This window comes from Microtus oregoni, unplaced genomic scaffold (assembly GCF_018167655.1).
Source record: "Microtus oregoni isolate MIOR12 unplaced genomic scaffold, Mior012 000002F_ref0000024, whole genome shotgun sequence".
NCBI classification, from domain to species: domain Eukaryota; kingdom Metazoa; phylum Chordata; class Mammalia; order Rodentia; family Cricetidae; genus Microtus; species Microtus oregoni.
In genome coordinates, this window is record NW_024543061.1 from 81975308 (window position 1) to 82263665 (window position 288358).

The 288358-nt window shown below is 42.2% G+C and overlaps 3 protein-coding genes and 1 long non-coding RNA gene across 7 annotated transcripts in view; all 4 read right to left on the reverse strand.

Moving 5' to 3' along the window:
- The window catches only part of Ldhb (lactate dehydrogenase B), a 22056-nt gene extending 20448 nt beyond the window's left edge, over positions 1–1608 (reverse strand). Inside the window, exon 1 of the mRNA XM_041641397.1 lies at positions 1455–1608. The gene's annotated coding sequence lies outside the window, so the exon portion shown is untranslated. The remainder of the gene's footprint in view (positions 1–1454) is intronic.
- A 9649-nt stretch (positions 1609–11257) lies between these two features.
- On the reverse strand, positions 11258–18192 carry LOC121432352. Its single transcript, XR_005972193.1, has 3 exons — positions 18116–18192; positions 15362–15488; positions 11258–11317 (listed from the first exon to the last, which is right to left on the reverse strand). It is a non-coding gene; the product is annotated as an uncharacterized LOC121432352 (long non-coding RNA).
- Positions 18193–73791: 55599 nt separating this feature from the next.
- Positions 73792–80920, reverse strand: Kcnj8 (potassium inwardly rectifying channel subfamily J member 8). Its single transcript, XM_041644408.1, has 3 exons — positions 80632–80920; positions 79367–79809; positions 73792–75864 (listed from the first exon to the last, which is right to left on the reverse strand). Exons 2-3 carry the CDS (start codon positions 79738–79740, stop codon positions 74964–74966), a joined length of 1275 nt encoding a protein of 424 aa, XP_041500342.1. The 5' UTR covers positions 79741–79809; positions 80632–80920; the 3' UTR covers positions 73792–74963.
- Positions 80921–101055: 20135 nt separating this feature from the next.
- On the reverse strand, positions 101056–239168 carry Abcc9 (ATP binding cassette subfamily C member 9). 4 transcript variants are annotated; one of them, XM_041633936.1, is made up of 41 exons: positions 239081–239168; positions 238724–238819; positions 234201–234361; positions 230834–230975; positions 227015–227136; positions 217289–217455; positions 215722–215964; positions 211998–212192; positions 202166–202318; positions 201290–201445; positions 199144–199278; positions 195082–195244; positions 192957–192997; positions 191942–192084; positions 184152–184260; positions 169509–169613; positions 167697–167769; positions 162847–162952; positions 157073–157111; positions 155351–155452; positions 153221–153305; positions 151697–151777; positions 147800–147937; positions 147548–147673; positions 144023–144119; positions 141696–141925; positions 140463–140611; positions 140213–140282; positions 138642–138799; positions 134141–134233; positions 125366–125468; positions 118556–118660; positions 117299–117419; positions 115804–115934; positions 115048–115126; positions 112531–112639; positions 110923–111026; positions 109968–110101; positions 106730–106792; positions 106194–106369; positions 103780–103891 (listed from the first exon to the last, which is right to left on the reverse strand). In XM_041633936.1, exons 3-40 carry the CDS (start codon positions 234340–234342, stop codon positions 106232–106234), a joined length of 4650 nt encoding a protein of 1549 aa, XP_041489870.1. In that variant the 5' UTR covers positions 234343–234361; positions 238724–238819; positions 239081–239168; the 3' UTR covers positions 103780–103891; positions 106194–106231. The 4 variants fall into 4 exon arrangements, with proteins under 4 accessions (XP_041489878.1, XP_041489888.1, XP_041489870.1 ...); XM_041633944.1 differs by lacking the exon at positions 106194–106369 and having other exon boundaries at positions 101056–103891; XM_041633961.1 differs by lacking the exon at positions 157073–157111.
- Between the last annotated feature and the right edge of the window lie 49190 nt (positions 239169–288358).

Sequence of the window (288358 nt, forward strand, 5' to 3'; positions counted from 1 at the left end):
TAAAGCGAATTCAAACAGACCCAGTATTTTAAGCGGCTTCAACAGAGCGGCTGACTTTCTCCAGTAAGAAAAGCACAGCCTCCCCAACCCCTGCCCACACCAAGTTTATTTTTGTTAGTTGGCTTAAAATCTGTTAGGTAGGTTCCAGAAAGCATTAGGAAGGTCTGGAATCCCAGCATTTAGGAGATGGAGGCAGGAGGATCAGGGGAGGTCAAGGTCAGACTCCATCACACAGTTACACAGTGAAATCTTGAGATTCCTGAGAGCCTGTCGTGTGTGTGTGTGTGTGTGTGTGTGTGTGTGTGTGTGTGTGTGAATTCAGAAAGGGAAAGCAGAAGCTTTCTCCAGCTGGGCTGTCCTGAAAACATCTTAAATTGGTTTGGGTAATTTCAAAAGCGACACTGTTGAAGATCCAGCAAGCACAGGCAAACTCAGCTGTGTAGAGAAAAGTACACATTCTCCTCCCAGCGCCCAACAGTGATAGAAAATGAGAAGGAAATGGTAAGCATTGTAGCAGGTCTGGCGTCAAATCAGAGAAGTGACTGTAGGGAGAGATAAATTGGAACAAACAAACAAAACACGCCAGTCTCAGGGTCCCTCACATCCCCTCCTCTGCGGACTTGAACAAGCAAGCGTCAGGGACTAAGATCCCCTCCGTAGAGGATCTTTCTGTTAAAGCCCAGGTTTTTCCTCTAATTCCCCCAGGTTGGGGCTCACTCGGTTTGCGGCCCACAAGCCACCTTTCCTGTGCAAAGCAGGTCGCGAGGGAGGCAGCAGCGCGCACATCTCGGATAAAGTCTCCGGAGGCAAGTCTAGGCCTAGCACACTGAACGCAAGAAGTAAACAAAACCTTCGTGCATCTAAGAGGCACAGCAAGTGCAGATACCCGGCTGCGGGGGGCGGGGGAGGGGCGAGTGGGGGCAGCGTGAGCCGGGGATGAAGCCGGACGTTTACGACTGAACTTTGCTTTATCCCCATTCCTACAATCGCAAGGAACTTAATCCATCACTAGGTGCAAGGCCTTCTAACCTTCACAGGACCCACTTGTCCCGCCGGATTCCCTGGCACTTAGGCGCGTGCCCCCAGCCTGCACCCCAGCAGGTGAGTGCTGTGTCCGCCACCTGCCGACCAAGGACTTGGTGGGACTAGGCTCACTTACGCGTGTGCAAGTCTCTCTCCCGATAGCACACAGGCCTGGGACCAGCCTGCAGGATGCAGATCGAGCCCGGAGTTCAGCCCCAGCCTCCTGCCCACCTCTGCTCCCTGGGCTGGACGCCAAAAACCGCCAGGCAGAAAGAGGCTGGAGCTGAGATGCTCAGAGGCAAAGGCCCCAGAAGATGGATGTGTCCTAGCTCCTTCCTCCTGTTCCGCCAAACAATTACGCCTCTTCGCTACCCCCAACATACACCCTGCTGTTCTGTGAGTCAGGCTTTAGGGTCCTGGGTCAAACCTACCGGACAAGAAGAGACTCTGCCTCGCGCTGAGGAAGGAAAACCACCGCAAAGTCAGCAGACTGCACCGCCGAGCCTAGATCTGCAAGGAGGAGGAGATGGAGGAGGCGGGGCCGCTGCCCTCCAGCCTCCTAGCTTTCTCTATTGTGATTGGAAACCCGAGCTGGGTCTACCACTCCCCTCGGCTCGCTCAATCCCCTTCAAGGACAAGGCTGCTGTAAGCACACGCTCACCCCCGCTCCCTCTCTAAAAGTTGGAGGTCACCTTCTGGCAGCCGCGGCATTCTCCCAGCTTGAGGTCTGGCTCTCCCTGTGGCAGTCGTCGCCTAAACCTGCCTCTCAGGCCTTTCTGGATCTTCCCCATCTTGCGCAAATAGAAATCTATGTCTAGATTGCATTTAGACTCAACTTTAGACCAGTCTCCTCGGTTAAGATGCTGCTGCTGGTCCATGCCTCAGAAAGACCCCCGGTGATTCTGAGCTCTCTCAGAAATCACGTCAGAGCAAGGGTCTTGCGCAGGCCTGGAATCCCAGCAGTGGGGATGCGGAGTCCAGAGGAAAGCCAGGAGTTTGAGACTAGCCTGGACCCTCCTGTTAAGAGTCTGTTTCAAACAAAAACTAAAAACAGAAGAAAACTAAATATTGCCCGTCATGTTCAAGTTCCTTCCATAAGACATTGACCTCCCCTCTCCCCACACCTGCTTCAACTAATAGCTGCCTACAAAAACCAAGGGGCCTGATTTTTGCACTTCACAGTTCTGTCTTCCCACATGCTCAGTAATTTCTCACCCAGCCCAGAGCCTGGTTCCTTACTCCTGCGTTCTAAAGATTGGGCCAGCTGTGTTTTCTTAAGATAAATTGTTTCCCCATTCTCTAGCAATCTTACTGACTCCAGTGTGTGAGAATTTGCCTTTTGTTTTCTCTAAGTGTGTAGATCTTATGAAGGACTGCTAACTCTATAAATAGAGCTCTCCTCTGCCAAGCCCTGAAGATGGAAGTAGGAATAGAACGCGGTGTTCACGGGGTGCTTCTAGGCCCAATTTATTGAAAATCTGGGGGAGTCCTGGTGGAGCTAGCACAGTACTGGGGAACAGAAGGAACGCTGAAATTGAAGAAAAGGAGCTGCTTTGATATAAAGGTGTTAGCAGCTGGGGTGGGGAGCAGCGGTAGGGCGCATGCTTAGTGTGTGCCAAGTCTTGGGGTTTGAATCCCAGTAGTGAGAGAATAGCGGCCCCAGGAGCTGGAGAGGGGATGATAACTGGAAGATGTTAGGGAAGGAATGCACTTTTTCTTCCTGGAAGAAAGGTACCTGCTAAACATCTAGGCAATGCGGGCTAAAGAAAGTAATGCAAATCATTCCTAGGGAGGGAGATTGGTTATAGAATTGAATACGAATATAAGAAAAAAGTTTTCAAAAGCGACAAAGGGCTTTTCCTTTCTAAAAGTAGGTACTGAGAACTTTCCTATGTGACGAGTGCTGCTCCAGGGACTAAGGCACATGAGATGAGACGCTTGCTAATGGGCTGTGCACCCTCATAGAGGATGAAAGACACAAACAAGTGAGTAAAACAGGAGACAAAGAATGTGCTCACGAGCAGGCATGGTGCCTTTAGTCCCAGAACTCAGGAGGCAAAGACAGGCACCTCTTTGAGTTCAAGGCCAGTCTGGTCTACAGAGCAAGTTCTAGGACACCAAGGCCTACACAGAGAAACTCTGTGCTCCCCTTCCCCACTCCCTAAAAAAGAATGTGATCATGGTACAGCTCCTCAGAGCACTGTGAGCAGGGTTCATGAAGTGCAGGGATGAAGCCTAAAGCTGAGGGTGGAGGTATCACTTGTGCAACAAACGCCTGTGGTGTGTGTGCATGTGTGTGTGTGTGTGTGTGTGTGTGTGTGTGTGTGCTTGCTTTTCCTCTTGTGTCTTAAAAAGGTAATCTCCCATTGTCAGAGCAGCATGTTTTAGAACCAGGGCAGTTGAACTGGAACAAAAACACTTTGGAGACCATCTAATCCAAGTATATAGCTGCCACGTATCCTAGTGCGTGTAAACTACACGTATCTTAATACTTGTGTAAACTACAGGTGTGGGAGCTGACACAGTTTGCCCTGAGATGCAGATCGAATCATGGTTACCAGAACCTGAGTCCAACAGAGAGGAGGTGGGAAGGGATGGAGGTGACAGGCACATGACCCAAACAGAAGAACTTTGAGGTAGGACCCCACCTTAGAAGAGTCGCTTGTGCTTAGAGTTTTCTTTTTTAATCCAGGCTGTTAGACACAGTCGTTGTGTTCTGACCCCTGAGCTACCCCCTCTCACCATAGACTCTTTCAGGCCATGTCTCTTTCTAATCTGTTACGTTCCATAAGAAAAAGCCAGGAAGGAGAATCCCGGGCAATTGGCAAGCGGGGTCATGAGTGCTAACATCGCAAAGGAACTGTATTTAGATTCGGGTTGCCTACCTGTTTCTTGAGAAGAGGTTCAATATGGGCTGGTTATTTTCCTTCTTAGAAGGGAGCTAGTGATAGTGTGAATTATACAGCAGTTTTAAATTGACTCAGGATGTTACCTAGCTGTTAGGGACAAAGCTGGGCCCTGGCAGCCCTAACAAAGTAGGTATGAAAACCTGTTCTCAATAATTAAAGAGACCAGTTAAACAGGGCAATTAAAACAGAGAAAGGGGAGTTATCCAAAGAAGCCACACTGGGAAAAACAACAATTCCAGTTCCTTGGGGAGGAAGGGGGGAGGGGGTCCCTCCCTCGTTTCAGTGGTCTGACAGCCAAAGGGAGGGGCACAAGGGTCCTTCCCTAGCTCCTCTTCCATGTATCTCCCATAGGCAACATGGGAGCGCCTAGCTGTGTTGAGATTGTAGCTCATCTTCTGTATAGCTCCCGCAGGCTACATGGGGGCACCTAGCAGGACAGAGACTGGCCTGCGTGTGCTCTAAGCCGAGCTAGGGTTTAGAAGTGAGGCTCTTGATAAAGCATTTCTGGACTCCAATCAACCAGTGTGCATAGAACCGAATTTGTCTCTCCTTGAGGGTCTGAAAGCAGCAGCGGACACACATTTGGTGAAGAAAGCCATTTTTGTGTGCAAAAGTGTGTGCAGCAATTACATACTAAATTTTGCTCTCTCTGTTTTGGAAAAAGAAGTGAACCTTTGTTTGTTTGCTTGTTTATTTGTTTTCTAATGTGTGGAGCTGGCGTTGGAACCCAGGTCTTCCACGTGCTAAATTGTGGACCCGTGTTGTCCACTTTGTGGAGTAACTGTGGTTATGGGCAGGAGACCTCCCTCCCCAACAAGAGTAGCCTTTTGGCCTTCCACCTCAAAGAAGCCAGGTGGTGGAGCACGCCTTTAATCCCAGCACTCAGGAGGCAGAGACAGGTGGATCTCTGTGAGTTTGAGTCCCACCTGGTCTACAAGAGCTAGTTCCAGGACAGACTCCAAAGCTACAGAGAAACCCTGTCTCGAAAAACAAAAAACAAACAAACAAAAAAAAAAAAAAGGTTGGGGGGCGGGGTTCTTTTTAGATTCTCACCTGATACCCCTGCTGTGATTAATTCTGTTACCTCTGCTTGAGCTCTTAGGAGAGACTCCACAGCTGGAAGGAGGCCCTTACCCACGCTGGTGTGGGGCTTCTCTGTGTTCCAGCTCTCTGGGGGTAACTTCCACACCCACAGGCACCCCCTCACCCATGTTCCTGTAAGTAAACTCAGGTGTTCACAAGCTGGACTGGGCGGGGTCCTTCCTCTGGTCTTTCATTGGTGGGGATCTGGGGTGAACACGTGTTTGTTCCCGCCTCCCCAGGGCAGGTAAAACAAGCCAGGCGGAAAATACCTGGAGGAGTGAGTCACCTGCCAGGCCGTGACGTCTTAGCTTTCCATGAAGGTGAATTTCCAGAGAGGCGTGCTCCCTCCCGCAGAGCTGATGAGGAAATACCTTTCTCAGAATTTCACACAGCATGGTTCCAGAAAACTGAAGTCGGAGGCATTCTCCCTGAACGTGTTTAAGTCTTCCTTGTCTAAAGGCCCTGAAGTCATCCACATAGCACCTCCCAGGACCCAGGAGCCGACCAGCATGAACAAGGTGTTCTCCAGAAGGACACAGCCTCTTATTCGTCCCAGTCTCACCTGCCTGCTGTCACGTTACACTGACCCTATTCAATTATTTGAATTATTTGTGCCAATCAAAAAGATTGTTCCAAACGCGAATGACCATGGGGATTCATAGGGACATAGATTTTGCTTTGTAAACGTTAATATTTATTGTTGTTGTTCTTTCACAGTGGCCATGCATCTGGTGTTGTCTGTATTTTGTGCTTCAGTCTGGAAACGGATGCTGAAGCCCTACAGGGCAAGCCTACAAGCTTTGTGCAGATCTCACAATTTTATATGCATTCGACGCTTACCGAAATAGTTCACTTGCATTGAACAGTTTGTGCAATGGACATAGCATAATTTCTAGGTAAAAAATAAATATACAAATACTCAAAATATATAAACTATATCCCACTCTCTTTCCTCCTCTTTCTCTGTCTCCTATCCTTTTTTCCTTTCCCTTCCTCCTCTCCTCTCTCTCCTCCCTCCTCCTCCCAGGAGTTTTATTAAACACCCTCTATTGAGCTCCTGGCCTCTCTTTCTAGGTACTTGTGAATAGACTTGGCTCACCTTAACTCTCACTGGTTAAGCTCAGGTGAGTGATTTGCATATCAGGGCAACCTGAGCCGGGTGTTTCCACTGTGTTCCTCCAGCCAGGAGGAGGAAAGGCCATCTGAGGGGATTCATTCACACTTACAAATGTACCCTGGTGAAGAGCAATGGGGGCCGGGGGGGGGGGGGGGGGGGGGGTGGGGGGGTGGGGGGAGTGGAGAGCACAGGCTGCCCCAGGCCCCAGGTTTGAGCTTCAGAACTGCTTAAATTAGGTGTGGTAATGTGCTTCTGAATCCGGTCAGTCAGGGCAGGGCAGGAGGCAGAGGGGTCAGAAGCTCAAGGTCATCCATAGCTACCTAGCAAATTTGAGGCCAGCCTGGTCCTAGGGATCCTGTCATGAGGACTGCTGTTTTGTTAAAAGACACAAAGTTGTATCAGTGTCCTCCTTGTTCCCACATTCCCTGCATGTGGATTTTTATGTGCAATGAATCCTTTTCTTGTCGCTCACTTGGTTAGTAACTCTTGTTTCCCTCTTTTCAGCATCCTGAGGGCTGCCTTTCTGGCACATTCCTATATGGAAACAGCAGAGTGCAGAATTAGGACTTACTTTGATGTTGAAATTGATCACCATAAACTCCCCCCTTATCCTTCCTGGCTTGGGTGTGAGGTCTCCTAGCATCTGCCAGGACTCTCTGTACAGCCAGCCTCTCACCCCCTCTATCCGTGCTGCGTGGGCTGCTGCCCATAACTATGGCATCAACAACGTATTACCCTCGATTTCCACCTCCTGCCCAGACCCCTCTCCTAAGCCCTCAGGTCTCTATTTCCAGCTGCCTCCTGGACAAATCTGCCCGGAAGCCTTATAGGTGCCCCACACTCCACATGTCCATGTCAGGGGCCAACCTGCAAACTTCCTTTTGGCAGCTGTCAGAAGCTGAGAATACCTCAGCCACAAATAGTTTATTTTGGATGTATATTATTTTAAGTATTAAATTAAGTGTGGGGGATGGGTAGAGAGATGGTTCAGTGGTTAAGAGTACCTCCTGTTCTTGCTCAGGACCTGGATTCGGTCCCCATCTACTACACTGCCCCTCACAACCATCTGTTACTCAAGTTCCAGGGCCTCCAATGCCTCTTCTGACCTCCAATGGTTTCTGCATGCACATGGTACACAGACATACACCTAGGTGTGCACACTCACACTCATGTACATAAGATTAAATAACATTTAAACAGTATTCAATATGACAAGCTTAAGATGCCTCGGCTCCTTAGGAGAAAGGTTCACTCAAGCTGGTGGCATCAAGGGAGAGAACTAAGCAGCTGGGGATTGGGTGGGAAAATTTCTTTTCCATTGTGTTGTCTTTTGGCGACTTTTATACACATGTGTACGCAAAGAATAATAATTAAAAATAATGAAGAGTCAAAATTAAATTTTTTGTGTGTATCTGTGTGTATGTGTATGGACATGTATGTGTGTGTATAGGTTTGTGCCTGTGCATGCTTGTATGTGGTGTGTGCGTGCGTGTGCATCTACATGTGTGTGCATGCAGAGGTCAGAGGACACCTTTCAGGAGTTGGTCCTCTCCCTCCACCAAGTGAATCCTGATGATGCCACTCAGGAGGTCAGGCATGATGATGGAGAGTGTGTTTACCAGCTGAACCATCTCACTGGCCCTGAAAAATCTTTGTTATAAAAACCCACTTATGCAAACCACTTGAGTACCCAGTCACATGCAAGTGTCTCTCCCTTTCAGGAAACCATTAGTTATTCATAGGCACTGGCTCCTTCTGAACAAGGTCTCTCGGCTACTGTGGGATTGTTTCAAATTCAAAGATTTCCTTCCTGAATACACACCCACTAAATATATATGTCGTGTGTGTGTGTGTGTGTGTGTGTGTGTGTGTGCATGTGTGTGCCTGGGTATCCACACAGAGTCATTTCACACGTCTCTGGCTGCCAGACCCTGTTCAGACCTTACAAGACAGATGGAGTTTCAGAGCTCAGGTTGCTTGGAATCCACAGACATGTGAATTCATGTGCTAATGATCTAGGGCTATCTCGGGCATCAAGCTTGTGCATAGAGAGGACTTGAGCCAGAGAGGTTTTCTAAGGTTGATGAGAAAGGCGGAGAGGAGAGAAACAGGAACAGAAGCAAAGTGAATGGAGTCAAGAGTGTCTGACATGAGCCAGTCAAGATGAGCAGAGCAGGGAAGCTGAGGATGTCATGGGGGGTACAGATCTCTCTAATGCAGTAGCTCAGGCTGTGTGTGCATGCGTGTGTGTGTGTGTTTAAACTAAGGAATGTCTTCTTGTGTTCTCAATATTCCATATTGCCTGAAAAATGTAGTTTATCTTTACACAGTCTAAAAGCATACCCACAGATGTGTGGCTCCTGATCTTTCCTACCTTCGTGACTCTCAGACCCATTAAGCATCTGGGTTTTATACAATTGGTGCACAAATACGTGTGTGCATTTTTGAATAAAGGGACTCAGACATCTCATCAGTGCTCCCCTGCCCCCCTCCCCACATGCACACACACTCAAGACACAGATCCTTCTGCGTAAATGATTATGTTATAAGACCTCTCAGACACATACTCCAGCCATTCCCAAGCACTGGCCCTCAGCAGACAGTGTGGACCCCACTTTGCCCATCTGAATACACTGATTAGGTTTTTCTGGGGCAGATTGTATCTGGTAGATACTGGATTAATCCATGTAAACCTTGTATTTGATGATATTTAGGGCCACAGAGTTACATGGTACAAACCGCTGTTATTTTGTTGTTGTTTCTTGGATGAAGTCTCACATAGCCTAGGCTGGTCTTGAACTTACCATGTACCAAGAATGTGATTGAATTTCTTTCCGAGCCTCCTTCCTCCACGTTCCACACGCTGTGATTACAGGTGAGGGCAGACTAGGATTACACCAGATGCCCAAACATTTCCTAGACCTTTTCACATGTAGTCAAGAGGGCCTGTACAAACAGCCTGTTAGCATCCTTTAAAAGTCATTGCTAGTGTCCTTTAAAAGTCCCCAGGTAACCCTAAGAAAGAAAACAATGCTGGACGGGTTAGGCCAGACTTTCATTTCCTTCATGTGCAGACAACTCATAGCTTGTTTCTTTGCTGTTCATGGTTTGTTTGGGGGAAGATACTAAACATTTCCTTTGAGGAAGCTGGGTTTTTCTAACATGATGCACACACATAGAAACAGAAAGGAGAATGGCTTATCGAAGGCCAACGATACAAATGAGCATCCAATTAACTGATATGGCTCAGGACTCTGGCCTTGGGTTAGCTCTATCTGCTTTCTGTTTGTGGATCAAAATGTGAGCTCTCAGATGCTGCTCCAATGTCTGCCTGCCTGCTGCCACGCTCCCCATTGTGATGGGGATGTATATGTCAGGGACCAGCCTCGATAAAAATACTTCTTGCCAGGGTAGGGATGTGTGGATCAGAAAAATAGTAAAGAGGATGAAGATGCTAGTAACAATAATACAACAAAAAACATAGGATAGTACTGAGAAGGAGTTCCAGTGAATAGTGAAATTGCCTGCACTTAATTTTCCATACACTTTTATACCCTGATATAAAAGGGCCACAAAAGACTTCTATAACATGATCCAAAGGACAACTCACATAGTTAAATGCTTCAATACTTTGAACCATCAAGCCATTAATCCGTCCATTAGCATTCTGTTGTTTAGGCCAAGTATCCCGAAGGCAGCCACTCCCCAGGTTAAACCTCCAGTTGCAAAAGAAGGATCAGAATTAAGCTTGTACATCCGGACCATCTGCCAGGATGGAGTGGATCTACCTGTGTGTGCCATCTTAATGTCAGAAGAACCAAGTAACCACACCCATCACACCATCAGGATGTGTAGCCCTGGCTGTTGTCAACAATTCCTTCCAAACGAGCTAAAAGTCTCTGACCTTCAGACAAGGTGGAAATAGGCTCACATTTTTGGGCCTCCAAGTGCATAGACAGACCCTTCTTTCTATCAGTTGCCTTAGTCATGATGATTTATGACAGAAATTGAAAAGTAGCCAAGGGACACACTGCAGGATGACTCAACTATTTTAAATGCAAATGTGGATGACTGCTATGAGAAGATATGGTGGCAGTCTGGTGAAAGATGGTCACAATGGGCTGATGAGGCTGATTCTCTGGAGACGAGTGAGGCTACCTCATCCTACACCCGTGATCTGAATGCTTGTATGTCTGTATAGACATACTAAATATGTCATGCTGTACTCATTAGCTTTCATAAAGAAGAACAAAAACGGGACTGGGATGTAGCTCACATGGAAGACTGTTTGCTCAACATATACAAAGCCCTGGGTTTCATTCATAAATTGTAGGAGAACACTGCTCATTCGTTTCCTGACTGCCCAGACCCGAAATAATCACACAGAAACTTTATTAATTAAAACACTGTTTGACCTATTAGCTGAGGTTTATTAGCTTAGGTGTAACTAACTCTTACATCTTAAATTAACCAATTTCTATTATTCTGTGTGTTCCCACAAGGCTGTGGCTTATTGGGTAAATTTCTGGCATGGGTTTCCTTCGGCTGCTACATGGTGTCTCCCAGGCTCTGCCTTCTTTTCTCATCCATCTTTGCTTGAAATTTCCATATTGCTCTATTCTTCCCTGCCATAGGCCCAAGGCAGATTCTTATTTTCTTTTTAATTTTTTATTGAGAAAAAGAAAAAAAAGTTTCTGCCTCCTCCCAGCCTCCCATTTCCCTCCCGCTCCTCCCACCCTTCTCCCCCTCCCCCCACTCCTCTCCCCCTCCCTCTCCAGTCCAAAGAGCAGTCAGGGTTCCCTGCCCTGTGGAAAGTCCAAGGACCTCCCCCCTCCGTCCATGTCTAGGAAGGTGAACATCCAAACTGGCTAGGCTCCCACAAAGCCAGAACATGAAGTAGGATCAAAACCCCGTGCCATTGTCCTTGGCTTCTCATCAGTCCTCATTGTTCGCCATGTTCAGAGAGTCCAGTTTTATCCCATGCTTTTTCAGTCACAGTCCAGCTGGCCTTGGTGAGCTCCCAATAGATCAGCCCCACTGTCTCAGTGGGTGGGTGCACTCCTCGTGGTCCTGACTTCCTTGCTCATGTTCTCCCTCCTTCTGCTCCTCATTGGGACCTTGGGAGCTCAGTCCGGTGCTCCAGTGTGTCTCTGTCTCTATCTCCATCCATCACCAGATGAAGGTTCTATGGTGATATGCAAGATATTCGTCAGTATTGCTATAGGTTAGGGTCACTTCAGGTTCCCTATCCTCAGCTGCCCAAGGAATTAACTGGGGACATCGCCTTGGGCTCCTGGGAGCCACTCTAGGTTCAAGTCTCTTGCCAACCCTAAGGTGGCTCCCTTAACTAAGAATTGTGGTTTCGTGCTCCCCTATCCAACCTTCCTTTATCCCAATCCTCCTGTTTCCCCAAGTTCCCCCCATCCTCCCCTTCTCACTTTTGTCTCCCCATCTCCCCTTACCCCCATCCCACCCCATCCCCAAGATCCCAGTTTTCTCCCCGGCAATTTTGTCTACTTCCCATAGCCAGGAGAATAACTATATGTTCTTCTTTGGGTTCACTTTCTTATTTAGCTTTTTTAGGATCACCAATTATAGACTCCATGACCTTTATTTATGGCTAGAAACCACTTATGAGTGAGTACATCCCATGTTCATCTTTTTGGGTCTGGGTTACCTCACTCAGGATAGTGTTTTCTATTTCCATCCATTTGCATGCAAAATTCGAGAAGTCATTGTTTTTTACGGCAGCATAGTACTCTAATGTGTATATATTCCACACTTTCTTCATCCTTTCTTCCATTGAAGAACATCTAGGTTGTTTCCAAATTCTGGCTATTACAAATAATACTGCCATGAACATAGTTGAACAAATGCTTTTGTCATATGATAGGGCATCTCTTGGGTATATTCCCAAGAGTGGTATTTCTGGGTCTAGGAGTAGGTTGATCCCGAATTTCCTGAGAAACCGCCACACTGATTTCCAAAGTGGTTGCACAAGTTTGCATTCCCACCAGCAATGGATGAGGGTACCCCTTTCTCCACAACCTCTCCAGCAAAGGCTATCATTGGTGTTTTTGATTTTAGCCATTCTGACAGGTGTAAGATGATATCTCAAAGTTGTTTTGATTTGCATTTCCCTGATTGCTAAGGAAGTTGAGCATGACCTTAAGTTTCTTTTGGCCATTTGAACTTCTTCTGTTGAGAATTCTCTGTTCAGCTCAGTGCCCCATTTTTTAATTGGTTAATTAGCATTTTAAAGTCTAGTTTCTTGAGTTCTGTATATATTTTGGAGATCAGACCTTTGTCTGTTGTGGGGTTGGTGAAGATCTTCTCCCAGTCAGTGGGTTGCCTTTTGTCTTAGTGACAGTGTCCTTTGCTTTACAGAAGCTTCTCAGTTTTAGTAGGTCCCATTTATTCAATGTTGCCCTTAATGTCTGTGCTGCTGGGGTTATACATAGGAAGCGATCTCCTGTGCCCATCTGTTGTAGGGTATTTCCCACTTTCTCTTCTATCAGCTTCAATGTGTTCGGACTGATATTGAGGTCTTTGATCCATATGGACTTGAGTTTTGTGATGGTGATAGATATGGGTCTATTTTCATTCTTCTACAGGTTGACATCCAGTTGTGCCAGCACCATTTGTTGAAGATACTTTCTTTCTTCCATTGTATACTTTTAGCTCCTTTATCGAAAATGAGGTGTTCATAGGTTTGTGGGTTAAAATCTGGGTCATCTATACGATTCCATTGGTCGACATCTCTGTTTTTATGCCAGTACCACACTGTTTTCATCACTGTAGCTCTGTAATAGAGTTTGAAGTCAGGGATGGTAACGCCTCCAGAAGATCCTTTATTGTATAAGATTGTTTTGGCTATCCTGGGTTTTTTGTTTTTCCATATAAAGTTGACTATTGTCCTCTCAAGATCTGTGAAGAATTTTGATGGGACCTTGATGGGGATTGCATTGAATCTATAAACTGCCTTTGGTAGAATTGCCATTTTTACTATGTTGATCCTCCCAATCCAAGAGCAAGGGAGGTCCTTCCATTTTCTGGTGTCCTCTTCAATTTCTTTCTTCAATGCCTTAAAGTTCTTGTCAAATAGATCTTTCACTTCCTTGGTTAGAGTTACCCCAAGATATTTTATGCTGTTTGTGGCTATCGTGAAAGGTGAAGCTTCACTGATTTTCCTCTCTGCTTCCATATCCTTTGTGTATAAGAGGGCGACTGATTTTTTTGAGTTGATCTTATATCCTGCCACATTACTAAAGGTGTTTATCAGCTGTAAAAGTTCTTTGGTGGAGTTTTTGGGGTCGCTTATGTACACTATCATATCATCTGCAAATAACGAAAGTTTAACTTCTTCCTTTCCAATTCGAATTCCCTGACCCCCTTATGTTGTCTTATTGCTATTGCTAGAACTTCAAGCCCTATATTGAAGAGGTATAGAGAGAGTGGACAGCCTTGTCGTGTTCCTGATTTTAGTGGGATGGCTTTGAGTTTCCATTTAATTTGATGTTAGCTGTCGGCTTGCTGTAAATAGCTTTTATTTTATTTAGGTATGACCCTTGTATCCCTAATCTCTCCAAGACTTTTATCATAAAGGGATGTTGAATTTTGTCAAATGCTTTTTCAGCATCTAATGAAATGATCATATGGTTTTTTTCTTTCAGTTTATTTATATGAAGGATTACATTGATAGATTTTCGTATGTTGAACCAGCCCTGTATCTCTGGGATGAAGCCTACTTGATCATAATGGATAAATTTTCTAATGTGTTCTTGGATTCGGTTTGCCAGTATTTTGTAGAGGATTTTTGCGTCGATGTTCATGAGTGAGATAGGCCTGTAATTCTCTTTCTTGGTTGAGTCTTTGTGTGGTTTTGGTATTAGAGTAACTGTAGCTTCCTAAAAGGAATTTGGTAATGACTCTTCTGTTTGTATATTGTGAAATACATTAAGGAGTATAGGTATTAGGTCTTCTTGGAAGTTCTGGTAGAATTCTGCATTGAAACCGTCTGGTCCTGGGCTTTTTTTGGTAGGGAGGTTTTTGATAACAGCTTCTAATTCTTCGTGACTAACAGGTCTATTTAGATTGTTCACCTGGTCCTGGTTTAACTTTGGTATATGGTATTTATCTAAAAAAGTGTCCGTTTCTTTTACATTTTCCAGTTTTGTGGCATACAGGCTTTTGTAGTAAGATCTAATGATTCTCTGAATTTCCTCTGTGTCTGTGGTTATGTCCCCCTTTCCATTTCTGATTTTATTAATTTGCATATTCTCTCTCTGCCATTTGATTAGTTTGGATAGAGGTTTATCAATCATTTTGATTTTCTCCAGGAACCAGCTTTTTGTTTTATTGATTCTTTGGATTGTTTTCTGTGTTTCTATTTTGTTGATTTCAGCCCTCAGTTTGATTATTTCCAGTCTTCTACTCCTCCTAGGTGAGTCTGCTTCTATTTTTTCTAGAGCTTTCAGGTGGGCTGTTAAGTCCCCAATGTGTGCTTTCTCTGTTTTCTTTAAGTGGGCACTTAGTGCTATGAACTTTCCTCTTAGGACTGCTTTCATAGTATCCCATAGGTTTGAGTATGTTGTTTATTTTCATTGAATTTAAGGAAGACTTTAATTTCTTTCTTTATTTCTTCCTTAATCCAGGTATGTTTCAGTAGTTGACTGTTCAGTTTCCATGAGTTTGTAGGCTTTCTGGGGGTAGAATTGATGTTGAATTCTAACTTTAATCCATGGTGATCTGATAAGACACAGGTGGTTACTAATATTTTTTTTGTAACTGTGGAAGTTTGCTTTGTTACCGAGTATGTGGTCAATTTTCGAGAAGGTCCACGAGCTGCAGAGAAGAAGGTATATTCTTTCCTATTTGGGTGGAATATTCTATAGATGTCTGTTACCAAGGCAGATTCTTTATTAACCAATGGTAATAAAACATATTTACACCATAAAGAGGGGGATCCCATATCAAATGATGTAGTGGTACACATCTGTAACCATAGCACCTATTTAGGAAGCAGAGACTGGAGGATCAGAAGTACCAGGCCATCCATGGCTGCTTAGTGAATTCAAGGCCAGCTTGAACTACCTAAGACCTTGTCTGGAAAAAAGAAAAAGAAAAGAATGGTATGAGAGATCCGACTGCTACACACATCTGTGAAAAGAGCTTCCTTTTAAAAGGTGCGTGAATTCTAAGGCAACTGAACATAAAGAATGGATTATACCTTAAAGATGCTCCGCGAACCATAGATGACTCTGAGTATCTAGGAATCAGAATGCGGTCTATGAGGGTAGTTCTGTGGTAGAATCCATGCTTAGTTTGTTCAAGCCCTGGATTTAATCTCCAGATTCCTATGTCAGGGAATGAATAAAGACCAGACCAGCTTTATTACCATCAAGTTAAAGAAAGCAGGAGTCACGTGTACAGAATCTAATTCTGAAAATGATGCTTTCATGATTTCTGAGAAGATGCACAGGGAAGATCGGAGGACAAAGACAGGAGAGGGGGACCAATCTCAGTGAATACTTGCTGAAGAGCATTTGAAGCAAGGCAGGCACATGGCTTCAGGAAGACTGAAACAGGAGATTTTTGAACAAGGAGACCAAGGTTACAGTATGGAGGTGAGAATGACCGTGGTGAGCTCAGAGGACTTGTGCCTGTCCAGCCAGGGTAGGGATGCAGTTAAGTAGTTTGTACAAGGCTTTATCTGTTAGGGAAGTGTGATAACCAGTTATTTGTTGCCAGGTAACAGATCTATCATGAGCATTGTGGTCACCCGTGTGCATGTCAACAGTCTCATCCTGTGTTTATGCTTGGGCAAGACTCTGAAGAGCTAACACAAAGTAGCAGCACTCCAAAGCTTAGTAAGCCTGGTAAGCAAGGCAAGCATAATTATAGGGACAGAATTAAATTTGAGGTTGGGATACATTACAGCCTAATTGGTAGAGTGCTCACCTAACATATAAGAGATCCTGGGTTTGAGCCCTAGTACCGCTTTAAACCAAGAATAGTGGACATGCCTGCAACTCCAGCCTTGAGAAGTGGAGGCAGGAGGATCAGAAATTGTAGCTTCAAAGTCATCTTTAGCTTCATAGTGAGTTTGAGAACAGCCTAAGCTACAAGAGACTTTGTATATGATATAGGAGGTCATGTTTCAAGCACTTTACATAAAATTCCTCAAATAAAGCTAACCAAACTTAATGTAACTTATTAAAACCATTGAGCTGAATAGCAGCCCCACATGAAAACATTATTAGAAAAATGTGACACCTTGCTAGTTCCAAAGACAATGAACGCCACAATATTTGGAAAAGCAGCTTTAGCCAAAGCTTAAAGACTCTTTTTTGTTGGCAGTGGAGGGTGTGGTTGAGTGGTGGCCCTGAGCTCACTCTAGCGCCAAGCCCCCTTGCTGAACACGCTCTGTGTGGAAATGAGCGGTGGGGAAGCTGTGTGCCATAATGCTCTTAGACACTGCCATCTGCTGGAAGTTTTAGATAGCATGTTTAGCTAGCACATGACACAAGTTTTCTTGTATTTCTTTCTGCTCCTTCCTCTTGTTCTTATTTTGCAGTCCTGGAGATTTAACCCAGGTCCCACCAGGTACCCACAATCTACAACCCTGCTCTTCACCAGCCTTCTATCATGGTTTAACACCGACCATGAATGGGTAATCATGGTCTTTAATGTGAGGCCTCTTCGATTCTGTAACAGCAAGAAGAGCAGATCTATGGTAATCTGTGAGATAGGAAAAGCAGGACTGGGGCTGAATAGACTGCCCGGGGGTTAATTGCACTGGCTGTTCTTTCTGAGGAGCTGGGTTCAATTTCCAGTACCATATGGTGACTTCCAACCATCTGTAACTCCAGTTCCAGGGCATCCAATGCCCTTCTCTGGCTTCCACAGGCCCCAGGCATGTTCATGCTCATGGTACACAAACATAAACAAACATCCCCACAAACACAATAAAAATAAAATTTTAAAAAGAAAGACTGGATTTAGGTTTAGCTTTAAAAATAAAGTAATTCCTTCTTGATTTGATTCTTAGAAGAATATAACACATAAAACCATTTTGCTTTCTTCATTTCAGATCTGGTGTGGGAGGTTTTTCTGTGTATGTGTTGCTTTTATTGGTTAATGAATAAATCTGGCTTAGCAGAATAAAGCAAGGCTGGAAATCCCAGCAGATAGAGGAGGAAAGAAGGTGGAGTCAGGAGATGCCATGTAGCTGCTGCCAGAGGAGACAGATGTTGGAACCTTGCCAGTAGGCTGTGGCCTCATAGTGATGCACAAATTAATAGAAATGGGTTGATTTAAGATGTAAGAGTTATCTAGAAACATGCATAAGCTAATAGGCCAAGCAATGTTATAATTAATATAGTTTCTGAGTGATTATTTGGGTCTGAGAAGCCAGGAAACGAACGAGCAGCCTCTGCCAATACAGATCTGCTCCTTATAATAAAATTAGTGCTCTAGTGTTTACTGAAGATCCAGACTATCCTAGAAAGCAAATATTTTGCTTAGGTTAAAATTCAGTTTAGAATTAAGGCATTTTATAAACACTGCCCTGGATAATGGTAATATATTAAAGGATAAAATATAAATGTAATAATAAAAATGAACCTGGGCCTGGGCCTCATGTTTTAGTTCAATAATGTTGGCTCGACTACTCCACTTGGTTGACCTTGTTTGTTCTGTTGTTGACAAAGAGGTATCTTCATTCACTGATCTCTCAGCTATAGGCTCAGAATAAAAACAATAACTGATTAACATAGCGCCAAAGAAATAGACAAAGCCAACATGTTATGATACTTTGGGGTGGGTGCTAAAAATCAGATCCTGGGCCCTCTCTACACACCAAGCAATCACTCACCCACTGAGCTCCAAGCCCACCCAGCTATCTGATTCGTAATCATGGTTGATACTCCTTTTTAAATGCTGTATGAAATTCAAGTTATAATGAAAGGATATCTTTTCATACCTTCAAGATGTTCCAGCTACCAGATTTATCCTCCTAAGTTCCGTTAACCTGATTTTGGATGGGAGGATGGTTTCTGGGTCATCACTTCTTTGGGAGTGTTCCGTGCTCACCATGCCAGGTGCCGTCCGCTTCCCAGTCAGCTGGGAATCACATGTGGAACTATTTTGGGATCTAAGGGACTATTGATTCTTGCCAAGGTGATGAGAATGGGTACAAAATTATATAAGCATCTGCATGACTCAGCAGTATATGTTGCAATGTGCCCCTTGTCTTGTCCTGTTTATTTTAAGGTCACACATTTCTACAATGGGCCTGAAGCACAAAAGTGTGTGTGTGTGTGTGTGTGTGTGTGTGTATGTGTGTGTCCCTGTGTATGAATACCCAGAGCCATATAATACCACTAGCTTGCTGTTTTCCCTGCTCTTTCTCCCTCATTTACAAATTTCTCAGACATTCCTCTCTATAATCTCTTTTTCTGGATCTAGGCACTTACTTCTGTCACTGTTCATCCGGGAAAATAGTGTGTTTGAGGGATCTTTGACAATGTCTGTTGGCCTTCCACTCTATTGTTGCTGGGGCAGCACACGAAATGAGGGGTTCCACTGCCTTCTGGGTATGTCTTAACCCAAGAAGCTTCACTTCTGTTTCTTATATGCCTCAAAGACAGGCCTTGGAGTCTGGGGTCAGAGGGGATGATGTCATTCACAGTGGGACTAAGGTTTGCTCAGGTGAAACACCCAGCCCCAGGCAGTCAATTGTGGATTTAGATTGACCTTGGGGAGTCAGATCACCATGGACTTAACTGGACTTGATGCACATCATAAATAACAATATTATTGGGAAAAGCACTCAGAAAGCAATTGCTTCCTTTTCTGTCTGAAGTCTTGCACAAATTTTGGGAAACTTCCTGCCACTCTTTTCTCTCAGATATTTATTTTTCTCTCCTTCTCTCTAAACAGAGAACTCACTATAGTCACAAAAGTGAATGTAGCCAGAGTCTTAGCCCAAAACAAGCAAAGCTCTGAGAGGAGATGAGACTGGAGAGGTGGATGTGAACCGGTAGGTATGGATCTTGCTTGGTTTATTGTAAAAATTCACATTTTCTTTTTTATTATGGAGAAGTTGATGTGGGATTTCCCTCTGTATGCTGTGATTACCACTGATTAATAAAGAAACTGCTTTGGGCCTATAGCAGGATAGAACAGAATTAGACGGGGAAAACAAAACTGAATGCTTGGGAAAAGAAGGCGGAGTCAGGAGAAGCCACATAGCCGTGGCCAGGGACAGGTGTGCCAGAAACTTGCCGGTAAACCATGATCTTTGTGGTAAAATATAAAATAATAGAAATGGGTTAACCAAAGATAGAAGAGCTAGCTAACAATATGCTTAAGTGATTGGTCAAACAGTGATTTAAATAATACAGTTTCCAAATGATTATTTTGTGGTCTGGGCAGCCAGGAATGGCCTCTTACAACAGATCAGCACACCAACATGGATAACTACATCCACATAAAAACCTGAGAGAGCTTAAAAAGGAATTCCAAACATAAAAAACCAGGGTTTAGCATAGCTTCTTGCTCTGCTTGCTAGAAGCAAGCAGAGGTATGGCTCCTTTAAGAGAGGTCTCCCTGATTCGGCAGTAGAAACAAAAGAAAAAAAAAGCATGGGTTTGAAAAGGTAGCTTCCTTGTCTGTGCTGCCAGCAAGAACTCTGGCTCTTTTAGGAGGCTAAGTATTTAAATGGGGTTTGTGAGCAGAGTGCTACAATTTGCTTAATGGCAACACAGACCTACTGAAACCCAACTCTGGATCTGGGGTGGAGAGAATGATTCTCAGAGGCAGTTAATGGACCTCTGCCATGTTGGACTGGGCAGAGCCAACAAGCAGTGCCTCAGTGTTGACCCCAGTTATATCTGCTTAGCAAAAAAACAGTGTTTCTGCTCAGAAAATAATTATATATACACAACAGGACAGATTCAGACATAAAAGACCTCTACATGAGACAAAGTGTATTTAAAAAAATGTATGTAGGCTTGGGAAAGAGAAGAAAAATAGTAAAGAGACAGTAAATGTAATATAAAAGATTACAGACAGTCATAGATTAAAGGAATAAAGACAATAAAATGATGTGGGATTCTCCTCTGTATTCTGTGAATACCTTGGTGAATAAAGAAACTGCCCTGGCCTGTTGATAGGGCAGAACTTAGGTAGGTGGGGAAAACTAAACTGAATGCTGGAAGAAGAGAGGCAGAGGCAGAGAGAAGCCACAGAGCTGCTGCTGGAGGTAGATGTCCTGAAACCTTGCTGGTAGGCAATGACCTCGTGGTGACGCACAGATTAATGGAGATGGGTTAAATTTAGATGTAAGAGTTAGCCATAAGAAGCTAGAGCTAATGGGCCAAGCAGTCATTTAGATAATATAGTTTCTGTGTGATTATTTTAGGGCTAAGCAGCCAGGAACTAACTATCAGCCTCCTCCTACAATAAAATAAATATTAAACTTGTAGAAAAAGTAATAGAGAAAGAAAAATAATCCACATAAAGATGGAATACACACAAAGAGTCTCGATTATGTATATTATTGTGTTTTCTTTGAATTTTTTTTGCCTGTGAAGGAGCTTTGTACAGAGAGACATTACATTGTCTGGGTTGCTAAGCTAAACCCACCTATATATTTTAAAGGTATCATGACTTCATAATTTGGGTCTAAGGATATGTTATTTTGGTAAAGAAGTTCTTTTGTTTCCAAAGAGGATGAGAACCTGTGGATTCCTTTCAGACTATGTGGTTTGAGAGATCAAGATCCCCCAAAAGGTAACTGTGAACATCCCCAAAAACACTTTGTCCAACAAAAAGCAGGAAGCAGTTTTGAAAGAACTATGCCCATAGTCTCAAATATTGTTTATAAATGTTTGTTTACATTTAAAGGGGGATATGCTATGAAAATTGCATTGGTATGGATTTTGGTTTATTAATACAAATTTAAGGTCAGTTTTGTTATATGTATATTTCTGCTCTTGATTAAGGTTTTATTGTGTTTGTGCAGATTATTTAAAAATGTAATGTATAATTAAGAAATATAGGTTAATAGATACTCATTTATTATAGTCAAGCTTGTAGTCATGTTAAGTTTTCTAGATATATAGCGATATATTTCAAATAGATGGGTATTCTTCAAATCTTTCAGAGACTTTTAGAATATGGCATTTAAAATGTTTTAAAAACTTAGGGCTTTTCATGACAATGAGACACATCTGCTCCTGGCAGCACAAATCTACTTCAAGAAGATGATATATTTCATATTTTACTATGAGGATCATGTTTTACTGGCACATCTGTCCCAGGCTGCGGCTACATGGCCTCTCCTGACTCTGACTTCTTTCTCCCAGCATTCAGCTTAGTTTTCCCAATCTCACTGTTCTATCCTGCTATAGGCCCAAAGCAGTTTCTTTATTAATCAATGGTACAGCATACAGAGGAGAATACCACATCATCTCCCCATAGGAGAGGCTCCTTAGGGATTTTGCTAGCCATTTGAACAAAAAACTGCTCTTACCTGTACTGTTTGATATTATACTGTATGAACTGGACATGCAGGACCCACAGAGAAATGACTGCTGAAGTTGCCTAAAGGTGAGATGATACTTCGGGGTTCCTGCTTCATGAAAGAGTCTTATAGACATTCTGCAGGACACAGAAAAAAATGACTGACAAACTGCCAATATAAGCAGAACTGTCTTTGAAATTTCCTGCTTCATGGAAAAGTCTGCTAAATACTATGGGCCTGTAGGCCCCAACAGTACAGAAGAACTTTGGGTGACTGTCCAGGTAGCATGATGTCTCTGTCAGTTTTAGAGTTTTGGAAGTTGCTTACAACATATTTTGTGATTGGTTTGATGGAAAGCTGAAGGGCTAATAGCTAGGCAGGAGTAGTTAGGGGGGACTTCCATGAAGAGAGAAGAACTCAGAGGGATGATGAATCTAGGTGTGGGGAGTCTCTAATGAGACACTGAGGAAGTTGGAGGCACAGAATGGAGGAGAGATAAAGAGTGACCTGACAGAACATAGATTAATAGAAGTGGGTTAATTTAAGTTATAAGACCTAGTTGGGAACAAGCCTAAGCTAAGGTTGAGCTTTCATAATTAAGACTAAATCTTGGTGTCATTATTTGGGGGCTGGTGGTCCAAAGAAAGTCTTACAAGAGAGACAGCTAGAGGCTCTGCTTTCTGACCTCAGGTTTTTATTTGATTAATATAACCATGGGTTTGACAGTGTGATCCAATACCTTGCAAAACCTGTCTTAGCTCAATAGAGTGTAGACACAGGACATCCTGCCATGGCCTCTATATGCATTGGAGTGAACTGCTTACCTGAACACTCACACCTCTCTCTCTCTCTCTCTCTCTCTCTCTCTCTCTCTCTCTCACACACACACACACACACACACACACACACACACACACACTTTTGTGATTCTGTTATACTTTTAAAGAGTAGTTTTGGAAAGCTCTTGTTATCCCCAGGGTCATGAGTAGACATTCTCTTTAAACGTATTTTTTTTGGTGGGGGGGAATATTCTCTGTCCTTATTCACTCTCTTCTCAGGGTGATATACAGATAGCAGAGAGGATAAGGTTCATCTGTGTCTCACTTCTGAGGCTTACATAATTTTACATGGCTGTTCTTTCTGATTTTGTAGAGTAGAGAAGTATCTTAGAAGCCAAAGTTGAAAGGAATTGTGTTATTCACCTCAGATATCTAGAGATGGATGGAGAGTGTGGGAGTTATTTCAGACCTCTAGGAACAGACAGATAAATCTGCTAATCCATATCTAGAACTTTTCATATGACCACAGCCAGGCCAGAAACATGAGAGCATGGTGCTGTCAACTTTCCCCAACATTTACGTATTTTATCAAGAACTCAGATTATGGTTGTGTAATCCATGTAGAGTGGCTTGTCCCATCGTTCCAGAATTATCACTGAGACTGGTCTGATACCACATGCTAAGATAACTGAAGTTCTTTTGACCCTTTGTTAAAGTCATGGCCGTGCTACTGTAAACAACCAGCAGTGTTCACTGAAAAGTCTACAAGCAGAAGAGGCAGGGATATTAAAAAAATGAGCAACCATAATCCATACTACAGCTTTCTCTCTCTTTCTCTCTCTCCCTCTCTCTTGCACATGTGTGTGTGTGTGTGTGTGTGTGTGTGGTGTGTGTGTGTGTGTGTGTGTGTGTGTGTGTGTGTATGAGCTCATGTAAGTATGGAAGGTAGAGGTTAACCTTGGCTAACCCGTTTCTCAGGTAATATTTACCTTGATTTTTGAAATTTAACCTCTCATTAGCCTAGAGCTCATCAAGTATGTAAATATGGCTGGTGAGCCAGTAAGCCCTAGGGATCCTCCTGTTTCCAACTTCTCAATACTGTGGAAACAAGTGGATGCCATCATTCCTAGCTTTTTTATCTGGGGTCTGGGAATTGGACTCAGGCCATGAAGTTTTCAAGACAAAGACTTTTTTGATTGCATTTTCTCCTCAGACCCTCATCTAATTTGTAAACTCATTTATTTGATGCTGCTGCAGATGATGATGATGATGATGATGATGATGATGATGATGATGATGATAATGATGATGATGACTGGTTTTTGAAACAGGGTTTCTCTGTGTAGCCCTAGCTGTCCTGGAACTCATATATAGACCAGGCTTGTAGATGAAACTTTCTGTCCCACCTAGTCTCGCAGCCATTCAGTCCCAAACAAATATACAGAGACTTATATAAATTATAAATGATTTGGTCAATTAGCTCAGGTTTATTATTCACTAGCTCTTTCAACTTAAAATTAACCCATTATTCTTATCCATGTTTAGCCACATGACTTGGTACCTTTTCTTAGTAAGGCATTCTCATCTTGCTTCCTCTGTGTCTGTTTGGTGACTGCATCTCTGCCTTTCCTCTTCCCAGAATTTTCCTAGTCTGGTCACACCACCTATACTTGCTGCCTGGCTACTGGCCAATCAGTGTTTCATTAAACCAACATGAATGACAAATCTTTATAATGTATAAGAACATTATCCCACAGCATAGGCTGACCTCAAAATCAGAAATTTGCCTGCCTCTGCCTCTCTAGTGCTAGGATTAAAGACATGCCCATATATATATATATATATATATATATATATATATATATATATATATATTTTTACCGTATGTATGAGTGTTTCTTATATGTCTTACATGTATGTATGTGTACCATATGTGTGCAGTACCCTTGAGGGGCAGGAGAAGGTTTTGAATCCCCTGGAACTGAAATTACAGATAGTTGTAAGCCACCATGTGGGTGCTGGGAATCAAACCTAGGTCCTCTGCAGGGGCAGCCAGTGCTCTTCACTGTTGAACTAACTCTCCAGCCTGCTTCATTCAGTATTTTACTAAGCCTTATAAATATCCTAGAGTTGCTAAGGAAAGGACAAGAACCCTTTTTGGCATTTCCTAGTAGGCACACTGAAGAATGTAATATGGTTTCAGAATCTACAGTTGCTTTTAATTACATTTTTTTTAAATAGGGTCTTATATAGTATAAGCTGAACTCCAACCTGACCTGCACCTGAAGAAGACCCTGGCCTCTTGACCCTTATACCACCGCCTCCAAGGTGCCCCACAGAATCTTCTTACTTGCTAACATGGGCTCTTGGGGTGTCAAACAGAAGGGGAGGGGCAATTTCTATTCTCAAATCATTTGAATCAGTTGCAGGAAAGAAGATATTGAAATGTACATACTGCTATAATTAAATGCAAAGGTGTCATCCATTGTGTCTCTTCTAGAAGCTCAATACATGCCTGCTTGCACATGAATGCACTTTAAGAGACCCGACATAACAATTGGAGCAAACAGTATGTTTAATTAGGAAGAAAGGATCAGGGAGACTTCCAACCCCCCCTCTCTCCCCTCCTCCCCTCCCTTCCTCCTCCCTCCCTCCCCCCTCTCTCCATACAGACATGGGTTAGTTGAGCTTTGTGACCTATTAGATAAGGGTGATGATCTCCCACCCCTCATTTTCTAAAGATTCAAAAATAGTACTGTACACACAGAATGCTAAGAGCAGGAACTAGTAGAAACTTACTTCTATGTATACATAAACTTCAAATCTTTTTTTAATTTTTTAAAGTTAATTAACTTTTTGGGAATTTCATGCATGAATCCTGCATTTACATCATTACATACATAATCGTCTCTCTCGCCCCTTACAAATTGCCAAGTCCATTTAACGCTGCATATATATGTATATAAATGGCTGGTCATTTGGGATTAGATAGCCTCTCAAGGCGATTGTCCCTTGAGAAGACTGGTTCTTCCCTTCTACAGCCACTAGTGGCCTGTAGGTCCATCTAGGGCCTTGTGACATTTCCTGCATCTGGGCTGGCATGCCAACTAGTGTTGTCATTAGGCTGTTCTTGTTTAGGCAGTCCTATTGTTGAGATTTCATGGATGTAGCTTCCCGAAGGACCTGCTAGAAGGTAAACAATGTTCTATTAAACACCAAGGGACCTGCTGGAATGTGAACATGAGAGGAGACATTTCTGGGAATGTTGTGCCTCTTACACAGCGTGCCTTTCAGCTGTCAATCCTGGAATGATCTTGAGAGGCAGAGTCCTCCCAAGGAGGTGAAAGGATCATGAAGTGTTGCAGAATATTACTTGAAGATGTGTCACATTCATTTACGCTGGGGAATATTTGTTTAAAGATGCAAAGATGTGTTACATGCTTTTATGTTGCATTTGTTTAACTCTGTAAAGTTGTGTTACTGTGCCTGCCTAAAACATCTGATTGGTCTAATAAAGAGCTGAACAGCCAGTAGGAGGCAGGAGAAAGGATAGGTGGGGCTGGCAGGCAGAAAAATAAATAGTAGGAGAAATCTAGAATCACAAAGAGAAAAAGAGAAGGGAGGAGGGAAAAAAGGAGAAGGAGAGGAGGGCCCTGGGGCCAGCTACTTGGTCATGCAGCCAGCCATGAAGTAAGAAGCAAAGAAAGATATATAGAATAAAGAAAGCTTAAAAGCCCAAAGGCAATAGTCAATGAGAAATGGGATAATTTTAGATAATTTTAAAGTTGGAAAAGCCTACTAGAAACAAGCCAAGCTAAGGCCAGGCATTCATAACTAAGACTAAGTCTCCATGTATTTAACTGGGTGCTGGGTGGTGGGCTCCCAAAAGAGTAAAAGAACAAAAGCAAAAACAGAACAAACAACAACAAAAAACAACAAAACAACAACTACAATTAAGCATTTTGTATATTTGTTGGGCATGAGCATTAGAGGCCCCACTTCACTCCTGAAGGCATGGAAAGGAACAATGTGAACCAACACATCTCAAATCCCAGCGGGAGCCAAACTCTAACCATGTGCTCATCATTTTCTAATTCAACTATTGAGCACTCTCCTTTCTTCTTGTCTTTCCTTCTCTCTCTGTTCCTCCCTCCTTCCTCCTTTCTTTCCCTCTTCCCTCCCTCCCTCCCTTCCTCTCTTCTCCCCCCCTTCCTTTTCTCTATTTTTTCTATTTTATTGAGATAGGGTCCCAGGTAGTCTATGGTGACCTGAAATTCACTGTGTTACTGAGGATGACCTTGACTCCTAATGCTCCTGCATGTGTCTCCCAAATACTAGGCGAAAGGCATGAGTAACCACACTCAACTTTAATATTTATTGACATAATTTAAAACAGCGAATGTCTTATTAGTTGATTGGCTCACTGTGCAGCCCAGGCTGGTTTCCATCTTACTATCTTTCTGCCTCCACTTCCTGAGGGCAGGGATTATGTACCTGTGCCAAATTCTGCTCTTACCTGGTAATTTTGTTTTGAGCTCTCAGAATGTGTCTGTATATTTCTATCATTGTCACCAGATGGCAGTACGAACCCATTTATTCATTTCTTCCTCGTTATTTTCCTGATTACGTAATTCTAGAAATGAGAAGTGATGACTGACATTTCTCATACTTCTTATGACAAGTCAGGACCCTAGAATCACAGATCCATGTGGGGGAAAGATAGTTGAAAACGTACATTGACGTAGACAAAGGAACAACAGTATATGTGGGAGGGGGACTGGATTTGTGAGGCAGGTGGTATTGTCGTGTATATATAACTTTTAAAAGGGGCTGGATATATAGTTCATCTGTCGAGAATGAGAACTGCTCTTCCAGAGGACCCAAGTCTAGTTCCCACACCTGTGCAAGGTGACTCACAGCCCCGGCGATGCCTGCGACAGAGGCATCCAGCGGTGCCTGCGACAGAGGCATCCAGTGCCTCTGGCTTCAGAGAGCAGCTGCACGCGCATGGGCAGATGGACGCGCTAACAAGTGTACACACTTGCTCATAATTAAAAAATAAAATCTTTAAAAAAACCCAAGCCAGAAAAAAGCAACTGTTGCCACATCTGAGGCAACATTCCATCAAGAATGAGGGTACAGTGAGTCTAGGGATGAGATGGGCTACCACCACATACCTGCAATTTAATGCCACTTCTTATCCTGTTGCTCATTAGCCTCTCTCAGTTTACTGTAATGTAGCATCTTTCCCATATTAGTTTCTCCAAGGTGGGTGAAAAAGAGAAGAAGAAGAAAAATTATCTCTCTTGGATTCCTAAGTTTGTCTTTTAGCAAATTATAGCATTTAGAATTTAAGCACTTTCTCTCTTCTTAAAAAGCGTTATGAAAAGTTTCTAAAGATTGAGAATCAAAACCTACAATTATGCTGAACACAAAAACAGCCCAAGCTTCTCTCAATCTTAATGAGGGCTGTTTAAACAAAACTTTCAAGTAAATTTTCAAGAGACAGAGAAGGATGGTTCAGGTTGTTGTTGCTATTCATTGCATGTTTAGTTAGTGGGGCTGGTGTTGCCCATTTTCCAGCAATATAAAACAACTATTGATTTTATTTCTACCCCAGATGATAGTCTTCAGGGATCTTAACTGCCAGAATGATGCCACAGACTAGAGAGCCTGGTTTTCATCAGTGAGAAGTCATGGAGAGTAGAGGTATTGTCATCACCAACAAAGTTGGTTGAATGTGTGCATGTGGGCTTGGTAGTCCCATCCCTAAGATGGGAATAATTTCATTATGAGGAAAAACTTAGGGCCTGTGGCATGCATGCAACATTGAATAGTGTGACTTGTTACTGTCTGCTTCTCACTGCCTTTCCAGGATACAAGTAGTATGACCTGGCTTGTATTGAATAATGTGACCAGTGTGCTGACTAAGCTTAGATGGCTCAGCAGGTAAAGGCACACACTGTCATGCCTGAGGACATGAGTTCAATCCCTGGATTTCACATAGGGTAAGACGAGAACCAATAACCTTCACATATGTGCCATGGCATGAGTGTACCCACATACCTCCCTCGTCCCTCCCTCCTTCCGTCCCTCCCTCCCTCCCTCCGTCCCTCCCTCCTCATCTCTCTTTCTCTCTGTCTCTCTATCACACACACACACACACACACACACACACACACACTCCCAAAACAATGGGAGAATAACTAGATCATAGACAGGCTAAATGCTTTCTGTGGATGTTTATTTGATACAGCTAAGGCGGCACTCATGGAAACATTAAATGAAACATTGAAGCAATAGACAAAACAATTTTAAACAAGTCCTAAAAGGCTTCATGTTGAATTCCACTCTATTGCTCTCAGAAGTTAACACACTTATGTATCTTCAGGCTCTGGAGGTATCCTAAGGACAAGACAGAGGGGAACATCTTCCTTGGTTCTTCTTTCCTCCTTAGGGCATGCTCTGAACTGGACCAGTGTTGTGGAATGGGAAGCAGGCATACTGGAAGCAGAGAAGCAGAGGAAGTTGAGCTTCTTTCCTTAACTGAGCATGAAGCAATACTTCCCTCCAATAGAACTTGGTGAAGGGAAGACTAGTTAAGATAGCTCAGTGCTGTGCCTGGAAGGAGTTAGAAGCACGCTGTCACACAGGAGGTATTTGAAAGCCGTGTGTGTGTGTGTGTGTGTGTGTGTGTGTGTATGTGTGGTGTATGTGTGCGCGCGTGTGTGTGTGTGTGTTTACATGCTCGTACTACTAAGAGTGTGTAGAGAGGTCAGAAGAAAAAGTGCAGGTCTCTGTTCCTTTCTAGCATGAATGTCACAAGCATGGAACTTATGTCCCCAGGCTTTACGATAAAAGTAAAAAAATATGCCTTTATCCACTGAGCCATCTCACCAGCCTGTCTTCTTTTTTTTTTCCCAACCTGGGCCGGTTCACCCCTCCTTAGGCAACCTGGTGGTCCCCTGCTCCCAGGAGGTCATCATATTGATGCCAAATTTAGTGCAGACACCTGATCAGCATAGCACACTGCAGCCCAGAACTCCTGGACTCAAGCAATCCTCCTGTCTCAGTCTCCTGAGTAGGTGAGACTATAGGCATGCACCACCACGCCCAGTCCATCTTTTTTTAAGATTTTATTTTACAGTTCTTTGTTTGTTTATGTGTCTGTGTCTGTATGCACATATATGTGTTGGTAACCTTGGAGGCCCAAAGAAGGAGTCAAAACACAGGGTCTTCAGATGGAGGTGTTTGTTGCATTATTTAGAAATAGCCATTGTATTGTCTTGTTTGAGCTTTGTCTCTGCAGAGTTGGGATGACACCCCTATTCTACTTAGATATAGATGCCCAAAGCCTGAAAATGTGCATTTTACAGATGTGTGTATGTGATGTCCCAAATGTTTCTTCACAGGAAGAGAAAGAAAACTTCAACAATATTATTGTTGAGGGACACAAAGTTGGACTGCCACTCAATGAGGGAAGCCTAAGAAAGGGAGATGGACAGGGGCCAGAGAAAAGTACCTAATATCCGTCCATCCTAATAAACAGTGATAGTTGAGATTTTCTGGTCAGGACCTTGTAGACCTCAGACTCTGTGTGGGCAGGGGTGGGAAAGGGAAGCAGCACATGAGTGCACACACATTCTGTATGCTAACGATGTTTGTGTAGGATGGAGGGGCGTATCTAGCATTTACTTCTACATATCTCAATTCAAACCAAATATTGAGGCAATAGCCTTATGTTTAAATGTCAGCAATGAGACTAAATAACTCAAGAGTTAGGGACACTATTTTTTAAAGTAGGAAGGGCTAGAGATACAGACATGAACTTTGGCCTCTAAAGCTCCTTTCTAAAACTGAACTGGAATTGAGCTGGAAGCTGTCTCCCTGCTGGCTGGCATCAGAAGGAGAGCTGCAGAAAGAGAAAAGGTGTCAATGGTCTTTCCTAGCTGTGACCCTATGAACTACAACACAGACTCATCAGGAAAGATGAGCCCATTTGTAACAGCAAAACTCTTATGGGTGTGACCAACCACTGTGATTGGGTCTGAGGCCTGCACCACAGGAGGGGATCTCTGACTGATGCTGTTAACTTTGTCAAAATCATAGGGCTAGAGAAGTCCTAGGCTCTAGGACTGCCATTGATTAAATAAATAAACATAAAATTATTTTCTGAGTTAGGGAGATGCTCAGTATGTAAAACACTTGACGCCTGAGCACAAGGACCAATGTTTGGTCCATAGCACCCATGTAAACACTAGGTGGGTAGGACAGCCTGCCTGTTACCCTGGCACATAGCTAATGAAGCAGGGTATTCAGAACAGCCAAAATATGAGTTCTGGGCTCATCTAAGGTGACGTGTGATGGAGGAAGAGACCTAAGGTCAAAGCAGGCTTGCGCTCATGTGAGCATGTGCCCCCAGGCTTGTACACTCATGTGTGCACGTGCAATCTGATGAAGTACACAGCTCCCAGCACTGTGGAATTGCAGGTCAAATAGACCTCTTGTTCCTTTAGTTTCTTTGGCCAGGTATCTTGCACAATGGAGATAAAAGTTGACAGTCATCAGTAGAATCATACACAGGAGTTCAGAGATTAAAAGGGCGTTAGCAATTATCTAATCCAAACCACGGTCAAATCTGAGGAACCTGTGTCAGTTTCTTCACATCCGATAGTTCAGACCCTGGGAGCAATCCTCAGACGGGAACCTGCCTTTTAATCTCTGTGGGTTGAGAAGAGTTGCATGGTCTAATCATAATCATATTTACAATTGGGAGAAAATATACGTTTAGAGCAAGCAGTCAGACCCTTCACAGCTAACTTAAGTTCCACTCACAAGAACCTTGTTCCCCATTTCTCGCATTCCCTGTTACACAGAACATGCGGTAGTTCTTCATTTCGGCGACTGTAGGAGCTCTGGAATGGCCCATTTCTTCCTGCGTGACGATTTCTATTTTCCATGGAAGGCTGCCAACGCTGTGTGTTTACCCACAGGCTCAGGGGAGTGGACACCACAGCTGGAGAAAGAACTTTGTGTCTTTAAGGTGTTCGGAAGCACCATCGGAAAAGATCCCTCCATGTCTCTTGCTTTCTTTCCTGAGACATAAAAGTTAGAACAGACAACATAATAGCCAGGTACGTGGAGCCCAAGTGGAGTGAAATCTTTCATTTCATGCCGTCAAATAGATTAACTGGCTATTTGGACATGTACACGCTCACTGAACCGGTTTTTACCACAGTTTTAACCAGTGTTATGGCGCTTTTGTGGAGGAGTTGTACATTTTGTTCATACCCATTGAACCAGTTTAACCAGTGTAACATGGCTTTCGTGGTGGAGTTGTACAGATGCCACTGTCCTCAGAGAAGCAGATTCTTAAAAACGACCAAGTAAGTAAAGCCACAGGGCTCAGATTGTGGGAATTCTCGCCTCCCCGGACTCATGCATTGTGGGAAATAAAGGGCTGAAAAGTCCCACAGATTCTCTTACCAGCTCAGTAAGCATCACTCTCTCGGGGAGCCATACAGAATGCAGCTGGCCAGAGACCCGCACTCACAGCTGTGAACCTTGGGGTCAGGATTCACACCGGCCAGCTCTCTCAGGAGGGTCCCTTTACCACTGCTTCCTAAAATCTTCGCTTTGAAATGCCATTCATTGTTTGTTTGTTTCCTTGCTTGGGAGGTGACTGATGGTTCTGGAAAAGATTGGGCCATTTTTTTCACACTGACACTTAGCAACAAAGAGAAGACAGATATCAAGAGATTGCCTCTTCAACATTCAAACAATCTCTGAAAATTTCAAGACATAAGTGTGCATGTTGTTTTTAGGTTGTGTCTCACTCACTCTTCTTTCTGTTTTTGTTTGTTTGTTTTCAAGACAGGGTTTCTGTGTAGCCCAGGTGTCCTGGAACTCCCTCTGTAGACCAGGCTGGTCTTGAACTCAATAATCTTCCTGCCTCTGTCTCCCTAGTGCTGGGTTTAAAGCGTGCGCTACCAATGCCTGGCAATAAACTAGAGAATGCCTCACCGTGCCTGGCCCTTCTGTCTTCTTTAACATGCTTCTGTTGTATTTTTATACCATTAGGAGAGCATTCCAATTGTTCACAGGGAGAATGCGTAATCAAGTATTGGCCCTATCCTATTGCCAGCCCCTTTCCTGTTGGAAGAATTGGAGCAAAGGCAAAAAGACACGATGCTGGCGAGGATGTTGTGCACTACCCCAGCTCTGTGACTTGGATGTCACTTCTCTAAGAAACTTAGTCCTCTTGCATTCTTTTCACTGTAGAAACACAGCAAGTGTCGGGTCAGCTAGGGTCAGCAGTGAACACTGTGGCAAAAATAAAAAATAAATTAGCAAATAAGAAAGATAAATATATCTGTGTGCGCGTGTGCACATGCACGCAGACATGTGTTTCACTTCCTTAAAAATTTTTATTTAAAGATAGAGCCAGGCATAGTGGCAAATGCTTATAATCTCAATAGTCAGGAAGTTGAGGCAGGGAGATAGTGATTTCAAGGCCAGTCTGGGCCATGTTGCAAGTGCTAGATTAGCCTCATAAACATAGTGGGACCCTGTATCCAAAAAAAACAAGCAATAACTGTTTACTTCCCTCTTGGTGCTATCATACATTCATACACCAAGTGTTATTATGTATGACACAGTTCTTAGGGTTTCTGGGTCTAAGGTGTAGTAATTGATGATCTTGCAGACAGACCTTGCTTCATGCGCTACAGGATATGAATGCTGTTTAGAATTTCTATGGAATCTGCTGTTATCTCAGTTCATTCTCTTTCAAAGGGCTTATTTGTGTGTGTGTGTGTGTGTGTGAGAGAGAGAGAGAGAGAGAGAGAGAGAGAGAGAGAGAGCTCATTTGAGAGTGACAATCTGTGCTAGTGCAGAGGCTAGAAGGGAGAGTCAGCTGTCTTCCTCTGCTACTCTCCATTTATTCTTTTGAGGCAGAGTCTCTCCCTGAACTTGGAGTTTATGCCTCTGTGCAAGGCTGGAAGCCTGAAAGCCCCAGTGACCCTCCCTGTTTCTGTGCTCTTTGTAGCTGGGATTGACAAGGTGTGCAGGACACCTGTTTGTAACAAAGAAGCTGGGATCCAAACTTTGGGACTCATGATTGTATAACAAGTGCTCTTGACCTCTGAGTCATGGGTCCATCTCAAAACTGTACCAAACAGCAGTTTCCCAGCTTGCTTACCGCTTGTGCTATTCTTCTTTAGAGGCGACTCCACCTGGTGTACAGGGAAAATGGAACCACCCTTGAGGGCAAGGATTGTTCTAGGTTGCATTATTGTTGTAGCACTATTTCATTTGTATTTTTAATAAATAAAGCTTGCCTGAAGTTCAGAGAGTAAAACAGCCACCCTGGTCAGCCTTATAGACCAGGCAGTGGTGCCACACACCTTTAATCCCAGTAGCCATGCTAGGTTGCCATAGAAACTGGGTAGTAGCAGTGCGTGCCCTTTATCCCAGAACTAGAGAGGAATATAAGATGGAAGGAGACAGTTCTCAGTCAGTCTCATTCTGAGATTCCTGGAGGCAGGATCGCCATTTCGGATGGAGGTAGAGATAAGAGCCAGTGGTTGGCTGTTTTGCTTTTCTGACCTTCAGGTTGCACCCTAATTTCTATCTCTGGGTTTTTATTATTCATGCAACATTTTGCTGTGATAAAACATTCTGATCAAAAGCAAATGCTGAAGGAAAAGGCTTATGCCATTTTATAGGTTAAGTTCATCAGGAAAGAAAGCCCAATGATGGATTCAGTTGAGACAGAAACCAAGACAGAATGCTGCTTATTGGCTTACTCCCAACCTTCTACTCAGCCAGCTTTCTTATGCAGCCCAGGATCCCAAACACCCATAGTGAGCTGGGCCCTCCTGAATCAATTAGTGATCAAGAAAATACCCCACAGACATGCCTGTGGGGCAATTTGTTGGAGGCAATCCCCCCAGTTGAAATTTTTGGTTATGTCAACTTGACAGCTGAAGCTAGCGAGAAGTATGATCTGAAGACAATGAGCAGAAGGGTTACAGTGCTGGTCACCAACCAGGGTCCTGCCTGGCATGCTGCCTGGCTTCTTTATACAAAGGTTTGGTGACAAGTCATTTCTTTTTTAAAAAAAAATATTTATTTATTAATTATGTGTACAATATTCTTTCTGTGTGTATGCCTGAAGGCCAGAAGAGGGCACCAGACCTCATTACAGATGGTTGTGAGCCACCATGTGGTTGCTGGGAATTGAACTCAGGACCTTTGGAAAAGTAGGAGATGCTCTTAACCGCTGAACCATCTCTCCAGCCCGACAAGTCATTTCTTTGGTACACCCAAAACATTTATGGAAGAGTCTCCATTAATCTTTCCAGTTCATGACGGTAGGATAATAAACCCTGGAACCCTGGACCCTTGAGCTCACATGGGCTCCTATCTTCTCTGCAGACTTCTGAGTTAGAGAGTCTGGATGTTGGGATCTCACAGTCAGATTCGGGGGTGAAGGATTCATTTGGAACTCACTGGTGACATATTATTTATTTGCCTCCTCTACTTAATATTTTTTCTCAAACTAAGGTTTTTTCACAGGACTTAATCTAAGTTTTCCAGCGTTCATAGTATAAACTATCAGTGGTCATTTTGTGGAGGCTCTTTAGGTCATGGGAAGGTACTGTGTTTCCTATGTGCATAGCACATAAGACAGGCTCTGCTCACCACCACTGTGAGAGGGTCGTTCCCTTTGTCTCTAAGAAGCACACATGTAATTACAATGCAAATTTGCTTCCTGTCTGTAATCATGGGAAACACAGAATGCTTGTACATTGAAATAACTTAGGGACCTCCTGCCTGAGTTTTTTTTACCTTTTTTGTCCATGTGGTTGTAGAATCTTTGTGAGAAAACGAAAGTTTTCAGAAGCCGTATACACCTTCAAAATAATCAGTAAAGTCGATAAAGAAAATGGGCCTGGAGAGATGTCTTCGTGGTTGAGAGCACTGCTTGCTTTTGCAGAAGACCTGGGTTCGATTCCCAGCACCCATGATAGTCATGGCAATCTTCTTGCCTCAGCCTTCTGAGTACTGGGATTACAAGCATGTGCCAGATATTCAATTTTTTTCTCAGCATGAATTTTATAAAAAAAGATAATCTTTTTTGAACATTTAAAAAAATTTATTTATTTATTTATTTATTTATTTATTTATTTATTTATTATATACTTGCCAGGAGACAGTGCCAGATCTCATTGCAGATGGTTGTGAACCACCATATGGCTGCTGGAAATTGAACTCAGGACATCTGGAAGAGCAGCCAGTGCTCTTAACCTCTGAGCCCTTGTAGTAATAAGGGCGGCGGGGCTGCGTCCCCAGCACCCCAGCCGCCCGCACGGCTAGCTTATGCCCCGAAATAACAACACACAAACTGTATTCATTTAAACACTGCTTGGCCCATTCTCTTCTAGGCTAATTCCTACATATTAATTTAACCCATTTCTAATCATCTGTGTTGCGCCCCTAGGTGCGCTTACCGGGAAGATTCTAGCCTATGTCCATCCTGGGTCGGAGCTTCATCCCGTGAGCGGGGCATGGCGTCTCTCTCAGGCGTCTGCTCCCGAGAGGAGAGCTTTCGAGACTGAGCTCACTTCCTCTTCCCCCCAGCGTCCAGATGCCTGAGAGAGAAGCCATGCTCCCAGCTCCTGGGCAGAGGCATGCGATGAAGCAAGCCGCCAGGTCAGACATGCTGAATCTTACCCGGTAAGACCAGTGCTCACAGATTATTAGAGATGGGTTGATCGGGATATCAGAATTAGCCAGTAAGGGCTAGAGCTAAAGGGCTAAGCAGTGATTAAATGAATACAGTTTGTGTGTTGTTATTTCGGGCATAAGTAAGCCGAGCAGGCGGCCTGGGTGCTGGGAACGCAGCCCCGCCGCCCCTACTACTCCTACAAGCCCTCTCTCCAGCCCACAAAAGGATAATCTTATGGATCCTCATCTGATTACTCACCTGTCGTTGGACTTCTGACTTCGTTTCATTATTAAAGATGTCTTGGTAAATACACGTATGTGTTCATGCCAGCTTTGCCATTCTGCATTGCTAATGAGTTTTCACATATAAAGCTTGTTATTTCATTTATTATTATTATTATTATTTATTATTATTATTTGGCTTTTTGAAACAAGGTTGCTATATATAATCTTTAAATAATATTTTTATTTATTTCTTGAGATTTTCATGCATGTATACAATACATTTCAATAGAATCCACCCACCATTTCCCTCTTCAACTCCCACCAGACCCCAGCATATGTCCCCTTCCTAACTCATGAATTTTCCTCTTATTATCTCATTGAGTCCATTCAGTGTTGCCTACATGCACACAGCTAATGGAAGTGGTGTCATCCATGGAAGCATGGGCAACCTATCAGTGGTCATATCCACAACGAAAAGAACTCTCCCACCCTGTTAGGTGCCAATAGCTCCTCATGCACCACAACCCCATTCACGCTGAGATGGAAACTGGCTTGATCTTGTGTGGGTCTTGTGCAGGCAACTGTGCCGCTGTGAGTTCCTGAGGGCAGAGACGGTGTCATATCTGTGCCATATCCAGAAGACAGCGTGTCACGGCGCTGCTCATCATTCTCTTTCTTACATTCTGTTTGTCCCTTCGTCCTGAGCTTTGGTGGTGTGATGGTGGAGGGCTTGACATAGGGGCACCATTCAGGCCTGACCTCTTAGCAGTCACCTATTTCCAGGACTTTGACCACGTGAGTCTCTGCATCGACCTCAGCCTGCTACAAACAGAAGGTTCTCTTGTTAAAGCAGAGAGCACTGCTGATGTGGGGCAGTTTGGCAGTATCACTGTCAAAAAAGTAAAAAAAAAAAATGCCTTTCTTTTTTTCATCATATTGTTGGTATCAGTTTAACAGGGAGGGTACCAGTTTCATCTGTTTGGCAAACACTTAAATTCTTTCCTTTGAGAGCTGCTCATCTGTCATTCTTCCCGGGTTTAATTTGGTGTGTGATGTGTTGCTAATTGGATGCATAAGAAAACCATCACCCATTAAAGACATTATCTAAATTGATCTTTATCGGAAATATTTTCAATTCTGGTGTTTGCCTTTTAATTTTGATGATGGCATTGATTGATTGTAACTGCTAATAATTAAAGTTTTTATTGTCTGTTTTTCTGCTTCTCATAGCCCTGCTTTTGCTGTATTTATTTATCTATGCCTCATTGGTCAAGAGTGTTGACCTGGTTTGGGTTCCCAGCACCCACATGGCAACTCACAGCCATCTGTAGCTCCAGTTCTGAGGACCTGATGCCTTTTTCTAGCTTCTGAGGGCACAACATGAACACTGTGTACTTTCATTACATTCAGACAAAATACTCATATGCATAAAGTAAAAATAAATACATCTTTAAAAGTACCTATTAAAACATCAGCAAAAATATCTGCAAGAATCCTTTGTATTTGAATAAAGGATTAAATTTTTATCACCCGTGGCCAGCCTTACATCCATCTGAAAGCTTCTTGTAAACAACAACAATAACAACAACAAACGATTTTCTCTCTTAGGAACCTCCTTATCTATTGTTTTTGGGTTCCACTCAATTGTTTGTTTGTTTTTCTTTTCTTCTTCTTCTTTTTTCTCCTTTTCCTGTCTCCATGCAAGTGTCCCTATTTCTGGTGGGAAATTTGCTAAGTGATGTGTGTGTTTTCTCTTCCTTTGGGATTTGAATTATCCCAGAACCATTTTTTTTCCTCTATTTTTTTCCCCTATAAATTCTGCTTCTCAGATGACAATGTCTGTTTGGTTCCACCCACATCTGGATGAAAGCTCCTTGTTTTCCTCTGGAGATACACACTGACACTTGAGTATATTTTCATTTTTAGAAAACTACAAGGTGATAATTCAAAGCCTGTGCAGACAAAGGGCTTTTAAACTCAGAGCAACTTCAAGTCATGGGGATTCATTTGCTAAAATTGTTCAGGGAGAACAACCTCTTTTTTTATTTATTTAATTTTTGAGTTTCTAATTTAATTACATCATTTCTCCCTTTCCTCTCTCCAAACTCTCCCACATGCCCCTCCCCACTTACCTTCAAATTCATGGCCTCCTTTTCATCAAATGTCGCTGAAGAGATCTATGTATATACAGACATATTCCTATATATAACCTACTTGGTCCATATAATGCTATCCTTGTATAAGTTCTCAGGACTGACTGTTTAGGAATTGTTCTGCTGTTCTCTGGGGAAAGTAAGCTCTCCCACTCCCAAGTTTCCTTTGTTACCTCTAGTCTTTTTCTATAGGGTTGAGGCCTCAGGGACTTAACACCCTCTACCCCTCCACTTCCACCTCTACCCTACCCTCTGCCCTCCATCCACTTTGGCATGGAGAAAAGCCTCTTTACATTAGAAAAGAACCCAGTTACTTAGGGTGAAGCCTTTGAACCATTCTTTTTATCCTTTTCTTTTCTTTCTTTTTTTTTTTATTTTGAGACCTTATGCAATTAAGGGAGAGGATTCTGTCTTTTCACTATTTCAGACCAGGTCTCATACGGTCTGGGCACTGTAGGATGACCTTGAGTTAGTGATCCTCCTACCTCTTCCCAAGTTCAAGAGATAGAGGAGTGCTTTCTTCGTTCTTATTTTATGTTCTTGCAGTCATCAGATGAGGACGTCATATGTAACTGGAGGTAAAAGTCAGTGGCTGTCAGTGAGCAGGAGGTGATGAGTGCAGAAGCGGTTTCTGTCTACAGACTCATCATGGTTCTTAAGACTGTCTTCTTTGGTCTAGTGTAACAGAACAGGCCTGGATATGCCCCAACAACTTCTCCCAGGAAGATTAGCTCGAGTGTTTAAGACATCATTAGGACAGCAGACAACTGCTACTTTCATTTCATTAGGAGCAGCAAAACTCCAATATTTGATGTGGGATGAATCGATTATAGACACAGATACGCTAGCCTGGCCTCACCCTAGAGCCATCAAGGGTGAAGATAGATGAAAGCCAAAATGGCGACTGCAGGAATCGGAATCAGTCTCCACCTGTTTTTGTTGTTGTTGTTGTTGTGTTTTTTTTTGGGGGGGGGGTTGGTTGTTTTGTTTCATTTTGTTTTTTATTGTAAATGTTTTGTTTTTCAACCAACCCTCTTAAAGAATTGGTACATGGGCACATGATGGCTCTTGGCATGATCTTCCCCTGCAACTAGCTGCAAGGATTCCTGGAGCTCCTGAGCAGTGATGCTTGAAGTTTGCGTCTATTTTCCATCATTTCATCACTTTCGTTGTTCAGAGAGAAAACAACTTTCTTTAGAAAAAAAAATTAGAAACTAGAGAGATGGCCCAGCTGTCAAGAGCATTAGCTGCTCTTGCTGGGGGCCCAAGTTCAATTCCCAGAACTCACATGGTCGCTCACAGCCATCTGTAACTCCAGTTCCAGGTGATCTGACAGCTTCTTTTGACTTCCAAGGTCACTATACACACATGATTCAGACATACATGAAGGCATGCACATAAAATAAAGTAAATATAAATTACAAAATGTTTTATATGTATTTTGTGTTTGTGTATGCATGAGTACAGGCACACATATGACACTGTGCGTGTGTGTAGATCACAGCCTGACTTTTGGGAGTCAGTTCTCTCTCACCATCTGGATCCTGGGTATCAAGCTCGGGCATCAGGCTTGGTAGCAAGCACTTTTATTAATTGAGCCATTTTGCTGGCCCTTAAATGTGAAATTTTGGTTTTCTTCTATTTTAAATAATCAGATATGGATTGGGTTGTGAAATCCTTCTAGTTAAGAGGTGAATGTTATTTCAAAGAGAAACGTCTAGTAATGGGTTGAGGGTCAACTATAAAGGAAATTGTGAGGGGGAAGAGTTAATTTAGTATAAAGGAAAATAATTAGCAATTTGCTCTCATCTGTTTGCTATTATAGTAGATGCTTATAGTGGAAGCAGCCTAGACAGGATTAGACTGAGATGAGCTGGTAGCCAATGGCCCAGACTGGTGAACTGAGCTATGATCTGTGAAACAGAAGATCATGAAACTGATAAGACAGGATTATCAAAGTTGAAATTCCTCATTAATATCTTTCCATAACTTCTATTTTCATTCAGTTTAACAAATCGAGAACAGAGATAGTTTTTTTGTTTGTTTGTTTTTAATTAAAAGCAAAAACAGAAAAGGGGGCAGGGAGGAAAACAACTCCTTTCAGGAGGTGAAGCAGTTTCGAAGTTGTTTGTTTTTACGACACATCACCTTTCCTCAACAGTTAAGAGTTTATAGTTGAGCACACACATTTTGAGGTGGCTCTTATTATCCAGGATGTGGTGTTGTCCAGACATGCACTGGAGATGAGCTCAGGGAAGTAGGCTGGACTGATCATGTTGGAGAGACGGGTCAGCAGTTAAGAGCACTGGATGTTCTTCCAGAAGAAATCTGAATCGAACTTTATGCCCTGGCAACGCAGAAGCCCATATATGATGGTTCTGTTGAACTTGCCCATTTGAGTTTCATGGTCTAAATTGGTGAAGACGACAGGTCAGGTCTCTTCCTCAAGAGTAGGGACCTGGCTTTAATTCCCAGTACCCATCTGGTGTCTCACAAACGTCTGTAACTCCATTTCCAGGGGATCTGATGCCACTTTCTCCCTCCTTGGGCACCAGGAGGTTGGTCATATGCACACGGTGCACAGACATACATTCAGGTAGAACACCCATACACATGATTTTTTTAAATTAAAAAATGTGAAGGATTTTGTCATAGAAATTGTAAACTCAGGACTGGGATGACCTGAGAGTGTCAAAGAGAGAAAAAGAGACAAGAGGCCTTAAAAATCCTCTTTTTAAATGAAATGAGTCTGAGAAGACCAAATGACCAACAGAGGAGACACAACTGCAAAGGAAGGGGTTGGAATGATGTGGGGTTCACTGAAAAGGCTGAGAGTAGGGCATGGTGAGCTGTCTGGAACACTGCCAGGCTCAGGAAGATGAAACCTGAGACACAACCTGTCCATCTTTGTAGATAGGATCAGTTTGACCCTAAAGAAAAGATGTTTCAGTTTGGGGACAATAGCTCAGTAGGAGTGTGTTCAAGTGGAAAATAAAAAGATGTACAAGGAATTGACATGACTATGAATTGAGAAAAGGATAATAGCTAACTTGAGAGAATTTTTTTTTCTTTCAGTAAAGACAAGCAGGTGTGGGAGTCGGGAGCGGTGGATATATACAGATGCAAGACCTAGGGAAAGTTTCTTCCCTTAGCAGGAACTGCCTCAGGTCCAGCATATTTGTATATTGATTGGAATGATCTCCAGGGAGATAGGTGTTACCATAAGCAAGTGAGCAGTGTAGAATACAGTGTGTAAGGGAAAGAGGTGACGCAGGTAAGTGTAGGAGGGTCCTACACTGAATAGAAGATGAAATCAAATTCATAAGCACATGTGAAGTCTGTGATAAATTGTGGTAGATTCTTGAATGCTCTCTCCAAACCCATTGTCTTTGCAGAAGAGTGAAAATCTAGGTCATCATCTCAGAGTGAGGAGCTAGGATGACAAATGCATGAGAACACATGTGTAGAATCTTCTGGAAGCACTTGTGGGCCATTTGAGGCTAAGAATCATAAAAATGAGCCCAGTGAGCATGGGTGAATATAATTAAATTTGGGGTTTCCAAAGGATGGGGGGAGGGGCAGCAGCAAGAGAGTGGAGAATGATTAGACTGAACATAAGCAATTCTATCAGAAAACATAAGAATCTGGACTAGCTAAGGAGGCTGTAAGCAAAGTACCGTGAAGAGGAGGTAGGAGAACCAGAGGCCAAGACAGCTGAGTCATTGGTAGAGTCAGTTACAAAACAAGAGATCTGGAAATCTGGAATGTGGCAAGTAGAGAAACGAACCTGGACTTGAAGCTGAAGGATGCTGTGATCACTAGGAAACAAGCAAGCATGACCAATCAAGAGGCAACCTAGGCAGAGTGAAGGGCATCCATAGCTCAAAGGAGGCAGAATGTGAAAGGATCGGGTGTTGAAGTTGGGCACTTGAATGTGAACATCCTTAAGAATTTCTGCAGCATTTTCTACTGTGACCAAGACTAACACCTTAATGGACAGCTAGGAGCACTTCATCCATCTGGAAGCAACAGGAATAGACAACACAGTCTGGAGGCAGGGACAAGGAGCATTGGAGGTCCAGCCCCAGAGAAGCCTAAACAATCCAGACAGGAGTTCCCAAGCTCTGCTGTGTGTTACCATCACCTGGGGAGCCTTGGTGTCCACGGATTTTCAGTTCCTTGCATGTATTCACAAAATCAGAATGCCAGTGGGTGGGAGCTCAGCCTGGGAAGTGTTCTTAAGGTTATGAGATGATTTATTTCAGTGACATCCAAGTTTGAGGGCCACATGGCACAGAGTCAACCCAACCTATACCATTTGGTGAGAATTAAGGGAGGATGGGTTGATCTTCCTTGGGAGGCTCTTTCCTGAAAGTATCCTTGTGAAAATGGGAACAGGAAATAACAACAGCTCTAAGAACAATAACAAACCAGCTGTGGGAAACTGGAAATGGGGCTGTTGTTGTGATAAGGAAGCTGATAATCTGAAAGAGTTAGGTATGCTCTAGTTCATGCATAGTCATGGGCCTTGGTGCCAGATCCCTGTCTGTATCCTCAGTGGTAAAATGAGGTCAGAATATGTATATTTCAACTGTGGGCAGGATGCAAACAGCCTTGGCAGGGTGCCCCTAGGAAACACAAGTTCCTCCTTGTTAAACACTTTTGTGTCTTCTGCATGGATTCTTTCATTATAGCACTTTTGCCCATTTTTGCATATGTTCATCAATAGCAAGGTCTCTATAATTTAATTTGTTTTATCCAGGTACATGCATGCATAGGAAAACGCTCCTTAATGTATTTCCAAATAAACCCAGTATGACTTGAAAATATGAACAAAAAATACACTTAATCACTTACCTTGGTAAATGTGCCACCTTACCAGTACAGTTGGCTGTATAAAGTCATGGCTGTTCCTCCTCAAGCTGGCATGACCAGCTAGGAACTTCTGTGGGTACTCAACATTGCCTGACTGTGAGGCTCTGCCTCTTGCTAGTTGGGTGAACATACATTATTCAAAATTTGGAGCATGGTTTCAATTGGCTGTATATATCTCTGATGACACTGTCGTGTTGGAAAACTGTGATGGACTGGGGTTCATCTGTGTCCACATTCAGGAGCTCACAGAACAGCAAGCACCATGCCTGTCATGGAAGGACGGGTCAGCATCACTTCTCTCTCATAGAGCCATGGCATGAGCAGGATATGGTGCTATTTTTTGTAGCCCCAGTGTCTGAGAAGCTAAGGCAGAAGGACCACCATGGGTTTGAGGCCAGCACAGCTTGTAGAGAGAGACATTGTCTCAACAACAGCAAAGTTGACACAGGTCTGCAGAAGATTGTCAATGGTACTTTCCGAGAAGGAAAGGGAGACAATGGGCTGTATGGTTTCCCCCTTTTCCTCTGTGAATCCTTCTAGGCGGTGTTGAGATAACATAGGTGCCAAATGCATAAACCAGTTTCTGGCCCGCAGTGAGTGTTAGCCTTCAGTAAGTGGTTGTCACTAACCATCATCAACAGCCACTTGAATTGGAGTTGTTTGCGGTTTTTCAAATCAGTGACATGCCTGGAAGAATTAGGGGAAAAAAATGTGCAAGAAATATAAGCATTACTCATGCTGCATGATTTTGACAGTATTCCTGATACTGTTTATGTGAGATTGAAAGGTCACAAGGACACATTTCATTTCCTCTGATAAAGGCAGGAAGTTGACAAAAAGGACCAGATGGCTCAATCCTTGGGTCCTTGGTTATTGGAGACAGGAACATCACTAGGACAAAAACCTACCTTGGAAACGCTCCTCTTTTCATCCTTTTTATACCACAATGACGCATTGACCCTCCTTATAATTTGCTGACCGGGACGCTGCTGAAGGTGAGTCATGGAGAAGCATCTTGCTGATTCTACAATGACCTTTAATAGTGACACACTGCAATACTCCAAGACGACCATGGCTCTAGGGGAAAAACAGGCTTTCCAAAAATATCTTTAATAGCACAGTCTTTCTTCAGGCCCTTCCACTTTGATTTTTCTGATTATTGTATAATAAACATATATAAATCCAATTTGAAAATTTTCAAGTCTTTGTAAACTGGCCAGAAACTTTCACGTCAGCTAATAATAATGGGACTAAGCAGTTTCTTGGCTCATTTCTTTAAGACTTAACATCTTTCCCCGGGCTGCAAGTTAAACAAGCTTCCCAGGGTTTAAAGAGCTGATTGCTGGTGTGCTCTTTGACACAGTGGTCTGCTTTACAGGAGATGGCTAAATATATTACTTTTCTCAGAATTACAAGCCATATCCCAGTCTGCCATAATTGTGGGAGTGGGAGACATTTTCATCATCAGAAACTGATAATGCTCCACAATGAAGGCCTTGTCCTATCACATTGTTAAAGGGTCAATGACAAGATGGTGGTCACTGTTGACGTGGCTTTGAAGGCATAGTAACATCATGGTTTCCACTTGAGCATCTATTTTTTGTAGACCTGACCAAAGCTAAGGTCATCTGGGAAGAGGGAACTTCAGTTGAGAAAGTGCCCCCTCCATCAGAAGAGCCTGTAGGGAAGTCTGTGGAAATATTATCTTGATTAATTATCATGTGGAAGGGCTCAGCCCACTGTGGGTGGTGCCACCTCTTCAATGTGGTTCTGAGTTGTATTTAAAAAAAAAATGCAGGCAGATCAGGGCATAAGGATCAAACCAGCAACTCTCTTTCCTCCATGGTTCTTTTCTCTATTCCTGCTTGAGTTCCCGCCCTGACTTTCGCCAGCATTTTAGGCTGTGATCAGGACCTGTAGGCCAATACACCCTTTCTTTCCTAAGTTGCTGGTGGCCAGTGTTTTATCACAGCAAACAAGCTAGGATACCACTTTCACTAGGCCTTATAAATCTTTTAGAATCTTGTATTAGACAATCATATGGAAAAGAGAAATTTAAATTACGCCTTCACTTGTTTGCATGTGTGCTGTACGTGTGTGTTCATGTGTGCATGCAATGTGTACGTATATAATATGTGTGCACATGTGTCTGTGTATGTGGTGCATATAGTGTATGTGATTCCTATGTGGGTATTCATGCCTATATTCGTCTCTTTGTGTGTCTGTGTGCATATAGTGTGTGTGCATATAGTATGTGTGCATATAGTGTGTGTGTGTGTGTGCACGTCTGTTTATGTGTCTGTGGTGCATATAGTGTATGTACATGCCTGTGTGGATGTTCATGCCTGTATGCATATCTGTGTGTATGCATATAGTGTGTGTGTGTGTACATATAGTGTGTATGTGGATTCCTGTGTATGTGTGGATGCTTATAGTGTGTGTGTGTGTGTGTGTGTGTGTGCGTGTGTGTGTGTGTGTTTAGAGGCCAGAGGTTAAGACTGGGCATTTTTCTCAAACATTTGCTACCTTACATTTTAGAGAGTCTCTAATAGAACCTGAAATTCTCTAATTCTGATGGAGAGACTGAACAGTGAACCTCAGAGATGGGGCTGTCTCTCCTCCCACCCTCGACATTGGGATTACAGGTCCCTTTTACCACACATAGATTTTATGAAGGTTTGGGGATCTGAAATCCAGTCTTCATGTTACATGGCAAGCGGTTTATCACCTGAGTTGTCTCACAGGCTCTTCACTTGGTTTTTGTAAGAACAAAGCATTGTATCCCTTTTCCTTTTCCATTTTGCAATTCCTGTGATTTCTTACTTATTACTGTTATGAAATTTGCCAAGTTATCTTAGGTCTTTTTGGAAAAATTCTGTAGGCCGGATGCCCAGATTATTATTTGTTTAAAAGATATCTATGCTCCTCACCCAGTTTAAGACTCATGGGATGATGGAGGAAGGTCATTGGCTAATAAAGGAACTGCCCTGGCCCATTTTATTGGTTAGAGGATAGGTGGGAGGAGTAAACAGAACAGAACGCTGGGAGAAAGAGGAAGTGAGGTCAGACTCCACAGCTCTGGTCTCGGGAGCAGACTCCTCAGAGAGACACCATGCTCCGCACGCGATCCGACCCAGGATGGACATAGGCTAGAATCTTCCCGGTAAGACCGGTGCTACAGTTTATTAGAAATGGGTTGATCGGGATATCAGAATTAGCCAGTAAGGGCTAGAGCTAAAGGGCCAAGCAGTGATTAAATGAATACAGTTTGTGTGTTGTTATTTCAGGGCATAAGCTAAGCTAGCCGAGCGGGCGGCTTGGGTGCTGGGGACGCGGCCCCGCCGCCCTTATTACTACAATGGGACTAACCAACTGGAACAAGACAGGTGCCTTGACAGCCCATTTGATTCGTTTATGTGATATTAAATTACCTCCTACTCACAAGAAGTAAAAACTGAAGTAGAAAACAGATCTTGCTCCAGTGGGTGGGTCCTAATTCAGTCCTGGATGGTCCTAAATGGGAGGCTGTCTTGATCCCTTGCACACCACAGGTTGGATCATTAGGACTGTGTCTAAGGACGAAGAGCAGAATGTGAGCACATTACCCATTGCCCGTGGAGGAGAAGGTAAGAGAGCAAGGTTGATGGGGAAAATATCAAGCTTCAGTCTCATCTTGGTTTGCTTTCTACTGCTGTGATAAACATCACAACTCAAAGCAACTTTGTGAAGAAGGGGTTCATTTATTTGTCTTTGGCTTAGACTTTATCATGAGGGGAAACCAGGGCAGGAACTAAAGGCAGGAAGCTGGGGGCATGAGCTGAAACAGAAGCCATGGAGAGAAGCTGCTTACTGGCTTGCTCTCAGGCTCATGTGCCTTTTTTCTACCTCCCAGGAAATCTGCACAAGGGTGGAACCATCCAAAGTGGACTGCCTCCCACTTCAGTTAAGCAAGAGAACATCCCACAGCTGTCCTACAGGCCAATAGGATGGAGGCATTTCCATAGTTGATATTTCTTCTTTCCAGATATGGCCAGATGTGTCACATTGACAGACACTAACCAGCAAAGGGCTCAGTAGGTATTTTGACCAACCTTACCAGAAGTTGCCCTACTGACTTTTAACTCACTATGAAGCCACGAATGACTTGACCCAAGCCTCCTCCTCAACCATTCCTCTCCCTGTGAGTTCTGTAGTTGATGGCATTCTTCAGCACTGGGGATCAAACCTAGGGTTCTTTGTATCTGGACAAGTACTCTGCCCACTAAACTCCATCCTGAGCCCCTCATCAAAAGTTTTAAAAAGGAGATAGTACCAGAACCAAGAGAGATAAACCTTTATATTTTCATATCAACCATTTTTTTGTATGGATGCAGGTCAAAAAATTTGATCTAGGCCAAGATGAATAACTAAAGAGTCCCTTTCTGCCTCCCCTCCTCTCCAGCTCCCCTTCCTCTCTTCTTCTTCCCCTCCCTCCATCCCTTCTTTCCTCTTTTGCTTCCTCTTTGGTGATGACAGCAGGATACAAAACTCCAGACTTGGAAGGTCTGTGAATGGCTTACTTCATATATTCTGATGTCCCTGGAGAGATTGGTGGGGACACCCTGGAGAGATCAGGGGAATACCCTGATCAGGGCAGAGGGATAGTAGTGCCTTTGTCTACAAGGTCTTCAGTTCTGAGGCTGCTTCCATCACCATGTCTCTACGGAGCAGAGGATTATGTATAGCATCCACCATCCCAGACTGTGGTACACATCTGCAAAGAGAGATTAAAAACTCAAACACATAATATTTCACTTTAACTCTATGCCATCATTCTATGGCCTCCCTCTTGACTTCCAGACAGAACCCCTAAATGAGTTTTTCCAAAAATATAAATTTCAGAGTACATTCTGAAAGTTCCAAAAGACATTTTATTGCCCCCAAAGAACAGTTAAAAATGCAAACATGTTAAAGCATAAGCAATAAATCAAATATATGAAACCCACAGAAAAAAAATGTTATAAAAACCATGAACACCACACAGAATGTGTTTAGCATGTACATTGTTGATCCTCCAAAATTCTGATGCTCTTGTAAGGATCCTGGCTCTTGCATGGCCTTTTCCAGATGGGCAGAAATCAGTTCAGAGTCCTCCTTCTCTGCTAGCAGAGGAGATTAGGAGGGAGGGCATTTTATACCTCCCCAAATATAAAATATTAAACTTATTTTTAGTAAAAATAGCATATTTGTGTAAAAATATCATGAACTGCAAACATTTCAGTTCTTGACCAATATTTTAAGATGTGTAAAGTTTTCCAATATTTTTGTATCTGACAAAGCCAGCGTGTTTTAACATAAAACAGACGGCACATTCTGGGGAAGATATTCTCCATCTGTTCACAGGAGCGAGGGCCGGGTGTAAAGGACTCTGCCAAAGTATTGGAGGGTTTTGGACATACATCTACCACTGAGCCACATCCCCACCCCTTAGATCAGGTGATTTGGTTCATGTCTATTGTGATTTTAGTAGAAAATATCCCCCACAGGCTCATGTTTTGGATGGTTAGCTCACAACTGGTGGTATTGCATTGGAAGGCTGTAGAAACTTAGGGCTGCAGGCTTGCTGCAGGAAATGGGACAGCGGAGTGAAGGAAGGCCTTAAGACCATCTAGCCCCACCCCACTTCCTGTCTATCATCCACTTCCAGACCTGCTTTGTCACAATGCTGCCGCAGCACCTTCCCCACCGTTATGGATTTTATTTCCTTGACCTATGCGTCTAAATAACCGCTCTTTCTCTTAAGTTGTTTCTTGTTGGGTATTTGACCACAGAAATAAGAAAAGCACCAGGTCTCTTTTCTGTCAAGAATGACAGGAGAAATAGTTAGGATGATAGAATGCAAGAAGGAAACTGCTCCCTTCCTCTCAATGCAGGGGAAGAGAAAACAGGAGGACACACACTTCCACGCCACGCCTCCCCTTCTAGTTTCCATAAAAACTCCCCACCCGACAAGACAGAGTACAGAGAAGTGGAGGGAAGAGAGAGGGGATCCACGGAGCAAGGGGGTATATCAAGATACAGGAGTACATGAGGAGAAGCCGGGACCCTGAGTAGATCAGGGCTCTATGACTTATTGATTATGTTATTCATTGATTGATTAGACACTTACTGAGTATCTACTGTGGTGTCAGATACTGTCGTAAGTTTCTGGGAACAGGAAGATCCATAGCACCAAGTATCCGGCATAGAAGAGAAGACTGACCATGTACAGAAAGTGAAATTCTCATCTAGGTGGAAGGTTAAATTCCAAATGCATGACACAGATGTTTGAAGAAGGCTTCAAGCAGCTGTATTTGAGGAGCTATTTAACCTCCAAACATTTGTTAAAGATAACAGGAAATCCACTTCCAGGAAGAACAGCAGATTTGATCCTGTGAACAGGGGAAAAAAACCAAAACAAACAAACAAAGAACCCTTAGGATATTATATCAAGACCAAAGAGCAAGGAGTAAAGCCGGTGAAATGTCCGGCTAAGGAAGATGTGGTGGAGGTTGTCCTGAGACGGGATGGTCTGTGTACAGGACAGGTGGTGCCTCTGAGAAAGGCACCAGAATGGGAGCACAGAAGGGAAAAGTGTTCATCATAGACTTGGGCTGTGTCCAGGTTCCCTGAGAGCACATCTGTGGGGAGATCCCATGCAATCCAGAGACCAGAGAGACCTTCTCCTTTCCCCCTGCCAACTTGTTCCCAGAACCCAACCCTTTACCAGTTCCTTTATTTTAATTAGTTATTCTGTCAATTAATTTGTGTATGTGTGATCTAAAAGCAGACAATACGTAGGAAGTGAGCTTGTTTATGGGTGCACTCATCCAGGCGTGGAGGAGAGGGGTGGCCACTAGATGCCTCCTTCCAATGCTCTTCTATTGCTCTTTGTTGTTGTTGTTGTTGTTGTTGTGATAGGCTCTCTGACTAAACCCAAAGCTCAAAACTTTACCCATATTGACTAACCAGTTAGCTCACAAGCCTACATACATTTATCCAGCACTGTGACCCATTTAGAGGTCTTTTTCATCTGAATTTGTCTTTATTGGGTATTTGTAATTATTTTCTGACAAGAAGTGCTTCTTAAAATTCTAAGCCCTTCTTATGAACTTAAGCGGTACCATTGCTAAGGGAAATGTGGTACTTCCTGCTTGTCCTGCACATTTCAGCATGGCAGAGCTGCTCACCATCTCTGAGAGCCACGCACAGTGCCCCATCTCTAGGCACACAGCTGGTCCATTTTGCCACCAAGGAAGCCACAGCACATTGCTCACAAACCTCATTCAAATGCTCAGTCTCCTGAAAGAGCCAGAGGTCACACTGGCAGCACAGCCCAGAAAGCATTTCAAAATGGTGTGGCTTTTTAACTGCTACCACTGAATCAGGAAACCCCTCTTAAGGGAGCTGCAGTGTGCCACCAGCAAGCAAAGCCTATTCAGAAAAAAAAATGTGGCTAAACTTTGTTGGTGTGTGTGTGTGTGTGTGTGTGTCCAGAGATCCCTTCCAAGTTTTCTCAGGTCTTACATGGATTTAATCCACCATGTTGGGGTGCCAATTGTTGTGAGGAGGCTGCTAGTTTGTTCGTGGCAGCTCAAATCCAAAATAATCACAAAGAAACCATATTATTTAAAACACTGCTTGGCTCATTAGCTCTAGTTTCTTATTGGCTAACTCTTACATATTAAATTAACCCATCTCCATTAATCTGTGCATCATCACAAGGTCATAGCCTACCAGCAAAGTTTCAGTGTGTCTGTCTCCAGCAGTGACCCCATGGCTTCTCTCCTACTTCTCCTTCTTCCTCCCAGCATTCAGTTTAGTTTTTCCTGCCTAGGTCTGTTCTACCCTATTAGGCCAACCCAGTTTTCTTTATTCATTAATGGTAACCCCACATCATGCTGGAACTAAGGGCATGTGCTACCACCACAGTCAATCACACAAATTCTTCAAGTCATTCCTAATAAATTGTTGATAATTTTATGGAATGTTTTGCTAAGGTAAGTGTGGAAGATTAATCATGAAAATTATGCCTTTTCTTTCTCTTCCCTTTCACCTTCCATTCTCCTTCTAGTTTTCCCTGTAAGCGTTCAAACATTTTATTCCATCATTGTTAATTAACCCAGTAAATTCCTTAATCCTTAGGAAGCAGTTTTACTGCACCTTAGCATGTTTTGTCTGCTGGAAAAGCATGTTAACATGTAGACCTCTGTGGTATGGGGTATGCTGTCAACAACACATTCCAACTTCTTCCAAGGGCCACAGTTTAAGCAGCTCACCTTTAGACTGTGCCATATTCCATGAGTTAATTAGTTATATGAGAATCAAGGGAAGAGAGTGATCAACTAGAGACCATTATGCGTTTTTTTCTTTTTAATACACAGCTTAAGCCCAACACAATTAAAGTGACTTCAATACCTCAATCTCACCAACAGATAGGGCACAACTGCTCACAAAAGAAAAAGCAGAGATCCAGCCACTCTATCCAATTAGATAAACCCACATCCAGCTTCTCTAGGCTGTAGTCCGGAGAGTCAGCCAGACTCTGCTATCCACACTCTCCCTAGTTCACCAGATCTAGCCTGGGTCCCACATTCAGGGTCCTGGTTTAGTTCAGAGATCCTGGCTTACACCACAAGCTAGGTTGTGGGGTGCCCCATGATCTACCCTATGTATCACTAACTCAAAGTTCCTATGTGATTTTTAAAAAAGATTTATATGTATACATATTTTATCTGTCTGTATGTATGTGCAACATATGTGTGCCTGGTGCCCAAAAAGCTAAGAAGAGGACATTTCAGCTCCTGGGACTGAAGTTAAGGATGATTATGGGCCACCATGTGGATGCTGGGACTGGAACGTAGGCCCCATGAAAATAACATCAGTGCTCTTCATCCTTGAGCCATCTCTCTGGCCCCATCATGACATTATTTTTAATATTAGTTTGCCACTTGATAGCAGTGAGTAGTATTATGATAGTATAAATTTTATCCTATTTAAAAATAGACTCTCAGCTTTAAAAGGAAGTCTTTAAATTTTAATTAGTGGCAAAATATCTCTCGGTGTTCAAGTTGCTTGTGTTGGCTCTCTACCCCTGTAACAAAATGCCTGAGAAAGTTAACTTACAAAGAACCAAGGTCTGTTTTAGCTAACGGCTTAGGAGGTATTAGTCACGGGGGCAGTGAGGGGGGGAGGCGCATAGCCTACTGACTTTTGTATTAGTCACTGAGGGGATGACCACATAGCTTACTGATTTTTGTCCTGTGATAATTCAGCACATCATGGTGGGGAACAGTGTGTGGTGGTGGAAAAGACCCGCCTGTTGGCAGTGGGGAAATGAAAATGGGAGATGGGAAAAGAAAGAAAAGATCTTAATGTTGCCTTGCCATGCATCCTCCAAGGAAGGCCCTAACTTCATTCCTGTAGGCCCTGTCCCTGGAGGTGCAGTGCCTTCCAGTAGTGCTCTAGAGTAATGCGATTAGCTGGGATACTTAAGGTTAAACATTATTGCTGCCTTTCAATTAAGAAAGCAGCTAACAAACCTGGGCTTGGTCTCTGAGCTCTGTTCCAATGAAGAAAAAGGACAAGAGTCTTCCAGAGGACTTCAGGAGCAGCCCACGAACAGACTCAGTTACAATGATAAAGCAGCCCCGGTTCCTCACTCCAGAAGATAATTAGACTTGTATACTCTAGCGAATTCTTTCCAGGCCGCTTTTAGCCTGGCACTGCTCACACCGCTAACATTCAGCCTTGAGCATGGACAAGAGCCAATGAAAACGAACCATAACTCATGGACGCAGGGACGAGAGCTCTCTGTGGGGGCACGGCTGGAACGCACCATGTGGAGAAGACCTGGGTTTTTCTCTCACTCACATTCCGCCCACTTGAAATAGAGAAGGTAAGATTTTAGGTAGAATTACACAGCTTTCCTCACCTCCTGGTTTGATACGCTGGATGGCTAACAGAATCAGTTTATGACCTTTGCTTGGTATGTTCAGAAAATATATTAGGGGAAGCCTAGCTATCTCTAAATTTCCCAATTTATCAGAATATTGGCAGACTAGGCTTCTAATCTCAAAGTTGGTGACCAACCATACAGTTTGTATGTTTTCATAACTATTGAACTGTTTTGCAACTGTGAATTATATAGACATCTATTTTAAAATCACTATCTCATTTACTCTAGATCTGTGTCTTTCTTCTCATTCCTCATTATTCCTTCATCCCTGACAGTGATTCCCAAATATTTAAACAGTAAAGGCATCAAGTTTGCTGGTCTCAGATAAAAATCGAGTGTTAATTTTTCCATACTTCTGCATTTGTACTTTCTAGATCACTGTATTTTACACCTGAAAACTGGGCTCTAGCAGTCATTGACATGAAATCTGCCTGGGAAAGGAAAGGGACCTGGGCAATAGCTGCTGTGATGTCAGAAATCACTGGGAGTATTTCCTGGTGAAACTACACACACTTAGTGTGGAAGGACAACCCGGGGTGTGTGTGGAGGGGTGAAGGGTTTATGGTTTTGGTACTCACTTGGTTATTTGGCTCTAGAAACCAGTTTCTTTAATTCATTTTCTAAATTTATCTCCCTACTTTTACATGAGACACTGTATTTGAACATCAAAACACAGTGAAGAACATGTTAGTGGCTAAGTCATAGTTCTGGAGCTTTCATGATGTTTATCTTTATATGCACATAGATATATAATGCTAAGAGTTGGCAGATGGCTTCACAGTTAAGAAAACTGGCTATTCTTCCAGAGGACCTAATCTGGGTTCAGTTCCCAGCATCCACATTGACAGTTCTAGAGCATCGATGGCGCTCTCTTTTGGCTTCCTTGGGCACTACACACATGGAATGCACAGACATACATGCAGACAAACACTCGTACATAAAAAATTAGTGGCTCCATGCCAGAATCATTAGGGATTGTTGGATTTTAGTCTTTGGTTTGACTTTCTGATTTTCTTTCATATTTCTTCTCTGTTGCCTAAACAAACAGTCTACTTGGCTCTAGTAATTCTAAATTATTCCAGAAACTTTTCAAGAGTAATGCATTTTATATTCAAAGACTATTAAGACTAAGATAGAGAATGGTAAATAATACCTCACATGGTGATTATTGATTCTTGGTGTTAATCAATTAATTGTATATTTTAACCTAATAATGTCTATATTGTTATATAGAGACTTTTGAGGAATGTTTAGTTTTTAATAAACAAGGAGGTTTAGAATTATGATTCAAACACTTTCCTATTGTCTTGGTTCCAAGCAGGACATTTTCACTGGTTCTGATCTCTTAGCTGTCACAGATGCTTCTCCAGATCCCGGATGCTCAGCAATTCAGTTTCTTAGCTAAAGTATCACACAAATAGCCCCTCTCCCTGCTCCTGGCAGTCCTTATTCCTTTCTATGAGCTATGTTTCCACTGTCTATGTTTCTCTCTGCAATTCTCTTTTCTAAACTTCTTCTAGAATGGTCCATTAACCTTATGCGCAAATCAATCCCACACCAGTTATGATTTAAAGGGATATTTATTTAGAAGGGTAAAACTCACGAAACACCAACGGCCAGGAGAGGAGCCTAGTCGCCGAGCAGGAGCAAGAACCAAGCACTGGAACCAAGAGAGCGGGCCAAGGCTTGCCGCTCTTTTTTAAAGATAAACAAACCACGCCCCAGTGGGCTGGTATTTCAACAGCTATTGGCTGAAGGAGCCGAAGGCGCTCCTGCAGCACAATGGGCTTGACTTCAGGAGTGGAAGGTCCTCCCGCAGCATTAACCTCTACCCATAAGTTCAAATTCTTCCACAATAGTCCACGGGCATGATATCTGCATGGTTGCATTTATTACAGCACTGACTCAGTACCAGTTTCTGCTCTAGTGACTTTTCTGTTACTGCAATAAAATACCTTGACTGACAAAAAGCAACTTAGAGGAGAAAGGGTGTGCCTAAGCTCAAAATTTGGTTATGGTCCACGATAGAAGGGAGGTCAAGATGGCAGACTTCAAATAGTGCATCACACAACACCCACCGTCAAGACCAGAGGACAGAAAAGTGTACATTTCTCACCTGCCTGTTTGCTTGTGCTCAGTTTGGTTTTTCCCTTATATATTCAAGAGTCTCTTGGTAAGGGATGGTGCCACCCACAGTGTGCTGGGTTCCCTATATCAATTAACTTAAGGCAGCTCCCACAACAGGCATACCCACAGGCGCACCAATGGAGACAATCTTTTATTGATATTCTATATCAAGGTGATTATAGGTTATGCCATTGACATTTAAAATTAACTGTTGTCCTGCATAAATGAAATTATTTACTCAAACTTCCATCCAGGGTACTAGCAATCCTTAAGATTCTTTATATTGTGGGACTTGTTATCTCTGTCACCTTATACAAGCTGTATAAGTTATTTCTCATGGCTGTGAAATGCCTCACAGAACCAAGTTAAGGAGAGGATGGTTTATGTTGGTTGGTTCATGATGTCATAGGTATCATTATAGTCGGGTCTTCAGTGTTCCTGGCTCCATAATGAGACAGTAACAGTGAGGTTTAAAATCAAGGAAACAGAAACTCAGCAAAATCTGGGGACTGGGTGCAACTTCAAAGGCACACCTTTTTTTCAGAGTAATCTCAACCTCCAGTTTCCAGAACCTTCTAATCAGTGCTACCAGCTGGGGACTAAGCATTCAAGCAAGAGCAAGGGGAAAACTTTATGCAAGTGCATAACATTCTACCTCTGGACCCCCAAACCATCTCATAATTTAAAATTCAGTTTCTAAGAGTTTTAAAAGTCTACCTGGCACATCCAACCATGGCCTGCAAGTTACATCCATTTTAGAATACTTGTGAGTGAAGTCAACACATTTGTATAAGACAACACTATGGCACAGTGTCAAAAGGTTGGACACCCCTACATAGTTCCAATATTGTTAAAAAAAGGAAGTCCAAAGACTCCTCTATGAATAAAAACAAACTTTTAGTTGAAAGGTACTGGAAAAGAAAAGGAAAAGAACAGATTTCCACTATTCAGTGGTCTGAGAAAAATCTACCACAGTAATGGTTAAATCCTACAGGCTTTGCTCAGCATGTGGACAAATGATGTGGTATAAGACACAAAGGAATTAAGTCACCTCACCCTGGTGATTGGCTGGTTGCAGGCACAGGTCCTGTCTCTTGGTTTCTTTAGTGGGCATTCTATTCTAAGTTCATCTTCATGACTTCACTTAGTGGCTCACTACAGGGAATCATACTCTGCCATGCATTGTCTAGCCTCCTTGTCTTTCTTTTGAAATCTAGACAGAATCTTCCATCACCCCACAACTCTTCCCTTTTACTTCATCCTTCATTATCAGTGAGACACAGATGGTACCCACTGCTGCTAACACAGGGTGTCACTCTACCTGCTCATCTCACAGTGATCCCACATGTCTGCATGGTTGACCACTGTGAAAAAAATCTCAAGGAAATAATTTCTTGGGCTGCCCTTTGCAAATAGGTGGTAGTATACTCCGAAGAGAAAGTTTTTCAAGTTTTTACTCTTTTATGCCCTTGAGCCTGTAATGATGAGGTTCCAGCAGTTTCTGCGATGACCTTGAAGTATCTTCCCTGTTATCCAGATGCAAAGTCTGAGCTATATCCCCAGACCTCAGCACTTTAGATTTCTCCCCTGTTTCTAGGCATAAACTCACCATATAGCTCAGGTTAGCCTAAAACTCACTGCATGCTGGAGCACTGTAGTTAAACATGTCTCTCCCTCCTGACTGCTTCCAAATACCTATCTGCTTCCCAAATAGTTGACTTTGAGACATAATATTACTTATAAATGCTTGGACAATAGCTCAGTCTTGTTATTAGCAAACTATTACATTTTAGGTTAACCTATATTCCTTATGTATGTTCTGCCACATGATACATTCATTTCCTACTCTCTCTGCATCTGGTTGGCCTCCTTCCCATCATCCTTAGTTTGATTTCCCCACCTATACTTCCTGACTGGCTACTGACCAATCAGTGTTTTATTAAACCAATTTGACTGACAAATCTTTACAATGTACAAAAGGATTATTCTACAGCAGAGCTGGTCTTTAACTCCTGATCCTCCTGCTTCGGCATGCCAAGTACTTGCTTTATAAACTTATCCTATACCACCTGGATTCTTGGCTTCTTCTATACAATGAATTCTTTAGAAATGAAAAATTGATTTTACCTTCAAATTTACATAGGCCTGTTGGACCAAACCTAAATCTTTTCATGTCTTTCTGTTGTGTCTGTTCCTGATTCTCACTGTACAAACCAATAAAAACAGCAATAAGCATGCCATTACTTGAATGCTGTGCAGTCTCAGAATTTCCTGTTCAATGTTAATTTACTCCTTCACCTTCAAACTCTATTTCCTCAAAGTCTCAGGACTGAAGTGTAGAAAAGTTACGTTCAAGCATACACATATGCATTTTTGTTGAATTTAACAACAGAAGCCCTGTTCCAACGAAAACTTCATGAGTGTTTACTGTTATCTGCATCTTGATTGACATTCTGGCTCATGACATTTTGAACTCCTAACAGAATTACTTACTAAGCTCTGATCATAACATTTTAAGTTTTTCTCAAGCCTTCATCTGCAATTTTTCTACATTACTCACGCAAACCAATTCTCAAGTCAGCTGTCAGGAATAGTCACGGCAACAACCCCACTGCTGGTACCAGTTTTCTACATTACTTTGCTCACTGCTGTGACAAAACACCAGACAGAAACAGCTGGTGGGAGGGAGGGCTTATTTTGTCTCACTGTATCGGAGATTTCTGCTGGTAGTCTCGAACTCTTGATTCGGGGCCCATGGTGAGGTAGAGTCAAAGCAAGAGGAGCAGGAGGTGTTAAGGTTTTGTACTTCCTAGCAGATGGGAAATATGGAGTGAAAAGTCGAGCTGTATCTGGCCTAGCCCTCACAGCCATGCCTCTGATGGTCTGCTCCTTCTAGCCAGATCATGCTTGTTAAGTCTAGAAAGTCTAGAAAGACCTCCTAGACCACAAAGGGCACATGATCCTGCTACAGTGCATTTTATATTCATACTAGAACAGGAACTGAAAGTAGAATGGAATGAAGGAATTTCAATAGCTTTGAACAGTTCTGTGTTTTTGAATTAACAGGGATGGGAAAGATTAAGGAGGGAAGGTTAGAATTTAAAAACCTTTGCTAATGAAGTAACTGAGATTTTGGTAGCTGAGGATGAACTGCTGATTTTGACTTTTTGGACACATACTAGAATAAGATTCCACAGTACAAGAAGCTTCTCTGGAGTTTGAGATGAAAACAAGGTCATTTTCCCAGGGGAGTAACCGATCAAGCAAGCGCCTAAGATAAACAAACTGTCTGGCTCTTACTTGAAACAAGCAGAGGCTAAGCAAGACTTAGGGCAACGGATTCTGGACCCCATCCAAATGTTGAATTAATGCAAAGTTCTTATTGACTAAAATGGAATCTCACTTTTGGCAGATGCAGTAGAAAAGCTCCTTTGCTAATTCTGGAAGTAGATTAATTACCCTCTCACCTCCCAGCTTGGGGCCCTGAACACTATCACAAGAGAAGCAGAGACTTTCAGCATGCATTGTTTTAGAGATTTGATCTCAAAACTTGTAAAACTCAGAGGCACAATTCATTTATAACATTTAAAATTAGATTTCAGATAAGTCTTTGAAAATATAGTAGCTCACATATAAATTGTGATTTCAATTGTATAGTCTCTGTGATATATGTAATTGAAATATATATGAGATAATTTTAATACTTTTGTCTTTTCCCCCCATGTAACTATGTTCTACAGTAGACACCTGATCTCCTTGTGAGCAAGGAGAAAGGGTTCGACCCTCTTCTATCCACTTCCTTTTAGGATCCTCACTTGGAAAGCAAAGTTGTTTCACTTCTGTCTCCTCAGTTTTGAGGATCCAAAGGCATCTTAGGGTAGAAGGAGGGTTTGGTCAGGTTACCACCAAAGACCAAAGACCAAAGACAGGCTGGGTCAAAGACAGGCCCTAAAGGTCTCAGCTCTAACAATCATAATCCAAAGTCCTATGTCATAGGAAAGGTGTCTCTTCCCTGGTGACGTTACTAAAACCGCAGTCTGTATCTTACCAGCTGGCTCTCCATCGCTCAAGCAGCCTTATTGGAAGGCTCATGTTGCAATGAACTGCAGTCATCATCAGTCAGGGACAGTAATTCCAGCGGCTCTCAAGGAGCTCCACAACTCATGACCTTGGAACAGACCTTTTCCCAGTCACATGTTCACAGGGGATTCTCTCAAGCTTTGTGAGAGACCCCAGCTGATACCTAGTTTGCTGAGAGAATCTCAAGTACAGGACTGTATTTTTCACATTTCTTGTGCTGTGACAGTGTGTGTGTGTGTGTGTGTGTGTGTGTGTGTGTGTGTGTGTGTGTGACAATGACGGTTTAAGGAAGGAAACATTTATTTTGGCTTATTGGTTTGAGGGGACAGTCAATCATGGTGGGGAGATCACAGCATCAAGACTGATGTAGCAGGTCACTTTGTATCCATAGATGGGATGCAGGGAAAGATGAACGCTGGCACTCAGTTCTTTTTCTCATTTTCTTTTTCTGAGAGCCCAACACATAGCATGATGTTGCCCACTTTTAGAGTGGATCTTCTTTCTTCAGTTACCTCTTCTGGAAATGCCCTCCCAGACACACATAGAGGTATGTTTCCACAGCAAATCTGATCTGATAAAATCTGATAAATCTGATAAAATTGGCAATGAAGATTAACTAGTACAAAGACTCAGTTAAATCATATTGGGATTTCTGAACCCACTAAACTGTGGGGATAAGGAGTTAATGCTCTTAAGTCAACAGTTAACTAGCACAAAGGCAGTAAGGACATGTTCCCTGATAAAGGATGAGCTGAGATGTGGACACACTCACTGGTTGGGATGCACAGCTATATGTCAGCCCCGTCCACCTAGGGTGGCACCACTCACAGTGGGCTGGGTTCTTCTCCAGTAATCAGCAATCAAGAAAATGTCCCACAGACATGTTTACAGGCCAGCCTGCTGGAGACAATACCTCATTGCAGTTCACACATCTCAGACACGTCTAGGTTTGTTTGTGTCAAGATGACAAAAATTAAGACATCTGTAAAAATGATTTTTTTAAATGTCTCTCATTCTCTTATCTTCCCAACATGTGGGCTTGCAGAACAGAAGGATGAGAAAACACCGTAGGAATAAGTCATTCCTCCGGGTGAGGGATAAGGATGGAGATGGTAAGCCAGGTGCCCTCACCATACAATTCATGTCTGACGACACTTCTAGTGGCAGAGGAGTAAAGGTTTGTTGTCTGATACACAGTTGAAGAATTGTGTGGACAAAGTTTTTGTAAGTTTGGGAGAAAGAAGTTTTCTGCTCAGTCAGGAAGGGGAAATTGACACAGTATTTGGCCATGCAATTAACCCAATGTTGAAGGATTAATCTGTTTAATGAATATATGCAACAAAACTTAAGAGTATTCACTAAATGATTTATGGTTACGGATAAAAAGGGGGTGGATGCTCCAAGAACTAAAGGATGCCTTGGGGTAGGATTTTAGGTTCTGAATGGTGAGAAATCACCCCATGACCAAAATGTTTTGTCCCCTAATGCTCATCAACTAACAACTGAACATGGGAGTTCTCAAGCATTTGACAACAGATTCTTCACCCCTAAGTGTGTGCTGATAGAGCCATCCTAGAACAGCTATTCTAAAAATACTTCCTTCCTCTTTCCCTCCCTCCCTCCCTCCCTGCCTCCCTCCCTCCCTCCCTGCCTCCCTCCCTCCCTCCTTCCATCCTTCCTTCCTTCCTTCTTCCCTCTCTCCCCCTCCATCCCTTCCTTCCTTCCTTCCTTCCTCCCTCCCCCCTCCATCTTTTCCTTCCTTCCTCTTTCCCTCCCTCCCTCTTTTCTTCCTTCCTTCTTCTTCCTTCCTTTCTTCTGTCCTCCTTTCTTCCTTCCTTCCTTCTTCCTTCCTTTCTTCTGTCCTCCTTCCTTCCTTCCATCTTCCCCTTCCTTCTTCCTTCTTTCCTTTCTTCCTTTCCCTTCCTTTCTTCTTTCTTTTTTCTTTTCTTCTTTCCTTTCTTTCTCTCTTTCTTTCATGTGTGTGCATGTGTGTGTATGTATGTGTGTAAGCACACATTTCACAATGTATCTATAAAGGTCAAAGGACAGTTGGTTGGAGTTGCTTCTCTCCTTCCAATGTGTGGGTTCCATGGATCGAACTCAGGTTAGAAAGCTTGATGTCAAGTGTCTTCTGCCACTGAACCATTACAGTGACCCCCAGACTAGATCCTGAGCTCTACATCTGCAAGTCTCCTAGGGGGGGAATCATCTTAAAATTAACCTGCAAATAATCACAGTGACTAAAAAAGATTAATCTTTCTCAGAGTTGTCTAAATTCCCAATGCTAGTTATGTTGGCTAGTTTTATATCAATGTGTCACAATCTAGAGTCATTTTGGAAAAGGGAACCTGAATTGAGAAAATTCTTCGCCAGATTTACTTATAAGCAAATCTATAGTGCATTTTCTAGATTGGTGAACAATGTGGAAAGGCCCAGCCTATTGTGGGTGGGGTCACCCCAAGCAGGTGATCTTGGGTTCTATGAGAAAGCAGACTGAGCAAACCACAGGAGGAAGCAAGTAAACAGCTCCTTTTCATGGCCTCTGCTTCAGTCCCTGCCTCTAGGTTCCTGCCCTGACTACCTTCAGTGATATACTGACTTGTAAGTATAAGACATAAAAGCTCTTTTCTCCCTAAGCTGGTCATAATGTTTTCTCATAGCAATAGAAACTCTACTGAAGATGCCACTGATCATCATACTTCATGTCCTTTTGACCTTCTGTAATCTAGTATCTGTCTTCTCTAAAACTATTTCCTTTTTCTGTCTCTCTGAAGTTGAGCAAATTTGTTTCTTGGCTCTACTAAACATACCTTTTCTCCCCTTTCTCCTAGCAGGCTATCTATTTCTTGAGTTCTGCTAAGTTGTCTATGTAGAATACACAAACAGACCTACACACACATACATATAAACACACATATGCACACACAAAAGCACACACCTATGCACAATGATAACAATCTCTCATTATTTCTAGAGTAAAGTTGAAGATTTTTTATGATTTGTCCCTCCCCCATGGTGGCACATGACCTTTATTCAACCCACTATTTCTTAAACAAGCTCATCAGAGCTACCCCTTCCTATCTCCCTCAACCTGGCCACCTTTTTTTCTAACTGGCTTCGATAAAAGTGAATTTCTTCAGAAAGTCCATCTTGTAACCTTCTACCTAAAGGCTTGTTCATGCCCATAGCACTCACCTAACTAATCACATGACCTGTTTATTTCCTGCATCTCATTTTATCTCTATCTAAAACAATGCAGTGGTTTCAAATTTTAATTCTGACTTTGTATCTTGTTCTCTTCCGTAACATCATGGGTCTGTAAGGCCAGGGATGTTGTCTACCTTGTTCATCTGGTTTACTAATGCAATTTTATTGTATTGTATAATTTATTTTTTTCCTGACTTTAACAGGATTCTATTTTTAAAAATTAATGTTTTTTGTGTATGGGTGTTTGCCTGCATGTGTGTATACACACTGTGTGTGTGTGAAGTGCTCATGGAGGCCAAAAGGGGAAGTTTCCTACTGTGGTGGTTTGGAAGAAAATGGTCCCAAAAAGGAGTGGCAGTTTTATGAGGCATGGCCTTGTTGGAGCAGGTGTGATCTTGTTGAAGAAAGTGTGTCATTGTGGGGGTGGGCTTTGAGGTCTCATATGGTGAAAATACTGTCCGGTGTCTCAGTCTGCTTGTGTTGCCTGCATTTCAACATGTAGCAGCTACCTCTCCAGCACCATGTCTGCCTGCACACTGCCATGTCCTACAATGATGATAGACCCTTTGAATGGTAAGCGAGCCACCACAGTTAAATCTTTTCTTTCTAAGAGTTGCTGTGGTCATGGGGTGTCTTCACAGCAATAGAAACTCTAAGACACATCCTTGGAACTGGAAATACAGGGCTATAAGCTGTCAGATGGGTCCTCCAGAAGAGCAGAAAGTGCTCTTAACTTCTGAGCCGTCTCTCCAGCCCCCTTAAACTCATCACTGAGTTTATAGTCCCTAGGGGTCTGGACATACCACATCTTTTTTGTGTTTTAATCTCTTCATGCTGTCTTCCAGTTTTGTAAAATACAGTCATGAGCCCTGTGATGACTTTTTTGACAAGTCATATATATATATCCAATGTAGATCCCAAGAGATTATTAGGGAGTTGACAATTCTTGTTGCCTAGTGACATGCTGCAATAATTTTAGATGTCTTAATGCAACACATCAGTGCACCGCTCATGTGTCTGTGTGATGCTAGTGTGAGCAAACTGATTGTATCATCTAAAAGTGCAGTGCACTCAGTCACATGCAGCACATATTGACAAGTGACTGCGTTTCTAGTTCACATGTCTGCTATTCTGTCTCCTTATCATTATTTTAGAGTGTATTCCTTCTACGTGCAGATTCCACAGTTTACTGTAAGATGATTTATGACTTCTTCAAAGGAGGTATGAACAAGTGACTATTCACTCCAGATAGGGCATTATCAACAGAACAAAGGAAGGATCCCACCCAAGTCTAGATTGGTGAACCAATCGCTTTACTAGGATTATTTATTGGAATATGAGAGGTGTTATCTGCTGGAGCATGGGGAGAGATTACTTACAGGAGCATGGGAGACTGAAAAGTCCACCCTAAGGCGGACAAAGACTATATTTGGAGCCAAGTGCAGACAACACCACCGACACATCTCCCTGGCAATGCTTTACAGCTTGTAGCACTAGCACCTTAGGAAGCGTATTTGTGAATTTTGTAGCTCAGGCTTCTCAAGCTTTCGAAGTTTCTTTTCCTTGCTGAGTCTTACAGGCTTCTCTTTTTCTTCCAACAAGGACTATCTCAGAAAGAAGAGCTGAGCAACCAACAGTACCGAGCTGTGCTGTGACCACACCCAGCTGGGGTTGACCCTGTCTCTGCTGCATTAAAGGTTACAGTAAGTGACTGACTTTACCGTGCAGGTTTATGTGAGCACAGTTGTGAAAGAAAGTGACAATGCATCTGTCAGAGTGTGCCACGGTCCTTTATTAGCACGTAACTGTGTGTCTATGTACAAAGACATTAAAGATTTAGTTCAGAGCAGGAACGTAGCTTAAAATCACAGCGCTTTTCCCAGAATGCACATGGTCCCAATATAAGAGAGTAATAATTGTCTTCAGTACAGTATCTGCACTATAGTAACCCTCAATGCATCTTATATTGTAACCTTAATAACTGCAGCTAATACTATTAGCTAATACTGTCACTAATTATGTGATACCCATAGGTTATGGCCCCACAGTAATAGCAACCATAAGGCAGAAAAGCAGGATTCTTTAAGAGGTAAGGCAGCAAGAGTCCAGTGATAAGGAAGGGGACTGAATTTGTTCTAGAATGTCCATAGCTTCCTAACATAAGGATAGTGCCTGTGTAAGAAGACCATGAGTGCGGCACCCTGTCTTCTGCCACCAAGCTTACCACTGAGTCAGCTCCCTAAGTCCCACACCCTCCCCAAGAGCAGCGCCTTCATTTGCAAACAACACAAATGTCTTCACACTGAGTCATTTAATGCAGGGAAGGAAATTAAAGGAGAAACCACTGGCCCCATCCTCTGATGCTCCTCTTTCCGATTAGGTGTATCATTAAGCAGTATGAAGTGAGTGAATCAGACGCTGTGAGCCATTTTAAGCAGAACCTCTCCCTCACGGTGTAAGCATCGCCTTTAGTTGACTCCCTTGCTTCTGTTAACAGTCAGACAGAAATCCGATCGGAATTAATCTCCTGCAGCACTGCAATGTTATTTTTCTGTTAGTAGGAAATGAATTCTGAGGCATGTCTGGAAAGATAAGGAAGATGAAAGGCGTTGCCGGGAAAAGAAGGCCGAGCTGGCCGAGACCTGTTACCCAGATTCATCCAGAAGTGCCGAGTGCTGGGATGACTGAGGGCAGCGAAGGTCAGGAAATACCCCGTCCAGAGACAGATGGCAGGGCAGACGCTGACATGGGGCTGTCACGGAGTCTTGGCACCTCGCGTCCTTTCAAGCTCAGGCAGAGGCTGACCCTGGGGAATCTTGGGTCTACAGATTCTAGGAAGGCCTGTGGCTTCGTGCCCGTAAATCGCTTGGATCACCCAGAGTGACAGAGAGAAAACGCTGAGGGCACTGGTGGAGGGAAGCATTGTAATTGAAGTTGTATTTGTAGTTTTTTTTTTCTTGTTTTTGTTTTTTTAATTTTGTCACATTTATTCATAATTTGTTTTCAAATTGCCTATGTTGGTATACTTTTGAAAAAAAACATATATCTGTGTGTCTCTGTGTGAGTATGAACATGTTCATGCAGGTACCCATGAATGACCCGCCCAGCAAGTCCTAAGTTACTCCAGGGTCTTGAAGAGGCACTATCTGAAAGACATGGGAGGAGAGAGAAATGGACGCCAAGCAGTATTCCTTGTCAAGGCATCCACCCATTGAAGCAAGTTTTATGTCTTATATACTCCTCAGAAAGGAGCTAGGGCAAGGGGGAACTGAGGAAAGGGAGAAGGGAAGGAGGGGCTGGGCAGCTAGGCAACTAAGTGGGGCAGTTTGGCAGCTAAGCAGGGCAGTTGCAAGGTCAGTGGCCAGAACACCCGCCGTTAGTGACAAGCAGCAAGCCTTGAAGACACTCTGTGGTGCCCTCCAGAGCCCGAGTCTTCGCGGTCAGCACGTAATGCACGTAATGTTTTGGCTAACTTTAAGTTTTCTTGTCTCAAGATTTCCACCCCAAGGCCCTGTAAGACGTGAGAAAGAAGAAGCCTGAAACGGTCATCAAGACCAGAAGAGAACGTCAAACTTCCTGAAGTGGAAGTTACAGGCAGCTGTCAGTCACCCAATATAGGTACTGGGAACTGAACTCCAGTCCTCTGAAAGAGCAGTAAGCACTCATAACCCCATGGTATACAGACCAAAATTTTAGCCTTCTCTAATTTGAAATAGGCATCGAATATTATTATCTAAACCTAGAACACAAATGCACTTAAAAATTTTCCCACTTCACCAGGCGATGGTGACTTGCCCCTTTAATCCTAGAACTTGGAAGGCAGAGGCAAGTGGATCTCTGTGCGTTCAAAGTCAGCCTGGTCTACAGAGCCAGTGCCAGGACAGCAGGACAGGCTCCAAAGCTACCCAAGAAACCCTGTCTCAAAAAAAACAATCCCATTTCTGGCAAAGCTACCACTAAGTAAAATAGGATCTCTTGCATGCTATTGCTCTTTGCTCTTCAGTGGATAGGCTCTGCATTTAGAACAGTGGGTGATTCCGAGAATGGAGGTAGGTGATAGAGAACCTCATCGTAAATGTGGCAATATTTCCCAGCAGAGACACAGCACAGAAAAATGCATACAAATAGTTTGGTCTGGAATTCAGTAGGTAAACAAGAGAACTACAACTAAGAAACAAACATTTAATATTTACTTATTTTATTTGATGCTTGTGGATATTTTGCCTGCATGTATGTATAAGCACTAAATGTGTGCAGTGCCCAAGGAGGCCAGAGGGGGTGACAAATTCCCTGCAGCTGGAGAGGCAGGTAGTTGAGAGCTGTCATGTGAGTGCTGAGAATTGAACCCAGGTCTCTGCAAATGCAGCAAATGTTTCTTAACCACAGAGCTATCTCCTTAGCCCCAAGTCAGATGGTTAGTATGTGGCAAATTCATTACACTTCTTCTCTAGGGTGAAGATAAAATGTCTTTAAAACCTAATTCCCAAATCTTTGCTTCAGGGATATTTTATCTGCCTTCTCCACTTGCTTTTCCTGATCTTTGGCCCTTGAGAATTGCCTGTCTTCAAAGCTGCCATGTGTGAAACACTAAACTGGGAAATGGAAATGAGGCATTCTGCACAAAGAGGAGATTTTTGTTTCGTGTGTCTATTTATCCTTTTAGTGTTATCTATGTAATATCTTCTATTTCTGACATGGAGCATTGAGCAGAAGATAACCAGGTGTGTTTGTTTTCTCTAAGGAGAAGCTGAGGGATATAAAAGTTCTATCCAAAAGAGATCAGGTGGAGAACTTGGGGAAGAAAAACAAAAACAAACAAACAAACAAAAATCATCTGAGTCACAATCCAGAGCCATAGAAAGAACTTCCATGTCAAAATCAAAATCACAATCCACTCCAGTTACTTAGCAGGCAGAGAAAGACAAAAATGTGCTGGACCCTTGACACAGTTGCCTTGCTGATCCCTGGGAGAGACAACGCCACTTTGCCCATTCTCAGAGATACTATATTTTCCTGTGTTCTTTCCTCCCAGCCCCACTGTTTAGTCCACAGTTCCTAACTACTCTTCCCCACTGAGCACTGGCCCTTTCTGGATGAAATCCTTGCATTGAGAGATGTTTCTAAATACCCTTGGCCTTGGTCTGACAGAGTGACTCAGAACTCACAGTCCTCGAGTGGCCCAAGGAAATGACCTCCAGAGAGGACATGGTCACCAGTAAGAGCATTTCCTCCCTTGTATTGATGCTATTTTGTGATTTGCCATCATAGAGAAAGAAATTTCCTCTTTGATAAATAAATTAATCACAGATACAGGATGAAGAATGAAAAAGACTTCTGCATCTCCTGGGGCTTCTCTCCTTATCTTTTCATTATTTCCAGGATGTAGAAGGTAGAGAAAGAACAGAAATTCATGTCTCCAAGGAGTGGTGCGTGAAAGAAACCACAACAAACCCTACAGGCAGCCCAAGAGGAAGCTTGGGGCCACGCTCTTCCCAGGATCTTTCTACACGATTCTCATCAAATGTGATGGGAATTCCCCACAGACCTTGAGAGGATGTGACTCCAATTACACCCCTTGGTAATTCACTGCAAAGACTCAAGTTCAAGTTCATGAAAACCTTAATCAGCCTTTAATGCCAGGTCAAAAATGTATCATTGGCGCTAACTCTGCTTTAGATGGCTTACCTCTTCATTAGTCCTTTTTAATAGCGACTCTGTCCCCGTGGTAACTTTGCTGACCATATAGAAGCCCCCACTCAGTGGTAACCAAGAGGAAACTATTACGTGGAGCAGTTTATTTCAACAGCTCAAGAATTATTGCTCAGCATCGGGGACATGGCTCAGAGGGTGAATGCTGGCTATGCAAGCAGGCAGAGCTAAATTTGGACCCCAGAACCCACATAAAAAGTTGGCACTGCCTCATGCTTACGTAACCTCAATTTAATGGGAACAGGGACAGGCAAACCCCTGGAGTTTCTGACCAGTTACCACAGCCACAATGATGAGCTCCACGTCAGTGAAAGACCCTGTCTCCAAAATAAAATAGTGAAGACTTACATACTCAATATCAATCTCTGGTTTTGACACGCATATTTGTGCCTGTACACAGCCACCATGTGAACACATCTTCATATGCAAACATGTGCACACACCTACATACACAACCTGAAGCTAAATATCTACAGACTACTGGATTGCTTCAGTGCGTGTTGACAAAGCGAAGGATGAAACGGTCACAAGCAAAATTAAACTCGTGGTCCACCTCTCTGTTAAAAATGCTACATATATATAGTTCAACACAGTTCTCAAAAGGCCTCAAATACTTGACATATACTGCTGAAGAAAGGCCATCTTTTTCAGGAACGACAGCCAAGGCTTTTCTAGTTGGACTCTGCTGTAGCTGCCTGGGTTCATTTCTCATCTTCATTCCCAACACCTTCCAGCTCTTCAAGTTCACTGAATACCACATCTCTATTTAGTGTCTTATACAGACCTGCAAGCTACTAAGGCTAACATTCTCTACATTTACTAAACTGTGCTTTTGTGTCTTCATTCAAATCTCTCCCTCATCTCTTCCCCCCTTCTCCTTATGGTTATTTCATTGTAACTTTATAAAATCATCTAAATTTCTCCCCCGTTCCTGTCTTTAGACTATTTATCATGGTGTTTGTCTTAAACGTGTGGTGACAGGAGAGGAATGGCTGCCCTCTCCTCCCAGGCCCCTTTCAGAGCTACACTTTTTGCTTTTCTGGGAACTTGCCCATGCAGCTATAGACTTGACATTCCTCATCTGCTGTCCCAGTGGCCATGAGCCTAATTTTCAATTAAATGACTTTGAACAAAAGCCAATAAGCCATCTCCAGTTCCCGGTTCAGGAAAATTTCACTCGGACTGGAGAGGCAGCTCAGTGACAAGAGCACACATGGCACTTCTGGAGCTCTGTACCCTCCAGCTCCGGGGGATCTGGTACCCAGATCTGGCCTCTGTGGGTGATGAGGAAGGCGTGGCAGTAACAGCATGAAGTGGCTGGTCACAGCACATCCACACTTAGGAAGCAGACAGCAGACAGGGAGTGGGGCCATTCTATCAAACCTCAAGACTGGCTTCTAGTGACTCCTATAGGCGCTCCCTTCTGAAGTAGTGGTTCTCAACCTTCCTAATGCTGTGGCCCTTTAATATAGTTCCTTATATTGTGGTGACCCTAACCATAAGATTATTTTTGATGCAACTTCATAAGTGTAATTTTGCTACTGTTATGAATCATAATGTAAATATCTGATATGCAGGCCATCTGATATGTAACCCATGTAAAAGGATCATTCCATTCCCAAAGGGGTCATAGCCCACAGGTTGAGAAACACTTTTCTAAAGTTTCCACAACCTTCCAACCCCTATTAGGGACCAAGAGTTCAAACTCATGAGTCTATGGTGGGAATTTCACATCTAAACCACCACAGAGTGTGGTAACAGATAAAAAGTAGCCAGAGATATACCATAGAGTGGGGTAACAGGTGAAAAGTAGCCAGAGATATATCACAGAGAAAAGTAACAGGTGAAAGGTAGCCAGAGATATACCACAAAGCGAGGTAACAGGTGAAAAGTAGCCAGAGATATACCACCATTAGCGAGGCAAGTGACAAGCGTGCAGGGTTTACTATAGTAATAATACGTCCACTGTTGAATGGGTTTTTAAACTTTTCTGTAACAAAAGATTAAAGAGAGGAAATTTCCCCTAAAGAAATGTGATTGTTTTTTAGTAATTTCCAAAAGGAATCAAGATGAAAGAGAACTTTGTATTGAATAATCACACAAATTCTGCTATTCATGGTAGAAATGTTGCTTAAGTATTCACTGTTTTCCTTACTAAATGATTACTCCTGGAGCTAGAGAGATGTGGCTTAGCAGTAAAGAACCCTGGCTGCTTTTGCAGTACAGTTCCCAGTACTCAAATAAGGGCTCTCAACCATCTGTAACTCCAGTTTCCAGGGGATCTGAAGACCTCCCCTGGCCTCCTTGGGAACTGCATGCACTAAAAGAATTGCGTGAGTCTAAGGACAGCCTCGGCTACATAACGAATACCAGGTCAGCATAGGCTACAATGTAAGACTTTATAACACACACACACACACACACAAACACACACACACACTTAGTAAGAGGTCACTTCTTTGTCCCGGCTGCTCTGCCCCAAAATAATCACACAGAAACTGTATGAATTAAATCACTGCTTGGCCTATTAGCTCAAACTTCATATTGGCTAGCTTTTACATCTTAATTTAACCCATTTCCATTATTTTATATTTTACCATGAGGCTCGTGGCCTACCAAAAAGGTTCCAGCATGTCTGTCTCTAGCTGTGGCTCCATGGCTTCTCCCTGACACTACCTCCTTTCTCCCAGCATTCAGTTTAGTTTTCCTTGCCTATCTCTATTCTACCCTATCACAAGCTCACAGGCTCAAGACAGTTTCTTTATTAACTAATGGTATTCACAGCATATAGAGAGTAATCACACACACACACACACACACACACACACACACACACACTACAGAAATCAACCAACCCATCAACCACCCAACCAGACACCAAAAACAACTCTCTCTCCAAAGAACAGAGAAGTCAATGTAATTAAAAGTGCTCATGATTACACATAGTGGTTTATGATTTTTGAAAAAGAATTTTATTTTCATCTTGAGAAAATGGAAAGCCGTAGGAGGTTTTTTTAACAAGAGGTATAGTATAACACAATTTATGACTTGAAAAATTATGGCTGCTGAATGAAGATTTGAGTGGAAAGAAAAACTCTAAATATTGAATATAAAATAGTATTTAAACTTAAGTTTAAATACATATAAATTCATATAACGTTATATGCACATACAGAGAGAGAAAACAAATAGTACAGTGTGTGTGTGCACGTGTGCGTGTGCACACGAGCACATGTATGCACAAGTACACTCTCCCATACACACAGGGACTAGAGGACACCTTGGGTGTGCTTCGTTCCTCAGACACCATCTACCTTGTTCCTGTAATAGGGTCTGTCACTGACCTGGAGATCATCAAGTATGTTGGACAGGCTGACCAGTGAGTCTGCCATTTGCTTGCTCGACCTCCAGCACACTGGGATTACAAGAGTATGTCATCACACGAGACTTTTAAATACGCTTTTTTTTATTTTATAAAAAGAAAACAATCTTTTTTTTCATTTTACATACCAATGCTTTCTTAAGTTCATTGCAGATTCAAGTTCTCTACAGACTCAGTTATCACAGCCATGACCTTCTTGTTGTCTAATGCAGTGAATACAGTTTAGCAAAACTAAGTCATAGGAGCTTGTTAATTCTAAAAGGTTTCCGGATTTTTAGAGGTTGTTTTGTTATCATTTGTTTGATGTGGCTGTTGTTAGCTAAATAGCATCACATTCTAAGTCATGGCCTTCCCTGGACTCCCTATCACGGTGACGGTCATTGGGTCCTTGGTATCAAGCAATGACAAGCGACCAGAACTGACCATGTTCTGGTTCTAGAGCATTCTGAATCATGGGGACTCAGAAATCCTACACCACGCCTTCACTAACTGTGTCCAGCATTTGCTGCCCTGCAGCTGGTGCCCTTTCAGGAACATTGTGCTTTTCCTGAAGAGCAGGCAGCACTGTCCATGTGCCTGTGGCCAGTGTAGCAGCTGCTTACTGGGTTTGTTTAGCTGCCTTGGGCTATTAAGATGACAAACCTTTCCAAGAACTGCTATAGGGGCTGCAATTCCTATGAGACTGTTTGGTGAAGGCATATTTTCTTCGGTGATTTCTAAGGAAATTTCTCAATATTTCAATAATATAAAAAGTAAACAATAATTTCATGTACACCCTGTGAGAAGCAGGACTAACTGGGGGAGGAAGGAGGTAATGGAAAGAAACAATTACATACTGAATATATATTGAATGTGTATATTTGCTAGTGGATGGCACAGTAGGTATAAAAAAGGCACACACAGTAGGTATAAAAAAGCACATAAAGTAGGTATAAAAAAGACATCAAGTATAATCTCAGGTGTTGGTCTGAATGATAAGAAGACTGGAGAGAAGAATGGATTTTTTGAGTGTGAATAAAGCATTCTGTATATGGGGGGATTGTTCATTTTTTCTTTCTTTTTGTATGTGTGTGTGTGTGGGGGGGTGTAGTCCAGACTGACCTCAGACTTGATGTGTAGCTGAGGATGACTTGAACTTATGATCCTCCTGCCTGAACCTTTAAGGTTAGGATTACAGGTGTTGCACCATCGTGTTTGGTTTATGCTGTGAGGTCCTGGGACCCAAACCCAGGACCTTGTATATGCTGGGTAAGCATTCACTCACCTGAAGCTACATTCCTACACCAGCAGCCTTGGCTTCTAAAGACACGAGTATGTTTTGAGTGTTTTATTAAACAGGCAAGCAGAGCTTCAAGTACCTGTTTGATCTGTGAGTCTAGAGTTCCATGTCTGAACATTCTTAAGAATAAATAACTTTAACCCAACAGTTGCTATTCACTTGGTAAGAATCATGAGTCTTTTAAGATTAAATTTCAATATATTCATCATGACTCATGTGGTTGAATTGCTCATGTAAGAAATAAATTCAAGCCCCAAACTCTGAGTAAAAAGCTACACAGATGCCCAACTTCCGGGTTTTATTATATCACACCCTGAGTTAACCCAGAACATCTCTCTACTCCTCCCTTACTTGAAGATGCAGGAGGTAAGGATGATGAAATCATGCTTTGGTAGAAGATCTCATTTTAGCCTAGTGACAAAACGCTCACTTATGTAGGTCAGTTGACCGACTGTGGAGACTGCTACGAAGGAAATACAGTTTTTAGACAAGACATAGGAGATTCAGAGCTAAAGAGCTCAGGTTCCCATGCCATCTCAAACTCAGAAATAAATATCAAAAATAATATTGTCATACGAAAAGTCAAATAAACCTGTAATTCTATTTTGCCACAGATCTGAGAATGTACTCTTAGAAGATGGTTTCATCACTGTGTGGTTCCGTGCCTCTAAAGATGCCTTTCTTGGGGTTTTGGATGTGAGATAATTTTGTGTAAGAGGACTCACAAAACCACACAGTGAGTATAAAGGAAATGTTTTAATAAAATATTCAATACAGTTTTTTTTTTGAGAAAGTTGAGAAAACACTTGAACAAGAGCAAGGACTTAGCTTTTCTGCGGACTCTTGTCCAGTTCTACCCAACAAACTGTACAGAGAAGTCAATGTATAGGATTAGTGATTGATCAAATACTGCTTAGAAGCAGACAGATGTAAGAGGTTTTCTTTATGCTTTCTACCACATACAGCATCATGAAAAAAGAATAAGGTTGACATATAAAAGGTGATTGGAGCATTCCCCTTCCCATTCTATCTGCAGGTGTAGAATGAGCAGTAGAAACAGCATAGCCATGAGCTCACCAATTACATGTTTCAGACAAACTCAATTTTTGGCCAGGTGTGGAATTCCAGGTCCAATCCTAAATTGTGTTTCAAAATGAGAGCCATGAATACCTTCTGTGTTCTATTCAATAACTTTAGCATGTCACAGTGACATTCTGTGTGTGAAACAGGTGTGAGCTGTGAGTCTTCTGCATTGAGTGTTATTGTTTATTAATACAGGAAGTTCTATTTCTTGAATATGAAATATTTTTCAGTGCATTAAACTGTGAATACTGCGTTCCAACCCTATCTTGGTGCTCAGTCTAATATTCAGTCATCAGAACTCAATGAGTAACTTTTTTGGGACTGTCAGCCATCAGAACTCAATGGTACTGTCTCAGGTTGTCAGTCATCAGAACTCAATGCTACTGTCTCAGGTTGTCAGTCATCAGAACTCAATGCTACTGTCTCAGGTTGTCAGTCATCAGAACTCAATGCTACTGTCTCAGGTTGTCAGTCATCAGAACTCAATGCTACTGTCTCAGGTTGTCAGTCATCAGAACTCAATGGTACTGTCTCAGGTTGTCAGTCATCAGAACTCAATGCTACTGTCTCAGGTTGTCAGCCATCAGAACTCAATGCTACTGTCTCAGGTTGTCAGCCATCAGAACTCAATGAGTAACTGTCTCAGGGCTGTGAGCCATCAGAACTCAGAGTGACAGTCTCAGAATCATCCTGCCGTCATGATTCCGATGGGCACTGGTTTCCCTCTGGAGTCATGAATTGCACCTTAGGCACCATGAGGGAAGAGTTATTCCTCCGGATGGAGTTGTTTCTCCTCATAGAGTTGTTTCTTCTCATGGAGTTGCGCTTCCTCAGAGAATTCTGGTGTGATAGCTCACTCTTTTGGAGGGTCTGAATCAGGATGGAAGGCTTCTCATCCAGCTCCCGGGCACTGCATCTTGGGGCAGCCACCTTCACAGTATTACCAAATTTAGAATAGTCCACAGCGTACACTCCTTCCTCCTCGGTCACAATCGACACGAAGCGGTGTCCCCACTGGATCTCCTCGGCAATGTAGGAGGTCCGAGCCTGCGTGGTGATGCCAGTGGTTTCCACCACACCCTCCAGAATCACTATGACCTCCAGGTCTTGATTGGCAAGGTCGGTTGCTGAGATATCATACAGGGGGCTACGCTTATCAATCACATGGCAGATGATCAAAGGGGCTACTAGGAAGATGTTATTGCTCTCAATGGGATTATCCACTGGAATGTCCAGCTGATGAATCGGCACCACCTCCCCTTCGGGCGTCGTTGTTTTCTTGACTACCTGGATGCGCACTGAGGCACTAATTATCATGCTCTTCCTCAAATCACCCACCCGGAACATGAAGCACAACTTGCCATTGCGGACCGCGATCACAGCATGGCGGCTGAAAATCAGAGTCTCCGCCCTTCTGTGGGCCTGGGCCGTTTTCATGAAGATGCAGCCCAACATGACCGCGTTGATGATCAGACCCACAATGTTCTGCAGAATCAAAACCGTGATGGCCAGAGGGCATTCCTCGGTCATCATTCTCCCGCCAAATCCGATGGTCACTTGAACCTCAATGGAGAATAGGAATGCAGACGTGAATGACCTGTAAGAAAGGACATCAGAAATAACGCCAGGCCAGAGACCACATGCTGAAAACAGCCTCGAGTCTAGTAAGAAATTCTGGAAAGACTGATATGAAATATAAGCACCCTCTTCTCTCCTCCCCCACTTCCTCCCATTATCCTTTTTCTCCTATTCCCCTTTCCGTTTGCACCTAAGTACATATATCCAGATTTGGAGACACAATTTCAATAATATTTCCTAGATCATATACTGTGCAACGACATTCATAAAATAAATAAATATAAATTGTAGATATATTCCACTTTCACCAAAGTCCAACTTATTTTGTGAAATTTTATACCACATGGGTGTTTCTTATTTCTGACTTTCTCGTTTTTAAGAGATTTGAATCATATGGAAGGTATTGAGTAATAAGCGCAATATTTACTATTTATAACTCATAAAATTATAGTCATTATTCAGTGATTAATTGTTCTGCTTACACAACTTAGCACGGTGCTAAAACATAGTATAAAAGACACCATCTTCAAACATTCAAATTTTAATAAGAATGATTTTCTATTTGGAGGAGTAGCAGTTTCTCTTGATTATCTCGTTTTGTTTTCTAAGTAACCCAGAGAACGTGGAAGCTATTAGCAGAGTTTCAGATGTCAATTAGTAAATGACTATGTCAAGACTAATATAAAGACAGCTTCCCAGAGTCCTATCAGTTCTGGCCTGGTGTTCTCAAAGTGGCAAGAGGAAGGTGCTAACAGGCATCGGGATTTTCTTGGGGAGTTTTTTGTTTGTTTGCTTGCTTTGCTTTGTTTTGTTGTTATTGTTTTGTGTCTGTACATCTCCTCTCCATCTTAGCGAATGAACAAGGGTTTGCTGGCTCCTAGTGGACCTGTGCCTCTCAGAAAGACTCCTGGATAACTCTGCTTCACCGCTAATGAAGAAGCATCAGTTTTGGTTCTTAACAAGGTTTGCACTTGGCTGCATCCCCTCTTCACAGCCCCTATTCCTGCCATGCACCCTAATCCCAAATTTCCCTAATTTCATAGATGAGAAACCCATACATTAGCAGTCTGTCAAAATACTATTTGTGAGTGCCAAGCACAATGAGGAAACAAAGCATTTGAACTTTGAGCGCCCAGTACACACTGCACTTTGGCAGGAAGCCAGGAGAGCGTACACATCCTTCAGTTTTTAAGTAGGGTCAGAAAGGGGCCGTTCATCTCTGTTTTGGCTAAAAGGGTTTGTGCAAAACTATAAGACCTGACTTCTGCCCTACTTACACACCATGAGATATATGGCATGGCCTGAAAATACTATAGATAGTAGGGATAGATTCCAGAAGAGGATACAGCACATATAGTGCTGAGTTTGATAATGGCTTATGTGTTAGAGAAGAACCTAATGAGGGACTTCCCTCTTCAAAGTCTGTCTCCTTGGCTTCAGAAATGGTTCACGGGCTATGTTTTCATAACGTTTATTTTAAAATGAAATTTAATTTCTCTAGCCAGCATAAGATCCTATCTTTTTCTGGCCACCTGTCAGGCTAAACAGTCTCAAGAGAAAAAGCATTTAGGGGTGCAGAGCTGGGGGTGTATCAGCTGAATAATAATGAGAAAAATAACATAGTTTCTACTTTCTGATTCATGTTAGAAAGTCATCTGCACAAAGGAGAAAGCAAGTCACCCTAAAAAATGAGAGTAATTACATGGTGTTTGGAAACACAAGGGGAAAGCCGGGGAATAAAATCGCTTCCAAATTTGATAGTTCGGTTGACACTGAATTTATGAAAGGAATGGAAATTCAAATAATTAGAATTATTAAGCATCTTTTAAGTTCTCTAGGAAGAGAATAAAGCTTTAAATAATGCTGTGGAGTGTGATCCAAAAGTTGGCACTGTTCTATTCTGATAAAATCAAGTTTACTTCATTGTAATTCTGACACCATTTCCTATGGTTCAACACCAGCAGGCAGGCATCTAGGAAACAGATATTCTTCAGAATGTCTTGTTTGAAAAATGGGAAGTAACAAGAAGCAACTTTTAGGAGCCAGTGAACACTATAACATTTTCTTCACAGGAAGAATAATCTCTTTTGATTTTATATATATATATATATGTGTGTGTGTGTGTGTGTGTGTGTGTGTGTGTGTTTGCTAAATGATTTCTTTTTCATAGACAGTGACAATAGACTGTCTTGAGTAAAATTGTTTTCAAGGTTGTCATGATTATTTCTCCCATTGCTCTTTGTCGGGATCTCTTGCCTGTTTGCTGGAATCTTCTTTGAATACACCACCCTCCACAGCCATACCAACGCCAATAAGTTCCTCAGAGCACTGTATGACAGTAACATATTAACTTCAAATGTTTTACACATAGGACTTTGTTCTCTGCATCCCTCATGCTCTGCTCACCAGACCTTCTTATCCACATTGTTACCGAGGCAAACGCTGGAGAAAAGAAAATTCTGTGTGCCCAGTGGTAAAACTGCGGGTCAGTCTAGTGCATTGTGTTCTCCCCAAATCTGAGGGGGATCTCCGTGTGTTCTAGGGTGATCTGTTGATGCACTGGCCTGGCCAATGGCGAGAGGGGGTAAAGTCATTCATCTTTTATAGGATCCCAAAGCCACTAAAAGTCTACTTCTTAACCGTTTCCTGCCGGGATGATGCTTCTTCAGTTTCTCTGTCTGATGAATTGTGTGGATTTGGAACATGATTCACAAAACACCCTGGAGATTTTCCCAGTATTACCACTGTTTTTATCCAGTGAACATTTCTGCATTTGATATAAATCGTATCTCCATCCAACGAAACACATTAAGAAAAAATTTGCCCCACTGCAACATTCTTGGGTCTCCTGGGAACACCAAAGGAGAGCCACAGAAATCAAAGGCACTTTAGCTGTCTTTGAAGCATCCGTAAATGCTCGATCAAATTTGTGTAATGAAAAGCTGTTTTTTTCCTGTCCTGTGGGAGTTTTGGAAGGGGAGTCTTCAATATGCACTTGTTACTCAGCCCCTTTCGTGTAAACTTGAGCTAAATTTCACTGAAAACGTCTCTGCTGAATTTAAGCTTCCGTTTTTGAATCTAAAGCAATCTATCAGATACATTAAAATAATCTTAAAGAAGGGCTTACGTTTATTTCAATTATTTTATTGTTAGCATATTTTAAAATCAAGGGCACTTCATGTAAAAGTTTCTCACGTTTGCACAATACTTTTGGTAGACTGGAGATGTTTACTGGTGCAAAACATCATTATGAAACTGAGCAGAGGTCCGGGAGTCAGGAATCCTTTGGAGCCATCCAAGGTTAACACAAAGACGCAGTCAAGCAGTCTCAAAGACCCAGACATCAAAGGACATTTACAAATACTTTTAATGAGCTGGCCTCCACCCTGCACCCCAAAATTGCTTTCGTTTTTGTTTCTGAGCTGTCCAATGAAAACCCCTTATGTCACCATCACCTACATGAAAGAGATTTTTATTTCGACATTGCTGCCGACCCGCGTGTCACCCCATTTTATTCTTACCTGACATTGGTCACACAGACAGTGGACTCCAGGCCGCTCTTCTCCATTGTGCTTTTCTCCATGTAAGCATAGATGTCCCCGTGGGCGAAGGCCACTAGCCACCACATGATAGCGAAGAGCAGCCAGCTGCAGAGGAAGGACATGGTGAAGATGACCAGCGTGTGACGCCACTTCAGGTCTACCAAGGTGGTAAAGATGTCCTGTAGGAAGCGACCCTGTTCACGGATGTTCTTGTGCGCCAGGTTGCAGGCTCCGCTCTTGGCAATGAAGCGGGCTTTGGGGAGGCGGTCGCGGATGCGCGGCTTGCGCAGGTTCTCGGCGGCGATGCGTGCCAGTACATACTCCTCGGGGATGATGCTCTTCCTGGCCAACATCTTCCTGTCACCATAGCCTGTCTATGCACCTGCCCGAACCTGCGACTCCCTTCCTCCACACGCGTCCTCCTACGCCAGAAAAAAAAAAAAAAACAGCTTATTAAAATCGGCCAACTTCATTTCCTCGCCTCGGGTCCTTGTACATAAGGGATACCTTTTCATACACACACGAAGTGGTATGCAAAATTGAATGAAGATGGTTCAACAATACAAACGAGAAGCTAGTTTGTGTCTGAAGTCTGAGAACCCCGAAAAAACTTTTGAAACAGAGGATTAATTTTTTCCTTTTCAGAACCAGAGGAATTATTTTTGCCTCTTCCCTGTTACCCTGTGTGCTCTTGTCTCAGATATGCAAATCTTACAGCATTCTCTGTAAATACAGCCTCGAAGAGAATTCTGTGATTCAGCGCGTCTCGGGATTAGGGCAAGGATACGTGCACACGCCGTCAAGGAAGAAAATTAAAGCCAGCTGGGTTGACTACCCGCTCGTTATTTAAGTAGAGTAGCAGGGTTAAAAGTAAAGAAAGAGGAATTCTTATTTTTAGTAGCCGGGAAGAAATTGCTTCCTGCTCTTTAAGAAAATGTTAACGGTAATAGACAAGGTACCGAGCGCTGTACTTTTGAACTTGAAAATGAATGATTTAAATTGGAAGGATTTAAGAGACGCATTTTAAAAAGCAACCTACCTAGCCTCCCCTCCACTCTCTACCTATCATACTATATACTGGAAACTAATTTGTAACACAAGGATCAGACACACAAGCAGGGCTTGCGGTGGAGTTCAGGGCTTGAGCCTGGCTGGGTGCATTTGGGCTGTGTGGGCTTTGAAGTCACGGGCTGTGCTGTGACCGGCTTCCCCTAGTTCTCCCCGGGAGGAGCAACGCAACTTACAGACTCAGGGCAGCGCGCGCCTCGGCGAGAGCTCCGCGCACCTCAAGGCACACCGCGGGCGGGTCCCTGTCTCTCGCATCCCGGGGCCAGGGGCCGCCACAGCCCGAGGGGCAGATCCGGGGGATGCTGGTCCTCCAGAACTGAGTTAGGACTCTAGAAGGTGCGATTCACTGTGCACGCAGGGAGGAGGGCTGTAGGACGAGGGATGGGTTTGGTACCCCCTCCCTCACTGCTGCCGGACTCCCGGAGGGCGGGGGAGGAGTTGGGGGAAGAGATGCGGGTGGTTGTGTTCTGCTAGCTCCTCAGCCGCCTAGTTTGGGCCAGAGGTCCTAGTGAGCAGGGGAAGGTGGAGGCGGAGACCAGTCTTGGGGAGGGAGGGAGCGGGTCTGGAGGGAGGGACCACCGCAGGAGGAGGCACCCGCCAAGTCAGCTGGGTTCTCAGTAGCCGCTACTCCGCTGCTGGTCCAACACACACGTCTTTAAAAGGCTCGCCGCTCAGAGAACTTTTTGAGTCCAAGTTCACTGACGCAAAGAGATTTTAATTTATTATTTTTTAATTGTAACTTTGGGAGATCACTGGGTTGCTTCAGATTGAATAAAACCAGATGGAGAGAGTTTAGGTGTTCTGGGTGGGATGAGGAGGGAGGAGTGGGGTGGGGTGGGGTGGGGTCCCAGTCCTGAGAGCTTTAGAACAGAGGGTGAGAGAGTTGAAATCCTTTCTAATAAAGTACTTCACCACTTAAGACCGATTCTTGGGAACTTAAACACACACACACACACACACACACACACACACACACACACACACACGAGCACAGACGGAGGGAGGGAGGGAGGAAGGGAGGGAGGGGGAGTAGAAGGGAGGGAAGAGAGAGAGAAAAGTGGAGGGGAGGGGAGGGAAGGAGAGTAGGAGAGGGGAGGGAAGGAGAGTAGGACAGGGGAGGGAGGGGAGGGAAGGGGAAGGGAGGGGAGGGGAGGGGAGGGGAGGGGAGGAGAGGGGAGGGGAGGGGAGGGGAGGGGAGGGGAGGAGAGGAGAGGAGAGGAGAGGAGAGGAGAGGAGAGGAGAGGAGAGGAGAGGAGAGACTAACAGCAAAAACTCCATGAGCAATCTCTTCCAATAAAGAAATTTACAATCAGCAGGAAGGCCTGTCTACAACTTGGCACCATCAAGGAGCAGTCAGTGCTCAGGTTTCTGGGTTTCTGACTTGTGGTCGCCCCTCCCGTCCCCCCCCCCCCTCAGGCCCGGCCCCACCCTGCCCCATCTAGATTGTGGAATGATAAGGCAGTGCATTTGCAAAGAAGAAGGATTGTACAGTAAATATCTTTCTATAGCTTTTGAGAAGGTGCCAGGAGGGACAAATGTGCTTTCTCCTGAGGGCCCAGCCTCTGTTTTTGGCGCTTGGATTAATGGAAACTTTAATTCTTGGAAATTTTATGTGTTTTCCCAGACTTGGGGGTCGAGAGTATATGAAGTATAAACAACACGCTCATTTACTAGAAAGACCTAAAATTAGTCTTTAATGAAGGAAAATCAGTTCTCCCCACCTCCTTTTTTTCCACTGTGGGTAGATCTGTTTAACCCCTTAAAGGCTGGAGCTCCTGTCCCCTCAGTGGCTTCTTTTTGCATCCTTTGTTTTCTGCTGTTGTGACCCTATAGCAGCCACTTAGATGCCACTTGTACAGTGAGTCCCGCCACTGAAATACAGTTTGCAGTGCAGCGTGCTGTGCAGTTTATTGTCTGCTAATTTAACACCCAAAAAAAAATTAACATTTTTTCACATAAGACAGGGCATCATGTTTTCCAAGCTGGCCTAAAATTTGCTGTGTAGCTTAGGATGGACCTTGAACCTCGATTCCTCCCACCTGTCTCATCTAAGTGCTGGGGTGACAGGTGACATCATGCGTGCCTTCAGAGGTTGTGCATGCTAGACTCTACCAACCAAGCTACACCCCTACTCCTTCTCTCTTGTTAAGTGATTTTACTGCTGTCCTTTGAGACAGGATTTCACTGTGTAGCCCAGGCTAGCTTGTAGTTCACTATATAGCCTAAAAAAGCCTGAAATTCAAGGCAATCCTCTTGACTCAACCTCTTGAATGCTAAGACAAAAGAAGTGATGTACCTACCATACCTGGTTATTAAACATATGCTATGTATTTATATAACTAGAAATATATAAATATATGTCACTATTGCTGATCTTCAGAGACAGACGGCAATAGTAGAAGAGATGGGATATTGATAAGATCTGACACAATTAAGCATGTGTGTAGGTAAGGAGGTAAGAGCAATGGCTGCTCTTCCAGAGGACTTGGGTTCAATTTCCAGCACATGTATGGTGACTCTCAGCCATCTCTAATGCCAGTTCCAGGGGATCCAACATCCACTTCATACCTCTGTAGGGACCAGGCATGCATGTGGTGCATAGACATACATGTAGGCAAAACAGTTGTACAAATGAAATAAATAATAAAAGATTAAAATGTTAAGTAAAATGAAATACAGAAGGTACCATAGGAATTCAGGACAAAGCAGAACAGGCTGGGATACCATGGGAATGTTTTTGGATTTTTTGGTATCCAATCTCATCTTTGAAAAACTAGGTCTATTTGGAGTATATTAAAAAACAGGGAAAAGACATTTCATAGACAAGTAGATAGCCATGAAATGTGGGCAGGTGCCCTGGTATAGCAGAAGTGAATCTACTCAGCAACTAGGAAGCACTCATAAGGCAGCAGGCAATAGGCTAGAATGCAATGCTTTCTGAGCAGCCCAGTCACTAGCTTTCTTAACACAAACACTTGCTCATGTGGAAGTCAGGTTATTTGTAGACACTACAAGCTATTATTTAGAAGTAGAGAATGTAAGGGTTGGGTTTCATTGTCAAGTTGGCTGGATTAAGGATCACTGAGGAGATTTGTGAATGTGTTTAGAGAGAGAATTAGCTGAGGGAGAAGACTCATCTGGAACATGGACAATATCCCACTGGTTGGGGTTCTAGACTGAGCAACGAAAGGAGAAAGGGAGCTGAGCACCAGCATCCACTTGTGAAAATGGGCACTAAAAAGAAATCCCACGCTAGCTTAGAATTGAGAATTAGAATAATAAAGGGTTATTTATTTAGGGGTAGACTCACAGATCACAGTCCTCTGCATGAACAGGGAATAGGAGCAGACAGAATCCAGCAGACAGAAGAGATAAAGAGAGTGCACACACATTACATGGGCATTTATAATATAAGAGGCCATGCCCAAGTGGGCTGGTATCTTAAACGCTACTAGCTGAAGGAGTTCCTACAGTACCTCCTCATTTTGTTTAAATAAGAGAGTTCTAAGCCTAATACACAATTATATACAATAAGAACAAATATCAAGTGTAAAAATTAAAATTACAACCAGCATAAACAATATCAAGCAAGAAACATGATAAATGTTTCAATAATTATCCTAACCTAAGGAGTATAAGTCTTGTATTAGAAATATCTTGGCCAAGCCATGAGAGGAAAGTAACTAAACTATCTAGTCTTCAACCCATTGAAGACCTGAGAAGGGAAATAATATTACCTGAGTAAACAGGAAGTGCAATCAAACAACTTCCAAAATGTGTAATAAATGATACAGACAACTGGCTACCTGGGTGATCACCCAAAGTCTCATTTGCAACATTGGAGCAACCAACTTTGATTAAGGCTTAGAATAACTGATAGACCATTTTCAGAGACAGGAAATTTTTCAAAACTGTCTTACCCAGTCTTGGCAAGATTTGACAGTCCTTTTTCTTGTATCCTGCTTCTCTTATCTGGACATTGTGCATATTGTCAATGGTCGAGGCTTGGGCAATTCCTTGCCCAAAGGCCAGTTTTGCCAAGAACAATGTATAAGTATCTTGATCAGAGGTAGAAATGTATAGTGCAGTATGATAAATATATCCTAAAATTATATTAATATACAAAATGTCTTAAGCAGAGGTAGAAGCATGCATACATACAATATTACAATATAATTTTGCCTAGGTGTACAAATATTGTAGACATAATAGGAACATATTCAATATAATCTGAATTTGTATCAATATACAAGAATCTATACCAATGTAAATTGTCTATAAATAATAGCTCACAAGTAATCTCACTATTACTCATTATTATTATTAGTGTAAGTAAGCTCATAGTAATCTATTATCCTATCCAATTTATCTCTTATTTTTTTCAATGAGTTCCCTGAGCCTATATAATTTCCACCCCAATCTAAACCCCAACCCTATACCAATTATAATCAACCCCTAATAGATGTCCTTAACCCCGAAGACAAACTTTGTTGGGAGAGGGAATGTCATCTTCTAGAGTTACTTCCAGCTTTCATGGGAATGATGTTCTTTCTATGGGATCCTGTGAAAGTAAAATGATGGTTAAAGTTCAAGATTACTGTCTTGTATAATTGCAAAAAGTCTCCGAGTATTCTGTAGGGTTTTTCTGAGGCTCCTATTTGGAGTTCTGGCCATAACATTGTAAAAAAGGTGCACCATTTCAGCTAACTAAGTTGGAACCATCTTGAGCAGCTGGTACCCAAAACAGGTCTTATATAGTGGTATCAGCATCATGACATCATATCAACCAGGTGAAGTTTTCTTCCTGGAAACTTCAAAGATTACTGCAGGAAAATTCATTGTTCATTGTGGAAAACTTAAACATTATTTATATAGACATACACTCAATGAAAGGTGTGATATAGACAAAATAGGTATGGAGAAAAGTTACATTTTTTCCTAAATTCTTTCTTCCTTCTGTCCCATACCAGATGACATGAGACAGAAACTCTGAATTTTTCTTTATTAATTTTGATGGTATTCATCGCTTTTCTTCTCCTTTGGAAACAAGAGCAAAACTCCTTCCCCAATGTACCACATCTCCTGGTTTCCACTGTGAGGTCAACACATCCTTGAAATACACTGGCTGATATAATTGAGAAGTTTTTTCTGTTTCAATGTCTCTCTGCTGTTGTTGCCTACAGCGCACCTGCTCTGCTTCCTGGCTGTAGATGCTGGGGGACCATCTGCCTCACACTCCTGCTGCCATGCCTTCCCTGTCATGCTGGATCATATCTTCTCAACCACAAGCACAAGCAAAGCCCTCCTTCCACACCATGCTTTTCAGGTATTTCATCCCAGCAACAAGAAAAGGAATGATTATAAAGTGGTTTCTGATGTTCTTACTCTCTAAAGAAATAAAGCTTGTCAGGTGCTTGCAAGCAAGGGAGGAGTGACAGGCTGGTGTCTTTCTCAACTGCCAGTTGCTATGGTTAATAAATGAAGATTGGTGAGGCCCTGGAAATGACTTCTGAGATGAAGGGTGGAGTCTTGGTGTCTGATAACTTTGCCTTTGACTTGACTTGTGAGTTTTCAACTCTTGACTTTGGAATTTGGAAAATCTTCCACATGACAGTTGGAGCAGGATGGTGGTTGGTCTATTTTCTCGGTGTGCTGCTTTATATGTGTCCTCATCTAAACCACTTGGGAACATATTGCTTTGGAATCAGCATAATAAAACATTACATAAACTGGTAATCAAAACAGCATGCCACAAACTCACTTTCAGAGTGCTATCAACAATTGAGATGACAGTATAACTCTTCACAGTTACCTGTCAGGGCATTCTGGGAATATTTCTGTCTGAGTTAGGTGTGTACATATACACAATATATAACAAATATTTTTCTTTCTTTAATTAGATCATTCATCTTGTCAAAGAGATCTTACAGAATGCCAAATGAAAATGATTTGCAACCAGTTACTGTGGTTAATCCAAGTAAACCAGCCCATGAGTGAGTGTGAGTCAGAAAACCACAATGTGGGTAGTCAGTAACAACCAATACGTTTTTATTTGCATCTAGGTGGATAAAACAAACTCTCTGCTCTCAGGGCGAAGAGAGGAAACTGTGGTCTATTAACTACAGAAGGAAAGGATTATATAATTATGAAACATAAAGGTTTATGAACAATCAATCAGGGGTCGGGGAGATAGTTCAGTCAGTACATGTTGGCCATGCAAGTAAATTGAGCAGCATTCAATCCCCACAAAGTTGTGTATGATGGCATGTTTGTAACCTTAAAACTGGGGAGACAGGGACTGCAAAATCTCTGGGGTTTGCTGACCAGCCAGACTAGTCTACCTTAATCTGAGAGCTTCAGTGAATGTTTCTCAAAAACAACATGGACTCCACCTGAAGAAGACTACTGGAGGTTGACCTTGTACATGCATTTATCCTGGGCTACGAGCCCTACAGGGAACTCAAGAACTTCTCTAAAGGTTTTGGAAATAGCTGGACATGCTTGAACACTGCCACCAAAATCAGTGCAGTTAACAGAGAAGGCAGAGGTAGGGCACAGCAGTGGTCAATCCATCCCCCCACTTACCTAGAGGGTCAGCCAGAGACTAGGCTGTGACAACCAGTGAGAACTCGCTTATTTTCGTCACATTCCTTGTAAGTTTAGAGCAGAGTGAAGTAACCTATGCAAACTCATCTGCCTAGGGAGGGAACAGCTGTGGCAAGCTCAGAAGGTCTGCTCTCACACTGCTTCTCCCATGGGGCACTCTTCTGAGGAACGGTTTTCCATCCATGGTCCAGCTACATGAAAAATGCCCAGTTATGTGACTTTACAGTCTTCTGAGGTTATTTGGGGCAAATATAAAACAAGAATAAAATCTTTTACCATAAATTAAAATGTCTTTAGTGAGAAGGTATAAATTCTTCCAATAAAATGGAACAAAACACATCGTTCCAGAGATACAAGAAACTTCAGTTGTTGGAGAAGGCCGCTTGTTGGTTTTCTGCTGCCCGGTTAGCTTAGACCCTAAATAATCACACAAAAACTGTATTAATTAAATCAATGCTTGGTCCATTAGCTCTAGTTTCTTATTGGCTAACTCTTATATTAATTTAACCCATTTCTATTTATCTGTATATTGCCACATGGCTGTAGCTTACTGGGTAAAGTTCCCAGTGTCTATCTTGGGAGGCTCCATGGCTTCTCTCTAACTCTGCCTTCCTTTCTCCCAGCATTCGCTTTAGCTTTCCCTGCCTAGCTAAGTTCTGCCCTGCTATAGGTCCAAAGCAGTTTCTTTATTCATTAATGGTAAACACAGCATACAGGGGGAAATCCCACATCATTCAGCTTATGATGAGGGTGCTGTGGATTTGGATTTGAGGGTTTGGACACAGTCTGAATGTGTCCTCCAAGAGTTACTGGGCCAGCAACTTGCTCTCAGGTGTGGTATTGTGAGAAACAACAAAATACTTTCTCTCTGTGTGTGTGCTCTGTTTATATGTTGTGTATGCACACACATGTGCAGGTGCAGATGTACATGAGTCTGCAAGTTGTGGAGGTCAGAAATTAATTCCAGGTATTGTTTCTCAGACTCAACTCACCTCACTTTTTGAGATTAAGCTCTCATAGGTCTGGAGCTCACCAGTTAGTCCAGACTAGCTGACTAGCACACCCCAAGGATCCTCCAGACTCTACTTTGCCAGTAGCGGGAATACAAGTACATGGCACCAGCCTGGCTTTTTATCTGGGCACTGTGTCTCCCTCCAAACACCAGTCCTCTGTACTCTTATCTATTGACCGAGTCATCTCCCTAGCCACTAAAATGATGGAATTTTTAAGAGGTGAGCCTTAAAGGCATAGTCCTCAGAAGATAACTACTGTTGGTAATTCTCTTAAAACTTTTATGATTTTATATTCATTGTACAGAGAGATGGCTTTGCATATGTGTGGGGATTGGGCACAAATACCATGGCATTCCTGTGTAAGTTGGAGACCTTTGGGGAGATCAGGTCTCTTTCTACCACGTGGGTCATGTTGATTGAGCTCATGCCATCAGGTTTGAGGACAGGTGCCCTCTCCTGCTGAGCCACCTCATTGTGCCACTCTTCCCTCTTTGTGAGTGAATGAAATTTCACTTTGAATGTGCACTGCATCCATTCTCCTGCTGAGGACCGCAAGGCTGATCTTGAGGAGCGGATTAGTTCTCAGAAGAGCAGGTTGTTCTGTCTGAATCTCTGGCTGTGTGCCCCGTGTGATCTTGTGATCTCAGGCACATGATGCATCCTTCCTTGAAGTCTTCTCCAGAGATGCTCGATCTTGTCCTTGTAGTCCCCAAACCAAACAAATCCAATAACCCCCCTTCCCTTATACAATATCTAACTTTGGGTCTTCTGCTACAGTAACAGAAGAAGATGGACATATTCAAAGGTAAGACAAGTTGTCCTATATGCAGTGTCTTGGACAGTGACTTCCCTATCCATGTGCTTCTGAACTCTTGTTAATATCTGAGCATTGGTTGTAGCGGTGTAAATGAACATCACTATGCCTGTTTTACTGGAATCGTGAATGCCACCAAGAGGAAAGTGGCTTCTTTAACTAAGGAGAGAATATCTGTCAGCATTTTCCACACTGAAGTTATAAAATGTTAGCTCTAAATAAAGCTGTAAAGGCCCCACTCCCACTCCAAGAAATGAGGAAGAGTTGTTAGCTGTTGATGCTTCCAGGGCCTGGACTTGGGTATTGATAACACAGTGTGGAAGAGAGAGACAAGGAGAGAGAGAGAGAGAGAGAGAGAGAGAGAGAGAGAGAGAGAGAGAGATCTGCATGAGCCTGGCCTTTGCTCTGCAGGGGAAGCTCCTGGCATTTAGGGAGAGATTTCCAAACATGTCCTTCTCTACCCTGTGTGCTCAAAGGTTTTGCAAACCCAGTGACTCATGCCGTGCCTGGAAAGAAGAATGGACGTTTCCCAGAACCTCTTGTTGAGTGGCTGCTGACTGTCACCTTTCAGAAAGGGCTGACTGCAGAGGGGATAACAAAAGCTGAAAGATTTAAAAGAACTTTTAGATTTGAGCCCAAATCCAAGGAAGCTGGGGTTTTCTTTTCTACCATTAAACTGGGAGTTTTACTTCGGGTAAAGATTATCTGAGCAAAAACGTTTTTGTGGGGTCAGTTTGTTTCCTAAACAGGTCCATACTGGAATTGAATAGTTGAGCTTGGTTTCTAATTTAAAATGTCATACTACCTTATTTATTGTTAGAACAGAAGGGATAATATAACAACCTCTGCCAAACTGCAGAAATTTGTTATACATTTGAAAATTTTTTTCAAATAAATAAATGAAATATAAAAGTTGCAGGAGAGGTACTAATTAAGTTCATAGAGGGTGAGGAAAATGTGAGATTCAGGTGGTGCTGGGAGTATAGCTCAGTGGTGGAACACTTGCTTAGCGTGCACAAGTTAAGATCATTAAACCTCTCAGGGTCCAGAAAGATTCCTTATGGCAGGCTAATTGGATCTGAGGGCAAACGGAATAAACCAACTCATGTACATTACCACTACATGTTCTTTATTCCTTTGCATGAAGAAGCAGAAATTGAAGGATGAGGAGGAAGTGGAGGGGGGAGGAGGAGGAAGAAGAAAAAGAAAAAGATGCAGAAGCAGGAGTGATCTCCATGAGGTTTTTATTTTTTTCAGACAAAGTTGTAAAATCCTATATGCAAAGACAATGATAATATGCTTAACAAAATTACAAAAAAGGGCAGGTAGAACCTGACAAAACTGTACTTCAGAACAGGTGGCCCCACCCAGGAAAGAGCCGGCATCCAAGGGGAAATACTGGACAACCCAAACCATTAGGTAAAGTTACTAAACATCCCCTAATCCGGGATTCACCCATTCTCCTCTTCTAATCTCTATTGTAATAACCAGCTTTGGAGATGCCTAGATTTGTTTGTTAGCAAAGGTGGGGCATGCTGCCTTCCTGCTCAGTACATGTCTTCTACATACATTTCTACATGGTCTGTTAGCAGGTAATTTTATGGGATTGACTCTATGTAAATTCACTGTTAGAACAAAGAGTGAATGTTATTCTCTAAGGCCTCATGGTATGGGGGAATGGAAAGGTCATTCTGTTGTCCCTGCAGAAGAGGTTACATGGCTGAAGTGTTCTGGGAGTGAGTGAATGCCATTTTGAAGGGAGAATCATGGCCTCACAAGGTTTTCACAGATATGACAGTGACCCTTCGAAAAGACAAGTGTTCCCACAGCTCTGCAAAATGGGTTATTCCTTGTGGACGTGTATTTACACGCTTTCCGTGGATCTGCCTATTGTTCTGTCAGCTGTGCATTCACTGTAGAGTCTTGTGGACTCCAACACATGAGCCCCTAGATCAATTCCCAGCTCTGAAAAATCAAAAACAAAAACAAACAAACAAACAAAATACCAAAACCAATTCGTGGTTGTTCTCTGACCTCCAGTCCATGTGCACACACACACGCAGTAGATGATATCCAAGTTCAGGTTCAGACAAACTTCCAAGTAGCTGGTTCTGTTCTACTTTGTTCTAATCCACGGAGAAGGAGCGCTCATCAGTTCTACACAGACTCAAGACCGGTGCCCAAAGGAAACAGTGCTGTCCTTTTTTTGGTTGGTGATTTTGAAAATCACACTTACTCACCCTGTTTTGTTTCCTTGTTGGTAAAATGGAGACTTAAGCTGCACCCTCGGAACCGTGCGTTAATGAGCTGGGTCCACAACCAGGCTTAAGAAGTGCCTAGGACATATATCCCATGGCATGACTGAAAAGTACTTACAACTTTGACCAGATTTGTGTTTTATTTGTTATTTTTTAATTTTTTTCTGTGTTTGCAATGCATTGTTTTAGTAGTTTTAACCAGGGATAAATAAACAATTATGGAGGTGATCAATGTGGTTTTCTTCTTGTGATTTAATGAAACATTTCAGAGCAAAGAACTTTGATGTCATTTTGTTTTATGCTTTTTAATTTTTAATCAGTGATGGAGAGTAAATTAAATTATGACAAATGCACATGTTTAAGCAACTCTTCTTTTGACTAGCTAACACAGTGAAGTAAATCACTAGCTTAAAATTGTTGAGCTGGAGTTTATTTTCTCTTTTTAAAATTTTATCTATCTTTCCATCTATTTATTTATTTTTTTATATACCAATCCCAGTTCCCCCTCTCCTCTCCTCCCACTTCCTTCATCTCCCCCTCACTCCTCTGCTCCTCAGAGAGGTAAAGGCTTCCCCCTGGAAAGTCAACAAAGTCTGGTCCTGCCTCAGGGAGGTAATAGAGTCCATTTTCTTACGATGAACTGTTATTTTATTTAATATGTTGGATTTTGTTTTCTAAACAATTGATTTTCGAAGACAGTTTCCTAGGCAAGATTAGTCTAACACTTCTCTTTGACTCCCCCTGGCTTTGGGTACCAGTCTCGAGTCTGTAGAACTGATGAGCGCTCCTTCTCCATGGATTAGAACAAAGTAGAACAGAACCAGCTACTTCTTGGAAGTTTGCGAGAACTTGGATATCATCTACTTCTGTGTGTGTGCGCACGTGGATTGGAGACCAGAGAACAACCTCGAACGCAGCTCCTCAGACACTGCCCACCTTCTCTTGAGATAGGATCTCTCACGGGAACTTGCCAATGAGGCTGAGCTGCCTGCCAGGGAATGTCAAGGATTCACCTCTCTTCACCTCCCCAGCACTGGCCTGATTCGCTTGTTTCTGGACATGGTCTTGCTATGTAGCCATGGCTGGCCTGAAATTAACTGAATTAACTGTTACAATTCACAGGCTGGCTTCAGACTCACAGAAAGCTGCCTGCTTCTTCTTCCTGCATACTGAAATAAAACTATGCATCACCACCCCTGTCTCATCACAGCAAATGTGCTTTTTGCATTTGAATGACCTCTGGCCTCCAATGCACTCATATGCGCTCGTGCATGCGTGTGTGTGTGTGTGTGTGTGTGTGTGTGTGTGTGTGTGTGCGCACGCGTGTGCACACATGCGAGCGTGTATTAAACATTTCACCAAAAAGAACCTGCCTGCTCAGCTATGCAGCTCCACACAGAGGTGAGGATGTGATCTGTGTCACATCCTTGACACATCTGCCTCTTTAGGGTTGTAACCCTACTTGACTGAGCTTAGTTTCTTGGTTTCTCCGTTTGCTTTATCTGTTGAACTGTATGCTCATGGAATCCCAAGGTAAGATACAGACACATTTCAGCCCTGGTGGATCCTTCCACGTCTCTAAACTGTCCGTGCCATTTACCCTTCTTTCACTGGTGTCTGACATTCTGTCCTCTCCCAGGCTATGTTGTTAGCCAGTTTCTTGGTAGGTAGTTCTTTTCCCTAGTTTTCTCGACGAAACACGTTGAGCACATTTTTATAAACTCATCAACAGATAGGCACACTTTAAAATTTCTGATGGATTATTCATTTTGCTACCTCTTGTGCTAACATTCCCAGCTACTTATATATATTTTTAATTCTTTGAGAATTTCATACATGGTATTTTCTCCTCTCTCCCCTGACTCTTACAAGATCCACTTCCCCTTTTCATGCCTATCCAACTTTGCATCCTCATTTTTGTTTGTTTCTTTCTTAAAAAAAAAAATCCAAATGAATCCATATAGGGCTGGAGAGATGGCTCAGTGGTTAAGAGCATTGCCTCATCTTCCAAAGGTCCTGAGTTCAATTCCCAGCAACCACATGGTGGCTCACAACCATCTGTAATGGGGTCTGGTGCCCTCTTCTGGCCTACAGGCATACACACAGACAGAATATTGTATACATAATAAATAAATAAACAAATGAATCCATATACTTCCCATATACTCTTGACTGTGTGGTCATCAACAGGAATATGGTAGATCTACCATGAGCCACGCCCTACCGTGAGCCATACTCTTGATGAAAATTAACTTTCTCTCTCCCAACAGCTATCAATTACTGCACTCCATCTCAGCCAGAGGTGGGACTAACAAGCTGGTATTTTGGCTGACTTGAGCTTTGTACAGGTCTTGTAAATTCTGTCACAATCACAGTGACTTAATATGTGCAACAGTTTATTGCGCCTGGAAAATGGTTAAAATACTGTTACATTAAAAATATTTCATTCTAGGTTGTTAATTTTTCCAAACAGTTTAATTTTGAGTGTGTGACTTTTTTTTTTAATTCCATAAGAAATCTATACTTTACTGTAACACATTGGTATTGTTTATCCTTAATAAAACCTCAGGGGCATTCATATTATGAGCTATAATTATATAATTTCTCATCTTGAATATATGATCTCACCATTACATAATTATGCTATCAATGTATTATAATCACTATTATGATTATTATTGGTTTTTCAGTGCAGGGTTTCTCTTTGTAACAATCTTGCTGTACTATTCTGGATTAGACCAGACTGGCCTCGCACTCAGGTCCACCTGTCTCTGCCTCCTGAGTGCTACTATTCTGGATTAGATCAGACTGGCCTCGCACTCAGGTCCACCTGTCTCTGCCTCCCGAGTGCTGGGATTAAAGTCATGCACCACCACTGCCTGGCTATAACTTTATATTTAAAGGGAAGTTGATATTGTGATTTAAAAAAAATAAGATGTATCCATAAGATGCAGCATGTCTCCTGAGGTCATGTTGCTAGAATATCATACAGGATGATGTTTTGTAATCATATTGTCATTTTGTCATCGCTTGTGTGAATGAAACTCAGGAGAGGAAGCAGTGTGTCGTGTGTTTGAGTTTTCCTTCTTTGCAAATGAAGAAACAGGAACTCAAAGTTAAACGCTAGATTGTGCACCCACTAAGTGATGGTGCTGAGTGTTAGAGAACCCCGCCATCTAATTCCCCCCCAGTTCCCTGTCGGTACTCTTCTAAATAGAGACACATAGTTATTCTTTTACTGTGTGCCATATATAAGATAAATTCCTTCTTCTCAAGTAACTTACAAGTCTAGTCTTCAGTGAGCCCCATGGTTAAGAATCTAGCCTTAAAGTCAGATTGCTTGACTTTGCCTCTTAGTTCCACTGAAGTTTGGGCAAGTTGGCTTTTCCAACTCTCAGTTATAAAAACAGATAAAAATATTTTACTTTGCAGAACTTTTTTTCTAGATTAAACTAGATCATAGTCTCAAGGCTCCTGTCACATATACTCAGCATATGTCAGCTACTCTTATCCTTGTAGCAAAATTTTAAAGGGACAGTTTTATCATATGTGTTCTATTAATGTCTGAGCTGATGTCAAATTATTCTTCTGTTCTTTTCCCCTGTGATTTTTATTTCTCTTGTGTTGTTTGATATGAGATGGTACCAGACATTACAGAGGTTATATAATATTTAAACCATAAATCATTATTTCATCCCTATGTTTTATTGGCAGGCATAGCTAAGTTTTATTAAAATACCATTTAGCCAAGAATTCCTCATGAAATATGAAGCTTGCTAATTTTCTCCCTACGTTGTTGGACAAAGGCCTAGATGCCTTGTGTTCCCGATATTATCGATGTTTGTGCTGGGGATTTAGCCCCCTTAAACCTCTCAGGATTCAAAAGGACCACTATCTCAGATGAAAACTGGCTAAAGATATCAGAGGGTAAACAAATTAATTCACATAAGTGTTTTCACAATGTCCCATTTATTCTTTCTATGCTCACTCCAATGCTCTCTTGATGTTTGTCCTTGATGTTCCTCCCAATCCCACAAGGTTTCTAGTTTATATACTCACGCAGAGATAATTATCAGTTCTCTGGTAAATAACAATGATACCAAGCTTGCATTTCTTAGGGCTGACAGGATGGATAAAGTAAGCACCAGTTGTCTTATTACTGCCTCGGAGAGGGTGTGGCTGTGAAACGCCCCTGTAGATAATGGGAGGATTAGTATGGGGCTTTAAATCAGTACAGAATTCTAAAAATAAGAACAAGAGGACTATGTGTTGGCTACATTTGTGTGGTTAGAATTTGTATCAGAGTCTTACTAGCTGAATTAAAGGGAATGGGATCCTTAGCCTTAGCAGTAACATCTAATGTGACTAGATCAAAGGGGAAACTATGGTAGTATAAAATCCAGAGCCTAGCATTTCCAGCTTCCCAAGGGGAGGTTTTATTGCCTCTAAGGCCTGAGTGAGAAGCATTTCCTTTCTCCGGGGCAGGGCCCTTTCCAGAATTCAAGTCACCCAGTATATATTCTATGTATCAAGAGATTATATGGCCAAATGAGAAGTCATCCAGTATAACAGTACATGCAAGAGTTAATGCCCAACTCCTCAATGGAAGAATGGATAAAGAAGGTGTGGCACATATACACTTTAGAGTTTTACTCAGCCGTAAAAATCAATGACATCTTGAATTTTGCATGCAAATGGATGGAAATAGAAAACACTTTACTGAGTGAGATAACCCAGACCCAAAAAGATGAATATGGCATGTACTCACTCATAAGTGGATTCTAGCTATAAATAAAGGACATTGAGCCTGTAATTAGTGATCCTAGAGAAGCTAAATAAGAAGGTGAATCCAAAGAAAAACATATAGTTATCCTCCTGGATATTGGAAGTAGACAAGATTGCCAGGCAAAAGTGGGGAGCACGGAGGTGGGGTGGGGTGGGGTGGGGGTAAGGGGAGATGGGGAGAGAGAAGGGAGAAGGGGAGGATGGGGAGAGCTTGGGGGAATGAGATGGTTGGGATGGAGGAAGGGTGGATATGGGAACAGGGAAGTAGATATTTTAATTAAGGGAGCTATTTTAGGGTTGGCAAGAGACTTGACTTTAGAGGGGTTCCCAGGTGTCCAAGGAGATGTCTCCAGCTTGTTCCTTGGGAAGCAGAGGAAAGGGTGCCTGAACTGGCCTTATCCTATAGCCACACTAATGAATATCTTGCATATCACCATAGAACCTTCATCTGGTGATGGATGAAGACATTGGAGCACTGGACTGAGCTCCCAAGGTCCAAATGAGGAGTAGAAGGAGGGAGAACATGAGCAAGGAAGTCAGGACTGTGAGGGGTACATCCACCCACTGAGACGGTGGGATTAATCTAATGGGAGCTCACCAAGGCCAGTTGGACTGGGACTGATGGAGCATGTGATCAAACCGGACTCTCTGAACATGGTGGACAATGAGGGCTGACTGAGAAGCCAAAAACAATGGCACTGGGTTTTGATTCTACTGCATGGACGGGCTTTGTGGGAGCATAGTCTGTTTGGATGCTCACCTTCCTAGACCTGGATGGAGGGGGGAGGACCTTGGACTTCCCACAGGGCAGGGAACCCTGACTGCTCTTTGGACTGGAGAGGGAAGGGGAGGAGGATTAAGGGGAGGGGGAGGGAAATGGGAGGAGAAAAGGTGGAAATTTTTAATAATAATAAAAAAAGAATTAATGCCCAATAATTAGTACATGGCTGAGGTATTTTAGGAAGAATCCCACCACAGAAAGAGAAGGACACCATGGCTTCACAAGGTTTATAGTATGATAGTGACTATTGAAAAGGCAGGCTCTTAAAGCTTCGCAAATTGGGTGTAGCCTAGGGATTTTGGCAACTGTACGTTCACTGTATAATGCTTGTGGTCACCAGCACAATGTAATTTTTTTTATCACAGTGAATATAAGCTAGAAGTTCAGTGAAGAGGGAATGAAGGGATGCTCCCATCATCACCCCAACTCATCACATTTCCAGCATTCCTTCTTTCTTTTGTTGACAGACTTGCTTGGCACTTTTAAATGTCTGGGGTTGGAAGGTTTCTGGGAGAAATGAAGAATGCATGTAAAGTCTATGGGTCAGAAGCCCTAATATGGCAGGTGAGTGTGCTCTGGACATGTGTGACTGCCTGCTTGAATGGTTGTGCCAAATGTCTCATGGAAGCCGTGTGGTATAGTCATTTCAATTGGAAAGTCAAACTTGGGCTTAAACGTCAGTATCTGGAGGTGATTCCTTGTGGTAGATTTTCATTTTGATTTCTTGTTTTCAAAAACACCCCACATTTTTCTTTGTACTTTTCCTCCAGCCATGGCAGAAGTAGGCTGGGAGACACTGGAAACAAAAGTTTTTGTCAGTCATCTAATTTGATCATGTGATAAGCAGAACAGGAAAGACTTTGTCTTTAAACACCCTTCCCCCTAAAAGATGAAAGTAGCCAGTGGCTAGTACATTGCATCAAGGGTCAGTGCAGTGCATCAGTGTTCAATGAAGTTCATCAGGGGTCAGTGCAGTGCATCAGTGTTCAATGAAGTTCATCAGGGGTCAGTGCAGTGCATCAGTGTTCAATGAAGTTCATCAGGGGTCAGTGCAGTGCATCAGTGTTCAATGAAGTTCATCAGTGGTCAGTGAAGTCCATCAGTGTTCAGTGCAGTGCATCAGGGGTCAGTGCAGTCCATCAGTGTTCAGTGAAGTCCATCAGTGGCCAGTGCAGTGCATCAGTGGTCAGTGAAGTCGATCAGTGGCCAGTGCAGTGCATCAATAGTCAGCGCAGTTCATCAGGGGTCAGTGCAGTGCATCAGTGGCCAGTGCAGTGCATCAATGGTCAGTGCAGTGCATCAGGGGTCAGTGCAGTGCATCAGTGGTCAGTGCAGTGCATCAATGGTTAGTGCAGTGCATCAGGGGTCAGTGCAGTGCATCATTCCCTTAGAACTACTATTGGTGGTTTGGATTTTATGAGATCACAGGCTGTCACGTCACTTCTAATTTGTGTTAAGTTTTCCTCAGCATAAAGATTTACATCTTTAAATTATTTCCTTTTTAATTAAATGTACATGTGTGTGGAAAGAAAGAGTATGTGCTTGTATGAGTCGAAGGGCTCGTGGAAGAAGAAGAAGTGGGATCCCCTGGAACTGTAATTACAGGTGGCTGTGAGTCATCCAACATGGGAACTGGGAGCTGAACTTAACCATCAAGCCATCCCTCCAACGCAGACTTTACTGCTGATCAGTGCATACCACCTGGTCACAGCTTTGACCTGGGAGGCAAATTCTTGACGTAGACAGATGCAGGGCAAAACTGTACCAGGTATACAGAGAAAGAACCTTGAGGAAGCTGACTACTCACTTGCCCAATCCCTTGGGCAAACAACAAGAGAAGCAGAGGTGGCTATAAGGTGGGAAACAAGAGAATTTTGTGTTAAATTAGTCATAAAGGCTGTGTGGAAGGTGAGAAAACATTAAAGTTGTTCATAAAGTCTATGTGTAAGGCAAAAAGGCAGCAGAAATAGTAATGTAACAGAAAGAAAATGAAAACCCATTGGAGTGGCCAGTTCCCAAACTGACTTCTAGATATGTCCCCATCAATGGTTTTCCTGAGCCCTGATTTTCCCGAATTCCAGTTCTTTTTTTTTTATTTTTATTTTTTAAATTTATTTATTTATTAAGGATTTCTGCCTCGTCCCCACAACCGCTTCCCATTTCCGTCCCCCTCCCCCGATCAAGTCCCCCCCCCTCATCTGCTCGAAGAGCAATCAGGGTTCCCTGACCTGTGGGAAGCCCAAGGACTGCCCACCTCTATCGAGGTCTCCTAAGGTGAGCATTCAAACTGCCTAGGCTCCCACAAAGCCAGTACGTGCAGTAGGATCAAAAACCCACTGCAATTGTTCTTGAATTCTCAGTATTCCTCATTGTCCGCTATGTTCAGCTAGTCCGGATTTATCCCATGCTTTTTCAGACCTAGGCCAGCTGGCCTTGGTGAGATCCCAATAGAACATCCCCATTGTCTTAGTGTGTGGGTGCACCCTTCGTGGTCCTGAGTTCCTTGCTCGTGCTCCGTCTCCTTCTGCTCCTGATTTGGACCTTGAGATTTCTGTCCGGTGCTCCCGTGTGGGTCTCTGTCTCTGTCTCCTTTCATCGCCTGATGAAGGTTAATATTCCTGAGGATGCCTATGTGTTTGTCTTTGGATTCACCTTATTTAGCTTCTCTAGGAACATGAATTATAGGCTCAATGTCCTTTATTTATGGCTAGAAACCAAATATGAGTGAGTACATCCCATGTTCCTCTTTTTGGGTCTGGCTTACCTCACTCAGGATAGTGTTTTCTATTTCCATCCATTTGTATGCAAAATTCAAGAAGTCCTTGTTTTTTACTGCTGTAAAAAACCGAATTCCAGTTCTAATTGGCATTACCTTTGCTGACCTTTGTTCTTTGAGAAACAGGGTATTGCTGACTATCATGTGAATGGCCATTAGAAATTTGCTGTGAGGCATACAATGAGAGGTGATTTAAATTCGATGTGGAAGACACATAGTGCGATCACATCAACATGTAAAGATGAAAATATTTGAAGAACAAAATGTGACAGAGAAAAGAGAACAGCCATTATGATCCCTTCCACTCCTTCCACCCTGGGAAACTGGGAAAGACTGGCAATAACCCCACCCCCAAACCAGGCACCTGTGTCCATCATTTACATCTGGAAATGTACGTGGAATAGAACATGTCCATTTGGAACTCAAACGCCACAGTCACAAGCAAGGATTTGATAGGTAACTCAAGTGTGGAAAGTACACATCGCATTCTCATGAAAAATATTCATGCTTAGATTTTCCACTGCTGGTGAAATGGCAAATAAAAGAAAAAAATGGTGTTGTGAGCCCTGGCTATCTTCTCAGACGAGATTCAAAACAAGATTGCATCAGCGAGGAGCACCAGTCATAGAAACACTTCAAGTTCAAGGTGTTCGAAAAATAAAAAGGAAGAGGTAGAGGAGGGGGAGGAAGACTAAGTACACTGAATGGAAACAGTTCTGGAGTCTGTTTTTAAGGTGATGGTACATTGCATTCCGTACCATGGAGTCTGAGTAATTCAGGGTAACGTGATGTCAGTGGCAAAGAGTATAGCCAGGCATGGGGCTTCAGCCCTTTGGAGACTGAAGCCAGAGGATCACTCATGAGTTCAAGGCCAGGCTCAGCTAAATAGTGAAAGAAGAGGGTGTGGGGCAGGCTTAGGTGACTTCACCCAAACTTGGCCAATAATAAATCTCATCTGAGGCACTTACAAGAAAAACATAAAATCTCTTCCTTTGTGAGTCTGAGTCAGTGAATCTTACCAATGCTTAATAAATCAACGATGTCAATAAAATACAGGTACTGAAGAAAAAAACTGAATTTACATTTCAGATGCATCCTTTTCACTGTATTTCTCCTTTGAACCTGTGGTGTATAGTTTTAGGCAATGGGGTCAGTATGGGGGCTAGTTTTATAATAACAGAATCCAATGACTGTAAGAAAATAAGTGACAAGGGATAGATAGATTAGAAGACAATCATACAATCAAAAGAACCAGTCAGTAACTGTTTGGGAAAATTCCAGTCATAAAAACACTTCAAGTTCAAGGTGTTAGAAAAATAAAAATAAAAATGAAGAAGAAGAGAAGGGGAAGGGGGGGATAGGAGAATGAGAAAGTCCTGGAAACAGTCCTGGAGTCTGTTTTTCAAGTGATTGTACACATGCATGACTCTTGTCATGATTTGACTTGGAAATCATGAAGGAATGCAGGTCAGGTATTGGCTGGCATGTATGTTGACCTAACATCTTTTGACTGCTTAACATGCAATGGAACTGTCTGTGGAAGAAAAGCCACCCACTGTAATTGAGTAAACAAAAGGACTAGTTTATTATGTTAGATAAGCCAATATTTTCTCATGAACTATAGAGAGTAAACATACAGAGTACATAATAAACCAATTTAATATACTGAGAATAAATAGAATAAACATATCAAGGACTAGTAAAGAGTAACCCATAGTTACAGTCGTGTGGCTAGCAGTAAAAAGAATCAATGCATAAATTGCCATATATATTTGGAGTTATGTATTTGTCTTTAATGCCAAGGGCACAAAGATAAACAAGGTATAGTACAGATCATAATACCAGTTACTTAGAAAGATCTTGTGGTGCCTAATCTAGATCCAGTGAGAAACAGTAGAGGGTCACCACCTCTGAGGGAAACTATCTTTACTTGAACAATGACACCAATAACCCTGTCATTTTGCTATGAACTTTCTTGTCTCAATTATTTTTATAGATAGTAAAGAATAAATATTTATGAAGTTGATTTGGTTAGATGAATGTAAAGTTTAACTCTGTTGAGATTATTTTTTTCCATGACATTTTTTCTTAAAACAAGTAGTAAAAACACTTTCTGTGGAACAATCTCTGTACACTGTGAAGACGTGTTGTTCTCATTGTTAATACAAAGCTGATTGGCCCATAGCAAGGCAGGATTTGAGGGGGCAGAGAGAATACTGGGAAGAAGAAGGGTAGAGTTGGAGACTTGCAAGCCAGACACAGAAGCAGCAACCCGGGAAGTTTATAGATGAGGTAAACAAACCTCGGGTAGCACATAGAATAATAATTTAAGTTGTAAGAGCTGACTAGAGACAAGCCTAAGTTATCGGCCGAGCATTTATAATTAGTACTATGTCTCTGAATATTTTGGGAGCGGCTGTCAAGGCACAGAGAAATTTTGCCTACAAACTCCTTTCTGTCATTGAAGGTAACACAAACAAAATAATATATGATTAACTGACTGAGAATATCCCCCTGCCTCCATCTGGTGGGTTTGCTTTCACAGATAATCAAATATTTACTCAACTTAAATAAGTAAAGGTTCTAGGGACCCAAAGCTCCCTTGTGTACAGGATACCGTAGTTTTGCATCTGAAGGGGCTACGTCTATAGACAAACCTCTCCATATGAGAGGAAGTGTGGCTTGATACCAAACATCATGGATATTCAGCCCCAACAGAGCCTTTTCAAACCAACAGTGTTTTAGTAGATCAGTCAAATTTTTGCACAGTAATTTTGAGATTGAATTTTTCGGCTATGACTGTGATCTACTGACTTTCTGCAACTAGAACGTTATTTTCTCCTAATAAAGTTTTATATGTGGGACAAAAATGGTGGTGACTTAAGTAAAGCAATTGGAACCATTTTTGTCCGTCTTCATGAAGTCCTTACAATAGGGTTCTGCATCTTGAAGGCTCATTGATATATTCTGATGCACAAGAATTTTAAGTCCTGAAACAAATGCATTACCCATCAATTATGAGTCTTGGAGATCTTGCAATGTGTGAAGACTCTGATATGAAATTCAGCAATGCTTGTATCAGATGGGCAAGAGTTTAGCTAAAATAACAGCGAAACAAATATCCAGCAAGCTAGACTTTACTAACTAGCATCTAGGTAAAATAAAACACCAATAGCCTGCAGATTTCTGGTACACTCTTGTGCACTTAAATTAGAACAGGACAAATGGGCACATGTGTGTCATCAACGTTTATGGGTGAAACTTGTCAAGGACAGATAAGCACTCACTACCTATGTAACTCTCCCACAGAAAAGTATTGTAGGGAATCTGGTACCCTGGAGGAATGTGTACTTGCCGAGATTAGCATACAGCTAAGATGTGGCATGAAAATTGTGTGTGTGTGTGTGTGTGTGTGTGTGTGTGTGTGTGTGTATAGAAAGAGAGAGAGAGAGAGAGAGAGAGAGAGAGAGATACAGAGAAAAAGAGAGCGAGACAGAGAGAGTATGTGCATGTGTGTGTGATACATAAGGCCATTTACCTATATTTTTTGAGTCCTGAATAGCATTTCAGGGTTCAGAGCCATTACCTGACTGATAAAGAACTAAACTCCAGAAAGCTTCACTGAAGGATGGAAGCTAACTTGAACTTTCTCTTTATTGGACAGAGGAAATTAGAGACATGTATAAAGTTTTTAAATGCTCAACCCCTTGTTGTGATCTTTCTCTTGGAAGAGGCTGGCTTTACAGAGGTGCCAAAAATGTGATCGTTTTTTGGTGACAGGAAATTACTTAAAGGGGAAAAATTAAAAAGAAATATTACTAATGTTAAAAGCATAGAAAATACTCTCCTAAGGTTGATCATGACCTTGAGTATTTCATTAGAAAATGAATTTTTTTTTATTCTCTTCCTGCATGGGCACCTGACAGCGAGGCAGTGTGGTTATACAGAGGACTCACCTCAGCTCCCATGTGTGACAGACATTGACCAGGCTTAACTCAAACTGACTCACCTCTTATGGTAGCCTGCACGTGTTAACCTAGCCTACTATTCTAACCTGGCCTGGTCATTAGAAAAATAAGCCAATGATGAACCTACAAGAAGTGTATCTCGGGAAACTGTTACACCAAGCATGAAGCAGAGACCACAGCGTTCCATACAGAAATCCACTGAAGCTTAGGGTGCCGCCCTATGAAGGCCAAGGTGAGGCTCCCTCGGTGGACTGACTGCAGGAGCTTGAATCTGAGCAGTACTGCAAAGGCATCCCCTCACATGTCCGCACGAACGAACGAGGCAAACACCCCATCTTCCTGGGCCAAGAGACTTTCTGGGGTGTCATATTCCAAAATGTTTCCTCGCTTCATCACGATAACCAGGTCTGCTGTCAAAATAGTATGGACTCGGTGCTGTGGTAACAGAAATTAAAAAAAAAAAAACAAGAATATTTGTTATGAATTTGAACACATGGGTCAAAGCAATGACTATGAACACTTCACAGGCTGGTCATGCATGGTTACTTCTTTACTTTGAGCATGCAGTGTGTAATCATGAATCATTAAAATGTTCTTCAGCAGTGGGTCTTCCCTCTCTCCCTTTATCAGGGATGTCATCAGGGTTCAGACAGATGAAGAAAAATGGAGAGATGACCTAGATAACTACCGGAATAATCATCGTGGAATCATTATTGAGACAGGTTTTCCTAGCTTCAGGGGGCAAAGTGTTTGCATCCTGCAACTGGACCTGGCTACCTTGGGTAGTCACCAACCTCAATGAGTAATGTAATAACGTATGTGAGCAGACTCTGATGTCAGACCAGCTCATGCTCCAGCTCCCACACCTGTTACCTGGGCAATTGGCATCAGCATCCCAACCATGCATGCTGCAGCTTTGCACCTATAATGATGGCAGTGGCGGCCCCGCCTTCCAGCACAATGGGAGATAATTTGTGTGGACACTGCACACCTTTTCTGGCACATGTAAGCAGATGATCACTGCCAGCTGCTGTTAGGAATTCTCTTGTTGGTTTAGAAGAAAAACTCTCTGTGCTGGTGTTTATTCTAGCTGAGATCAGCCTATCCCACAAAAATCTAAAGATGCGTGATGTATTTTAGACACATGGTGAATCTCACACGCCACTAGCCACTTTCAAGTCCTCAGTAGTCACCCACGGCTATTTTTAGGAATTTGTCAGAAGCTGGAGGGCAATGCTATCTTTGAGAAAAGAGCAGAGCCATGTGCACCCCCACGCATTTGGAAGGAATAAACGTAGCAAATCACTTTATAGCTCTTGATGCATTTTCTCTTCAGAAAAAATAGTATTTCTTCAATAGCCATATCAGAGGTGCTTAAAAAAGAATTTGGCTTTTATGTCTGTGAAGACAGTTTTATAAACATTACTATAACAGTCAAAAATAATGTTTACTAAAATTGTAAGAACATTGAAAAATTTTAGCCAGCAGAAATAAGTATTATTTGTGTTTACTCCATTGATCCACACAATTTCTTGTTGTTGTTGAAAAAGTATGGGATCAGTTAGTGTTGAAGAAAAATCTCAAAATGCTCCAGAGAAATTAATCCAATGGAGAGCGAGGAATAACTCGTTTCCATAAATAAATACCAGGAACTAATCTGGTATGTGATGGCTCTTTTGAGAAGCTGGGAAAACACATATTTTTAAAGAGATTTTAATGCTTCAGAGGCAGTTAACTAAGGTCACGGGGGAACTTCTAGGCAGAGAGAGAAATGTTAGCAGAGATGTCGCTCATTCTTCAAGGAGCCTATGGCAAGGGCTATCATCAAGGAGAGCCACTTGGGTAGCACGGGCTTCTGCAGCCATGCCTCATTCTGTGACCTTTAGGTGTGTGGGGGATGCTGGGAGTTTAGTGACCTCCACAATAAGATGTACATAGTGAAAAGTATTTCACAAATACAGTTAGAAATTAGGTTAAAAAGCAAGGCAATTTTTCATTTAAAGATATAAATCGTGATCAAGTAATCTTCAAGATAAAGACTTCATGGGACTGACCACCACTACCACCATGCTTCATGCAGAGCAGAGACTTGGTCTCCTGGGGTAGCAAGGCTCTGGCAATCCTCTCTCCTCGCACTCATGAAGGGGCAACAGGGAATTCTCCCTACATGTCTCTAGGAGACAATGCTTGAATCGTATTCACATCAGCTGGTTCTCTAGCCTCTTAGATCATTTACTATGGTGAGAATGAACCCATGAGCCCCTCTTCAGGACAGAGGAACCATAGAGCTTATCAGGAAAATTAGAGAAATGGCGTTTCTTTTGACCGGATCCCCAAGGGTAGTCACTTTCTGGAGCTTGAGAAAGATGCCCTTCAGTGGGTGGCTTTCTCCCAAGAGCAGCAAGTGTTCCTCACCAGTTCAGGTTCCCCAGCAGTTACACTAAGTGATAATTTAATTTACTTAATGCAGGCAATACACGAAGCATTTTTAAGGGTGACTAGGAAAGAGATTCAAATCAACTTAGCATAGAGGGAAACCTGCTTCCTGCTTCTTAAATGCTGTCTTTGTAAACACAAGCACGCTCCCCTGTCAGTATCACACGATGCAAACACTTGGGCCAGCTGACCTGTGTGGTCACACCCATGGTTAGTAGCCTGCCCCGCCCCCAGCACCCCCTCCAGTCGCAGCCTCCGCTCTGCCTTAAGCAGGCGCGGGCGAGTCTGCACAGACATCTACCAGAGAACGAGGCACTCGGAAGAGCAGAGCACGGTGATCTACTTGTTGGTCATCACCAAAGTAGAGAAAAGGCCATTCTTGTGTTCGAGCAAGTTTGGAGCAGTGTCACACTCCACTAAAATACCCTCCGAAAAGACTAAAACAAGGTCTGCGTCCACAATAGAAGAGACGCGGTGCTGGAGGAGAGAGCCATAGAGAGAAGAGCGTCAGCGAGGGAAGAATGGAAGAGCGTTTCCAGAACAGTCTTCAGAGGGCTGCAGTGAGAGCAAAGATCCCGCCAAACACAGGGGAGAGTCAGAAAACTAACGCCCTTGCAAGCTATTAACCCTTGGGGCTAACTGACTCATCAACCTAATCACTGCTACCTAAGGAAGGGACATTGCCTCCCAATGCCATGGGCATCTCATTGTCTTCTGCTTTAAAACGGGTAAATGAGTAGAAATAGAGAAAGTGTATATAAATATTAGTTAAATTGGGAATGGAACTTAGGAACCCGAGCTACAAAGAAGGGAAGAGACCCCACGCCTGTCACTTACAGCTATGGTCACGACTGTGCGGTCCGCAAAGGCTGTCATTACCACCTTCTGCAAAATGTTTTCCTGCCGAAAGGAAAAGAAAAGGTTTAATTTTCAGAAGCCTGTTTTCTGTCGTCAAAGCATCTTATACACCAAGATTGATACTCCACTGCCTAGTTCCTTCTAAGCTTGCTGACTCCAAGGTTTCTGTGGTGTTAAGGAGGAAGCGTAAGTAGTAGCAGGCTGGGTTTCGGAAAAGTCTTCGAAATGCCAGGAGAGTCAGTAGTCCTAAGTAGAAAGGGGACCGTGAGAAAGAAGGAAGATATCTTTCTTAAAAATAATTTATTTAAAACACTTTTTCTCCTTGTGCATGCCATGTGCATTTATGCTGAGAGTGTGCAGGCACCCACAGAAGCCAGAAGAGGGCACCAAACTCCCTGAAACAGAGTTAGAGGTCATCCTGACCTAGCAGATGTGAATCTGGGACCCGAGCCCGAGTCCTCTGCTAGATCAGGGCGTGCTCCTCACCGCTGGGCAGTTCTGCAGCCCCAGAGGAAGATCTTAGGGGCTGTGGTTAGGAGTAATGGGATGCACCGTCAGTTGAAAGCTTCCTTGGAGGAAGCGGAAGTGTGTGTGTGTGTGGGGGGGGGGGGGATAGGTAATGGCAGCAGGGGGATGGGCAAGAATGAGAAGGAAGGACAGTGGTGGCATTTATGTCTGAAAGTGCCATGATGAGATCCATGCTAACTGAAAAGGATAGCTCAGAGGTCCTTCTGACTTACAGATTTGACAGGAACTCAAAGGAGAAAATGAACCACAGAAGCCTGGAAGTGCTTGCTTCTATTTGACCACAAGCAGCATATGACTGAAGCTAAGCAAAGCCTACCCTGGCACTAACCTTTGACTTGGCAAGCAAAGAGAAATCGAAGTCTATGCCAACATTTGCACTTTTGACCCATACGGAATGTTTAAGACAGAAATACTTCTCTTCACATTCTAAACTATGGTTATCATTATGTCTGAAAAGCGCTATGGGTGAAGGGTTTGCCTCACTCCTACAGGAAGACCCAGTTACCCCCGCATCTCATTTCGACTGCTTGGTGCTGTCTGAGTCCTGACTCTCACTCCCTCACCTGCTCTCTGCCATGCTGATGCAGATGTCCTTGAACCTGACTGGTAACACCAATTTTGTGTTACTTTCAATCATAGGCCATTTTGTTATTTATACTATGTTAATTGTGATGTCATGTAACTTGGAACTGTACTTTGATTAGTGTTAATAGGTAAAGAAAAAAAAGATGTGAATCCAGGTGTAGTGGTTTATTTGTAACCCTAGCTCTAAGGAGGCCAAGGCAGGAGGATTGCAAATTTGAGGCCAGCTTGGGCAGGATAGTGAGTTTCAGGCCAGCCAGGATTACACAATGACCCTCTAACTTAGGACACTGGGGTAGGGAGCAAGGAGGAGGGAAGGAGTCAAATTAACACCTTCATATATGGTTGGTTCTTAACAATCTTGAAATGGTTTTATTTGGGTGTCATTTCACCCAGTCTGAAGTGAGTAGCAAGAAAGCAGCATGGAGTTAGGGATGTAAAGGCTCTGGCCTTTCCCATGAGTACACGGGGAAGGCAATTCTTAACTCAAGCCATTATTCATCTTAACAACACAAATTGTTGAAGCCAACAGATGGCTGCAGCTATTGTGGTGTACTGAAAAGAGGTTTATATTCTGCAGCTGAGTTCTCATGACCAGTGCCCTTATTCCTTATTCCACCACACTGCTCTCATTCGCTGAACCCTGGAATATGACATCTGGGGAGGTATAGAAAATAAAGATCTGGTCCTGATGAGTCTTCCAGGCTGAGACCTCTGCTAAACAGCCTCTTTCCCCTTCCCTCTCTTTCCTTTCTCCCCTAGGTAATCCCTCCATGAGCTCCATACCAACAGCTCTGCTTTGTCTCCATGATATTGATTTCTCTTAGATTCTCTATCAGGGAAGCCATACAGAATTTGTCTTCCTGTGACTGGATCATTAGCACAGTGCCCTCCAGTTCCATCCACACTGTCACAAGTGGCAGAGTGACCCCCTTCTCAAAGGCTGCATGGCATCCCATGATCTCTACACAGCACATTCTTATTATCTGCCTTTCTACACACACAATAATGTTGAGGGGAGCAAGGCCATATGGACACCTGTCTATTACAGTCTGAGTCCTTTTGAAGTACACCCAGTAGTGGGTTTGCTGGGTCATACGGTAGATCTATTTTTTGTTTTTGAGGAGATTCTCTATGTTTTTCAAAACAGCTGTACTAATGTTCATTCCCCCAACGATGTGCCAGGGGTCCCTCTTCTCTCTGTCCTCCATGGTACTTACTGTTTCTCCATCCATTTCTTGGCACAATAAATGCAGTCAATCATAAAGTCACATATTGCAAATATGTTGATAGATTTCCAACATTTCCACTACAAAGAAATGTGGTCAATTGCTTGGGTTAAAGACATGCTTGTTTGCTTGATTGACTCTATGGTGTATAATATAGATGATGACTTCATAATGTCTACCCCCCTCATGTTTGTGTGGTGTGTGTGTATGTGTGTGTGTGTGTGTGTGTACAAATAGGTATCTGGTCCTTATTTCTCATTTCTTCTCAACAGTTTTAGTAGTCTGAATTCATGTCAAAAGAAAGGGTTAAGAAGAGGTTAAGAGACAAGGTCAAGTTGCTTGTCCAAGGTTACAGTCAGTCAGTGTGTAGTGGGATGTAAGAAAAAAATAGAATATCCCAACCTTAATTCCACTTTTTTTGTGTGTTCTATCATCCCGCTAATCTGTAATCTCCCAGTGGATGAATGTTGAGTTTGTTTTTTAATCAGTGAGTCTTCAGTCCTAATGTGGATTATTAAAAGTGAGTCTTGGTAACAGAAACTCCTTTTGGTTGATCAAGGAGTTGGTTGGGGAGTCATTTGCAATGATAAAACTGAGGATTCAGAAGCCAGTTAGAAGAATTCGCTGCCAGGCTGGAGAGATGGCTCAGAGGTTAAGAGCATTGCCTGCTCCTCCAAAGGTTCTGAGTTCAATTCCCAGCAACCACATGGTGGCTCACAACCATCTGAAATGGGGTCTGGTGCCCTCTTCTGGCCTGCAGGCATACACACAGACAGAATATTGTATACATAATAAATAAATATTAAAAAAAAGAATTCACTGCCATTTTCCAATGCATTTCCAACACACTGGCTTTCACAGCAGAGGTGGAAACTTACCGTGGCCATGTCAATGGAGGCCGTGGCTTCGTCCATGATGAGTATACTGCTTTTTCGCACGAAGGCCCTGGCCAAGCAAAACAGCTGCCTCTGCCCAACGCTGAAGTTTTCCCCACCTTCAGTGACAGTGGCATCTGAGGCAGGATAAGCAAGAGACTCACTAAGAATAGTTAGTAACTTTTGGAGGGCTGAGAGGGATCAGGAAAAACACAACATATGCATGACTAGCCTGGTGTGCTGTTGAAGAGATGGCATCCTGAGAGTCAGAGAGAAGATAAGATTGGTTCATTTTCTCTGTGACAACATGTGGAGAATTGTGTCCTAACATCTAAGAAATACTGCTAGGACATTTGCAAGACCAAAAGACCTTGGGAATCGCTGAATTATTTAACCCAGTTCTCCCAGGAGACTGTGGAACTTATCTACCTGTGGCCTAGGGAGAGCAAATGGTTTGTCCAACGTCACATTTAGCTAATGTGTAGAAGGGCTTGAGAAGAAGCAGAATATGTCAAGCCCAATTCCACTTCTCTTTCTGTTATATCACCCCGCTAATCTGTACTGTCACGGTGGATGGGGGTTGAGTTCATTTTCATCTCCAGTACTACTGTAACTCTATTAAAACAAACAACCAGAGTAGATAAGGGCTGAGACGTGGCTCAGCAGTTAAGAGCACTGTCTGCCCGTGCAAGGGACCTATGTTTTCTTTTCCCCAGCACCTACATGATGGCTCATAACCTCCCATAACTCCTCTTCAGGCCTTTGTGAGCACTGGCTGCATGCGCATGATACACATACAGACAAACAGGTTCACATAAACATAAATAGATAATTTTTTAAAATAATTTTTTAGATAAAAAAAAATGGCTCTAGAATTAGGCCATCCTACTGAGCCAGGAGCTAGAGGCATGTGGAGTCAGTTGTGTAGTTCTAAGTAACTAATTAATGGAAGGTATACCTAGGCCTCCTGGTAGAGATTTCACCATGTTCTTCAGCTGGGCGATTTCCAGAGCCTCCCACAGCCTGTCATCTGTGCATTTGCACTCAGGATCCAAGTTGAACCTATAAGGAAAGATCTCTGCTTATCAGTCAATAATAAACACGAGACAGTATATTCATCACTAGGACAGGGCTCAGCTCAGAGCAAACCTAAAATCTGTACTTTAGTGATGAATGTATAAATGACCTTTAATGTTAGCCCAAACATTTTTGACATTACTAGGCATATTTGCATATATAATATAATATAACCAATGTTATTTCCTGAATCTTTATCGTGCTTAGTATAACCCAAATACTGTCTAGTAACTATCCCATAGGACTGATGTTAAACACTTAAGTCTATATGGGAATATGTAATACACATTAGAAGAATTTGGAGTATAACAGAGATACAAGTGGATATATTACTGCTAAATAACTTGGTGCATCTAGAACTTTTTAAAAATATTTTTACTTTTAAAATGAAAATATAATTACATAATTTTTTCATTTATCTTTCCTCCTGCCAACTTTCCCATATGGATAGTTCCCTTCTGTCTCTCACATTCATGGCCTATATTTCTTTAATTGCCTGTCTGTTTGTATGTATGTATGCATATGTATGTGTGTATACGTATAGGTGTATATAGAAATATAAAAACACAACATGCTCAGTCCATATGATGTTACTTGCATGCATATGTTTCTAGGGATGACCACCTCATATTGGATAATTAATTCCCAAGGAATACTCTACCCCACTCTCCTTGGTTACCCAACAGTTCTTTGTCTAAGGCTGGACCACTAGGACTTTTAATTAAAGAAATCTTACAGGTGAATAATGAATAATAGTTCATACATGTTTTTCTTCAACATAAATAATTATTCTTGAATGGAGGGAACAAATACCTCTTTGTAATTAAGTGATGACAGGAAAGGGAGTCAGGGGAGAAAGACGAAAACAAAGCAAAACAAAACAAGCCAGACGTACACACACAGCCACACCTCCCCCACCCACCCACCCAATGATCCCGTAGATGTCTTGGTAGACCCTGGACTCAGACAGTCTGCTACTGGATGGCAATTCTACCACTTAAACAGAATAAGAGCGTGGGAAAGCCACAACAGCTTTGAGGTTCAACACAATCATTTGTAACGTGGAGATAATTATATGACCCCAAAGGATTTTCTGAGGATTAAAAGCAGCTACTGGGGGAGTAAATATCTCCAGCTGTTTTAAACTTTTTACTGATTTATGGGAAATGACAAACCAGGGCCAGAGACCTCTGGAGCCACTTTGTCCAAGTGATCTTAGAGGAGAGCAAAAGTTGTGAGAGGCAGGGAGGCAGATAGTGATGATCTACATTATCCTCTAAGCTCAGGACCAACACACAGGAACCAGACAAGTGTCTATGGGGTGGGATAGCTCAAAAACGTTGTCAGTCACTGTGGGCTTTATAGAATTGAACAGGAGAGAGCTCAAAGCGCACATCTAGGCTATCACACCTGGGTGCTTCTATTCCAGTTATGGGGCAGCGTGATCAGCTTTCTCATCTTGATAAAGTCAGCAAATTAGAGCACTCACCTGATAGAGCCACTGAACAGGATCGGGTCCTGGAGAATGATGGACAGTCTAGAGCGTAGTGTGTGCAGGGGCAGTTTGGAAATATCTATCCCATCAATGACTATCTTTCCTGTTACAGAAAAATAAATGCCACAGACATGTAGCAAACTCATGAGAGAGAGAGTTTCATTCATTTAATAATTAAAATTGTTCTCCCCTTCTCTCTTCCACCTTTGCCTGGCCATGAGGCCCTGGACTCAGTTGCAGCTCCACAATGAATGAAGTAATAAATTTTTTTTTCCAAGTTCTGGGTTGAAACACAGAATGTAAAACTTCCCATTAAAGAATTAGAAACATCTGTCTCTAACAAAATGTACAGTTCTGGGGAGATTTGTCTTTCTGACATATTTTCCCCTGAAGGAATGTTCTAGAATGTTCTGTTACTACTCAGTATTCGGCCATGAGAGCTAAAATCACTTTTCTCCTTTGGATACTGTTTCTTCTAGAATGCCTTTACCTCTCCTTGTTTTATAGGATTTGTTGGAATCAGACATCATGTATGTATTTATTTAATTTTTTTGTCTAGCTCCATACATACAAACTTCTTGAAGACAAAGCCTTTGGCCTGTCACCCATGGCTGTAAGGAATAGTACAAGGCATTATGAACAGGAAAGCAAACTCCGACATGAGATCAGATTTACCAATTGTAGACCATACTGCCTGTAGACTTACAGGGCTACACATTCTTTAGGTCCCCTTTACCAGAGTTTAATTTCCTCATCCTTGTCATGCAAAGACAGTGTTCCTTGTGAGACAAATATGATCTCAGAATGGTGGTGTTGGCCCACTTAGTAATAAGCAGGGACTTTATTCAAGGAGAAGCAAAGATGAGCGTAAGTGGTTACTTTCAGGGACGACATAGTGTCTATTAGCATATTAACCAATGCCTGCCACTAAAAGGGTCTCAAGTTAGTTATGGTTCTCAGGAGGCCTAAGGTCACCTTTGGAGATGCTTGAGGAGCAGGCTAACCAAACAAGCTCAGCCATAATCACAGTTTTGCTAAGTGAAAACAATCCATCAGCTGTCTTTGAACTGTATAATTGCCCAGAAACACAAACTCTGCTGAAGGCATTGCCCACCAGGGAATGAACAAACCACTAACGTCACTAACCTGCTGGTGAATGCTTACTATGACACCGAATTTTAACCTTCCTCCATTCTGACTTCTATGGTTCATATATATATATATATATATATATATATATATATGTGTGTGTGTGTGTGTGTGTGTGTGTGTGTACATAAGTGTACATAAAGGTGTATGTGCATATATGATATATATATATATATCATATATACACACACACACATACATATTTTGAGACCGTTCTCTCCATTATGTAGCTCCGGCTGTCCCATAACTCACTATGTAGACCAGGTTGTCCTCAAACTCACAGAGATTCACCAGCCTCTGTCTCCTGAAGGCTGGAATTAAAGGCGTGCACCACCATGCCCAGCTACAGTTCAGTTTTGTTGCTCACAAACTGAGCTTTTCTCTCACAGAGTTGTTTTGTAAATTACATAAGTTATCAAGTGTAATAAAAATACCAAGTACTGTAACTATCACCATAGTCAATGGACACAGTAGTAGCAATCATTTACTGGGCTAAATGTCAGGGTCATTGCTGGAGTCCCTTTCATCAGGAATGGCTTATGTGTTGACCTGTTTATAGCCACTTGGTAAACTAAATAATATGACATATTACTTTTCTGAAACAAAGATTAAATGATCTCTGCTGTTATAGCAAATAAATATTTGAATATTGTGGACATGAATTTAGCATTTTTCAGCAAGATTTGTTTTACACACAAAATATTTCAGCATCCTTAAACGGTGTCATTAAGAACACAGCTACAAAAGTCACATGACTAAATTATAAGTGCAGGTTACTTATTTCTGTGTGCTTTCTTTTTCCTTCAGTAGAGAAAGACTTTTTTTTTTTTTTTTTAATCTGGGAGAGAACAAACCAACCTTTCTTTTCCTTTTCCTCCTAAATTTCACTGTCGTCTGTTGATGTTCAGTGTGCTGACTGTGTTCATTCTGGAAGTTCACTACAACCCATTGGCAGCTGTCTCTAGGTCTTTGTTTTGGATGATCATTTTATTTTCCCAGTTCTATGTTCTTTTGTTGCCTGGGGTGCCTGCCTCGACCCATGTGCCGGATATGAAGTCCTGATGAATATGTGCTGTTTATTTGTGCAGAATTGGGTAAATTGATTGGGCTCTATTATTTGTAAAATATTTTATTTCTTTAGTGTGTGTGCATGTGTGTGTTGCACAAGCACAGGTGCACACACTGGGGTGCATGTGAAACCTAGAGGACAGTGTCTCATGGGAAAGCAAGAGTCAGTGTCTCTTCCCACTCAGTAGGTCCTGAGTACTGAATGAGTCCAGGTTGTCAGTCTGGGTGGCAAGACCTATACACACTAGGCCACAAAAGGTCACCCGGTTGACAAAATCGCAGTTCACAACTCACCATCAAATATGTCGACCATTCTGAAGAACGCCAAAGATAAGGACGACTTCCCACTTCCAGTACGACCACAAATGCCCACCTGCGAAAAGCAAGGGCAGTCAAGACTCAGACAAAGGCATGAAACAGATCAAGGTATTTCTAACTTAGTCAAGGTATCATGGGAAAAGTATAAACTTGCTCAAAAAATTGCATCACAAATTTCTTATCATGAATTATGATAAAAATAGAGTCCTCACTGAAGTAATGATTGCCTCCTATTTTTTTTTTTCTGTATGGCTGTGTTGTTTCCCGTTTAGGGCTTCATTTCAAACCAATTTATAGTTGGACCTTTACACAAGTGCCCAATTTTAGCTGAGCAAAGACAGGTTTATAAGCATGGTTTATCATGAATGGATTTATAAGAATTCCCCACACGTATTATATTAAAGATAGGAATTAAAAGAAGTCATTTCAGAGCAGATCTAGAATGGAGGCAAAGGTCATGGAGGCGATGCCTAGTATAGCTCCAAGCCAGAAATCAGAAATTTTCAACAGTGTGCCTGGTGTTGACCATTCTCATTTTGATGAGGGGTTAATGAAGGGCAGAGGAATGTAGGGAGCATTCCGTGTCCTGCTTGGATCCCCTTTCTCCCTTCCACTTTCATGACGCATATGTGGAACGCGAGTCTGGGTCTGGACACTCTGGTGGATGCTCACGGGGTGCTAGAGGCTCCACCAGAGATTAATGCAGATAACCAACGGTGGTGAATCCCATACCTTCTGCCCAGGTTTGATGTAAGCCTTGACATGCTTCAGAACAGGCTTCAGGTTATTTTCATATCTGACACATAGATCATGAATCCTGATCTCGCCTTCCTGAGGCCAATGCTCTGGGACTTGGGAGGGATCTGGAGTAGTAGAATAGACAAAGGTAGTTAAGAGACAGAGGAAGAAAGACATACACACTTAAATATGTGTATGATCTCCAGGAATAATAACGTTTACAATGCATACACACACACACTATTTTCCCTAGATTCTTTGTAATACTGAAGCGAACTGTGGTAGCTTAGTTTTTAAATTTAAATTGCATTCAGTGTAAACAATGGTGATTGAGAATTTTAAGATTTTTGAGTTATTTTCTTTCTTTAAAGGTTAGTTTTTGAAACTTCTGCATAGATGCACAATGTGTTGCGATCATTCCTCACTGTAACTTTTGCTTGGCTGCCTTCCATTCCTGGTGACCCCCTGCACTTTTCTATCTAGCTCCCCTCCCACTTTCCTGTCTTTCTTGTGCAGTACAATTTTAATTTGTAGGAGGGGGTAGGTGTTAACATCATCCCATTTCCTCAGCTTCCCAGCATTAAATGCTATTCAGGCTAAGTAAAGAGAGTTCATTTGTCAATTGATGTCCATGTAAGTGGATCCTCAAACACCCGAAGATTCTAATGGGAGAGTATGAGTTATTTAAATAAAGATAAAAGACATGGCTTTCTGTATCCCTGGAAGGCAGATAAGAAGTTAGCATCTGCAGTTCTAAGGGGACAGCCACACGGGGAGGCAAGAGCAAAGCATTCTGGGACATCCAAAATTGTGTCTGGGGAGGAAGTAGGTGGGTGGTGAAAAATGGACGGGACAGGTGGCGAGAGTCACTTAGTGACTTCAGCTATAACCGGGACCATGTGCTTTACCAGCTAGAAAGCCACTGAATGGCTTAGGCAAAAAAAAATGCATTTTGATTGAGATTTGCATCTAATAAAGACCATACTGTGTCTATTATCAACTTTCTGGGCAGTTATTCTAATAGAATTAATTAAGAATCTTGTTTAGTACTTTCAAGTTTCTTGATGTCTAAGTTAAAGCTATAAGAAAGAGAATACAATGTAATAAGGCCCCAATACATTTGCAATTATTTCTAAATAGTATTGAATAATGTCTACTTAGAGTCTACTTGTATCTAAGACTAAATTTTGCTTCTTCTCAGCTGGCGAATCAAGCGATATCAATATGAGAGGTGGTATAGTGTGTGCTTACATGTGTCAGCTCTCAGAAGACCAAGTCAGGAGAATCTTGAGCTTAAGGCTAGCCTGGGCTACATAGCTATAACATGTCTCACAAACCCAAACTCCAAGGATACATAAGTAAATAAATAAGAAAACAAAAGTAGGAAGGAAAGAAAGGGAGGAACGTAAACCCAGAAGAGAAGGGAGTCTCTTGGTAACGACAAAGCAAAGCCAACACAAGGTTCCCAGAGCCATCATGTGCACAGTACCCATGGTGCCTTCATAGTTCTCAGACTCCATAGTCAAGAAACTGTTCACTTTCTTCACTGCGCCCATCTGGACCTCCAGGTCAGCCAAGTTCCTCACAACCCAATTCAAATAATTGGTTATCTGTATCAGGTGACAAAAGTGGTCACATTTAAAGTAAGTAAGTAATTCTCACGATCACTGAACATCTGGCCAGAATGACCCATACAGTGTCCATCAGACAATTCAGTTCCTAAGTACTGCAGGCCAGCAGACACAGGGAGGGTATCATGAGACATCGGTAGAGGTGTGTATTTTTCAAAGGCCTCCCATGTCTCTCTTTCATGAACTGCCCTCTGATTCCCCTACATAGTGGAGAACTGATTCCATTCATGTGCATTTCTCATTTGTATTCATGCCCTTTTTAGTGCCCCAATTGTGATGCAAACAAAACAAGAGAGGGATCTCAAACACCTCCAAGAACAGGATGCCTGTGGGATTTGAGAAGTTTTTAGAAACTAGTATTGATGCCAGAAAGGAATCGAAGGGACTGGGAGATGCTTCAGTCTGCAGAGAGCTTTCCATACAAGCTTGAAGGCATGGGTTTGGCTCCTCAGCACCCGCATAAGAAGCTGGGCATAGTGGTGTGAGTCTGTAACTTCAGCACAGGGGAGGCAGAGGCAGGAGAATTCCTGGGGCTTGTTGACCAGCAAGTCTAGCCAAATCAGCAAGCTCCAGGTTCGGGGAGAGACCTTTTCTCAAAAAAGTAGGGATGGAGGAAGGCACTCGACATCAACATCTGATCTCCACAGGCACACGTGAGCACACTTATAAATAACCTGCTCACACACATGAACATATAAAGACACCTCCAAAGAGAAAGGGCACAGTGGGAGAAGGGCTCAGTAATTAAAAGTATATAATGCTTTTGAAGAGGGGAGTTTGAACCACAGCACTCATACTGGTTGGTTCTCAGCTGCTTGGAGCTCCAGCTCTAGGGGTTCCAACATCCTCTTCTGGCCTCGGTGAGCACCTGCATCTCTGTGTGCACACAGGCACAGCACACATAATTAAAAATTAAATAAAACTTTAAAATAAAAAGGAGAGATATCAATCTAAGCTGTCCTAAAACGTTAGCTTTGGGTTCATAACTTCTATTGTCTGTAAATGTCATGTTATAAATTCAAAATTTTACTAGTGTCCATGAACGAGAGTTGATAATTACTGTGGACAGTCCCTCCAACATCTCATGGAAAGAAAGATATTTTGTCAGTACCTACCGTGAGGGCGTACAGAAGGCCCAAGCCCACCAGTCCAGAGTTGGAAGACCCACTACTTATGGACGCGATGGAGGCCGTGAGGACAATGCAGGCTCCCAGGTAGTCCTGCAAAGGGGAGAAACAAGGGACAAGAGCTCATGATCCCACAGTTGTTAGAGTAAGGATGTCAACCATCTGAGAGAGAGTGACCAGTCAGTGCAAAGCACACCACACATGAGTGTCTACTCAAGCTTCAGATGAACGATTCGGCTGAGGTGGGGTAAGGAAGACTTGCAACATGGAGGTCAGACCGGAGAGTGGAATTGTATCTCTCAGGGGAGAGATGGGTTATCTGTAGAGAACTGTGGTTATTGTCACAAGCAGGATCATATTTAGTCCCCTATCTTTCATACGCATGCTTTCCTGACAGACAAACAGCTATTTCCTGGCTCAGATTTCACATACGCTTGTGTAAAGGTTACCATAGACTCCTGTGTGTCAGAATGAAGCCCTTGCACAAAGGAGTCTCTGGTGCATGTTGGGATCTGGAGCTGAACATTTCGCCAATTGTGTCTGTGTCTGGGACATGAGATTTGCAGATCATGTAGAGAGATGATAATAAGGGCTGGGTTTGCTCATAAGTTACAAGTACATGCATGTCTTAAAGCTTCAGACTTTTCTATGACTCAACGATAAGTCCTTTTGAGAAACTTACAAAAAATAAATTCATGAAGGTCAGCCTTAGATTCAACTAAATCGCATCTGCCCATCTCCTCACACCCCTTATAATGCTATTTCCCAACTTCATGGGGGATTTTTCTGCCTTATTTAGCCCATGTCTCACTTCTCCTAGACACAGGGAGACTTTCAGACGTTGGTGTCTTTCTTATCATAAGTCACAGGCAATCGGGGAATTCCTTCTGTGGCTAGAGAGAGCTCCAATCCCTCTATACAACATCAAATCACTGGATGATAAGTCTTCAATAATAATAATAAAATCTTTACTGTGCTAAAATCAAAGAAGGGAGTGTCTCCAGCTGATCCCTGTGCACACTGGTACCTGTTTCAAAACAGTTATAAACACCCCTCTGTAGCAGAGCTGGCCATGAGTCCAGCCTTGACATCAGAGACTGGCCAAATGCTAGCTTTGCCAGTTAGGAGCTAGTGAACTCAAGTAACTAATTTAGATGTCTTTGACTCTAAATTTCTGTGAAAACTAGAAACTATGCCTAAGTCACCAAAACATTAAAAAAAATGAAGTCATAGTTAGGCTTCCCCACCCCTGGGAATTGAGATTGTTTTTAGTTATGAATAATTTTCGAATGTTTGAAGTAAGCTTTAAAAACCTGTGTACATCATAGAATAACAGAGGTCAAACCATGACATAAGACATAAAAAATATAACAAGCACTCATACAGAGCAGACCTCTCGAGGCAATGAATATTACTGAGTAGCAAATTCCTCTTCGATTGCTGCTTCTGACATAGCCATTACTAACAGTAACCGCATCCCAGTCGGTCGGTCAGTTCTCCCCTCCCAGCTTTGCTTGAAGTGATAACTGCCAGAGTGCAGAGTCCATCACGTCTGACCCCTTTTAAGATGTGTCAATGCCAACAAGCCCCGAGTACCTTGAAAATGCTCACAGTGATAGGCTTTCCCCCTTAAGTGCGCTATATAAAATGCATAGTTTCACCATGATGCGGTTATGTGGACAGATTATACGGCATCTTTTCTAAAAAGACTCACAATGAGGCAGAGAGATGCTCAGTGGCTAAGAGCACTTGTTGTTCTTGTAGAGGACCCAAGCTCAATGTTTAACTCCTACATGGTGACTCACAACTACTTACAACTCTAGCTCCAGGATCATAGGTCCTTTCCTTGTCTCTGTAAACACTTCATTCACATGTACACACACACTCACATGCACACATATAATTTTTTTATATTTTAAAAATAATTAAAATAAACACATGGAACTCGTGGATTACTCATTCTCAAGCAGGAGCCCAACTACCCCAAATCATCTGTGTAGTGTCAAGTTGTGTGTGTGTGTGTGTGTGTGTGTGTGATGCTTGGTTGGCATGTGCACAGGTACGTGTGTGTGTGTGTGTGTGTGTGTGCATGTGTGTGTGTGTGCACATGGAAGCCTGAGCTCAGGCTCAGGGACTCTTCCTCAGGTGCTGTCCACTGTTTTAATACTCGTTTTGGAGCTCACCATGTAGCTACACTGCCTGACCAGGGAGCCTGGGGATCTGCCTGTCTCCACCTCTTCAGTGCTGAGATAAGTGTATACCACCACGCCAGTCTTCTTGCATGGGTTCTGCGCGGAGTGCGGAGCTGAACTCAGGTCCTTGCGTTTCCAAGGCAAGCTTTTACCAATGGACCTGGCTCCGCAGCCACCCTGGAATCGTAATCTCTCGTGATCGTGTAAAGCCAATGTTCCTGGAATAGAAGACCTTGATTCCCATTGCCCAGAGAGAAGCTTCTGGCCCGATTTCAGGGAGACCATGATGTCGACCTATAATTAGGCTTATAATGAAAACTGTAATTCTCTGTAAAAAACAGACTTGTGGTGATGCTTTGTTTGTGCTATAACAAATAAAGCTTGCCCAAGGTTTATATTTAATAAGACCAATTAGAATTTGTACAACACAGACTTGTAAGCAATCAGTAGCAGCTGGAAACTGCAAGTTCTGCTCTCCTCCAAGCAGTCCTTAGACCTTGTCTCTCTCCAGCACTTGGGAACCGGGAACTGATAGGAGGGACTCAAATTGCAGTGTGATTGCAGGCCTGTCTCCACGGGAACTGGCAGGAGAAAGCTCAGCTCTTCCACCAAACAGACTGAAGCTAGATTGACCAACTACTTGCACTTTCGCACGGCGTGCCTACTGACTTTCACGTTGTTTGTTTGTTTTGGCTTCCTGGTGAGAATTTTCTTTTAGCCGTCCACCACACAGCATGACAAAGCCTTGGAACCACAGCTGTAGATAGACTTACACAACTTCTGCAAAGGGAAGCACGAATGCCAGAGAACTGGAATTGTTTAATATGGAGGGATGAGGGGAGGACATACTCTGTGTTCAAAGGCCAGGCCCTGGGGACACACACAGAACCCTGGCCACTCCACTCAACACTGATAGGAAAACAGTGCCTTCCACTGCCAAAGCAAGCAGGGTGGCCACAGGCTAGCTATTAGTTTGCCAGTCAAGTGACTTTATCCCTTAGATTCAGCCCCTGTGGATGTGCTAAAGCCTTTCTTATGCTTCTCCCAACCTAAGCAAATAGGAAGGGAATGTGGTAGGCGAGATGGAATCTTCCACACAGAAATCATAAAACCAAGGAAAGATAATAACTTGGATGGTCTTAACTCTTTTTGTTTCTTCTTTTCTTTTCATGTGTCTATGCAGGGTGCATGATGTGTGTTTGTGTTTGCATATATATATATCTATGCGTGTATCTGTGTGTGTGTGTGTGTGTGTGTGTGTGTGTGTGTGTGTGTGTGTAGGCAAGTGTATTTGCTGAGGCAGAGTACTCCAGAGATTGCTAGCTCATCTAGTATAACTAGCTTGCCTGGAAATGCCTTCTCTGCCTCTCTAGTGCTGAGATGACAGAGAATTCCCACCCCCGTGGTCCTAGCATCCAAACTCTGCCCTTTAGATGTGTGCCGTGACACTTTATCTATTGATCCTTTATCTATTGATCCATCTTTTCAGTGTCAGGTTTTCTTAACTCCCATTCAGCATGAATGGAGAAAGCAAAAAAGAAAAGAACCAGGAATTTACTAGACAGAATTTTAAAGCTGGTTGCAGCCCAAGGACCTTTCCCAATTCAGTCTCTGCTCTGTTTTCCCTCCTTCTCGCTGGGATTTTCCACCAGCAGCAATGGATAGCGGGAGGAGATCTCAAATGAAGAAATAAGTAAGAAGCGGAAATGTAAGGGGGAGAGCCATGGGAAGTGCTGAAATCAAGCGTTCTCCTTTCTACATGAAGGTTTGTAGCCCTCCTGGAGGCTTCGGGGAAAAGCTGCCTGAGTAATTAACACCCAGAGCAGTGACCCCTTTCCCACAGTGTTAGCTATGTCTGTTCTGAGGACTTTGAGAATATTCATGGGGAGCAGATATTTGTGTTGATTTCCTGGATACCAGGTAATAAGAGGAGCAGGAAGGGCTGTGTGAACAGTGCAGACAAGCTCGATGCAGAATTTTTGAGCCAAATAAAGGCTTTCCTTACTTTTTTCCCACCCTTGGAGGATTTATGAAACTAAGTGTGTCTAGCTGTGGGGCTGAGGACAATGGATACGCTCATCTCTGAGATTGCGATTTCAGTGGTCATTTTCCTGACAGAAAAACCAGTTATGTGAGGCTGAGGTTGTGGATACAGTGTTGAGTGTTGATTATAGATGTCCAGCAGTAATGAAGCCAAGTAGGAGAAATACATTTTCACCTAGCAGAATTCATTTGCTTGACTTATTCAACAATTCACCTGTGTGGCATATGCTCTTGAACTACAGGATATAGTTTTCATTTATTTTGTTTTATATGTAAGGGTGTTTCATCTGTGTGTTTTTCTTTGTACCATGTGCATAACTGGTACCTGAGGACCAAACGAGGGCATCAGACTCCCTAGAACTGGAGTTGTGGGCACTTGTGGGCAGATTTGTAGGTGCTGGGAATCGAACCAATGTCTACCGGAATAGCAGCCAGTGCTCTCAACATCTGAGCCATCTCTCCAGCCCTGCATTAGTGTTTGAGGTAGAATTCTACTGTGAAAGTGGCCTAGAGACTCTCAAGCTGTTCGATACACTAAATGCAAAGAGGAGGTAAATTAGCAAATATACTCTATAAAATGTCTAACCAAGGAGTCAGGAAATTATGGGATTGAGAGGAGAAGCATCCTCTCCTTTGTAAAATGATATCGCTTCTTTGGCCTTCAGGTAAACTGAGTTCCTTTATACTCAGGTAGGATTGATTGCTCTTTCATGTGGGGGTTAAAATCATGGGTCAGATAGAGCCATTTTGGGCTTGGCTGTTGTCTTTTCTATCTTGCCCTGCCCTCTTTCTTGGCAGTCTCGGGTCTAATGTCTTATTTTGGCTCTAAGAACTGTACATATGGTTTGCATGAATATTCTTGTCTTACACTTGTCTGTGAACCTGTCATGGGGAAGTGTGAAGGACAGAAGTCATAGTCAGACATCTCAAGTCCAAGGCAAATGGACTTACCCCTAACGTCATGCCTGATCTCCACGCTAAGGAAAACCAGACTCATGGGCAGCTGTTGTCATTATCTCCTTATGCTTCTGAAAATCCACTCACACTGCATGTTTGCTAGTTCTCCTATTCAGATATGATACTTCCCCTTAGAGTAAAACAGGGATTTTTTAAAAAAAGAAAACAAATAGAAGCTTAGTATAAATAATGCTGTTCTAGATGGCCCAGTAATTATGTTTGGGCTTTATTATAGGTTTTGTGCAACAGTTTACTTAAATTTCAGTTGTCTGTAATTCCTAAGCCACTCTGTCCTAATTTTTCCAACCCTCACAGTCACATTAAAGATGCTTTATTAGTTCTTTTCCATAACTAATGCTTCTTTCAAAGTTTTGTATAACACGATTGTGTTCTATTGCTCAGTGAGTTCTCTACAGTCACTAACACAGAGGTAGAGTCTTTGTCAACCAATGAGAAATCACAGTAGATGAAAAACACAGGGTGTCTAAGACTCTGTCTCAATCCACAGCAATCCACTGTAAGATCAGTCTTGAACTTGGACACCTTCGTTTTGACCTCATAAAATTTATCAGCTGCCCACTCTGGTGGTTGGGTTTTAAAAAGAATCTGCATCTTGTTGGGGAAACAAATCAACACAGAAGGTGCTTAGCTTCGATTGTCAGTTTGATACAACTTGGGATCACTGGGAAACAGAGTCTCTGTGAGGTATTGACTATACTGGGTAGCCGTGTGAGCGTGCTTGGGGAAACAGACATGGCAAGTTAACTGAGGTTCATGGGTCTATGCCACTTTGGGGAGCACCAATCCCTGCGCAGGTGTCCTGGAATGTGAAATAGTGGAGAAATTAAGCCACACATCAGCAAGCGAGCAAGCATATATGCATGTGTTTATTTTTACTCTTACCATTTGACTAGATATTTGGAGTTTCTTCCTCAGTTTCCCAAAATGAAGGGCAGTGATCTGGAATCATAAGCTGGAAAAAGCACCTTTCTCCCCTAAGCTGTCTTTTGACAGGACATCTTATCACATAACCAGTCAAGGCAGAGCAGCACACTAGGGAAATTATGCCATTTTCAGTGTTATTTAGTAACATGTCCATGAAGTACATTCTTATTCCTATTTTATAAATGCAGGGGAATCTGGGAGTGAAAGAAATTAATCTAGTATATGATGTCTATAGACTGCCAAAGTCTGTGTTTGTTTCTCCGTGTCATATAGGATGGAAGACAGCAATAGATGACTTAGTCATTGATGTTTTGTACTAACGTAACCCTCCACTGGCTTAAAAGAAAGCCACCATTCCTTGCAGGCTATCTAGCTCAGCGAAGGACATGAGTGTATGTGGTCACTTTTCAAATTCTCTCTTTTAAAAACTGACATTATATAAATATTTACCATCCCATTAACTGGGGTAGTTCAGAGACTATAAAGAACACAGAATGATTTTTGCCTTGGGGGCTACTTTTGTTGTGACTGACGAAAACATTGTGATAAGTTAAATTTCATTTGGAACATAAACAAACTGAAAAGTCCAGACAATAGAGGCTGGTACTGACTCTCAGAGGAAAGCTAATTCAACCAAGTGTCTGGAACACAATGAACATACCGTCCTGACCTCCAGCCATCTGTTGGCAGCTGAGAGAAATAAGTAGGCAATGTTGTTTGTGTCTGTCAGCTCTAGCATGCGTTGCTTGAATCTGGTTTCATGCCTGCAAAAAACAAAAAACCACAATGATGTTAGCCACCTAGCAGGAGAAGTAGTAAAAAAGCCAGACATGCTTAACTACCACAGAGTTTGCTCAACAGAGTGACGCGTGGATGGGATGGACGAGTGGTAAGTAAACTCCAGAGCCACCCTGCTGCGTTCTGGTTGGAGCCCACGACGGCAAGTGTTTGCTCTCTTTTCATGCCCCAACTAGGAATAGAAGCCGTTGCCATGGCAAACCTTTAAGAAAGGGTACTTCACAATTCTGCAAGATTGGAGGAGCCATGTAAACAAGACCTGACCTATGTCACACGGGCTACAGAAATGACAATATCTCCTACTTTCACTTGAAGCATTTATTTAATTTTCCAAATGCTATTGAGTTGGGCTGGATAAGAACTGGGGAAGACAGAAAGCTGGGCATCTCTAGCAGGTAAACATATTCCTTCGTGCTCATAGGGTCTGTCAGCAGACCCTATGCTGAGCCGGTCATCTGCAAGGTCCCTTGTTGTGGAATTTCGATCCCTTTAGCCAATGGCATTGGGGATTACAAATCCTAAGGCATGGTTTTGACCACAGACATGACAATTTATTAACTCAGGCTCATCCTCTCAGTCGGTTGTGGTGGTGCACGATGATGGCAGGATTTGTTGAAGGAGGCAGGAGCACAAGAAAGCAGGACTCTCTCCTTAAGCTTATAAATTGTCAAGTCTGCAGACAAGTATCTTTAGGGATGAAGCTGAGCTTCTCAGGTAAACAAGGCATTGTAAGTACCCCAAGTGACATGAAAGAAAGTCTGCCATCATCCAGGGCTGGGCAGGGTTCTCACTCTAATGGTCATGGTAATAGAGAGATTGATCCATGAAAAACTAAGCTCATCCTTGCTGTTCAACATAATCAAATAAAGTTCTGTATAGTCTGTTTTATGAGCCGAACTAGAAACAGCCTTCACGGAAGCATATATTGTTTTTTTTTTGTTTTTTTTTTTTTTTGTAGTTTACAGAAGTTACTAGTAATTTCTTTTTTTTTTAATTTATTTATTTATTAAGGATTTCTGCCTCGTCCCCACAACTGCTTCCCATTTCCCTCCCCCTCCCCCGATCAAGTCCCCCCCCCCCATCTGCTCGAAGAGCAATCAGGGTTCGGAAGCATATATTGTGTATAAGCGTGTTTCACCCTACATCCCAATCTTATGCACTACCATGCATCAAGAATACATGAAGTGTAAATTTTTTAAGAAACCAAGAAGAACCTTATGTACTTGAACCTCAGCGGTTTGATTTCACAGACATACATGCTGAAAAGCATCTTTTCTAAATAGCAAAAGTATCCATATTTTGAAATTATTTTCCTCGAATAATGGAAAGGGCTGGAAAACAACCGGTTTGAACGTTGGTTACACGCCCAGCTGAGTTTGCTTCTTCCCTCTCTGTGGCCATGGCTGCTCTGACATAAACCATCCAGGGGTCATTTTTGTAAGGAATTTCTGACCCACTAGTAAGTCTCGTTTCCTAAGAGGCCCCCACTCCTGTAAAACCTTCCAGTAAAATTGCAAAACTTAAATAACTCATCACTTGTATCCCAAGAACAGAGAAGTCCTGGGTGGGGTAGTTTTTGGCCCACCATCAGAGTCCATTCAGGCCAATATAAAGCAGATACTTGGTATCTCTCCAATCAAGCTGATCATTCCAGAATGCCAAGCCAGATAGATAATTTGGTCAGACAGCAATGTCTGCTCTACAGTGATCAGATAATTTGGGAGTGAGAGCCAAACCATTACTTCACTTTGAGTTATGTAGCCTTGAACTAAATGCCACGTCCAGGGGGACCTGTGCTGAAGAACAGCAGCACTATGGCTTGGGACTAAGCCGTTCAAGGAACACATCTGCCTTCCAGATGACCTTGACAGGTGACTATAGTGAATTACTAATCCGTGAAGGGCGTAGGAGGTTGTAGGATTACAGCAACAGGGGCGACAAACTGTGAAGAATTTTTTGTAAGGGTCACACTTCTGTGCATGCCAGGGGCATGTCAGGTGGAAGTGCTTGCTAGGGAGATGTCGGCTATATTTCCATCTATTCACTCAAGGCATTTAGTCAGTGCTTGTTCTCAACACTGTGCTAGACTCCGGAGACACCTAATGTCTTTCTCAGGATGGGAGAAACTGTACTAAGTAGTGAGGCTGGTGCAGCTGGGAACCTTCCTTTAACAGCCCCAAGAACATAAAAGGGAAATGTACATTGCAAGATCTGAATAGGGTACCTTAGGTAGGGGGTGGGGAGAGGGAAGGCCTAAGCCAGGCTTTGCAGAGCACAGGGAAGATACCCAGTGTGGTTTTAGGGGATGACATTGGGCTCCTCAGGTGAACAAGGCATTGTAAGTACCCAAATGACAAGAGACAACACAGAAGTGAGGAAATCCAGTGCCTTCCTGGATGGGGCAGGTTTCTCTCCCCACTGGACAAATGCATCCAGGAGGCTCAAAGCTTGGGAGTCGTATTCTAAATGAAAACCTAAACCTTGGTTTTGTCAGCATGCTCACTCTGGGACCTTCTTCCTGCTGTGGTTGTGGAGTTTCATCTCCAACACTCCACACGTTTGTAGGGAACTGGCAACAGCCTGAAGCAGCAGGGAGAAGGAGGGGTGAAATGCCGTGAGCATTCTTTCTCTGTTTCTATTTGGCAAGAAACCTGCTGTTTTCCTAATGGAAACTTTGACACACTCAGCCTGTATCTCTTCATTCGCATCCAGCCCATCTTCTGAACATTCTTAGACCTTTATTCTGTCAGACAGAAAAATAATAATAAAGCAGTGGCAAAGGTCACTGACAACTTAGTCTAATTTAGCTGCAATACTTTTCTTGTAAATGATTAGAGGTTCACTACTCCGTGTGAGTGCACCCTGAGTCCTGAGAGCAGAGAGAACACAAGATCCAATCAGTAAAGATGACTCTGAGAGAGAGATGGCCCAGGGAACACTGAGTAGACATGGAAAGAAGCAGATATGGGAAATCATGTGCACTTGTAGTTAACCCTTCAGCCCCCCAAATTCTGACTTCAGCTCTGTTCTTGTTAAGGTCATCACTAGCACTGGAGTTTCTTATCCAGAGAACACCTTTATTTCTTTGTATTCTTTTGTGTTTTTATCACTGTTGTCCATTCAAATTTTTAACAAGCTCACTTGTCTGATTGCAGTCAAAAACCATTATTTTTCAAGCTGCACAGAACCTTTCTGATCGGTTCTTTATTTTTGTGAAATTCTCAGGTAATTAAACACTTCCCACTGTCCTGAGCTTTTTCCTCTTTATGTGGTTTAGGTTCTCAACTGGTCTGAATTGCTCTCCCTTGGTAGGAAGATGAGATATTCTCTAAGAAGTGTTATTTGGCCTTATTTCATGTCTAAAGTCTTTGAAAAGGAGGACCAGTCCATCACAATGATGCATCTTATAATACTATTGTTCCATCAGCCTCCTAGCATCTTCCTACCTCTAGCCTCCCCCATCCTGATTAATCCTTTATGAGTCAGTTATTCTAATTAATACAACTTTGATTAGATCAGATTCCTGTTGAGATTCTTCAACAACTCCACAACACAGAAAGAATAAAGTCCAAGTTCCACACAGAGGCACTCATTCAATATCCATTAGCATCATCCCCCTTGTGTTCAAACTTCATGGTGATGACCTCCATCACTGTGTTCATTTAATACTCGCTTTGATTTTTACATGAAATAGAAATCTTCATGCCTTTTCCTCTGAATGCACTGTCCACTTTCCTTCCAGCTCAACTGTTCTTCATTCAAAGGCCCATTGTCCTATAGGTGCTTCCATCTTGTTTGAATACAAGGTGCCTACCCAACCCTTTGAAACAGTTGTCTGTGTAGTGACTCCATAGATGTCACTATACTGTTATCTTTGTCTTTAAACCCTCTCTCTTGTGTGGTGACTCCGAAGGATGGAGCCTACACTAGCCCACTAGTTGACTGTATAGACATTTCCCAAATCACTGTAAACTCACTATGAAAACAAAATCCTGCTTTCTCAGAACTCATTTTCTAGTCAGAAGAGATTGAATAATTAACATGCAAATGTTTTTTAATAAAACAGATAATGAAAATATACTCATATAAATACTCATAAAGGAAATAAAATAAGGTCACATGTTGGCTAAAGTAAAGAACCCAACCTGTAACTGGGGTGAAAATAAATGGCCACATATATTCAGTCTTTACTAATCTACATCTAGAATAGTACTTGGTGTGTATTAACTATTGAAATAAATATTTCCATACAAACTAATTAGAAAAGACTTACTTGATGTCAACAGTAATCATTAATGCTATATTTGTTAATGGTCTCTACTGAGTACTATTAGACTATAAATTTGATGTCAGTATCTATATATTCAATACCAATAAATAACATTGAAATTCCCAGGAAGAGGTATTACCACCTTTGTTGAGAAAGCATGCCAGGATGTGAAATATGGGTGGGGTAAATTAAACTCATATAGATTCAGGTAGCAATCCTATCATACATCATGCTGTGGAAAGTTGCACCTTCACGTTCTGCCCTATAAGCCATTTCTACCTTCTTAACATAAACTTCTGAGGCTGGAGAAATCTATGATTGAAGTCGGTGCATATTTGTAATAGGGTTGAGAAAAGATATAGTGCTTTAAAACATAAACTTTCCAGAGCAAAGGAAATGCACAGTAACACCACTTTTATGACCTAACCTCAGGAAAATGGAGCCAGCTTCATGGAAGCTTAGGTTATTACTGTTCACAAACATCAAGAAACATGGGTTGCTTTCTTTGTTGTTTGCTTTGTTGTATTTTTGAAATATGGTCTCACAGATTTCAGGCTGACCTTGAACTTAGGAAGCTTAGAATTGCTGTAGAAATTCCTACAGCCAGTAGCCTTTAAGTTACCCATCCTTTTGGGAGTGGCCTCTCATACTACATATGCTGAGGCAAAGCACATGTCCAGCTGCTCTTCTGGCAGCGTGATTCAGTTCCTGTTCCCTGTTTATGCAGAGGACTGTAATCTGTGGGTCTACCCCTAAATAAATAACACTCTATTATACTCCATTCTGAGCTAGCGTGGAATTTCATTTAAGCATCCATCTTCATCTGGCACCCCACGTGGTTCTGAACTCCACACCTACCAAGTAGACTGGCTTAAAGACCTAACCTGCCCACAGTCCAGAAAGTCTTCCACCCCCACCAGCCTGGCTTGCATTTACCTAAGTGGATTTTTGTAAAACCTCCACCACAGTGAAGCTAACTGCTTGTGGTGACTTGGAAATTTCCCAAGCTTTTGCACACCCTCCTGCCACTGCCGCGTTCCCTGCCACGTTCTCTGCCACACGGCAACTTGCACAGCATCTGGTCTGTACTCCTCATTCTTGAGTTCTGGGCTTCCTGCTCTGTGTACAGAATTGATTTAATTGCTTTTAATTTGTCAAGCAAAGAATATTTCTTAGTATTTAACCAGAACCAAGGTGAAAAAAATCAAAGCAGCTCAGGACTGTTCATGGCACCAGGTTATGCCACTAGTCACGACTCTGCAACCATGACACCGGCTGGACAATAAAGATTATTACACCTAAAACAATTTACCAGACCTTATGACAGGTAATTAATAAGTCAATAAACTTGAAAGTCATATCATGGCAGACAATATTACCATTGAAAGTTGTAGTAACTTTTTTGTTAATACTATGGATTGTATTCTGCAAGACTTATATGGTTATTGTGATACATCCATTTATTGGATATTGGGACTCAGTTTTTTCTTCATATTATATCCTTAAGAAAATGATTTGATAACAGAGTAAAGAATGAGGAATTTTCAGAAATGATACAGTCTTTACAGACTAATAATGGACAGCTAGCTGACAGGATTAATACCATCGAAAATCAAAAGTTACCTGAAAAAATTAAATCCATGTCAAAGGATACTGAGAAGTTATCTGAACAAATTCCTACTGTTGAATTTGACAATCCAAAAGTTGTTTAAAAAGCTATAATAGGTTAGCAGATAGAGTTTCTCTCCAGGAATGCATCTACATGCTACCCAAATAATGTCCAAGGATGAGGTGTTATCTTTAGAGGAAAAATTTCAGGCCTTGGAATCACATGTGCAGAATGAGGACCAGAGGCTAGGTGCCTCAATGAAACCACAAGAAATATATACAGGCTAGGAGAGTCAGGCTTTCCAAAGATAATAGAAAAACTATTTGAAATGATTAAGGAAATTATTGGAGCTGATGTGCAGGGGAAAAAATGGTACAAGGACAAGATTTAACATCACCAGTAGCTGTCAGACATGACTTACCCAGGGTTTTAGCTTTTTACCCTGCAATCTATTCTGAAAAAAACATAAAGTTCTAAAGGCCCAAAAGGATCCAAAGAAGGTAGATGGATACCTATAGGAATGAATTATCTAAAAGAATTAAGTAAGCAATAGTAACTTATGGCTTTCATTTTGCATTTGTTAGGGAGATGGTAAAGACATGGGTTTCTAGCATTAAAGCAACAGCACACAACTGGATTCAGTTAGTGTCAGCAAACAGTTCTGCATGAAGGGCCTCAAGTGATGTTTAAATGTTATTTCAGAGAAGATGGTAAAATTTTAGAACAACAGGTGAAAGCAAAAAAAAACTTGGGACTTTCCCAAAATCGAATTCTTGGTGAGGGCACTTATGTTGACCCACAGACTCAAGCTCTTTATGATGAACGAATCTTGTCCCTATGCCACAAAGCAACCTTAAATGCTTGGTACAGGATTCAAGAACTTGGAAAACAAATTGAATCATATACTGGGGTTAAATAGGGCCAGAGAGAACCCTTTAGTAACTTTTTACAAAGATTAACTAAGGCTGTACAAATAGAAGTAACAGACCCAGATGCTAGACGAGTACTTATTGAATCTCTGGCTTTTGAAAATGCCAACTTAGAATTAAAAAAAAAAATACTTGGGCCTTTAAAGGTTAGATCAGCACCAATGGATAAATGGATCCTTCATACAATGAACATTGAGACATTTGATTATAATACTGAATCTTGGGTAGGAGAAGCAATTTCCAAAGGAATGAAGAGACATCAAAATGCCAAATGTTTTTATTGTGGTAGAATAGGACATCTTATCTCATATGGGTCTGCCAGGTCCTCTAGCACAAGATAATGTAGAAATTGATTAATTACTGATTGGAAGTGTGTTGAAGGCCTCAGAATTCTGTAAGAAACATCATGCCAATAGCAAAGGTTTAAAGAAAGAGTTTTCTATTACATGGCAATAAGCTAAGGAGATTATAAAGAGATGTCCTACTTGCTCTTTCTTTAACTAAACATGACTACCTTCAGAGACTAACCTAAAGGGTATTCAAAAAAAATAAATCTGGCAGGTGGATATGTTCCACTTTGCAGAATTTGGAAAATTAAAATATGTATATCACACCATTGACAATTATTCTGGTTTTCAATGAGCAACTGCTCTGAGGTCAGAAAAGGCTGATTTAGTAATCCCACATTTATTAGAAGTTATGGCCATCACTGGTATACATGCACAAATAAAGACAGATAATGGTTCAGCATATGTCTCTATGAAAATGAAGCATTTTTTGCCTAATATAATATAAAACATATTACAGGTATACCATATAGTCCTATAGGTCAAGCAGTTATAGAAAGATCAAATCAAACTTATAAAGGATATGTTAAACAAACAGAAAGGGATGGAAAATACTCCCAGAAATAGATTACATAATGCTTCATTAACTTTGAATTTTCTTAACGCTAATGAGAAAGGTATATTGGTTTGGAACTGTCACCCCAGCCTGCCAAGCACTTGAACTCCAAATTTCAACCTGCCACGTGCTTGGACTTTAAGTACCAGCCTTCCAAGCACTTAGACTCCAACTCCCAGCCTGCCAAGCACTGACTCCTCCCAGAGGGGGGTCAGGACCACTCCCACTGGGTATTTAGGCTTGTTCCGAGAAAAGGAACAGGTCATTTTGGATTTGGGTGTGCGATCTCTCTGTCTTCCCCCTGCCATGCTCCTGGTTACCTGGGAGTGTGCTGTCTATTAAACTCGGACATTTAATTTAATTCAATCTGATCTGATTGGATTCCTTTGTGCTGGCAGAGAGGCTTTTCTTAGCAAAAGGGACAACAGCAGGAGAAAGACATTGGATAATAGAAAAGTCTCTGAATTAAATCAGCTGGTTTATTTTAAGGATGTGCTGACCTCACAATGGAAGCCAGGAGATGTGCTACATTGGGGGAGGGGTTTTGTTCTTGCTTCAACAGGAAGAGAAAAGTTATGGATACCATCAAAATTGATAAAGATTCGTGTTGAAAACGAGAAGCAAGACTGACTTACATGCATATGTCAATCATTCCAATGGTTGTAATAAGCAAGACTGATCCCCCATTTTTCAGATGAGGATGTGGAGGCTTTGGAATTAGAAAACCTTGTCTAGACCACACAGCCAATTCTTTCTTTACTCTTAAATTGTCACAGGAGAAACTCTAAGCAATGTCCATTGCCATGGTGTAGTTCACTGGGAGAAACAAGTGCACCCCCAGAAGGGGTGGCAGTTAGCTATTATCTGTTGATTGACATTTGTCAATGGATTTCCCCCTTGTGGGCAATTTGAAGATGTGTTACTCACCTGAAGGCCCGGATAGTGGTGAGTCCTTCAGCTGTTTCTGAGAAGTGGCAAAGTAGGGGGAGCTGGGTGCTGTCATCAAGTTCCTGGAGATCCCTAGGACAAAGGCGATGGCATGTGTCACCTGTCTCCAGGATCTGAGGCCATCATTGAACTTGCTAGTCCTCAGACCCCAGTGCTTGTTCTTGTCACTGCTCATCTATGTTCCACCCCCTATCTGTTTGCTCTAAGTTGCCATGCTTAAAAGCTTGGGTGAAATGTTTCCCATGCGAATATGACCTATTTGCTCATTATGTACCCCACAGCCAGTGTGTTTTAGCTGTGACATAAGACGTGGAGCTTTGTAGATGCTTTAGATGAAGTGTGGACCAGTAGTCCTATCATGTCCGTTCTTTCCTTCATCTTGAGTGTAAGCTGTTGAAGGGTTTGTTAATCGAGTGCTTCAGTCAAAGAGTTATCATGACAAAATATAAATGCAAATGCAATAATGGATCAACCTTGATTTAGAATGGATGAATTAGTGAAAAATAATTCTGTGGGAGGGTTTGGTCTTCTTATTGTTATTGTTTGGAGAGGAAAGTTGGTTTATTGAGAAGGTATGTAATGTAACCCAAGCTAGCCTTGAACTCACAACATCACTTGTGATGACCTTGTACCCTGGATCCCCCTGTCTCCACCCCACCTCCCAAGTGCATATGAAACCATATCTAGCACAAGGATATAGCCTATAAGGGTGACACTGGACTGTAGAGGATTCTTAACCAAATGAAAAAGTCACTAAACAGAAGTAAACTGATAAGAACTGTCCTCGTGAATGATATAAAGGAATGAGAGAGTAACTGAGAGGGGGAGCACAGTTAGAACAGTTTATGGAAGAAAGTGTTAAAGTTCTGAGTTAGTTAAGATGCTAATCAATTTAAAAGAAGAGGGTAGAGAGTGACAGTGGGAAGCTGGTTGCTAGAGGGGGCTTCATGAGCTATTGTGATGCATTAGTTGTACCAAAAGTCACTTGGCCGCTCCCAGCATAACAGACTTAAAAATAGTTGCTACTTACCAGTGTTGAAGGAAAAAGAGAGAGAGAGAGAGAGAGAGAGAGAGAGAGAGAGAGAGAGATTTGTGGATGATAGAGAGAGAAAGAGAGAGGATGGATGGATAGATAGATAGATAGATAGATAGATAGATAGATAGACAGACAGACAGGAATAGATCAGATGAGTTGAATCCCTACCTCCAAGAAACTTTCATTGTTCCCCCGAGGATCTAATGCCCTTATCTATAAAGACTTATGCACAAGCCTCTATAACCTACTTAAAAATAGAAATACCTCAATCAGCTCAAAATAACCCTCTTCACACAGATGTGTATTTGTGAATTCTTTTAAAAATATTTCGATTATTTATTTATTTTCTTATCTATTTATTTATTCATTTTTGTAGGAGCTCACTGGGTATCCCAGGTTAGCCTCAAACTTGCTGTGATTCTCCTGCTTTGGTCTCCCAACTACTAGAATGACAGACATTGATAGGCATACCAAGATCAATAACTGATGTGGGAGGTCCTTCTGTCTATCTGTTACTTTTATTGGTTAATGAATAAAGAAAACTGGCTTTTCCTGATAGGGGAGAGTAGAGCTAGGCAGGGAAACCTAAACTGAATGCTGGGAGAAAGAAGACAGAGTAAGAAGAAGCAATGTAGTTCCGCCGGAGACAGACACCAGAACTTTATCCAGTAAGCCACAGCCTTGTGGAGATACACAGATTAATGGAGATGGGTTAAATTAATATGTAAGAGCCAATAAGAAGATAGAGCTAATAGGCCAAGCAGTGATTTAAGTAATACAGTTTCTATGTGGTTATTTCAGGTCTGAGCTGCCAGGCAGCTGGGAAACAAACAAGCAGCCTCTTACAACAAGCAACTTTTCTTTAAACCATATAAGCTTACATTTCTAGAAAATAAGACTGAGTTAAACCAATCGTTAGAAAACATTTGCCTTTTTTCTTCCCCTTTCTGCCTTTCTTGAGGTCAAGGGGATTGGGAGAACTAGAGGGGCTGCCCTTCCCTTCACCTGTGAACATCAAGTAAACTGATAAATGCTGTCCCACAGCATCAGCCACAGAGGCCATTCTTGATTGACTGTGTAATCCCACAAACAAACACAGTGTTTTATCTTGGAGTTTCTAGGAAGGACTTGGCACACATCACGAATGGCAGATATGGGGAGAGCACAGAGGAAAGGTGGTGAGGACAGTGTAGGAATGTGAGGACTTCCCTTTTCTTAAGCATTAACAGGTGGCTATTGGCGCAGCTTACACCCTCAACAGATGGCCAAAGCCACTACAGTGAGGTCAGGGCTGAAGAGAGCATCAGGAAGGAGCTGTCTTTGTTTACAGCTGTGTCAAGTGTGAAACCCAGAAGGTGAAAACACAGCTGGATCTGTGTTCTTGTAGGAAGGAAGCAGACAGCTAAACACCCATTAGACCTGTGACTTCAGACACTCAAAAGGTCCAGTTATTGCCTGCTGTGAGCTTGTCTACTTCAGTTCCCTTTGATATATATATAGTCTGTTGAGCTGCATGAGCTTTTACCCTGGGTGAGTCATGGGCAGGATTCTTGAGCCTGAAAGATTTTATTTCGTTGGCCATTGGGCTGTCTCCCCAACTTTCAGATGAGAATGGATAAACTTTGGCTGCTGAATCTGCTATCAACTCTAATTCCTTAAAAAATAACTGTTATCTTACAGTTGGCTTTTTTTTTAAAAAGAAATCTATTATGTGTCCTTCCCCTCTTTCACTGGTATTAAAATTTAAAACATTTTATTTATTACATATATATATACATATATATGTATATATATACATATATATGTATGTATATAACATTTTAAAAGACCGTACCTCTATTATAGTCACTACTCATGTGGACAGATGATTCAGATTATGTTCCAGGAGCAAAGCTCCATGTTTACATTTGTAGTGGCTTAGAGATCTTTGCCTAACACTCCGCACTTATTTTATCTTGGTCACAGCAAAAATGGGTCAAATGAACTTCTGGTTGCAGTAAGATACAAACGCTTGGTATAAGTGCTGAGAGGCACTGACTCTGTGCAAATCAACCAGTGGTCATCAACCTGAGTCAGAACCTCTTGGCCCTGCAGCACAGCATGTCAGCATAAACATCAGAGGAAATGGAAGTGTAAATCTGACTGCTGCCTTCTTCATTTTGGTCTGATTTTGCTACAGGCAAAAGGAAGGGAGAAAGGAAAGGAAGGAAGAAGGGAAGGAAGGGAGGAAATAGGGAAGGAAGAAAAGAATGAGGGAGGGAGGATGGGAGGGAGGAAGGAATGAAGGATGCTGAGGAAGAAAAACCACTCAAATATAACACACATGTCCAGTACGTGAAGGACTCTTAACTCACAGCCCTGGGGGAAAGGAGAAGTACTCTGAAATGATGTGAATCTCTGTATAACTGGAGGACCTCACTAGAGGCCTCCTCTTTTCTTCTCTCTCCCCCCTGTATAACTTCATCTTCTTTGTACTCTTGTAATATGAAGTATGTTTAGGGTTCCAGAAAATACGTTTGCATTTTATTCTAGTTTAATCCATGTGTTACTTTATATATGGCTTTATCTTATATACTTTATTATATACTTTTTAATAAAATTAGTGTATCTCTGGCTTTATCTTAAGAAGAGATGGGTTCTGTTAAGAACAGATTCCTTATCATCCACAGCATGACTCAACACAGCTGTTGGTAACACAGCAGTGTTTACTGATTGCTAAACAGAGTCCTTAAAATAATAAACCTCACCATATTCCTCAGGAAAGCACTAAACACAAACGTTCAAGTTTACAATGGTGGGCACTGTATTGATAATTATTTTTTCGATTTCTCAGGGAAACAATAAGTCCTATATTAATAGAAAATCTTAGACTAATGTTGTCCCTTTGTTTATTTGACTGGGTTAGCAGGTCCAAGGGAAATTCTGTGAGCTCAAATTCTCCAGTCTCTTAAAGTGATGGTGTGCCTCTCAGATACTCAAGATTATCCAACTGCATAGTCAAGGATGACTTATCTCTTCGTCTGTCTGCTACTATTTCAAACCATGTGTTTGAAGAATTTGGTGATTTTGACCTTTTTTTTTTCCTGCTTTGAAATATACTGGCTCTAACTTGCTCACTCCTCAGGACTGTGTTAGATTTTGTGAGTTTCCTGCCAATGTTACATTCAGAAAAAGAAGCAAGGAATGAAAGAAATGGCACATCTTTGACTCTCAACTCAGTAGACAAACCATTGGCAAACCGAACAACATGTCAACTGACGAAGGAATGTGTCAGTTGCAGGAAGAATGACATTAGATCTCACACTGAGACATAAGGTTTATGCAAAGCCAGTTGCTTTTCAAAATTCCCCACCTTAGTTTGAAAAAACAAAGAAATGGTTAGACAAAACAGAGGTCTTAACGAATTGAATATGCAGGCTTTTGCAAAGGAGAGAAGAGTCTTACTTAGAAGCAACCCGGAAGTATTTCTGGATGAAGTAAAAGGCGACACCAAGGGGCACCAGGGCGACAAGGAACACAGGCGTGGCATAGGAGATCATCCCGATAGCTGACAAGCAGAGCAGGGTGGAGCGGGTCAGCGATTCCAAGGTTGGAGGGATGTGCTGTGGAGGATATTTAAAAGACAACCGTTTCAGCGCATGCACAATATCCATGACAGTGTAATAAAAAACACTCACTTTTATATTAATGTTAAGTAATCCGGGCTTCCGAAAGCAGCCTCTAGGAATGTTCACTGTAAATAATCGGGCATGCCTCCATAGTTCAGTAGCTGTATCTATTGACGTAGCATTACCTGTTGTTCACCTACTTACCTTGGATATTTTGTATAAACGGCTTTACTAGAAATCTTTGCACCCTGGCTTTGTTTTGCTTTGCCAGGATAGACTGGAGGCATTTCCTCGTCAGTGCTTTCAAACACGCCTTGTTATACACTATCTAAAACGCATCTGCTCCTCCACTGTAAAAGCACACGTTATTTTTCCTGTAGCAACTTGTGTCCTTTGGGCATTTTTGGTTGTATTACTTGCCCTTTCCATTTTTAATTGAGATGCCATTCATATATTTTGGTGTTTATCTTCTTTCTTTTACAATTTAAATTTGTCTTTGGTGCTTCAGGCTCAATCAAAGTTTATTTTTTTTGTACAGTTATTTCTATGTGTCTTTTTCTTATTTTCATGCTATGTTCTGTCCTATATCAAAAGACCTTTTGCAGTTCATAGTTCCAAAACTATCTGGTTATCTTTTATTTCACCATGTCATGACTTTATTTGGCCATCTTTATTCTATAGTCATATTGTTTTATATTTTATAGATAATTATCTCAACATCTTCTAGTTTAAAAATGAATGATTCTCCCAGATTCCAGATGCCACATTTACCTTGTGTTAAATTTCTATGTGTACTAACTTGTGTGTGTGTGTGTGTGTGTGTGTGTGTCTGTGTGTGTCTGTGTGTGTGCATGTGCACATGTGTGAGTTGGTAGGGGGGCCCATAAGTGAACATATGGCAGCTTGATGTTGGAACTGGGCATCTTCTATAATAGTTATCCATTTTTGGGTCATGGTTCTCAGTGAACCTGGGCATGGTGTTTTTGCCACAGTGGCTGACTAGCAAGGCCCTGGCATCTACCTGACTTGCTGCAAGAATTTCACATGCAGAAACCCATACATACAACTTCAAATTAAAAATAATAAGACCTAAAAAATAAGATGGGAAGCATTGAAGAACATGCCTATGTCAACCTCTGACTAACACATACTCACATACACACAGAAGTGTGCATGGGCACCTATATGCCAAGTGCAGACACTCACACAAGCATGTGCATACAACATACATGAACATACCAACAGAAATTCTTATCCTAGAAATCATTTTTTTCATTTTGATAGGAGATCAAATGAATCCTAACTTTATTTTTAGCAACTCTTTGCCATCAAGAGTCTTGTTTGGAATGCTGTTTAGTTTACACTGAGGATTTTGTCTTAGAACTTAGAAGCAACTCAGATACTCACCTGGTCAATGATATTAGTATCAGCAGAAAACCGATTGAGAATCAGTCCCAGGGGTGTGGTATCAAAGAACCTAGGTAAGGAATAGATGGAAGAGTAAGTGATGTGGAGTACCTGACCAGAAGCACCACTGAGGGACATCTAGAGTCCTGAAAATGACTAATTTTTTCTTTAACCTTCCACAGTTCAATTTTAAATGTATGTTTTTATTACTACATGCATAGGGGCATGAGATTACTACTTTTTCTTTTACCTTATTGGCCCAAGGATTATCTTATTCAGGAGATTGTAGTGGAGGTTCTTGGCAGCTGTAAGGCCCATCCATTCTACCGTGAGGGAGGTGACGAGGCAAAGGAAGATGCCGACTCCGCAGAGAATGCTAAATCCAGCCACGTAGAACGTCTAGGAAAAACCAACGTGGGACGATGACATGAAATGATTACCTGGGCTTTTCCTAACTAGAAAATTCATGAAGCATCAAAATCAGACAGATTGTCGATATTCTTATCTTGCTTGCATTTAGAGGGCTGAAGACGAGTGGTGGGTACTCAGAGCAGGGATCCCTTTCAGGTCAGTCCCACAGGCCAGGAAGCTCCTGTTTGTGTGTTCATGTATGTTGTATGCATGTAAGGTCTGCCCTAATTACTGCAGAGTCAATGTAAGTTTCAAGTTGGGGACAGACTCTTAGATTTCGATATTGTCAAGCTCATTCTTCCCATGATCGCTCAGTATACTGATCGAGGACTGAAAATCATGAGAAGAACAGAATCTCCTTTACATGTGTTTAGCATGTACTATAGTAGCATATGCTACATACGTTACATGTAAAACAGATTGAACTTTCTGAATCTGTATCTAATTATTATGACTAAATGCTTCTTATAAAAACAGACCTGGAAGCTGGGTGTGGTGGCACACGTCTTTAATCCAAGCACTCGGGAGGCAGAGGCATGTGAGTTTGAGGTCAGCCTGGTCTACAAAGGAAGTTCCAGGACAGTCAGAGCTGTTACACAGATAATCCTTGTCTCAAAAAACAAAACAAAACCATGAAACAACAACAACAAAGAAAAACCCCAGGGCTGGAGAGATGATTCCACAGTTAAGAGTACTCACTCCTTTTCCAGAGCACCTGTATTTAGTTCCCAGAACCCACATTGGGTGGTTCACAGCTGCCTAAGGCTCTTGCTCTAGGGGTTCTGGCACCTTTTCCTGGCAACCATGGGCACTGCCTTCATGTGCAATACCCACACACAGACACATAGATATAATACATAAATATGTAATAAGTAAAAATAATGTGAGCAAAGCAAGTATTTAAAATGATAAGAACAGTAAGAGGCATGTTTCACATTATTGGCAGTTTGCCTTGTTTTATGTAGTTCCCTGATTACTAACATACTGAACTCGCACCATTCCTCGGGCCTACTAACAGTTAATTGACCTCAGCAAAGGGTCGCCCTCTCCACTGTTCCTGGGCGCACTGTACCTGGTCAGCTTTCCCGGTGTGGTTTATGCTGTAGTCAGATGTCCATGTCGCCAGCCAGTAGTCTATCGCCACAATCACTGAGTGCTTCAAAAGCTTAGAGAAGATCATGAGGAAGAGTAAGAAGAACCCTCCTGAAGTGAGGTACCACCAGCAGGTCTTCCAGGGCATCTTTGTCCTGAGCCTCATCACAGTTGACATGTTATCATCCTCGTCTTCCTCCTCCTCTTCCTCTGTATAGTCACACATGCAACAAACCTTGTGTAAGCTTCAGCTGAGCACCAGAATGAATTTCTATTTTCTGACAAGAATATTCATAACCACATTTAACTTTACAGAAGCAAGCGTATTAGCTTAGGAGGTTTTAAATACTTTAAGTAGTGCATACTTTGACTATTAAAAATACATTGAAAATGGTCAGACATGGTGGCATGTTTCTGCAATCCCAGCATTTGGGAGGCAGAGGTGGGGGGATCAGAAATCCAAGGCTAACCCCAGCTATAGGCTTCATGGGGAGTTCAAGGCTAGTCCCAGCACACTCTCTCTCTCTCTCTCTCTCTCTCTCTCTCTCTCTCTCTCTCTCTCCACCATATATAGGGTTCAAGGATAGCCTAAGCTGTAAAAGATTCACTCAAAATAAAGAGAAAGAAAAAAGAAAGGAAGGTAGGAAGAAAAAAGAAAGAAAGAAAGAAAGAAAGAAAGCAAGCAGAGGTAAAAGATGAATAAACAAACAAATATAAAAATTCACAAATGGACCAGACCACTGATTTCCAGACACTTAAGTTAGTGATGGAATTGTGTTGTAATGAAAACATGCTCCTGGTTTGCAAACATCTAATTTTTAAAGAAATATATGGCTTTCTGAACTTAGAAATCTGCACCAGGAGAAAAGCAACTCTGGAATTTGTGCCTACCCTAGAAGCACCAATCCATAATTTTTCTGTTGTGCTTTAGGTGTGGTCATGGAAGAGAGTTGTCAAGAAGGAACATTCCAGAAGGCAAAGCTAAAGACCACATGAGACAATGGGCAGGGTGATGTTTAAGCCGCTTAGTTACTTTGAGACTGATTGTCTCTCCACTGCAATGGCAGGGAGGCTTTCTCTTTCCTTCTCAGCATTACTTGGTTATTTGCATGTTCCAGTGACTGTCTGGTCTCCTGTCTGTTCCTTCTCCAGTCAGTTTGTACTACACTTAAGCTACATGCTCTCTTTGTACTACTGGAATAGTTATGGGTACTAAGCTGTAGATCCGAAGGATAGGCAATATGACTTTGTCTGCTGATCATCACACCAAAGGGGCCCCATGTGGATGTGAGGCAGAGACAGCCCATCACCAGCACTTCCTGTTTCAACTGCAACCTGTGAAAGACTGAGTCTTAGATGAGCTCATCTTTGAAAGTATTATGTTCTCTGTCTCATAGGTATGGGAACAGAAACATGAATGATGAAAATGCTAGCTACTTGAAGACTGTGATCAGTCTCTCTAGTGTAGACACCCTCAAATTTAAGACTTGAAACTGAAAAAGTTTCCTTCCTTCATTGATGTCTTTTTTAAGTTCATGAACATTCATTGAGACATCTAAAATATGGAGGTGGCAGAATTTGGTGTTTTCTGCCTTCACATTGCAATGTTCCGTATTTCTTAGTTGCCCAGTGGAAAGGAACGGAAAGCAAAAGCTACACAGGAGGTGGAACATAATGAATGCGTTTATTCTGTGGACTTAAATGGTTTATTTTAAAACATTCTTGTGACTCAGATAAAGACAATGTTATAATTTTGGGTGACTGCTTTTCAAACTTCTAGCAAATCTTTTTTTTTCTTTTTCTTTAGAATATAGTATTAGATGTGGGAAACTGGAATGAAGAAAGGGCTCCCTGACATCTGCATTCTTTGTCAGGTGTGACGGAAACCACATGCGTAAGGACTGAACGACTCAAGTATAGGGACTGTCTTTCCGATATTTCCACTGATTGTTGGTGTTTAAACAATCGATATTTTAGTAACAAATGGATTCTGTCACGATACTAGACTTTTACAATTGTTCTCTTTTTAGATCCCACTTTTGTCTTTCCATGCCCACTGAGTGCACGTCTCGTCTCACAGGGGCTGCTAAGGGAAATACGCCTTGCCTTGACGCTGCCATGCTAAATATATTAAGCATCTCGTTTGGCTCTGGGCCTTGTGCAGAGTGGCTTGTTATATGATGTGTGTGGCAGTGGCTTGTTACATGTGTGTGGCACACTCTCATGTCAGGTTCCAGAGCGAAGTCCTCACGACATGCGCTAATCTAGCTGAATGTTTCAGATTTAAAAAAGGAAAAAGAGACTTGCCTTCATCTTCGTCCTCCATCTGTGCTTTGGCCTCTCTTGAGTACATGGCTCTTCGGAGAGTCTTTCTCTCTAATGTCGTCTGGTCTGCTTCCATGTCCTGTGAACAACAATATGCTCACTGAAGGAGTTTCTGTCTGAGGAAGGGATACACTTAGCCATGGATGACACACTGGATGGTTTTTTTCTTTATTCCTTTTTTTTTTTTCAAGACAGGGTCTCTGTGTATAACAGTCCTGACTTTCCTGGAACTAGCTATTGTAGACCAGGCTGGCCTCGAACTCACAGAGATTCTCCCACTCTGCCTTGAGATTGCTAAGACTAAAGGCCTGTGCCACCACTGCCCGACCCTAGGCGATTCTATACCAGTCCCCAGCTCTCCTGTCACAACGGCTGTTATAGAAATCATGCTAGAATTTTAAGAATTTATGAATTTTATGAATAACATTTCTGTACTCAGATGTGTAGGCCAATAGGAAGCCAGAAAGAGTTACAACATCAGCTCCACCACTGAGACATCTTTTGTTTTTACATCAATTTCAAACACAGGTTTTTAACCTGAGGATCCACTTCTGCTAAATATCAACATTTAAAAACTTTCAAGCTAGGCATGATAACAAATGCCTGTCATCTCAGTCTTCAAAAGGCTTAGGTAGGTGAGTTTCTAGAAATCGCAGGCCAGCTGAACTACATGGGGAGATCCATCTCAAGAAACAAACAAACAAAAACTGCATGAGACGGCTGGGCAGCAAACTCCAAGGATCCTCTTGACTCTACTTGTCAGCTCTGGGATTGTAGATGTGTGTGTAGTCACACGCACACACAGCTATGCCTGGCTTTTTACGTGAGTCCTAAGAGTCTAAACTCAGGTTTTCATGCTTGAAAAGCAAGCATTTTATCCCCTCCCCAGTCCAATGGAGGAATAGCTCTCCAGCTTCAGATTGGAATTCCAGGCTGGTGCTGGATTCTATCTGTCTTCTTCTGGCCTCCATTTTACTTTGCAGCTGACTTTGCCATGGCCTCACCCTAGCTTGTTCCACATCTCCTGTGCTTGAAAGATGTCCTGCCGTCTCTGTCTTTGATTAGGATGCTAATCATCCCTTCATCTCTAAATGCAACTGAATGGACACAGACTTTCTTCCTGGTTTGCTCAAACAATATTGCGATCCCACTCAGCCTACTGTGTTCTCTCTCTCTCTCTCTCTCTCTCTCTCTCTCTCTCTCTCTCCCTTCCTCTCCCTCTCTCTCTCTCTCTCTCTCTCTCTCTCTGTGTGTGTGTGTGTGCTTTATTCCAGATCCTGACCCTTCTTTTCAAAGAAAACAATAAATTTTCCTGCTCCTGACAATGACATCATATTATTTCCCCCTGGCGCTTATATCACTAAATTGATGTTAGTTGGGATCCCCTCAAGATGCTCCTCATCAACCCTCGCACACCTGCTTTCTTGGGCATGACACTGCAGTGTGAGATGTTTCCTGACACCCTGAGTCCCATGAGTCTGTCATCCTTCTTATTCTCTGCAGAGATTTTTCACAGGGGTTTTTCTTTCTCGGGTGTGGTGATATTTTGTTTGTGATCTAACAAATAAAGCTTGTCTGAAGATCAGAATGCAGAGCTAGGCACACTAGTCAGTCAGACAAGCCAGACAGTGGTGGCACACACCTTTTATCCCGGCACTAGGCAGATGGATATTTGTGAGTTCAAGGCCACTCTGGGCTACATATTGAATCAGCCTAAAAGAAAAACAGAGCTCACTCCTTTGATCCCAGTACTTGGGATCATGTACCTTTAATCCCAGCACGAGGGGAGTAGAGACAGGACTGATATGGCTGGGCAAAGAGAGGAATCTAAGCTGGGAGGAAACAGGAGCTCGGAGTATCCAGTCTGAGGATTCGTTGACACAGGATCTTGTCCTTTTAGTCTGAGAATTTGGTAGAGGTAAGAACTCTAGTGGCTGGCTCCTTTACTTCTCTGATCTTTCAGCATTTACCCTGATTTCTGACTCCAGGTTTTTATTAACAAGACCAACTAGAATTCTCACAACATGGGTGGGGTGGGGATTTGCTTTTGAGATCTTCAGAAAGTCACCAGATAGAGAACTTTGAGAAGAGTGTGGCCTTTGGACCTTCCTTCACTACAGGAGTATAGATTTTATTTTTCTTTCTTAAAAGATACAATTTGATTTTCTGATTTTTAAGAAACTGGCTAACATAACTGCTTTATTTTTTTAAAGCTCATTCCTGGCCATTGTACTAAATTCTGGATATATCCTAGGCCAAACCCCAAGGCAAAAGTTCTCAAAGATTTGAAAATTCAATGTTCTATTTCTTTTCCCAATCACAAAATGAACCAATTTCCAGGTTCTGGTTTCCAAGTCGATTATTGCGCCATTTAGTATGGCTGAAATGTGGCACCGTTACTCTGGAGGTGGAGCTGGCTTTTAATCCCATCAGTATTAACGCCATGAATACATGCTGTACAGCTCAGACAAATTATTTGACTTCTCTGGGCCCCTGTTCTCTCTTCTGTAAAAATGAGAAAATCCTTTCTGTACTTATTCATCATGACTTTTCATGAGAACTAAGTGAGAGTGTTAAAAAAGTCTTCGTGGTGTATGAAAAAGTGTTAAAAAAAAGTCTTCGTGGTGTATGAAAAAGTGTCTTCTTCTTTCTGTTGAGCTCCATCCACTCCAGACACACCCAGTGACTCCAGCCAGAGCTCAGAGCTTTGCCTTCTTCAAAACCACCTTGGATTTTGTCTTGACTGTGTTTGTCTGATTGTAGACAATGCATGAAAATGATCTTACCACTCGTAAGAAAAGAAGAGATCAATCGGCAAAAGAAGGAAAGTCTCAAGCCTTGATAAACAGCTCATTCAACTTGTAGCTACACACACAATTCCAAATGGCTCAGAGTCAAAACTCAGGTAGCCGTTCATCCAGAAGAGAACATAAGACAGGACCAGCTGGGGGCTTGAGAGGTAGCTCCATGGGGAAGAGGGCTTGCTGTACAAACAGGAGAGTCTGAATCTGTATCTCAGCACGCATATAAAAATTTAGGGGTGGCCATTCACACCTGGAACCCCAGCATTGTGTGTGGATGGTGGAGACAGGAACAATTATGGTGTGTATGGTCATCAACCTACATCCGGCTTCAGTGAGAGATCCTCTCTCTCTTGGAAATAAAGCAGAGAGAGACAGAACAAGACATTGAGTGTACTCCTCTAGTTTCTACACATGTGCCTGTGACTGTGTTCTCCTAGTAGACACACATGCATGTAGTACACACACACACACATGCACCACACATGCAATACATACCGGACACACAGTAAATAAATAAGCAAATAACAAATAAGTACCGTAAAATATAACAAGTTCAAAGTAGACTGTTCAATAACTGTATGCAAAGACGCAATTATCTTGAGCTTCGGAAGAGGCCGTCGCAGAGCCCTGTGCATCCTACGAAGCACAGCGCTCCCTTCAGGGCATTTCTAGTAACTGCATGGACTGCTCTGACCCTTCTTACCTTCTCCAGTTCTTGATCTTGTCGATTCATGAGAGTTTTCCAGTGCTCGTAAAGCTCCACGTCCTTGGTCTGAATGTCTTTCAAAGTCCCTTCTCGTAGCACACTCCCGTCCTTCATGGCTATGATCTGAGGAAAGAGACCGTGAGCAGAAACCTAGAAGAATCTGGAAGCGGCCCAATGACTCAGCTGTGTCTCAGGGAGTATGTCTTGGTGTCTCAGATACGATTGTAGCACAAACCCAGGAAGTCTCACCCAGTCCGCGTGGGTCAGGTACTGCAACTTGTGAGTCACAAGGACAACCGTCCTCTTGTCATCCTGGAGGAACTTCAGAATTCCTTCCTGCATCAGGTGATCACTCAGGTGGATATCCAGGGCAGAGAACGGGTCGTCCTGCAGCAGGGAGAGTGGGAAGGGAGATGAACGGGGCACGTATTCAGTTCCGCTAAAAATCCTCAAAGAACCAGTTAAACAATGAGAAACAGAAACATGAGCCAGGATTTTGGTGAAACAATGAGGGTGCCTGGGACATGTCTTTTTTATTTTATTTATTTCTGTGTTGTTCTCCTACGCTTTTACTATGCAAACCAGTGTCTACATAATCTGGGTACAAGGAAGGGGTGACTGGATTCTTATTCCATCAGTTCTACATAGTGGCGTGCATACTCACAAATGTAGAAATATAACTCTGAAAGAATTTAGCACAGTTCTGTCAGCTATACACATAAACCTGATTGATTATGTAGATAGGGAAACAAAGCAACTATATTTAGAAGTTAGAGTCAGTTTAAATGTACAGCCATTACAAGGAGAATTATAATTAGCTCAATTATTCTCTACTCAATAAACAGAAACACTAAGTGATGATTTCAATTAAAGTATTTAACAACAATCTAATGAAAAATAAACATTAGTAAAGTAATTAAACAGTTACTTTTTAGATATCATAATCACAGATAAATAGGTGAATTAATGAATATCCTCAAATGGCTTTTATATAAATACATTTAGTAACTGATAATAGCCTACAGTAGTTTATTTAAACCATTCAAATACAGGAATATTTAGATAATGGAATAGTTAGCAAGGCAATTGTCATTATATATGTATATGTGTGTGTATACAGATACCTAACAAATACAGGCATAAGCATATGTTTATATGCTATCTGGGTAATTAAATTTATTTTAAAAAGTAATGAAATGAAATTGATTAATAACAGAATGTTCTGGAATATTCCAAAAATATTTTTTCATGATATTGAAATGTTTCAAAATCATTCTGAACCTTTATTTTTATTAATACCAACTCTTTCTAAGACACTCCATGAACTAGAATATCAAAGAGATGAATCTGTCTCCCTGTGGCCCAATAACTTGCTTTTTAAAATTGTCACAGGTACTCTAAGCAGTGGTGGCACACACCTTTAATCCCAGCACTTGGGAGGCAGAGGCATGCAGACCTCTGTGAGTTCTAGGCCAGCCTGGTCTACAAAAGCTTATTCCAGGACAGGCTCCAAAGCTACAGAGAAACTCTGTCTCGAAAAAAACAAAAACAAAAAATTGTCAAGGTGACTCTAGAGAGATGGCTCAGGGGCTAATAGCTCTGGCTACTTTTCTAGAAGACAGATTACTTAAAAATGAAAGCTTATGTAGCAATATAAATCATTCTAAGATACATTGTTCTCATGTTGGTCGTAGGAAAGAGGCTTGAGCTCTCTTTCAGGACACATGCAGGGTTTGCCTCCTTCTCCCAGCAACAACGCCGCAGGAGTTTAATTGCAAAGTTTACTAGCCAATCACTGGTTTTGAAAATTCAGATAACTATTATAGAGGATAAATTGATTGCTATTGACACAACTTCTGCTTCTGGTTCCTGTAAGACCCAGAGCATCTTCGGGTCAAATATCCCAAATCGTGTGTATAAGAAATTATTCATATGGAAAAGGATATGTTAGAAATGAGTTTTTATAGGAACTCATGTTCACTTTCTGTACAATTCTGAATTGAAATATCATGAGACAGCTTGCAGAGAGTACTGGAAATGAGAGAGCTGGAATGTAGTTACAATCTCTCCTCTCTCTCTCTCTGTTCTGGGCAGTATATGTCCCAACTGCCACTTCATTTGTAAAATGACAGGGATAGTAAAGGGACCTGTCAAAATATTCATCAGACTGATGCAAAGATCCAATAAAATAATGTGGTGATTCCTGAAATCTTTCTAAAGAGATGTTCTACTGTTACTGTCTTATAAACCAAGCCATGATGGATTGACAGGTTATGTCTCTCTAAAATGCCATGGTGACAGCTATGTGTCTCTGGGACTCAGCACAGAGGAAGGTAGGCTGATTCAAAAGCCAGCTCCAGTCAGCCAGGGAGGGACTGGGGTCAGCCATCCCAGATACTCAGAGGTTGACCCAAAAGGGTCACAAATTCAAGGTGTGTCTGACCCATAGAAGGTCTACAAAGCCAGCTTAGTAACTTAGCAATATTTTGTCTCACAATAAAAAGAAGGATGAGGACATAGCTCAGTGGCAGAGCGCTTGCCCACCAATCTGAAGATTAGGGGAAACACAAGGTGTGGAATCAAGCTACTTTACATGGTAGAATGATTATTTTTAAATATCAGCTGGGAAGGAAATCTCAGTGGGAGAAAGGGGGGTTGTCTAGATCAGGTTGACCCATGGGCAGCTGTGTGAGGAACTGTCTTGATTAAATGAACTGGTATGGGAGGACCCAACCTCCAATGGATGACCTCATTCCCTAAGTTAGTCTTCAGGATTAACCTGAAATAATTCCAACTCATCCAGATTCTTCTTTTAAATGGATTTAAATTCAGCAGGAAACTCCAACATCAACCAATGTTCTGAAGAGGTTCAAGGGATACAGGGGAATGAATGTCTTAAATGGTGGTTTTCAACCTTCGTAAAGTTGTGACCCATTAATACAGTTCCTCATGCTGCACTGACTCCCAACCATAAAATAGTTTTTGTTGCTACTTCGTAACTGTAACTTTGTTACTGTTATGAATCATAATATAAATATCTGTGTCTTCCAGTGGTCTTAGGTGACCTCTGTGAAAGGGTCATTTGACCTGCAAAGGAGTCTTGACCCACAGATGATTGAGGGTTCTAAACCGTCTACAAGCAGATTTACAAATGAAGGCTAATGATGTCCCAGGAGAAGGACAAGCTTACATTCTCTGATGGACTCTAAAATTCCCACTTTATATATGTTGTTATTTTGACCCCTATGTCCTGTATGAACTAAAACAGATCAAAATCATAACCAACACAATCAAGAAACTCTGTGAATACATAAAATCTCTTGAAGCATCTCCAAGGCATGGGTGCTATTGGTGCTGAGCAAAAATTGCTCAATCTGTAGATCAGGCTGGCCTCAAACTCACAGAGATCCACCTGCCCCTGCCTACCAGGTGCTGGGATTAGAGGTGAGCGCTACCACCACCTAGCAAAGATTGCTATCATTTTAGAAATTATCACATATAACACTTATCTACAGCCTGAGCTGCTCACGATTGGAATGGAATATCTATTTAGATGTTCCCATGTCCACCAAGACTCTGTTTTCTGAGCCTTATCTCTTTGCCATGAAACAAAAGAAGATTCTGCCCCAATTTTCTAACATCATCCATACTCCTTCTTTAATGATTCTCCTGGTCAAGAAACCCAGAAAAACCACTACCTCTAGGGACTGTCAGAACGGTTCAGAAGCAGATGGTGGTTACCACCAAGCCTGACAACCAAGCATGAGTTGGATCCTTAGGACCAAGATGTTGAAAGGAGAGAACTAAGTAATTTGTCCTCTGACTTCCACACACGCACTGTGACAAGCAAGCTCTGCCTCCTCTTCCCACACAAACGAATAAATAAATAATTCATAAAGCTTCAAAAGATACTGCCTAAAGTACCTTGGTGCTTTCTGTTGTAATTTCGTGGGCACCAACCTGGAGCCACCAACTCTCAGTTCTGAATGCTGAGTCACTGAACTGCACTGTGAGGATTTGCCTACTCTGTACTCTGTAATTCCATTAAACCAGCTTTCCTTCAGTTGTCCAGCTTGGCTTTTTAAAGACACACTTGTCCAGAGGGAGAAATCAAAGAATAAATAAAATTGAAGTTCATATTCTTACCAAGAAGACAATGTTGGTGTTTTGGTAGAGCGCCCGGGCCACACAGATCCTTTGCCTCTGGCCCCCACTCAGGTTGATGCCCTTGAAAAGAAATACCAGAAACACCCATTTTCATCATTAATACGGGATCTGATGGTAAAGTTCACCTCTAAAATGCAAGTCACTCTAAACACTTTTAACATGACGCTTGATATATGTCCATAGTCTTTGACCATTCACACTATTCCTCCTTTCACTCTGTGAGCTCTGCTGAACAAAAGCATGAATAACCAGCTCTCTTGGTGGGTAACAAAGACAAGCAATTTCCAATTTTTAAGTTTTCACGTTGGCTATACTTTGACACATACCTCATTTTACATGTTTTTTTTATTTAATTTTAATTATGTGTGTTTCTGTGTGGGTAAGTGCACATGAGGGTAAGATGCCTGTGGTCAGAGGAGGGAATCAGATCACTTGGAGTTGGAGTTACGGGAGGTTGTAAGCTGCCTAGATGGGTAGCCAGAACAGAATTTGGGTCTTCTGCAAGAGAAGCAAAAGTTCTCTGCTGCTGAGCCAACCAATGCCCAACTCTCAACACATACCACTTCAATTTGATTGTAAAGTTATACCAAATACCACTCCACAACAATAGTTTTTACGATGAAATAGCAATGATAGTTAATAATTAGCATTAACTTAGCACCTGCTATTACCAGGCTGGTATATGAGACTTTATAATTTTCTCTATTTTATTCCCCAAAGGAGGTCCAGTAGATCAAGATTGTTATCATTTTACACCTGTGGATGCTTTTATTCTGAGACATGAAGCTACTGCTGTTCTTAAATGAGTCATGACGTTGCAATAGAAAATAGTCGTTAAGAAGGTGGCTGGTCTTAAGCACCTAACACTGACTGTTTGGGAAATTTCTCAGTTGTTTATTCTTGGTATCCTCAGTTGTACTGTGCAGAGGACAAAATCACCCACAACATCAACTTATTATCACAGTAGATAACACACATTAGCCTTTTGTTTTGGGACAATTTTGAACCTATGAGAGTTAAAATTCTTATTAGTCATTAGTGTGATAAAGGTCTAAATGTTTTCATCTGCCAGAACAGCATGATGTCAACATAAAACAGGAGAGGGTAAAGACAAATAAACCTTAACAAAATAATAGATGTTGATGGGACAGACTGGAAGAAATTATCAGAAGCGATCTAAGTTTCCAAAGCAATTCACGCCAGCAGAACCAGGAAGGCAGAGTATGCTTGCTCAGAGCCAGGGGTGATGGTTCACTCTCCCCCACCCCCACTCACTGCCACAGGTCCTGAGGGGCTAACACAATATGACTTGCACAGTAGGCAATGGGAACTTAAAGGACGGTGGTATCAAAGAGTGCCTGTCCTTATATTTTGGTGCTTGTCACTGGGACAACATGTAATCCCTAAGCCCCAAGACTTCCTTGTATTCTTCTGAGGATTAAAGATAAGCAGTCAACTCTTTTCTCTTTTGTGCATTGCTTAGTTCAATTACATTTAGCTCACCCTCTCTCCAATTTCAGTTTGGTCTCCGAACGGTAACAAGTCAATATCGGGCTGAAGAGAGCAGGCGTCGGTAACAGCTTTGTACCTTTGGGAGAAATGATATTCAGGGTCTTTTGAAATACAGATGTTCCCTCAAGTGTATTACATTCTCTGACAATAGCCACCCCCCCTCCCCTCTTCTCTGTACCTTCCCTTTCTTTCCCTCTCTTCCCCTTCCCTTCCTCCCTTCCTTCCTTCCCTCTCTTCTAGCCTGCCCCCTCCCCTAGTCCCCCTTCTACTCTCAAAGGACATACATGGGTAAAAGGTTTTCTTATCTATTTTATTTTATTTTTGGATTTTCGAGACAGGGTTTCTCCGTAGCTTTTGGTTCCTGTCCTGGAACTAGCTCTTGTAGACCAGCCTGGCCTCGAACTCAGAGGTCCGCCTGCCTCTGCCTCCCGAGTGCTGGGATTAAAGGCATGCGCCACCACCGCCCGGCTTCTTATCTATTTTAAAGGAAGCAAGGATCCAAAATATAACAAAACATGTACTATTTGTCCTCCTGAATTTGGCTTATATGACTTAGTAGCCTCAGCTGTACTACTCCTCTAGCAAAAAATATAATTATCTTCTTCTTTATGATGAATAAACTCATATATGTATTCATTCACTGGTTTAGTTTTGAGGCTGTTGTTCATTATTCCCTCGTTGCCCACAACCCCAAGTTCAGCATCTTAGACTGGAATAAACATCTACCGAGCATGTTAGTGTGAGCCTAGACTAGGAAAGTGTGGGTTTCCATTCCTCCCTCTGTGAACAGTGATAGTGGTATGAGGTTATACGCACATTAAATAACTAGATTTTCTCATTTATAGTTTATACCTAAAACATCACTTTGTACTTAAAAATTATATCCAAGTTTATTTGTCTGTTAAAAAATTTAAAGCTAGTTGGGTGGTAGTGGCCCATTCCTTATTAATTAACTAATTAATTAATTCCAGAATTTGGGAGGCAGAGACAGGTGGATATTTGTGAATTCAAGGCCAGTCTAGTCCAAAGCAAGTACCAGGACAGGCTCCAAAGCTACAGAGAAATCCTGTCTTGGAAAAACAAACCAAACAAAACAAGCTGAAAGCTAGCATCTTCAAAAGAGGGTCAAGGCAAACACACACAGAACTGGGCTTTCTCAGGTGCTGTCAGTAGAGAGGGGAACCAGCACTCCTGCAACATGAGAAAAACAACACTCCATAAAGGAAGGTAGAAATTTACCAGGAAAAAGGAGCAAAATGAAGCTTACGGAAGATCTGATGGTAGATAGTTCATGATATCAGTGAGAGACAGAAGGCTGTCCCTCATGGCCAAGCACAGGCTAAGTGGCTGCCCTCAAATATTGTTGTGTATGCTAAGGTAGGAGAAACAGAAGGGAAGGGGATTGATAGCACTCAAATTTAATTAAGTATATAAAGATGGGGCTAGAACACAGGTGAATTAAATATAGAGAAGCAAAGGACTTGGAGACACTGGACAAATTATCAACACTTTATTGTGTGCATGTTCATGTGTGCAAGTGTGTTCATATGCTCATTTCGTACAGGCAAATGTGTGTGAATGCTTGTGTGTGTGTATGTTCATGTGTGGGCATGTGTGTGCACACATCCATGTGTGTGCAGGTGTGAGTGTGTGCTTGTTCATGTGTGTTTAGGTATGTGTGTGTGCATGCCCATGTCTGTGTAGCTGCATGTGTTTATCTGCCCATTTGAAAGTCAGAACAACTTCAGGTGTCTTTCCTCAGGTACTTAACACCTTATTTTTTATTTGTTGGTCTGGATCTCAGCAAATAGGTTAGGGCCAGCTGGACAGTGAGCCCTGGGGTTCATCCTGTCTGCTCTGCTTCTCTAGTGCTGGGAGCACAGAAGCATGTGACTCCACCACCACACTTTCCATCCATCCAGTTAACCCCCTTCATTCAGCATACTTGGACATGTCCCTTTTTACCTACTCAAGAATAAACTACGCAGTCCCCTCCCACTGTCACACACTCTTCTGCTGTGACCTTTAGTTTTCTGGCATTTCCTCCCAATGAGTGAACTGGTCCAAACTCATGGATCACAAGGGGTTGTTTAGCTGTAAATTGCATATGTGCAAATTTACCTCTGTCTGTTGAAAGGACTTCCAAAAGTGATGTTTTCCTCGACTGTAGCATTTAGAAGCCAGGGCTTCTGGGCAGCATAAGCCACAGAATACCTGCTCCTGCTGTGGAGAGGAAACAACACAGATTACATGGGGTGCTGTGCTAAGCATTTCAGTGCAACTAAGGGCAACGAGAGCTGACAATATATCAAACGTGGAAGTAGACAACTAAAAGCCAAGAAGGTCAAGACCCCCAACCTTAGAAGGCATTTATTAAATAAGCCACTTAAATTATAGGGATCAGAATTTAATTAAAATATCATGCAATGAGTAAAATTTGATTTTCCTGTGCTGATGAACTGTTTAATGTTATAAACTGTTAAGAGAAAATTTCTTTTCTGAATTGAAATTAAAGTGTTATTTAGTAGTCACAGATATTTTGGTTTATTCTAAACACACTTTATGAAACAGTGAATTTTTATAATTACTTTTAAGAACCATGAATTAAAAACTAGAATTAGAGTGCACATTTGTGCTTAATTACATAAGTATATTTTATTTATAGAAAATATTTCAAAATGAAGAATAATATCTAGAGAAGTCTCTTTCAATGCTGAAACTATACATTCAAGGTCCATGTTTCAAAACAAAATATTTTTAGGGAGAGGAGTTGGAGGAGGGGTGAATATGCTCAAAATAAATTATAGGAAATTCTCAAAGAACTAATGAAAAATTTTAAGAGAAAGACAGAAAGTAAATAAAAACTATTAAATTCCTCCTCTCTTTTCTATTTCTTTAACTTACAAATTGTTTTATATGCTTACACATTAGACTTCAACTTGTAATCATTTCAAAATACATGAGCTGAAGAAACAGAAGATGAAGGACCAGATTGGGGAAGGGAGAGAGTAAGCTTCGAATCAGATCTCCACAGTTAGTTCATGATATGTCAGTTCTAATGACGGGATTACAGTTAACAGAAAATGAGGTTACTAGGAAGAAATAAGAAAAGCTAAACAGTCATTGGGAAGCATGGCATCATAGGGCTTTAGAGGACATTACAGTCTAGTGTGACAGTCATCTTTGAGATAGTTACATATGTGGGAAGGCAGTGGTCCCCAAGTCTGGCATGTCTCCTGCCCTTCCCCTTAGTCTGGGGAGTGTTTTTCTGATGTTGGTAGTCAGAGCCTCTTTGAGCTTTTGTTTTTTGTTTTGTTTTGTGATGGGCTGATTGTTTGTTTTTGAGTAGTTAAAGCACTGGGCTCTCGATTTCAAGGCCACATTCAGATATTAATTGACATATAAACACTGTGTGTATTGTTTCCTGGAGTTTTAGTTTAATGAGCCTCCAAGCTCCTTTACTAAAGACAATTTGATTTTCAGCCAAACTTAACAAACGTGTGACCCATGAGACAAAAACAGTTGACCCAATAAGCTATTTAGCAAATTTCTTTCTTTCTTTTTCTTTTTGATTTATTGAGACAGGCTGTCACTCTAGCCTGGACTAAGCTGGAGCTTTGTGTATAATGAAGAATGGCCTAGAAATCAAGCCCATTCTCCTGCCTCAGGGTTACAGGCAAGGGGGTGACAAATTAATCCTGCAAAGTTTGAGAATCACTGCTGTTGGAGATATGGTAGGTATCTTAAAAATGACTGTTCACCACCAGAATATGATGGGAAAGAGATTAAAGACTGACGGGGAAAGTTATTCTTATTAAACTTGGGGGAAAATAGAAATAATACCTTCGGGATGCTTCAAAGGAAGGCTCAGATTCATTTACACTGTAAGTATGGCAAACAATGTTCATTAATTATGAACTGTGACCATGAGAGGAAAGGTGTGCACATAGGTATGAGATAAATAAACATCAGAAACATTCTTCCAGTCGACTTCAAAGACAAGCTAGATAAATCATTTTCTTCTTGTCGATCTTCCTCAAGCAGGAGATAACCAATCACTAAGCCTCTGGACGACAGCAGGCCCAGTTGTCCCCCACACAAACTGCTGCTTCGTGTAACATCTTGTAGTCTTTGTCCAGCTCTGCTTCAGTTGGCTCTGGAAACTTGAATAATTTCCCTAAAACCCAGATGCCTGTAGTTCTGCATGTCCAACTTCTTACCATCATTAAAATTTGATTTTAACCAATTTAAATTCTTCTTGCTGTCCTGAGACAGGTCAAAAGAAATACCTTGAGAGTCTAAACATGAAATGGTCATGAACCCCATTGTCATCCTCCAAGGATTGTGTATGAAAGTCAGACGTGAAGCAGGTCAAACTGCAACATCTGAACACAACTATGGATTGATGTGAAATTCATAAAAATGGGATTGTACTGATTCCATGTTGTTACACGTTAATTATAGTGGGAAAATTACCTGAAGATTAGTATTTTGTATTTGAATTTTGAAACATTTATCCTTATCCAAATTTTATTATTTTGAAAGGTTTTTATTCAATTGATCTATACAATTGATCTAATATAAGAGTAAGTATTATTTTTACTTTAGACAATGCTCTATGCTTTCTGTGAGAAAATATATCTAATTACATTACCTACTGATAAATTTGTTTTAGAACTGGTAAGAGTTAATTCCAATATTGAGCATTGCTGATGACATGATAGGGTGTTTAATAGAAGCAAAGAGTCATTGATATGAGACTAATAAAATACCAATCTATAAAAAGTCTCCCAACAAGTATCCCCTGATTTAAGTAATTCATGAAAAGCAAATGCTAAAATACTCCATATCTCAATTTGGATACCAAAACATTTGATCTTAATGTCTTAGTAGTAATGCTAATGCTATTTAAGTCATCCATGAAAGAAAAGCAGATGTGCTGGAGGTTAGCGGGCTCACTTGTGCACTGTTCACCCAGATGGAAATGCCCACCACACAGCTGGATGGAGACCTTGGAAACCACCAATTTGCCCAGATAATGACCAACTAAATTTCCACCGGGTTCAACATCAATTAAAAAACTTTATGGAGCTGGGGAGATAACTCAGCCGGCCAAGTCTTGGCAGCCAAACTTGACTGACCTGAGTTCAAGGCCTGGGAACCATGTGGTACAAAGACAGGCTGAATTAAGTTGTTCTCTGAACTCCACCTGCACACGGTGGCAAACGCATCTCCCACACTAAATAGATAAGCAAATAATTAAATATTTATTTGATCACCTCCTGGTCCTGAGACTAGTGGAGACCCCGTGAGAAGGAAAGTTCTTTCCTTCCTGCATGGTGCTGCACTGTTGTCAGAACACGGCAAGCAGTAAGTACCAAGGTGAGCAGGAATCTCCGTGGAAACACATTTCTGGTCATGTCTGTGAAAGTGTTTTCAGAGAATTTTAACTGAGGAGGCAAGATCCACCCGGAATGTGGGTGACAGCATCCCATCAGCTGAGATCTTGGGCTGGGCAGAAGAACTGAGTGCCAGCACCCATGCTTCTCCACCACCCAAACGCTTATGCAGCATTATCTGCTGATTCCTGCTCCTGCAGCCGTGACTTCCCAATCATGATTAACTGTGCTCTTGAGATTTGATGAAAAAAAATCCCTTCCTTCTGTAAGTAGATTTTGTCAGGTACTGTGGGAGTTCCTTCAGTCAATAGCCTTTAAGATACCAGCCCACTTGGCTGTGAACTCTTATACTATAAATGCCAAGGTAAAGTGTGTGCTCCCTCTTCCAGCTGCTGGATTTGGTTCCTGTTCTCCGTTCATGCAGAGGACTGTGATCTGTGTGTCTACCCCTAAATAAATAACCCTTTGTTATACTCAGTTCTGAGCTAGTGTGGGATTTCTTATTAACGTCCATCTTCATCTGGTGCCCAATGTGGGGCTCGAACCTATGACTGTGGGATTAAGAGTCCCATGCTCTACCGACTGAGCTGGATGGCAGGACGGGGCAGTACAGAAGCCTCTACCAACAGTTAGGTGAGGTGCTTACTCACAGATATAGGCAAAGTAACTAGTTAATGGAATTAGCAATGGAGCTAATGCAATGGGGAGGATGAGGAGTGGGCCACACTAAGAAAATGCCTAGAGAACTTAAGGCCAGAGAAAGTGCATAGTAGATTCCCGTACATTACTCTGCTCAGACAAAGAACAGGTAAATCCAATATGGTCAAAACATTAAATAAGCAGCCTACATAGACGCACAAAGACAAGCAGATGAGAACTACTTAGACAGTGAAGGATTCATGAACCACTTTGCAGGGTTCTACAAAAACATCATAAGCTTCTACTTAAGAGAGAGGTTCAGTTGAGAAGCCGCACTCCAGTGGATTGTAGGAACTGCAGGAACAGGAGGGAGGAAATACAGAGACCTCTGGAGTCTAGCAGAGCAGCGAGGGCAGTGCCCCCCAGAGAGCTGTGCTGAGCAGGGCTGGTGAGAGGGGAGGATGGAAGAGAAAGAGATATGAGCACAGGAAGGGCAGTGCCTGTGATGGGGGACAGCAGAGATTTTAGCATCAAATACACTCGGTTTGAGGTGCCTGGGGAGTTTACAAATGACCTTGGCCATGAAGCAGAAATTAAAGCTCAAGGGAGACCCAAGAAGGAAATGAAGACTTTGGAATGATTTCCTGCCTTAACATGTCTTAGCATGTAAACTGTATATATTCCATCTTATTCTTTAAAAAATGTGTATTGCTGGAAAACGTTGATAGAGAAGTCAAGAATGAAATTAGTTTACATAATAACTCCTGGATATATTTTACATATTTTGGACCATAACATATGTGTGTCCACACACAAATAAATAATTAATTTTAAGTCATGACATCCTTAAGAACGTGGGGTACATTGTAGGTATGACTTTACTTTGCTTCCCCGCCACCTGATGCTGTTACTAACACTTTTTACACACAGATGACTTCCTTGCTTAGTTTTCAGTAAAATTTCCAGCGTGGTTCTCCCCTTACCATGTAGTAAGATACAGTGGCATGTGTCTGCAATCCCAGTTCCCAGAATGATTAGGAAGGAGGATCATGATTTTGAGGCTAGCCTGGGCTACATAATAAGCCCTCATCTTAGAAAGCAGCCAAAACCAACCAGAAACCAAGCCACTCCTCATTGTCATTACATAGATTTCCTTTCCTTGTCAGTTTGTTTGGTGGTGGTATTTTTGGGGACTCTGCCATCCTGTCTTCTGCTTCTATATTTGCCAGATCATCACACATTTTCCCAAGACATCAGTTTCCACTCTCTGTTCCAAGTCTTTTGTTCTCTTGTAAACAAAGTAGATTGTTGGAACCATTCACTGATCTTTTTTCAAAGTAATAAGGAAATGGAAACTGGAATTTTGTTATCTAACAAAATTGAGAATGCAAAGAAAACAACATCTTAGATTATGAAATGCATTTCCATATTGCCATGTTGTTTATTTATTAAACCAATTATAATAATCATGAATGGCAATGCCCATAGTCAGATGGACTCAATTGCAGTGCAGGCCCAGAAAATTGAATGAGACCAGGGAAGAGCAGATTAGAACTCCGTGGAGGCCTGAAGAGAGGCTTCTAGTTCTCCTGTCACTTTCTTACAGATGTCAATTTTGATAAAACAATGTTAAATGAAAGCCACGTAACCTGATGATGATGACAACTGTTACATCACATAACTTAGCTAGTGAGATCTGCTTTCCCTCCAGAGCACAGCTGACAGCGAGAAGGCAGACCCTACTCGGTGTCTGGCTGCAGCGATCAACACCAAGCTGAGGCTTCATGATCCTGAGCTATTTCTCCCTCCAGAGCAAGGATGACTGTGGGGAGGGAGACACTGCTCAGTGTCTGACTACTCAGGCATCAGGATTTCCTGAACTATCCTCTGAATGTCAGCAAACGGTTTCATGGCTACTGCCTTCTAGAGTTTTCCAGCGCAGATAAAATAGACTCTCAACTTTTCTCAGCTTCCTTCTTTTGCCAATGACACTTTTGCAAGCAAGAGTTCTAGGCCAAATTTCACAGCCAAGCATTTCTTTCTGCTAATGTTTCCAGTGCAGTGTATGCTAATGGACCCACAAACAATCTTTAGTTCCTCAGAGACACCTGTGTGCATGAGCATCCGGCTACACTACAGTGGAACTTGTAGCCACGAGTTCAAAACTGGAGCCTTTCCAACAAGCCTGCTCAACTTTAGGGCAAGCAGTAGTGCTAGGATGACTCTTGATTGTGGGGGCCTCAAGGTGCAGCTCAGGTTGCTTAGCAGATGTCTCCGGTCTTAGCAACCAGAATAGCAGTGATTTAGTTCTCCGTTCATTGCAAATTTCATGGAAAAAGAATCGCACCTGGATAGGAATTCCTACACAACACTCTCATTTATTTATTTATTTGCTTATTAATTTATGTATGTGTGTATCTGTTGGTTGATTTATTGGACAGAAGTTTCAACTAGTTCTCTCACATACTGCCCACGAGGAATCAACTAGATAGGCAAACTAGTTTAACCTGGTTTGCTCTTCAGGACTCAGGGCTGCACTAGTATTGTCCCAGACCACTTTGTTACTGCGACCTATTTGCAGACCCCTGCATCTCCGCCCTGGTTGAGTGACCTCTCTCAGTATTAATGGAGGTGTTTGCAAGCGTCTTGACACCTGAAGAGGCACCAGGCTGGTTTATTTCCTCTTCATGTCCTTTTGAGCTGCATAGCACACGAGGCTGTCCCACCCATGTCTTCCCCAATACCTCTAGTGTCTACTGACACTAAATATGAAGAGAAATCATTACTTCTTGGCCTCTTTTGAAGACTTTAGAAAATGTCACTTGATATTTGTTCCCTGAACATTGAACCCTTGGTGATCTGTTTGCAATCAAACTTTATAAATAGTATAAACTTTCCATAACTTATTTTATTACAGAATAAATTTTGTTATTTGACTGTTTCCTATGTACATTTAAAAATTTGTCTTGAGCACCCCAAACTTTTATCTTAGCATGTAGTAGTTAACTAGCACAGTGAGTTGCTTTATAATTTTCATGACATTTGAAGTTTCCCCCTGTTTTTGATATTTCTGTGATTTTTATTTTTATATATTTGCATATTTCAGAAATTCTATCACCCGTGAAATAAAGAACTACCATTCTAGTCTTCTCTTGGAAGCTTTTCAGCTGTGTGAGAGAACAGAAATCCATTAAAAGCACTGTTCTAGACAGTGCAAACTGTCAACTGAAAAAGGAGTTCTCTCAATTAGCAGTCTCAATCAGACTGCTCTCTGGGAAAATCTACGGGGGATTGTCTTAGCATTAATAGTCATAAACCCAGCCCACTGTCAGTGGCAGTATCCCCTGAGTGTGCAGCTCTGAGCTGTATGGGAGAACAGGCTAAGTATGATCTAGGTGAAGAAGCAAGCATCATTCCTCTGTCGTTTCTACTACAAGCTCCTCCTTGATTCCCTGCCCTGACTTCCCTCTGTGATGCATGGTGACATGGAAGCCAAGCAAAGCCCTTCTTTCCCCAGGTTGTTTTTGGTCTGAGTGTTTATTGCAGCACCAGAGAGGAAACTACAACAGACATACTTACTTGCTCCAGTAAACTTTTCCTTCCAGGGTCTGCATCTCCCCAAGGATGGCAAGGAGAAGAGATGATTTCCCACACCCCACTTGGCCCACGATCATGGTTAACTGACCTACAGAAACAAAGCGGAGAACAGGAAGATAAGAAAGACTCCGTTTAGCCAAATAAAACCAAAACCTGGCCATGATGGGCATGCTGGGACTCTCAGCACTAAAAAGACAGACAGCTAGGAAGATCACTGCAAGCTCAGGGCCAGCCTGGTCTACACTGCAAGTTCCGCGTCAACCTGGTCTACATTGAAGGTACCAGGACAACAAGAAACACACAGCGAGACCTTGGCTCAAACACTAAGAGCAAAAGCTAAATAAATAAATAAATAAATTCAGCAAAATAAATAGCAAAATAAGTTTTTAAAAAAGGATGACACATTTAGACAGGTCTCATATTTCCATCCCCAGCCCAGTTTGGTACCAAGCAGTGGAGTAAGCAGCTCCTGCCCCTGTCTTTTGCAAAAGTAAAGAAAAAGTGTAATCTCTGGGTCTGACTTACTACTTTAATTTCTTGAAAGATTTCCTTTGGGCTAGGCTGCCCTATAACTTGTTGTGAATTTCTGATCCTTCTGCCTCTGCCAGCTGAATCTCATTGAAGACCTGTGCTTTAGTATTATTTAAATGGAAAGTAGCTGGAGCTAACTAAAGAATAAAAGAAACAACTTCTTATATTATCAACACTAGTTCTAACTTCATTATTAAATTCAAACAGTGAAGGAGCAATGATGATAAAACTCATAGTTGAGATAAAGTGATTTGGACTGTCAGGACTCTGTAGCTTCTCACTTTGACCTCCAGGTATGATAGAAAATGCCAATGCTACTGATCATCACACCAGGCTGAATAAATATTTCTACTCAGTTATTTAAACATTTTAAATAAAATTATTATGACCATTCCGACACATCTTGTTCTTATGGTGCTATTATAAATGCTATTGTCCTGTTGATTTCCTTCTTGGGTAATTTGTTGCTAGCACATCAAAATACAGAAATAAAACTTAACCAAGGAAGAAGATTCTCACATGGTAATAAAATGCATGCAGAAAATAGAGAGAGATGGAAATAACCCCAGGTTTAAATATTTGACAAACTAATATTATTAAAACATCTGTGCTTTTCAACACTATCTACAGACTCAATGTAACCTTCAGGATCCCACGCCAAAATCATTCTACAAATGATACATTCTAAAGCCTCCGTGATCAGCGTGGTAATGGCATGTTGGGTGACAAAATGGAATGAAGAGCCGAGAACTAACACACGTGTATCTGGTTACCTAATCCTCAGTAAGCACCTCAGGATCACACAGTGGGGAAGGAAACAGTGGTGATGGGCAAACTGAATAAGCACTTGCAAAGACTGGGCTTCGATTATTGGAGTCTACGGCGCCCTAAAGTCATCTCACAGTGCCATAAAGACATAACGGTCAGGGTAGAAACTTCAAAACTCTCACGGAAAGCAAAGAGGAGAGCTTCTTCATACTGATTTTGGCATGAATTTTTGGATTTTAAATGAAAACAAAACATAGTGAAATGGGAATACCTCAAAAGTGTAAATGGCACAGCAAAGGAAATGATGAGCAGAGAGAAAGTGGCACAAAACACTCACTAACCTGCTACCTGGTATTCATATTCAAACTTACAAGAATTTCCTATAACTCAATAGGAGAAAAAGAACATGAGAATTCAGTACAAAAAGAAAAAGAAAACGTTATGAAGGTGACTCAAATATTAAAAACAAAACTACCATGTGGTTCATCAAACTCACCTCTCAGTGTCTCTAAAAAGTAATTAGAATTCAGATAGTCAAAGAAGTCTGTGCTCCCACAGTCTCTGAAAAATTTTTCATGATATCAAAGCAGACAGGAACAATCCAATGTCCACCGACAGGGAAAGAAAGCATGCTACATGCATGTAATAAAAAGTTCACCTATCGGGGCTGGAGAGATGGCTCAGCGGTTAAGAGCATTGCCTGCTCTTCCAAAGGTCCTGAGTTCAATTCCCAGCAACCACATGGTGGCTCACAACCATCTGTAATGAGGTCTGGTGCCTTCTACTGGCCTGTAGGCATACACACAGATAGAATATTATATACAAAATAAATAAATAAATAAATAAATATTTTTTAAAAAAAGTTCACCTATCAAAGAAGGAATCCCTACTGTTTTCAACAACATAGATGAACCTTATGCTAAGCAAAGTAGGACAGACATAGAAGAGAGAACACGGCATGGGCGATGAATATGGTTTCTAACAGTCGAACTCACAGAGGCAGAAACAGCCACAGTGGTTGCCAGTGAGCAGAGGAAGGGAGCTGTGGGGAAACTGTTGTTTAATGGATATAAAATCTCCAAAATGCTTCAATATCTGCTCTGTATGGTATCTAAATAAGTTTAATCTGTGGCAAGATAGCTCAGGGTATTCTCTTCCCACAAAAGTTTATAAATTAATAGAAAAATAGAAAAAAGTGACTTTTGGAAGTGGCTATGCATCAAGTTCTTGACTGCTATGATGGCACCAGAGGCCTAAGTTAGGCCCAAATTCTGGAGGTTGAAAGAAAGATGGTAAGAGCCATAAGTGTTGGGTGACTTCAAGGAATCAGTATTTTCCAGATACAACTGGGCAGCAGTTATGGCGGTACACACAAAACCTGCCCAAACTTCAGCCAGACAAAATCCCAGCATGTGGTACAAAGGTAGATATGACATCCCACCACTAACTGAGGAGCTGTTAGCATTTGATGGCGGCTCAGATTTTTTACTGATGTGACCCCTGGTAGATCAACCATACTTCAGGGCAGGCCCCACTCCCAAGAGTTGCTGAACAACAGAAACTATTCGATGGATTTAGAAAGGAAGACAAAGACTCAAAGTTATGGGAATAAGGGCACGAGGATGGAGTTGGAAGATGGAAGTGAACATGACCAAAATACAGCATTAAAAAAATTCTGCAAAGAACTAATAAAAACATTATTAAAAAAACTCAAAATGAAATACTGTGGGATAATCTTTTTGTACACTTTGAAGATGTATCGCTGTTTAACTTTGCTTGCCAAGTACCTTCTGATCGGTTTAAAAAGAGCTGAGTGGGCAAAAGCTGGCAGGAGGGGATAGGTGGAACTTCCAGAGAGAGGGAGGAACTCTGGAAGGAAGAAAGATGAAGCTTGCCAGCCAGACGTGGAGGAAGTGGGATGCATGGTATTGAGCAGAGGTAACAAACCATGTGGCAGAATACAAATGGGCTAATTCAGTTATAAGGGCAAGTTGGGAAGAAGTCTAAGCTAAGGCCAAACTTTCATAATTAATAAGAAGTTTCCATGTCATTATTTGGGAGCTGGCAGTCCAGAGAAAGCCTGGATACAATGAAATACTAAGCAGATGCAGCTATTGTAGATGAGTTGCATCTTAATAAAACTTAAAGGCAAGAAAATTAATAAGCAAATATAATGATCAGATGGGTGATCCTGAATTGCTTGCAAGTGCCTTCTGTTGCAGGTTATTTAAGAAAACTGTAAAGATTTGTTATACCTTGCCTGTCTAAGGTACCTGATTGGTTTAATAAAAAGCTGAATGGCCCAGTAACAAGGCAGGTGATGTGAGGCAGGACTTCTGGGCAGAAAGAGGAATTCAGTGTTAGAATCTGGTGCAGCAGGAGAAGAAAGAGAGACATGGAGGGAGTTGGACCTACAGAGTGGAGAGGAGGTAAAGAGCCATGTGGCAGAATATAGATTAATATGAATGGGTTAATTTAAGTTATGACAGCTAGCTGGGAATGAGGCTAAGCTAAAGGCCAAGCTTTCATAATTAATATAAGTCTCAATGTCATTATTTGGGGTTTGGTGCTCCAAAGAAAATCCAGCTACAGCCATCAGTAATTTTCAGGGCCTCAGGTGTTTCCTTGCATAGCCTTTCTGTAAAGTTGATCTTTAACACAATGAGAAACCAACAATCCCAATTCCTTAACTATTTTGAATCACCAAGTGAACAATAAATAAATTTGTTCAAAGACACAGTTTTTAAAATGACTGTCCAGTTTTATAATTTCTAGTTCACAGTGATATAGTTGCCTTGTGAGAAACCTAGTACATATAAGTAACATAACCGCATGGTTATATCTTTCAAAACTCTTTTAACAGGTAGTAGAGATGGGAGATAGGTCAATGATTAAGATTATGGAGACCAAAGTTCAGATTACTGGAACCCAAGTAAGTCCACTCAGCCCTAGAAATGGAGACAGGGCATTCCCAGAGTAAGTTATGGAGACAGGGCATTCCTAAAGCAAGATGATGGAGATGGTGCATTGCCAGAGCAAGATGATAGAGACAGGGCATTACCAGAACAAGATGATGGAGACAAGGCATTCCCAGAGCAAGATGGTGGAGACAGAGCATTCTCAGAGCAAGATGATGGAGACAGAGCATTACCAGAGTAAGATGATCAAGACAGGACATTCCCAAAGGAAGACAATGGAGACAGAGCATTTCCAGAGCAAGTTGGTAAACCAGACACGCCATATCACTGAGCTCTGAGTTTAACTGAGAGATCTTGCTTCACTGAATAAGGTGGAAGATTAATTGAGGAAGATTCCAGACCTCAATTTCAGGTTTCCACATACAAGAACTCACCCCCTCCACACATATTCACATGCATGCAAAGATGTATGCACATGTTCACCACACACACACACACACACACATACATAAAATGGAAACTAAATAAACACATAAATCCCCCTTTTTACTTTTTGTTAGGCTCAATGATCTTGGAAAAAATTACAAAAATATTTAAGTAACAAGCCTTCCTTACCTGTTGGAATTCTAATGTCAATATTGGATAATGTAGCTAAACCACTGCCCCATGAAAAGTATCCATTCATCACCTAGAAAGTAAGGAAATAGGAATGAAATTAGGTGCACAGCACTAGTGAGCAGCTAAAGTGCAGCTCCTTTCCAGTGTTTAACATAAGCTCCAGCACACAGTGGCAGCCTAATCTGAGTTCTAAGTGTTCAGTGCTATAAATGAAAAAGGAAGAATGGGAAAGTGGGTGATGGCTCAGTAGTTCAGACCACGTGCTGCTCTCAAACAGCTCCCGCGTTCAGTTCCCAGCACCCATGTCCCCTGACTCACAACCAATGGTCACCCCAGCTCTAGGGGATCAATTCGATGTTCTCTTCTTGCCTCTGTTAGCACTTACACACGTGCTAAATATAAACTAATACAGGCACATACAAATAGCAAAACAAGTAAATACAAACTTTTAAAAATGAAAACAATTATATTTACTTGTCATGTACTGGAAAAGGAGGGCAGTGCGGATGGTACCAGTGAAAATAGCACAGAATGAAGACGTCTCTGGTGACAGATGTGACAAGCACCTGAGTGTAAGAAGAAAAAATAGAGCCCGAAACCACCAGACAAGGGCCTGGAACCTCTACAGTCACCCTAAACAAACATCTGCCTACTGACCGTAGGCCAGGCATTGATCCTCACTGCCTTGGCCTGGCCTGGGGATCTAGGAAAGATGCTTCCAAAAGGGAAATATTCCAAGACTCTGGCACACCAGTGTCATTATTGGCCCCTCCCTGGGATTTGACCCAACCATCAGTCTCCAAATGTGCCCCCAAAGCTGGCATTTCTACCTGAGTTCTACCTAAGGACAGAGGCCAGGGAAGGTATAAAGTCAAGTTTGAAATTCTATCACTATGGAGCCCGAGAGGCTGAGTGAAGCCATAAGGTACATGTATTCATATTGGGTACCAATTCCCTCTCAGCTGAAGCATTCTATCGGGCAGGGAAGCTTATGGAGAATCAGGAATTTCCAAAGGGGATTTGAAAGTCCAAAGGGGGTTTTGAAAGTTCCAAAGAGGGTTTGAAAGTTCCAAACGGGGTTTGAAAGTCCAAAGACTCAAGCAATCAACAACTCACAAGTATCAGGAAGTATTTGAAACTTACAAGATTCACACTGCCTATCAATCCCCAATATTATCAACTAGTAAAGATTAAAGAGGAGTTGCTCTACCTGTCCTGTTCCCTACAATTTTGTGCAGAGAGAGCCTGGGTTCCTGCTTTCCTGAGTCATCACCCATTCTGGGGTGGATGTAGTTTTTTGGGTCATCCATGGTCCTATAAGTAACCCCTGACCCATACTCCCGTAAGTAACGCCACTAGACTCATTGGTTCACCAAGTTGGACCTTAATGGTGTTGTTACATTGGTCTGTCATTAGCTTTCTGTCTTTAGTGCATAGACATTTGTTCAGATCTCCCTAGAAACAGTGCCATGCAACAACTAGCTTTTCTTTTTAAAAATGGAATTACGGAATGCTGGTGTTTTCTACGAGTCAGTTTGGATGTGAGTCATGGAGGAATGAGTTAAATACTAACTTCTGGTAGATTTGAAAGAAAAGCTCTTTTCTGGGTACCGAATACAAGGATGAAACAGAACCTGTGGTCAAGAGGTGAAAAAAAGAATAAACTCAATAAAGTATGAGTTAAAGATCGTCAGGCCTGTGGTCACAGACAGGAGGCCCTGCAGACACACTTGGGACACTTTTACAGACGTCAGCCTGGAGTGTCACCTAAGTGCTCCACTTGCGTAAGAACGTAACGGATGAACTAACCTTTATTGCGATATCCTCTGTCTCTGGCGGCCGAAGACGACGTGGTTGCTCGTAGTTGTCCAGGTGGTATCTTCCAGGCTGCTTCCTGTTTATTGGTTTTGATTGCTGTGTTCCAAATAGAAACGGACAGAAGTTGAAGCATTATAAAAACATTGAGATTTTTTTTACCAAACGTTCACTCAGATTGCTATTTCACTTCAATTCCAAGAAAAACAAGCAAAGCAAATGTCAAATTTTAGTCTCTCCTATGGCTACTCCACAAGAGCAAACAGTGAAAAAAAATATTTAGTTAAAACTTTAAAGCTAATTAACTGGCCTCTTGGGAAAACTGAAAAATGAATATGAAGGGCTTGCGAATGGTGGTTGTTAGAGTGCTGATCCCTGGAACTTGTTGGCTTCAGTCTAGTCCAGGAAAGCGGAGGCCCTGGTTCAGTGAGACCTTGCCTCAGAGAACAGGCACAGTGTGAGAGTGGTACCCTCAGCAAGCCTCACTGTACACATAGGCTTGTGAGTCTACCTATCCATCCACACACACACACACATCACTCAGACACAAACGTACAGAGACAAATAAATATTTTTAAACCCTGTGTACTATAAACTGGCTGATCAGATTCACCCTGAGCAAACTGCAATCCATCTGGAAGAACCATCATACTCATAAGCGAACACCCCAGAAGGACACTTACGGATCATCTTTGGAGAACCATGAGAAGTTTAAATCTGATATATGTACGTAAATCAAACTAAGCTAGAACACACCCAAGAGTCTCTTGTGGACTGTCAGGAGAACAAGACCTATGTGTACACAAACCAGACAGTGCATAGCCAGGAGATCCATAGGTGTAGGGTTAAGCCAGCCCCTTTAGGAAGCGGGTTTGCCTCGGGCGAATGAGTACCGATAAATGGGCGCGTGGGAGGCGGCTCCTCCCTTTCTTTCCTACCTCCTGTGCTATGCGGGAACCTCGGTTCTGTAAGTTTTATTTAATCATTAAATTTGTATATATTCTTTAATATTTGCCTGCGTTTATTCACGCCGATACATTTGGCACCCGCCCCGTGGGGCTTTGTGGAGACCCGCCCCAAATCGGAGTCTCTTGGGGCCCCAGCCCCAAATCGGAGTCTCTTGGGGCCACCGCCCCCAGCGGTGGTCTCCCTGGGCGCGCAGACTGTACCCTTTCAGCCGGTCTGACTATGGCTGGGGACACAGCTGAGATTCTGAGCTACTCGATCTTTCCTGGTACCTGCTAAAAAGTCAAAAGGGATGGTAGTATTAGCACTCCCCAGCCCCGCCCTGCCTGACAGTGGCACAAGAGCCTCTGTAACAGAGTGATCAGTCTCTGTTCCCCTCCCTTCTCTGCCAGCGCTCGGGTCACGTGACGGCGGCCCTGCGAGCCGGCTCAAACATGCCGGTCCCTTTGATTTGTTCACTTTGGCGGCTTTCTCTCTGTTCCTTTTCTGGCCCAATTGTTATTAATCAGTCTGGTGTCTGCTCCAACTTTGTTTTTGAGTCATTTATTTCAGACTTAGGCTACATGGACTCAAGTGGACTCTTTCGCCAACACTGGCAGGAACCGGTCATTGCAGGTAAAAGAATTTTTTCTTTTATAAATAAAATGTCTGAGAACGTGACTGTTTCAGATTTCAAAAGCTTTTTTGAGTGTACCATGTGGGAGATTTTACAAGAGGTATCTATCACCCCACATCTATGGATATTTCTGGGATTCTTAATTTTCCTTAGCACTATGTGGTTTGATAATAGGAAAATGATAAAATCTCTTAAGGCAGAGGTTGAACGTTTAAAAACTATTGAGAATGACAACAATCTTCTCAAGAATCAGTTTGAGGCCGGGCGGTGGTGGCGCACGCCTTTAATCCCAGCACTCGGGAGGCAGAGGCAGGCGGATCTCTGTGAGTTCGAGACCAGCCTGGTCTACAAGAGCTAGTTCCAGGACAGGCTCCAAAACCACAGAGAAACCCTGTCTCGAAAAACCAAAAAAAAAAAAAAAAAAAAGAATCAGTTTGAAGTTCTCCAGGAAGAAAACAGATCTTTGTTTCACATGACGCGGTTTACTGAGCAAAATTTAGAAAAGGTACAGGCTGATGTTAAGGAGAAATTCATTACTATGGAAGAAGGAACAGCTGAATTAGATCATAAGTTCCAACAGTCCCTTTCTGTAGGAACTGAAACATTAACTGAGAGAATCAAAACTGCTGAATGTGACAATCGAATTTTGTCTAAAGCTTATGACAGATTGGCAGAAAGATCATCAATACAGGAAGGCACGGTTTATGCCATAAAAATTATGTTCAAAGATGACAAGTTATCTCTAATGGACAAATTTCATACTTTAGAATCCTCAATGAAGGCTTTGGAACATGATTCTGGACAAGAGATTCAAACATTGCAGAAAGCAATGGAGAATAGAATTGAAAAGATTGAGGAATTTCTAAATTCTGATGAAGAAGAGCAAAGGGTAGAAAGGCAAATTTTAACTACATCTGTGGATAAATCCCTCCGAGACAATTTCCACAAAGCTCTACCTACAGCTCTACATGCCTTTCCAGTAATAACAACAGAAAAGGTGATTGGTTCCAGAAACCCTAGGGTTATCAAGGAAGATACATGGGAGCCTGTCGGTATGAATGATCTCAAAGAAATTAAACAGGCCGTCATGACTTTGGGATGCATGCCTCTTTTGTTAAAGAGATGCTAAAATCTTGGGCCACAACAAGCAGAGCAACCCCCTCGGACTGGCTCCAGCTGAGCTCCGCGGTCCTTGAGAGTGGACCGCAATTGAAATGGAAATGCTTATTCAGGCAAGAGGCTAGACTTTTAGAACAGCAGGAAAAGGCAAAGGGAATTGACATTTCCCTAGATAAAATTCTAGGTGAAGGGCTCTTTTCTGACCCTCAAGAACAAGCTAATTTGGATGAAAACACACTCTCCATGTGTACTACAGCAGCCTTAAGGGCTTGGGACAGGGTACAAGACCCAGGACAGAGAATGGAATCATTTGTCAGAGTTAAACAGGGTCAGAGAGAACCCTTTAGTGACTTTTTACAAAGACTAACTAAGGCTGTACAAATAGGGATATCTGACCCAGAAGCAAGACGGACGTATAATGATTGAGTCTTTGGCATACGAAAATGCAAATGTGGAATGCAAAAAGATCTTGGGGCCTTTAAAGTTCAGATCAGCGCCCTTGGAAGAATGGCTCTTGCATACACTGAATGTTGACACATTTGACTATGGCACTGAAGCATGGGTAGAAGAAGCAATTTCCAATGGTAAAAGGAGACACCAGAATACCAAATGTTTTAATTGTGGCAAAATGGGTCATATGAAAAGGAATTGTAAACAATGGATTTTCAGAAATAATAATAATGCATCTTCTAGAAATAACAGGAATAGGAGGACTCAGCCTTCAGGTTTATGTAGAAGATGTGGAAAAGGCAGACACTGGACGAATGAATGCAGGTCTACAAGAGATAGACAAGGCAATCTGATACAGATGGGAAATGTGAGGGGGGGCCTCACAGGCCCCCATGGCAAACATGGTTCAGTCATTTCCAGTTTCTGCAGAGAACATGCCTCGTCAGGACAATTAGGAAGCCACATGCCTACTGTTACAAGTAATAGTGATCAGAAAGATGAGTTACGTGTGTTTTGGCAAACTTCTATAAATGATCAAAGACCTAAGCTGAGAGTGTGTGTAAATGGCATTTTTATTACTGGCCTGCTGGACACAGGTGCTGATGTAAGTATCATTACCCCAGAATCTTGGCATCCATATTGGCCTCTTCAGAATGTAAATGTTCAGCTCCTGGGAATTGGAACCCTATCTCGAGTAAGGCAGAGCACGAGATGGGTTGAATGTATAGGTCCAGAGGGACAAATAGGAAAATTAAGGCCATATGTAGCCAATATTGCAATGAACTTATGGGGTCGTGACCTATTACAACAATGGAATACCCAAATTAACATTCCTGCTACTTCTAGAGCCTATATTTCTGAAAATAATATTAAAAGTTATTACAAACGGAGAAAACCGGCAATTAGGGCTGTGCAAGAACAAGCAATTGACGTCCCTTCAGAGATACCAACAGCCTTGCCTCTAAAATGGTTGACTGAGAAACCAATATGGACAAAGCAATGGCCTTTAGCTGAGGAAAAGTTACAGGCTTAAGAACAGCTGGTACAAGAACAACTAGATGCTGGACATATAGAAGAATCTACCAGCCCTTGGAATTCTCCTGTATTTGTGGTTAAGAAAAAATCAGGTAAATGGAGAATGGTGACAGATCTCAGGGCCATCAACAAGATTATTCAACCTATGGGCCCTCTGCAATCTGGAATTCCTTTGCCCTCTTTATTACCAAAAGGATGGCCTCTCATAGTTATTGATTTAAAGGATTGTTTTTTCACTATACCTTTGCAAAAAGAAGATAGAGAAAAATTTGCCTTCACAGTGCCTACTTATGATGGAGGAAGGTCATTGGCTAATAAAGGAACTGCCCTGGCCCATTTTATTGGTTAGGACATAGGTAGGTGGAGTAAACAGATCAAAATGCTGGGAGGAAGAGGAAGTGAGGTCAGAGACTCTCGACAGCTCTCCAGAGCAGACACCTCAGCAGAGACGCCATGCCCTGCTCCCTGGCAGACACACGCGATGAAGGTCCGACCCAGGATGGACATAGGCTAGAATCTTCCTGGTAAGCGCACCTTGGGGTGCCATACACAGATGATTAGAAATGGGCTAAATTAGTATGTGAGAATTAGCCTAGAAGAGAATGGGCCAAGCAGTGATTAAAAGAATACAGTGTCCGTGTAATTATTTCGGGGCATAAGCTAGCCGGGCAGGCGGCCGGGGTGCTGGGAACGCAGCCCTGGCGCCCCTATTACTACATACTTATAACAATGTTCAACCTTCGAGGAGGTACCATTGGGCCGTCCTCCCCCAGGGTATGTTAAATAGCCCCTCCCTGTGCCAATATTTTGTGAACCAACCATTACAAATAATACGCAAGAAATTTCCCAAATCTATAGTATACCATTACATGGACGACATTTGTTATCCGATTCAAACATAGATACCTTGAACAGACTGTTTGAAGAAATACAGATACTTTTACCCAAATGGGGATTGCAAATTGCTCCTGAAAAGATTTAGAAGGGAGATTCTGTCAATTATTTAGGTTATAGAATAGGTTTGCAAAAAATTAAGACACAAAAGGCACAAATTCAGAGAGATCGCCTACGGACTCTTAATGACTTTCAAAGACTGTTAGGAGACATTTCTAGTCTATGACCAGCTATTGGGATAACACCTGATCTAATAATTCATTTCAACAAAACCTTGGATGATGATAAAGATTTAAACAGTCCCAGAGAATTAACAGCTGAAGCAGAAAAGGAACTGACAATGATTGAGGAGAAATTACAACAGGCACATGTGGACAGAGTGAATCCAGAGCTTGATTGTATTCTCGTCATATTACCATCAAAAATTTCTCCTACAGGAATTTTAATGCAGAGAGATGATATTATCTTGGAATGGATTTTTTTACAACATAAATCAAGTAAGAAACTGAAAATTTATGTGGAAAAAGTCTCTGAGTTAATTATAAAAGGCAAGCTGAGACTTCGTCAACTAGCAGGCATAGACCCAGCAGAAATTATAGTGCTTTTCACTGCTGATGAACTAAAAAAAATTATGGGAAGATAATGAACAATGGCAAAGAGCTTGTGCTAATTTTTTGGGAGACATTAATAACAATTATCCAAAAAGCAAGCGGCTTAACTTCATAAAGAGAACTTCTTGGATCCTTCCTCGAATCGTCCGTGATGCTCCAATAACTGGAGCCCGTACATTCTATACTGATGCCAATAAATCAGGGAAGGCCAGTTACAAATCAGAAGACTTGGGTAAGGTGGAACAAAGTCTTTATGATTCTGTCCAGAAGGCAGAATTATATGCCATTCTTATGATTATAAAAAACCTATTAATATAGTTACTGATTCACAATACGCAGAAAGAGTTATTTTACATATTGAAACTGCTGAATTTATACCTGATGATACAGAACTAACCTCATTGTTTATCCAGGTTCAAGATTTGATGAGGAACAGGCTTTGCCCTATGTACATAACACACATCCGATCCCATACGGGTCTGCCAGGTCCTCTAGCACAAGGTAATGTAGAAATTGATCAATTATTGATTGGTAGCATGCTAGAAGCCTCTGAATTTCATAAAAAAACATCATGTTAATAGCAAAGGTTTGAAGAAAGAGTTTTCTATTACATGGCAACAAGCTAAGGAGATTGTAAAGAAATGCCCTACCTCTTCTTTCTATAACCAAATGCCACTGCCAGCAGGGGCTAATCCGAAGGGCACCCATAGGAATGAAATCTGGCAGATGGATGTGTTCCACTTTGTAGAATTTGGCAAAATGAAGTATGTTCATCACACTATTGACACTTATTCAGGCTTTCAGTGGGCAACTGCTTTAAGTTCAAAAAAAGCTGATTCAACAATCACTCATTTATTAGAAGTCATGGCTATCATGGGTATACCTACATAAATAAAGACAGATAATGGTCCTGCTTATGTCTCTAGGAAATGAAACGTTTTTTGATTATTACAATATCAAGCATGTTACAGGTATACCATACAATCCTACAGGTCAAGCAGTCATAGAAAGATCAAATCGAACTATAAAGGATATGTTGAACAAACAGAAAGGGGTGGAAAACACCCCCAGAAATAGGTTACATAATGCTTTGTTAACCTTGAATTTTCTCAACGCTAATGAGAAGGGAACAACGGCTGCAGAAAGACATTGGATAATGGAAAAGTCTACTGAACTAAATCAACCAGTTTATTTCAAGGATGTGCTGACCTCACAATGGTAGCCAGGAGATGTGCTGCATTGGGGAAGGGGTTTTGCTCTTATCTCCACAGGTGAAGAAAAATTATGGATACCGTCAAAATTAATAAAGGTTTGGTTTGAAGAAGAGAAGTCACTTGGAAAAGATAAATAACAATTCATTCACAAGGATGGCGAGCATATTGAGGGTAAGGTTTACAGATCAGTTGGGGGCAGGGATCTTTTCTTATCTCCACAGGAAAATACTCGTCTTCAATGAATTTAAGGGACCCTGAATATTTAATTACTGATGGATGGAAAATAGTTACGACCCACTAAGTATCAACAATAAAATTCTATACATACTGTAAGTATTGATTTATATATATATTTATATGTTTTATTGAACACTTCTTTATAAATGTGTAGAGCTGGTTTTGGAGTTGGACTATGGCTCAGTCCCTCTTCAATTCCAAGCCTGTTGATAAGAGATATTTCAGAGTTTCTGTCTCTGGTCAGGAGCCATGAAATGGGACAGAATAAGAATAATTTTATACTTGATAAACTTTCTTTGCCTTTCCTCATATCTGTGTCTTTCTTTATATGTCAGTATATGTCCTTGTTGTTAATGTTTAAATTTCCCATAACAAGCAACATATTTTCCTACAGTAATCTTTGAAGTTTCCAGGATGAAGATGGGGCCCCACAACATCAACTCAATCTGGTTTTTATGACGTCATGAATTTTTTTTTTAAGCGCTAATATTAGACCTGTTTTTTGGTACCAACTGCAGGAGACAATTTTGAATGATGCACATTTTTGACAACACTCTGGCCGGACCTTCTCAAAACGCTCAGAGACTAGTTATAATTTTCTTAGGTCAAAGGTTAATTTGGGAATTTTACCGTCATTTGCTTTCACAGGGGCCCCTAAGAAGAATGTCGCCCCCATGTCAGCTAGAAGCAATCAAAGAGGACAACGTCCCCTCTCCCAACAGAGTTTGCCCACAGATTTAGGGACATGTTTTAGTGGTTGGTTTAGGGTTGAGGGGATGGGGAGATATTGTATGGAATTAGGGGTATATTTTTTTAAAAAAAGGTGGATTAACTGGTTTGATGGGATGATTTGTGTGGGCCCATATTTCGATATGGCACAAAAGCCAGTAGCCCGGTCCAAGCTGATCATGTAGCTCTGCAGACAAGCTGTCTCTGCCCTTAACAAAGGCCAGGATGCCTGCTCCTAGCTTCTTTTGTGAAAATGTGGATTACCTGAGAAGAGATGTTTGACTGAAGCTGATGATTTAAGAGTTCAGATATTTGGTGCTTCCTTCCTTTTGTAATTTGGAAGGATGTCTTATAGAGATGCGAATTCAGGGCCTACCTGACTGCTAGGCACCTGGTTGCCTAGGTGATGGCATAATTGGTTTTCCCCCTCCCCGCTCAATTTGGTGTGGGTATATAAAATGTTTGGAGAATAAACGGCTATCCGGCCATTTCCATGATGACTGTGTAAGCTGTGTCAGTTTTTTTCCTCTTTACTCCATTCCAGCCGGTTTGAGGAATTAGGGAATTTATGTTGGACCCTCATGGGCCATGACAGATTTGTATTTGTGACTTACTGTTTTTACAAAATTATATTGGTACTGTTTCTTGTATATTGATATATTGAATATTGAATGTGAGTGTTCCTACCTCTATTTTTGTATAAGAGTATGCTTATATTGTATGGATACATCTATCATATCACAATGTAAATTTCTACCTCTGATACTATTTATGTAATAACATTGTTTACATTTGATATGTAATGGCATTGTTTACAGGTGAAGATCATTGTCTTCATATTTTGCACAGTTGTTTATTCTCTTAGTTTTCAAATTAGACAGGTTTTGAGAATTATATGTTTGTCATATTTATTTTTAGGTTAATCAGGTCTTTTAGATACATAGAGATTATTTTTAGTATAGATAGTATAATCTTCAGCCTCTTTGAAGAGCTATAGAAAATGGCCTTTAATCTAACCTAGAATTCTGTGCCAATGAGACACAATTACTCCTGGCAACACCACTCTACTCCCGAGAGAACGTTGAGCACCAAAGACACTCCACTGGGAGCTTGTCTTCTTGGCAGAACTGGCCTTTGGGTTAAGAAAAGCCCATACCTCAACTACTGACTAAGATATGAAACAGGATTGTCTTATCTTGCCAAGACAGGGTAAGATAATTCTAAGAAAGTTCCTTGCATTTGATAATGTTATGTCAGTTATGTTAGGCCTTAGCCAAAGTTGGTTGACTCAACATTGCAAACGAGACTTTGGGTGATTGCCCAGGTAGTCAGTTGTCTCTGTCATTTGTTGCACATTTTGGATATCTCTCATTTGTTAAGTAATATTTATTCCCTTCTCAGATCTTTGATGGAGTTGAAGATTATTTAATTGTAGTTACTCTCTACATTATTTAGACTCCTTGAGATAGAATGTCTAGCAAAACTTTTGTTCTCAATATTGTTTGTTATATTTATCATTTGTTATTATTGTTTATAGTTATATTTGGTTTAGTTCTGTCTTATTCTGACAAAAGGGGGAGATGTAGGGTTAAGCCAGCCCCTTTAGGAGGCGGGTTTGCCTCAGGCGAATGGGTACCGATAAATGGGTGCGCGGGAGGCTGCTCCTCCCTTTCTTTCTTACCTCCTGTGCTACGCGGGAACCTCAGTTCTGTAAGTTTTATTTAATCATTAAATTTGTATATATTCTTTAATATTTGCCTGCGTTTATTCACGCCGATACACATAGGAGCTATAATGTGACCTGATCTACTTGAAATATAGTACAATTCTTTGTCTGCAGACAGACCTATCCACTGCAAGGAAACCAGCAGCAGTAAGAGGCGGCGAGTGTCTTTGCCCATAGAATACTTGTAAGCAGACCTGAGTTTGATACCCAGAACCCTAATGTTTTTTTTTTTTTTTAAATCTGGATATGATGGCAGGACTTGCAATCTCAACATTGAAGAAATTTGAGATAGGCTGGCTCAACTCCCATGAAACATTCTAGGCAAAGGAAAGTCTGTTGAAAAACAAGGTGGATGGTACTCAAGAAATGACAGCTTTGGTTTGTACTCTGGTCTCTACACACAGGAGTTCACAAAGTATGTACACACACAGACACACACACACAAAGACAAACATGCACACACATACATAGGTACCTGCTGTGGGACAATGGTCTAGTACCCTGTAAAGTTTTATTAGTTGTACTGGTTTAATGAAATGCTGATTGGCCAGTAGCTAGGCAGGAAGTATAGATAGGTCAACCAAGTAGGAAATATAGGGCAGGTGACCAGAATAGGAGAATTCTGGGAAGAGGAAAGGTTCAGTCTGCAGTCATCACCCAGGAAGCAAGATGAGAATGCCTCACTGATAAAAGGTACCAAGTCACATGGTTAACACAGACAAGAATTATGGGTTAATGTAGAATGTAAGACTTAATAAGAAGCCTGAGCTAATAGGCCAGCCAGTTTATGATTAATGTAGATCTCTGTGAATTTCTTTGGGACAGAACCTTCTGTCATCAGGTTCATACAAACACACACAAGGGCTGGATAGATGACTCAGTTGTTAAGAGCCCTGGTTGCTCTTCTAGAGGACTTGGTTTTGGCTCCTAGCACCCACATAGAGGTCACAACTTGCTGTACATCCTTCCCTCTTCTGTTATATGCAGATACTGCACACATGTGCTGCACAGACATACATGTAGGTAAAACACCTACATGCATAAAAAGATTTAGATCAAAAAAGCTCAAAATTTGTCTGTAAATTTAACAATGAAGTACTTCCCCATAAACAATTATATGCCTCATTCAACTACCTTGTAGAGATAATTAAGGTTAAAATGTAACAGTTTGAAACTATTAATTTGCCTAGAAAAGCAAATGACTCTAGAAGCATGAAGCTTTTAAAAACATTTCTGCCTGAAATTTCAGGTTTAACATTTATTAAAAAAAAAAAAGATAACTTCTATGAGAACTAACAATGTCTGAAAATAATCAGTAGTTTAATCCAAACAAGACATTGCCTTTCCAACTTCCATCAACTGATGTCCCAAAAGAACATCAGCCATCAAGCAGACAAAATGCCAAGGCTTCATGGGAGCAGCACAAACCAAAATCTCAGTAAGAAAATAGACAGTAGAGGATCAGCCAAGGTTAAGCCATCTAGAAAGCACTGTACACACACACACACACACACACACACACACACACACACAAACACCTTGCTTTAAAAGAGGATGGGTGATGAAATACAAGGTTAGTTGTATGTCCTTTCCGAGATTCTCACAGACAACACTGGAGGCACAGTGCATGGAACATTCTGAAATTATCACAACTCTTTAGGATAGCTATACATTGCATGCTAGTAGATCTGAACCTATACTTTAGCCTCATAGTCTTCTAGAGTCATGAGGACTGTGGTAGTGCTGCCCCAGAGGCCCAGAAGGATGACGTCATTCTCTTCCTGAAACCAAGGCGAGGCTGACAAGTAGAGATGTGTTGACAGAGACTTGAGTTACAGCTCCACAGATGTAACTTGAAGAGACTTTGGCCCTAGTGCACCATCAATTCTCGGTGGCAATGCTACAGCCAAAACTACTCAACTCTAAGCTCTCACAGAATATATAGCATCCCAAGCGCTCTCAAAAAGGAGTTTCCATCAGTATTGCTTTCAAGCACATGCCATTAAAAAAAAAAAAAAAGCTTGTCATTTGTGGTTTGGGCCATCCACAGTGATGAATGACTCTGGAAGGCACTAGAAGTCCAACCTGGATTCAATAACTGAAGATATTGGACAGGTCTGAAGGAGATTCTCTTTTCTTCCAACAATCTCTTTGCAGTGTAATTTTACTCCTCTGCCTCATCTTGTTCAGAAAATAATTCTTCAGGTATCTCCAACTCCATGAACTTGATCTCTCCTTTCTTTGACGTCATTTTGCTCTGCTCACTCTGCCTCTCTAGAAAATGGTCTAATGCATTCTCTGGGAGATGAAAATCAACAAAAGTATGAGGACCTGGTTCTAATCAAAGATTTGATTTCTTTCTTTTAAAAAGCATAGATACACTTGAATATACTTTTTAAAGATTTATTTTATTTGTGTGTGTGTGTGTACAAGTTTGTGTATGTGCAAATAGAGGCAGAAGAGGCCATAGAGGGTGTCAGATGCCCTGGAGATGGATATAGAAGTGATTATGAAGTGTCCAACTTGGGTGCTGAGAACCAAACTCAGATTCTCTGCAGCAACATCGAGTGTTCTTATGCTAAGTGAGTCACCTTTCTAGCCCCCATGAATTTCTTATGTGGTCCATGCAGGGATGCAACCCCTGACCTGGAACACTATATACTCCCTGCTTTAACCTGAACTGTCCATCCATTCATGTGCATTTGGACTTATGCACATGTCCATGTAATATCAAGCATCCTTTGCAGGCCTTGCTATGTAATATAGAAAGGCATACATGGCAGTTATTTCTCAAATAAAAATCACACCTATTCAATGTTGACCTGCTCAACCTAAAAAAAAGGGATCTTTTTATTTAGCTACATAAAAGCAAAGAAAACAGTACACATAAAAATATTAAAACATTGGGCTTAACTGTTTTTTAGCAACTTTAAACTCATTATGAAAAAAATTTTAATACAGATGGATTTCCTGGCAAAGACCTTCTGAGTTCTACTCATCTTCACTATTTCTGCCTCCCCAGCCCTGGAATTACAAGAGCACACCATTGCACATGGATTTATATGTGGATGCTGTAGGTATCAACTCAGGTCTTTATGCTTCGTGACCCACTTTACAGCAAGAGCCACCTCCACAATCAAAGAAACGTTTCCCCCAGTCCCATTGACTTAAAGCTTATCTCATGGCCTATGTGTCATAATTTCCACCTCCGATGCTGATGTTTCTTCTTGGACAACAGGAAGTTGAAACAGGAAGTGTTGCAAAAATCAACTGTAAAAGACACACATCTTACCCTAATGGCAATTGCCTCCTTAATCAGCGCCCTGTTTCAGTGAATGGCTCTATTTTATACCCAGCAGTCAGCCAATCAGAAAGCTCCCATCCTCGAGTCTTCTTTCTTCCTGGTTACCATCTAATCTTTCAACACATTTTTATTAACTGAACATAAAAAAGACACAGAGGGCTCTGGAGTTGGAGGGTTTGTTTAGCATGGGTGAGGTCCTGGGTCAGTCCTGAACAACACGCACATGCACACACGCTTGCCCACGCCCACGCACACACACACACACACACACACACACGCACGCACACACGCACACACAGAAGAGAGAGACAGACAGACAAAATACTCTAAATTAAATTGCTTCTTTACCATGTTCACCATGACTGCAACAGAATCCAAATTCTAGCCATCATCTCTTGCTTGTGTTAGTATAACCACCTCTACTCACCTCTCAGTTCCAATTTTTGCCCAGCCCAATTTACTTCTCTAACCAAAGCTAACTCTGAAAAAAATGAGTAAAATTGCACCGTGTTTGTAATCCCACGATTTGGGTGTGGACATGGAAGGAAGGATAGGTATTTAAGGTTATTCTCAGTTCCACAGAGGTCCAGGAAAGTCTGGGATGCATGAGATACTGTCTCCCAACCCAAAAACAAACAAACAAGTAGCCTTGTCCAATGGTTCCTACCACACATCTGTAAGATCGCTTTCCTCCCTGTGTTCTACAAACCCCCATCATTATCATAACTGCTCCTCATCTCCCTCTTTTTCACAGACCCCAAACCTACTGCCCTTCTGCCCTCTGCTCTTCATATCAACCAAATCAATCCACCACTGCAGACCTTCACACGTGCTTGCCTTCCTATTCCCAGTGTCCCCCCCCCCCCCCTGGAAAACACACATCTGTGTTCTTCAGGTCTTGGCCCAAAGGCTGGCTCCTCAGAGGGACCATCAGGTGAAGGGCCACCATAATGTAGTACCCTTTCACTTTTTCATGTCCTTTTCATTTATCTTTTCATGCAAGAAATGATCTTGTAATTCAAACTAATCTATCATTTGATTCCTGCTGCAAGAAAACACAGCATGCTGGGAGAGACCTCATGTGCCTTGTTCGGAGCGACGGTCTAGTTCTTGGCATTAAATACAAGGGAGCCAGTAAGTCTGGAAGCCTGTTGAACACATGACAAGTGGTTGATTTCTACTTCGTGTGACACACATCCAAACAGAACTGACAGCTTTCAGACATTCTGCAACTATTGAGTAAACATTTTTGGTGAGGATGTGTGAACCTGCTGGGTTACACGTGCCAAGACTCAGGTGAAAACTCTGGTTCTGATCCTTCTCATCTATGACTTTGTTCAAGCCACTGGAGCATGCAAAGCCAGTGTATTCAAGTGAAAATAAAAAACAGTTAACATGCAGTGATATGTTAATCAAACTAGCTAATGTATTAAGCAAACGTGTCTTAAACTAGAGTGTATGCTGGAACTAAAACACCTCCTAAGAATGTGGGTAAGAAAAAAACTTCTCAATTTCCTTTGGAATCAAGCAAGGGGTCATTCTTTCACAATTTATAGAGGCTATACTCCTTTATCTGTATATTGATTTTGGGCACATGCGGATTTGTTTTTGTAGAAGCAAATAGCCATTTTTCTTCTTGTAGATTTAAACAAATAAAGCTTACAGTTTTTTTTCTAACTGCACCTATATTAAAACATATTACTTGTTTGGCCTGTCCGTTGTATAGCAAGACTTACCACTCCAGTGTGCTTCTTACAAGACTCAAAAGGCAGTGTGCCCTCCCCAGTCCTCCAGCTGTCCTCGCCAATCTCATCACTCAAGAGAAACTCATTCAACTTTTGAACACTGCAGAAAGAAACCAGGAAACACTATGTCAGGATACCAGGTAAGACAGTTGTCTAAGAGGAGCATTGAGTTGTTCAATCTGGGACTTCATTACCAACATAGGCCCGGAAAGTCACGGCACTAGACTGTCTTAGGAAATAATATGCTGTCCATCTTGAATGTCAAGCATTCCTTTTTGATGTATGAATGGTGTAGCTGCCATTGTGCTCTGGTGTGGTCTGGAGAAATAGTCTTGTCAACTTCAGGAATATCCCTTGCACATACTCATGTTGTACCTCCGGACACAAGGGCAAGTGCCTAGACCAGACTCATGAGTCTAACACTGCTGGCACCCACTGTTACATAGATGGTTGCTCAATGAATCATCAGACTCAAAGACTCAAAGAATAAACAGACTAATGATTCACACACTATAGCTCATGGGTCCAGTTCTGCATGCCTCCCTTCTAGTATGCACACAAATCTCACTGAAGTTTTTATGGAATACATAAGCCTAAATGTTGCAGAACATTAAGAAGCCATAACTTCTCAGCTACTCTGGGAGTGGAAAGAACTTTCTCTTCTCTGTGTACCATCCTGTCCTTGCTAGCTTTCAGCTGTCAACCTGACATTGCCTAGAGTCATCTGAGAATGGAGTCTCCATTGGAAGAGTTCCTAGATCAGATTGACCAAAGAGTGATTGCCTTGATTGATTGACTGGTGGGAGAGTCTGCAGAGATTACCTTGATTGACTTACCTAGGGGTGAGTCTGTGAGGATTGCCTTGATAGATCTGGGGAAGAATCTGTGGGAAGTGCCTTTACTGATTAACCTGTGAGCTAGGCTGTGGAGATTGCCTTGATTGATTGACCTGTGGCTGAGTCTGTGAAGATTGTCTTGATTGATTGACCTGTGGGTGAGTCCATGGAGATTGCCTTGATTGATTGACCTGGGAAAAAGTCTGTGGGGATTGCCTTGATTGATTAGACTAGGAGTTAGTCTGTGGGGATTGCCTTGACTGTCAGTTGATGTAGGAGGGTCCAGACACTGTGGGTAACCACCCATCCCCTTGGTAGGTGGCCCTGAGCAGATTAAGAAAGCTGGCTAAGCATAGCCCCCCAGTTCAGCCAGCAAGCAGTGTTCCCCTACAAGTGATGTTTCAAGTTCCTGCCTTGGCTCCCCTCAATGATGGACTGTGATTTAGAACAAATAAAGCTTTTCCTCATCTAAGTTCTCTTGAGTCTAACTATGTATCCTGTCTGTAACACAAATTCTAATTGGTCTTCATAGATAAAACCCAGAGTAAGATATTAGGGAGTGAAGGCTGAAGGATCAGAGAAGCAGCGTGGCTAGCCACTAGAAAGACATTTTACCTCTACCAATGTTCAGACCAAAGGGGCAATACTGTCCTCAGACTGTCTCCTCAGACTGCAACTGTCTCCACCAAGCCTCAGAATGCTTTGAGCTTCTGTCTCCTGCCACCTTATATTCTTCTCTCCACCCAACCATATCTCTTCCTGTCTCTACCTCCCTAGTGCTAGGATTAAAGGTATGGAACTTCCAAATGTTGGGATCACCTTTGTGTGAGCTCTGTTTCTCTTTTAAACAGATCCAATCTCCTGTAGCCCAGGGTAGCCTTGAACTTACAGAGATCCCTCTGCCTCTGTCTCCAGAGTCCTGGGATTAAAGATGTGTGCCACCCACCACTCCCTGGCCTCTAGTGGCTTTAGCTCTGCACTCTGATCACCAGGCAAGCTTTATTTGTTAAAACATAAACAAAACATAACTACATATGTCAACAGAAATGAAGTTAAGACATATGTAGATAGATTGCAGTGCTAAACTTACTCTGAACCTCCTTGTGACCTTCCTTTAAGCAAGTGGTTCTTAGCCTGTGGTTTTCCAACCCCATTGGGGGTAGCATATCAGATATCCTATATATCAGATACTTGCATTATGATTCATAATGGTAGCAAAGTTACAGTTATGAAGTGGAGATGAAATAATTCATGGTTGAGGGTCACCACAACATGATTATCTGTAGTAAAGGGTCACAGCACTAGGAAGGTTGAGAACCACTGCCCTACATTCTCTGGCTGAAGGTTCCACACATTACTGCATCATCATAACTTCGGTATTTATGTGTTATTTCTATCTCTCCCATTAGACTATAAACCCCTTTTAAAGGAAACCTCTCCATCTTCTGGCGCTGTCTTACTGCATACGTTGTGATTCCTCCGTGATATTGGTGAGCGGATAAGAGGCTAGTAAACAACAAAAGCATCTCCTTGTTCTGTGAGGTCTTTTCAGGAACCACTGAGGCAAATAACTATGGAAAATGCACAAATCCTGACCAGGGAGAGGTAACTTCAGCCAAACTACCAGGGTTCTCCTCTACACTGTGAATCTACCAGTATAAGATGCCCCTACCAGGGTTCTCCTTTACACTGCGAACCCACCAATGTAAGAAGCCCCTCTTAGATCACAAATGGTGCAGCACTTCCCTACCTTTCAACATCTTCCCCGCAATCTTCCAGCCTTGTCCCCCGATAAGTCTAGTGTCAGCGCCATTGCTACACACACACAAAATCACCTTTGGCCTCCCCAAGTGCACAAGATATCTACCCACTCTGATAAGATTCATTTCCTCTTCTTCTGACTAGTCAAAAGCCACTTATCCTTTCGGAGTTAGCAGGTATGGTCACACCCTCCAAACTATCATGAACAAGACAGCCTCCCTTTCCTCTAAGTGAACTGACAGCCACAGGTCATGCTATTCTGTGTATAGGGGTTCATTTTGCTTTCTGGCCTTTCTAAATCCACGGTGGACTCTCCACTTGTGGCCATTCTATCTCTCTTCTTTACAGTTATTAATGCGGCCCTAAGAGAATGAAGACCCACCTAAGATGCTTGAACATTCATTGATAATAAAGGAGGTAAATGAGTAAAATTGGGATTTGTAAAATAGATCTACCTGATTTAGAAAGGGTTCTGGGCCATTTCTATGCAGTGTCGTGATTTTATCAACCTTCAGACGCAAGTGATATTACGGTATTCATTTGATAAATGGGAAAACTGAGCCTCAGATACAGTCAGACAACATATCTGAAGTTGAACAATAAGTACTTTGTGCCTAGGATTTGAAAGTCAGCATGTTTGATACAAACAAGCTTACTGGCCTTCCTTCATCACTGTTTTCTAAGTTCAGTATTTCACTAATGACTCATTTGTTTAGGGAACTGACAGAAGTGCTTACAGTTTTACATAGTCACATTACTTTGGTTTTTGAAAAAAAATATGTATTTTACCTTTGATTATGTGTCTGTTATGGGTACGCAAGTGGAGGACAGGTGCCAGGGGAGGCCAGGAGAGGGTGTTAGGTCCCCTGTAGCTGGAATTACAGGAGGTGGTGAGTTGTCTAACACAGGTGCTGGAAACTTACTGTGGATTGTCTAGAAGAATGGTATGTAATCTTAACCTCTGAATCGCCATCCCAACCCTTCAAATATGTTGGACATTTAGGTGCAACTTGAAAACCTTGAACAGGTGTTACAGTAATTAAGAATAATTAATTTTTGTGGCTGGTAGTTGTATGTTTTTTTAAATAGAGATTATAAAGTTTTGTTAACTGAAATACAGAGGCCAAAGTATAAGCATGCTTGATTGAGTATCAGTAATTATCTATTTCATAGATGGTGATGTAGGAGACTTGCTGAGCAGAAACATCTCTGAGAGGCACACGAGAGAAAAAACAATGTTTGTTGTTGTTACTTTCCCCTGAAAATGAGAGGGTTCTTTAATAATGTTTTTCTCTCCTTTGGCAACTAACGTCTTTGGACATAGTCACTAGATTACCTATCAAATACTAAATACCGATAAGGAATACTACATAGTCTGCTCCAGAAGGGCCAGACACATAAATTATTTCTAAGAAAGTGGAGAATAAGGTTTACCATTCTGGAAAAAAAATCACTCTTGCTCAAATCTCAAATACTTTCTGTTTTTGAGAAAGAGTTTCAGGGAGTCCAAGTTGCTCAGTTCGGAGCAGAGTATAACCTTGAACTCCTGATCCTCCTACCTCTACCTCCCAAGTCCTTGATTGCAAGCTTGTGTCACCATGCCTGCTCCTTTTATAAGAACCTTAATTTTTAATTTTAATTTTATGTGTAGAGGTATTTTGCCTGCATGTACATCTGTACATCACTACATGCCTGGCATCCACAGAGGCCAGAAGAAGATGTTGGATCTCCTGGAACTAGAGTCAAATTTGAAATAGCAAGTGACGGTGGGATGTTAGACGCTGAGCCAAGACAACCTGGGCCACATGTGCCTCTTTGTTCCATTTTGTTATAAACATACTAACAGGTACATTGCATGTGTGCATGTGAACATGATCTACCCAATGAACATAACAAGGCTACCTGGATATTGATAACAACTCTTTCAAAAGAAAGTGTGGGACTTGTCCTGGAGCTGGGAATTCTATACGGCCTTGCATATTCCTCCAGTGAAGAGGTTTCTCATTTTCTCTCATGCATACATAGCAGAAGTTCAACCCATTCCAATCCACCAAGTGTCTTAATATATTTAAGAATCCAGTAAAGAACTTGTGACTTCTAGAGTCCTGAAGAGGAGATTTCAAAATCAGCTGACCAAAGTCTCCGGCTATAAACAGGCAGCTCAGCTCACTGCAAGCCAACTGGCATTTGAGATTGGTCACGGGTTCCCAGGCATTGAAGCAAATGCAGAGGCCAATCAACACTGGGAAAATACTTTTTTGCGTTCCCAGAACCAGAACCCAGTGGGAAAAAAGTCTGGCCACTTCTGTTGACCCACCGTCTATGTAGGATGTCTTTGCAAATCAACGCTGAATGTCATTTTAGAGAAGTGAGCTTTTAGAAGAACATTCTGTTTGGCTTGTGGCTTGGGGAAGCTGGCTGGGGGCCCTGAAAGTACACTGGGCTTTATCAAACTGGCGAATACCTTTTCCCCAGGATGGATAAAGGAAGAGGGTGATGAGAAATCCACAGAGGGCATTACCACCTTCCACCGCACTAAGATTTACTTGCAGGATTGTAATGCTAGATTTGAGGAAGGGCCCCTTTCATCTTTTTCAAATCAACTGTCAAAGTCCTTTTAATGCTTGGCAAGCTCCTTGTTTCAAAAGCATGATATGTTATGAGTTATAGACTGCTTTTTATTTCGACTTCTAGTGCAAAGTCAAGTTTCAGTTAATTAAGACTGCAACCATGGAAGGGACGGCCGTTAAATGGAGAAAATGAAAATAGGGACTAAAATAGCAGACGCTGGCTATTTATCAATTTTATTGTTTGAAGTGGCTTCCCTTCCAGAGTGCTGCCTAATTTGGAAGGCTGACTTCGAGCTACGGTCTATCTATGTAAGCCATCCAAAGGCAGAACAATGGAAAAAGAAACGAGGGTAGCCGAGGTCAGAGGGTCGGAGCTCCAAAGCCCAGCAGCTCTGGAACAGTTACTGAGAGCCTGGCTCAGAGAAGACTGAAACTCTCTTAGGATTCCATCTCCTTCACCCACCCCCTCATAACCTGCCACTTTTCAGAACAGCTCATCTGCATTGAATTGTTACCTGGTATTTAGTCACTGGCAAGTCGCTATAAAGCATTGCCTACAACCAATGCACTGAACATCAAATGCTAGGTTTCTCAGTTATGTATGTGCCTTGTGGAAATTGTTTGATTTTGAAATGTTCTACATTGCTGTTGATGGTGGAATGCACCCTTAAGGGCTCATATTCTCTTCAGGGTTCAAACATGTAGACATATCTTTCAAAGGTCATATATAAACGTGACAAAAGCCATTTGCAGTAAATGCAAAGATTCTATAAGGCATATAAAGATTGTGAAGTGAGAGTAACATATGACTTCCAGACTGGCTTGTTTATAATATGGTTGAGAACAGCAGGTGGAGACACAGACGGCACGAGCTGTCTTGTCAACATAGCTGTGTGTGTGTGGTACTAATGGAAGAAACAAGAAATGGCCACCGTCTTATGACACCTACTTTTGTAGCTGTTCGTTATGGGAAATTATAACCAAGACAAAGTCTCCCCTGACCTGAAGCCTACTTAAAAGAGAAAAGTTTCAAGTCTTTCTATTTTCAAAAAGTAGGAACTGGCCTTATTACTTTTCTTTTTGGCCAATTTAACTAAAATCCATACAGCATACTCTGTTGATTCAAAAATATTCCATCCCTGCTGGTACACTTACAGTCGGTGAAGCTTCCACGAAACATGATGACCACATCATAGACATTAAATATACATGCAAGCTTTGACCTATGTCAATTTGATGAAAAGCATGTTTGCCATCTTCATCAAGAACCTTTATGATACCACCAAAACTAGCACCATCGCTTAGAGAAATCTGACCGAAGCAACCACCAGAGAAGACTGCAGAGATAAATGGGAGAGTTTGCCTTGATATCAAGCATGTGGGGGTGGGGGAAGAAAGACAGTCTAAATGCCCAGTAGAAGGCCAATTGTTCAATAAATCAGACTGCTTCTAAAGAACGGACTGTGGCATGGCCAGGAAGGTTCCTCCTGCAGCAGATGGGAACAAATATAGAAACTCACTGCCAGACATTATTCAGAGAGTGGGAAACCTTGGAACACTCAGCCCCAAATGGAATGTCTCCACCAACTCCCTCCCCTCAGAGTCCAGGGAACCCTGGGGAGAAGGATGTATGAGGACTGTAAGTCTCAGAGGGGATGGAGGACACCAGGAGATCACGGCCCTCTAAATCAACATGAGCCAAGCTCATAATCACTCGGAGACTGAAGCATCAAGCACAAGGCTGCATGGGTCTGCACTAGGTCATCTGTGTACATATTATGGCTTCCAGTTTAGGGTTTTTATGGGACTCCTGAGTGTGTGAATGAGTGGGTCTTTGATTCTTGTGCCTTCTCTTGGGTTCTTTTCTTTCTGTTGGTTTGTCTTATCCAACTTCAAGGTGATAGTTTTTGTTTTATCTTTTATTTTATTTTGTTATATTTTTAAAAATAAATGAATGAATGAAAACTTATCCACGGGGTAAAGGCCCACAACTGAACTGTCACTTGTACCTACTAAGAAAGGTAAAATCAGTTTTCTCCAACAGTATGACACCATGTGTATCAACCACTCTATGAATAGCCTCATGTTCAGGAGCAGTTGACCAACATATAGCGGCCTCCCTGGGTTTTTGTTTCTTGTTGTGTGTGTGTGTGTGTGTGTGTGTGTGTGTGTGTGTGTTTGTGTATGTGTGTATATATGTGTGTGGTTTATTTGGATACAATTTGGTGCTTTTTGGTGTGGTTTTATTATTGTTTTTTTTGTTTTTGTTTTTCTTATTGTATTGGACTTCGGTTTGTTTTTTAGAAAGAACTTATAGTTAGGTCAGGGAAGGATCTGGAAGGACTTAGGGGAGGTAAAGAATATGATAAAAATAATTTAAATTTAAAAATTGTTTCAAATAACAAAAAAGTATAATAATATAAAGGAGAAAACTAAGGAGTCAAAAATCTACAACAGCTCCATATGAACTAAAACACTGAACATTAACATACTCAATTTCTAACAGTGGAAATCATCTTTAAGGTTCCTTTTGTACTTCTGCAAGTTCACCAGCAAGGACACATATTATTCACGCCATCAATAAGCAAAGAGACCCAGACAGTTCAGTGCATACCTGATGATGGCTTTGACAGCAAATCTGACCACTGTGGACAGCAGGAAGAGGGGCGTGACCAGGATATGGAAGAGGGACAGGGAGGCAAAGGCCTCTGCAGGCTTCAGGCTGTTTCCGCTGGCATACGCATGTGTCACAAACGTCTGCACGTACATACAAAAAGGCTTATTAGAAAGTCCTGGAGAAAGTGACACACACAGACATTCAACTAGTCTATCCCAGCATACCCTACTGTGCTAGCATGTCCATTGGAACCATGAAAAATATTGACTCCAAATTCATGACTGAGACAATACTAGCCACAGGTAAAGACACAGTGATCTGCACATAATCCTAGCAGTAAACTTGCAAGACAGACAAGACAGTCTATTTGTAGAACAGGATAGTGACTTCTCTCAAATTACTGTCTATGGAGGAATAAACTGAACAGAGAACTTCGAGTCCCCAACACCCAGCCAGATGCTTTCCAAGCAACTCAGAGTCGCTATTCTAAGCAAAGAGAGTGGTCTAGCATTTAAAGGTCTTTACTGTACTAAAATTCCAATGCCACATTCCAGTGAAGACTTATTCTCATCTTTAAACACTATATAGAGAAATAGAATGTAATTATTTAACACATCCTTATTGCTAATGTGAACCATTTTGTTATAAGAATTATGAGACCAGGCCACTGTAATGAAGATGGATACTTTCCAATCACTGTTAGTTTTAATCACATTCACCCACATTTGGGAATAGGTTTTATTTTCAAGGTTGGGCAAGGTACTGACATCTAGTAAATTTGAAGCCAGGGACACCACTATTTATACAAATGCTAGGGATATCTCCTTACAGCAAAGAACTGTCCAAGCCAAAGTATCGTGCTGTTGGGGCTGAGTAATCCTGGACTAGAACCATTGGACTGGAAACTACAGAGAAGGAAGTGATGTGGGAAGTAACAGCCATGGCCACCCACACATTTTCTCTGAGATGTCATTCATGAGCACCGATCTAAAAGCAAGAAAAAGTGTCTTACTGCAAGAACAGCCGCGATGGGAATTGCTGCATTCATGAAGACTGCGGGAAGAAATCAAATGTGTTATTTCAGTGCGCTGTGCAAACGTTTTCCCCACTTAAATTAATCATCCACTATTACTTTAATGCTCCATGAAGACAAGAATGGAGAGTATGTTAGCAGCATTCTGTCTGGACTCGCCAATATTCCCCAGGTGCTTTCTCCTCATCTCTGGTTATGTGAGCCCTCACATACACATTTTACCCAGAAAGCTCTAAGCAGCAGAATTCAGATAAAAGGATCCTTTGATGAGGCAAATTGTTAGAATTTTTAAAATGTGTATTTTGAGAGCATGTACAGGTTAGAGTTTATTAGGTCTACTGAAACTTGGTTATTATGCAGATGAAAAATGAGAATTTGACATCACTTTATGCTCAGGGTCCAATAGGGGTTATTAGCTTTCACTTTTAGACCTTTCAGTTAATAAATAATTTTATTTCTTCACCCCTACTTAAACCATAAACACAGGGTCAAGACTGGGGCAACTCAGAATTTTAGACAAAAACTCTAAAGGGGTTTAGTGTAGTATGTTTCTCTTCTTTCTTTTTTCTTGTTTTGTTTAAAGATGGATTGGTTTATTTTTAATTTATGCCTATGTACTTGTGCCTGAGTACATAGTATGTGCATTATATGTGTGCAGCTGACCGAGGAAGCCAGAAGAGGGCATCAGATTCTCTGGAGTTAGAGTTACAGATGGTTGGTTGTAAGCTGCCACAGTGGGTGCTGGGAATCGAAACCAGGTCCTCTGCAAAAGCAGTAAATGCTTTTAACTTCAGGCCCTGTTTTTATTTTTGCTTTTGTTTATTGACATGGTGTCACTTTATAGCTGAGGCTGGACTTGAATTCACTATGTAGCCCAGGCTGACTTGACCATCAAGGCAATCTTTCTGCCCTAGGTTCCCAAAGGCTGGGGCTATGGCCATATGCCACCAAAAATATTAGTGTTTGAGTCATAGTAAAGCCAGATAGATGATGGTTCATTAGGATCCTTCTTGGAAACCACAGGGCTTTATCAAAATCTTGCATCATTGTCATATAGATACAAGACCCAATGAGTATAAAGACTTCTCATGACACCCAAAATAGAATGTGCCCTCAATGTTGACTATAATTCCATTTCAAAGCAGAAGCAAATAACATCACAATGATCTAAAGTCATTTATGGTTCGAGAGAAACCAATGCATAAACCTTCCAATTTCTAAGTCATTAATGACTTTTGAGAACAAAACAACACACAAATCAAATCAAGTAAGAGAGGGTGACACTTGACTAAGCATGTATAAACTACACTAACGTAAACCCATTATTCTGGACAACTCTGAGTTTGTACTAAAGATGGGAACAGTATGTAAACCTTCTCAAGAACACACTAGGGAAGCAGATGGCGAGGCCATAAAGTCTGACTTCTTTCACTTGACGCTTTTCTCCTCCTTCATTTACTCTTCTGGAAAGCCTATGAGAAGCTCCCTCCAAAACAGATAACATAAGCAAGAGTGGGAGCTTTGAAATGATTTAGAGATGGACATTAGCAAGATAGTCAAATCAACTTCAGAAATAGCTCCTGTTTTACTGAGCTAGCTGACGTAACTGTAACTGATCAGAGTTCTCAGCTGGAGCTACCACCTGACATCATTACCATTTTCACAGGACCGGGTGAGAGTTCAGCAGGTAAAAGTGCTTGTTGCACAAGGCTAGCAACCCGAGTTCAATTCCTGGCACCCACATAAATGTGGAAGAAGAGAACTCACCCCACGAAGCTGTCCTCTGGCCTCCATACATGTGCTGAAAATGTGCATGCCCCCACACATCAACAATTTAAAACAAAGTTTACAAAAGTACCAAGGATTTCAGTATGTGATGTATCACAGCCAAAAACAACTTGCAAAGAGCCAGACTCAGGTCTCCCAGACATTAGCCTTGTGCTTTTTCTTCTTAGTGTAAAGAGTGTCATGTGGACCAGTGGAGATTGGGTAAATATGTATAGACAGCAATGGGCTTCCTTTGAGGACTAGCACATTTCACTGCTCATAAGTCAGACACAACACTGTGTACATCTTGGCCACTCAGAGAGCGGTGATGACTCACTGGAGAGGGATGTGTAGAGCGCGAAGGTTTTGAGGCTGGAGAGTTCCTTCATTCTTGTCTCCTTCACACTTTTGCAGAAAATGTGCTCCCAGGCATAGAGCTTAAGGAGCTTGATGCCTTTCAGTATCTCATTGGTCTTTTTCAGCCTCTCTGTGGAATAATCCTTTAAGACAAAGGAAAAAACTTTGGTGCAAGATGCAGCCAATTACACTAAGTGGGCGGGACCCAGAGATGCTCAGGCCCTTGGGAGGCCTTGGTTCTGAGTAGCTCTCCAGCTAATCACACCAGAAAGTCCCAGGCTTTGTTCAGTCCAGTGCCACAATCTCTGCTCCATTCATTCTGATATTGAAGTAATGGATTTTGTCGTGGACTCTTCATCCAAATGTGTCATACTGTGTTCCTGTTTATTCCCCTCCTTACGTCCTCTCTCCCCTGCAAACAGATCCCATTCCTCTCCCAACCAATCCCGCTTTCTGCTTTCTTACCGCATGTATTTCACTGCCCTCTCTACCTTCTCTCCTATAAAATACCCTCCTCTCCTGATAGAATTCCCTAGTATTGTGACACACACATAAATGCATATATACAACACATACGCATGCATACACGCATATGCACATACATGCACATGCGCACACATTCACACATACACATTGATGCATTGCACATGTGCACACACAAGCATACACAGATACATTACACATGCACCTGCATAAGCACATACATACATGATGGAGGAAGGTCATTGGTTAAAAAAATAAAGAAACTGCTTGGCTGGCCCTCATAAGTTAAAACTTAGGTGGGAGGAGTAAACAGAACAGAATGCTGGGAGGAAGAGGAAGTGAGCTCAGACTCGACAGCTCTCCTCTCGGGAGCAGATGCCTCAGAGAGATGCCATGCTCCCAGCTCCTGGGCAGACGCACGTGATGAAGCTCCGACCCAGGATGGATGTAGGCTAGAATCATCCGGTAAGCGCACCTAGCTGTGCTACATACAATATTAGAAATGGGCTAGTCCAGGTGCGAGAGTTAGCCTAGAAGAGGGTAGATAGAAATGGGCCAAGCAGTGTTTAAAAGAATACAGTGTCCGTGTAATTATTTCGGGGTATGAGCTAGCCAGGCTGCCAGGGTGCTGGGGACGCAGCCCCGCCACCCCAATTACTACACATACACACATACATACAGTCACATATATATATACATGCCACTCACACATACACACGGACATACACAAATAAACACACACATAAATGCACACAAAATATGGACTGCTTCTTCAGTTTGTGTCATCCACGTCCAGGGGCCATGCACACACTCTCTGAACCATTCCAGCTTTAGCATGTATGTTGTCAAAGCAAGAAGTTTCCTCAGCTTTAAAATGAAGAACTGACCAAGGAGATAACTCCAAAATATCTGTCCGTCTAGAGGCACATCCACCTCTATTTCTTTAGTGTGTATGAAAGGTAGTTCTTCAGATTCCCACGGTATCCTTGAGTAACAGCTGCACCTAAGTATGAGTGTTAGCACTGAGTGTGCAATGGCTCCAGTTGGCTGCCGTCTCCCCTCAACACCACCACAGAAGAACAAGTGTGAAGTGAAGGTGCGTAGTTTGTACTAGTGGCCAGGTTAGAGGAGCAGCAGATGGCAGTTGACTTCAGGGAATTTGCCCACCAGGAAATAAAACCCTGGTAGGTGAATGTTGAATAGGCGAGGTCCCAAGACCACAGTCCCCAGAATGTCTGGCTTCTGCTGTGCCTTCAGATGCTTGCCACTGCCATCTTCCTCCGATATCTGTGAATGTGTGTGGGGAGATCCCCACTGCCTGTAATGTAGTGTTTATCTAATGGAAACATCCCATTCTACTGGGCCATTTTACCTAAGGAATATTATGATGATGATTTCCCCCTAAACTGTACTGTTTAACTGAAACAATGAGTTTATATAATAATAGTGTTAGTTTAGATAGGACTTTAATGAGTGAGGGGCTTTACTAAATAAATATAGTAAGGGATCATTATAGAGGTTAGTTTAGTGGAAAAATTATCATAGGTAAAATGTTGTCCCTGCCTCTGATAAAACAGAGGCTGCAGAGAATAAAAAATAGAACAAGGAAGTGTCACACAGCAAGAACACATGAGTTTCTATTAAGGAGCCATATAAACTGTGGCTTAGGCTAATGATTAAGAAAAACAATTAATTCCCAGTAACTCAGTTATCTTAAATTCTTTAAATCTTAATGTTGGGCACTGAAACAAAGCCTTAGAATAATATCAGATTAAGATATTTTGATAACAGTTTTGAGGTTACGGGTCAAAAAACAAAGCAGCCCAATTATTACTAGTTGACATACTTTTCTTGTGAGGTTCAGTTGGTGAACAAAGATGATTAATTCCTTGTAAAATAAATTCATGGTAAATTCAAGCCAGAAAAGGTCAATAATTGGTCTGCCCCCGCCCCTTGCCAACGTGACTGTGAATTCGCTCAGTAGGATTGGCTGCCACTGATAGGTCACCATTGGAAGGACTTTAACCTCAAATGTACCAAATCTGATCTGTGACCTCAGCTTGGTTCATTCTTCCTTGTCATAACTGGCACCCAGTAGCCTCAAAGTATGCTTTATTTTTAAAAAGATCCAGCAAGTGCTGCCTCAACTTGGTATACCAGACTTTGTTGACTCCCCAAGTGGGCCTTACCCCCTCTGAGGAGTAGATAGGGGTGTTATGGGGGAAGCTGGGGTGGGAGAAGGGGAGAGAGAGGGAACTAGGGCTAGTATGTAATATTTAAAAATTTTTAAATAAAAAATATCATGAAATATCAACAGCAGCAAAAAAAGACCCATCCAGGAGTGATGGTGCACACGTCTAATTGCAGCACTGGAGAGACAGAGGCAGGCAGATCTTTGGGAGTTCAAGGCCAACCCAATCTACATAGTGGATTCCAAGACAGCCAGAGCTACAAAGTGAGAACCTGTCTCAAAAGAAAAAAGCAAAATGAAACCAAATAAGGCCAAAAACCTTACCCCCTGTGACTCTCAAAGTGCGAGACTAGGACAGTCAAGGCTCAAGTTTCCGGCTGACTTTTGTGAGTTGTTCTTGCCCAGCCTCTACAGAAATCAGTGTGGAAATTCTTCAAAAAGACTGGAGCTATATCTACCACATGGCCCAGCTACACTACCCTTCAATCCTGCCCCTCGTGGCTCCACGTGGACACACCAGAGACTGGCATATCCATGTCAATACAGTCACGGTAGCTGAGTTTTGGAACCGATTGAAGTGCCCACCATCAGGGAAATGGATTTTTAAAAAAAGTGCATGCACACACAGTGGGTTTGAGTCCACCATGAAGGAGAACAAAATTATGCTCTTTTCAGGACAGGGTCAACTGGAGATCCTCAAGACAAGAAAATTAGATCAGACTCAAAATGACAAAGATCACATTTTCCGTCAACTGTGAGTCCTAGGTTTTACACAGATACATAAGTTCATCCATGTATTAATAACATGGAAGTGATGTGGGAACTGTCTAGCAAAACAAATGAGTTTAATGGGAGAAAAAGAGGGGTTGTGGGTGATACAGATAGAATACATTCAACATATACTAAATGCTTGTATGAAATTTGCTATGTAGAATGAATAGATACCAAATTTAAGTATTTTTGCAGTAATAAAAATACATATTCCCTCCCCAAGAATACAAATGAGGCCAGGAATTGCATTAATTGTAACGCCTTAATCCCAACACTCAGGAGTCAGAAACAGGCAGAGCTCTGTCAATTCAGGCCAGTCTGGTCTACATAGCAAAATTCAGGACAGCCAGGGTTGCATAGAGAAGAAAGGAAGGAAGGAAAGAAGGAAGAAGGGAGGAAGGAAGGAAGGAAGGAAGGAAGGGAGGGAGAGAGGGAGGGGAGAGGAAGGAAGAAGGCAGGGGAGGAGAGGGGAGGGCAGAATAAGGCATACAATTTTTAAATTATCCAGATTGAAATGGATAAACTTCTATTATAAAAACACGAAAATCAGTCAGCACTACTCAGTTCCCTAATCATGTTTCCAAAGATGTGACTCACCAGCGTGCTCTTCTGCGCCTCGGCTAGCTTCGTTGCGATGAAGTACTGAATTGGAGCAAGGAGCACAATGACAGCAGCACCAACCAGAGCACTTGATCCAAGCAAATTATACAGCAGGATTACTCCCATTATGATCTGGGAGGGAGCACAGAAAGAGAGCGTGAGCGAACTGTGGGAGCCAGCCGCAGGGGGAATGTCATTAGTGATAATGGACACTCTTAATTATCTTAATTATCATACAAAGTTTATTTGGGGATCAACTCAGTGGTGACAGTTGTGTTTTGCTAAGATTTCTTTGTGCAGCTGAGTGGTGGGAATATATTTTTAGTGTTTCAATCTGTACAACTGGTGTCAAGCTGGATTTTTACATGAAGCTGCAAAACAGTCTCCTGGTGTTGTTTTTGACCATATAACACAGATGTAAACTTGAAAAGATTTTAAAGGGTGGAAAAGGCTATCACTCATCATAACCTTTATATTCTAGGTTCCCTTGGAAATGTACTAAATTTTCAAAGTTGTGGAAAGAAAGTACAGGCAGCATTTCACATGAGAATAGGAGGGCTGTTGGGGAACAGAGTTCCCTACTTAGTGTCTCCAAAAGTCATTTAAGACAAGAAAGCTAGGACTAACCAAACCTGTGAAGAAAGCTGGGTGTGATGACACTAGCCTTTAGACCCCCAGCACTTGGGAGCTGGTGTGGGACAATGGTTTGTATTCTGTCAATTATATTTTAAATAAATGCTGATTGGCCAGTAGCCAGGCAGGAAATATAGGTGGGACAACCAGACAAGTAGAGGCGGGTCAATGAGAACAGGAGAATTCTGAGAAAAAGGAAGACCATTCCTCAGCAGTCCTGGCCCAGCCACAGAGCAAGCAAGATGTCACTGCCTTGCTGAATAAGGTACTGAGCCATGTTGCTAACACAGACAAGAATAATGGGCTAATATAAGTTTTAAGAGTTAATAAGAAGCCTGAGCTAATGGGCCAATCAGTTTATAGTTAATGTAGACAGACCTCTGAGTGATTTCTTTGGGACTTAATGACTGCAGGAACTGGGAAGGACAGAAACCTCAGACAATAGGGAGCCGTGGGCAGAAAGGTTGCTGTGGGTTCAAGATCAGCTAAGAGTACATATATACGCTCCAATCCAACAAACAAACAAAACAAACAAAACCAACCAATTACAAATACTCTCAAGCCTCTTTATTGCATTCATTATTCTTTTTTTTATCCACTTTTTTATTTTTGGTTTCTGGGAGAGGTTCCCAACTTGCTGCATAGCTAAGGCTGGCTAAACTAGCCGAGGCTGGGCCCATATTTGCTCTCCATTATGCTCAAACACTTGTATTTTATGAATTTGAATTTCCACTAAAAACAAACAATAAATAATACATTTAAGAACTTGCATTTTATTGTTTTATGTACTTTTAATAAATATAGATACAGTGTGAGTTTCAATTTAAAGATGAGACTTTTGAAATAATGAAAAATGCCCCACATGGCAATCCAGAAAAAAATCTGAAAGTGTTTCTTTGGCCATTTTTATCCAGGGGTCTGAAAACCCCATATTTTAAAAGCCTCACTTAAAATGCTATTTTATATAATGTATAACTAAATAGCACTTCAGCTTGTCATGTTTCAACTACCCAGTTAAAGCCATCAGATGTTTTGAAGTGATCACTCTAGTTCAGAAACCCTGGTGGGAGTTTGACAGAATGAAAGAGTCTAAACCTGGGTGTGGATTTGAATAGTAAATTCAACAGCCAGTGGATACTAGGTGCTATGAAATGTTAGACCCTCTTTCTAAATTCTTTGGACCCAGTGACTTATTTGAACTTGACAACTTCCACAGCTATGCCAAGAAGATATGTGTAGTCTACCCATTGTAAAGTTAAAAAAAGCCAAACTTTGAGGGGCGCAACAGCCATGCATGCAAGGGGCACACAGGCACTGAAATTTAAGCAATGTAATCCCAAATCAGACTTTTTTAACCTGCTCACATTCCTTTGTCTCATATTCCTTGTCTACAAAACTGGCCGAAGGACACTAGAACATTCGAACAGTAAACGCCTTCCTGAGCCAAGCATTCTCATCTCTGCTTGTTCTATTTCCCCTTCCAATGAGTGTCTTATGTGTATTGATCTACCTGAACAGGCATGGCCCACAGATTGGGACACAGGAACAAGAACCACATGAGCTGATTGGTTTCTATGGCAACCAAGTTGTTGATCTGTCCCAGGGTCATCTCACCCATGGATAGGTTGGAAGTGGAGAGCCGAAGGATTTTATTGTATATCATAGCCTACGAGGAGAAGAGAAAGATGAATGCCAACCTTCAAGCTTAAATCCAACACTATTTAGTTACTTCCATTAGAAAAACAATTATTTTAAGTTTTTGAAAATTTACAAGTATCTCTATCTTCTTAAACTAATCATGTTCTTAAATATGAACTCCTATTTCCTAGGATTATAATTAAAACCTACACTCAACTTTAAACATTATGTTCATGAATAAACAGACAAAGGGATGGTAAACGCAAGGCTTTTGAAATATCTTTCTCAATGTGTTATTTTGAAAGTTCCCCCACACATTAAGTTCGTGTTTCTTTCATAAAGTAGAAGCTATAGACCTGGAAGCCAAGAGGGTCTATGAGAAGTGAGGGGAAAGGGGCTGTGAGAAGGGAGAGAAGGTTCAAAGGTTGGAGGTTGGAGCGGGTAAGTGAATAAGTGTGACTCAGAAACAGGAGGGGCTATTTTCAGGAGATGAAAGGTACCAGTGAGAGAGAGAGAGAGAGAGAGAGAGAGAGAGAGAGAGAGAGAGAGAATAATGAAATTTACATATGAAAATGTTACAATAAAGTCCATTATTTTATATGACACATTTTTAAAGAAATATTTCCTAGAAGTTTACTGTCACAATATTAATCAAAGTGGAGTGGCGGCATTCCCTCCCTGTTAGTGGTCTCACCCATACACAGTACACAGCATTTACAAGACACAAAGGTTCCTGTGGTCTACATACCAGCAGCGCCCCACGGAGGTTGATGCCAGTCTCTATGGTCACATAGTAGGATGCCTGCAGAAACGTCCTTTGCAGGATAAGGGCCAGGAAGAGCAGGACCGCCAGCACGTAGGCGTTGTCCAGGAATTCCTTCGATGAGAGCGTCTCTGAAATCTTATCCCAGAGAAGAAGAAGAAACAAGAAGAAATCAAATTAAAACCAGCTTTTCCATCTACCAGATGCGTAATTTGTATTTCTTAAAGGATACATGATTTTCAATTTAAAACCCAATGTTCGGAGCTCTCGGCAGGGCCCCCACTCCCTGCATACCTCCTCTTTCTTCCTAGCCCACCCAGCTTCCATCCAGAACCCTCCCCGCTTTGCCCCACCGCCTTCTTTCTGCACATAACATCACCCAGCCCAGCCAGTCTGGGCACTGGGTCCGAATCCTCGGGGCACCCAAGCGGGCGGGAGTCTCTTTGTTTCTATGGCCTGCCTGCACCAAGCAGGGTAGGCGCTTTGTTTGCGACCTGCCCACCAGCACGGAGGCCTGATCTCTAGGCGCCAGGAGACCCAGCGTTGGGGTGAGTTTCTGGCCCCGCGGCGCCAGCCCGGGAAGGGGAGTTCAGAGGTTCCTTGGCCCCCTATCCCTCTTGAGCTCTCGGCAGGGCCCCCACTCCCTGCATACCTCCTCTTTCTTCCTAACCCACCCAGCTTCCATCCAGAACCCTCCCCACTTTGCCCCACCGCCCTCTTTCTGCACATAACATCACCCAGCCCAGCCTGTCTGGGCACTGGGTCACCCAAGCAGGCTGGAGTTCCTTTGTTTCTTTGGCCTGCCTGCACCAAGCAGGGTAGGCGCTTTGTTTGTCACCTGCCCATCAGCACGGAGGCCTGATCTCTCGGCGCCAGGAGACCCAGCCTTGGGGAGACCCAGCGTTGGGGAGAGACAACGTTGGGGAGATCCAGCATTGGGTAGGCAAGGAGACCTGATCCGGTAAAGAAGATCCATAAGGGAGCATTTGGAAGAAGAGATGGGTAGACGCCAAGGCAAGAATTCGCCCAACAAGCTGAAAAGCAACATGAAGCCACCAGAAACCAGCGACCTCACAACGGGAGGACATGAACACCTCAATCAAGAAGAAGTAGAAAAGGTTGACTTCATGAAAGTGATTGACACCCTTAAACAGCATGTAAAAAATGCCCTTATAGAAATGGATGAGAAATATAACAGAAAGTTTGAAGAACTGAATAAATCAGTGAATGATACCCTAGAAAACCAAGGAAAAACAATCAAACAGATAATGGAAACGGTGCAAGACTTGAAAACTGAAATGGAGGCAAAGAAGAAAACACAAACAGAGGGCCGGCTGGACATGGAAAATTTAAGTAAACAAACAGAGTCTACAGAAACAAGCATAACCAACAGAATACAAGAGATAGAAGAAAGAATCTCAGATTCTGAAGATACCATAGAGAAAATAAACACTCTGATCAAAGAAAACAGCAAGTCCAACAAACACTCATCACAAAATATTCAGGAAATATGGGACACAATAAAAAGACCAAACCTAAGAATAATAGGAGTAGAAGAAGAAGAAGTGCAGCTCAATGGTCCAGAAAGTATATTTAATAAAATTATAGAAGAAAACTTTCCCAACCTAAAGAAAGATATACCTATGAAGGTTCAAGAAGCATACAGAACACCGAATAGGCTGGATCAAAAAAGAACATCCCCTCGCCATATAATTATCAAAACACAAAGCATACAGAATAAGGAAAGAATATTAAGAGCTGCAAAGGAAAAAGGCCAAATTACTTATAAAGGTAAACCTATCAGACTTACACCTGACTTCTCCATGGAAACCATGAAAGCCAGAAGGTCCTGGATAGATGTACTTCAGAAACTAAGAGACCATGGATGCAAGCCCAGATTACTATACCCAGCCAAGCTTTCGTTCACTATAAATGGAGAAAATAAAATTTTCCAGGATAAAAACAAATTTAAACAATACGCAGCCACAAATCCAGCCTTACAAAAAGTAATAGAAGGAAAATCACTAACCAAGGAGTCCAACAATGACCACAATAACTCAGACATCTAGAGCCCCTTCACCAACACAAATCAAAGAAGGGAAACACGCAAACTCTACGACTAAAAAAATGACCGGAGTTAACATCCACTGGTCATTAATATCACTTAATGTCAATGGACTCAACTCACCTATTAAAAGGCACAGGCTAAGAGATTGGATACGAAAACAGGATCCAACATTCTGCTGTTTACAAGAAACACACCTCAACCACAAAGACAGGCACCTACTCAGAGTAAAGGGCTGGGAAAAGGCTTATCAAGCAAATGGACCTAAGAAACAAGCAGGTGTGGCCATACTAATCTCTAACAAAGTTGACTTCAAACTTAAATCAATCAGAAGAGATGGAGAGGGGCATTTTATACTCATAACAGGAACAGTTCAGCAGGATGAAGTCTCAATTCTGAACATCTATGCCCCTAATTTAAAAGCACCCACGTACATAAAAGAAACATTGCTAAAACTCAAGGCAGCCATCAAACCGCACACACTAATAGTAGGAGACTTCAACACTCCTCTCTCACCAATAGACAGGTCAATCAGACAGAAACCTAACAGAGAAATAAGAGAATTAATGGAGGTAATGAATCAAATGGACTTAACAGACATCTATAGAACATTCCACCCAAATAGGAAAGAATATACCTTCTTCTCTGCAGCTCATGGAACCTTCTCAAAAATCGACCACATAGTCGGTAACAAAGCAAACATCCACAGTTACAAAAAAATATTAGTAACCACCTGTGTCTTATCAGATCACCATGGATTAAAGTTAGAATTCAACAACAATGCTACCCCCAAAAAGCCTACAAACTCATGGAAACTGAACAGTCAACTACTGAACCATACCTGGATTAAGGAAGAAATTAAGAAAGAAATTAAAGTCTTCCTGGAATTCAATGAAAATAAAGAAACAACATACTTAAACTTATGGGACACTATGAAAGCAGTCCTAAGAGGAAAGTTCATAGCACTAAGTGCCCACTTAAAGAAAACAGAGAAAGCTCACATTGGAGACTTAACAGCCCAACTGAAAGCTCTAGAAATAAAAGAAGCAGACTCACCTAGGAGGAGTAGAAGACTGGAAATAATCAAACTGAGGGCTGAAATCAACAAAATAGAAACACAGAAAACAATCCAAAGAATCAATGAAACAAAAAGCTGGTTTCTGGAGAAAATCAACAAGATTGACAAACCCCTATCCAAACTAATCAAACGGCAGAGAGAGAATTTGCAAATTAATAAGATCAGAAATGAAAAGGGGGACATAACCACAGACACAGAGGAAATTCAGAGAATCATTAGATCTTACTACAAAAGCCTATATGCCACAAAACTGGAAAATGTAAAGGAAATGGACACTTTTTTAGATAAATACCATATACCAAAGTTAAACCAGGACCAGGTGAACAATCTAAATAGACCTGTTAGTCGCGAAGAATTAGAAGAGGTTATCAAAAACCTCCCTACCAAAAAAAGCCCAGGACCAGACGGTTTCAATGCGGAATTCTACCAGAACTTCCAAGAAGACCTAATACCTATACTCCTTAATGTATTTCACAATATAGAAACAGAAGAGTCATTGCCAAATTCCTTTTATGAAGCTACAGTTACTCTGATACCAAAACCGCACAAAGACTCAACCAAGAAAGAAAATTATAGACCAATCTCACTCATGAACATCGATGCAAAAATCCTCAACAAAATACTGGCAAACCGAATCCAAGAACACATTAGGAAAATTATCCATTATGATCAAGTAGGCTTCATCCCAGGGATGCAGGGCTGGTTCAACATACGAAAATCTATCAATGTAATCCAGCATATAAATAAACTGAAAGAAAAAAACCATATGATCATTTCATTAGATGCTGAAAAAGCATTTGACAAAATTCAACACCCCTTTATGATAAAAGTATTGGAGAGATTAGGGATACAAGGGTCATACCTAAATATAATAAAAGCTATATACAGCAAGCCGACAGCTAACATTAAATTAAATGGAGAGAAACTTAAAGCCATCCCACTAAACTCAGGAACACAACAAGGATGTCCACTCTCGCCATACCTCTTCAATATAGTACTTGAAGTTCTAGCAATAGCAATAAGACAACATAAGGGGATCAAAGGGATTCGAATTGGAAAGGAAGAAGTTAAACTTTCGTTATTTGCAGATGATATGATAGTGTACATAAGCGACCCCAAAAACTCCACCAAAGAACTTTTACAGCTGATAAACACCTTTAGTAATGTGGCAGGATACAAGATCAACTCCAAAAAATCAGTCGCCCTCTTATACACAAAGGATATGGAAGCAGAGAGGGAAATCAGAGAAGCTTCACCTTTCACAATAGCCACAAACAGCATAAAATATCTTGGGGTAACTCTAACCAAGGAAGTGAAAGATCTATTTGACAAGAACTTTAAGGCATTGAAGAAAGAAATTGAGGAGTATACCAGAAAATGGAAGGACCTTCCTTGCTCTTGGATTGGGAGGATCAACATAGTAAAAATGGCAATTCTACCAAAGGCAATTTATAGATTCAATGCAATCCCCATCAGGGTCCCATCAAAATTCTTCACAGATCTTGAGAGGACAATAATCAACTTTATATGGAAAAACAAAAAACCCAGGATAGCCAAAACAATCCTATACAATAAAGGATTGTCTGGAGGCATTACCATCCCTGACTTCAAACTCTATTACAGAGCTACAGTGATGAAAACAGTGTGGTACTGGCATAAAAACAGAGAAGTTGACCAATGGAATCATATAGAAGACCCGAATTTTAACCCACAAACCTATGAACACCTCATTTTTGATAAAGGAGCCAAAAGTATACAATGGAAGAAAGAAAGCATTTTTAACAAATGGTGCTGGCATAACTGGATGTCAACCTGTAGAAGAATGAAAATAGACCCATATCTATCACCATGCACAAAACTCAAGTCCAAATGGATTAAAGACCACACTATCAGTCAGAACACAGTGAACCTGATAGAAGAGAAAGTGGGAAGTACCCTACAGGAAATGGGCACAGGAGATAGCTTCCTATGTATAACCCCAACAGCACAGACTTTAAGGGCAACATTGAATAAATGGGACCTACTAAAACTGAGAAGCTTCTGTAAAGCAAAGGACACTGTCACCAAGACAAATAGGCAACCTACTGACTGGGAGAAGATCTTCACCAACCCCGCAACAGACAAAGGTCTGATCTCCAAAATATATAGAGAACTCAGGAAACTAGACTTTAAAATGCTAATTAACCCAATTAAAAAATGGGGCACTGAACTGAACAGAGAATTCTCAGCAGAGGAAGTCCAAATGGCCAAAAGACACTTAAGGTCATGCTCAACCTCCTTAGCAATCAGGGAAATGCAAATCAAAACAACTTTGAGATATCATCTTACACCTGTCAGAATGGCTAAAATAAAAAACTCCAATGATAGCCTTTGCTGGAGAGGCTGTGGAGGAAGGGGAACACTCATCCATTGCTGGTGGGCATGCAATCTTGTGCAACCACTTTGGAAATCGGTGTTTCGTTTTCTCAGGAAATTCGGGATCAACTTACCCCTGGACCCAGCAATACCACTCCTGGGAATATACCCAAGAGATGCCCTATCACATGACAAGAGCATTTGTTCAACTATGTTCATAGCAGTATTATTTGTAATAGCCAGAACCTGGAAACAACCTAGATGCCCTTCAATGGAAGAATGGATGAAGAAAGTGTGGAATATGTACGTATTAGAGTACTACGCTGTGGTCAAAAAACAATGACTTCTCGAATTTTGCATGCAAATGGATGGAAATAGAAAACACTATCCTGAGTGAGGTAACCCAAACCCAAAAAGATGAACATGGGATGTACTCACTCATAATTGGTTTCTAGCCATAAACTAGGGTCACGGAGTCTACACTTGGTGATCCCAAAGAAGCTAAGTAAGAAGGTGAACCAAAGGAAAAGCATATAGTTGCCCTCTTGGCTATGGGAAGTAGACAAAATTGCCGGGGAGAAAATTGAGATCTTGGGGGTGGGGTGGGATGGGGGTAAGGGGAGATGGGGAGAGAGGGGGGAGAGGGGGAGAATGGGGGGAGCTTGGGGAAGGGGGAGGATTGGGATGAAGGAAGGTTGGATGGGGGAGCAAGGAAGCACGGTTCTTAGGTAAGGCAGCCACCTTAGGGTTGGCAAGAGACTTGAACCTAGAGTGGCTCCCAGATACCCAAGCCGAGGTCCCCAGTTAGTTCCTTGGGCAGCTGAGGATGGGGAACCTGAAATGACCCTATCCTAGAGCAATACTGACGAATATCTTGCATATCATCATAGAACCTTCATCTGGTGATGGATGGAGACAGAGACAGAGACCCACACTGGAGCACTGGACTGAGCTCCCAAGGTCCCGATGAGGAGCAGAAGGAGGGAGAACATGAGCAAAGAAGTCGGGACCACGAGGGGAGCACCCACCCACTGAGACAGTGGAGCTGATCTATTGGGAGTTCACCAAGGCCAGCTGAACTGTGACTGAAAAAGCATGGGATAAAACTGGACTCTCTGAGCATGTCGAACAATGAGGGCTGATGAGAACCCAAGGACAATGGCACGGGGTTTTGAACCTACGTAATGTGCTGGCTTTGTGGGAGCCTAGCCAGTTTGGATGTTCACCTTCCTAGAAATGCACGGAGGGGGGAGGACCTAGGACTTACCACAGGGCAGGGAAATCTGACTGCTCTTTGGGCTGGAGAGGGAGGGGGAGAGGAGTGGGGGGAGGGGGAGAAGGGTGGGAGGAGGGGGAGGGAAATGGGAGGCTGGGAGGAGGAGGAAATTTGTTTTTTTTTTTCTTTTCTCAATAAAAAAAAGTTTAAAAAAAATAAAAAAATAAAACCCAATGTTCTCACAATGAAGACATCTATCTCCCTTGAGACGGGCTCTCTTATTGGTCTGAAGTTTACCAGGTCAACTAGATTTACTGGGGTTGAGCCCCGGGGGCTTTCCTGTCTCCCTTTCCCCAGTGCTGCCATGACAATCACAAATCACCCGGCTTTTCTGCTTGTCAGTCAAGAAATTGACTGACTGAACTACCTTTGCCCATGGTCTTTATCATTAAACACAGTTAACTTCTTCCGGTTTCCATGTATCCTAATTCGTGCCTAGTGAGACAAGTGTTAAAACATGTCATTCCTTTCACCTGTGTCATATCCAGGAAGAAAGGGTGACTTGTGAAAATTTGTCTTAGAAGGAAAATGACTGACCCCATCATAGGGACAAGAAAATACATGGCTACAGTCAATGAAGCACACAGCGTTACTAAAGTCAGGTTCCATCTTTTATTATTGAAATCTAGTATTGTGCCGGAGTCTAGAAAGCAAACAGATTTTGTAGTTTCAACTCCTTCGTAGTCCTCGTCCCCTCCTCCTCCTTTTATTGTGGTTAATAAGTGAATGAACATGTAATTGGAGGCAAAGTGTAAAACCGTAAGCAAATTTTGTGGCTTCAGAACGGCCGTTCTAACTGCAGCGAAGTTTGCGGAGATGGATGGAGTTAGGGACTAGGCAAGCAAGCATTTGTTCAGATGACGAACTGGAGCTAAATATGTGAGGCTGCTGTTTGTGAGGGGATTTCAGTAAAGTGTATTTATTTGTTTGGCTGGTTGGTTGGTTTTGGTTCTTTGAGTTAGGGTTTCTCTGTGTAGCTTTGATGCCTGTCCTGGAACTAGCTTTGTAGACCAGGCTGGTCTCAAACTCATAGAGATCTGCCTGCCTCTGCTTCCTGAGTGCTGGGATTAAAGGTGTGAGCCACCACCACCTAATTTAATAAAGTGTTTTTTTTTAATTAGTAAGATTTTTACTTCTATTGGCTTCTTCATCTGTCTTCAGCATTTGAACCTTGACTCCTACCCCAACTCCATTCTCCCAGCCCTAATTCAGGCATGTGAACCCCCACTCCTACCCCGACTCCATTCTCCCAACCCTTGTTCAGGGCATGTGAACCTCCACTCCTATCCCAACTCCATTTTCCCAGTCCTAGTTCAGGCATGTGAACCTCCACTCCTACCCCAACTCCATTCTCCCAGTCTTAGTTCAGGCATGTGAACCCCCGCTCCTATCCCATCTCCATTCTCCCAGCCCTAGTTCAGGCATGTGAACCCCCACTCCTACCCCGACTCCATTCTCCCAACCCTTGTTCAGGGCATGTGAACCTCCACTCCTATCCCAACTCCATTTTCCGAGCCCTATTTCAGGCATGTGAACCCCCGCTCCTAACCCATCTCCATTTTCCCAGTCCTAGTTCAGGCATGTGAACCTCCACTCCTACCCCGACTCCATTCTCCCAGCCCTAGTTCAGGCATGTGAACCCCCGCTCCTATCCCATCTCCATTCTCCCAGCCCTAGTTCAGGCATGTGACCCCCCACTCTTACCCCGACTCCATTCTCTTAGCCCTGCAGTTCAGGTGTGGGCTGTTAAGCCTGGATTTTTCTTCACAGCTACTGAATAAAAGAACCTAGTTCCTTATGCTTAGGTATCAAGCCCTTTCCTGACAGGAAAATGGAGACAGGAGGCTCACTAGGGCTCAGTGGCCACCCAGTTTTAGTCAAATTTAACTCCAAACTCAGTGATAAGCTTGTCTCGAAAAGCATTAAGGTGGAAGAATGATTGAGTAGAACACCCAATGTCAACCTCTGGTCTACACACACACTCACACATACACACATACATACTCACCTGAAAATACACATGCACACACACACACACACACACACACACACACACACACACCAGCAAAGAAGAATACACACTATTAAAAACCACATTGCTCATGCTGTTGCCACAGAGCTTTGAAACAGTGACTTAGTGCCCTCACATCCTATTTAAAGATTACTATAAAAATCAAGTAAAATTACTAATGTGAAATTTTTGCAAAAAGTTCCTTACTCATGAAGGGTGATTTTGAAATATTTATAAGCTCCAATTCTTAGGAATAATAATTTTAATGGGTAGTTACATTCATACAATATATATAATTTTCTCTAAAAGGAAAATTATTAGTTTTACTTAAACATTCATTTTCTCTATTAAAAAAAAGCTTGCTTGAATTTCTCATATTACTACATTAATAAAGTGGCAATTGCAATGTAATCATCCAATAATGTATTTCTTTTCAAAAGTACTGTGAGCAGGGCAGGCAAGATGGCCCAGAGAATAAAGGTGCTTGCCACCAAGACTGATGACCTGAGACCAATCCCCCAGAACCACATGATGGAAAGAGAGAACACACTCTACTCCCATGACTTGTCCTCTGATTTCCACATGTTAGCTATGTCGTTCACATGTCCACACACATACACACTGTAGTGACCTGAGTAACAATGTACCCCATAGGCTCCTATGTTCGAATACTTGACCCTAGTTTGTGGAACTGCTCAGGAAGGATTAGGAGGTGTGGCCTAGATAGAGGAGCTGTGTCATAGAGAGCAGTCTTTCAGGTTTCAATAACATGACATTCCCGGTTATGCATTTCTCTGCCTCATATTTGTGGATCAAGATGTTAGCTCTCGGCTACTGCTCCAACACCATGCCTGCCTGTCTGCTGCCATCATGATGGTCTCGTGATGGTCACAGAGTCTAGCCCTCTGGAACTATAATCATCCGACAAACTCTATCTTCTATGGGTTTCCCTTGTCACAGTGTCTTCATAGCAATAAAAAGCAACTAATGTAAACACAAACTAAATAATAAAAAGAAAAAACATGAACTTACTCCTGCTGTGCTATTTGTCTTGTTCTTGATTTCATTCACACTCTGGACTATTCCAGAAATACAGAGAGGACCAGCAAACCCCAGCAAGTCAGCTAAGTATCGGAACGTGCTACTCAGCAAGATTGGTCTCCCAAAAGCTCTGTACATGGCCAGCCATATGGATGGGGTTCGATTTGGATGGTCTGCAACTTTTTTCTGAAACAAACAAGAGACCCAAGTAAAACCATGAAGCAACAACTAACAGTGATGTGCTTTCTGAAATCCCAATGATATTGTAAAGACCTAAAAATAATTGAGGAAATTTCAGTGCAACATAGGAAATTCTGCATCCTTGAATCTTATAAAGGTAGTAGCTATCAGACCCTCCACAATGAAAACAGATACAACATAGTATATAAGCTAGTTCTTCTATATCTCTGCATTATTTTTAGCTGTCAAGGGATGACAGGGGATTCTTATGGACAAATTCATATCTAGTTCTGTTGAGCTTGGAAAATATGTATCAGTCATGAATATAACCAAAGAAAATCATATAAAAAACAAGAAGATGAGAGATAAGGTAAGGTGTTATGAGGCTCCAACCATGTATTTTCTTTCAAAAATACTGTGAGGGGGATAGACAAGATGGTTCAGTGAGGTAAGGTGCCTGCCACCAAGCCTGGTGACCTGAGATCAATCCCCAGGATCCACTCCTACAAATTGTCCCCTGATCTCTACATATAAGCTATTGAGTGCAAGTGTCCACACACATACATATTATAGAGATTTGAATAAAATGGCACCCTAGGCTCACATGTTTGAATATTCAAATATGTTTGAATTTTGTATTCATAAAAGATTCCCAGTCATAATCCCGTAAGCTAAAATAGATGATCTCCCCTGATTTATCTTTCACATTTTCTTAGCTTCATGAAGAGTGGTAGTCAGTTCCTTTTTAAATTGTTGGAGACTTGTGTTTGAAAAAGGAAAAATGGATACATGCTCAAAGTAAGCATTGAATCACACATTGGCCATCTTTTGTTAAGACTTTAAGGCCTGACTGTCTATGGTGGCAATGAAGACAACTCAATGGAATAAAAGGCTGGGGGATAGTTTAGCTGGTAAACCACTTGCCTTAAAAGAATGAGGACTTGAGTTCAATCATCAGAAATCACATGAAAAAAGCCAGGCATGGCGACTCAGATTCCTAACACTAGGGAGGCATCCCTGGGGTTCACTGGCCAGCCAACATACCTCACAGAGGAGTCCTGCTGAGAGACCCTGTCTCAAAAAACAGATGGAAATCTCCTAAGGCAACCTATGACTATTATATGGCCTCCACATGCATGCAAACACACACAATGGAATAGAATTTGTCTTTCCTATTCAGTTGCCCATTAGAGTCAGTGATTTCTTCATTTTCTCTGGTTTACTCACAGTACATGAGCATGGCAAGTTCAAGCTATACATAGAAATTGTGCAGGAAACCTGAGGTAACTTTAGTCTATATTTTAAATATTTACTTTAGCAGAGAAATGTACACACTTTGATACAATACTTTCCTCAAGGGAAACCAGAAAAATGACTCAGGCCCATTCGAAGCAACCTTCTTCTGCAATAGCAATTTCAAAACACAGGTTTCTGATATATGAGGTTTATTTACCATAAATACTTAGCTAATTTTCATTTAGAGTTGCCAAAAATAGCTCTTTAACTGATTCAGCATGCAAGATTCCCTCTCATCATCATGAATACCAACATTTTACAGACAGTTGTAACCAAATACATCTACAACTATGTGTCATCACACCCAGGACTGTTTGAAATGGTAACAGGACAAATTTCAAATTTCCAAAGGAGTAAGTAGGATTGAGATGCACTGTATACATGTATGAACTTGTCAAAGAATAAAGCAAGAGTATTTTTATTTTTTTATTTTTTTTAATATTTATTTATTTATTATGTATACAATATTCTGTCTGTGTGTATGTCTGCAGGCCAGAAGAGGGCACCAGACCTCATTACAGATGGTTGTGAGCCACCATGTGGTTGCTGGGAATTGAACTCAGGACCTTTGGAAGAGCAGGCAATGCTCTTAACCTCTGAGCCATCTCTCCAGCCCGCAAGAGTATTTTTAAAATGAAATATCCACTTATTTTTAATATTTTAGGAAATTATTAAAACACAAAAAAGTCCTAGAAGAAGTCAACTTTTGAAGACATTTATGATAATATTTAAAATAAGAGTTGACACTCCTTTAATATCTATAGTTTCCAAGTCTGAACTGCAGGACCAGTTTGTTAATAATCAATATGAAATATCAGAGGTTTTTAGTGCCAGGCCTGGTGGCACATCCCTTTAATCCCAGCACTCAGGAGGCAGAGTCAGGCAGATCTCTATGAATTCAGGGCCAGCCTAATCTATAAAGCAAATTCTAGGACAACTAGGACTGTTACAAAGAGAAATCCTATCTCAAGAAACCAAAAGAAGGGAGAGGGTAATTATTAATGAACATATGTTGTGGGATATTACTTTAACTACATAAATAAGTATTGCATTTGTTTATGCTGTATTTGTTTAACTAGGCAAAAATTGTTACATTTGTATATGCTCATTTATTTAACTATGTAAAGCTGTGTTGCTGTTTTACCTTACCTGCCTAAGCCTAAGGCACCTGATTGGTCTAATAAAAAACTGGAATAGCAAATAGCTAGGCAATTGATGGATAGATGGGATTGGTGGGCAGAGAGAACTAGGAGGAGCAGGAATGTAGGTTTGAGAAGAGAACAAAAACAGAGAAGGGAGAGGAGAGGGAGATGCCTGGAGCCAGCCAGCCAGACACAGAGTAGGACATACAGAATGAAAACAAAGGTAAATGCCCCAAGGAAAAATGTAGATGAAGATAAATAGGGTGAATAAAGCTATAAAAACTACTGGGAGAAACATAAGATAAGGCTGTGCATTCATAACTTATAATAAGTCTCCATGTCTTGTTTGGGAGCTGGCTGGTGGTCCAGAGAGAAAGCCTACTATAATATATAGCATATTATATATATGATATATAGTATATATATGATACTTTAATCATAATTAGAAAAGTTATTCCCAAGATACTTGAGAAGAATTAAAATGTATGAGCTGTTAATATTCTATGGTAACAAGTTAGTTACATGGGGTCGCTCAACTTATTATGTTTTAAGTGTATGGTCATTTTACCTTCTGTATGTTTGTGTACCATGTGTGTGCAGTACCCTCCAAAGCCTTAAGATGGCATTGGATCTCCTGGGAATGGAGTGATAGATGGGTAGGAGCCATTCTGTAGGTGCTGAGAATCAAACCCAAGACCTCTGGAAGAGCAGCCAGTGCTCTGAACCACCGAGCCATCTCTCCAGACCCTGAGCTCATTTAATGTGTACTTGAGCATGTGTCCCAGGGGAAAACCTGTGCCCCCACTGTCCTTCCTTATCTGACTAAAGACAGCAATCATTACATCTTTTTACTCCAGTAGCCCTTCCTCTTTTTCCCTGGTCGTGTAATCAAGATGAAGTCAAACTACTGGGTGAGACAGATGGGAAAAAAATCTATATTCCCTTGGCCAGATATTAATGAGCTTTGTACTTTCATATTTGCTGAGCCTCCTCTCTCTCTCTCTCTCTCTCTCTCTCTCTCTCTCTCTCTTTCTCTTTCTCTCTCTTCCTCTCTTCCCCCCTCTCTGGTTATAGATATGGAAGACAAATGCCATTACCTTTTGTTCTTCATAGGCATCCTTCAGGCAAACATAATTTGTCACCGCCCTCATTGCAATCGGCAACTTTCCAATCGCCTTCAGATCAATAGGCTTCCTGTGAGCAGATATGATTAGCGTGTTCATCCACCAGTATGTTGCTTTGGAGAGTAAATTCACAAATGGCTGGAGGAACCTCACACCCAGGTCCTGGAGGTCTTCGGGAGGCTTCACTTTCTGAGGATTCATGAAGAAAACATATCTCTGCAGGAGGAAGAATTCCACAGTGTGACCATTAGCTTACTTCTCTCTCCACAGACTAAAAGTAAAACCACAACCTTTCCCACATTTTTGTTTAAGGCAGCCAAAACTCATGTTTTAATTTATGGTTCTTTCCATTGCATTCTAAAATATCCTTTGCAATGTTTCTCCCTTACTTTCCTTAGACTAACCAGCTAGTTGTCAGAATTCCATATTGAAACCATTTGGAGACAATCCTGAAATATTAATTAGCCCATTAAAAGAACCTTATTTTTATCCTATGATAGGGGTAATATAATGAAGATCGCTCTATCAAATCATTGAGATTTTAGCACCATTGTTGAGTTACATGGTTTGGCTAATTTTTACTGTTTGTTATGCACATTCATTGCAGTGTGCATCTCTCTACTCATAAAGTTATTTGATAGAAAATGAATATTTAAAATTGTGTTAGTGCTGGTAGTGTCTCACACAATGTAGCATTAAGAACAGAAAGTACAGAAGAATCGAAAGCACAGGCTCTGTGTGCCTTAACTATGGTTTTAACTACTGCATTTTGGACATGTACCTAGTTACCACTATAGACTGCTTCTCATCAGGGAAATGAGAAGAATAGAGAAAACTATCTTCTCTATAATCATCAAATTCAAGATTCATATTTTGATAAACCCAGACATGTCTTTGACCAGTCATGGATGAATAATTCAATTACTACCTGTGAGAGCATAAACAGAGTCTGGTTCACACAGATTCTGAGACATTAACATTAACACACACATACACAGGCTCATAGAGGTAAATACTTGGTTCTCAGGTGGTGAAATTGTTTGGGAAGCATTAAGAGATGTGGCCTTGTTGAAGATGGTGTGTCACTGAGGGTAGGTTTCATAATTTCAAAAGACTGGTGCTATTCTCAGTCTCTATCTTTCTATCTATCTATCTATCTATCTATCTATCTATCTTTCTATATATCTATCATCTATCTATATATCTATCATCTATCTATCTATGTATCTATCTATTTACCTATCTATCTATATCTCTGTCTATAAGCTCTCACCTACTGTTCCAGTACCATGCCTGCCTGCCTGCTTGTCCTCCTACTTGTTTGCCACCATGCTGGCCATGATGAACATGAACTCTAATCCTCTGCAACTGTTATTACCGCTAGTAAACCCTTTCTTCTTTAAGTGTAACACACATAGATCACATATCCTTTCTTTCACATATCCCCCTCTTCAGAAACACTACTTATTCCTGTTTGGCTGTCGTCTGTAAGGCTGCGGTCTTGAGTGACAGTCATCACACAAATGCCATTGGTACTCACTCTGACCAGGATGACGTTGATCTCCACAGCCATCAGCAGCCCATTCAAGATTACCATCACGCCTGTGATGCAGAAGCGCAGATCTGACACTCCCCACCCCAACTGCCAGTATTTGACCAACTTTATTGTCTTTGTAATAAAGGCCATCACCCAATATAGGAATAAAGCTGCAGAAAGAGAAAGGGGAAATGTAAAACTTCACTAACATTTCAACAGAAACATACAGGATTCTGTCAGTCTCTGAAGTGGCTTGTCTGTGTGTACTCCTTAAGACCTTCAGTTACATAAAAAATTAACGACTTGGTATCTGTGTAATTTATTAGGCAGGTACATTGTAGTTCCCAGTGTGTGTGGATCATTTTTGGCATGGAATCGCCATGGGATTTATATAGCTGTGGAGCAGAGCTTCTGCTGTACTGTTAACCTTCAAGGACGTAGAGATGCTTCTCAAACAAGTAAATTTAAACAGCACAGTCATCTGCAGGACACAGAAACAAGCAAGGACCCTGAAGAGCAGCCTAGTCCTTGACTAGCTGAATGAAAAGGGCAGACACCTAGCTCGTCACCACCACAGCCAGCATCATACCATGAATGTGAGTGAGAAGCAAAGAGATATCTATAGCCCCGCCGACACGAAAGTAGTCTGCTCTGTACTGGGGAACTTACAAGTGAATATGGGATAAAGATGAATCTAGAACACCCCAGACAATCCAGTCTGGGCAACATTTAGCAGAGTCAGAACACTTCAGAGTACTCCCCTTTCCTCCCTGAAACAGGGTGCACATTGGCTTCAGCACTCAATATATATCAGGGATTTTAAGCTGAAGATGTAGATATGGGGGTAAATTTAAGGGATATTACCAGGCCAAATAATCCACTGTCTAAAGAGATCCTCCTTAAATACTAGAAATAGGTTGAGAATCAGTGATGGAAAAAGATATAACCTGAAACTAGGAAGTATAGGATCCTGGAGAAACCATGTTAATTGTAAGACAAGTAAACTTCAAGATGAATATTAGCTGGAAGAAAAATGTCACTAATAATCTAATAACAATAAAAGGGTTTTTTGGTTTTGGTTTTTGTATTTTTGAGACAACGTATCTCTATGTAACAGCCTTGGCTGTCTTGGAACTTGCTTCGTAGACCAGACTGACCTTGAACTCACGGAGATCTGCCTGCCTCTGCCTCCCAAGTGTTAGGATTATTAAAAATGTGCTCCATCATACCCAGCCTTAAAGGGGTCTATTTTTCAACAATCAAATTATGAGTGGCCCAATGAAAACCTGAAGATCTAGACACTCTCAAGCATCTCATATTATTTGATGTCAGTGAAACTATCCAGTCTTTGGCATTATAAGATCTACTCACCACCTTCAGACTATACCTTCATAGTAACTGACCATGGAGCTGGTAATTAGGAAGAAAGGCATAATAAAATCAAAACAGGAATGAGATATAACTCAGCAGTCAAAGCAATTATTGCATAAGCAGCCAGTGCAAGGACTGGGGTTCAGATCCCTAGACCCACATGAGTGCTGAGTAGTCTCAGTGACCCGCCTGTATTTCCAGCACCCAGGGGGCAGAGACAAGGGACCCATGGAGCAGGCTGACTAGTCAGAGCAGCTGTATTGGTGAACTCTTGGATCATAGGAAAGACTGTACCTCAGTGAATAAGGGAGAAGAGCAATGAGGATGATTCCTAACATCACCTGAGGCAGCCACACACATGTGCATATTTGTGTGAGTGCACCTATGCATTCATGTGTCCACACATATATGAACATGCATAGGCATCTGGACACAATACAAAAATGCAGGAAACAAAACAACAAGAACCATTCACAGTATGGTTGTATTCATTTCACAATGTAATTAAATTTTAAAATAAAACTGGGAATGCTGATTTATGCCTGTAACCCCAGAAGGTGGAACACTCGTCTGATGCAAGAGAATCAGAAGTTTGAGGTCAACCTGAAATACATATTGAGACCCTTTCTCACACACACGGGGAAAATGTCAAGAACAAAGTTGGAGAGATGACTCAGCAGTTAAGAGCACTGGCTGGCCTTGCAGAGGACCCAAGTTCAATTCCTGGAACCCACATGGTAGCAGCTCACAACCATCTGTGATTCCAATTCCAGGAAATCCAGTATTTTCTCAGGTATATGCATGGTCCACATATGCCCATGTCAGCAAAATACCCGTACACATAAAATGAAAACAATAAAATAAAATAAACCAAAGTGTTACATTTTTTTAAAGTCAAGAGCAATGCCTTTCACTTCTGCTTGTTGCTTAATGGGTGACAGACACTTAACAACTTAAAACAGCCCCCACTTATCTGGCAGTTTCCACGTGCTGTGAGTCGAAGCACATGTCATCTGATTCTCTCAACAAACGCAGGTCAAGTGATGACAGCTGGTCAGCAGTGGACCAACGGACTTTGAATTTTTGTCCTTGCCACACGTTGTTGGAGCCTCCTTGACCTCAGGAGAGTATGTGACAGATTAGGAGCGCCACGCACAGAAACAGGTCAGTCACCTCTGAGTCTTTCTGTTCGGGAAGCTAGCTAGATGTCTCCAAATGCTTAGAAATTTAACCAAGTATATCTAATAATCCATGTGAAAGGATAGTTCCTGTACACACTAGAAAACATTGTATGTAAATTCTACTTTATGTAAAAAATTAAGAAAAACTAAACTTAGAGTAAGATTATTGTTTTAGACATTCATTTTGCAGAGGTAGAGACCAAATCAGTGTTTCCACCTTAAAAGTTATGGAAATGAGGACAAAGGAGAAAATCTGGAGAAAGAATTGCAAGTAGAAAAGGACAGAACACTGAGACAGTGTGTTTGAACTAATGGGAGCTCACCAAACAGAGCTGGACTGGGACTGGATGAGCATGGGATCAAACTGGACTCTCTGAATGTGGAGCCAATGATAATGACACTGCGATTTGTCTCTACTGCATGTACTGGCTTTTTGAGATCCTATTCTATTTGGATGCTTACCTTCCTAAGCCTGGATGGGGCGGGGGGGTTGGGCTTCCCACAGGGCAGGGTACCCTGCCCTCTCTTAGAACTGGAGAGGGAGGAGGAGAGGGTGAATGGGGGAGCAGGAGGGAAGTGGGAGGAGGGGAGGAAGTGGAAATTTTTATAGGTATTATTTATAAAGTAATAAAAATTTATCAGGAAAAAAGAATTCAGATGAACAATAAAAAAAGAAAAAGAAAAAAAAAGAACAGGACAGATCAGAAAATGAACAACTGATGAAAGGCTGCCCTGAGGAACATCAGCAAGACCCATCAGAAAGGACCATAGCAGACTGGAAATTCCTTAGCCAGGTTAGACAAGATGGGAGACGAAAACAGCCAGCATTGGGAATGGAGGCAGAGATGTCTCTAGCTCCATCTGTGAGGACGATAACCAGGGACAACTTTATGTTATCCTATCCGAGAGCTTATACCAAAGGGAATTGCTTAGAACCAATGACCGTGTGTGTGAAATTAAGAGTCTTGCCTCCTAATAGCATCTTATAGCACTCGGATTGTAAGTGCATTGTGATTCTCAAAACAAAAGTTAAAACTACAAACTTACCAGATAAAGCACGAGATAGTAAAGATTTAAACATAGGAAGAGATAACAGCAGAAAACCATTGGATAAACTACACCACATCAAAATTAGAGTTTTCTATTTACCAGGAGACCCAGTTAAAGATATGAGTTTGAATGTTCCACACCTGGAGGAAAATATTATGATGATGTCATGGTATTTAATACATGAAGAGTACTTCTACAACTCAAAGATAAAACACAACTTACTGAAAATAGGACAAAACATAACAACAACCACTTTAAAATAAAAAACACCAATGATAGCCTTTGCTGGAGAGGTTGTGGAGAAAGGGGTACACTCACCCATTGCTGGTGGGAATGCAAACTTGTGCAACCACTCTGGAAAGCAGTGTTTCGGTTTCTCAGGAAATTCGGGATCAACCTACCCCTGGATCCAGCAATACCACTCTTGGGAATATACCCAAGAGAGGCCCTATCATACAACAAAAGTATATGCTCAACTATGTTCATGGCAGCATTGTTTGTAATAGCCAGAACCTGGAAACAACCTAGATGCCCTTCAACGGAAGAATGGATGAAGAAAGTATGGAATATATACATATTAGAGTATTACTCAGCAGTAAAAAACAAGGACTTCTTGAATTTTGCATACAAATGGATGGAAATAGAAAACACTATCCTGAGTGAGGTAAGCCAGACCCAAAAAGAGGAACATGGGATGTACTCACTCATATTTGGTTTCTAGCCATAAATAAAGGGCATTGAGCCTATAATTCATGTTCCTAGAGAAGCTAAATAAGGTGAATCCAAAGACAAACACATAGGCATCCTCAGAAATATTAACCTTCATCAGGCGATGAAAGGAGACAGAGACAGAGACCCACATGGGAGCACCGGACAGAAATCTCAAGGTCCAAATCAGGAGCAGAAGGAGACGGAGCACGAGCAAGGAACTCAGGACCACGAGGGGTGCACCCACACACTAAGACAATGGGGATGTTCTATTGGGATCTCACCAAGGCCAGCTGGCCTAGGTCTGAAAAAGCATGGGATAAATCCGGACTAGCTGAACATAGCGGACAATGAGGAATACTGAGAATTCAAGAACAATTGCAGTGGGTTTTTGATCCTACTGCACGTACTGGCTTTGTGGGAGCCTAGGCAGTTTGAATGCTCACCTTACGAGACCTGGATAGAGGTGGGCAGTCCTTGGGCTTCCCACAGGTCAGGGAACCCTGATTGCTCTTCGAGCAGATGAGGGGGGGGGGGGACTTGATCGGGGGAGGGGGAGGGAAATGGGAAGCGGTTGTGGGGACGAGGCAGAAATCCTTAATAAATAAATAAATTTAAGAAATAAAAAAAAAACAAAAAACAAAAAAAAAGAACCTGCAATTCCGTGTTGCCAAAGTGTAATAAAACCCTAGTTAGTGTCAGTGAAAAAAAAAAAAAAAAAGATAGCAAGGATACCAACTCGACACCTCACAAAGACACAGCCAAGAAATCCACCAAATGACACTCTGTACTAGAAGCCAAGGAAGATGCTTATTAAAGCCACAGTAAGCTACTGGTATACACCCACCAGTCTAGATGGGGTGCACCAATTTCGCTGAGTCTGTGTCCACAAGGAACTGAAGATGCAGCAGACTGTTAATGGAAATATAAAATGATTCAACAACTTTGGGGAAACATCTGTTGGCTTCTTACTGATAGAGACATATGCCTCTTCCTGCCCTATGGTCCAGAAGTTCTCTTGGAGGTTTTTACCCTATAGAAACAAGCTCATATTTCCACAAAATTTCATAATAACCCTTTACTGTCATAACAGCCCAACTCCAGAAAGAGTCTGGGTATGCGTCAACATCACAGGCAAAAGCCCACATTGAAAGAGTTGAGAGTATTTGAATCAATCTGTGTGAAACTGGAGAACAAGCCAACCTCCACATGGTGGAGGAAATCAGGATGGATGTTGTCTCTGTGCAGATGGAAGGGAAGTGAGGGTAGTCTAAGACAGACGGAGGCTCCATGCTCAGCTGAGGGCGATGCTGTGCTGGGCTGATGGGGTACACATAGCTAACAGTTCAAGGCCTTTTAGCTTCAGAAGTGCAAACTTTAGTTCACAGGAAGAACTATAGACAAAGGTTAATTCCAGTTAGGGAACACGTGTGTGTGTGTGTGTGTGTGTGTGTGTGTGTGTGTGTGTGTGTGTCTTTATGTGTGTAAAAAGTAGAAAAATAAAGATTTGTGCTGAAACAAATAGAATGAAACCTAAACTGAAGAATTTTGGGCAGTTCTTGTATAATTCTTTCAATTTTCTGCAGGTTTGGAAGTTTTCATCATGAATTTGTATTTGGACCAAATTGCAAGTTCATGATTTTAAAGTGAGCATTTTTTTTCTGGGATCAAATCTTTCTCTTAAAATGATGGGAAAGTAGCCCTGTCTTTTCATTGTGTCAGTCCCTCATTTTGGACATAAACCAAAGCCTTGTCTCCCACCTACATAACAATTGTGCACTGATTTTGACTTCAAGTCCTTAAATACATTGTTAAATTATACATGTTCTTTTCATTTGTATCCTGTAACTTAATTATATGCTTTCAAATTTTTCTTTTTCTTTTCTTTCTTTCTTTCTTTTTCTTTTTTTTTTCCCATTAGAAATTTCCTGTGGTTACTTGAAAGACTTTGTCAGAGTTCAGGCTTTGGCGAACCTTTTGTGCTAATTAGATTCCCTTCCCCCAGCCATGTGTCAGGCAACCCAGTATTAAGTCGTGAGTATTTTTTATGCAGCCATATTGACTGTCAACACCCTCTTGACAATAAAGCACTACTGTATCTTTGATTTCTTCGTATAACCTCCTGGTCAGTAGTCAACGGCATTTTCCCACAGCAACCACATAAAATCTAAGGTCCTTGGGTAGTGCTAAGCTTGCGCTCATACTAACACGTGATTGTAGCTCTAACTTTGACAGTTTCACCGGACCCTCAAGTTTACCAGGGGCCCAGGATCTCTGCTTTCATCTCAGTTGTGAATGCATGCAAGAAATAGAAACAGGAGTCAAAATTCTGAACCCAACCTGCTGGAAAGAGTTCCATCATGTCAACATAAGCCAAAAGAGAAGTGAAGAGTGTTCAACTCCCTATTACTAGAGGTCAAAGGAGCCAGAGAGGCTAACTGGACAACCATAACCCCAGTGCAGGAGAGAGTGGCTGAGCTTCAAGGAGCTATTCCCCTTGACTGCAATCTTTTCAGCATGCTACAATATTCACTCTGATGCAAGGAGACTTCTGAGAACTCCCCAAGAGGCCTACATCAGAATGGAACCTACTGGCATCACTAGAAGGTGGGAAAGCCCTTAGAAGTTGTCTCAAGACTCCAAGGCAAAGGGATACATGGAGCTATATGAGATAACATGTTCACAGGGCCACTATGTACTAAGCTGTGATGGTTAGAAAATGATTCTTTAGTAGAGTTTGAAGTCCAGGATAGTGATGCCTCCAGAAGTTCCTTTATTGTAGAGGATTGTTCTGGATATCCTGAGTGTTTTTGCTTTTCCATATGAAGTTGAGTATTGTTCTATCGAGGTCCATGAAGAATTTTGCTGGGATTTTAATGGGCATTGCATTGATGCTGTTGATTGCTTTCAGTAAGATTGCCATTTTTACTAAGTTAGTTCTATCTACTCAAGAGCATGAGAGATCTTTCCATTTTCTGGTATCTTTATCAATTTCTTTCTTCAAAGATTTAAAGTTCAAACTCTACTACAGAGCTACAATGCTGAAAACATCCTGGTACTGTTTAAAAAAAAAAAACAGACAGGAGGAATCGAATCAAAAACAAAACATCAATCCACATACCTACAAACACCTGATTTTTGAGAAGGAAGCAAAGATATAAAATGAAAAAAGACAGCATAGTCAACAAATGGTGATGGCGTAACAGGATATCAACATGTAGAATAATGAAAATAGACACATATCTATCACCATGCACAAAACTCAAATTCAAATGGATCAAAGACCTCAACATAAAACCAACCACACTGAACCTCATAGAGGAGAAAATGGGAAGTACACATGAACACATTGGCACAGGAGACCATGTCCTAAATATAACCCCAGTAGCACAGACACTGAGAGAAATAATAAATGGGACCTCCTGAAACTGAGAAGCTTCTGTAAAGCAAAGAACATGGTCAATAAGACAAAATGGCAGCCTACAGAATAGGAAAAGATCTTCACCAACCCCATATCAGACATATGGCTTATCTCTAAAATATGCAAAGAACTCAAGAAATTGCTCATCAAAAGAACAAATAATTCAATAAAAAAAATGGAGTATGGACCTAAACATAGAACTCTCAACAGAGGAATCTAAAATGGCTGAAAGACACTTAAGGAAATGCTCAACATCCTTAGCCATCAGGAAAATGCAAATCAAAACAACTCTGAGATTCCATCTTACACCTGTAAGAATGGCCAAGACCAAAAACACTGATGACAACTTATGCTGGAGAGGTTGTGGGGAAGGGGAACACTTCTGCATTACTGGTGGGAATGCAAACTGGTATAGCCTATTTGGATATCAGTATGGTAGTTTTTCAGAAAAATGGGAGACAACCTACCTCAAGATTCATCAATACCACTTTTGGGTATATACCCAAAGGATGCTTAACCATGCCACAAGGACGTGTGCTCAACTATGTTCATAGCAGCATTATTTGTAATAGCCAGAACCTGGAAACAACCTAAATGTCCCTTGACCCAAGAATGGATTTTAAAAAATGTGGTACATTTACACAATGAAGTACTACAGAGCAGAAAAAAATAATGACATCTTGAAATTTGCAGGTAAATGGATCTATAAAGGATATTGAGTAAGGTAGCCCAGATCCAGAAAGACAAATATCATATGTACTCACTCATAAGTGGCTTTTAGATATAAAACAAAGAAAAAACAGCCTACAGTTCACAACCTTGGGGAACCTAGAATCCAAAGAGGACCCTAAGAGAGACATACATGGATCCAATCTACATGGAAAGAAGAAAAAGTCAAGATCTCCTGAGTAAATTGAGAGTGTGGGGATTGTGGAGAGGGTAGAAAGGGAGAAGGGAGGAAGGCAAGGGAGAGGAGAAAATATATTTCTCAATAAAAACAATAATTAAAAAAGAAGGAATTGTCAAATGTTAGAACTCTCCCTTAAAATCTTGAATATTGTAAATTAGGACATGGAAAGGAGTGCTTTTTAAATTTATATGTTATTCTATAATATGCTGCAATGTTGCCGAATAAGGTAAATTTTCATCAAATTAAAAAAAACACACGATGGGTGTGGCAAAGCACAATAAGTAGTCAAGCAGAGGCCATGGCCACTGTTGGGATGTCCCCATTTCACAGACCTTACCAGTAAGGAGAGCATGAGTCCTGTGGAGTCAGAGGCTGTGACACCACAATAGAGTTGGTAAGGTCTGTGTGCCATTGAATCCTCTTGTCCTCCAAGGCCCCCAGTGGAGAAGAGGAAAGAGAGGAGGACAACAGAGATGGACACCACACAGCATGGATGTAACACCTCTGAGGACCACTCAACTTCATTAACCCTATGTTCCACTAGAAACTTGCCATTCTCCCTCTAAACTACTGTCATCATCACTCTGAAATATACTGAAGTCTTCCTAAGCAGTGGGAAATCTGTCCTTTCCATGTCCTGACTGTCCTGACTCTTGGACTGTAAATGGATCTAAGTAAACTTGCCATCCAGGCCCATATGGGAATAAAAACTAGAGACATAGATGCTGTCATCCAGTCCCAAACTACAATGAGATGGCAATACACCAGTTTTGCTTTCTCTGCCTTCATTAAACATATATCTCCTCCAAAAAAATGATTTTTAATGTCCCCAAGGCCAGCACATTGCTCTCCTTCCTCCCACTAGCATATCGAAGAGGGTATTTATTGGAGGGAAAATGGCATTGTCACAGCTTAGGATGCCTTAATGCATCCCCAACCTCACATTCACTAGGAGACTCCAAAAGAATAAAATGTTTTCCATACTTCCCATTCCCAACCTCCTTTGCTCTTTATTTATTTGTCATTTGGAGAAGAAACCAGATGTTTCTTTTGTGGAGGATGATCAGAAAATCTGTGAGAATATTTACCTAAAAGCAATTTCGGGAAATTGGATGTTTCGATGTTATGATAATACACGATGGACGTTGTGGTGGCAATAAATCCCATCACGGCTGGCATGAAAAGATGGAGGTGCCTGGATGCCCGCCTCCTAAAGAGAGCAAAACAGTGTCGGTGTCTAAGCAAAGGGTTCTAGAGAGTTCTTCATTGTGTTTGCAACCTTCAAATGAGAACTCACTCAGCTATGTTTCAAAGTCAGACTGCAATAGTAGTTTCTTAGAGAGCATGTGAGCAAATACAACATAGTTGTGCTGAAAACATTCATCCTAATACAAAGCATTAATTAAATACAACGAAATAACAGAATCCTTACAACAAAACATATATACCCATCATTGTATATGTGTATATGCATTGTGTGTGTATATGCATGGATTTATACATTGATCTATAAATTACATGTCAGTGCAGGCCTGCTGAAGTAATAATGACCAGAGCAATAAAAACAATGAGCCAAAAGAGTGAAAGACGTATTTGAGGAAGTATGAGTGACATTGGAGACTGGAATACATAAAGATAATGCAACTGAACGTAATATCAAGCAAAATGAGACGCATGAAGACAACATTTTCTCCCATTTGTGGGTCCTACTATTCTTTATAAATATATAGCACCATTTATCTATATGTATTCAAATGTCATGGAAACAGAGTGAGGTTATGGGAAAGGAGGAGATGAGCAGAGGGAGAAAGGAGAAGGGAGACCACAGGGAGGTCACGGACCATGGATGGGGTGCTAAAGTCAGAGTACATAATGCATTGGGAGCAATTGTCTATATAAAACCCAGCACTGGGGTCAAGGAATATATGCTAATAAAAATAAAATAAATAAAATAAAACCAATTCCCCAGTCAGAATTGTGGTAGACAGGGCAGAGAATATGGAAATATAATGACGCTTTAAACCACATAATATGTTTAAAATTCTTAATAGTTTAACATTGAACCAGAGAATTTAGGATTTTGTACACCATGTAACAGGCAATAATCTCTGAAGAAAACTGGAAGAGCTTAATAGTTAGTGCTTAGTCACACTTGGGTTTTAGGCCGATTTATTCTGCATCATAGGGAAGACACAGAGGGAGAGGCCACTAGGAAATGATCCACAAGAGGCAGGTAATACAGTGAAGGTCATCAGTGATGTGAAGGGAACAGGACATCTTGGAAAGGTCAGCTGCAGGTTGAACCAGTGTTGATCAGTGTGGGTCACAAAGGCAAAGGCCATAGAGTTAGACGACCAATGACTGGTGTGAATGTATGAAGGTGATGATGGCAGACTCAGATGACGTCCTCTTCCTGGGCAGACAGCTATGTGACTGGGGTGCTACACATGCAGTAGAGAAAGGAAGCGAGCTCGATGAGAATATGCAGATCACGAGGGTGCCTAATGATGACAACTGACTTGTTGAACATTAGAAAGCCTCAGTACTGCTTCACTGCACTGAGCAAAGAATATTTGACAAAGATTTTGGTTATAAGAGATCAGAAAGTTAGTCTGGGGAGATGGATAAGTGTTTCTACGCAAGTATGAGGACTGGAGTTGAGATCGCCAGAAGCCAGGTGGGCATGGTACGGTGGCCTGCCTGTCATCCCAGAACTAGCTGGCTGACTAGTCATTCCAACAAGCTCAGAATTCAGGAAGAGGCCCTGTCTTAATACAAATGATGGCAAGGGATGGAGGAGGAAACCTGGTGTCAGCTTCAGGCCCGTACACACATGCATTGGCACACACATATGCTTCCACAAACATGCTAAAACAAATTCACACACACAAAGAACAGAAAGAAAGACTATCAGCAATGAAAATGTGATAATATGGCTATGAAGGTGTAGTGCATGCTCACTGGGTCTTGTAGATCAGTTTTCAGGGTAGGTTAGAGAGAAGAGGGAGGCCAACTTAGTGTTGAGGAAGTCATAGCAAGACCAAGACAGCATTTTAAGAAGCCTGGATAAGAAGTAGGTAGAAGTCTACAGCTCAAAAGTGGGAGAGTTATATTGGTTCACAATACACAAAAACAGGGTTCTATTGGTTCTGTTTGCCTGTTTGGTTTTAAGACCAACTTCCAACCGTCACCACTGCAAACAACTTCCACCATTACCACGGAATGCTCATTATTCATTCGCTCATGCCGCACATCAACCGTGAAGCCGGAAGAGAAGAGTCCTCCTTGATAACATACCAAGGTTATAAGAAATATTGGACTGGTCTCTTTTCATATACACACATAGAAACATACAATGTCAAACTACATGGTTCAAATGCAGAAGAAATCATTAAAGCCAGCATTGGCTGTGTTTGTATAAACATACCAAGGAGTTCTAAACAGGTATCAATAAATCAATGACAAAACAAACCTCCAATTGCTTTAAATAAGGACACACATTAGAATCTCTGATTTTCCTCTCTTATAATAAATTCAGATGAGCACACATCTGCAAAGAGCTACCACGAAGCATTATGGGAAAGGCAACTTCCTGATGGAAGTTTCAGTCCTTGCTAACTGCCACGGGAAAACTTGGAAGTTGCAAAGGAAGTCCTATGAAATGAGAGGAAAATAGTTTTCGAACTTGCTTTTTTTTTAAACTTGAAAAGTTTCTATTATTATTTTTTAGACAGAGTCTCTATATATAGCCCCAGCTATCCTGGAATTCACTATGTAGATCAAGTTGGCCTCAGACAGAGATCTGCCTGCCTCTGCTTCCCCAGTGTGCTGGGATTAAAGGTGTGTGCCACCACACAAGGCTCCAAATCAATATTTGAATGAAAGGCATTCTGTGATTTAAGCATTTCCTATTGCTTGGGTGTATTCTGTTAATATGTGAGGAAAATATTTTTCACAGGCTATATTTACATTTCTAAGTGAAATCCATTGTTTTTAATTTCCTAAATTAAACTTCTTTTATAAGAAGGACAAAATTCCACTAGAAATATGACTTCATGCAAATTCTGATATTAAATTTCTCTCATCCTTTACTTCAATCTCTTTGTCTCTATGGCTCTATTAATGCTTGCCTCATCTCTGTTTCTTTACAAAAAATAATGAGAACATCTGAGAATTGATGGCTATATTAAAACATAAATTCATAGCTATTAGAGTTATATATTCAATTAATATCAAGACATATAGAAAGATAAAGATACTTAATAGTGGTATAGATGGTATGTATAAAGCTATTTTTAAAGATAAAGTACACATCAAAATGCTTCAAAGAATAGAACTTTCTGAATAAGAGAACAAAGAAGTATAAAAACACGTTTTAGGGAAAGTCACAAAGATCTGGAATTATCCATCAGAGAAATTATGCAGCCAGACAACAATGAAGGTAAAACACAGAGGGACTAGGGAGAAAGTTCAGCAGGCAAAGTGTGTACAGTGTGGAGCTGAGTGCAGAACCCATGTAGAAAGGCAGGCAGGATGTATGTACCCACAAGCTCAGTGCTCCTAGGAGCCATGTGAATCCGAGACACCTTGGGCGCCAGCTAGCCTGGTGGATGCAATGGCAATGGAATCACATGTCAAACAACAGACAATGAGGACGGACAACCGAAATTGTACCACCCCATTCACACACATGAACAAACATGCATCACACACACACACACACACACACACACACACACACCCTAGAAGCAAACCAACGTGGTTTTCCTGTATGGTGGGTGGCAGTTATCACAGTTAATAAGTCATGATCTGATCCCCTGTCCCGGCTTAGTCTGACTGTGTCCTCTGAGCTACAGCTCTGTGCCTGCTCGCGCCCAGTAAGATACTGAACAAACTGGGTCACTTACGAGTCTGAAACAATGCCTTCTGCTATTTCACAGACGTGGACAAACAGGAGTGCGAACGTCAGAATCCATCTCAGATTGTGTCCGGGAAAATGAAGCCATGTGTTGTGATGAATTTGCACCTTTGAGCTTTGGCTCCCCCATCCTGAGAGAAAAGGGGAAAATATGATTAATAAAAAGGTCATTATAACCAGGAGTGCAATTTATGTTACTGAATGCCGCATGCTTTGAGGAAATTCCTGAAACACTAGAGCCTCACAGCAATGGAAACTTTGGTCTATTTTCTTTGTGTTAAAAATAACTATTTAAGTTAGATTTACAATACCATGGAGGCTCACACATTAACACATGGTACATTGTTCAGGCATGACTCTCCACCTCTGAGAACAGCGTGTTCATAACTGATCACCCTCAACTTCTGATTTGTCCAACGAGACAAATGAATAATTACAATATCTAAAGAACATCAGCATCTGTAATCTTTTAAAATCTGAGCCCTCCAGGGGCCTAACAAAAAAATCCACACATTTGGTGGTACGATAGGGGACTCATTTGTAGAGTCAACTCTGAATCACATGAATGTATTTGTGTGTGTGTGTGTGTGTGTGTGTGTGTTCACATGTGTGGAAAGATGAGCACATGTATCTCATGATGTACATATGGAAGTCCTCACCTTCCACTTTGTTTGACACAAAGGTCTATTATTGGTCACGGTTGACCTGTGAGCTTCTGGGACTTTTCCTGTCTCCCCCTCCCCCTGTCTTGCAACAGGAGTGCCTAGATTATAGATATGCAATAGAGCATCTTTTTAATATGGGTTCTAGGGATTCAAACTCAGGTCCTCATGCTTGCACTGCAATGTGATGAGCATGGTTCAACAAGCATACTATGTGTTTCTTAAGGAAACTGGGGCCTGTAAAGAGGTTCAGCAGTTGCATACTGATACTACAGAGGACCAGAATTTGGTTCCCAGCTCACACATGCTTATAACACTAGCTCCAGCCATGGTATCCGCATGTGCGTAAGTATACATGCATACGTACACACTTTAAAATAAAATATTAAGGTAAAATAAAAATATTCAGTCATTCACATAAGCCTTGGGAATAACTGAGAATACTACTGGTTCCCACCATGATCACAACAGAATTAAAATCAATATTATTTCTTGCTCAGATTTTAAGTTTTTCCTCCCCAAACTGTAGGTAGAGAGAATATCATCACTTATGGTACACTAGACCAGAATCCCACCTCCATTTGTTGCCCTCTACTTTCTTTCTAGATTTTGACTAAAGAAATAGACAGTTCACTTCAAAAATGAATGAGAGGTTCTGCTGGAAATATTGCAAGAAATTCTGCGTAGACCAAGGGAGACAACAGAATCTGTGAGAAAACCCGATTCACATCTTAGAACTTCCAAATGTAACTCACAACTGGGAAGTAAGCTTTCTTAACATATTCTCCTGTGCTTTATACTTTCACCTCTAGCAGGCGAGTTCTGTCTCTCTCCTGTGATGTTATCATTCCCCTAGGATGTGGTACTTCTTTCACACTAAGTGGCCAATGTCATAAATGAACATTCCATCAGTCCTTCTATTTAAATATCCTAGAGGTCAGCCTCTGTGATGACATTGAAGTGGGGGATATCACTGGCTAACTGTGTGTAGGGTTGTGAATTGTTAACTATAGACTTGCATTAACATAGCAACGCTTAAGATACAGCTGCGGAAAAACTGAGCAGGGTGTCTACTCTCTGTTCCTAGCACATTCGGTGTCTATACATCTATTTAGCATAGTTAGCAATGTACCAAGTGTCACACTGGTCTCTCTGTACTCCAGATGACAGACCATCTCTCTTGGAATGTTATTCCATGATACCTATGGATGTTTCCTTTCTGCTGCTGTGATAAGCGCTCGGACCAAAAGCAAACCTGGGGCAGAAGCACTTACTTCCTCTTGCAATTTCCAGTCCTTCAGCAAGAGAGGCCAGGACAGGAACTCAAGCTAGAATCTTGAAGCAGAAGTCTAGGAGGACTGCCACTCACTGGCTTGTTGAGCTACCTTTCATAGACAGCCCAGGTCCACCCATCTAGGGATGGTTCTGACTGCCTCAACTTCCCTACAAGAATTCTAATGTAGAATTGCTAACCAGATAAGCTTCTCCCCTTGCATTAGTCAAGATATTTAGTTTTACATTAATCTTAATCATTTTATATATAAAATGGTTTAATGTTTTACAAGTTAAAGGGTCTAATTTTTGCAGTTGTGGTTGGCTGCAATGCCTGGAACCCCCACATCACTCAGGAGATTAAAGCAAGAGGATTTCAAGATCAAGGGCAAACTAGGATGCATATCAAACTTCAGATGTCTGAGCTGTGTAACAGAAACTTTTCTCTAGGAAAATAAAGAGGAAAAAATGAAAGGGAAATGATCTATTTTGATTGTTTGCAGGAAGCTCCTAAAATTATATATAACTGCCCTAAAGAACTGATTGTGTGCATGTATAAATGGTTAAATAAAGCATAGTTAAAAGATTGTTGTTTGTTTCCCGAGTCAGTATCACTGTATAGCCCATCCTGGACTACAACTCAGGCCAGCCTCCTGTCTTAGCCTCCCAGATGCTAGAACTGTAGGGCCTAGCCACCACACCCAGCCAACTTTGCAAATGCTTTCCATAAGAATCTTTCTCCTTAAGACACAACGTACCAGCCTCCTCCTTTTAAGACCCAGATGTGTCACCCTGCAATTGTTTCCTCCTGCTCCCCAGGAGTCAGCTGCTCCAGCAGGTGAGTTCTCAGGGCGCTTTTGCAAAGGGGCTGACAAGATGGAGTTAAGATGGTTCATCTGCTCCTGTGGTCTGCACTGGAGGTGGGAGCTCTGTCTTGCCCAGTTTCAATCCTGTCTCTGTGCATGAGGCAAACAGTCCACAAATGCTTTGGTTCTGTCTCACAGAATTATCCTTGCTCCCTTTGAAAGAGTTGCTGCCACACAGCTGGCATTTTACATGTGGAATATTCTACAGCAAGTGCGTACAATTGAAACACACAAAAACAGCATCACACTGTCTTCACAAACTTACACATCAACTTTCAAGGTGGAAAATTTAACACGGCATAAGACAGAACCTCCACCATCAGTGAGGCAGAAATGTGAGGTGCTACAGCAAAGGACATTTGAGGACTCACCAGTGAACAGTATTGGGGAGGATGTTTGAGGACTCACCAATGAACAGTATTGGGGAGGATGTTTGAGGACTCACCAATGAACAGTATTGAGGAGGATGTTTGAGGACTCACCAATGAACAGTATTGAGGAGGATGTTTGAGGACTCACCAGTGAACAGTATTGAGGAGGATGTTTGAGGACTCACCAATGAACAGTATCGGGAAGGTGATAAACAAAAGGAAGACATGAGGGACCAGGTTGAGCGCATCCACAAAGCAGGGGTTTTGGAGAACACCATAATAGATGTTATATGAGGAGATGTTGTTCCCACAGAACGAAAGGCTCATTTCTTCTTATTTGATTAGCCTAAAATGGAGAGAAGACCATGCCAGCATTAAACTTTCTTTCCTAAAATGATGGCTTTAATTGAGGGGACTTTAGAGTAAATTAATGATGTGGGAGTGATTTCTTCCTAATCTGTTGCTTTCGTTGGTTAATTAATAAAGAAACTGCCTAGGCCCATTTGATAGGCCAACCCTTAGGTGGGTGGAGTAAACAGAACAGAATGCTGGGAGAAAAAAGCTGAGTCAGGGAGTCGCCATGATTCTCCTGCCGGACACAGACGCAGGTTAAGATCCTCCCTGGTAAGCCACCTCATGCGCTACACAGATTATTAGAAATGGATTAGATCAATATGTAAGAGCTAGCCAGTAAGAGGCTGGAACTAATGGGCCAGGCAGTGTTTAAAAGAATACAGTTTCCGTGTAATTATTTCGGGTAAAGCCAGCCGTGTGGGCGGCCAGGTGGCAGAAAGCAGCCCGCCGCCCGTATTATTTCAACAAATTAATGCCCTTGCTTTTGTGCCTGGGGAAGCAGCAAGGTATATCAAGGTAACTTCGGGTCTTCCATAACATTCTACTAGGCCTCTTCCCACACCTTTTAAAAAAGGAAAACATCTGTGCAAAGTGGTGCCTCAGAGAAGTACGTATCTGACTAAGAGAAAGTCAGAGGACAAAAACGGTGATATGGCAGGGGAAGGAGGAGAAACGACACTGGTGAGTGCAAAGTCGGAATCTGTGATATGAAATTGTTTCCCAGGCTCATTCACCAAGAATCAAAAAGAAGGGTTCCCTAGTCATGTTGTCTGGATACAGATGACGGGAATGCCTCTCTCTTCTCCTATAGGAAATAGTAACAGAAGCAGACAGGGCTGCAGACAGAAGCTGCTTTTCTCTGAAGAAGAACAATGTCAAACAATTCAGACACATTTAACACGAGGCCTGACAAGTTAAGGAGATTCCTCAGGCCTCAGTGTCAGACATCTTCTTGGGCATTTGTGATCCAATGGCTTTATTACAGTCACGGTGTGGAGCTGTCACCAAGCTAATTTTAGACATGCTCATCATCCCCAAAGAAACTTAATATTATCCTTTGATCTACCTGCTCCCATTTTCTCATCCTCCCTCCTTAAGGAAGAAGTAACATATTTTCTCTGCTTTAATTATTTGTTTACAGTGTGTGTGTGTGTGTGTGTGTGTGTGTGTGTGCACGCACTCGCGTGCGCAATACAGTAAGCATGTGGGGATCAGAGGACAACTTGCAGGAGTCAGTTCTCCCTTCCACCATCTGGGTTAGGTGCTCAAATGCAGGTCATGCATCTTAGCAGCCAGCGGCTTTATCACTGATCCATCTCACCATGTCTTATGTACTTTTTCAACAGTATTTTAATCACCAAGATGAGTAACTTTCTATGGCACAGGTTCTACCACATTTTAATCTTTTCACTGGTTGATAGACATTCAGTGCATTTAGACTTCTAGATGTTATGAAAATACCACTAGAAATATTCCTAAATTCGAGGCACTCTGCCCAAGTTGAGACAAAGGCTAGCTGCTGAGTTGGAGATCAGTGTCCCCATGCAGTATAAGAAGGTGTAGGTGGGAAGGAAACACAGGTCTTCATGCCAGGCTTCGTGAGGACCTCAGCTTCCACCCTGTGTGGGTGTGAGCCCAGGATGTGCTCTGGCTATGATTTTAAGTAGAAGATCTTTCTCCTTGCTAGACTGGAAAGACAGTAGAGCTTGCTCTATCAGCATAAGACTTGAGGACCCCCAAAAAAATCCTCCAGCAGCCTGAAACCCTTTGTGTGGTGCCTACTGCTTAAATAGCATCAACTTCATTCTTGGTGCCGCCCAGGTGTTATCTGAAGTTCTCAGAACAGGCATGTATTGTTGGTGATGTTGTGGGGGTTTACAGCAGACTATTCTGAGCTTTGGATGAGTCCAGCCGTTTGTCACCTGGTAGACAACTTGGGATCCGCACCCTCTTGTCAGATTTAGGACCTGTGCTTTTCCATTCTGTCACTTAGCCACCCACCCATTTTTCTACAGAACCAATCTTAACTGTTCACATTAAAACAAATAGCAGTTTAAGAATTTAACCTCTGAAGACTTTTCCATATTCATGTTGGATTCTATTAGGGATATTAAAAGATAATATTTTATTAGCTAACAGCACTTGTCTTTTTTCTTTATTAATTTAATAATTAACATGATTTTTTTCCTGAAAACAAGATGAATAATATGACAGAGAGAATGTTGACAGTATTAGATAAATTGCTGGGATAATCAAATTTCCCTCAGAGGTCTTAAAAATCATTGCATGAACATAAGTAACTAGCTAGAAAGCTGGTATGGTTATATTCCAAATGTTTGTTTATAACCCTTCACACGTATTATTTTTAATAAGTGCTTTTGTGGAGAAGTCACTGACAGGCTCTCTAGTTGAGATCTTTTTTAAAAAATTGTATTTTTACAACAAATTCAAAATTCAGCTATTTATTTGGTAAATCATTATACACAAAAAAAAAAACCTCACACAGGAGAAAGAATTGAAAACTTCCAAATAGTGACAATATGGAAGTTAAACATTCACATATGTGTATTAGTAAATGTGTTTTGATAAAAATAGAAAGGCAATCTAAAAACTCATAGCTAGCAATGAGATTTTTAAGACTATTTCCTTGTTTAGTGGAAATGATAAAATGGAACTCTAAGTCATTTTTGTTTGATTCTACAGTGCAGGAGCCCAAATGCAGAGCATTGAGCATGCTAGGCAAAAGGTTTACCACTGAACCACACACTCGATCCACTGCCCTCAAGTTCACATTTCACAGAAAAAAATCTAGATGATTTTATTCCCCCTGCTGTGGTCCCTGAGCCTTGCCCTGGTTCCCACTCTCTCCGCTTATATAGCTCTCCTTGTTTCCTTTTGACTTCTCCTCAACTGACCCTTTGACCTTTAGATTTCTGTCTCTAAACCCACTGTCCAGGAAGCAGGTTCTAGCAGCCAGCTACAGCAAACCAGAAGGAGGGAACGAGAAAATTTATAGCAGCTATTTTAGTGTCTGTGTCCACCAAAGACATTGACTCAAGATGGTGTGTGCATGGTGTGTGTGTGTGTGTGTGTGTGTGAGAGAGAGAGAGAGAGAGAGAGAGAGAGAGAGAGAGATCAGACACCTGTGTGTGTTCTAGAATTCAAATCCAGACCCTCAAGGTTCTAGGCATTCAGTCTACAAACCAAACTACACCCCAACCTTCTCATAAATCCTTAAGTTTCCAAACAAACAGTGTCTGGGGTTCCAGAGCTTGGGCTGTTGTGAGCATTTGAGGAAGGCTTTCCACTAATGCTCTTGAGGGCGAAACTGTCATCCGTGACTAGTGTCTTCCACCCTGGATCTGGTTAGGCTCAGTTCTGCACAGAAGTACCAGCAACGAGGCAGAGGATCAAAAGGAGAAACAGAACATCTTTCTTCCCCCACACAAAATCCCTCTGAAAGACTGTCAAGTGTTTATAACAGTCATCAGGGTTGGGGAACTGGAAGGAGCAAACTTTAAAACAAAGATCAAAAGTGAAACTTTGATTATGGGATGGCTTGCAGAGCAGAAAACAGAGGGGAGAGGATTTCTTCATGGCCTAACTTCTTGTTTCCTAGAGAGAGTAGCAACTCAAAAGCTTACTTAGTCCACCGCACCTGGGATCTATAAAATGCGGTATTAGTTCATAAGTCTAATAGCTCATCTATCAACTCGATTGACTCTTCCAAAGGAGAACAAAGACTAACTGATGCAGTTCCTAAAACATGCCAAAACAGCACCATGCATCAGGGACGCCAGCTACTTCTGCCAGCCTCCTCCTTCCAACGTGGGTGAGTGAGAGGCAGTCACCTACCTGCCCACCTAGTTGAAAATGTCAGTTGTGACCCATTGACAGTTCCAGCCAATCTCAGGCTCCGGAATCACCTAAGACAAACATGCACAGGCTGGCTTTCCTGGGAACACATGAAACAATTCACCTGATTACTCGGCACTTAGCACCGCCCTTTGAAGGCACCTAAGGCATCACTGCTACCCATGACACACAGGATGCCCGTCATTTACAAAGACAAACGCTGAAATCACTTCGAAGTTTCTCGGTAGAGACCTCACAAAGTGAGTCTAGCTAGCTGTCTGGCTGATTCTCTACAGATCCAAGTAGGAAATTTCCTAACAAAAATAACCACTGGCTTGATGGAATTTTTGATCTTAGTCCATCCACAGTCCTTCAGAGACTGTGACGTTCTGTGACACAGGAAAGCCAATGATGGACTCCTTCCACAGATAAGATTTCTTAGACACTGTAATCAACAAGGAGCAAACAAGCAGAAAATAAATAAATAAATAATAAATACCTTGAATTTGGCTCCTGTACTCAGTCCCCCTACCGGCCACTCGAGCTACCTTCCAAACGCCTGAAGAAGTATATTTCAGACCAGTGCACCGGACTCCTAAAAAGCGAAAAGGAACAAATTCAGTGGATCGAAAGCTGCTTCGGGAATAATAATGGGAATAGCTAAGTCCACACATTAATCAGTGACACCTTTCCCTGTTTCCTGTAGGTTTGGGCTCCAGCCTGCAGGGTTGTGTAAATCAGACTTGAAACTTGATCCCCACCTTCTTCTCCTCTCCAGCCAGGGCCCTATCCCCTGAATTCTAGAAATAGCGAGCGCCTAAACTGAGGAAATAGTAGATCAAAATCAACAGCTTACAGCCGGTGACTCTTCAAAGCGGTCGGTGATCGCTCTGTAGCAAGCCGAGGAGCTCGCGCGCTCCATGGGACAGCAAGTTTTCCTCCCCGGTCGGTCGGACAGCCGGCGGGTGGATTATTTTTAGGGTGGGTGGGAGGCCAGCTGCTGCCTCCTATCGCGTTTCTCCTCCGCTGCGCTGCTGAGCAGCGCTGCGCTGCGGGCCTGGCGGACTCCGCCGCGCCCAGGCAGGAAACCGCAGAAGCACGGGGCACATCGCCTGAGGCCCAGGACCCTCCCGACCCGGGACCCTCTCCACCCGGACCCTCCCCAGTCGGAACCACGTCCACTTGGGATCCTCCACCACCCTTCCCCGGAGCCACTTTCTGCTGCCCAGCTGCTCTGCTAGGGGCGAGCTCAGGGGAGATGTGCCAAACCAATGCCATAAGCCGCCTCGGCCCCCAAACTCCACTAGATAGTGGAACTTGCAAAAACCGACGCTTGAACCATAAAAACTAGGGTTGTCAGATGTGAAAACACGGAAGGTACCAGCTCCGCAGTCAGCCTTTGCTTTGACCACCAAGAAACAGATTTGGAGTTGTCATCCCTTCCAGCGGAACTGGGAACTGAAGGGTTCATTCTAAACAGAAGAACCCGCCACCAGGCTAAGTAAGCGCGCATGTCTTATTTAGATGGGCAGGCACAGGGCAGAAGCTTCCAGTGACCCGAGAACTTGTCTGCTTTCTAGACTTATTAGTGGCCCTTGATGAGTGATTTTGATTCTGAGGTTCGGCATCAACAGTACTTTCTTGTTTCTATGCTTTCACCAACTACAGATGGAATTAACTCTTGAAACAACACAGCCTACCTAAAACAAGATCAACTGAAGGCAGGCTGTGGTGGTGCTCTTCTGAAATGTCTGCGTTTGGGAGAAGATGCAGGGAGTTCAAAGCCCAGAGAACTACACAGAGGGTTAGAGGTCAGCTACACACACACACACACACACACACACACACACACACACACGTGCGCGCGGGTATTTGATATACATATGTACGTGTATTTGATATACATATGTACGTGTATTGTTCCATAATTAGCTTTCCCTCTGGAAGTAAGGGGTGAATTTTTAAATTTTTGAGTTTTACTTGTTTCGGGGCTGGGGATGAAGGTTTCAAACCCTGGTTTAGACTCAGACTTGCAGTAATTCTCCTGACTCAGTTTCTGGATTGTTGGGATTGCAGATGTGAGCCACAATCATACTGGATAATTTTGACCCCACTAACTCTTGAATAAAAACCCTTGGGATTCCCAAGGGCAGGTTTTGAGTCCTTTTCAGTAATCAGCGTTTTCAGCAACTGTCCTGATCAGATAAAGGACAGTCAGCCTGGCGGGTTGGTGCCTGTGAGGTTCTTCATACAGTTCCCTAGGGGCTCTGGTAGCTGAGCTGAACTCAGAACCCCATGGCTTCCTGACCTCCAGGAGTTGGTGCAGAAGCTGACCCCGGCACAGTCAGCCCCAGGGGATGTGAGAACGAAGCTGCTTTCTGGGAAGATCCACGCGACCTTGGCCAGTTTTCCGGGACCAGTGTGTGCCACTGCCAGGGTCCAACAAGGCCCGAGAGAGTGGCACCTGAGAGGGTCCCAGAACTGATCTTCCAGCCTCAGAATGACATTCAATTGGACACTATAGTGAGCCTTTGGGGCCGGAGGAAAAGAGTGTGGTCTGAGACCTGGGAATCTCAGAACTATGTTCAGAGTGTGGACACACCAAGTTGGGAGAGAATTGGAAACTGATAGAGAATGCCAAGTACACAGAATAGGAATACACAAAAGGAAGTTGAGCTGAGGAGTTTTTTAAAAAATACTACTATTATTGAGACTGGTTTCACATCTCAGTGGTTAAGAGTGCTCTTGTGGTTGGTTCCCAGAACCCATGTAGGGATGCACAGCTCTCTGTAACTCAAGTGCCAGGGCATCTGATGCCTTTTCCGGGCCTCTGAAGGTACCAGATACACATGGCACACATACATATGTTCAGCAAACACACATAAAAATAAAAATAAATTCCTTGTAAAGGAATTATCACTATTTTAAAGATATATATATATAAAACAAAGCACATGGGTGGCTGAAGGAGGAAGTGCTCAAACAAGCCTGGGATATAGAATAACACCAAAAGTACACATGGATAGATGATTGATAGGTAGACAGAGATAGATAGATAGATAGATAGATGATAGACAGACATGATGGATACATAGATAGATAGATAGATAGATAGACAGCTATAGATAGAATGGATGGATAAAGATAGATTATAGAGCATATAGATAGTTGAAAATGATGGATAGATATAGATATGGCATGATAGATGATAGATGGAGGGTGGATGGACAGACAATAGACAGACAGATGGGGAGAATGAAAGCCAACAAGGGCCAAGGGATACTAGCTGGGATTCTGGTTATCATTCCCACTCCCTATGCCCTTGACTGGACAATTCTATCAGGTCCCCCTGACTTCAGTAAAACAAACCACGGTTCATGTGTCACAGACTTCAGGCAAATGTAAATGGCCTTCACATTACTAATCAGACTCCCTCCCCTGCAGAAACATTCATGACTATGTTGTCCTCATGCTGCTTTTACTATGCATGTTTTTATTATTGCAATAATAACACATAATCTGTCTCTTTTGCAGCCATTATTTTCTTTCCCATGACACTTAAAACGGGCCATAGAAATAAATTAACTTGTTGCATAATATTCCATTCTGTGGCTTAAACACATGTCCTGATATTGAGCTTGAAATTCTGGACTTTCCATACTATCTGTTCCTAAACATAATTTTAATTAATTCTAGTAGGCGATTTTTTAAGATACATCCTCTGGGGCCAGGTATGGTGGTACATGCTTTCATTCCCAGCACTGAGGAGGCAGAGACAGGAAGATCATTAACTTAAAAGCTAGCCTGGTCTACATGGCAAGTTCCAGGCTAGCCAAAGCTATATAGTGAGATCCTGTTTAGAAAAAAAAAAATGCACTCTCTGAATAGTAATTCCAGGATCAAAAGTGTGATGCTCTGGGAACCAGTGCCAAACTGGCAACTATGTTCTACAACAAAACAAGCACCCAATACTTTCAATTTAAAAAAACTTGCATTTTTCTACATTTTAGTATATTTAGAAATATGCTATCTTTCTCTAGTATAGGCTGACTTGGAACCCCCTATGTACCCAAGGATGACGTTTGAAGTCCTGACCTTTGACCGTGACCCCCTGCGCATAGGAGCTGTGCCATCCACACTTCTCCAAGCCTTACTGGGGTTTGCACGCAGGGCCTTGCGCATGCCAGGCAAGCACTGCGCTTCCTGAGCCAAGGCCCTTGGCCAGTCCCCTGCACACTTCTGGTAAGGAATGCTGGCTTGGATATATTGTCCCTTTCCCCATCACAATAAACACTGGCTGCCTTTGATAGTTATTACAAATGCTTTGCTTTTTATTCTGGGATTCATTTTGCCCTGTGCTGTGGGATGAGAGTTGATGTATTTTATACATTGTACCACTGCTGCTCTTCTGTCCCCATCTGTGAAACTGGCCTTGCCTTGTGCGTGTGACAGCGCCATAGTCAAATGTGTTTCTAAGCTACTTACGCTGTTCAATTGATCCACTCTCTGTTTCTTAGCCTAGAACTATAATCAGACCAATTCTACTATTGGGGCCATGTATGTGTGTGAATTCTAAAGCTTTTTATACCTGTTTCCACTTTGTTATTTGTTTTACTCTCCTTTTGGTGGCTTCTTGGTGTCCATTAAAGCTAAGAAGTAAGTTACTGAGGCCTGATGGCTTCCATCTATCTTCCCATCCATCCACGTCACTCCCTTTTCACTCTTCCCCTCGCTGTGACTGCACATTTCTTGTGGAGGCCTACACTATGAAGGTCACTGTTTTATTCTTATGCTTTTCCTCTTTATGATTTTCTGACAGTCTGTATTAATCTTAGGTTCCAGCAGTCTCTCAAGTACATGGGACTTCCTGGCATTTTTTTCTCTAACGTTAATATATTCTAAACCAGCAAAAGATAGGACATTCTTCTCTCCAAGACGTAGTTTAGTGTGTGTGTGTGTGTGTGTGTGTGTGTGTGTGTGTTATAGTGAAACAGGGTCTCACTTTGTAGCCCATGCTGGCCTTGAATTCAGTAATCCCCCTGTCTCAATCTTCCAAATTGTTATTATAGGAGTGAGCCACCACACTGGGTTATAAAATAATTTTAGTTTACTTTGTTCAAGATATCTTTTCTAAATTTATAATTATGTGAATATGTGTTTGTGTGTGGGCATGTGAGGGTAAATGCAGTACCCTAACATGCCAGAAGGGGGTATCGAATGCCCTGGAGCTGGAGCTACTCACTATTAAGAGCCACCTGATTGTGGGTGCTTGGAAACTAACTCAGATCTTTTGGGGGACCAGTATATGCTGTTACCCGACTCAGCCAGTTCTCCAGACCTATAAAATATATTTTAAATCAACTTTGTGGGGTGCAACACTATAAAGTAAAGATGATAATGCAGGTATGATTCAAATGTTATATACTCAAGTGTATAATTCACGAGACTGCAGACAACGGAGCACTCCTCTCTCTCTCCTTGCGCTCACTCATCAGTCTGACTGCTGTCTATTTAGGTGTCTTAGCGTTTCTACTGTTGCTATGAAACACCACGACCAAAGAGCACTGGGGAGGAAAGGGTTCACTCGACTTATGCTTCCACTTTCTGTGCAACACTGAAGGAAGCCAAGGCAGGAACCCAAGCAGGGCCGGATCCTGGAGGCAGGAGCTGATGCCGAAGCCATGGAGGGGAGTGGCTTACTGGCTTTGCTTCACGTCATTTGCTCAGCATGCCTTCTTATAGAATCCAGGACCACCAGCCCAGCCATGGCCCCACCCACCATGGTCTGGGCCCTCCCCCATGGATCACTAATTGGGAAAATGCCTTACAGCTGGATCTCATGGAGGTATTTCCTCAATGGAGGCTCCTTCCTCTCTGATGACTGGAGCCTGGGTCAGGTTGACTCACAAACCCAGCTAGTACACTAGAGTAGACACTTGCCAGCATTTGTCTCTTTTTCTCATGGTCTGTGTCTTCTGGGTTGAGCGCAGACCTTGCGTTGTTTCCTGATAAATACACGGCAGCAAGAAGGATGCACATCACACAGCACTAAAATACGTCTTTGCCGGTCAGCTTCCTGCACTGTGAGGAGTATCTGAGATAAACCATTTTAAAAGGAAGAAAGGTTGGCATTTGGCCCACGGTTTCAGAATTCTCCCTTTGTCTGGGCCTGCGTCAACCCAGTGCATCACTAGGGGACTGTGCTGGGGGAGGTCTGCTCCCCTCATGGCATTTGAAAAGTGATGACAAGGAGACGAAGGGGCCCAAGGTGATGCTAGTAGCTCTACAACATTCCCAGGTTCCCATGTCTCACTCTTGTTTGAAGTTGTCTCAAAGCTGGTTTCATCTCAATAGTCCGACCGAGTCTACTACCTGTCCCGCAGAACCCCTCACACAACAACTGATTATCCTCAGTTTTGTTCATCCAAATGCCTGGGACGTTTTGTCCTGCTTTCCCCTCTCTGATGTATGACCTATCTCAATGTGTCACACGGACAGCCGTGCTCCAAACACTCTGTCATACATACTGCGAAACTGAACGTGCGTTCCAATTCTGTTCAAGTAATCACAGTCCCCGTGCCTCCTTCTCTGCGGCTCTTGCAGTGATTCCCCCAACGTGGTACAGGCTCTTGTTAAAGCTACCTGCTGCTCCCTAAATCCATCCCAGTGATCTCTACTCCTTCTCATCTCCTTGTTAGTGCTCAGGTCACCATGACAGGGAGCACAGTCGGATCTGAGAAACCTGATCAGACAAGCAACCCTCTGCCACCTCAGTCTGCTGGCTCCCACTGACAGGAGCACTGTCATGGACTCTCCGTGTCCTCCTTCCCAGAGAGTAAACATGCAAGTGGCGAGAAACATAGAGTGGAAGATGCTGTTGAAAGCTTAGTAGGGACAACACCATCTGTAGACTTGACCCCTGAAGGATTCTGAGCCAGGTAAATCGCTTTGAAAGCAAAGAACTTTGTTCTGAGCCAGTGCTACACTGAGTTGAAGGAATCAAGCCATCGGCACTTCCTCCCAAGAAGATGGGTAGAGGAAGGACAGATGCTCAGAGCCCTGAAGACCCATATCTGCATCACGATGCATCCCACAAACCACGAATATGGCCTCACGTCCTCCGAGCACAGAAAAAGGAATATTGGAAAGATCTTGTTGAGGATGTGAATCAGATAAACTTCTTAGGAAATGACCAAAGAGGATCTAAGTCAAAACGTGGCTGTTCCTGGAATAGCAGGTCACAGTGGCCGATTTGGAACCAGGCTGATCCTAGTGCCTTCAGCAAGCCAGATAAGCACTACAGATTATGTTGGCTTAGTCACGAACATGGCTTTCATTCACTGCAAATGCGAACCACTTAAAAAGGAGCTCATTTCCTTCTTTAATGACTCATGTGGGAAAGAGCAGTCAGAGCCAGAAAGGGTCTGGCTCATTAGTGTTTGATGAAAATTCAGTGGGAATCAACAGACTGCAGTTGCACCCTGTTTTAGCTGCATCAGCTGAAAACCAAAGTGCCCCTTATTTAATTGTTATTTTAATTTCCTCCTTGTTGTACCAGAGAGGAAACCAAGGTCTTCATGCTAACATTTTACCACTGAGCCACATCCTTAATCCTTCATCTTTTTTTCTTCTATTTTTGTTGTTGTTGTTGTTTGTTTGAGACAGAATTTTACTAAATTGTCCAGTCTGGCTTTGGACTCATTGCGTAGCCCAGGTAGGTACTGATCTTGCAATCTTCTTGCCTTGACCTCTCATGTGGCTAGGATTAAGGGCATGCGCCATCACACCTGGCAAACATTCGTTCTTTAGAACAAAATACTCAGACTGTGGTCAGTTTGTTCAGACTATCAGGCAATTTGTTCTTTCTTCAAATATTTATTGGGTGCTAAGAACATCCCTTAGCTCTGGTTGGAGAAATGAGCACTGAGTGAGGCAGGCGTGCTGGATTTTCTCTCTATAGCCTCAAGTCTAAGAAAGAAGGAAATTTGAACACTTCTTGAGTTGAAGTGTAGCAAGAAGGAGCTGTTTGTTCATTCTGGTGGCCCTAAAACAAAACAACCACGCAGAAACTGAATTAATTAAAACACTACTTGGCCTATTAGCTCTAGCTTCTTATTGGCTAACTCTTATATAAAATTAACCATTTCTATTAATCTGTATATCACCATGTGGCAGTGGCTTACCAATAAAGATTTAGCACGTCTGACTCTGGCAGCAGCTCCATAGTGTCTCTCTGACTCTACCTCCTTTCTCCCAGCATGCCATTTAGTTTCCCTTGCCTAGCTCTGCTCCCCTGTAGCTCTGCTATAGGCCCAAAGCAGTTCCTTTATTAACCAATGAAAGCAACATATAGACAGAAGGACCTCCTACATCATTGAAGTTGTAATGGAATTGTAAGGATGGAAACCAGAGGACATGGGGCTGGAGAGGCAACACAAAGATTAAGTGTGCCCACTACCGTTTCAGAGGACTGGAGTTCAGTTCCCAGCACCCATGCTAGATGGCTCACAACAACCTGTACCTCCAGCTCCAGGGGATCTGAGGCCTTTTTCTTGCCTCCATACACACATGCATGACTTGGCATGCTCACGTGTGTGTGTGTTCGAGCGCATGCACACACACACACACACACACAGAGAGAGAGAGAGAGAGAGAGAGAGAGAGAGAGAGAGAGACTGTGTGTAGAAGCAGTGAAGTAGAAGCAGTGGCCAGTAACTGAAGTACAGTGAACGCAAAGAAGAGTAAAGGGGGATGAAACAAAACAAGCCACGCCTCAGGTCTTAGAGCAATAGGAAGGCAGCCAGGAGCTGGAGGGACATGGAGGGTCCATTTTGTTTAAGAGAGTATCCCTGGAAAGTCAACCATGCTCCAGTGGAAGGCCACACATCCGAGGGTTTATAGGCATCACAAATAGGACTCAGTGTTGTTGTTGTTTTTTAAATGACACTAAACTGGGGAATGGTGTAGGAGGTCCGTTTGTGTGTTTCTTTCATTGGTTAATGAATAAAGAAACTGCCTTGGCCTAGTTGATAGGGCAGAATTTAGGTTGGCAGGGAAAACTAAATGACATGCTGGGAAAAAGGAGACAGAGTCAGAGAGAGACACCATGGAGCTGCCAGATTCAGACATGACAAATCTTTCCTAGTAAGCCACTGGCATGTGGGAACACATAGATTAATAGAAATGGGCTAAATCAAGGTGTAAGAGTTAGCCAATAAGATGTTTGAGCTAATAGGCCAAACAGCGATTTAATGAACACAGTTTCTGTGTGGTTATTTCAGGACTAAGCTAGCTGTGTGGCAGGGACAAACAAGCGGCTTTCTCCCCTACAATAGGGAAGTCAGGAAAGAGGGTAGAATCTTGGAAGAGTAGGGTAAATACAGTTAATATAATATGTGAAATCCACAAAGAAATGGGGGGAAGCTTCAATATCGAGGTGCCTTGTGGGATTTAAATCACAATGCTAGTGGTGGGAAGGAAGAATCGGAATAAGGAAGGGACACACAGGACAGAAGCCGAAGGTGGTTCCTGATCTCCTGCTCTTAGGAGGGACATCACATTGGTTGCAGCTAAGCACATCCCCTTCTAGAAGTGATCCTCTCATCACCTAGCTGTGTGTCTGTGCACAAACAGCAATCTGTCACTGGGGGTAAGAGCCTCCTCATGTGCTGGGTTTGCCTTGTATGTTTCTATGAGCTTTTTTAGACATTTTTCTGTGCTTGGGTTTGGCATGTAGAGCCTATGTAAATATTTGCTGACTGCCTTGGAATTCAATCTGTAGACCAGGCTTGAACTCACGGAGATCTGCCTGCCTTATCCTCTGCCTCCCAAGTGTTGGGATTAAAGGTGTGTGCCACCACCGCCTGGCTGAATTTGGCAATATTTAATTGATAAATAAATATGTGTTCAAAAACGATGAGGAAAGGACTAGAGAGGTGGTTCACTGGTTAAGAATGCTCACTGCTCTTCCAAAGGACCTGAGATTGTTTCCCAGCAGGCAGCTCATAACCTCCTGTAACTCCAGCTCCAGGAGATCTGATGCCCTCCTCTGGCCTCTCAGCATCTGTACACAAGTCGCACACCTTCACACATGCATACACACACACACACACCCTCTCACATTCACACACATACACACACACTCACACATATACACATACACACAATTCACAAACACACAACTCACACACACTGACACACACACATGCCCTCTCACATTCACACATACATGTACACACATACTCACACATACATATGCACACATTCACATATATACACACATACTCACACATACATATGCACACATTCACATATATACACACAACTGACACATGCACACACTCGAACAGACACACAGATAAATTTTAAAAATTTTTCAAAAATGTCACAGGATGGATTTATGAGATGTGCAACTGCCTATTTAACACTAGGGTTAACTTTTGGAGTGTGATAGAGGATCAACTCTCTTGCATACACTTATCTATGCAAGCAGTGTGTGTGGTTGTGTCTGTGTGTGATGTCATAGTTCCCTGAAAACATTGTAAAAAGACCATCACATCTGATTCGGGCCCACAGATACCAGATACCAGGCTGAGATAGAATACCCTGTTGGGTTTGTAAAAACAAGGTGCACAAAACCAATTAGATAGCTCTTTAAGTCCCATGACCTCTGAGCAAAAGATAGTCAGAAATAATTTTTAAATGAGATTTGGGAAGTAGGATTTGGAAGACTTAGGAAGAACTTTGAATAGAATTGTCCCCAATGAAAAAAACAGGAGAAACTCCTTTTGAATGTGTGCTATGAGAAGGGGATATAGAAGATGATCTCATGAGGCCAGGACATGTCAGCTGCAGCTTGGGGGACAGTGGGCACAAATATCAAGCTGTCCTTCGTGAATCTGAAGGATGAGAGGCTAGGTTAAGAGGTAAAGTTGGAGACATTCCATAAATACACCCCCACCTATGAGAGCTATTTTGTGACTCTTGAGTCTCCCATACACCCAGCAATAAAAAAGTTCAAGGATGCCTTCTGCCTTTGGTCTCTACTGTCTCAGCCTTCCACCGCACACTTTCCCCTCATTCATCGGTGATGCAGAATCTGCAAAGACTTCAGCCTTGGGAACATTTTCCCTCAAGATCAGCACATAATACAGTGGAAGCTCTTGGCAGATGGCAATTTGCCACAGAATTACAAGGCATGGCTTCATCTGGTGCTGCATGCGACACGTGTTTACTACATGAGAACGACCCCTCTTTCAGATACAACACAGGAACATGTGACGCTGTTTCTCCCAGGTCCTGTTTGCCTGGCGCTGGCTTCTGTTCCACTTAAGACTTCATGGTTTTAAACTTGGCCAGGGAAATTTTAAAAAGTATAAAACAGTTGAGTTCTCATCAAACATTTTCCGTAATGCTCCCTTTTGCTCCCCACTCCACCCCTCAGTTTTGTTTCTTTGAGAAAATGCCAAGGAAAATATTTCAAGTGATTCTTTTAAAGGACAAAGAGGAAGTTAAATGAAGCTAAATAAAGCTGAGGGGTTTTTTTTTTTCTTTTTTGAGAAATAGCTAATAGCACAATGGACAGACTCCATATCTGAAATTAACCTGTTTGAAAATCTGGTGTTCCTCCTCACTCAGAAATAAAAGCAACAGCAACAATAAAACTTAGTCAAAAGAACATGAAAATACACAAAACTTTATTTTGAATAATTAGCCGTTCATTCTCTTGGCTCCCTTTAGAGTCAACGATGCCCGCTTTTAGGCGATGAAAAGCACAAGGAGACTTAAATGTTGGCATTGCTCTGCCGGCGTTTTGCCCTTTAATTCAAGAGTCTTACTGGAACTGTCCAGGAATATATTTGCATGTGGCAGTAGGGGGAACTGAATTGTCTGAGGACAGAGCACGTTCCTTGCTGGGGGAAACAGGAACCGAGACACATGCTGAGCACAGTAGCATACTGAGTTGAAGTAGGAGCTAGAATATCAGACAGCGCCTGCGCAGCAGGGAGCTGCGTCTAAAGCTAAGCTGTGGAAGGCTAACTCCTGCTTTGCTTAGCCTCAGGCTAAGGCAGTCCTCAACCTTCCTAATGCTGCAACCCTTTAATACAATTCATGCCGTGGTGACCCCAAGTACAAAATTATTTCGTTGCTACTTCATAACTGTAATTTTGCTGCTGTTTGAATCGTGATAGAAATATCTGGTATGCAGGAGAGTCTTCGGAGACCCTTGTGAAAGGGTCATTTGACCCCCTCCAAGGGGTGGAGACCCAGGGGTTGAGAACTGACGTCTTAAGGGCTCCAACTACAGGACAGTCTGCTACTTCGCTCCTCTCACCTGCCTGGAGACCTGTTCAGAAGAGAGATCCTATCAACACACCTCAGCATCTGTGGCGCCTACAGGATGGGGTTTGGATGGTTCATGAAGAGGAAGCAGAACATTGGTCCTCTTCTGACCTCCCAAAGGCCCCTGCACTTTCAGAGCCCAGCAAACTGGTTAAAAGCAAGGTTACAAAGCAGCGATTCTGGAGGAAAGAGAATCTGTGAGCATTTTAGCCCATTTGTAAGTTTAAAACATTACCACTAGAAAGGCAACTGACACAGGAAAGAAACTGATTTCTCACCCTTCTGGAGGTTGGACAGTCCAAGGTAGAGGGTATGGGTCTTGCATCCTTTGGTGAAGGCCTTCATGGGCTCCTCCTGTGGTGGAGAGACACAAGGCATCCCTGTGTAGTCTTTCTTTCCTTTGCTTATAAAGCTGCAATCACATCGGATTAGGGCCCCACCATCACGGCCTCATCTAACCTTAATGGCCTCCCCAGAGTCTCTCCTTGGCTTCAACTACCCTCTTAACACCTCACACTGAGAAGTGTGTTTCAGTATGAATGGTGGGGACATTCAAACCATTTATTACTTAAGAAAATATGACTCACTGAAGTTCTTTTCAAATAGATTTAATACCCAGTGGGTGGCTCACGTGAATCTTGATAACATTGTGTGGTGACTGGAATGAGAAGGGTCTCCCATGGGCTTACGGATTTGCACACTTTGCTTCTAGTTAATAGAATTATTTGGAGAAGTTATGAGGCTTATACGTCATGAGTCTTGTTGAAGAAGTACAACTCTGGGGGCTGGCTTTAAGAGTCTATAGCCTTGTCCTATTTCCAGCTTGTTTTCTCCTTTCTCTGTATGGATAAATATGTGATCTCTCAGCTTTCCACTCCTGTCACCAAAGCCTTCTCCACTGATAACAACATAAAACCATCTAGAATGTTAAGCCAAAATGAACACTTCCTTAAATGGCATTTGTTCATAGCAACAGAAAAGTAACTAAGACATGTTCTGGTGACAACCACAGAACAACCTGCCGGTGTCCATATCACCTGGTCCAAGTGTCACAGTGTTTAAAATGGCAGCTATGATTCCATTGCCAGATTACCGCTAAGGTTGCCTAGCAACCCAAGACTAAATGTGCTGATTTCTAGTCAGGGGTTATGATATATGTTATGAAATACTGGGATTTGAACCTAAGGTTATGCCAGAGTAGGGAAGTGCTGTACCCCTGAATTATATCCCTAGTCTTCTCTCTCTCTCTCTCTCTCTCTCTCTCTCTCTCTCTCTCTCTCTCTCTCTGTCACTAAAGTGCTCAAGTTGTCCTTGAACTTATTCTGATGCCCAGACAGACCTTAAATTTTCAATCCTCCTGCCTCAGCCTTCCAAGTTACATCCAGATAGCAAAGGACACTGAACATAGCATTTCATTATTCATGTCACCAACATGGATGTTCTCTATATAGTTCCTGTCTCTATGTCACTAATAATGTCACTTCCCAGAGGAACCCGGGGACTCGGGGAGGTTACACAATAGTAGTCTTTTGAAATGCTGCTTACTATGTATGTGTTCATGTTTGCATGCAGGCACATATGTGTGCAGATGTCCATTTGTGTACATGCGGAGGCCAGAGCAGAGATCAGCCTTGAATGTTGTTCTTCAGGATATCTTTGGCCTTATTTTTGTCTGTTTGTTTGTTTGGGGTTGTACTTTGCTTTTGTCTCTTGAGACAGGTTTTCTCTGAACCTGTTTGGCTAGGCCTGCTGGCCAGTGTACCCTCCTGTCTCTACCCCCCTTGTCCAAAGATTGCAGGTGCATGCCTCACAGCCAGCTTCTTCATGTGGGTTCTGGAGATCAAACTCTGACCTCGTGCTTATGTGGTAAGGTGCTATACTGACGAAGCTCTCTCTAGACTCCTGCTTGCTTCTGCATTGTGCTCAGATCAAGGGTGACTGTGCTGACTGACAGTCTAAGTGACAACTGCAAATATGCCCGTCCTTACAATGGCAAGACCAGACAGCTGTGCTTCCATTTTTTGTTTCCCTTTTATGAGTTCTTCTTGGTAAGACAGATTCTAGATTTACTAACTCTTATGCACTATGTAAGTCTTCCAGATTGATGGATTTATGAGGTATTTCACTTCCCAGAATGCAAGCTGGAATACCTGGCATATTTACATAAAAATTTGTTTTCATTTCTTTTTCCTTTTTTTTTTTTTTTTTTGAATTTTCGAGACAGGATTTCTCTGTAGTTTTTAGTGCCTGTCCTGGAACTAGCTCTTGTTGACCAGGCTGGCCTCCAACTCACAAAGATCCTCCTGCCTCTGCCTCCCAAGTGCTGGGATTAAAGGCCTGCACCACCACCACCCGGCTTGTTTTCATTTCCTATGCATCAGAAATTAACATCAGAAAAAATGGGTAGCTTATAATTTTATAGCATAGCCTTGTGCATCTGTATATAAAATTGAATATAGCTATTATCTACAGCAAAGATAGTTTTCAACACTTTTTCTCTCACCTTTATAAAGAGTTAAAAGACTCTTCCTGAAGAACAGTAAGCCTCCCCTGAGAATTAGTATGAGTCTCTTGCCCCGGTCAGACAGAGCCTGCATCCAATCGTTGTATCAACGTTCTTGAAGTGGTCTATTTGGTGGTGTTGTGAGAGACACTAAGAACAACACAGAGTGTCTATAGTCCAGCCACCTGCATTCGAGAAAGTCAGTGCTGGAGTCCCGCAGTTAAGAGCACTTGCTGCTCTTCCAAGAACCTGGGTTCTGTACCCAGCACCCACATTGGGTGGCTCACAACCACCTGTTACTAGCTGGTCTCCATCTACCCTGCTAGGTAAACAAGACACTTTTCTGACTGATTCCTCTTCATCCTACTGAAACAGAGCATATTTGGGGCCCCGGAGCATGCAAGCCAGGTCACGTCATCTTCCGCTGAGAGCAGTGAGGAGCCCTTCCTGTTTATCCTTCTTGAGGATGTCAACTTTTTCCCAGTTTATTTCCTGGAACTCTTTCATCCCTCCGTGTTCTCCACACCCTCCCTCCAGCTTCTCTTCATCACTTAGTTGGACACCCTTAAAGTTCACTCTAGACTGCCAGGATCCTAAGCAAGACAAAGAGGACAGACATCTTCCAACTTAGACTTGAAATCCTCATCTGTGTGAGAGAAGTGACAGAAGATGCCAAATGGAAGAGTTATCTAAGCAGAAAGGCAAATTCCTAAGAGGGGCCCAATGATCTCTCCACCCGGCCCCAACATGGGCGCAATTCTCTGTGCTTGCCTAAGAACTTTTTATTTTTATGTAAATGACATTTAACAGTCTTTATGACAGTGAGTGACCAATTATTGATAGCAAAAACCATAGGAGTTGTAAGGACATCAACAATCATTTAAATGCCAGGTCAAGTTTAGGAGGAAGACCTCATGAAATCAGGATTTTTCTCTTAGAGCAATATCACAAATACTTTCTCACTTCCCTTTATAACAGAGCTAAGTGTCGCCAAAATACCTGATTTACAAAACAGCACTCAAAGCAAACAGACTACAGTGAGCAGAAAGTTTTGTTTTTGTTTTTAAGCTACGATAGAATTAGAACCATAGCAGATTGAGTTTGACAGGAGTTCAGGGAAGACTTGCAGAGGAGTGGATAAGACCTTAGAGAACAGGTGAAGGCCAAATCCAAACTTCAAGTGTAGACTAAGGAAATTACTAATCAGAAATAATGGAAGACAGAGGACTCCAAACGTTGGGGTGTGGGAAGTCCCCTAAGCTGTTTGCGGTAGAGGATCCTGGCAGCAAACTGCAGGGTTGGTGGTGGGTGAAGAAGACAGAGGCTCCTATGACCGTGGACTCCTGTCAACCAGGAGACCCGTGCTTGGCTTACAGGGAGCAGAAAGGCAAGGGAAAGAAGAGACTCCTGACTGTTGACCCAATACCACTTGAAGCTAAGTGATGGAAAATACCCCAGAAAAGGGAAAAAAAGTGGCTTGGTAGGCTATCATTTCTCCAGCTGTACCTACAAAGAGCTTCTGAAGCCTTTGGGAAGGTTTAAAAATGACATACTAATGACTACAGAGTGTATGAGAAAGTGAAAATATTTAGTAATTAATACACGTAGCAAAGTATCGAAACACGCATATTTGTGAGGATGGGTTCCTTCAGCCTGTACTTCCTACAGGTTAAGATTAAAACAGAAACAAGAAAAAAGAATCATATAATGTGAAATAAACCCCAAGCTGAAACACAGACATAAACACTGGCCCTCATCTGTCACACCCTGAAGGGCCGAGTAGAATTAAATTTGCAGTCACCCTGAGGACATGCTGTAGCTGAGAATGTCCTGTCCAGTCCCAACTCCCATGAGCTCATTTTTTACTATTTTTTGAAGTAAAATTGAGACTCTTTCTTGCCATTTCCTGTCCATCCAATAGACAGCACCCTGTTTAGGAAGAATCTCCCAGACACATCCCCTCCCCGACACTTACTTTGTATAAGTTGCTTGACCTCAGTTCTAACATAGCTGAAACTCAACGCACCCCTGCAGGGGCAGCCTGAGATTACTGTCTATGGGGTTTGCCTTGTCTGGCTCTCTTTCCTCCTCTGTCTCCTCCAGCATATTCACTTCCTGGTCACTTCCCTTGGTCTGCACATCCCTGAGTCCTGGATGTCTGCTTCTAAGGCCAAGGACCCAGAATAGTCCCTTGAGATTCCCACTGGAAAATTATAAGCACCTCTAAAGACAAATGCTCCAGAAAACAAACAAGGGGGGGGGGGGGGGGAATCCACCGGAGACACTGCAGAAACAAAGAAGTATTACTGAAGCAAGCGACTTTACATGAGAGAAAACTAACCTGAGCTAATACACCAGTTACCCCAGAAATGGTCCAGGATGCAGAGGAAGAGGACCCAAATGGGGAATGTGACAGGGTTTGAGATGCAAGACTGTGATGCTGAGGGTTGACTCGGGCCTCCTAGCAGCTCCTGAGAAGAGTGGAGGGAGTTGCTGATGGAGCAATAGTGGGAGGATGTGCAAAGTCTACAAATGTGAGGGAACAGAAAAGAGGTGGCCAGAGAGATAAAACTAAATGTTCATGAAAGAGATGCACACCACAAAAGGACACAGAATATGAACCCCGACTGGGAGGCGGCTTCGTCCATTAGTGCTTCCTATGTAAAGATAAGGACCTGAGTTTGATTGTTAACATCCATGTAAAGAGCCAGGCATGGTGCGATGCACAAATCACCAGAGGTCCCCATGGGGAAACCAATGAGTTTAGTAGTCTTACTTACAGAGCAATGGAGAAGGGTTTTAGGCAGGGACTGAGTGAGCATAAAGCAGCTCCCTCCCCAAAGGTCTGCATCAAGCAGGAATAATTCCCCATCCTCCCCTAGTCCTTCCAAGTCTATGTATTCAAGTGCTTAGATCCAAAGACCACAGGCAGGATTAAGGCAGAATTGAATACAACAGGTTTAGAATAGTGACTGGATGCCCAGGTGAGTGTCCCATGACTCTACCCACCACTCCTAGGAGGAAACACTAACAGCAAAAGTCGGGCCCTGATGATCCACCATTGAAATCCTATAAGTGGCGGTGTTTGAATCAGAGGATAGTGCTGTACAAAAGGCTCAGAGGCTAGACAGCCTCATCAAATCAGGAAGGCCTGGGCTCCATCAGGAATCTGTCTCAAAATCCAAGGCAGACAGATCTTGAAAAACAACACTCAACAGGTACGGGGGCGGGCGGGGGGGGGGGGGGGGCAGGCAACTGATGAGAGACTGGGCCAAAGCCAAAGACCAATGTGGGTCAGGGCATGAGTCTGGGACCTCCAAGGGAGTAGGCCTTAGCCAGGTCCTCTGCAGGTCCAGATGTACCCAAGTCTGGGACCTCTGAAGGATAAGATCAGAGCCAGAGACCTTTGCATGACCAATCCCAAGCCAGGGACCTCCACCGGAGCAGATCCAGGCCAGGAACATTTACAGAAACAGGTCTGAGCTGGCAACCAGAGTAGGTCTGAGACAGAAAACTCCACTGGAACGGAGCAAACCCTAGGAGCACTGAGCGACCTCCAGGAACATGGAGTGACCAATGGGGTAACGAGAACCGTGGCACTGACTGTACCTTGAGGAACAACCATCTGAGCCTTGGGTCCATATTAATCAGAGTCACAGACAGCCCCAAGCACACCAATTAGAGCGAAAGATGAGTAGACAAGGGAAGAACACGTGCAACACCACAAAGAGAAACACGACACCAGTAAAATCTAGAAAGCCTACAAGAGCAAAACTTGAACAACCAAATATAGATGAGGAAGAAGAGAATGACCTAAAAAACGTTTCTTCCCACTGCTGTCCTACCTCTTTGTCTGACCTGATCATCTTCTCCATCTGTTACTCCAAAGGCAGTAGTACCGCAGGTGTCCTCTCAGGGAATATTTGATAAAACAGTAAAACAAATGAATGAGATTTGTGAAAGGTGCCTCAGAGCAGGAAGGCTGTTACTTTAGAGCCAACCCAAGAGGTCTCCTGCAGCAGGGGTGCATGTGTCCAAATAGAAAAGATCATTTAAAGGCAAGAGAGAAGATGTGACAGGAGGACAAAGACTATAAAGTCAAGACAAAACGGGATAGAAAAAGCTAAAATGCCAAGTGAAGGTTCAGCATACACACGGTGTGTGTGGAGAACCGTTGCTTGAGTTTAATGTGCAAAACCTCAATGTCATGTTGAGATTTGATTTGTAGAGTAGCTTTATTTTGGTTATGATTACTTATGTTTAACTTTTATTTTTTGAATTGTATAATTATTTTCCTGACTCTGTGCACCATGTACATGTCTGATACAGAGAAGGTCAGAAAAGAATGTTGGATACCCTGGTTCTGTAGTCAGAGGTTGTTGGGAGCTTCAATGTGGGTACTGGAAACAGAAGCTGGGTCCTTTGCAAGAGGCACAAATGCTCTTAACTGTGGACCCATCTCTCCAGCCCCTATAATTGCTTATTTTTACAGCTTGATTTTAATGGGCATAATACTTTATGACTACATGGCTCTGGAGGTGTAGCTCCATTAGTAGAGAGCTTACATAGCATGCCTGAAGTCCTAGGTTTAGTTCTCAGCACCCCATAGACTGGGCATGGTGGCACACACCTGTAATCCCAGTACTCAGTGATGTGAAATATGCTGTGGATATGTTTTATGGCCATTGGTTAACAAATAAAGCTATTTCAGCCAATGGCTTAGCAGAGCAAAGCCAGGCAAAAAATCAGAGCAGGAGGGGGGAGGGGGAGCCCGAGTCAAGGAGATGCCATGTAGCTGCCAAAGGAGACAGATGCCAGAACCTTGTCAGAACCTTACCAGTATGCCACAGCTTTGTGGTGATACATAGATCAATGGAGAGGGGTTAATTAAATATATAAGAGCTAGCTAAAAAGACGCCTATGCTATTGGTCAAACAGTGTTATAATTAAAACAATTTCTGTGGGATTATTCAGGTCTGAGCAGATGGGAAACAAACAAGCAGCTTCCACCTACAACCCAGTACATAGAACCCTGTCTCAAAAACCATATATAAGACACTCAGGCCGGGTGGTGGTGGCGCACGCCTTTAATCCCAGCACTCGGGAGGCAGAGGCAGGCAGATCTCTGTGAGTTCAAGGCCAGCCTGGTCTACAAGAGCTAGTTCCAGGACAGGAACCAAAAGCTACGGAGAAACCCTGTCTCGAAAAATAAAAAAAAAAAAGACACTCAGTTGAAAACAGTTATTCAGCCATTAATCTCTCAACCATTAAAATTACATTTCATGCAAAATAGACATGTGTTTCCCTGTAGCTGGGAATCAACTTTGCTTCTAGTGAGGCTATGTAGGTCTATGTAGTCAATTTATCATCATATCACCTGTCAGCATAGCTATTATGGACTGGATGTTCATCACACTCAACACACTATTCTCACTTAGTCACTCAGGGTCACATGGTTAGAAGGCATGTACCCAATTCCAAATGTGGTTTTTGGCTCAGAGCCTATATTCTCCAAATTTCTTCTTTGGATATATTTAAATTTTATTTATGTGTTTGTGCGTGTGTATCTACGTTTGTATATATACATGTATGGGGGGGTACCCACGGAGGCCAGAAGAAGGTGCCATATCCCCTGAAATGGGAGTGGTAAGCGATTGCAAGCTTCCTGATGCAGGAACTGGGAACTGAACTGCAGCCCTCTGTAGGAACAGCGAGCTGTCTTTGCTACCAGTTGTCTCTCTAGCTCCATAGTCTGGGCTCTTAGCATTAATTCACTCCACTCCTTCTTCCTTAGGGTTCCAGCCCCACTCACTGAGCCTCGTCACCTAGTCTCATTGAAGCGCAGTGCCTAGCTTTCAGCCTTCGAGTGATTCCTTTCCATCACACTGAGTTTCTTGGCCATTGACAGCATCAGTTGGAGTCCATGGTCAGAGTCAAGATCAAGGTCAACATTGATGTCTTCATAGGTGTGAGAGCGGCATCCATTTTCCATCAAATTCCATCTGGTACCAGCTGTCTCCTCTGCTGTGGGAACCTCCAGGTGGGTGATGTGGGATTTCTTTCCTCGTGCTGCTTGTGGTCAAACTGTTGCTTGTTTATTCTTACTTTCTTCTGGCTGCTTAGCAGCTCATGGCGGAAAGTCTTAGGAGTGATGCATTCTGGTTTCCTGTGCTCTGCTCCTTGTGTAGATCTTGGAGGGAAAAAGAGAATATATATTACATACATACATACATACATACATATATACATACAAATGCATACTCAAGATATATATGCTTTGCTCATATATATAATATCCTCATATTATATATATATATATATATATGTTCTCCTCCTCCTATATATACATATGCTCAAAAAGTCTTTGACTCTCCCAAAGTGCCCTCAGCTCTCATCATCTAAACTTGACTGCATGGAGGCTGTCTTACCAGCAGATCCAAGACCCTTGCCCTCACCCCCTGCCACACTCCACCTTCCAGCCATCCTTTCTGCCGTTTTGTAAAGTTCTGCATCAACTAAAGGCTTGAAGCTCGCATTTTCATGTTCTTTCCCCTATGTGTTGCTCCCTCTAGTGCTAAGAGACTGGATAGTCACAGTGTGTTTAGGTCTTTGCTAATTTAGAAAGAAAAGATAAGAGTGACAATATTTACATATTTAAAGTGGGTTACTATACTCCATTACTGTGATCAAGACCACGGCAAGAAGCAAATTAGCAAATTAGGAGAGGAAATGTCTATTTGGGCTTGTGATATGAGGGTCCTGTCCCTGTGAGCCGTGTCTTCCCACTTCCTCAGATATGGGAGACAGAGAAAGCAGAGGAGAAGGGTGCCAGTCCAGTTCTCTGTTCACTTGTTCCTTTTGCCTGTGGAGTTTAGAGCTCCAGACCATGATATGATGCAGAGAATTTGGGGTGTTCTTCTCTCCTTAGTCAACCATTTCAGGTGCACACTCACAGACTCATGCAAAGATGGCCTCACTGGCATTTCTATTTTTATTATTTTATTTTTATATTATTATTACAATTTTCCACCCCCTCCCATTTCTCTCCCCCTTCTCCCTATTCCTTCTCCCCCTCCCTCTCCAGTCCAAAGAGCAGTCAGGGTTCCCTGCCCTGTGAGAAGTCCAAGGTCCTCCCTCCTCCACCCAGGTCTAGAAAGGTGAGCATAACCCAATCAAGTTGACAACCAGAATCCACACACAATCTCCCAGTGAAAATCATCCCCCCCACCTTTTAATAGTTTGACAATTTCGTGCATGAACATAATGAATATTAAAATGTTTTCACCCCAAGCCCCCCTCACAGCCCACTCCCTCTCCCAGTGGCATCCTTCTTAACAAGTCCTCTACTATTTCTATATTTGTTTTTCATGTGAGATCCACTGAGTTTAACTAGAGTTTCTAGCATAAACACGGGTGTCCTGAAAGGAGCAAGGACAGTATACCAGTGTCCACACAACAGAAGAAAATGACACCCTTCTCTGGCACCCAGGACAGAATAGACAGTGTGGGAAAGGAAATTCTACAAATTCCAAAATTCTCAAATTTACAATGGGTCTTTTATGGTCGTATCCAAAGTTCTAGAAAAGTTTATAACACAAATAACATTATTTTACTAGATATCAAATGAAATAATGTATTCTATTTGCTTATTTCCTACATTTTTCAAAGCATTGGATACACAGTTCCAATGTATAAAAAGAAGTAAGTTGGCAATTCCTAATTTAGCAGAGACTCTGACACCCAGATGTTGTGTCCTCTGGGTTTCTGGAATTTTCTCACTGTTGTAGGTGAGATTTCTAAGTGTTTGGCGATCCTAGGTTCCTGGTACTGATGCTGGCAAAGCTGACTTTGCTTGGTGAGTTCTCCTCGATGAGAACTCGTCTGAATTCTCTTCTCATTGGTCTGCTGCTGATCACCAGACTTGATTTTCCTGTTTGCCCCTCTTCCCTCTATATTCCCAAATCCTCATGTCCCCATCCCAGAGAAACTCCCTTGTCTTTGCTGGGGGGTGGGGGGGGTCTATAACCCTGGAAATCGTGTTTAAATACAAGAGTGACTATAGCCCTATAAACTATATAACCTATAACCTACATCCCTACTTTAGGATTGGAACAGGACTCTTCCCCGCAGTAATAGGAACAGGAAGGGACCTTACTGAATTTAAGCATAAGAAGTCAAGTTCTAGTCAATGTAAGATACCTATAACCTTAAAGAAAAGGATCTATAGGTGATTTATTCAGGTGCTAGGGGTTTTGTCTTGTTTGTTTGTTTGTTTGACAGGGTCTCTTTTTTTAGCCTTGGCTGATCTAGAACTTACTATATAGACCAGGCTAGCCTGGAACTTGTAGAGATTCCCTGCCTCTGTCTACTGGGTGCTTGGGTTAAAGGCATGAGCCACAGTGCACAGAAAATCTATTGGCTTTATGAAACCATCGATAAAAAGTAAAGCTCAGAAACATCACTTTAGCTGGAGGGAACATGCGGATACTACACCTCACACCTGTGCCCTAGAATGCCTTGCCAAAATCCCGAGACGTAGAGCGCCCTTGGACTTTTGTATATGGGCACGAGTTTTCAACAGTTGAGAAAATGTGCATCTAACTTATATATCCCAATGAGTATGGGGTTTAATATGATAATATTAGTTTCTACAAGGCAACTCGAGGAAGGGTTGACTTCAGTTCGCAATTCAAAGGCACAGCCCACCATGACAGGGAAGGCATGGAGGCAGGACCAGGAGGCAGCCGGTCACAGTGCATCCTAAGTCAGGAAGCAGAGAGAGACAAATGCTCACACTCTGCCTACTGTCCCCTTTTCATCCAGGCTGGGACTCCACTCTGTGGGTTGGGACTGCCCACGTTTGGGATGGGTTTTCCTTCCACAGTTAAATCTTTCCAGACACACTCTCACCGAAGGTTAAAGAGGTGTGTTGTCATGCTGACTCTAAAATCAATCAAATAACAATGACGGTTAATCAACATGAGTGTCTAATAAGGACAGCATGGAGTGCACAATCTACTTTCTGAAAAGATTTGGTGGTTTGGGCATTATTTTACAAACACTGTGAAGTTTAGACATGTAGCCTCCCTTCTTTTCTACACTCATTCTACTTCTCAGCCTCTGACTGCATTTCTTCTGCTAATATTATTTTCTTTAAGCTCAGAAAGATCTATGTAGCAAAGATGGAATCATTTACAGAAGATAAATATGCTACATAGACAGATCTCTTATTATTTAGGTCAGCAAAAGGTTAAAAACAGCCAAGAACACACAAGCACTCAATGGTTTTCATCCATTATATACATGTGTGTGCACAGGGGTGGAGAAGAAAAGTGAAAACCAGCATTATAGTCTACTCCATGAAGGAGTGACTGCTGATTTTACTCCAGCCACTCATGTGTTTAAACCTGATTTCCAGTTATGGATGCAAACTGTTGGTTCTCAGTTTTCCCCTCATCATCTGCAGACTGTTTTGAGTTCAGGGATAATATGGACAGAAGCAATGACTTTACAGAGACAACTGGTGTCCTTGTTTGAACTCTGTGACTGAAAGCAGCTTGGAGAGGAAAGGGTCCGTGTTGTTTACAAGCTGCGGTCCATGACAAGAGGAAACTGGAGCAGGAAGGAAGCTGGACAAGGGAGCTGAAGCAGGTCATGGGGGAACACCGTTCACTGGCTTGCTCTCCGTGGATTGTTCAGCCTTTCTTAGACAAACGGCATCCGTCTCTCAGGGATGATACTATCCATAGTGGGTTGGCCCTCCCACATCAATGATTAATCAAGAAAATGCCCCACAGATTTGCCCACAGGCCATTCTGGTGGAGACATTCTCTCAATTGAGGTTTCCTCTTCCCAGATGCCCCTAGCTTGTGTTGAGATGATGAAAAACTAAGAATCCCAATTGTTTTAGATTTTAAAGATTCTATTATCAGTGTAGCATCTGATGTACAAAAGATAAACACACACAAAAGACCAGATTTGCATACAGTGTGTGCCCCTTCTTTTTGGGCTAGTGACTTATTAAATGAGATGTTTCTATGAGTTAAATGACACAAACTTTAAACAGTATTGCAATGACACTCAAGAAGGGTGATATACCTAAATGTTTGTACTTTAAGGATATTTTAAAAAATTTTAATAGTTATGTTAATTAAATCCAAATAATTTCCCACTACCATTGCACCATCTCATATAATTACAAAGTTTTAAGATGGGCACTTCGGACTACACTCACAATCCTGGCACCTGGAAGGTGGAGGCGGGAAAATCAGAAATTCAAGGTCATTCTTGGCTACATAGTGAGTTGGAGATCAGCCTAGGATATATGAGACTGATTCTAAGAATAAAAGGAAGGAAGGAAAAAAGAAAGGACGGAAGGATGGAAGGAAGGAGGGAGGGAGGGGGAGGTCAGACAGACTAGTATATATGAGTATATGTACTTCTCAATCTGAAAGATAATATCTAAGAGGAGGTGTAGTTCCATTAGCGAGAATAAGATAATACAATATGAATAATATATGCCTTTAACAATTCACCCCTTGCAGTGCACATGAGAAAGAATTCTTCCCCACACTGCATTTAATTCCCTACTTCAGAAAATGGCTTGAGCTTAGAATCCTGTGGCTTTAATTCTTGAAAGTGCTTATCTTTTAAGAGGAGGACAGTGTGGTGATTTGACACTGGGTTCCCTGGTGTATAAGAGCCACTGAGACAGATGCTGAGCTCACAGTACATCAGAGAGTGTGGTCCAGGTCAAGCATCAACCAAATGGCTTCCTGGACTTTCCCATCCACCTGCAGGCAAGCCCATCACCCACATCTGTGTTTCAAGTATCAGGAAGGAATGTGGGCAGAGAGGCCAAAGGGTGCACACCAACTGCTCTCCGTGGAAATTTCCCAGAACTTACACATACTTCCACTTCCATTCATGACAGTGTGGACTGATGGAGGAGGGTTTGTGTGTTACTTTCATTGGTTAATAAAAAAACTGCCTTGGCCCTTGTAGGACAGAAAATTAGTTAGGCAGAGTAGACAGAACAGAATGCTGGGAGAAAGAAGCAGATTCAAGCAGACGCTATAGCTCTCCTCTCCAAGATGGACGCAGGTTAAGATCCTTTCCGGTAAGCCACCACTTCATGGTGCTATACAGATTAGTAGAAATGGGTTAATCAAGATATGAGAGTTAGCCAGTAAGAGGCTAGAGCTAATGAGCCAAGCAGTGTTTAAAAGAATACAATTTGTGTGTTGTTATTTCGGGTGTAAAGCTAACCATGCAGGAGCCGGGCTGGACAAAAAGAAGGCCCGCAGCTCCTTCTACAGTCGACGTAATCAAGCAGAGAGACCCTGGGTCAACAATCACTCTACAGGGCTCTGACTTTTTGAGTGGATCACTCCATCCATGAATTTTTGACTTAGTGGGCTGCAGGTAGGTGGGCTAACTTGGTAGAAGTATGTCAATAGGGCAAGGTCTAGCAGAAGAAGATGATGACACATGCAAAACGGTGCCTTGAAATCCCCAGGTGAGTCATGAAATGGCGTGGAATGGACACAGCAATGGTTCACCTTTCTTCCATACAAAATGTGAATGTGAGCCCCCTCCCATTAGCCCCAGGACAACATGCAAGGCTGTCACTCCTCACTCCATGACTGCATAGGTATAGCTGTCATCTAACCCCTCCTTCCAAGAGGCAAAGGGTTTCATTAAAACGAGACATCAGAGGCTTAAAACTATAATACAGGGCATGTTTCCTTGCTTCTCCTTTCCTGTCTCTTCTATTTGTCTTGACTTCTCTAGCTATTCATTCTTCCAGATGAACTTCAGAATCATTAGGGCCTCAAAACTGGACTTTTTAACTTCTTAAAGTGGATTAGCCCCAAACTCCAGATCAGGAGTTGACTTCTTGATGCATAAGTGTTTTGTTTAAATTTTTTAATAATGAAGTGAGCATTTACAAACCTACCGGATCTAGAACCTTCACCCTTCACCTCTCCATGCTTCTCTCCATTGGTGTCATACTATTCCAAATGATTCTGAAAGTGTTTTACTTACAAGTGTTCCACATTACAAGTGTTTCACTTATTTGAGCCTCATTTTATAAGCCCCAAACTCATGTTCAAACATTCTATATGTCATGTAGTTTTAATAAGATTTATGACAGAAATTGTTCACTTCCCATACCAACATTGTCTCTTTCTTTCTTAAAATAATTCTCATTTTTTTTTTCAGAATCACAAAATACTCCAGTGGCTACAGCCAATAGAACCTATGTGGGTGTTGCTGGATGACGCTAAGCATGGCTTGTGTGCCTTGGGTATATACACCATTTGACTAACTCAGTCCTTCTGTTAGGACTATGGTTGCAATGGATGACCCTCCAACTGCTATTATGTGCATGGGGTGAATCTGATGTAAGGGAAGTCATTCCATAAAGATGGCAGATCAGAAGGTAGAAGAGACTTTGGAACTATCCAGCCCTAGATCTGCTGTCTCTAGAACACTCGATGACCTTTGTAGACTTCTACTTGCCATATTTAATTAAAAATTTAATTTAATTTTTAATCCCCGTGGACAGCAGCTTCCCGACATTGGTACTAAGAATAGATTTCAGGTCTCCTGGAAGAGAAGCAAGCACCTCCCATCACTGAACCATGTCTTCAGGCCTTTGATTTTTATTTTAAACAAATCACTATTCAAATAATCTGCCTTGAAACAGACACATTTAAGTTTAAAAATTATTTTAGTAGTTTTGCTTTTGAATTCTTGGATATTTTACATGTTGTATTATGTGGAAATAAAAACACACTCTTCCTTTGCTTGTGCCTCAGTTATGCTAAGGGCTGTTGTTTTGTTTTCCATGAGTTTAGGTTTCTGCAAAGCCGGCTCTGCCTTTTGTCACTGCTGTCCCCACTTGCTGCTGTTTTCCATTCTGCCATAGACACTATCATGTGCAGTACATTTCACGTGTGTGAATGGTAGAGAATTCTATCCAATGTAAAGACTATAATTTCTGATTTGAAAGTAATCTACTTATAATACAACCACTCAAGATTCTTCTTTACCCATTAATTTCAATCCCCTTTCTTAAAGTAATCTAAATGTCTGGAGAACTTGGATGTGGTTCTGCAGTCAGAAAGGGGTCTCTGCCTTAGCAACAGGGCTGCCATCACTGGTAGGCTTCCTTCTGAAGGCCACTGCTACTGCTAAGCCCAAGCTCATCCATTAGCTTTGATGAGAAGGTCATGGTCTCTAAACCCAACTCACTCAAGCCTCTTGCTTCTTTAGTTTTTCCCATTTCTGCCATTTGGGAGACAGAGTTCTATTTCTGTCTGAAGTTAGGAGAAGGTTTAGGAAAGGAAAGAAAGGAAGGAAAAGCCAAGGAAAGAAGGAGGGAGATTGTGCCCAATCCCAGTGAACACACAATAACTTAGACTAGCTTGAACTTCAGAGTGAGCTACAGACCAACCTGAGCTATAGCAGTTCTATTCCCTGCCCCCATACTGAAAATCCATTGCAATGTGATGTCTCTTGGAAAGAGCAGCAGGGCTGCAGAACTGGCTGTGATAGGCTCAGAGTTGTCAACAAATGCAGCTGTGAACATGTGTCCTCCTTCTCACATCCCCATTCACGCAGCCAGGCTTGTGCTAAGTGACCAGAGGTCTGTCTGTTCCTGGGCACCAGCAGTGTTTCCATTACCTTGTCAGTGTGGAAAAGTCATCCAAGCTTATGCTACTGTGGGAATGACTCGCTGCTGAAAAACAGATGTTAATGACACTTTGATTAAAATGAAATGTCAAAAAGTCAAAATGGCTGTGGGAAAGCGTGTCAATACTCCTTGGGGTTAGGAAAATAGAACCACATTACCCTGACACACTCAAAGGACTGAAGTCAAATGCCTCTTTTCATTGTGTATGCATGGTTTTTTTATTAAAAATTTCTGCCTCCTCCCCGCCTCCCTTTTCCCTCTCCTTCCCTCCACTCCCCATGCCCCACTCCCCTCCCCCTCCCTCTCCAGTCCAAAGAGCAGTCAGGGTTCCCTGCCCTGTGGAAAGTCCAAAGTCCTCCCCCCTCCATCCAGGTCTAGGAAGGTGAGCATCCAAACAGGCTAGGTTCCCACAAAGCCAGTACATGCAATAGGATCAAAACCCAGTGTCATTGTCCTTGGCTTCTCAGTGGCCCTCATTGTCCGCCATGTTCAGAGAGTCCAGTTTTATCCCATGCTTTTTCAGTCCCAGTCCAGCTGGCCTTGGTGAGCTCCCATTAGATCAGCCCCACCGTCTCAGTGGGTGGGTACACCCCTCGTGGTCCTGACTTCCTTGCTCATGTTCTCCCTCCTTCTGCTCCTCATGTGGACCTTGGGAGTACAGTCCAGTGCTCCAGTGTGGGTTTCTGTCTGTATCTCCATCCATCGCCAGATGAAGGTTCTATGGTGATATGCAAGATATCCATTAGTATGGCTATTGGATCGGGCCATTTCAGGCTCTCTATCCTCAGCTGCCCAAGGACCTAGATGGGGACATCTCTCTAGACCCCTGGGAACCCCTCTAAAATCAAGACTCTTGCCAACCCTAAAATGTCTCCCTTAATTAAGATATATACTTCCCTGCTCCCATATCCACCCTCCCTTTATCCCAACCATCCCATTCCCCCAAGCTCTCCCCATCCTCCCCTTCTCACTTTTCTCTCCCCATCTTCCCTTTCCCCATCCCACCCCACCCCCCCCCAGTTCCCAATTTTTGCCCAGCAATCTTGTCTACTTCCAATATCCAGGAGGATAACTATATGCTTTTCTTTGGGTTCACCTTCTTATTTAGCTTCTCTAGGATCGTGAATTATAGGCTCAATGTCCTTTATTTATGGCTAGAAACCACTTATGAGTGAGTACATCCCATGTTCATCTTTTTGGGTCTGGGTTACCTCACTTAGGATAGTGTTTTCTATTTCCATCCATTTGTATGCAAAATTCAAGAAGTCATTGTTTTTTACCACTGAGTAGTATTCTAATATGTATATATTGCACACATTCTTCATCCATTCTTCCATTGAAGGGCATTGTTTCCAGGTTCTGGCTATTACAAATAATGCTGCTATGAACATAGTTGAACAAATACTTTTGTAGTTTGATAGGGTATCTCTTGGGTATATTCCCAAGAATGGTATTGCTAGGTCCTGGGGTAGGTTGATCCCAAATTTCCTGAGAAACTGCCACACTGCTTTCCAAAGTGGTTGCACAAGTTTGCATTCCCACCAGCAATGGATGAGGGTACCCCTTCCTCCACAACCTCTCCAGCAAAGGCTATCATTGGTGTTTTTGATTTTAGCCATTCTGACAGGTGTAAGAGTGCATTGGAACCGGAGTCTCAGACTGTCATGTGCTAAAAAGAGTAGCAATGGTTTTAACCACTCAGCCATCTCTCCAGCTCCTACGTGCATGATCGATAATTGGAAATATGGTTTTCAGTAGATATACACTTTAGTCTCTCAGAGATCGCTGCTGCTGCCTCAACAATCACAAAACAGGAAAAGACTGCCAAACAGTCTCGGTAGCTCCGTGTTTCCACCACACAGGGGGTGACAGGGAGCCCAGAGAAGCATTCAGACTGGCTTCCTCATGGCCTACATAAGGGCTGCCTCGCCAGGAATAGCCTACATGTATTTCATAAAGACCTTACCTTTAACTTGCTGTGGTTCTTGCTGTCCTAACTCCTGAGAGGTGAAACAGCAATGGGACAGTACTGTTAGGCCAGTGTCACCATTGTCCCTGAAATGACAGCAAGCAGTCAGGAGGCAGAATCAGAAGTTCAGGGTTTCAAGGCCATTATGAGTTTCCTGAAACTATGTTTCAGAAAAAAAAAAAAAACCTAAATTAGTTATAAATAGTAAAGAAGAGTATTCTAGCCATTCATTTTACTTCTGTACACATGCATGTCTGTACACATGTGTAAGTCACAGCCACAAGTGCTCAGTGGGCTTTGCTGTGGGTCAAAGGTCACAGCCAAATAGCTAGTCACCAAGATGTCATGTGACATGACATGAGTCTGCACAGCATGAGAAGAATCAACTCTCCCAGGGCCTGGGGAGCGCTGTGGAACTTTGACACCACAGTGATTATAACAATCAGCAAATAAACTGAAAGGCTCTCTTGAGTCTTTCAAACGTTACCCTACACTCCAGGGTTTTTGTCTCTTTTTAGAAGAAAATGTAAATTTGAGTTCATTGGATTAGGACAGAATTACATAAGAATATAAAGTGTCTGTAGTGGCAGATAAACTGCAATTCTCTTTCAGTTTGTGGGGCAGCCGTCAGTCTAGGACTGAACCTGCTTTTATTTTTTCCCTGTGAGTGGCTTTAGTCAAAGAGCAGAGCCAAAGATAGGGGAAGAGAAGAACTCCATTCACAGCTCCCCAGCTTTATGGGACGCTCGCCCTTGGCATGCAAGTTAAGTGCAAATCCACCCCTCTTTTCAGGCTAAATTGCACAGCTCATGACAAGGACTGAGCCTGACTTCCAATCTCCAACGACTCCCTTAGCTCCTAAGAGAGCGATCTTAGTGAGTGGTGGAAGAAGTGTGACCTGGGACCACACGGCCCCTTAGGATCTTTTCTCTTGGGTTTCCAGGATTGAAGATGCCATGGGCAAGGATGCCCTGAAGGTATGCTAGGGCTGGTGTCAGGGAAAATGTTTCTCAGCCACTCACAGCGACTAGGGATTTATGAATCTCTTCCTTCCCTTCCCGGGAAGAAAGGCAGACAAGGGCTTCAGAGGTTGTTTTACATGACCTTAAAATCGGTCCCTTAGCAGCCTTGGATTGAGCAAATCTCTTACATGTGGGAAGTGTCACTCCCGTGGGACTCGGGGTGGGGCAGTCCAAATTTAAACAATATATCTGGGGAAATGAAAGAATGTGGGAAAAAATAAAAAGTTGTTCTTGTATGTTTATGTAATTTTTACTTCGAGGCCAAAAGGAGTCATATGTAATCAATGGTTTCACGTTTTCTGGTACTTGGTCCAAAGCCAAATTGAAAAAATAGCTCGTCTCCCACTGAAGACGATCCCCAGGCTGCAAGTCCAGTTTGTGCTGTGAGAACCGCTGCCCGGGATGTTTCCCTTGTTCAGAGATGGGGAGAGCGGACGTGCAGACCTGAGCGCTCGGGCCGGGTCATTAACACTCTCCAGCTGTTTCGAGACATGCAATCCCAAAATAAAAGTGATGCGGAACATCCCTGGGCCTAAAAAGCCACCCGACGAACACCGGGGCATGAGAGAGGAAAGGACCGTGTGACTCTGAGCCACTCCTCAAGCGCCAAGGGAAGGGTGTTTTCCCTGGTGGGTCTGCTGCAGAGGGACCTGGGGTGGGGTATCTGGGCTCTGCCTCTCGTCAGCCGTCTCCAGAGACCCAGGTACGGAAGCAAACGTGTCATTTCATCCCCAGACGCCGTGCAATCTTCAAGACCGCTTAGGTCACTGCAGGCCTGACTGTGGGACCAAACAAAAGTTGTCTTCACACAGAAGGACTTGGTTCTGGGCTCAGCCAGGGAAAGGCACTTGCCGCCAAGATGGAAAAATACAACTGACTGCTCCAAGTTGTCCTCTGCCCTCTCCATGCAAACGCTGCCCTGCATGTACACACACGTGCACACATGCGCACACACACATTAATTAATTAATTAATTAATTAATTAATATTTTTAAAAAGAAGTACTTGGTTATATACATTTTGCCCAGACAAATTTAGGGTAAGAGAAGAGTTCATTTTCTTACAGGAAGACAAGAAATTAGAGTGATCCATTTTGACTGTCACCTAGTAGGATAATGTCATTGCGTGGAAATTATTCTGTTCTTCGTGTAGGGACCATGATGATCTGAAATAATCCACCTTCACATTTCCAGATGTCTGTTATGCAGAGGCTCAACATAAATGCTTCAAATCTAGAATGAATAAACCCTGGGCGAGCCAGGATTCCCTTGGAGGTGGGCCCAGAAGCTGAGGTACCACAGATCTGTTTAAGGCAGTGGCTTATCTGATTTATCGTGCAGTTGGTTGAGCCTCCCAGAGAAAAAGATAGCTCACACGGAGGGCTGGACATTGGAGTGTGGTGCTGCATTTGATCAAGTGTCAAAGGGGTCAGGCTGCCTCAAGTGGGGGAGGAAAGAGAAGGGCGGTGAGTGGGGAGCTCTAAGAGGTCACAGTCACAGCCCCCATGCTGTGTGACCTCACTGGGGGCTGGAAATCTGTGTTCTGCCTCAAGCAACTCGAGGCACCATGCAGGGTGTCAAGCAGAGGCGTGGTGTGGTTGACATGACATTCGGACAAGGTCGTGAGGTCTCATCTATGCAAAATAGAACGAGGTTAGGTAAGGATGGAAAACGGAAGATCAGTTAGAAGGCTAGCTGAATAATTCAAGACAAGGATGGTAGACTTTCAGGTGCTCTTGCAGGTGGTCAGGTTCTGGGTTTGCATTAAAGGTTTAGCTAAAAGGATTCTCTGTGGGTTGGACTAAGTGAGACAAATACTTCCTGCATGTTGGCCTGGACAGTGACAAACATGAAGTTGGCATTATCTGAGATGATTAAGAGGTGAAAATTTGAACACATCTAATTTAAGGTTTTCACAGGCTATGGAATTATACGTCTGGACTTCACAGAGGCGTTTGGAACTGCACTGTCAAGCTGGGCATTGTCACTGTGAAAATGCTATACAGGACTCAGAGGAACATACCCCAGGGCTTTGTACAACAGCAAAACAACCGGATTAACCACACATTCTCTTCTGCACCAGCTTACACTCAACTTGCTGAGGCAGTTCCCATACAATTGGGTCTTGACGGCGTGGCTCGGAACATGGAAATGGTTCTCCCCTGAGCTGTGAACATTCGTATTAAAACCACAAACCTCAATGGTACAACTAAGGAAATAGGTACAGACAAGGAAATGAAATCCATAAAGTGATTCTTTGGGACATTCCCAGCCATCAGGGAGAAGTAAAAAAGGCAAGAACAGTTAAGAATCCATGGAGGAATCCAGGAGAAAAGTGATGTTTATCTTGAGAGCCAAGGACATGCACTGGCCATCCAAAGGAGCCCTGAGGTCTGAAACACAGATGTAGAGGGCAGAGACCATTAAAACTTTAAATGCCACTGACCACTCAAAATAAAGATCAAATTCTAAGCCAAGCTTGGTGATGCCCACCTATGTATCCAACTACTTGGCAGGAGAACCATAAATCTAATCTGTCTTGGCAACTAGTGAGACCAAAATTAAAAGTTTAAAAGTAAATAAATACAGGGTTGTAGTCCAGCAACAGAATGCTCTCCTGGACAATAGAATATCCTCGGCTAAACCTCTAGTACATATAAAAAAAATAAACAAATAAATAAATAAAAAGCAAGGAAGCATAAAGAAAACAAGCAAAATTTTGTTTTAAACAGTGAGCCAATTATCTTATTTTTAAAATATTGTTCTTTTGGGTCAAGGACATCGCACACACACACACACACACACACACACACACACACAAACCCACAGAATTAAGTAGCCTGGGCTCATAGGGAATCAAAAAGACTGAACCAACAACCTGCATAGGACTGACCTAGGCCCTCTGCATATATGTGACAGTTGTATAGCTTGGTCTTCTGTGTGACTCTTAACAGTAGGAAGAGGGCCTGTCTCTGACTCCTTTGCTGGTTTTTGAGACTCTATGCCTCATACTGGGTTACCTTGTTCAGCCTTAATACAAGGGGAAGTACTTAGTCTTGCTGCAACTTGATAGATATGTTTTGTTGATATCAATGGGAGGTCTGCCCTTTTCTGAATGGAAACAAAAGAGGAATGGATGGAGAGGGGCAGTTGGGAGGTAGGGAAAGAAACTGGGAGGAGAGGAGGGAGGGAAAACCTCAGTAAGGATGTACAATAAAAAAAAGAAGGAAAGAGAAAAGAAAAGAGGAGAGGAAAGGAAAGGGAAGAAAAGAAAAGAAAAGAAAAATAATGGTTTTTAAAATATACTGGAGACATAACCCATTGTTAGTGCTTGAGGAATGTTCTTTCTGCACCTTAGATAATGTGGTACTGAAATGATGAACTTATTAAATTAGCATATAAAATTAAGTGCAGACATGTGTGCCTTATTATAGTTGGGGGACCCCAGAGACATTCCTGTCTATTCTCAGATAAAATACACAGCTCCCCAAACAAAATTTTAAACTAAATTCTGAACAGGTAACAGTATATCTATGCGCAATGAATCCTTTGCTTTGGGGACGCATTGGACACAATTTAAGTACTAAATATAAATTACGTGATGGTTTGCATCAAAAACCCTGGGCTCCCATGACTGCGTACTTCTAGCGCCATCTACTGTCTTTACCAGACAGTAAAACCACATTATCCGCATTTGTCAACTAAGAAAATTAATAAAATACAGATATCTTTATCATTGTTTCCTTTTCTGCTAATCAAATGTTTCTGCAGTCATATTAACTCAGAGAAATATTGCGTTGTTTCAATAGCCTTATTTCACTAGATTTTATTTTTTCAATGTATCAGTTCCCTAGTTTATTTCTGCGCCTTTGATAAACACTAACCAGAAATGACTCGTGAGGTGTACTTGACTTACAGGTTTTAGTCTGTCATCCAGGGAAGCCAAGGTAGGACCTCAAGGCTGGAGCTGAACCAGAGACCACAGAGGAGTGCTACTTACTGGCTTGCTTTCCAAGGTTTTTTTCCACTTTGCTTCTGTATGTGACCAAACACCACCTGTCGAGGGCTGGCAATGCCCACTGAGTCCTCCCGCGTCAGTCACTAATCTAGAAGATTCCCCAGCGACATGTCCACAGACCTATCTACAGAGGCAGCTTCTCATCTGAGGTTCCCTTTGCCCAAGAATCTCTAGCTGACAAAGATCAACCAGCACAGTCATGTGATTTTTACTTAGATATATTAAGAAGTAAGATGTTGCTAACTAACCCAAACCCTACCAATTTTATAAATGCACACTGCTTTTCCCAGGTGTACACAACAGGCCGTATGGCTGTGGCATTCACAATAACAAACAATGGATTGCACAATATCTGCTGTCTGCTTCCCTTAAACCTGTTAACTCAGACACCTCAAATTAGTCCACTAGAAGAGCCACGGAATGGGGTTTGTGCCCAGGTCTGTCTTCAGCACTATTTCTTTCTACAGCCAAAGTAAAAAGTGTTTGAGGATCAAGGTCGTCCCTGTCCCCTACACAGAATCAAGAATTATTTTATCTTGGGGACTAGAGAGGCAGTTCAGTGGTCAAAAGCACTCGCTGCTCTTGAAGAGAACCCATGCTCTGTTCCCAGTGCCCATGGAGGGTGGCTCACAACGGCCTACAACTCCTTTTCCAAGACATCTGATACTTCTTCTGGCCTTTGCACACAACTGCCTTCATGCGCACATAATTTAACACAAAATAAATACTTTTAAAAAAGAACTGTCTCATCTTAGCAGTGTTGCAGCATGACGCTAGGCCGCTCCTTGTCCCCTTCAGACAATGACTGAGAACAACTTATTTTTTGTTTGTTTGTTTGTTGGTGCTGGGAATTGAACCCCAAGCTGCTAAAAGCTGCATTGTGCTGTTTAGCTACATCCTCCCCCACCTCCGTTATTTACAATGTCTTTGCATGGGAGGTATTTGGAATTGTTTAAAAACTATAGTAATATTTTCAGACAGATTATCAAAAGTGTTTTCAACATAAAAATAAAGTGGGGAGTGGTGACACATGCCTTTCATCCCTGCACCGGGTGGCAGAGACAGACCAGTCACTCAATCCCTGTGTGTTGGGACCAGCCCGGCTATAATAGTGAGTTCCAAGCCAGTCCCAGCTACACTGTGAGACCCTGCCTCAAAGGGGCAGAAGAGGAATTCATAGAAATCTCCTAACCAATAAGTTCTGTTACCCTAAAAGCCGAGGGGAAGTTAAATTATTCACAGAAGGTCTCTGTCATCATGGGAAGCCCCTGGGTAGTTTAGTGGTGTATTATTTCTATTTTAATAAATAAATCTTGCCTGAAGACCAGAGGCAAGCTAAAGCCACTAGAGGTCAGGTAATGGTGACACACACCTTTAATCCCAGGCTCTGGGACACAGAGGCAGGTGGATTTCTGTGAATTCAAGGCCAGCCTGGGCTACGCAAGATCAACGCAGAAACAAATCCAGATGTTGGAGGCTCACACCTTTAATCTCACTCCTAGGGAATCACAAGCTTTTAATCCCAACACTAGAGGGAATATAAAATGGGAGGAAAGAGAGGCTTGATCTGCTTAGTCTACGGTCACCCAGCCTTGGTAAAGGTAAGACTTCTCCAGTGGCTTGGTTGCCTTGCTTTTCTGGTTTTTGGCTTGAGCCCCAATTTCTGTCTCTGGGTTTTTATTATTCATGCTATAGTTAAGAGCTTGGAAGTGTGTAGAATGGGAACACCAGAGTGTGTGCAGCATGCTGAGTGCAAGCATTGAGTGAGAGCCCAAGCCAGACAGCAAGCTGCTTCTAACTTACAGTAACAGAAGGACAGCATGCTCATGGGCGCCTGCTCTGGGTATTATCCTCTCCAAATCTAACAGCAGATCTTTCAGATTGCCATGATCCCCACTCCCACTTCCCAGAGGGAGAAACTGAGGCTCAGCTTCAAAGTGAAGTCTCTTATTTCTTCTGCACACCTGAAAAATGGCAAAGCTAGGATAGAACCCAGGGTTCCCCCACAGCCCCTAATGCTCAGAGGGAAGGAGCTGTGAGGGTCTGAAATAGAGTGCCCGCCCCCATAGGCACAGATATTTGAATCTTGGTCCCAAGTTGGTGGAACTGTTTGGGAAGGAATACACAGTGTGGCCTTGCTGGAGAGGGTGTGACATTGTTGGAGGAGGTGTGCCACTGGGCATGGGCTTTGATGTTCCAAAAGTAGTTCACACCCTCTCTCTCTCTCTCTCTCTCTCTCTCTCTCTCTCTCTCTCTGTCATTGTCTTAAGGATGTGAGCTCTCAGCTGCTGCTCTACCGCCATTCCTGCCTGCCCACTGCCATGCCTGCCTGCCTGCAGCACTATTACCGGCCTGTCTCCTGCCATATATGAATGCCTACTTCCATGCTTGCCTGCATACTGACATGCCTACTTGCCTGCTGCCATGCCTGTCTGCCTGCTGCCATGTCTGCCCACCTGATGCCTTGCCAACCTGCCTACAGTACCATAGCTCCCTGCCTGCTGCCATGCATACCTGCCTGCAGGACCATAGCTGCCCACCTGCTGCCATGCATACCTGCCTGCAGGACCATGCCCTCCTAGCTGCCGCCATGCCCCTTGCCATGCTGGTCATGTACTAACCCTCCGAAATACAATACCTCAATAAAAATCTTATTTCTATTAAAAAAGATATGTTTTTGTTTTAATAACGGTGGATCATTGCTTTGCTGATTTATCTTCTTTGTATCTTAACATTCTGTATCTGTAACATAGAGTCCATCATTTCAGCTGTCCATATTTTCATTACTCTAAAATCAAATGACAGAATAATAAACGATGAACTTCAAAGATTCCACATAACCACCAACATTCTTAAAGATATGAGCCGGGTGGTGGTGGTGGTGCATGCCTTTAATCCCAGCACTCATGAGGCAGAGGTAGATGAATCTCTGTGAGTGCAAGGTCACCCTGTTCTACAAGAGCTAGTTCCAGGACAGGCTCCAAAGCTATAGAGAAACTCTAAGTTCTCAGTTATTATTAAGTCTGGAGCATAGCCTCCAACCCCTGGCATCTATTCCAGCCCCCTTGGCCTGGGATTTGCATTAGTCTGGACTCCAAATCCCAGCATACCCTAGGGGAGGGTCAGGACCACTCCCACAGGGTATTTAAGTAGGCTCTCAGAGGAGAAATACATGGTTCTGGGTTTGCATGTGCTCCTAGCTTCCCTGTCTCTCTACCATGCGTTTGGCCACTCAAGAGTACTGTATTTAATAAAATGAGGGGCATTTTAATTTGGTTTGATCTGACCTAATTGGATTTCTTTGTGCCGGCAGAGCCAACTGTCTTAGAATTTTTCCTAACAGTTACTGCTTCTGTTAACATTCTTCTTCTGTAGGGCTTACCTGCTCTTTTTTTATTTTGTTTTATTTGCATGTGTGTATGCATGCATACATGTGTGTTCAGGTGACCTCAGAGGCCAAAAGAGGGCATCATATTCCTTGGAGCAGGTGTTACAGCTGTTTGGGAGCCACACTATGTGGGTGCTGGGATCTGAACTCCAGTCCTCATGATGGAACAGCAGTGCTCTTAACGACCGAGCTCTCATCACGTCAGCCCAGCTTACCTGCTCAGGGTCCTCTGAACTGGGCATACAGTCAACCCTGGAACATGTGAAGGGTTTGTTTCAGGGCCTGTGCAGAAGCACAATCTTCAGGTGTTCAGCCCATGACATGAGATGGCATAATATCTGCATATAATCTATGTTTTTGGTTGTGAGCCTAACCCCCAATTGGCTGAGCCTTCTCTCCAGTCCCTGCATATAATCTATGAATGTCCTTAGGTTATCATTGCTATAACATCTTTCACACATAGAATATCATCACTGAGCACAGAAATCTATGCTGCATTATTTTGTTCAGGGAGTAAAAAGGAAAAGAGTCTGTACATGTTCAAAGCAGAGTCACTAAAATCAGGAACATGACAAGGCTGTCCACTCTCTCCATACCTCTTCAATATAGTGCTTGAAGTTCTAGCAATAGCAATAAGACAACATAAGGGGATCAAGGGGATTCGTATTGGAAAGGAAGAAGTTAAACTTTCATTATTTGCAGATGATATGATAGTATACATACCAAAGAACTCCTACAGCTGATAAACACCTTTAGTAATGTGGCAGGATACAAGATCAACTCCAAAAAATCAGTTGCCTTTCTATACACTAAGGATAAGGAAGCAGAGAGGGAAATCAGAAAAGCATCACCTTTCACGATAGCCACAAACAGCATAAAATATCTTGGAGTAACTCTAACCAAGGAAGTGAAAGATCTATTTGACAAGAACTTTAAGTCTTTGAAGAAAGAAATTGAAGGGGACACCAGAAAATGAAAGGATCTCCCTTGCTCTTGGACTGAGAGGACCAACATAGTAAAAATGGCAATTCTACCAAAAGCAATCTATAGATTCAATGCAATCCACATCAAAATCCCATCAAAATTCTTCACAGGTCTGGAGAAGACAATAATCAACTTTATATGGAAAAATAAAAAACCCAGGATAGCCAAAACAATCTTATACAATAAAGGATTGTCTGGAGGCATTACCATCCCTGACTTCAAACTCTATTACAGAGCTACAGTATTGAAAACAGCTTGGCACTGGCATAAAAACAGAGAAGTCAACCAATGGAATCAAATAGAAGACCCAGACTTTAACCCACAAACCTATGAACACCTCATTTTCGATAAAGGAGCTAAAAGTATACAATGGAAAAAAGAGAGCATCTTCAACAAATTGTGCTGGCATAACTGGATGTCAATCTGTAGAAGAATGAAAATAGATCCATATCTATCACCATGCACAAAACTCAAGTCCAAATGTATTAAAGACCTCAATATCAGTCTGAACACACCGAACCTGATAGAAGAGAAAGTGGGAAGTACTCTAGAACACATAGGCACAGGAGACCACTTCCTACATACATCCCCAGCAGCACAGACATTAAGGGCAACATTGAATAAATGGGACCTCTTGAGACTGAGAAGCTTCTGTAAAGCAAAGGACACTGTTACTAAGACAAAAAGGCAACCCACTGACTGGGAGAAGATCTTCACCAACCCCACAACTGACAAAGGTCTGATCTCCAAAATATATAAAGAAATCAAGAAACTAGACCGTAAAAGGCTAATCAACCCAATTATGAAATGGGGCACTGAGCTGAACAGAGAATTCTCAACAGAAGAAGTTTAAATGGCCAAAAGACACTTAAGGTCATGCTCAACTTCCTTAGCAATCAGCGAAATGCAAATCAAGACAACTTTAAGATACCACCTTACACCTGTCAGAATGGCTAAAATCAAAAACACCAGTGATAGCCTTTGCTGGAGAGGTTGTGGAGGAAGGGGTACACTCATACATTGCTGGTGGGAATGCAAACTTGTGCAACCACTTTGGAAAGCAGTGTGGCAGTTTCTCAGGAAATTTGGGATCAACCTACCCCTGGACCCAGCAATACCACTCTTGGGAATATACCCAAGAGATGCCTTATCATACAACAAAAGTATATGCTCTACTATGTTCATAGCAGCATTGTTTGTAATAGCCAGAACCTGGAAACAACCTAGATGCCCTTCAATGGAAGAATGGATGAAGAAAGTATGGAATATATACATATTAGAGTACTACTCAGCAGTAAAAAACAAGGACTTCTTGAATTTTGCATGCAAATGGACAGAAATAAAAAACACTATCCTGAGTGAGGTAAGCCAGACCCAAAAAGAGGAACATGGGATGTACTCACTCATATTTGGTTTCTAGCCATAAACAAAGGTCATTGAGCCTATAATTCGTTATCCTAGAGAAGCTAAATAAGAAGGTGAACCCAAAGAAAAACATATAGGCATCCTCCTGGATATTAACCTTCATCAGGTGATGAAAGGAGATAGAGACAGAGTCCCATATTGGAGCACCAGACAGAAATCCCAAGGTCCATATCAGGAGCAGAAGGAGAGAGAGCACGAGCAAGAAACTCAGGACCGCGAGGGGTGCACCCACACACTGAGACAATGGGGATGTTCTATCGGGAACTCACCAAGGCCAGCTGGACTGGGTCTGAAAAATCATGGGATAAAACCGGACTCGCCAAACATAGTGGACAATGAGGACTGCTGGGAAGTCAAGAACAATGGCAATGGGTTTTTGATCCTACTGCACGTACTGGTTTTGTGGGAGCCTAGGGAGTTTGGATGCTCACCTTATTAGACCTGGAAAGAGGTGGGAGGTCCTTGGGCTTCTCACAGGGCAGGGAACTGCTCTTCGGGCTGAGGAGGGAGGGGGAGTTGATTGGGGGAGGGGGGGAAATGGGAGGCGGGGGAGGGAAATGGGAGGCGGTGTCGGGGAGGAAGCAGAAATCTTTAATAATTAAATAAATAAATAAATTTTTTTTAAAAAGCAGAGTGATTTTCCTTTTAATATTTTCTGTTTATATTGGGATAATTTGAAGATATAGTCAGCTAGTTGGTTTTAGTTTCTGCCCTTAAACATCCAAAATCTACTGGTTTTTTTTTTCTACTACCATCATGTTTGTCTCCCCACCTCCTGTTAAATCAGTTTACAAGGCATCCTATGGTGCCTTCCTGAAGGTAGCCTATCTCTTGCTCAAGTCAGTATATTTTATATCTTGTGAGCCTCATAGTATCATAGAATGACCCCTGAGAATCCATTCTACCTACAGCAGCATCACTCACACAAATCAGACTTGCTCATCATGTACTATCACTACAGAGGTGGGAAGATGACTGCTCTCAGCTCAAATACTCACATCATGTAAGAAATCTAGAGAGGGATGCATAGGTCACATGCAAGCATGACCCTGTTGGATATAAGGTCCCATGCATCCATGAGCTGCACATATTAGATCTACACACAACTGTGCACAGCTGTCCCTTTGGATCCTTCAAGACATGATTCCACATCTTTCTGTAGATACAAAACTCTGGGGGCAGTCAGTTCCTTCACATAACATGTGCAACCCTTTTTAGTTAAGATATTTAATATAATACAAATTCGAGGTTGGTAGTTGTTGTGCTAAGTTACTTAGGGAATTGTGGAGGTCGAAAAATGCAGCCCCGTTTGCACCTTGTCTGATGGTCAGGAATGAGGAGTGACAAGCATAGTTGCAAGTCCCCACCCAGGATGTGACTGCTTGATTCTTTTGACATTAAGATAGCTCCATTCAATTCTGACCTGTGGTCAAGATTACAAACACACTTCTGCTCCTTCTTTTGTAACTGTGAGGTCACCTGGGGAGGAGCCGCCTCCTAGAGCAGCTTCCCTACCTAGACAACAGAATGCTAATGATTTGATTTCTCAGAGTGATAAAGCAATTGACTGTGTGAGTTAACCTTTGTATCATGTTAACAAAGTCATTTGTTACCCCCCGCCCCCCTCCCATTTACTTTGGGTATAAAAGCTGTAGTAAAATAAATGCAGGCAATTTCAATAATCACTGGAATATCCACCCAGTATTATTCTGTGGTTTCTGTCTTATTATTTTATGCATCTTCATATTCTTCACTTATATTTCTAAAATTCCATGCCCCTACCCTGGCAAGAGGTATTTTTGTTGAGGCCAGTCCTCGACAGGGAATAACGACACGCTCACTATAGTCACAATTAGTTGGTTGGGATCAAAGTTCCTAATGAATCCCTTTAAATTTGAAATAACAGGAGCTAAGGAGGTGACTTGGTCAGTAAAGCACATGCTGGGCAAGCACGGGACCTGAGTTCTAGCCATAGCAGTCACCTGCTCCTCTAATCCCAGCACTGGGCAGCCAGACAGGAGGACCCTCTGGGATTCCTGAACAGCCAAATAACGTGAATCAGTGAACCCCAGGTTCAGTGAGAGACCCTGCCTCAAAAATCTTTGGGGATGCCTTTAAAAAAAAAAAAGAGTACAAGTTAATATAAACTAAAAGGAAAACAGCATGTGAGTCGTGTGGTTAGAGATGCAGGGTGGAGTGCAGTCTAGACAAGAGCTTCCACGAGGACGTCCAGTGATGGAATCCATGGGTCTTAAGACTGGGAATTGAAATCATAGCTAATGATTTTCTTGAATGTAAATCAGGATATTAAAAAGAACAGCTTCACCTGGGTACACGTTGACTCAGTATTACTGCAAGGCAAGAATATCTCCTGTCATGCAGTAGAGTTGACTGGGCATCTTAATTTTCATTAATGGAAAAATAATTTATAAAAGAAGTTGAACATTTAGGTGATTAATAAGGCAATACAGGAGAGTGGTGATTCATTTTATATGTTATATGGGCTCTGCTGAAGCACACCCAAAATAACATTATTTCAGCCTGTGTCCCTGGGGTAAATTTAGAAAACAATTGACATTTGAATATCTGAGAAAAATCACCTCCAATACAGCTGGATAGTGCTCAAACAACTGGCTCAAACCACTCTGAATAGAACACAAGGGTGAGACAGGCCAAGTTATGAGTGTGTTACGAATGTTTCAGCTCAAGGAACAGGGCAGAGTTACAGTAGCTGCCCTGACTGACTGACTGACTGACTGACTGACTGACTGACTGCAGCGTATATTAAAGCACAATCCACTGTGGAGGGATTAGAAATGCTAGGCGTGCTGTGATTTAATGTAGAGAAGCAGGCCAAAGTCTTAGAGATGTCGTAATGCCAAGTTCATTCATCATTTACAACACACTTGTCCACTCTAAAGAGGGTACATACCTTTTCTAGGTAGTGTGAAAAATAGATTGTTAAGGGAACTTTGGCCTCCTTCAGAGCTCTACGATGCCTTGCTCCTTAGGCTGGACCAAACTGTGGAGAACACAGCCATTAAATGGGAAAGTTAAGTGTAATGGGAGGTGAGACCTTGGGTATCAGTGAACAACTGCCAGTATTGGGAACATAGATATAGTTACCATAGTGGACAATGGAGCCAAGCAGGTACCAAAAATAGTTATGCAAAGTTAAGACCTTGATTAGTTAATCCTAGTAAGCCTAAAAGTGAGATGAACAAGACACAGACTCAATTCTTAACCCATGTGTGAAAAAAGTAAGTTTTATGTCAAGCTAACAAGCTTCTAATTCAAATCACCTCCAATACAGTAAAAGAAGAGAGAAAAAAAAAAAGAAAGTTAATCTTCTTGTCCAATCACTAAACTTGTGCTGATTTATAGACTTTGAATCATTGGAGTCAGAGAGAAAACCTTTGTCCTCAATCAAACATTTATATGGTTAATATTTCTCCCAGCTTTTCATTAAAGGGACCTTTAGCCTTTAACCAGGATATCTGTAAACAATAGAAATTCAAATGCTCATGACTTTGGGGGACTTCTGGACACTGTCTGTAAAATGATGATAGGTCCAGGTGACCATAAGTGCTATTGAGGCTTACTAGAGTGGATGAGCATGGAGGTCAGGGGTCACCCTATGTCCATATCACAGTAGATGCCTGAACCAATCCAGTCCCAGACACATAGTTGTATTAAACATACTTAGCAGTAGATATAATGTCAAAATGAGTTCTTGATCCAATGCACACGAACTGTGACAGTGGGACTAGCTAACTGGGGCCGTCAGAGCCCTTCCACTTAGAGCAATCGTAATCTAAATCAATGCTGCATTCCTGGAGGATTGCCAAGGTTAGTGCAACACTGCAAATATGATAGATGCAAAGGGGGTGAGGAGTTCCTACCACAACCTTGTCCAGTCCTGCTTTGCCTGTGTGGAAAACAAATGGGTCATGGAGAAAGATTCCAGAGTGCCATGAGCTTCGGCAGGCTGCACCTCCAATTGTGGCGGTTGTACCAGATGTGTTTTTGTTTTAATTGTTGGGCAAACAAATTAACACATACCTTGGTAACTCATATGTAGTTGTGGGTGGCTCTAGTAAATGTTTAGCTCTCTTTTCCCGTATATTTCTCCTGAAGACCCACAAGGGAAGATTTGCTTTCCATCTGGCAAGGTTAACAATACACCTTCACTGTCCTGTCTCAGACCCATGCTGGCCTTCAGCTGCACATGCTAATTTAGCAGGCAAGAATCATGATCACCTTTTCCTTTTGGAAGACATCCCTCCAGGCTAGTACGTGGATGCTATTTTGCTCATTTAACCTGATGAGCAAGAGAAAATAACTACTCTGGATTTGCTGGGCAGACATTCTCCTATCAGCATACAAGAAATCTGAAACCCCAGAGAGTCAGGGAAGTGACTTAGTAGTAATGGTACATGCCATCAAGATTGATGACTTGAAATGGTCACACAGGACCCACATAGGAGAAGGAGCAAGCCACCTCAAGCACAGTGTCCTCTGACATTCGTGCCATAGACACATATACATGTACACACACATGAACGCACACACACACACACACACACACACTACATACATGTGTAGTGTTAGGAGCGGTGTGGCTGCGTCCCCGGCACCCCGGCCGCCTGGCTAGCTTATGCCCCGAAATAACAACACACAAACTGTATTCTTTTAAACACTGCCTGGCCCATTAGTTTCAGCCTCTTAACCCATTTCTAATAATCTATGTAGCACCATGAGGTGCGCTTACCAGGAAAGATTCAGCATGTCTGACCTGGTGGCTGGCTGCATCGCCGTCTGCCTCAGAGAGCAGAGCTATCGTGTATGCCCGGGAGAGGGGAGCATGGCATCTCTGAGCTCACTTCCTCTTCCTCCCAGCATTCTGTTCTGTTTACTCCTTCCACCTATGTTTTAACCTATCAGGGTCAAGCAGTTTCTTTATTGCTTAACCAATGAAATCAACAGATTGATATATGACACTCCCACATCATACATGCCATATGTGAAGTTTGTAAGGTTGTAAGGCACCAATGGTGGAGGATATTTCCAGGTGTCACTCATTTCACCCGGCCCCCAACCCCCACCCCAAGCAAGAGCACAGTTGCAGACACCTCTTTGAATTTGGGAGTAAGTATAGTCTTCAGTGTGGTGTGTTACTGAGTGGTGGGAAAAGCAGTTACCCTTGAGTGGGACCCAGAACAAGAGAAACCAAGCCTAGGTCCCATGTAAGCTACTGTGACAGCTGGAGTCATGAGTCAAAACACAAGCAGCAAGCAGTCTTTAAAGTAGTGGTAGCTATTGTGGTCCAGGACCTTCAGAGGTTCCTGAAGGTGAAGTCACAACGTAAGACTTTTAGAACAAGGGCCCAACATCATCCATAGAAAATACTCCTCTTTTGAGGCAAAAGAAAACCCTCTCTTACTCTGTTACTGAGCCTTTGTAGAGGTAAGTGCTTGACCAGGGGCCACCAAGTTACCGTGTGAATTGAACACGAATGAAATGACTGTTGTCTAATACATGAGCCAGAAGACTGAGTATGCACGGCCATGCTCTATCATCTAATGGAAATAATGTATAACATATATTGTGCATATATGTATGGGCATATATAATAATGTATATGCATAAGTAATGCATGATAGAATATATATAATAATGCATATTGTATCACATATATATATGTGTGATATATATGAGATTAGGCCCAAGAAGACATGTAACTTACAGGTGTAGGGGAATGTGTTACAGTGTAATGTTGCAGAAATATCCTGACTTATCGGGAAGCCAGGATAGACTCAGAGCTGCAATAGGACAGCTCTGGAGGCTAGAACCACAATAGGACATCTCAGCCCTGGAGGACAGGTGTCCTGACTATCGGGAAGCCAGGCTACGGGAAGCTGGGGTTCAGCAGGGAATGGTCTCCCCGCAGGATATAAGAATCCTGCTCTTCTTTTGGGGAGCTACTACAGCTGAGTTCTGCTCTGTTCCCTTAAGGGAACATCCTAGCAGAGCTGTCTGCTTCGCTTCTTCTCTGACCCAAGATGTTTCTTTTTTGCAAACACTCAGCTTCGGGAGCATCCTAGCAAGGTTCTTCTGTTCTGCTCTGCCTTGCTGAGGCCCCCTAGAAAGTGTCCCAGCAAGGTTCTTCAGCTCAGTCCCCCAAGGGACATTCCAGTCAGGTTCTTTAGTCTGTACTGGTGAATGAAGGTCTTTGCCCAAGACTCTTTTGAGAAAGAGATTTACTTGGGAAGGAGGAGTCCAGGACAGTGGCTGCCTTTGCTATGGAGGGATTAACAGTAGCCTTTAACTGAAGGGGCAGAGAGGCAGCAGAGAGGCTTATGTAGGAGTTTTCCCAGGGAGAAGGGGGATTGGTTAGTTTTTCCCTGCTCAGGGATTGGCCAGTTTAATTGGTCAGGGGCAGAGATGTGTCTGCCTTCATGTCAAAGCGTGTTTCTCTCACTGGTCCCTTTAGCTTTTTGACTCTCATCTTAGGAGCAGGGCATATGTCTTTCACTGGCTCCGGTTCTAGGGACAAAGTGTGTCTCTCTGACAGTAGTTTCAGAGCCAGGGCACATGTTTTTAGTGCTGAGTTCAGGGACAAAGATGTTTCTTTCCCCGGCTCAGGTTTCAAATAGAGGGTGTGTTTCTTTCACTGGCTCTGGGTTCAGAGTCAGGGTGCTCAATGATTGGTTGGTTTCCTGCCCGGGCATTGGTTGGTTCAGTTGGGCAGTTGGTCAGGGGCAGAGATGGCTCTGACTTCATGTACAAACTGTTTCTCTCACCGGTCCTTTTCAGGTTTTGGGCTCTACTCTTAGGACCAGGGCATATTTCCTTCATTGGCTCTGATTCTAAGACAAAAGTGTTTCTCTGACACTAGTTTCAGAGCCAGGGCACATGTCTTTAGTCCTGGGTTCGGGGATAAAGATGTCTCTTTCCCAGGCCCAGGTCTCAGATCCAGGGTGTGTTTCTCTCACTGGCTCTGGGTTCAGAGTCAGGGTGCTCAGTGATTGGTTGGTTTCCTGCTCCAGTTGTCGCTTTACACTACAACAGGACCAAGTGGTTGAAATACCCAGGGTCCCACTCTTGTGACCTGCATCTCTAAAGTTCTCCTGGAGAATTCCCCACGAGCAGCTGATTGAGCAGAGACGACTTGCTCCTGGCTTGCAGGAAGCTCATGATGTGTAAGCGCAGTCTGAAAATAGGCAGCTATAGAACACGAGACGTAGCAATTCATGGACTGTACGCAATGGTTCTGCTGTGTGACTGTAAACTTGGGGAAATGCTACTGGAAAATGCTGGATATGGTGGTACACAGTGGTGATTCCAGAACTCAGCCGGTGGTAGGACGGTCATCAGTTTCCTAGTCAGTGTGAAGCCAGAGCGGGACGGATGAGAGCTTGTCTTAAAGAGGAGGGGAACCAGGAAGAGGAGGACATAAGCAGGGAAAGGAGGACATTAATCAGTTAATTAAGTAATTTTAAGATCAGATACGCAGTTTGACCGCCCAGAATGAGCGGCTTAAAAGTGAAAGCGTTTGTGTCCCACGCCAGTGCTCACCGAAGGATGACTTCTTAGTAGAGAAGTGTTTTAGCAATCAAATGCATAAATCAAGTCGTTCTCCAGACACCAGCAGCCTCTTCTCTCTGCCAGCCTGGCCGTTGCCCTGGAAACTCATAAACGAAAGGCTGAAGTGACAGGGACAAGGTCATTCTTGCCTCAGCAACATGGTCATTTTATTCTCCATTGCCAAACGAGCCCCAGCCATCACTTATTCCAACACTGAACTCGGACACAGTATTCTTCCTGAAGTAGAATAAGGTAGAAAAGACTAATTATTAAATGATGATTTATTTAGTGATTCATTTAAAGCACAGCTCGTACCGCCCACTGGCCAAGCATGACTTCAGTTGCTCGCTGGAACACAATGACCTGATGAAATGGCTGGAATAACGGGCCGTTGCCCTTAACAACCTACTGACTGCCACGTAGACGTCTGTAAAATCTCGCTTGCTTGCCCCACCTTGTGGTTTCAGCATATAAAGTGAATTGCAGAGTGGCTCGGAACTATCTTGGCCGCAGTCCACCAGTGAGTAAATCTCCCTTTCGTGCTCATAGGCATTGGGCTGCTTATTCTGGATGGATGCCCACAGAAGACCTGCAAAAGGTCTACACACCGCCATGACATCTCACAAAGCCTTGATCAACAAACCCACTTCATAGCAAAAGAAGAGAAGAGTAGCAATGGGCCCATGTTCTCAGAAATCTTTACGCAGGCAGTGTGGCGTAGCCACACAGCGGCCTTTTGGAGAGAGTTACAGCACCAGCTAGGTACAGTATCTTGTCTGGCTGGGTCCAGGGTCTCCCAAAGGTCTCCATTTGAATTGGTAACGAATACATGACAGAGTACATGACATCAAGATTCACCTGGTAACCAGGAAGTGGAAACGGAAGTGGTGCCTTTCACTCTTCTGCTTTTGACACGCCTATGTATTTTTTCTTCTTGTTCCCATGACTGTATGCTTAGCTGACATAGCAGTCACAGTAACTGAGGAAAAAAATCTTTCGGACAGAGACACAGCAATGACTCCATTGGTTGTCACCTTGCCACCTTGCACTCCTCGGGTCTCTGAAGAAATAGGCAAAGATGGACACTATGGTGTCAGCTAGTGTGGCTGGTCCTGACTCCCAAAGGGAATCTGAACAACTACACCACAACAGAATCCAAGTCTATCTGGAATACAGACAATGTCTGGGAGCATTT

Coding starts and splice junctions, on each gene's coding strand:
- Kcnj8 (XM_041644408.1), bottom strand. CDS start 79,740: ATGTTGGCCAGGAAGAGCATCATCCCCGAGGAGTATGTACTGGCACGC. Junction 75,865..79,366: donor GTCTGTGTGACCAATGTCAG/GTAAGAATAAAA, acceptor CCTTTCTTACAG/GTCATTCACGTCTGCATTCC.
- Abcc9 (XM_041633944.1), bottom strand. CDS start 234,342: ATGAGCCTTTCGTTCTGTGGGAACAACATCTCCTCATATAACATCTAT. Junction 230,976..234,200: donor CTTCCCGATACTGTTCATTG/GTGAGTCCTCAA, acceptor CTTTTCTCTCAG/GATGGGGGAGCCAAAGCTCA. Junction 125,469..134,140: donor ACCACTATCCGGGCCTTCAG/GTGAGTAACACA, acceptor TGTTTTTTGCAG/GCATGAAACCAGATTCAAGC.